The following is a 252,226-nucleotide window of genomic DNA, read 5'->3' on the forward strand; positions in this document are numbered from 1 at the left end:
TAGAACCCAGCTGGGACTTGCCAGCTCTAGAGCCTGCTGATCAGTACTGGTCAAGGTCAAGTGGAACATTCAGAGTAGGCCAGGGTTGCCAAGGCCAGGGCTGCTGCCGCGGCAAGCTAAGGGAACTTTCTCATGTAGTTGTTCCAGAAAGCAGGCTAAAGAGTCATTAACATAGCTGAACTGGAGTGAAGGGAGGGCCAGGGGACCCTAGGAGCCAGGACAGGAGGAAACACAGCAAGAACTGAAAAGAAGAACAGATTGTAAGAAGGGAACACAGAAAGTGCTTGGTAGTCCTGGGCAGCTCAGAGAACCGACAAGGCTTAGTTTTGAAGCTGTGGAGAGGCAGGTGGGGGAAAGAGGAGCCAGTCATCACCTTCCCCCAAACCTAGCTGAAAGGACTCAAAATCGGGGTGATAACTGAGGTCCCTGGAAGTGGCACTAACCCAGGCGGAGACAGAGTGATGCACGATTGCATGGTTACCACCACTGTTCGGATGTAACTGAAGCGGTGACGTGGCTTTCCTATGTGGCTCATAGGCTCAACTTTATTTCTTTAAACCATCTATATCCGCTGTTCCTTTCTGTTACTTAAACAGACGTAAAGTAAATCGTACATTTTGACAGGCTTGGGTGGAGTTTGGCAGTGAGGAGGCTTGGTGGAAATAGAAGAAATTTCCCCAAATGCTTGAAGAAGCCTTCCTTCCTTTGGGGTGACCTTGGGAATACCCTCTTAGTAAGTGCGCTGTAGACTCAGTAACACCCACAGGAAGTCTCAGGTGTGGCCCAGAAGGAAGAAAAGCAAGATAGAGGAAACGCAAAACAGAAAACAAAAGGAAGAGAGAAAAACAAAAACAAAATGGAAGCAGAGCTGATGGAGTGGAAGAGCGAGCTGGCCCGTGAGGGCGGCCGTAGGTTGCCCAGCTGTGGGAAATTGCCCTGAGGGGCGCTGCCCTGCCCACCTGGGCCTGTAGTTGATTTCCACCTCCCCCCGCTCCCCGCCCCGAACTGGCTCCCTCTCCTGCGCATGCTCTGTCCGCTAACAGCCAGCAGTGAGGAAAAATGTGGCTAAGCAGAAGACGGAGGCCAACATTCAGAGAAGAAACCCTGAAAGGGGCCAGTTTGCTCCTTTATGGCTGATTCTGTGGCTGCTGCTGCTGCTCCTCGGGCCGGCAGCCCCCCTCGCTCTCGCCCCACCTCGCAGTCCTTGGCTTCAAGCCCCAAACTTGGGATTCTCCCTAAGAGCAGTACAAAGTCCAGGAGGCAGCCTGCACTCCTAGCGAGAAGCGGCCCAGTGCGCCCAGGTGCGGCCAGGTAAGGCTCAGGCGCGGGCTGCTCGGACGGGTGGAGCCAGCCTCCCCTCTGTTGTCCCTTGGTGGGCGAGTGTGTCTATTCCAAACTGAGACTGAGAAGTGGGAGCTTTGAGTGTCTTCAGGAGGTCAACTTCTAGCTGCGGAGCCCAAGGGGGTTACTTGTTCCTTCCTGAGTGGCAGCTTTCCCCCTCCCTCTCTTGTGTCTCTGCCCTCCCTCAGTTCCATCCCTCCCTGGCCCTTCACCTTCACCTCCCCCTGCTTCCCGCTTCCAGGTGGGAGGTGCGAGCAGGTTCTGCTCCCAATGGGGTTGCTGGGGCTCCGAGACGCCCAATGAGCTGCGCCGCTACCATGGTAACAGCTCCGCTCGGTTCCCAGGCTGCAGCCTCCCGGTCTCTTAAAGGCGCTCTTCCCTCTTTCTGCCTGCATTTCCCTCTCTTCCGGCTCCCCACCTCTTACCTCTCTGGAGTTGGAGCCCTCTTGGTAGTTGGCACCCCCACATCCTCCACCCCTTTCTCCTGTGCTGACTTTCAGCTTTGGCTTCCCTTCCTCCCTCTCCTGTACTGGTTTTTATCTCCACTGTTTACCGTTCCCCATCCCTTACAGAGCCCTTTCCCCTCCCTTTCTCTGCCTTTTTCCTTTTGGAATTACTTTCCTCAGCTACCTCCCTAGCCTTGGGTAGCATGTGACAGCAGGAGTGCCTGGCCACTGGGGAATTAGGAAGAGCTCCTAGAAATAAGTAAATTTAGGACACACTTCATTGACATACTAAATAGAGCACATGTGACAGACTTGGTCCTTTCTGATGAGTAAGGTGGGTAGTGTTCCAGATGAGAAGTGGTTGGGGGAACTTCACGGTTGACTGCAGTTTGGGTCAGCATGGTTTGGTTCTCAGCTTTGCCGATTCAGAAACCTGATCTTTTTGGTTCATTGGGATCAAGCATGCATTGCAAAGTAGAGTCACACAATTACATTCATAAGAGAATAAGAACAAAACCAAAGTACCAATGTATTCGTCACTAAGACAACAACCTTTTGCGTCAGAGACAGGATAGATGCTCGCCAATCCTGTTTCTTCTTCCTGGGTATGTAAGGAGACGAGATTACCCAGCCTCACTTGCTCTTAGGTGGAAGCATGTGATAGAGCTTCCAGTGCTGGAAGTCAAGGACTCTGCCTTGGAGGAGACACACTATGGAAGGATCTGGGATCCTGAGTCACCACCTGAAAGAGTAACACCAGGATAGATGCTTGACTCACACAGGACTGTGATGTGGGCAGGAAATGAACTTTCCATGTGTTCAGACACCGAGCTTTAGAGATTATTTACTTTGTAAGGTAGCATCAGTATATCTTTCTTGGTGAAAAACAACTTGTTCCCGCTATTGCAAATACTCCCTTCCTCCTACCAGGGCACATGAGGAACCTTGTCCTCATAAGCTTGCGTGGTGATCTTTTGGAGCAAAGTCTTCAGAGACAGTTTATTTAGATCTGCGTTGCAACTTAAGATTTTCTGCCTTTGCTTAGGAGGTGCTGGAAAGGAATTGATGGAGATAAGGTGGGGGAGGCATGAAAAAGGTCATTCTCCAAGCATAGGACACTTCCGTATCACCTGTTCATCTTTTGATTTGGGTGTAGGGAGGGAAGTAGCATGAGAACCAAAAAGACATTGAAGCCACTCGGAAGTGTGGGGTGAGGATGGAAGTGCTTAGATGTAAAGCCATCCTGCAGGGTCCTGCCAAGGCAGAGAAGACTGTGGGCTGGCCAGGAGGGAACTGGCCAGGACTGTGGATCAGGTAGGCAAGATTTAGGTTCCTAGTGTACATACCCTGCTGCCTAATCCGCATCTCCACTTGGATGTCTTCCCCTGGAGGTCTTCCAAATAGAGCAGGTCCCAAACTGCTCCTCCCTAACCCACCCTATCTCGGGGAAATGTCTCTTCTAGTCTCCCATTTTCTCAGGCCAGAGACCACAGAGTTAGTCTTAACTCCTCTCTTGCCCACCTCCTGTCCATTGGCCAATGCTGTACGCTCTTCCTTCAGGACAGATCAAGAAATCAGCTACCTCTTACCATGCGGCTGCTGCCACCCTGGGCCAAGCTGCCATCATCTCTTGCCCACATTATTGCAAAGGCTTCCTAACCGATCTCCCTGCTTCCATCCTTGCTCCCGTGCTATCCCTTCTCCCCACAGCAGTCCTAATATTTTTATTTAAAAGTGGAGATCAGATCATGTTGTTTAAACTCTCCAAATGCTCGCCATCATGCTGAAAATAAAACTGCTTGGGGCCCCACCTCCTCTCTCATTTCATCCCCTCTCCTTCCCTACTCTTGGTCAGTGCCCTGCCCACACCCCCTGGCTTGCCCCGGAGGTCACCTACAGACAATGCCCTCTGCTCCAAAGGCCTTTTTGCATATGCCTGGAGGAGAATATGGCCTCAGGGGCAGCTTTCAGAGCCACCTTCAGCAATGAGGCAGGATTTGGAGAAATACCCAGCTTCCTGACGGGTCCGTGGGCAGCTCTGAGGCATGTTCCAAATATTCTTTCAGACATCACCAGCAGGATCAAGCCTCCATTGCCCACAGTGGCCGCCCGCTCGTTAACGTCCCAATTGTTAGTTTTCCTTCCTTCCCGCTGTCTCTTCCCTGTTCTCTCTTGGTGCTTCCTAAGATCACCTCCAGAAGAAACCACTTGCACCCAAACCCTTGTCTCAGGGGGTATGCAGACTAAGATACCTCTCACTCCATCCCAACCACACTGGCTTCCTGTTTCTAGAACATTTCAGACACCCCACTACCTCAGAGCCTTTGCATCTTCTGTTCCTTCTGCCTAGAATACGCTTTCCCTTGCGTCCTTCAGGTCTCTGCTCAAATATTGTTTTCTCTGACTTATGTACAAAAGTTGGCATCCTGACCCCCGTGAATCCTCTATCCCTTTTCTCTGCTGCTTTTTTTTTTTATTATTATATCAATGGCTAACAGATTCATTGCATGTTAACTTGTTTATTTATTGACCATCTACCCCCAGCGAAAGATAAGCTTCTTGAGAAGAGGGACTTAGTCTGTTCTGGTCTGTCATGGCTGTATCCCCAGCTGGTGTCAACAGTGGTGCCTGGCAAACGGGAGGTGTTTAGGAAATGTTTGCCTAATAAGTAGATACAGAGATAAATTACAGGGAGAAAGGAAAGGAAAGGATATTTTTAACCGTAGTCCCGACATACGACTTGGCTTTAATGCTCTTTATTGGCAATTGCTCAGAGTCACCCAGATGGGACTGTTGTCATCGTATAAGACAGATCTTGGGGCATATTCAGTTTCCAATTTTCTGTGAAAGAATTTGAGGCTTTCCCCAAACCAAATGAAGAGAGTTAATTTCACATGTATCGCTGCTCCCTGACTTTTGTTATCTGAAGTATTTCAGATCCTAATTACAGCCATCGTTCACAAATTCTTTTAATTTAGAAAATCCACCCCCCCACCCCCCCACCCCCCGAAAACAGCAGACTTGTACTGCTGTGCAGCTTAACATGCCTCTGTCAGGGGCAGGAAACATTCAGACTCTGCATTTCCTTGGATAGGTGCGACCCTACCGGCTGGTGCTCGCAAATAGGTGTAAGAAAAAAACATGGAATGTAGTTCCCAAATTTGTCCTCTCCAGGTTTGAGGGGTCAGCCAGAACTCACTTCCTCATCATCTCTTGGTTTTCCTGGGACACCATCCTCATGGTGTGATCTGGGTTTCACCTCCCTTTTATGTCATCCTTCTGGTCCCCACTTAAATGTCACCTCTCAGAGGAAACTTCCCTGACCACCATCTAACGTAGGAAGCTCTGAGTGGAGATTCTCTTCCATAGTTTGCTGTTCTTTGCCTTGGTGCCTAATATCATTACCCACAGACACAGATTTATTTCTTGCCATCTCCTTAATGTTATCTCCCTTCCTAGAGTGTAAGCTCCCTGAGGGCAGGACCATGTCTGTTTTGTCATGACTGCATGCACAGTACATGACGCACAACACGCACTCCATTAATACCTGAAGGATGTGGGAATGGAAGAGCCCGTGCAGGAAGGGAGACGGGACCAGGGAGCCGGGTGGCCATGAGCTCAAGGTCGGCTCATCGGCCAAGCTCAGGACCCAGGCTTCCTGTCTCCTGCTTGAAGCCGTTATCACCTCGCTGACAGGCAGGGTCATCCCAGAAAGCAGAAAGGGGAAAATAAAAATGAGGCACAGGAGGGTAGAACAGAGAATCTAGGCTCTTTTAGCCGCTGCTATCCCTTATTTCTTGCTGGAGTATTGGCACCTTTAAAAGCCTTGACTGTCCTCCCCAACCTCCCCACTCAATCACAAACCATAGTGCCTAGAAAAAAAGGGGCTGGAAATCAATGTGCTAAATCTTTCCCCGGCTCAGGAGCAACTCCTGCAGCTTCCCTGACTGGTCACAGAATGAAGCTCTCCAGGCCTCCAAGCTTGACTCCAGGGCCTGGAATATACCCACCTTCCCCGTGCCCAAACCCTCCCCAGCCTGGAGAAGATGAAGGAGGAAGGCCCAGGACTGCCCAGCCTTCCCAGCTCCGATTCTCCATCTGCTGCCTCTCATCTCTCACCCCATCAACTCTCTTCCCTCTCAGCCCTCACTGTCTCTGTCCCACTCACCTCGCCCGTGACCCATAAAGTTTTCCGTTCACAATTCATCTCTTGAGCCTCCTCATTTTTAGATGTGTAGGGAGGGAAAGGGGAAGGGAGAGCTATTATCTGCATGTAGATGATTGGGTTGAGAACAGAATCCTGTTTTGAAAATATTAAAGATGACTTGTTTTCATTTCTCCTTTAAAATCATATTAATTTCAACAATCCCCCTCCAAGTCTGAGGCACAGAGTTTACAGAGGGAGGGAGAACGTGAGTAGAGCTAAGAGGTGACTGATTACCTTTGGGTATCAAATCTCACTACCTTGACCTCTTGGTCATGAGCTTGGCCTTGAAAGCCAGGCTTTATGGAAAGAGAAGAGGGATTTCTAAATTTGCAACACTAGTAAGTATTTTTAAAAACAGTAGTCAAAAAAACCAACGGACTTTTAGGATATTATTTATAGATTAATAATCTCTGTGTGGGGCTATTTCATTCAGAGGCTCCGTGATGAGTGTATTAAGACATGCCTGGGTATTGAATGTTAAGATATGATTTTCTTCAGCTGATATAACTTCCCCACTAAATCACTCATCCAGTCGGTGACTCATACAATCCATTCCAGCATGCTCTGCTACTTGTTAGGAGATTTTTATTTAATTTAAGCATTTTCATTATTGCAGATTTGTATTGTGCGTGGTTCAGTTCTGAGTCTTGGGCAATTGTTCTAATAAGGTTGCTAGTCAGAGGCTGCAGATAAAGAACAGCGATTCAGTAATTAAAAGGCAACCAAGAGTGCAATCTGTGGAATAGCAAAAAAATCAGATCTGAAACTGCAGGAAGATGGGCTAAAAGCCAAAACTATTAATGCCCAATATGATCATTTCTGGTGATGAACTGATAGGAGTTGGGGTCCCAGTGTTACAAAGGGATTTGCAAGATAATGAGACCCACAGTGCTAGACAGGACGATCCTGATTTTCTGCATCTTATGCTGTCTCCTCTCAGAATTCCCTTTTTAATACTTTCAGGTTTCATTAGACCAGGTTCTAGTTCTTCCTCTTCCGATTTATTCCTTCACCTTCCTTCAGCTACTATCATTCCTACTTTCTGCATGGCTTTCCATCCTCAGAAAAAGTCAGAGTTTTGAGATCAAGGACCTGGTCTTTTTCTTTTTTGCACATCTTTTAAATATCTTTTAGAATTGCCTGCTCATCGTGGCTTCCATCACCCTAGTTCAAGGTACAGTTTCCTGCTTTGCCTCCTGTGGGCTCCTGGTCTCCCTGCATCTACCCTCACCCCACCTGACCCCCACCCCATCTTACAAAGTCTCTACAGAGCAGCCAGACTAATCTTGTTGTTACACAAATCTGATCCCATCATCCCTGCCCTTAAAATCGATTGCCCTTACTCCAGACTCCTCGACCAACGTGTCCTGAAAGGCCCTGCCTGCTTTGACTCTGGCCTGCCCCACCAGGCTCTTGCAGAACCTCTCTCCTTGTTCTCTGAGCTCCACCTTTCAGATCCTAAAGCCCATCATGCTCCTGTCAACCTCCGGGCCTTTGCACACACTATTTGCTTCTGCCTGGGGAATGGCCACCAGTCAGTCCCTCAGGTTCCCACCTCAGCACCACTTCCTCAGACCAGCCCTCCAGAAAATCCCAGCCTAGGTGAGGGATGTTCCTGTTTGTTCCTAGTGACCTTTATTTGTCCTTCCTTGTACTTAACACAATTGTGAAATTTGAGTCACGTAATTCATTTATCCCTTCAACTTTACTGAGTGCCTAGTGTGTATCTATATTCGTTTGCTAGGGCTGTCATAAACAAAGTTCCACAGACTGGGTGGCTTAAATCACAGACACCCACCTTCTCACAGTTCTGAAGGCTGGAAATCAGAAATTAAGATGCTGGCTGGTTTGGTTTCTCCTAAGTCCTTGCTTCTTGGCTTGCAGATGGTCACCTTCTTGCTATGTCCTCACAAGGCCTTTCCTCTGGGTGCAGATGTGTCTCTGTGATGATCTCTTCTTCTGATAAGGACACCAGTCATATTGGATTAGAGGCCTATCCTTATGGCCTCATTTAGCCTTAATTACCTCTTTAAAGACCTGTTATGGGCTGAATGTGTGTGTTCCCCCAAGATTTGTGTGTTGAAATCTAATTCCCACTGTGATGGTGTTTGGAGGTGGGGCCTTTGTGAGGCCATTAGGTCATAACAATAGAGCTTTCATGATGGTATTAATACCCTCGTAAGAAGAGAAGGGAGAGCTGGCAAGTTCTCTTTTTGCCATGTGAAGATACAAGGAGAGGTCATCAGTATGCAACTCAGAAGAGGGCGCTCGCCAGAACGCAACCACAGTGGCACCCTGATCTCAGACTCCCAGCCTCCAGAACTGCGAGAAATGAATTTCTGATGATATATAAACCACGCAGTCTATGGCATTTTCCTACAGCAGCCTGAGCCCCAACAAGACCCCGTCTCCAAATTCAGTCACTTTAGGGGTTAGGGTTTCAACATCAGGCCCATCAGGCCCATTGGAACCTGCAGGGCACAACCCTTCTCTGCCTCTTCCAGCTTCTGGTTTGCCAGCCATCCTTGGCATTCCTTGGCTTGTGGATGCATCCGTCCGATGTCTGCCTCTGTCGTCACAAGGCATCCTCCGCTCGTGTGACTGTATCTTCCTGGGGGCGCTCCATTTCCTGTGCATCTTCCTTTGCTCTTCCTAGGACACTGGTCATATTAGCTGTTCCACAACCTTGTGGTGGAAAAATGGTCACCTCTCTCTTGTTCTTCTAATTAACTGCTCGTGGGTCTAAATGACTACTTATCTGGGCCATTCCTATTCCAGTATGACCTTATCTTAACCAGTTAGATCTACAAAACCCCTGTTTCCAAACAAGCTTTCATTCTGAGATTCTGGGGGTTAGGACAACACATCTTTTAGAGGACACAACTCAGCCCATAGCAAGGGTCCTGGGACAAATCTGAGGAACAGCAACGTCAGCGGTCAGGAGGGCTGGACGCATGTGAAGACATTAACCTCACGGTGCCTGTCTTTTCCACTGCGTCTGTGCTCCCGTTAACATGCCTGCCTTTCCCTTCGGAAGGTGAGACCCATAAAGACAAGGGCTGCCCCTCTCTTGTTCACCACTGGCCCCCCACCACCATCAGTGGGTAACAAATGTGGAACTAAGTTACTTTCACTGTAAGTTGCTAAACCACAGTTTTCACTTCTTAAAGGGAAAATTCAAATTTCCAGAGAACTTTCACCAAAGATCTGTTAACTTTCCAGGTTGGCTTTCCCCTTTCTGGCCACACCAACATTTATTCAGGTTTCACTCACATTCCTGAGGCTGCATAGCACTTAGTGCAATAGAGACGGCCGCCCCGCGAGAGTCACAAACACCATGCTTCTATCTTACCCTCTTTGCCCTGGTCATTTTAAGGACATCCCCAGTCTACCTGAGTCTTTTTGCAAAGGCATCTTTCCAGATTACACCCAATAGTGCAATTGTTGTGAGCTGTTTCACAACCTCGGGGGGTGAAAATGGTCACCTCTCTCTTGTTCTTCTAATTAACTGCTTGTCGGTCTAAATGACTACTTATCTGAAAGCAGGTGACTCTCTTGGGAACTTTCACTCCCCTCCCCCTACCACGTCCAGGGATACGGGAGGTTTATACAGTCTGAAGAGGATCCAGTAGGTCTCAGTACCCAAGAGGAGAGACAAGTTCTCCCCTGACTTCTTCTGCGGTTGACTCTCATTACCACAAGGGGTCGCTGTTGAAGACGTGCTCTGAGCCGTCTGACAGCTGATGCTGATTTGCTCAGAACCATACCTCTTAGAAGGCTCAGCCCCCATCACAAGCCGCTGCGGGTGCTTACGGAGAACAGTCCGGCATCCTCAAGTTTTTTATTTTATAGAAATGTCCCCAGCCTCTTCCAGCTGGTCTCTACTCTCATTCTTGCTCTAATGATTTATCCTAGAAGTGGAGAGGAAGCAAAGATTCCAAGACTCCGGAGGAAAGAATTGGTGGTAGAGTTGAGAGAAGAAGGTGCATTTAAGATGCTCGTTTATGCGTGAAATCTGTGTATGAAATCATGTCTAACAGCCATAGAGTGAAGTCTTGTGTTATAATTTGTGGTGTATATCTCTACCAAATTGGGCTCACTCAGAACCTTGGGAGGAAAAAGAATAATCACCAGAGAATGTGGAGGGCTTGTTACCAACTTCCCTGTTTGCAAGTGTCTGAAATAGAGAAAAGAGCTCTGGGTCTGGAATAAGATTTGGCTTCCCGTCCTTTTTCTGCACTGTATTAGCTACATGAACTTGAGAAGTTGCTTGATTTCTTTGACTTCAATGCCCAAATCTGTCAGCTCAGGACGATACCACTCTTTTTCATCTTATGGTGCTCTTATGAGAATCAAATGGGTTGATTTGGAAACTGTAAAGCACTGTATAAATATGAGGTATTTCCCAACAGATTTTTTAAAAACATTAATAGATTTTATTTTCCGAGCAGTTTTAGGCTTACAGAGATTGAGCATTAAGTACGGAGTTCCCATATACCCCCTCTCCCTCCTCTGCAGTTTCCTCTATTATTAAATTCTTGCATCATTTGTTACAATTGATGAGGCAATATTGGAACATTATTATGAACTGATGTCCATAGTTTATAAAAGGATTCATTTCTTGTGTTGCACATTCTATGGGCTTTGACAAATGTTTAATGACATATATCCACTGCTACAGCATCAAATGGTTTCACTGCCTTACAAATCCCCTGTGCTCCACCTGTTCCTCCCCTGTCTCCCCACAACTCCGGCAACCGCTGATCTTTTCACTGTCTCCATAGCTGTGCCTTTCCAGATATCATAGAGTTGTACTCATACAGTGTGTGGCTTCCAAATTGGCTTCTTTCACTTAGTAATATGTATTTAAAGTGGCTCCATGTCTTTACCTTCCTTGAAAGCTCTTTTTTAGTGTTGAGTAATATTCCAGTATAAATGTATTCACAGCAGACATTTTATTTAAAATGAAAGACTGAAGACTGCATTGTGTTAAGAGTTAATTACATATCCAGAGCTCCATTAAAGAGGAAAAAAAAAAAAAGACACAAAGGGCAGCTCAATATGGGCATGCAGTGGGCAGAGAACATGCATTTCCTGTCTTGTTGCCTTGGTGCAGATGGTGTGTGTAGGAGGAGGGAGGCATTATGGGATGGTTGTAAATATAAGGACCACAATGTTTCCCTTCTCCTTCCTGGAAACACAGCTCAGCTGCCAGCAACTTGGTCCCCTAAGTACAGGGCCTTATGCACAGTACCTGGACTTGGTGCTGACGGCAGACTAAGAAAAAAACGCTAATGACTTACATCTCAAACCACATTACTCCTCGCTGTAGGCAGGACACATAAGAGCATGCAATAAATGTTCGAATGAATGGCTGAGGAAACAGGCTAGGCCCCAGATTTGGGGACTAAGGGAAGGTCCAGGAAGGAGGCAGAAAGATCCAGTCATTCGTGATCTGGTGGTAAGACCCTGGAGATACTACTGCCAAGCCCACGATCCCCTTTGCAAACTGCTGAGCACTGCAGAGGGAATGTTTGCATCAGATTCGAGCCAAGACATCCCGGAGGTCTCTGACAGTGAAGGAAGTAGCAGCCTGGTGCCAGCAATAGACCCAATGGGAAATAGTAGCTTGTGTGCCCCGTTAGCCCAGGTCTCCTTCTACAGCCGGATCTTCAGCGCCACCTAGTGGTGAACTCTTCAGGCTGGTTGCGCTACCAAAGCAACCGCTCAAGGGGGTCCTCATGCCCTGGTTTAAAGCTGGAAGGATTAGAGCCTTCCTCCCAAGGTTCAAGATAAGAGACTAGGTGAAAATAATGAATAAATTGAGAGCTTTAGAATTAACGTCAGAGAATTTTTAAGTCACAGATCTTAATCTCAGCAATTACATACACAATTAGTAGCGGGATTTTGTATTTGCACTTACCGCTCTGTGGCTTGGGATAGTGAGCAATTTTGGACGATGAGGCCAAGATGAAAAGTTAAACTGTGCAAAGAAATGCAGAACTGAGAAGTGGAAAAGAGAATCTGATCCAGCCCCTACCTCCAGACAGAGGAAGGGTCATTTCCAGTTCACAATTAAAGCAAGCAGGGCCCCATTAAAAGCCCAATGTCAAATGCCTGGTAAAGGAAGCGAGGGCCCTGATTGGGTAGCGTGTTCCTTTCCTTTTGCTGTGCTGCGTCACCTTTTCTTCGACATTTGCCACGTTTTGCTACAGTTGCATTGTATTCTCCTACCATTGGGCCAGTCTGCTTTATTCTTTTCTGTTCTCACAAACTGTTCTCTTAAAGGCTTAGTCACTCTGTAACTCAAGCAGGAACTGGAATTGATGAGAATTTTAGTAATGCAGATGGCAGTTTATCACATTTGTTACATACATTAAATATCTTAATGTAATGTCAGCTCTTATCTCCTTTGTCTGTTACAAAATTTTAAGTCCGTCTCTATATGTAATACTTTTAATCTAATTAATGCAGTTCACAAGGGATTTTTAAAATCTGCGTTTTCCTTCTGTCATTCATCGATTTAAAATAACCACCTGCAATGACACAACTAAACAGAAGAGCTGGGTTTCCCGTCTCAAAGTCTAGAAGTATAGCTGCCATGAGACTTGACTCCACCAAACTCGAGGTTGAGAAGTCTGTTTTATTCACAACTTAACATAAAACACTGTATACAATGCCATCTATTTGAAAATTTGTATGCTCAATTGTATTTCAAAGGTTCTACTGAATTTAATATAAATACACATGTTTAGCTTAGTGATCCCCAGGCTCATGGAATTACTGTTTTGTTGTTGTCATTGCTTGGTGGTATATGTGTATAACTATGAACTTTCTGCTGACACAGTGCTCTATAAAACACACCATGAGAAAGGCTAGTCTGGAAGATAATGTGCTGGAGAGTCTTACTGAAGAGACCTGGGCTTGAGAGAGAGTTTTGAACTGAATGAGGTTTCAGTCTTTCAAAATAGTCCTTGGGCACAAAACAAAAATGGAAAAAACTTCTAAAAGGAAACATAGGAGAAAATCTTAATGATCTTGAGTTAAACCAAAACTTAACAAAACAAATGGTCTTAAGCAGGACACATAGATGTGAATTATAAAAGAAAAAAAATTAACAAATTGTACTTCACCAGAATCTGAAGCTTTTGCTTTTCAAAAGACACAGTTATGAAAAGGACTGGGAGAAATATTTGCAAAGCATACTTGAAAAAAATTTTTATATCTAAACTATGTAAAGAACTCCTAAAATTCAATAAGAAGACAAATCACCCAATATTTTAAAATAAGCAAAGCATTGGAACAGGTGCTTCACCAAAGAAGATATACTATAGACAAGAAGGTCTATCAGGGTGTCGACAACTTAAAAACTGACATACCAAGTGTTGGTGAGGATGTGCAGCCACTGGGGCGCTCATCCACTGCTCGTGGAAGTGTGAAATGGTACAAGCACTTTGGAAGATAGTTTGGTAGTTTCTGAAAAAGTTAAACAGACACTTACCATACAATCCAGCCATTATGTTTCTAGGTATTTACCCCAAAGAAATAAAAACATAAACATATGTCCACCCAAAGACTTGTACACAAATGTTGAATGCAACTTTATTCATAATAGCCAACAATTTGAAACAACCTAAATGTCCGTCAGCAGGTGAATGGATGAGTTAAGTGCAGTAAATCCAGACAGTGGGCTGCTACTCACCATAAGGGGAACAAACTACTGATAGACCCAGCAACATAGATGAACCTTAAAGACACTGTATTGAGAGAAGGAAGCCAGAGACTGAGGCTTACCAACTGTATGATTTCATTTATATGGAACTCTCAGAGACAAATACGATTTACAATGGCAGAAAGCAAAGCAGTGGTTGCCTGGGGCTGGGGTGGATTCAGGGGGCATGTGAAAATTGACTGAGAAGGGCAAGAAAACACTTTGGTTGTGATGGAAATACTGTATATTTTCATTGTGGCCATTACATGAATGTATCTATTTATCAAAATTCACAAATCTGTACTCTTGAAATGGGTGCATCTCATTATAAGTGAATTGTATGTCAAAATTGACTTAAAAATTATGGTGGGGAATGCAAGATCAGAAAGGGGTTGGTTTTGGTTTATTTCCATGTTCATGTGGATAAATTTCGAGTAGATTTATATGCTAAGAGGGGAAGACAGTGGAGATGGAGAGAGAAAATACTGGAGGAGGAGGGTTGACTGGTGAGGCAGTTTTCTCAAAGAGAGGAAGAAGGGGGCGCCACACAAGGGCTTTGAGTGGGAGGAGGAACACTGCTCCCCACGGCCTGCAGTGGAGGAAGGCGGTGTGTGGTGTTACGTTTGAGCCAATAGGTGTGTAATTTTGTACATGGAAGGGCAGAAAGTTGAGGAGGTTCATGGTTCCTGCAACCCTAAAATAGTATTTATTTTGTGCCAGGCACTATATGTATGGGTATTCTGTAGGAAAAAGAATAACATTGTCACCGCCCTCATAGAATTTAGAACATCATGGTAGGGGCGGGGTCAGGCATTAATGCAATGACAAAATGGTATTTGTATTACAGATGCAACTGTGAAATATACAATTACAGATTATTATGAATTCCATGAAGGCAAGGGAGCTATGGGAGAGTGTAACGGGAGGAACCTAAATTAGGTGAATGAGTCCAGGAAGGTCTCTGGGCTGAAGGGACCATTCAGCTGAGAGGAGGAAGGTGATTGGAAGTGAGTTAGGTGATGAGTGAATGGACCAGCCTCATTGAAGACCTTGAAGTTGAAAAGATTTTGGTACATTTTGATACAGAAAAATAATTAAAGGGAAATTTGAAGAGACTAATATACAAATGAAACCACAAAAAGCTCCTAGAAAATAAATACAGAGGAACTTCTGATCATTTGACAGATGGTTCTCCAGGAGGATGAGTAAGATTCAACTACAGACCATTCAAGAAGGTTCTTTTTGTTCGTTTTTCAAATGTCAAACATATCATAAACCAAGTACAAAGGCAAAGAAACCATGAAAATATTTGCAATGAATAAAGGATTAACATTCTTACTCTATAAAGAATGTGTAACAAATCAATGAGAAAAAATTAAAATATCAATAGAATCTGGTTACTCTAATATCATCCTTCTAAGATGATTTGATACTTTCATCATTTAGATAAGGTTATAGAATTTTAAAAGCAAAAATAAACATAGAAAGCAAGTTGCGAAGATATAAAAATCAAGTAAAAGACAAGCAAATATTTTATGGAAGAGAAACTTTAAAAGGCTAAATAGATGAAAAGGCATTGTTTTACTCTTAATCAAACATAAGTTAAAAACAGGTAAAATACTATCTGCCCAGCAGTTAAATAAGTTGAAATTGAGTGAAAAAAATTACTTACTGCTGCTTAGAGTATACAGATAGTGAGAATATAAATTGGTTATAAGCTTTTAATAAAACAGTTTGGGATGCAACAATGAATATAAGTATGTTCATGTATAACTGAAAAATTGTGTTTTACACTGGAAATTGACACATTGTAAACTGACTATAACTCAATAAAATAAAATTAAAAAAAACAGTTTGGGAATATGTATCTGAAACCTCAAAGATATTTTCCTTGATTCCAGTGTTTAAAATTAACCCTAAGGATATAGATCATAAATGACTTCAAAGATCGTCATTTTTTTGTTGTTAAAATCTTAAAGCCCAATCTTTCAACAATGAAGGGATAAACAGTGATGTATCTAAATATTGTACATTAATTAAAAATAATTTTTCAAAAAATATGATCTGTAGACCACCTGGAACCATGTGACCATAATTATAGTGAACAGATCTTTGACAAAAGAGCAAAGGCAATACAGTGGAGCAAAGACAGTCTCTTCAACAAATAGTACTGGAAAAACTGGAAATCCACTTAAAAAGTGAATTTAGACACAGACCTTACATTTGTCACGTAAGTTAACTCAGTGGATCAGAGAACTAAATGTAAAATACAAAACTATAAAACTTCTGGAAGATAGTCTGGGTGACCTGGGGTATGGTGATACTTTTTTAGATGCAACACCAGACACGACCCATGAAAGAAAAAAAAATGATAAAATGGCCTTCATTAAAATAAAAAAAACTGCTTTGCAAAAGACAACATCAAGAGAATTAGAAGACAAGCCACAAACTGGGAGAAACGCAAAAGACACATCTGGAAAGGGACTGCTATCCAAATATAAAAGAACTCTTAAAACTCAACAATAAGGAAACAAATAACCTGGTTTTTAAATGGGCCAAAACCCTTCACAGACAACATCACCAAAAATGATTCGCAGTTGGCAAATAAGCCTATGAAAATCTACCCCACATCACATTATCAGAGAAATGCAAATAACACTGAGATACCACGACACGCCTATTAGAATGGCCAAAATCTGGAACACTGACAACACGAAATGCTGGCAAGGATATGGAATAGCAGGAATGCATCATTCCTGCTGGTGGAAATGCAAAATGGTACATCCATTTTGGAAGGCAGTTTGGTGGTTTTTAACAACACCAAACATACACTTAACCATGTGACCCAGCAATCACGCTTCTTGGTATTTACCCAAAGGAGCTGAAAATTTATGTCCACACAAAAACCTACACATGGGTGTGTGTAGCAGCTTTATTCATAATTGCTACAGCTTGGAAGCAACCAAATGACCTCTAGTGGGTGAGTGGATAAATAAACGGTAGTACATCCAGACAATGGAATATTATTCAGCGCTAAAAGGAAACGAACTGTCAAGCCATGAAAAGACATGGACGAAACATAAGTGCATATTACAAAGGGAAAGAAGCTGATCTGAAAAGGCTACATATTGTATAACTCCAATTATGTGACACTCTGGAAAAGGCAAAACTATGGAGACAGTAAAAAGACCAGTGGTTTCTGGGGTGGGGTGGGAGAGAGATGAGGAGGCAGAGCACAGAGGATTTTTAGGGCATTGAAATTACTCAGAATTATATTTTAATAATGGATATACATCCTTCTACTTTTGTCTAAGCCCATAGAGTGTATAAAACCAAGAGTAAAACCTAAGATAACTATGGACTTTGGGTGATGGTGATGTGTTCATATAGGCTCATATTTGGTTTAAAAAAAAAAAAAGCACCATTCTGGTGAGTGATACTGATGATGGGGGAGGTTATGCAAGTACAGGGGCAGGAGGACATACGGGAAATCCCTGTACCTTCCTCTCAATATTGTTATAAACCTAAAACTGCTCTAAAAAAATCTTTAAAAGAAAACCTACTTAAAAGTCATTAAAGATAGAATTCCCCACTTCTTGTTCCAGAATACTTGGAAATTGGGTTACTATGAGAGACAGGGTTTTGCAAAACAATAGTGGAGCTCTCGCTTGATGCACTCAACATGAACCTCATCTTTGTCCCTTTTCACTCCTATAGGAAACAGGCAACTGGAAAGTGCCAGCCAGGGCCCAGATGTCATCAGGAGAGGAGGCAGCAAAGGATGAGAAGGAGACGCATTATCAAAAGAGGTCACATTCAGGCAAAGGCAGGGCCCATAGAGATCATGGGTAAGAACAGGCATTGCAGAGGGTTCTTATAAAATCCCATGATAAAACATGGAAGAAACCTGCTGGTTTCCTGAAAGGCCTCATTTACATGTTTCCAATCTGTTCATCGTAGAGGTGGTGGATATTAAAGGTCACAACAAGAAAGATTTTAAGCATAAATACCACAAGGACTCCACTTCATACTTTTCTTAGAGGAAACAAAGTAGCCTCTAGAAGGATCTGTGTGCATAAAATACATAAGCAAATGAAAATAGGTGTTAAAAGTGTCTGCACATAATTTTCTATGATAGAAGTTTTGCTGGAGGAGCATCTATTCCCGCAGGCAGATTTCATCTGAGATGCTTCGTATAAGGCTATTCATGGTAATTTGAGTGTTATATCATTTTTTCTGAAGATTTGACTCTATGTTATTGTTAATTATCTATAGCAAATGAGCATGCCCAGTCCAGGGTCCACAGGAATGGTTGGAGAATGATTTTAGGAACAGTAAAAAGTTGCACATACTATTGAAGCCAGCTAGTTCCTTTCTGCTGTCTATTTCCATCTGTTTTCCCCTTAAAATTTCGACATCCTCTTTTTTAAAACATTGTCCTCACTGTGTCTCCTACCCATTAGGAGTATGTGGCTTGCAGTTTATCAAGTCAGTGCTCTTGTCTTCAAGGACCAGAAAACCCTGACTCTAACTGGCTTAGATGATAATGGAATTTATTTAACATTATAGGATGTTTGAGTTTGAGCAAACTCTGGGCACCGTACAGCTGTTCGCCTTGATGACGTGATCAAGGACCCGGGTTCTTTTCATCTCTTCCCTCTCATCCTCTGTGGGTTGACTTTGCCTGGGGGCTGGTTCCCTCCATGGTTGATCAACAGTTGTAACGGTTTCAGGTATATTATCTACACATGTGATCCTATCTACGGGAAAAAGTGGGACCATCTCCTTCCTTTTTTAAAAAACAGCGTTATTAAGATACAACTCACAAACCATATAATTCTTTCATTTAAAGCTTATAATCTGGTGGGTTTTAGTATATTCACAGAATTGTGTGACCATCACCACAAACAATTTTTAGAAAATATCTTCCTCCAAAAGAAACCTCATACCCATCAGCAGTCATTTCCTATTTCTCCCCAACCATCCCCAACCCCCGCCTAAGGCAACCTCTAATCCACTTTCTATTTCTTTGCCATCTGGATGTTTCATATAAATGGAATCATACAATGTGTGCTCTTTCGCAGACTGGCTCATTTCACCTAGCATAGTATTTTTACGGTCCATCACCATAGCTTTCTTGAATGCCCCCTCTTAAGGGAGAACGAAAACTTTCCTGAGGTCTCTCAGCAGGCTCCCCACTAAGACTCTTTGGTCTAAATTGAGTTACATGAGCAATTCCTAATCTAAGCCCTAGCAATGGAAGAGGAATTGGTACGAGTACCGTAAGCTGCTATTAACCACCTCTCAGCAACAGGAATGGGGTTATCCAGTCACCTGCAAAGTTGTCACAGGCAGGCAGGGACTGTGAAAGTGAGGGGTGGATACCTGAACAAAATTTGGTTCCTTTTAGGAAAGAATGGGGATAATGGGTGATGGATCAAGAAAGAAAGTGGAAAGTTTACACCACCCATAGTACAATGTAATAATTACACGTGGAGCCAAGAATCAATGATGAAAGAGGCTATACTTACCTTGGGTTTATTTACTCTCTTGTTTTTTCCTTCCTGGCTTTTTGTTCTGCATCTGTAAGTTTCAGACTCTAGGACACCACGGAGGTTCTATTACTGTAGGTTCCCCACTGCCCCTGTCTCAGGCTGCTCCATATACCATCCCTGCAATGGATTTTACCACCAGGCTTAGCTAAGCTGACCGAGTGGCAAAGGCAGGGGGAAGTAACTGAGCGGTGAGAGCCACACGGCACCGTCTGTCCAGGTAATCATCAGACAGAATTTAGCATGCCACCTTTGCTGTTCTAGCTTTCTGTGGTTGATGTATGTAACTGGGAAGGAGTTTGCAAGTATGAGAATACTATACATATGCATGAATATCTGTATATGTTTATGTTGTCAGTGAATAAAAAATTAAAAGGTGGGGCCCCCTTAAACCTTGGTTCTCTCTGCCTTGGTTCAGTCTTACATTCTCTCTCACTCTTCCACAGCTGGGAGGGGTCTGACTGGGGGCCGAAGTACTCCTTTTTGAGCCATCATGGCACTTGTCTTCTGGTTTCCTTGTACCCTGCTTCTAGACAGAGATCATTTCCCTTCAACACTCTTAAAGACTGATTTTGAGCCAAGAGAAAGTCCCTTTGGGATTGGTTCTGGACCAATGGGAAGTTACTGGGTTTTAGGACAATCTGTCATATTGGGAAAACCCTACAGATATGGAGAAGTAAGTAAGACTCTCTCAGTATAAGGGGCTGTTAGATATTAGTCAGCACTTTCCTTCCATGCCCTTGGGGGAACATGATTTCATTTTATAGGTAACTGAGTTCAGATTTCCAGTGTAGCATATTTCTTTCTTTTTTTTTAAATTGAAGTATAATTGATTTACAACGTGTTAGTTTCTGGTGTACAGCATAGTGATTCAGTTATACACGTCTATGTTCTTTTTCATATTCTTTTTCATTATAGGTTGTTACAAGATATTGAATGTAGTTCCCTGTGCTCTACAGTAGGACCTTGTTGTTTATCTATTTTATATGTAGTAATTTGTATCTGTTAATCCCAAACTCCTAATTCATCCTTCTCCCCACTTCCCCTTTAGTAAACATAAGTTTGTTTTCTATGTCTGTGAGTCTATTTCTGTTTTGTAAATAAGTTTATTTGTATTATTTTTTTAGGTTCCACATATAAGTGATATCATATGATATTTGTCTTTCTCTAACTTACTTCATGTTGTATGATAATCTCTAGGTCCATCCATATTGCTGCAAATAACATTATTTCATTCTTTTTTATGGCTGAGTAATGTTCCATTGTATTTAATACCACATCTTCTTTATCCAGTCATCTGTCAATGGACATTTAGGTTGCTTCCATGTTTTGGCTATTGTAAATAGTGCTGCTATGAACATTGGGGTGTATGTATCTTTTCAAATTAGAGTTTCTCTGGATATATGCTCAGGAGTGGGATTAATGGATCATACAGTAACTCTATTTTTAGTTTTTTAAGGAATCCCCATACTGTTTTCCCAATGTGTAGCATATTTCAGTATGTAGCAAGCACCATGTGTGGCAGTGTGTTAAGTGTGAAAGAGACACAGATCCCTGTCCTTGACAGGGCAGAATGTCCTTCTTCAAAGATCCCAGGCAAGAGTTGGAGAGCAAGGAGAATTCCACGTGGCTGCTAGGAATTAATTTCCTGCTCGTTGGGAGCCTCACTCATTTGTTAGCAATACTGAACAAAGAACATGGGAAAGGGAGAGCATAAGCCATGCCCTTGTCTCCGGCTGTGCACATCAGGGTATCTCTTTGACCATGTGTAATCTCAGTGTGCCACTGAGCCTCAGGACTGTGCCCAAGGGGCTGCTCCAGGCTGGAGTCACCTTCTCTGGAATTAGAGATGCTCATCATGGACCAACAGAGGAAGCTTTCCAAGACTCTCCTGGATTAGGAGAGGACCAGGCTCCAGTCCTGGGCTAGCAGAAGGGATTGCAACTGCTTAAGCCACAGGGTCAGATCTCTGCGGGGCTGCAGGAAACCATGCAAGACTGGCTAGAAGTTGAGCCTGATTGTTTTGGGATCTGTGTACACCCTAGTAAAATAGAGTTTGGAAGACAGTAGAGTCAGTGTAGGTCTCCCAAAACCCCAACCTGTCAGCTACCTACAGGGGTGCATACAGAGGTTCTGCCATTACCTCTGATATTCCTATTTGACCTATAAAAATACATGATTAATGGCTGAAGTGAGTGGTGCAGACTGAAAACATGTTGTTGGGGGGAGGGTATAGCTCAGTGGTAGATTGCATGCTTAGCATGCACGAGGTCCTGGGTTCAATCCCCAGTGCCTCCATTAAAAATAAATAAATAAGTAAACCTAACCACCCCCCCCACCAGGAAAAAAACAACAACAAAAAGGTAGAAGGAAAACATCATGTTGTTCAAGAAAGGAGTAGATCAACAAGGGTGTAGTTATCAGGAAGGCTTCAGAAAGGATGCGATTTGGACAGGCAGAGAGAAGGAATAGGGCCACTGCAGGTTTGCACTGGGGATGAGTGAGGGATTACACAGATGGCCCTATGCAAACAAAATGGCAGACAGAAAAATAATTTAGTTTTCATATTGATTCACTGAAAGTATTGAAATATCAACATGTCCCAGGCTGGATTTTCCAGGAGGCATATTCTAAGACAGGGTGTATTCATTTCCTATTGTTGCTGTAACAAATCACCACAAACTTAGTTAGTACCTTAAAGCAACACACACTTATTATCTTACAGTTCTGAAGGCTGGAAGCCTAGAATAGGTCTGTAGGGTTGTGTGCTTTCTGGCTCTAGAGGAGAATTTATCTTCTTACTTTTTCCAGATTCTGGAGATTGCCTACATTCCTTGGCTTGTGTTCCCTTCCATCTTCACAGTAGAGCAGCATCTCTCTCTGATCTCCAGGCTCCTTCTTAGAAGAACCCTTGTGATTACATTGGGTCCACCTGGATAATCCAGGCTACTCTTCCTATCTCAAGATCCTTAACTTAAACACATCTGCCAAGTATTCGTAGGTTCTGGGGGTGTACATGGACATCTTTGGGTGGGTAGTCATTATTTTGTCTAGCACACAGTGTTTCATGTTCAGAATCAACATCTGCAAAAAAGGAGAGGAGAAAGCAGGATCCAGCAGAGGGGGAAGCTGAGCTGTGATGCAACCTGACAGCCTCAGCTGATTCTGGGGGGACCTCTGGGGCTAGAATAACTGGTCAGAGGTGTCTTATTTTGGAAGTAAGTGACAAAGCTTTTGTATTTCCCCTAGATCAGTCATTGGATGTGGGCCACCTCCAGAAGGGTGTGACACTGGTCAAGATGGCTCACTGCATGGAGGCTGTCTGCTCATAGAGATCCCAGCAGCTAGGACCACAGGTCTTTCCTTGAAGGTGGGTGCAGGTGGCACATCTGCATGTCCACCACTCAGTCCTGGTCATGATGCCTGCAAAGAGCCTTTGAGAAATTTCCACGCTTTAATGTCATTTGTGACCTTACCAGTGACATGTTTAAGATGTGACTTCCACTCTCTTCCCCCACAGGGTAGGGGTGGGGTGGGTGGGGCTTAACTTCTGTAAAACATTGATAGTCTTTAACTGATTGATTTATAACTGTCCCTCTAGAAAGCATAGAAAGGGGCGATCATTGTCTTAACCAAAGTGGCCCAGTTTCCAGCCCAGAAATATTAATGGTATGAATTATATAACTTTAAAAATAAATGAGATGTTTTAATAAAGCTTTAAAATGTCAGTAAATACATGTGTCATGTAATGGATAGTTAATTCCTCAGAGATGAGTGTACAACTCACTCCTCTTTTGATGTAGATCTTTTCCCATTTGCAGGTGACCTATCTGAGCCTTGTAACCTGTTGCTTCTGTTTATACAAACATGCAATATAAGGAGGGAACAAAAAAGTTCTCTTTCAGAGACATATCATGCCCCCACCATTGCTACACTCCCCTCTTTGGCAAATGTCATCCTGAGGCTTTATTTTTGGGAGATGTCTTATTTTCTCTAGTCTGATAATCCAGATAGAAACCTGGGAGATGTTTCCAGATTTCTCTGCTGGGAACACAACAGGCTGACACCAGCGTCTCCATTCACTGCCACCCTGGCCACAATGAATTAAAGCCTTCATATTAAAGAAATAAAGTAAAGAAACTAACAAACATTCCCAGATGGCCCCGTGAACGCTCCTCAGTTAGTCCTGAGTGAGGCCGGCTGTGAGTCGCATGACCCTCCGCGTGCCCTTGCTCCCCCTCCCTGGAGGGGCTGCCTCCCCCCCTAGGCTGCTTTTTCTCCCTGGTGGTAGAGGCCTCCCACCCTTCTTCACAGGCGCTCTGGGCATCTGCCTTGTGATGCCTGATCTTTTCAACGGTGCACGGCTCCAACTCAAATAAAACCAGAGGTTTCCCTTTTCCCATTGCTCAGCTCCATCCCGATGCTACCCTCCGGTGAGACTCACTCACACCCTCGGCCCAGAGCTTTGGGAAAGTCATTCGCTGTGAGTTTTAAACAGAGTAACTAACACCTCCTCCCAGCCCTGGTTCTCCTTCTCGCCTTCAGGTTCCAGATTAACTGCCCCTCACTCAGAGAGGCCTAATGAGACTGCCTAATTAAAACAGTTCTCCCCCACTCCACTCCGGTTTTATCACCTGTTCCGTTTTCTTCGAGGTACTTAGCACTATCTAAAACTGCCCTTTTCATTTAGTTATTTCCCGATGTAGTGCCAGCGCCTAAAACAGCGTTTGCCTGGTAGGCTTTCGGTAAAATATTGTTGAGCGGCAGAGGGATGGAGGATAAGGATGAGCGGAGGAATAATGAAAGCTCAAAAAAGGAAGGCACGCCCCCGCGGCGGCCCCTGCAGACCGCACCCTCCTTGCGCGCCAGGAACCCGCGGCGGAACCCGAGAGCGGCGGCAGCGGTTTCCCTTCAACGGACCCGGGACTCTTAAGAGAGCACACAGGAAAGGCCGGGCTGCGAGCGGGACCTGCCGTGGTGAGTGCGGCGGGGTCGGAATGGGGCCCGGGGCGCCGGGTGCGGGCCCGGCCGGGAGTGGAGGGCCTCGGGGCGGGGGGCGCAGCCGGGGGAACCAGGTCTTGGGGGCCGCCGTCGGGACCCGGGTGCCAGCGGAGGGTGGGAGCAGGGCGTGGGAGCAGGGCCCGGCGGAGCGGCGCGGGGAGGACTCCGTGCGGATGGCGGGGTGCCTGTCGTCACTGCGGGAGCCAGCTGTCCTGGTTCTGGTTCTGGTTCCAGAGCTGTCACTAACTTGTGTGACCCTTACTCTTCTTTTGTGGTGGTGGTGGGAAATTCAGCTTACTCATTTGCAAAATAGGGCGAATGGTTTCTGATCGATTGATGGGTTGGTCCATTCATTCCAGGTGCTTTCCTGGTATCCGTTTGCTAGGGATGCATGAACAGAACCAAAGCCTAGTGAGAAAATCCCCACCTTACGGTGAAGAGGGTCGAATAAAATCAGAATTTGGGAGTTCTTGGGGGGAAACACATGCATTTCAGATGAGAAATGTTTATTTGAACATATAAAATTTAATTTCTTACTGAGGCTGGGGAATAAGAATTCTGTTGGGTACTTAGAAGGCATATACGTAGGTAGCTAATATATTGCATATTGTGTTGACGACTTAAATACAGAAAAATTTACAAAGTGCATTAACACGCCTTAGCTGTGAACTTAACAGCCAAATAAGTTAATCAGAGCAGGTGGCGCACCTTCATTTTGCTAATGAGGAAAGTGCATTCACAACACTATCAGATGTGAGCTTTACAGCCAAATGAGTTAGTCAGAACAGGTGTATCCTCTAATGGGAAAAGAGAGACAGGTTAAATGACTTAACCTCACTCACTGCCAGTAAGCGACAAAACTGGGACTAGAATCTAGGCCTCAAGACCCTTGGCCCAGTGCTGTTTCCATTACACTAGGTTGTGTGTGCGTTTCCATGTTAGTTTTATAATACACGAACCCATTCATTTGTGACGAAAGGAATTCCAATCGATCGTGGATGACCTTAAAACAGACTGTGATTGACTCTTACATTGTTCTCTAACTTCTTTCCTTGCCTTGGGTGTTTTATCTGCACTCCAAGTTGACCTCCTTCACACTAATGAGTCTCAAATCTACATCTTCTATCAAGACAATTTTCCCTGGCTTCAGACTGCTAAGTCCAGACATCCACTGGTCGTTTCCACTTGGATGCCCCACAAGGTGTCTCAGACTTCATATCTCCTACACCACACACAACACCTTTCTTCACAAACCTACACTCCAAATCTAATGATTGAGATCATTATTCAGTAAGTTGCCCAAGTCCAAACCTGGCTTGGTTCCTCTTCTCTCACCTTCTACAATCAAGTTGCTGCCAAATTCTATTTTCTAACGATCTCCCAAATCCATCCTCTATCTGTGTTGCTCCTTCCTTCATTTATGTGCCTAGAGATTATGGTAGTAACTTCCTACTGGCTCTCTATAGCTTAAGCACAGCCTCTTCCAACCCATTTTCCATTCTGCTACAAAGTAATCTTTTCTACAGTTCAGATGTGATCCTATCACTCACTTGCTTAAATCCGTTCAAGGGTTTTCATCATATTCAACGTAACATCCAAAGTCTTTAGCGTGGATTCAAGGTCCTTCCTGATCTTTCCCGGACCTCCCCCACCATCTCCTCCCTTTTAACCACTGTTTGTCCAAGTGTGGTGCTGACCTCCACTGGAAGCATGAGAGTACTCGTTAAAGATGAAAATGACAACCCAATTAGAACAACTCAGAATCTCAGGCGTAATGCCCAAGAATCTGCATTGCAAACAAGTTCTCTGCATTTTAACCAGTTTTACACTAGAGTTTGAGAGGCCTTGTTCTGGATACTCTTCCATATTTACTTGACTCTTTGTACCTGACTACCCACCTGTGTTTCCCTGAACATAGCTTGCTATCTCTTAGGCCTTTATGCCCTTCAGTCTCTTCAGCTTTTCATTGGGAAACTCCTCCTCTTTTAAGACCCAGTATAAATGTCATGCCTTCTGGGACAACTTCCCCCACCATGGACCACCGTGTCATCTCCAGTCTACATTAGGTCATTCTTGTGGCTTCTCACAGAGCCATGACTTACCCCTCAACAATCTTCCCACTGTATTGCAATCGTAAATTGTGTCATTGTATTGTAACTGTGGGTTTAACTGTTGTGAGCACTTGAGAATAGAGACTTGTGCTTCTCTGCCTAGCACCTAGCTCAGAGCCTAGCATGTAGGTGTTTATTAAAGAACTGTTGAATGAACAAGTGCTTTAGTGCCAGATGGAGAGGCGTCTGATTATCACATGTGCCTTTGGGTTCCTCTGTGTGCCATCCTGGACTGTGACCCTGATTCACAAGAAGGTAGGCTCCCTGGCACTGGCTTCATTGTTGCTGGTGATAAGGATGTTTCTCGCCCTTAGAGGAATTTTAACCAATGATGATTTTAAAGAAAAAATTATGTAGCGACACTTGTTAAAGAATGCTAAGGCCGACTGTATTCATGGGTGGGGAGAGGCATCTGGGTGGACATAGTGACCACTATAGGTGGTCTTAAAGTCGGGGAAGGCAATTGGAACTCTGATTCCAACGGAGGACAAGAGGGGTTTTGTAGTCAAGGAGCAGGGTGGGCGTCAGGGGATGGAAAATTTCGGAGAGGAAATATCAGGGGTGAGGGGGATTCTTGTTAGGCTAACTCAGAATTCTTGCTGAAGACAGACCAGAGTGATAAGATACCCAGGGTGGTCAGATACCAAGGGCGGGGGATTTTCACCAAACTAACCTAGCAGGATTCTTGCTCAGACTGGATTCTACAAGGACCGAGGGGGAAGCCCAAGGTTGGGCCTAGTCCAGCAGAGCCCAGAGGAGCCTGATGAAACTTAGGTCAGGAAGACAGTCTTTGTGGTTAAAGGGAGTAATAAAAGAACGAGAATCTTCAGTGAGAGCAACTTCTTTGTTTTTCTTGGTCTGTTTACTTCATATATACATAGTTATAAAAATTTTCTGTTGTATGTATCTGTGTAGAAAATACATTTATTTTGAAAATGTAGAAAAATACATTGCAAATCATAAATGTCACCCATTATCCATAATCAGGAGGGAACTACTTAAAATTTTTTGTTATTTCTGTTGGTTTTTTTTTTTTTTTTGATTTATATTCTTGGCTTTTTAAACCTTGCTCATTTTGCTTAACAGTATATTTTTAGTTTTCCCACATCAGCAAAAATTCTTAGTGAAAAAAAAATTTAATGTACGGAATGGGGTAAGTTTTCTTTGACCCTCTTAAGGTCTCTAGCTGGGTCTGGAAATTAAACGCACAAAGACCAATGAGCAGGAGGAAAGCATACAAGTTTATTTAATATAAGTTTTTCGTGACACGGGAAACTTCATAAAACAAGGAAGCTCCAAGGAAACAGACCTGAGTATTTTATGCTGGGTTTGATGAAGAGTGGATGGTGGTGCAGGAGTGTGTTAGAGTAAAGAATGGGAGGTAATTGTAGGAAACGAGGAATTTAGTGAGGCCTGTGTATTACGATTTTTCCCTTTGTCTTTGGAGATGGGTTGATCTTTCCCTCTGCGTATAGGGCAGGCCCCTCTCACAAGAGGCTTTTGATGTGTTTCAGGGAAGAAGGGCGAGGTGGGGAGGTGGACAGAGTGACCTTCCTGCGTCTGCTGTTTTCCCAAACTCCTTCAGCTTAAAATAGTCACTATGCTGAGGTGCTGTGTTTTGGGGTAGCATGTCCTGAACTGCATTACAGTCAACAGTCACTTATTGAATGGCTATTATGTGCCAGATCTTATTTTAGACACAGGGATACACCAATGACCAGAACAAAGTCCTTTTCCTCATGGAATTTACATTCCAGTGGGATAAGTTAATAAACAAATTAGCACCTAAGGATCATCAAATGGTAAAATAAATTCTATGAAGAAAAAAAAAAACAGTATCAGTATATATGGTCACTTTTGTTTTTGAGTAAAGTTATGCTTACTTACCTTCCTTATAGGAGTGTGTGAATGTCCATCTCATTTTATTTGGTCATCTGTGAATGTGATCATTAAAAAGTTTTGTTGATTTTATAGGTGAAGGGTGATAGTTCTTTGTAATTTGCATGTCTTTGGTTACTCAGGAAGTTGAACATTTTTACAGAGCTACGTGCATCTCCTCTATTTACATTGAAGTATAGTTGACTCACCATGTTGTGCTAGTTTCTGGTGTTCAGCATAGTGATTCAGTTATGCATATATATATATACTTTTCCATATTCTTTTCCATTATAAGTTATTACAAAAAATTGAATGTAGTTCCTGTGCGATACCGTAGGACCTTGTTGTTTATTTTATGTATAGTAGTTTGTATCTACTAAGGCATTCCCTCTTCGTTGAGTTTTCTGTGAATATTCTCTTCTATTGAGGGCCTCATGTTTTCTTCTGTTTTGAATAATCCCTTTATATTACTAATTGGATTACTGATTTGATGATATATATTTTATGTATAACGGATAAGCAGATGCTCAGACAGTGGTATTGTGACTGTAAGGAGAAAGGAAAGATAGGTAGTTTAGAATTCCCTTTCTCTTTTCCTCCTCGTCCCCCTTCCTTCTAATACGATGAAGATAAATGATGAGAGAAGAGAAAGTGTAGTTTAGGTGGAAAGAAGTGAAGAAAAAAAAGGTCGGTGGGCAAGTGGGAAGATGAAGATGATGTAACCGGAGGGAGAGGTGGGGAGAGGCCGGAGAAGTGGTAATAAAGAAAAGGAGTGAGGAAGAAAAACATGGAGAGGAGGAAAGACGATAAGACAGAGTCATAGGGACTCTCTCCACGATTCCCTTGAATAATTATATTTTTCTTTGCTTTTTCTGCCTCTGCTAGCCTAGCAAATCCCTAAGAGAAGATGACTGTGTTCTTTAAAACACTTCGAAATCACTGGAAGAAAACTACAGCTGGGCTCTGCCTGCTGACCTGGGGAGGCCACTGGCTCTATGGAAAACACTGGTAAATACCTGACAGCCCCCACCGCACCCCGCCGTCCCTTCCACAACGAAGCAGTCCAGAGGGGCCTAGGGTTAAAATCTTATTGAGCTGTGCTTGTGTCTGTAGAACATTGTGGTGTACTAGGAAAGTAAACGTTGAAACCTCAAAGACAAAGGCTTCCTCTTGTAACCAGTTCGGGACGACTGGAATTGTACAGAGCTATTAACACTCACAGTGGACACAGATTCCAGCAGTGAGATCAGAACAGGAAGAAACTGAGATCCGCCTAGAAAGAGACAAGTGACCCCCCAAGTTAATAGTAGAGGGGTGGGAATTCCCATGTCTCCAGGGGATTTTAGTGCTTCCATTTCTCACTATAGTCTCCTGGCCTCTAACAGTGCCCATTGCTGGACACTGAGTCTGCTGCCTGCGGCCCCTGTGGCTGTCCTCACTCACTAGCCTCGGTTCATTTAAATGAGACACAGGCTTTCAGACCTTTTGTTTGGATAAGGAATTCCAGGGTGTTGTGGGTTTTATTAGCTTTCAGGTCTAGGGGGAGAAGAAAGTGCCCGAGCTCCTCTTCTGGTTTAACGTGGTAATAAGATTTAAATAAACAGTTTTTGTATAAAAATTAAATGAATTATTAAGAGAGCCGATCAAATTGCAGTCTTCTGGGGATTCAGGGCTGCATCTTAAATATATAGTAACATTCTCTGAAATCCAGGTGTCTTCAGTGACTGCTTTGTTAAACAGAAAATAGAACAGGCTGTATAATGGAAGTCTCCCCGTTGGGAAGGAGATTCTCACGGGTACTTCTGTGAAACGCTCTCCGTTCACCACCGTCAGAGATGATGGATGGTGAGCAAGGGGTCTAGCTTATGCTGCTGAGAGGAAGATGGAACAGTCCCCTCTTTTCTGAGTATTGTCAAGACTAAGCACTTGAATTCCGTTAGCTAGCATATAAAGAATAGATCTAAGAATCTTAAAATTTTAATACATAAAAAAGAGAAGGGCAGAGGAAATGTTTTAACAAATTGTGTGTGGAGCATATAAGGTTTGTCTCTTCTTCCCCTTTCTAACTCCACTTGAGCCCTCAAGGCTCCTTATACTTCCTGCCAAGGTGGGAACTAAGATTTCCTTTGCAGGAGCACACGGTCCAGGCCACAGCTAGCTCAGTGTGGGAGAACCTCCCACCCACTGAGGATTATTGCTCTTGCTACTGCTAGGTAAAGATTTGAGGAAATAACTGAGTCCCCTGTTCAGGATATCTTTAAGGTACCATAATAATTTCTTGCCAGTATAGTCTTGAGACTTTAAAAAAGGCCCATTCAGTCTCCAGCATCTTGGAGGCCTCATTCTCAGTTGGATCTGAAACAGGTTGAAGGAGAAGTGCAGTAGGAGCCTGGAGGCATCATTTGGGTGTGTCTCTGCCCTTGACATTCAAGGTTACTGCTCAGAATGCAGCCCGCATTGTCCTGCCTGGCTTTCTTTTCTCAAACTTCTCTCCTGCATGCTCTAGTGCTATTTAGCCTCTCCCCTCTCCTTTTCTTAAAATTATGGTCAAAAACACTAACAGAAAATTTACCGCCTTAACCATTTTTAAGCGTAGTGTTACGTGCATTTATATCGTTGCGCAGCAGAGCTCTAGAACTTTTGATCTTGCAAAACTGAAACTCTGTACCCTATGAACACAACTCCTGGTTTCCTCCTCCTTCCAGCCCCTGGCAACCACCATTCGACTTTCGGTTTCTCTAAGTTTGACTACTTTAGCTACTTCATTTGAGTGGACTCATGCAGGTTTTGTCTTTTGTGATTGGCTTAGCATGGTGCCTTTAAGGTTCATTGATGTTGTAGCAAATGTCAGAATTTCCTTCTTTATTATGGCTAAATCATATTCCATTGTATGTATATATCAAATTTTCCTTATCCATTTATCTGTTGGTGGATATTTGTGTTGTGTTGACAAAAATTCAATTAACTATCAAGTTAAGAAAAAAGGGAATTTTATTCGAACCAAATCGAGGATTATAATCCAGGAAGCAGATTCTCAGAAAGCTCTAAAGCTCTTAGAACTGTTCCGCCTGTATGTGTATATAGTCATACACATTTTGAGACAAAGGATCGTGTATCAAAATGACATACTGACATTTTACATAAAGTTCGCCAAGGGTACGTAGTCCAGGTGAGCACGTACAAAGTGAGCAGCAAGTCACCGTGACCCCCTACAGAGCTGGGGAAAAACACGATGCTTTTAAGAACTTACATTGCTAGCATCAGAAGAAAGACAAAAAACGATCTTTCTGGTTGAGCAGGCATCTGTCCTCCGGTTAATATGTAATGTGGATGCACATTAGGGAAGGAGGCTCATGCAAACGCAGAGAACTTTTTGTTTAATTTGTTTAATTGTGCTGCCTGTACAATGCAGTCGGCCGGCAGAATGTTCTTTCTAAAAGAGAACTCTGATGATGTCACTCTCCTACTGACAACCTGTAAATGCCTCTCAGTGCCTAGAGGAAGAAGACCCGATCCTTAGCCTGGTTTAAGAGTCCCTTCGTGATCCTGTCCTGTCTTCCTCTCCAGCCTGCTTCTGATTCCTTTTCACCTTCCCTCCATAAGCCCTGAATTCTACCCTTATGTTCCAGAAGTATCTAGAAAAAGACCTGTTGCCTGTTGTCCCTCTGTCTCCCTTTGCTTGTGTTCTTCCCTCCCTCGGAACCCTTCTGCTCTTCTTCACCTGGGCAGCAGCTCAAAAAATGTGTCACAAAGCAATAGTAAGCAATCGTGGCATTTTTAGAGTAAGAGGAAAGAAAAACAACATGTATTTAATAATTACTCCATACCTAGTGCTAGGCTAGTCATTTCCCTGTACATATATGGTCTCATTTAATCCTCAAAATAGACCTGTGAGAGAGGTAATGTGATTTCCATACATAGGTAAGGAAATTGAGGCTCAGAGAAATAGTAACTTATCTATGGTCATATGGCTGCTTATTGGTGAAACTGGGATTTGGACCCAGGTTAATGATCCTCTAAATCCCATGTGCTTTCTTTGCTGCCGACGACTTTGAAGAGCAATGCTCACTTCAGTATATAAGTTCTGTTGCATTTATTAAATGACACTACCCTTTAAATGCCTTTCATAAGGCTTTATTAGAGTGGTCCTGTTATGTTCCCATTTCATTTTTAACTGCTCAGATGGAATAAAGCTCTTTTATTAAATAGGCAGAACACATTTATTAGCATTTAGTAGAAACTAGTGGTGAAAAACTGAACACACGGCCCAGGGACAAAGGCCCTTATTTCGGAACCTCCTGGGGGCTCTTGGTCATTCCTTCGTGTTCTCAGTGCTTCTCGTGGGCCTTTGCTCACATTCTCGTCTGACTCCCCTCCTCCCGTTCTCTCTTCTGCTCTCCTTTCCCTTTCACTTGGCCTTTCACTTTTCCTCCTTTTTTTTTTTTTTAGCTTCCTTACCTGTTTGCCATATATAAATGAGTACGTTTATTTTTCCTGCATTCTATGAAAATTTTCAAACATACAGCAAACTTGAAAGAATTTTACAGCAAACACCTTCCTACCTACTACTTGGATTCTAGGTTTTACTCTGTTGCTTCATCATGTATCTATCTACCTGTCCATCCTTCTGTCAGTCTTCCTTTTTGATGCATTTCAAAGTAATTTGTCGCTATCAGTATACTGCCACCTAAATACCTGAACATGCATATCAGTAATTAGAGTTCAAGATTTGTTTATAGTGTTTTTTCCTTTACTGTGAAATTTACATACTACAAAATATACAAATCTTAAGTGTATGTTCTCCGAGTCTTGTCAGATGCAGGCACCTGTGTAACCCAGACTCCTAGCAAGACAGAGCACGCTGCCATCCCTCATGTTTCCCTCATGTCCCTTCACTGTCAATCCCTGTCCCCTACACCTTGTGGCAACCATTGTTCTGATTTTTTTCCCCACTGTAGATTCATTTTTTTCACTTCTAAAATTTATATGAATGGAATCATATAGTATAAACTGTATTCTTTTTTGTAAGGCTCCTTTCTCTTAGCATAATGGCTTTGGGATTTGTCCACATTGTTGTATTTATCTGTAGTCCATTTCTTTTTATTGCTAAATAGTATTCTAGAAGATACCCATACAATAATTATTATTATTTTATACTTACAGAATTTTGGATTCCTTGTTCTTGATTTCCAAGACCAGTGAACATAATATTTTACATTTCTCATTTTAAAAAGCAAGGAAATTGTTGTATTACATGTATTTGACTTTTTCTTTCCTTTGAAAGGAAAATAGTGTCTCTTGGTATAGCATTCACATGCCAGTAATAGTAATTGGCTGTATTTCGGTGTTGATTTTAAGATTTTAATAACTACTATGGTTTAGTAGAGTAAATTATAGTTTACTTTTAAGGGAAAAGGTGGATTTTTTTGGCATCAGATTTGGAAAAAATGCATATGTTAATTTATTCTATCTGCCCCATTTTTTGTTGTGGCCTTTAATTTGTCTTTTGACACAGATATTATTTATTTGCAGGCATTATTCCATTGTTACGGTGTTTATAAGTTTTCTTCTCCATTGGGAATTCCTCTCCTGTTTTCCTCTCCCTACCCCTCAGTTTCAAGGAAAAGAACTTGTGATGTCTTTCTTTGCATAATTTCCCCCACAGCAGGTTTCAGTAGTTGACAGGAGCAGCAGGGACTGCTCTCAGGACTCGGGAAGAGCAACTGAAGAGAAGGAAATGACCCTCTACTGAAAGTAAAGAGAATTTAAGTATTGCTCATTCCTCTTCAACTGCTCTTCCCAAGCTTTCTGGGTTCCCTGGGGGAGATCGTGTTCCACGTTGTTCAGTCCATCATGACAGCAGTTACCTGCCATGGTCCCTCTCTCATTCCGAGCCCTTTCAGTAGCAAAGGGCCTGCTAACAGAAAGTACCATAAGAAAGGAGGCAGACAGAACTACCACTTCTAACGGTGTGACCTTGGGCTCTCAAAGCCTTAGGTTCATCTGTAAAGTGGGGATAATAACAGTACCTTGTTAGATCAATGAGGGATCAAGTTCAAGGCTATAAAGCTCTCAGCATAGTGCCTGGCTGATAGCAGGGTTCAATACGTGCTAGTAATTGAATAAATTTGGTGTGATACATACTTAGTACTTCAGGAGCTAAAACGAATTACTGCTGGTAACTGGGCAATGAGTGGTTGGAGAGAGACAGCCAGTGGGGAAGGAAGACAAGGACCTGCCAGATGGTGTGTTGAGATCTCAGCCTTTTATTTATTTCACCTTCCACGTGGAACAGGACAGCTTGGAAAAGTGTAGTTTTAAGAGTGACAGAACATAACCATCAAAGAGGCAGGGTATGAGTTGTTAAAAGCCGCAAGCCATGCCTGAACCTTTGCCCATCTAATTGGAGCTCAGATTGTTCCTTTCATCTTTGGGGACCTGTCCTTTCTTGTCCTGACCCTGGTCCCTCTCCCTGGGATTTGGGCTGGTGAGTCCTGCCACAGTTTCTCAGCGCACCCTCATGGTCCAGCGGTTATCAGTGGCTTAGTGCTGGCCCCTGGTTCTCAGCTTAGGCCTTGGGCTCTGTGCTTTGGGCACCAATTCTCCTGCCCGCCTTGGCCTGTGACCCAGGTCTCCCTTCTGTTTATTTCGTAGAGCTTCTAGCCTCTCAGCCATAACCTGGTACTTTCGTGGAGGTTTTTATCCCACAAACACTATGCACCCCTCAACATGAAACTTGCAAAGCAAAAGTGACACTATAGCAGTGGTCCTGGGCCATGTGTCCCTAGGTTTTTATTAATACTAGAGTTTTTTCCCTTTGAGCATAGGAACATTTCATCTTGATACTATATATTCGTTTTGATTACTATACTCTAAGCATTGGTGGGAGCCCAGCTTTCAAGTTCTGTGGTCAAAACAATTGCTTAGAAGTAAAAATGAATGGTTATGAGTTGGCCCGAGGGCTGTGTTCAGTGTTATGCAGTTTTATTGAGAACTTAGTAGGAATAATGTTGGTCATCAGACACTTAATCAGTGCTTGCCAGGTGTCAGACACAGTTCTAAGCACTTTACAGTTATTTTATTTTCCTAACAACTGTTATGAGATGGTTATGCCTCTCATAATAGTGTGAGGTTAATAGCCGAATATAAAAGAAACTGAGGAACAGAAAGATTAAGTGATTTGCGCAAGGTCACACAGTAAGTGTCAGAGCCACAATTCAAAACCAGGTCTTCCTCTCAACCTCTAAGAATGGCTCCCGTGTCTTAGGTAGCACGAGAGAGAGAGGACGAACTACAAACTGAGCTTGTCTTACGCCTTAAGCCCCACGTGGCAAGATGGGTGTTAGAATGTTGTGTTTCACATCTGGGCTTCCTTCCGAGTCCTTTGGGTCTGGGTTTGAGCCTTGCCTTTGTCCTTGCCGATGTGACTTTGGGCGAGTTCTTCAGGTGTGCTCAACTTGACTTTTCTTCCTGCTCACAATATCTCACTTAAATGAGAAGATCACAGTTCTGGCACGTTAAAAAGAGCAGCTGCTTTTATATGGATGAATAAGGTACTCCGAGCTCTGTCCTGTCTGAGTGGTACAAAGTAAATGTTAGGCGTGCCTGAGGGAAGAAAGGATTACTTAAAATTTTTTTGTTATGGAAATTTTAAATATATAAAATTCGGATAGTATAATGAATCCCTATGTATCGTCTCTCAGCTTCAACAAATACCAGCATTTGACTGATCACATTTCATCTCTCCTCTGCTTTTTTTTTCACCTGGAATATTTTAAAGCAAATCCCAGGTATATCTCATGTCGTTTTACTTGTAAATACTTTAGTACCTTATGTCTAATAATTAAAGAATTTAAAAAAATCATAATGCCTTTAACTTGAACCTTACAAAACTAAAAATCTTTTGTGTCGTCTAATATTCAGTCTGTGTTTACATTTTGCCTATTGACCCCAAATTCTGTTTTATGGTTTTGCTTAAGTCAATATCGAAATGAGTTTCACACGTTGCATTTGATGTTTATCTCTTAAACCTCATAAATTCTAGTCCCCTCTTCCTTTTATAGTATTTGTTTTAGAAACCAGGCACATCTACATTTGCCCTGTAGAATTTTTCATACTCTAGATTTGGTGGTTCAGTGCTGTGCAGAGCCCTCTCGGAGCCTGAGGCAAAAATAAAAATCAGTAATACTGATTCAGTCTTTAAAACTCTGATATTGTGTTCATCATGGATCTTTTGCATTCATTTTGATTTTTTAAACATATTGTCTTAAAATATTTATCTCCAGCCCTGTGTTTTTTGGCACTCCCTTAAGTTTTGCACCGAGGCCAGTGGGGCCTGACTCCGGTCATTCTCGTCCCGGCCACGTGTTGTTTAACTTGGTCCTCTGTCTCACCTGTGTCCTGTAAACTGGTGACTAGGTCTGGCTTCTAGAGCTTTGTGAGTCAAAGTGTGAGCTGTGCTCCCGCAGCACAGATCACTCCTGGGAGCTTACCACAAATGCAGAATCCTAGGCCCCAACCTAGATGCACTGAGTCCGAATCTGCATTTTACCCAGATCTCCAGGGGATGTGTGTACATTAACCTTTGAGGAGCACTGCTCTGAGGGACATCATTTGAATCACATTTTTTTTTTTACTGTGGATTTCTTACTGTATCACATTGGGAAGTATGTGGTGTCTGTCCTGTTTGGGGGGATGTTAAGATTGATCAGTGGGTTCAGATGTGGTGAGCCTGATCCATGCATTAGAAAATGGAGAATGATTGCTTCTGAGAGTTCACTAGAGCAGCGCGGCTAAAAGGAGGGTGACTAGATGGATTTGAATGTCAACTTACACTCATCAGCTCTGTGACCCTGGATAAGATCTCTGTCTATAAACGGGATCGTGGTGTACCCATCTCTTTGGGTTGTCGTGCAGATTTTTAGGGCCTGGCACAAAGAAAGCTCTCCATCAGAGACAGTGCTGCCCTTGCTCCTTTCCTTCCCCATTGGAGAAAGCATCAGAACAAAGATGTCTTTTGAGTTGGGCCTGCGGAGTGAGTGGGACGGTGTTCTAGGGGATATTAGTGACTTGAGCAGAAAATGGACGTGCACAGTGTATTTTTGGTGAGTGGCAAAGAATGTGACTTCACTGTAGAGTTGCATTTTTTCAGTAGAATGGGGGGAAGCCAGAGTATGGAAGGCTTTGACTTAAGCAGTTGGTAGTATATGGTGAGCAGTGAGGTCTCGGTGAAGCTGTTCAAGGAGAGGAGGATGTCGTGAATGTGGTGGCATTTAGGAAGTTTAGTCCGGCTCCCTGTGTAAGAGGCGTCGGATGAAGAAAAACGTGGAGGTTGGGAGGGTGCTTCGGTAGTTTACATAGAAGGTAGGAAAGGCTGGGATCTGAGTGGGGGTATGAGGGGTGGAAACACAAATGGGTGGGTATGAAGCTGTGGGAGTGAGTCATGCCTGAGCACGGCCGCTCTGGCAGGCAGACCTCTGTTTGGTTTGGGCTTTGCTGCTCACTGGCCGTGTCAAGTTACTTAATTGACTTAACCTCTGAACCTCAGTTTCCTAATTGTTGTAATGGTGACAGTGAAATCGGTTGAGCAGGATAGTTGTAAGGATTAAATGAGATGGTGCATGTCAGGGGCCTGGTACTGTGTCCAGTACCTGCTAGCTGTAATTATAACTAGATGACTGGGTGTTTGGTTGAAGGAGAGGAAGGTAGGAGAAATCATTTTCAGCTTCAAGTCTAGGATAACTGGTGATGCAGAAAGAGGAAAGTGGCCAGGGAGAATTGGTTTAAGGAGGACATATTATATTCCCTTTTAGATGTGTTGAAGCAGTTTGAGACCCTGACAGCACGTCCAGGGGGAAATGTGTTAGATATCAGGAGTAAATTATGCAGGAGCCACACTTGACCAGACCTGTGCTATTTCTTTTGGTAGAGCTTATGGCTCCCCAGTAATGTGTTCAGCTTTATTTCTCAGTGTCTCTGGGGTTTCTGACGAAGCAGATGTTTTACTTGGATATCCGTTCACATTAGCGTCTGGCTTTGCAGTCAGTGGTCCAGGGCCCGACTGGTTCAGCAGTGGCAGAACCCTTCCCCCTCATGGCCTTTCCTCATTCCAGATTTTGTTGCAATTTGAAGCAAGCAGTTTGTTTTGCTTTTTAGCCATTTCAAGGTTCCTTTCTCTCTCTCTCTGAGCACAAGCTGATGCTGAAGTTTGGGGTATTAATAGCTGCTATTTAAAGAAGCTCATTTATGGGCAATTAAGTAACATGCCTGTCTCCCCAGCTTTGAGAGGGAATAGGAGAACCTTTTTTTTTTTTTTAAGCACAATGAAGTTTAATTATTTTGCCTTTTCATTTAATTCTTTGTCATATTATTTAGGAAGTAGATTTTTTTCTTTTAAAACATCTATATTATTTATTTTGCTTCCTTTCTGTATGTTTATTGGTGGGAGGTGGGGCAGGGAAGGACTGAGATTTGAGGGCAGAAGCACGTTTAAGTTATATTTTGTTTTGTTGACTTTACATAATTTTTAGGGATATTTATAGCGGTGGTTTTAGTTGCTCCAAGCACTGCAGAGAATGATCATAGCTGATCCTCAAACTAACCCCTCTCTAGGGAGTGACTGACATCTCAGGTATTTCATGTCCTGGAACAGCACAAGTACTGACAATAGTAGCTGCTAATTTATGTGTTTATAAGTCAGAAGTTATCCTGGAGCCCAAAGTAAATAACCACTTTATGCATGCGATTTGTACAGAACACATTGTTAGGCGGGAGGAAGATAGGAAAGGACTCTCTCTTCCTGTGCTTTCTTCTTGAATACCTGTCATAATTTCTGTGTGATCTCTTTTCTGTCTTTTCTTTTGCTACGGGAATAGGTGTGAGGAGCTTGTATATAACTGACATTCAATATGTGTATATATGCCCGTACCTAGTGGTTGGTAGAGCAGAAAGAACTAGTATTTTGGTTGCCTAATGAAGTTAATGTTTTACTGTGTATAAGGAAAAGTATGTGGCTTAGAATGTATAGAATGTTGAAATTGGCATGTTGGGTGAAAATGAATGGGTGGAAAAAAGAGAAGAAAGTGGAAGAAGTAAAAGAACCATAGGAGAATGTCAGAATGCTGAGGAGAATTAGGTCGGGGTAGACATAGTTGCAAGAGTGGCTGGTGGTAGCAGCTCAAAGAACGATGCCTTTCAGTAGCAGCCGAAGTCTGCACTTGAGCCTGACCTAGCAGCCCGCCCGCCCGCAGAACTCAGCTCCTGTGAGTATTAGGACGGCAGTGTAGGAAATCGGTATTTTACGGAAAGCCGAGGCTAGAGTAAGAGGGTGAAAATAGAATCATTTCATGTTCTAAGAGGAGGAAGAGAGAAGATTCAGCCTTCTGCCACCTCTATTTCTCTCGGTCAACAGAAGCGGGGGATACACTGCAGAACCCATTTCCATCTCTCTGGGTGATGAAAAGTTCTACAGAGCAGACCAGAATGGTCAGTTTATTATGTGAGAGGAGCCCTCAGGGGATGCCGTTTTCATTAAGTACTTTTCTGTCCTCAATTGGAGAAGGAACAAGTTGTGTGGAGAAAATCCAAGGAATTAGAAGGAGCTTGAAATACTTACAAGTAGTGGCTTGTTCCATGTAAGTACATGTAAATATAGACAGAATGGCTGGGAACAGATAAGAGCAGAAGAAGGTGTGTTTGGATTTCTGTATTCAGAGAGTGAGAAGGAAAGAAGAAACACTCAGCTGGGGCTCTGTGCAGCTGCTGGCTGTTCTTACAGATGGGGCCTTCCTGATGAGGGCAGAGATCAGGTCTTTGACTGGCTATTAAGTGTGAATTAATGAATAAAGAAAGAGTGGGGTTATATGTAGCTGGACTTTTTCCTAAGCCTGCTGGCAGATAATAGTCACTACAGCGATAAATCGTGACTCAAGGTGACCATAGTGGAGGCATATGCCTGCGTTTGTGATGAAACAGTGGACAGAGCTTTCTTGCCTGCTTTTCGTGTCATTTGGGAATGTCCTTAGAGAACAGAGTAGAAGCAGAGTATTAAGAGAAAAAATGCTGTGTTGAGAATGAGAAGGCTTAAGTTCTAGTGCTCAGTCTTTGCGTCTCTTCTCTCTTAATGGTAGGCAGATCCCCAGGCTGGAATTTCTCATACTAGATCAGTTGGTAATTTTTTAGGAGCTCAAGGGAGATGGCGCTGTTGAAGGATTCCCTGTGTAAGTGAACATACCAGGATTGTGTTTAGGGGTTTAGAGATACGGGATTAGAACTGCATGTGCTCCTTGGGGAGGGGTGTGTATCTCACTGCCAAAATGGGAAATCACTGCTGCAGTGAACTTTGCTACTCACCAGACATTGTAATGTTGTTGGATTGACGGGGATCTGGCTGTGTTGGGGGAAGTCAAAAAAGCACTGGGCTAGTTAATTTCTAAGGCGTTGCCCAACCTTAAAAATGTAAATTGCAGGGAATGGAACTTGGGTTTGGGCGCCTTACGAAAGGCATTTTACTTACCAGGTTTCTGTAGGGCTTTAACACTTTGGCAAAGAAATAAAGATAGTAAAAACGGGGATTGTAGATTTGGAAGTTGGTGTAAGTATTCAGGAAGCCATGGTTAAATAGGGGGCATACTTATTTATATCTCTGGGGTAAATCACACATCTTATGTACTAGATGGGGTAAGTCGTATTTTGGCAGAGGCCCCCTAGGAGGACTGACTTTTCTGAAGACAAGATACTGCAGTCCCTTTTGCATGAGCTTGTCCCTCAGAAAAGATGTTTTCTCTGGATTTTTCATTTCAGTGCTGACTTACTCATTCTTGTGAACTATGGGCTTGACCAGCTCCCTCCCTTCCTCCTTCCCTTCTTTTCTGTTTTCACAAATACAGTCTTGGGAAAATGTTCTTGGCTTGCTTTATATTATTATTAAAAATGTTGACTGTTGCATTGTTAAATACACCACCAAGTAAAGAAATCTACCCAGAAGGTACCATTTGACCTCAACATTCCTGAATGCACGTTTGGTCTACTTTTACTAGTCCAGAAGGAAGCCATACACTTGTCCTTTACGTTTGCTAATGGGCTTTGTTAACTTTTTTTTTTTTTAATTTAATTTTTTTTCTCTTAACAGAGGCACTGGATATTGAATCCATAACCTTATGCATGGCCAAGCACGCACTCTACCACTGAGCTATAACCCTCACCCTCAACTTTTTTTGTTATTTTTGCTAAACTTCCCACCATCAGCAACAGAGGTGATGGAGTTTATGCCTGTGTTGGATGGAACAGGCATTAATGGAATTGATTGCCTTTGTGACCCTCATTTTCTCTCCTCTCTGTTTGCTCTAAGGGGCACTGAAATGAAGACTGTCACCACTTAATACATGGTTATCAACAGGATTTCTTCCTGACCCTTTTATTCTTTCATGATGTTCTTTATCTCATTGTGCTGGAGAGAGATAAGAAGATATAAATTTCCTAAGTGGCAGGTGGCACATCATGGGAGACCTGGAGAGCAGGAAGAGATACCGTGCTTGGTTACATGGAAAGAACAGACCAGAAGGCCCCAAAATCCTTTTAAAAATCGTTACTGTTTTCATTGTTCTCTAGGGGTTTCTAACCAACACACTACCCGTTCTCTTCTATCCAAATGAACATTCTTCAGGCCCCAAAGATCAAGCATTGTTCTTTAGGGGCTGCATTGCTTCCTTCTAGGTCATGTGCCTTTCTCTAGGGCAGGGACAGTCAGCACTGTCCCATGTGTGGCAGAAGCTCTCCTGGGCAGAGACAGTCAGCACTGTCCCGCGTGTGGCAGGGGCTCACTGCAGCAGCCGGTACCTGCATCGGTGGGCTGTGTAGTTTGAAGAAGCTCTCCCTCCCCTCCTGCACACCAGTCACTTCTCTCAGGTTCATTTTCATCTTTGCTTCCATTTTCACTCCATCCCTGCTGGCAGCCAGGGGGTACCAGCACTGCAATATAATCATTCATTATTCTAGGAAGCTTAGGTAAGTTGAAGTCGTTGGTAGAAACATCCAAACTTGAAATCTGTTTTGTGTAAAGCAAAAAACTCCGTTTGTATGCACCAAGGGAAAAGCTGGTGGTAGAAATTGCTGTACAATTTGCCTCTAGACTATAGTGGGAATATCTTTTTTTGGGAAATAGGATGGATCAATGTGATTTTTCTCTCCATGTAGAGTTGTTATTGAAATAACAACTTATCTTATTTTGCAGTCCTAAAGTAATAAATAAAACATTTATGGCCCAGAATAAATTGAGAGCATCCCATTTCCTGAGGTAGCAGGCATGTTCTTATTCTTGTAAAGCCTCAGGCAGAGTGATATCAGCAAATTTTTTTCATTTTCTAATCCAGAAGCTTCTAAATTCTTTCTGTCAGAGAACCCACATTTTTACATTCAGTACTTCAGGGACCCTTTTGGATATGACTGCATTTTGTAGCACCTCTTTTAAATTGTGCTGAACTTGAGTTCTCTCAGGAGACAGCATGAGGCAGTGGAAAGAGCATGGGCTTGGCATGTATATATGGTACCTATTTTTCTTTTTTTTTTTCTGGCAACAGGGTCTTTGGTTCACATTCTGATTCTTGACCCATTAGCAATCTGAAATTTCTTTGACACCAAATTCAGCCACTGGGACAGTTACTGCTGGTGCTTCCTGGTGTACCAAAAGTTGCTCCTCACTTAGCCTTTTTAGAAGGTACTAGTTCGATTACCCTCTCCCCCAAATATATGCACGCGCACACACATTCTTGGTGTCTTCTTGATCCAGTTAAGTTCCCACGGCGCTGTTGGGAGTTCTCCCTCCTCACCTGTGTTGAGCCGCAGTGGGTCCTCCTGTTGCCCTCGGTGGGAATGACACTGAAGCAGCATCCCAGGTGATCTCTTGGTTCGAGAATGCCAGGTACCCCTACAAAGAGTAACCTTCAGTATAACCTCCAGGACAAAGTCTGCTTGTCTGAGCACAGTGAGTCAGTCTCTCCTGTTCAAACATTTGCCACTTACTTATTAAACGGTTATTTATTGAGTATCTTTTATCTGTAAGAGCCTGTGCTGTGCTCTGTGGAAGAGAAGATGGTGAATTATCCATGACTCCAAGACGCTTAGAAAGATAGGACAAGCAGTGTTGTGTGTGGTGGGGTAAGGGCGTGTGTGGTATTGCTAGGCCTTCTATTTTTTTTTTTATTAAGGGTGAGAAGATAAAATGATCAAGTCCTCAGAGGCAAAAAGTAAAGTTCATGGTGTTTTTTAGGAGCAGCAAAACACGCAGCTTGCCTAGAGCAGAGGCAGCATCAAGGGCGTGATGGGAGACAGGGAAAAGGGTGCTTTACTTTTCCTCACTAATCCACCGCATTTCTCTCTGGCTTTCAAATGAGGCGCAGTCTCAGTTTCTTGAGATTCACTTGGTGTTCTCTGTCAAGCGCCCCAGAGCGCCGGGTCTCGTCCTGCTGCTGCTGCTTTCACAGCGAATCTTATCCCCCCTGGTCACTCTCATTGCCTTGCGTGTCTTTAGTCGAGATGACTGCTATTCCAGATGTGTATTTCCAGCTGTCCCCTGGCTGCTTCCGCCTGGACTCTCCACCACCATCTCAGATCGGCTGATCTAAGACAATTCAGCCTCCTCTCTCCTCAGCCTGTGTCCCTGACTGCAGTCCATCCCTGTGAACGGTACCACCTCCCACTCCTTACCACCAGAAGGCTCAGGCAGAAATGCCAGCACCATCTGTGAGCCGTCCCTTCCCTTAAATTCCCACAAGCTGGGCCTAACACTTACCTCCTAAATATCTGCTGAATCTGCCTTTTCTCCATCCTCACTTGCCACCATCCTGGTTCTAGTCCTCATCACCGCTGACCTTCATTCCTGAAGAACCCTCTCTGGTCTCCCTGGATTTAGTCTTACCTTTGACTTTTGCCTTCTTGAAACTGCAACCAGAAGGGCCCTTCTACCCTGTTAAGTCCAGCCCATTTTAAAACTCATTGATGGCTCCTTGTGTCCCTCATGATAAAATCCAAATTCCTTAAATAGGTGAAAAGGCTCTTGGTGGCCTGGCCGGTACCCTGCCCCGCCCCGCAGGCTGCTGCAGCTGTCCTGACTGCTTTCCTTTCCTGCCTTGGTTGTCACCTCTCTCTTGCAAGCTCTTCACCTGCTCTTACCTCGGCTTACATTCTCCTCCTGATTTTTGCCTAGCTACCTTCATTTCTCCCCTAGGTCTCAAATTCGGCATCACTTCCCGTAAGAAGTCTTCTCTAATTCCTTCTAGACTAACTTGAATACCCCTCTTCTGTGTCCCTTTTGTGGAGCTTGTAAAAGTCAAACCACCTTGAGGTTGCCTGTCAAATTGTCTTTCTTCCTTTCTAAACTGTAAACTTCATGAGGACAGGGGGTGTTGGGCTATTTACCAGTATATCATAGACACCGAGCACAGTGCCTGGCATATTATTTATCAGGAAACGCGTCTTTTACAATGTCACTGATATTTACCAAGAGCCGTTCTTTGTCACTAGATCCCAAACTTCTTTAGGTCAGGATCTAATCTTGTTCATGGTCCTGTACTCGGTATTTTGTGTTCAACAGATTTGTTCCACCAATTACTTTTGGGAGCTTTATTGCACCTGAACTTACGCAAAACATTATGTGAATGTCAATTTTCAAAATTATAATACATGAGTCTAGGAAGAAATTTGATAGATGTAATAAATGTGCTATAAAGTATACATCCAAAGGAGTGTTGCCCATTCAGTATTGTCTGAAGTTAGGAAGAAAAAGCATTTACCGTAGGGTTAGGTTGGTATGAGTTTGAAAGCCAGCTCTAGCACTTAATAACACAGTAATCTTGGGCAAGTCAGTTTCTTTCTCTGAGCCTCAACTTCCTCATCTGTAAAATGAGAGTATAAAGCCTGCCTTGCAAGGTTGTTACAAAGATGAAAGGTTTGTGAAAACAACTGCAGAGTATCTGGCATGCGGTAGTTGCTCTGTGAATTTTAAGTTATTTTCTTTTTTATTCCAGCAATGCTGACATGACAGAAAACATTTTTGGAATTTCTTTTTTGAAATAGTTTTCAGAGCTTGCTGTAGACCATCAGAATATGTCAGTGGCAGAAGTTTTTTCTTCTTTGAGGATATCTTTGATTTTTAGAAACGGTTTGGTTCAGAGAGCATGATCCAGTTGGTTGATACCATTTTTGATATTTAAAAAAATGCGGTGTGATTATAATGAGGATTTCTTTTGTCGTTTCTAAATCGGTACTCTCTTGGCTTTCTCACAGGTGGCTGTGACAGCATACGTATTCCATTTGGCACATTAAAATCCAGGGAATTTACTATCAGAAAAAACTTCTGATTTTGAATAGCATGCTGATAAATCAAGCAGTATTAGTGGGCTCAAGAGAGCTGAGATCTTTAAGGATAGACTTAATCACACGTTAACCATCAAAATTTTACCTCTAGCGAAAAAGAATTTAGGAAAAAGTGATCCAAGGTGCTACCCATATGCTTGTATGTTTAGGGCTATTCTCTTTTCTGTTTTCTTTGGGTCCACAGGCATCAGTGTGACGCAAGCGCAGTAAGGAAGGTGGTGTTTCCTAATGACCCAGAAGAGCCTGGCACCTTCAGAGGCCTGTCGGTAGTGGAAGGAGGAGCTGGCTGGGGGAAATGGGCACGGATGTAGAGACAGGCACTCAGCTTTTATGGAAGCATATATTTGTGCAGGATAACCCGCATTGTGGCTTTGTAAGACAAGAGATTGGAGACACAGGTCATTCTGTCCATGGGAAAAACAAGTGGTTGGAGGAAGGCAGTCATGTGAGGCTGGAAGTAGTAACCTCAGGGCAGTCTGGGAGTTAGACTGAGGACTAGCCCAGTCCAGGGGAACCCAGTGACAATGCTCGGTGACTCCAAGGAACTGAGTTTTATTTTATGCTCTAGTGGTTACTGAGGCCTCTGTAATTTACCTCATCACTGGATAGAAGGTCCTGAGTGTGAGGCATCTGGTCAGCTCTAAAGGGTCATTGACATGTTAATTATTTAAAAATATTTTACTAGTTTGTACCCTGAATTTACCTTATCTTGTTGTGTGTGTGTGTGTGTGTGTGTATCTTGTTGATGTTGGAATAATTGTCAGAGAGCAGTTGGTGGAGAGGCGTGGGAAGAGATGAGCAAACATGATTCTTTGTGACTCTCGGGTGGAGGAGAGGCAAGGAGCTTGTAGGACTCCCTTTGGCCACACGGTAGGAGTGGGGCCGTGTCATTCAAGCAAGGGGACTGAGCCTGACAGTAAAGGCGCCTTGTGGGCTAGACGTCTCAGGGGTGAGGGTGCCCCTGCAGCCTTCCTTATAGAACAGCACGTGCTTTCGCAGTACTGGTGTCGTTATAATTTTAATGGGACATTGTCATTGCTCTTCAGGTGGGCCGCACAGATACTTCTCCTTAGATAGTGCTTTTATTGAAGGTGACAGCTCTGTGAAATCTAGGGGTCCGTCCTCCAGCCTGGCTGTGGAAGGAAAATCTCTAGTCTTGGACTGCAACTTTGGCAAAAAAGCAAAACGTTGTTTAATTTTTTAGTCCAAACTTCAATATCAAAATTAGATTTGAATTAGTGGAAAAATGCAAAATTCAAAGTCTTTGATGTTATGAAAAGGGTCTAGACACAAAATTTAAGTGAAATAACCCTTTTCTCCTTTTAATTCTTTTCTATAAATTGTTTATGGGTCATGTTTTCTGGGTACTTGTTTTCTTAACTGTTGCTAACCAGCTTGAAGTTTTGATCTTAGCAGCGCCAGCAGCATGCTTTAAAACAGCCTCACAAGGAGAAGGTTCTGGAACCTGTAGGCAGTCAGCCATTTCAAGTGCTCTTAAGGAGTGAGTGGCACAAACACATTTTAGAAAGCTTTATGCCAAATAGACGAACATATCCTGATAGAACATTTTCACTTTTGCATCCAAAATTTTGCCTCATGCCCAGACTTTCCATTTATGATATAACCGAGCATCTGACTATGATATTAAAGAAAATGAGAGCTTTAGATAAGGCACTAGCAGGAGCGACTACACATCACATTTATTTCTGGCAAATGACCTGAGTAATTTCTCTTGGATAAGAAAAATGCAGGGTATGTGCATTAGTTCTCTATTGCTGCCCTGACAAATTGCCACTGACACAGTGGTTTAACACAACACAAATTTATTATCTTACAGTTCTGTGGGTTAGTGGGACAACACAGGTCTCACTGGGCTAAAATCAAGATGTCAGCAAGGACAGGATTCCTTCTGGAGGCCCTGGGGAGAACCCACTTGCTTGCTTTAACAGTTAGTAGAGGGTACCAACATTCCTTGACTTATGGCCTCCTTCCATCCTCAGAGCCAGCAAGGTTGAATCTTTCTGACCGTCCTTGCATGGGTCATATTTGCTACTGAAGTTTCTCTGCTGTTAAGGACCCCTGTGATTCATTTGGTCCACCTACATAATCCAGGGCTGTCTCTCCGTCTCCAGACTTAATCACATCTGTAGAATCCCTTCTGCCGCCGCGAGGTAACATTCTCAGGTTCTGGAGATTAGGATGTGGACGTCTCAGAGGGAGGGGGGTTATTTTGCCTCCCATCGTATGGAAACAGTTAACCCAGGATTTCATTCGGGGACATTATTTTTCCAGTGTGCCCATGATTTGTGACAGATCTTTAGGAAACTTTCACTGGAGTATTTTATAGGGCAGTGTTATACATATTTTTAAAAATGACGATTATTTGTTTGGCTCTTAACCTACTTATTAAAGCTAATGTTCATTCTCTTTTGTTTACTTTGCTAGTGATAACCTCCTAAGGAGAGCAGCCTGTCAAGAAGCTCAGGTAATGCCGTTTAATGTGAAACAATGAAAACCCGCCTTATCTCCACTGTGCAGAGACTCAGGCTGTTCCAGGGGTCTCGCACAGCACCCTGCATCAGTGCAGTTTGGCTGTTTTTTCCCCCACTATCAGGGGATGAATCAGGCGGAGAGTCAACTTTGAATAGAAGTTGAGGAGGTTAGCCATCTGGTGAAGAGCAGTTCTAACGCCCACCCCTTTCGACTTGTTTGCTTTTGGATTAATCCTAAGAACACATGGCTGGACTGATGGGAGCTCTGGGAGCTCTGGTGGTTGTCCTTGAAGATATGGCTAAACCCCAAATCACCCCTAATCTGGACAACCCCCAAGGATATCAGTTCAGAGCAGGTGTTACCTCTCAAAGTCAAATCTTCCTAAAACTGTTGATTCGTGTTTTTAAAGCCTGTCTCTTCAGTGCAGCCGATTCATACCCTGTGCGTTATCTCAGTCCCACGATACTGCACTTAAATATTCATACATCTAGTCATATTAGTTACAGTAGAATCGTAAGTCCTTTCAAGTTCAAAGCCACATTTTTGTTCTTCCCTCCCCTCCAAATGTGTACATGGTAACTTGCAGATGAATTGACATGACTGAGTTGCCTTATTGTTATATGTCCATTTAAGCTTATGTCAGAAATACCAGAGAAGAAACATGGAATGAAAAATGACCAAGGCATGATGAATTAGTAAGAGAGATGGGTGGCAGACCTCACGTTTGTTTCTGAGATGTTTTCCTGGATGACAATGACAATAGTTACTATTAACGAATTCCTCTCTTCGGTGATCCTCTAACTGTTCTAAATCTGTGTTTTAAGAACTTGATTACTTTTTTGATTTGTTTTAATCCCATGTGGCTCTAAGATGTTCTGGAAATCAACTCAAATAAATGTTAATGTTAAATTTGAGGTGATCTTTACCCCAAGCTAATTTGCCATGAACAACTGGAGAATCCTCTGGAGAGGGGATTGAAGGAAAAGTGGTCAGTGTTACTCCCTTTCTTGTGCACCTGTTCTGAATTCCATCTCCTCTTACTTTTTCAGGGACTCTGTTCCTTGAGTTATTTCCTTTCTTGCATTCATTTACCTCTTCCCGCACTTCTCATTCTCCACTTCCCAGTGCGCACTTAGCTCCTTCCATCTGGAGAAAGGGAGTGACTTCATCCTTATAGCCTCCTGCCTCTAGTCACTTTTCCTGTCTGTGTCCTTCCCTTTTCAGTCTAAATTCTTGAAAGAATATGATTTTTTTTTTAAATCTCACATAAACTCACCTCATTGTAATCTCATAAAAACTCCTTAATCGACTGTCAACCCGAGACCTGAGTTGCAGGTGGGAGGGAATTCTGGAGGCTAAGCACCCAGGACCAGGAGGAATAAGCTGGAGCTGGAGGTCTGGAATCTGGCAAGTTAATGAAATCATTTCTGGCCGAATTCCAGGAATAGCATGGCTAGGAAAAGAACAGATTACAATATATAGAGATTTGGGAGCAAAATGTTAAGGTCTAACTCAGTAAGAGTGAAAGCAGAGTAGAAGCGCTAATGTACCAGAAACTTTTTACAAAGAAATGGTACGTCCTTCTGGAGTCTTCAGAAATAGAAGTGTTTTTAAAGCAAGAAATAGTGGTGAGAAAGGGATCCCAGTGGACTGTCGGGAGAGGGTAGAGTTGGATTCACTTAAGAAAAATCTTGGTATAACTTTCATTCTTCTCCTCTCTTTGCTCTGTGCTTCTGTACTTGAGTGCTGCCTTCTTGGCCCAGACCTGCTCCTCATCACCAGAGTTGAAATTTTGCTTTCTTCGGTGTTTTCCTATTCTCATTCTTTTTGTTGACCATCTTCTTCAATCCAGATGGAACAGCAGTAGCTCCCATTATTCCTCCCGACACCTAGTCCTCTGTGCATCTTCACTCTGCCTCATCCTTTATCTGGTCTTTAGAGCTGATGGAGTCGAAGTTTGGGTTCTGGAGTTAGAGAGAGAGAAATTCTAGGCTTGTAATTTATTAATACTTTGACTTTGAATGACTTCATCTTTCTGAATCTTGGCTTTCTCAGCGATCAAAATGGGACTGTTGAATATCTCCTTGATTTCTGTGAACCAAGAATAATATGTGTGGAAGCGGTAAATACTAGGTGCTTAGTAAATATTAATTACACTTCTTTTCCTGTACCATTTGATGCTGTTATACAAGATTGCGAAGAAGAGGCAAATAGAATATTAGATTGATTTTTCACATGTATAAAAATCTGAATATTAATTCGTAACACAAAGATCCTTCATGAATAAGCTTTAGTGATAAGTTGAAGGAAAAAAGATTATATTCTGCAAACTAAAGACAAATTAAACTTCCCTTGTGACAGAATATGGCCTTACTGGTTATAATAAACCTAGCCATGGGGTTGGGGGGTATAGCTCCACGATAGAGCACCTGCTTGGCATGCATGAGGTCCAGGGTTCAATCCCCAGTGCTTCTGTTAATGGGGGAAAAAAAGAAAACAACAACCTGGCCAGATCTTAGGAGAAATGAAAAGTTACTTACCTTTAGTATATGAATGAAGCAGGCTTTCTACAATACAGAATTCAGCTTATTTTCATTAAATAATGGAGCATTTTATTGTAGTTGTTTATGGTGGTGGTGCCAATATGAAATCATGAAAGAACATTGTTTCCCCAGAGGTAGACACTATATGTGCTGGAAGTAAATTCTTTTGGAATGAGAGAATATACGTGATCACTAACTCAATAAAAGGACATTCACTTAAAACTTGTCTGTTTTCTGTTTCAGGTGTTTGGAAATCAACTTATTCCACCCAATGCACAAGTGAAGAAAGCAACCGTCTTTCTCAATCCTGCCGCTTGCAAAGGGTAGTTCAGTTTGTGATTTGTTATATATTCAGCTTTTCTAAGGGGAAAAGAGTCACAGAGTATCAGGCAGCTGGTTGGATTGTTTAAAATTGGCAGAACTAGGTTCAGTCCTCTTGTAGCAATAAGATTCAATTACAGTATAGAAATAACGGTTAATGGGCTAAAACTGTAAAGCTAACTGGTGCTTAGCCGACTTGTCTAATTGAAGTTTAATAATTATTCCAGAATTAACACTCTCAACTCAGTCTTATCTGCTTGGTGGTAGCCCCCTTGGGAACAGCTTCTGCTGCTTTGATGTAAGTTATGAGGTCATCTCTGTGACAGGGTGGCGGAGAGCACTGTGGCCTTGTGAAGTCGGAAACATTCCTTCCCAAAGGAGTGAACATTGAGCTCGGTCTTGGAGGCCAGTCGAGGGAGAATACTGAGTCTTCCCGACTGAGGAAATGGCCCGTGGGGCTGGGGCCTGGAGACAGGAGCCCCTCCTAGGTCCCTCCTGTGTCCCAGGACAGAATGTGAACTGGTCTGGCCGGCCTGGAGGGTCAGTGAGGGAATCGTGAGACTCGAGATGTGAAGAAGGGTTGGGACCTTGGTTGATAGTCACATGTCCATGTTCAGGCATTGTAACAAATGTACTACGCTGGGGCAGGAGGGGAGGGGGTGTGTGTGTGTGTGTGTGTGTGTGTGTGTGTGTGTGTCTAGGGGGGAAGGGTGTATGTGAGAACTCTGTTTTCCACTCATTTTTACTGTAAGCCTAAGAATTGCTCTAAAAAATAAAGTCTTAATTTTTAAAAAGTGCTATAAGCAAAAAAATTTTTTTTTACATTGTTAGGAAAGGGAAATAAAAAGACTCTGATGGTTTTAAGAACTCATTTAAAATTTAAGCTTATTTTTTAAAAATAGTAAGAGTGAAAGGATGGAGGGGGAGAAAAAAGTGATACCTTTTATTCTACCTAATGATCAGGATGATTCTTTTTGTCTTTTCTGAGGATCAGAAAATTAATAAATTTGTATTAGATTGGATTCTATAAGCTCTAAGTAAAATGATGTTAAGAAAATAAGAGCAATGGAGTAGTTGGGACCAGCTTCTAAGTGATAAGGTTAATATTGTCTGGAGAGAAACACAGGGGCTCTGAAATAAGTTCCTCTAGTCATTTCTAGGGAGGTAGTGAGTGTGGTTTCACAGATAAGAGGACTAGTCACACCTTATTTCTTTTTAATTCAGCAGTTTAAAATATTTTCCTACTAATTGTCTAAATTGGCTCCATCACTCTACCTAATTGAATTGTATTTGCCCACCATTGTTGGAGCCACTTCCTTCTCCCATAAACATACCAGTCATCTGCCTATTGATCATTCTTGTTTAAAGCCAACACTGGAGGGGAGGGAAGTACCTCAGTGGTAGAGTGCATGCTTAGCATGTATTAGGTCCTGGGTTCAAAGCCTGTACCTCTATTGAAAAAAAAAAAGTTAAAAAAAAATAAAACCAACACTGAACAATACCAACAACCAAACAGGCTCTAATACAACACAATCCAAATACCCAAGACAACCAAACAGTCCCTGGTGGCCTGTGGCAGAAGCTAGCAGAGAACTGGGTTTAGGTCTCAGTTTGAAGCACCTGGTCTGTGCCCTCTTTTCTGCTCTGTGATACTGTGGGAGTTGCTTAACTTCTTAAATCCTCAATTTACTCATCTGTAAAATGGGAAAAGAAATAGCACATACCTTATAAAAATTACCATTTAGTCCTTGAGGATTAAATGAGATAATGCCCATAAAGTGTTGAGCATTCTTTCCATTTCATCGTCAGCACTCGATCAAGGAAGTGTAAGCTGCCGTTGCTGTCACCGCTGACCTGTGGGCTAGGTTCACAGCTTGCTTTCCTGGCTCCCCACCCTGGCCCCTCCTCCTCCCTACTTTATGCAGCTGTTCTAGGTCCTGTTCCTTTAGAGACCTAGTAAGTTAGTAACTGGCTAATTCTGATGAACTATACGGCAGTTTGTTTACGCTATAATCGGTCATTTTGAGTTCCTACTTCTAGGAGATATTTTAGATTCTGTTTACACTTTTACATCTAAGTATATTTGCATTTTTAAAGGTAGGTTCTTGTTTAAAAGTATAATACTTGTGTCTACAAGCAGAAGGCAAGTCTTTCTTTCTAAAGTCATCGTCCCCTTTAACAAGGTGAATCCCTGCCTGCTTCTGGGAAGCAGCCACTCTGAAACTCTACAGCATCTTTTTAAAAAGCTTTCACTGTTTGTACTGTTTTTGTCATCTTGGCTCTGTTCTGGCACATAATTTATAATTTATCATGTAGCTATTTCATTATGTAGTACTGGTTTAAAACTACATAAGAGCTTAAGGAAATAAGATAACTGTATTTAGCGTTAATAAATAATACATTAAGGAGTAATTCTTTTTTCAGTGTGCGTGAACCTGGAAATTGCTGTAAGTATAGAAAGTTTTTATTTAACTCTGGTGCTATCTCACCCTTAATTATATAATAAATAATATATTTCTTACTGGTAACACTTGTTTTTCAATATTTTATATGGAACATTAGAAGGAAAAAATGTCTTCACTTCCCTTTTAGAGATTTTTGTACCCATGGCATCACATAAAGATGTGAATAAACCTCAAGTATTCAGATTTTTTTTTTAATTGAAGTATAGTTGATTTACAATATTGTGTTAGTTTCAGGTGTACAGCAAAGTGATTCAGTTATACAAATATATATATTTTTAGATCTTTTTCCATGTTAGGTTATTACAAGATATTGAATATAGTTTCTTGTACTATACAGTAAATCCTTATTTTAAAAATCTGTTTTGTGTGTATTAGTGTATATCTGTTAATCCCATACTCCTAATTTGTCCCTTCCTCCTTTGGTAACCATAAGTTTGTTTTTATGTCTGTGAGTCAGCTTCTGTTTTGCAAATAAATTCATTTGTATTTTTTAGATTCCACATGTAGGTGATATATAATATTTTACTTTCTCTAACTTACTTCACTTAGTATGATCATTTCTAGGTCCTGTCCATTTTGTTGCAAATGGCATTGTTTTCTTTTTTATGGCTGAGTAATAGTCCATTGTGTGTGTGTGTGTGTGTGTGTGTGTGTGTGTACACATAAGTACCACATCTTCTTTATCCATTCATCTGTTGGTGGACATTTAGTTTTGCTTCCATGTCTTGGCTATTGTAAATAGTGCTGTTATGAAAATTGGGGTGCATGTATCTTTTCAAATTAGAGTTTTCTCTGGGTATATGCCCAGGAATGGGACTTGCTGGATCATTTGGTAAGTCTATTTTTAGTTGTTTAAGGAATCTCCATACTGTTCTCCATAGTGGCTGCACCAATTTACATTCCCACCACCTTTTTCTCCACACCTTCTCCAGCACTTATTATTTGTAGACTTTGATGATGGCTGTTCTGACCAGTTTGAGGTGATGCCTCGTAGTTTTGTAAACCTTATTTCTTAAACTAACTCAGAGGAGCTTACAGACTTGTAAGTGATTAATATAGCCGATTGAGACTTCTCCAGAGTTTTGCTTCTCAGAAATACATCTGTTCCACTTCCAGCTGATCCTTCCTTATCAACCTAGTAATGAAAGCAACCCTGCAAGGAGAAATGTTTTTACAGTGTCACTAGCTCAGCCTTTTATTGTTGGGTTAAGCCCCAGAAATGGTGAGCTGGAAAAAAAAGAAATTTCCATTTATTCTTTCACATCTATTCTAAGAAGCATTCAAAGCAGTAGAAGAGGGAAAGGGTATTTGTTTAATTTGCTTATTATATGCTTACATAGGCCCTTGGCTCCAAGTATTCTTTGGGTTTTTGTGAAAATTTGCTCAAGCTTCTCAATTGCTGTTTTAATTCATAATAAGAAATGTTTTGTGTGCCATTTGGTAGTTATTTCTTTTTAAAGTGTTGAACTTGGTCTATGAATATATATGTTCCTCATTTGCTACTTTTTAATCTCTTTTTAGGATAAACTATTCTTAAGAAAGTCAAAGCATGCATCACTGATTAAAAAATAATCTTTCTGAAAGAGGACTGGGTCAATGTGGATGTAAAAGTTTGATTGTTTTGAAAGTACTAGTTTTTGTTCATTTTTTTCTGATGTGATAGTTGAAAATATTTGGGTGAAAGACAAGTCAGCTGATTGGTACATTGAACATTTATTCAACTTTGAGACCACGCCATTGGGGACTTTTTGAGACTTCTGCATCCCATGATTCTCTGGCTGTGTTTTTGAATCTTGTCTGAACTGGACCAGGGTCACTACCAGAATGATGTATGATACTTCTAAAACACACAAACTCTTCTAAGAGCAGTTCAGCTATTTCTGCTATTATAAGATATCACAATTGTCTCATTTCCTTTTCCTCAGAATATACATGTGTACATTTGGGGTAGGTTTATTCATTCATTCATGTGTGCGTTAATTCATCAGGTACTTACTAAGTCCCTTCTGAGTATGCCAGTCTGACTCCTAGAGGCTGGGGACTCAAGGATTAATAAGGTTTGGTGTGTCTTTTTGAAATGATTCCAGTCTAGTCCTGAAGCCTGCCTTGGAAATCACTAATCATCAAAGAATGTGGAAGTCCCTAAGGGAGGTGTGTACAAAGCACTGGGGCTACCCGCAGAAGGGCATGGCTGGGAGTTTCGGACAAGGTGCTGATTATCTTATAGATAGATTAGGTAATTTCGAACTTTTTCCTTTCTCAGCAGAAATTCTGCCCTATTGAAAAAGAATTTTGCTCTTTCTCTAGGGATTTCAATACAGGTTTGAAACTCGAGAAATGGAGATACCCCTAGTACTTGAAATTGTTAAAAATGACATATCTCTCCTCCAAAGCTTGTGTCCATTGAGTTAGAATGAAGCAATATTCTGTGTGGTTCAGTCTGTTCTTTTGGATCATATGAAAAATGTTAGACTAAATACACTCTCAGTCCACCACTGGAGTATAAATACGTTCCAAGAGAACTATGTTGCACTTGAGTTACAAGTGTTTTCGTCTGCCTTGTCATGTTGCCCCAGCTCCTATGCTTGTCCAGCACACAGTAGCAGTTCAATAAATGCTTGTTGAATGAATCAGACATTGTTGCCTGAGTGAAGCCATATGTGGTGTACGCTCTTCCTCTAGAGGAACTAGATTGTGAACTGTAAGCATCCCAAATGGATCAAGGTATTGTGTTAGCTGAGGGGTAAACTCCTGAAGGCCCCAGAGTGACAGAGTCCACGTTCCTATCCTTAGAAACGCATTACTCATTGTTAGACTTCCTGTACTTGAACAAATACAGGGAACCGAGTCCTTTAGGCTGTTTCTCGTTCTATTCTAGAGAAGCTGGTTGGGCTTTTTATTTTTCCTCTTGAGAACTCATGTTAAAATATTTGTACTTTTTCCTTTGTCTACAGCAAAGCCAGGACTCTATTTGAAAAAAATGCTGCCCCGATTTTACACTTATCTGGCATGGATGTGACTGTCGTTAAGGTGAGAACTGCTCTAGAGTGTTGGTTTTATCCAAGCTTCCACTCCTTATGACATAGCCTTTTCTCTTGACTTCTTAGCAAAAGTCACTTATCACTTAAGAAAACAAGAAGAGAGAAATCCTTGTTCTGATAATTAGTCAAATAATTTTGTTTTTTTCCAAGCATTGTCAGCTTTTCATTGCTAGAATAGGATCAGATGGAGGCATGAACTTGGTTCCTTTCATCTGAAAGGATTGTGGAAATGTCGTCTCTCGGAAGATGAAAGTTGTCACAGCTGTAAGAATTCTTTTGCTGAATATAAAAAAAACCTTCAAGTTTGAATAATTTGATTTCTTGGTAGTTCCACAGACAGGTGAACATTTTCTCTCTGGTGGGGAATTATCTCTGGTGAGGACTTTTAAGTGGTAAGGCTTTAGAGTTTTCGAGATTTTGGTAAGAAGAAAAGGGGACAAAAATAAGTGAGAGAGGTTGTGAGAAGATGCCTCAAGATTGCACTTTGTTGACTTTTAAGTGCTGTGTATGTGGTGTGTGTATAGCTGTGCATATTTGGTGAAAACCACTCTGTTAACGTGCTTGTAAGTCTGTGGTTTACCTGTTTTTAACGTTACACACTTAAATCACAGAGGTTGAAGAGTTATTTAGTCCGATTTACTATGTCCTGTTGAACTCTTTTCTACAACTTGTCTGAGATGCGATCTTCCAGTTGTCTGCCTCCTGGGGAGGGAGAAAGGGGAAGAAAACTAACGTTTATTTCAGGTCCTGTAGTGCGTGTTGCAGACTCTATATATGAGAGATCTTAGAATGGATGTTTAAGACTGACATTATTTATTCCTGCAAAGTCCAAACCATCTGGGCCTGGAACTATCTTTGAAGGGATTTTTTTTTTTTTGTATATTAAATTTCTTTAATGGCTATAGAGGTATTCAAGTTCTATTTCTTCTTTAATTAATTTTCTTAAGGCAAATTTTTTAAAGGAATTTGTTCATTTCATCTAAAGTTTTCAAGTTAACTGGCATCGAGTTTTTCATAATGTCCTCTTTTTTACTTTTAAGTTTCTGTAACATCTGTAATATCTCATTTTCATGCTTGGTATTGTTTATTGCTTATATGTGCTGTCTTTTGTTTTTTCCTCCCAGCATATATGAGAGGTGCATCAATTTGATTACTCCTTGCCAAGAACCATTTTTTGTCTTGTGGATCCTTTTATTTATGTTTATTTCATTAATTTTTTTGTCTGTCTGTCTTGTTTCTTTCATTCTACTTTCTTTGGATGTTTTTCTGCTGTTCTTTTCTGACGTTTTATCTTGGATGTTTATTTCATCAATTTTCACTCTGCTGCTTCAGCTGCATCCTAGAAGTTTTGATATACAATGTTTTCATTATCATTCATTTCTAAGTATTTTCTAATTTTTATCATGATTTTTGTTTAACCAATGAGTTATTTAGGCATCTTCAAAATGTCCAGATCTGAAGTTTTCCCACATCTTTTTGTTAATGATTTCTGATTTAATTGTATTATGATCAAAGAATGTAGTCTATATAATTCCAGTATTTTAAAGTTTATTGAGACTTGTTTTATGGCCTAGTGTGTGGTTTGTTTTCATAAATGTTTTCTGTATGCCTAAAAAGAATATGTATCAATTATTGGGTACCATGTTTTGTACATGTCCATGAAGTCAAATATGTTAATTGAGTGGCTCAAATCATATGTCCTCGCTGATTTTTTTTCTTCTTTTTAGACTATAGATTGTCCAGGAAGAAGTGTTAAAAATATCCCACTATAATTTTGGACTTGTCTGTTTCTCTCTAATTTTATCCACTTTTTAAAAATATTTTGAGACTATATCAGTAGATTCATTCAAATTTCAGCTCATTTCATTTTTCTCACATTTTGACCCTATTGGATTGTTACATCTAGAGTTACTTCTGTACTCGTTATCTCTCGCTCCATAATAAACTGCCTTGACAACCGTTTTAATGTTTAGGATTCTGTTGGTCAGCAGTCTGTGTTCAGAGCCATTCCTGTGCTGGTCTCACCTGAGGTCCTCAGTGGCATGTCTTTTCATGGCTTGATAGCTCATTTATTTCCTTTTATCACTGAATAATATTCCATTGTGTAGATGGACAACAGTTTATTTATCCATTTACTTATTGAAGGACATCTTGGTTGCTTCCAATTTTGTAATTATGAATAAAGCTTCTTCTGCAGACATTCACATGTAGGGTTTTGTGTGGAAGAACTTCTTCAGCTCATTTGGGTGAACACCTAGGAGTGTGGCTGCTGTATTGTATGGTAAGGGTATGCTTAGCTTTGTAAGAAACTGCCAGACTGCTCTCCAAAAGTGGCCGTACCATTTTGCATTCCCACCAGCAATGAGGGAGATTTTCTGTTGTTCCACATCCTCATCAGCATTTGGCATTCTCAGTGTTTTGAGTTTTTAGCCATTCTAGTAGGTAAATAGTGTTTCTCATTGTCTTAAGTTGCAGTTCCCTAATAACATATAATACTGAGCATTTTTTCTTCTGCTTATTTTCCACCCGTACATTTTCTATGGTGAGGTGTCTGTTCAGATCTTCGCTGTTTTAATTGGGTGTTTCTTGTATGTCCTCTTATTGTTGAGTCTAGAGTTTTTTAAATACGAGTTCTTTATCAGTTATGTATTTTGCAAATATTTTCTCTTATATTCTCTTTTGAAGCAGTCTTTTAATTTTCTTAACAGTATTTTGAAAGAGAAGAAATTTTTAATTTTAAGGAAGTCCAACTTACTAATTTTTTCTGTTGTGAATCTTGCTTTGGTGATTTGTCTAAAAACTCATTACCAAACCCAGAATCACCTAGAGCCTCTCCTGTGTTATTTTCTTGAAGTTTTATAGGTTTTTACTTGACATTTAGGTCTCTGATCCATTTTGAGGTAATTTTTGTGAAAGGTATAAGGTTAGATTTTCTGCATCATTAGGCCATGCTTTTTTTATCCCTCCTCTTCGGTGCATTTGGAATTTTCCTCTTAAGATCAGCGCCTCGAATGTGTCACCTCTGTTAACATAATCTTTTAAATTACTATCTGTTAAATCTGTCAGTGTCTTTTTGAATTTTGGTTCTTTCATTCATGTACTTATATTTATTAGTTTTTCTTGCAAGTATTTATTGAGTGCCTACTACAAGGTAAGCTCTGTTCTAGGTATTGGAGACACAGTCTGAACAAAAATTTTCCCTGTCTGTTCTCAGAGCTTCCATTTCAATCGTGAAAGGAAGAGATGAAGATAAGAAACATTTGCAAATAAACGTACAATTTGTCAGATGGTGATTAGTGCCAAGAAGAAAAATCAGTCAGGCTAAGGAGAACAAGAGTCATGGGGATGTTAGTTTAGTTCAGAAGGCGAGGAAGTCCGGGTTGATAAGATGACCTTTGAGCAGAGACCTGGGGGAAATGAGCGAGTCATGCAGGTGGGCGAAGGGGAGAATCCAGGCCGAGCACACTGCCTGTTTGGAGGCTCTGCAGAGGTGTGTACTTGGGTTTTGAGGAGGAGTAAGGAGGCCAGTGTGGCTGGAGTAGAATGAGCAAGGGGAGACTGGGAGAGGATGAGGTTGGAGAAGTCACAGGGGCAAGATTGTCAGGTTTGTATCATTTACATATTCAGTAAATCACCTTTCCTCTCCATTGTTGATAAAGTGTTGTGTGGGAAAAGGCTGAATGGAAAGCCCTAAAGAAACGTCGTCAGGAAGCTACCTACAATTTGATGTCACTCCACTGAGCATCTTACTTTGAGCATAAACATTCAATTGGTAGTCAGTTCACCCAATTATATTCTAGTGTATTGTTTCCACATATCTCCACCTTGTCCCCAAGGATATATTGAAATAGCTTGCCAAGTGCCTTGCTGAAGACCTGATAGAATGTCTGTTTGGATTCCCAGATCTTCTGATCTACTAATTTGTCAAAGATGAGGATAGTCTGAAATACCTCCTTCTTAGCGAACGCTTCCTGATTACTTATCTTCTTAGCGAACTCAATGATCACCTATTTCAGGCTGTTCACAAACCATCCTTTTAACCAGGATTGACATAGGTTCTTTTTTTTTTCCAATGGAGTATTTGGATCGATTGAGCTCAATCACCAGGGGCCTATGATTTAATCAGCCGTGTGTGTACAATGAAACTAACATAAAACCCCAGAAAGACAGGTTTTGCAGATCTTCCAGGTTTGGGAACACAGGAAGATTTGGGAAGAGGTGATGTGCCCAGTGAGGGCATGGAAACCCCTGCCCCTTCTTCCCACATACCTTGCCCCATGTACTTCTTCAACTGGCTCTTCATCTGAATCCTTTCTAATAAACTGATAAATGTATATCAGAAAGTATAGTTGTAAAGCCAGTCATTTCATTGTTTAGAATAAAAGTTGAACCACTCATCAGAAGATTAAGTGGTATGAGTCTAGGGGCTTAGTTTTTCCTCTGTGTTAACGGTGGCTGAATAGCTCAGGTGCTTTAGCCCGTCTGAATTCCATCTTTACCTTTTGCCTGTTAGTGTGTCTAGTATAGTGTCAGCTGGAGAGAGTGTGTCCTTACTTTAGTTTAAGTTACATGTGTTAAAATTCAATGCTTGGGTTTAGAGGTAGTGGCTTAGATGGTTCATTTAAGTCCACATGTGTATCTGAGATGAAGTATTTGCAGTAAAGATAGTGAGGCTTAGGTACTGTCTTGTGACTGCCTTGAGTCATGCCTATATTTATGTACAATCATAGAAAAACCGTAATCACCTTTTATTTAGTACAGTGCCAGTTAAGAACAGGTGCCTGGCTAGTTGCTTTTCATACTGCTTTATAACAGTATTATGAGGAAGCTCTTATGTGCTCCCCGCAGTACATGTAATTTCACTGATAAGGAAATTAAGATCCTGAGCGTTTAAGGCCACTCAGCTAAAAAGTAGCAGAGTTGGGATTTAATCTGGGTCTCTTGGGTTCCCAAATCTGTGCTCTTTTCACTACATCTGCTTCTCCTTATTTGCATATACACTTGACTTCCTGCTTTCAGATGGAAGTCACTGGGTAAATGATGTAATTGAATCTGCACTGGACCTGAAATGAGTCCTCTGACTAGCTAACTGTGTAACTGAGACAAATTACTAGGTAAGTTTTATTTTTAAAGTAAGGGGCTGACTACATGGTTTCTGAGGTCCCTTCCAGCTCTACAAATATAAATCTGTAAAAATGATACATAGTTTCTTTGATAACTATTTAGTTTTTCATGTATATGAATTATGTAGAATTTAAGGAAAGATTCAATGTAAAACTTTAAGGAGAATATCCCATATTTTTAGACCTTTGACCTTGTGGCCCTGGGATGATAAATTTACCAAAGGCTCCTTTTGTATTGCAGACAGATTATGAGGGCCAAGCCAAGAAACTCCTGGAGCTGATGGAGAACACAGATGTGATCATTGTTGCTGGAGGAGATGGGACATTGCAAGAGGTAATGGCCGCTTTTCTGTTTGAAACCATTTTGAAGGTGAGGAGAGCAGAAATTAGATCTTTGAGCAGTGGCAGAAAGGGGTTATAATTTAAGGAAATTATTTCTTTGTAATCCGTTCTTTTAGGATTGTTTCTGAAACAAGTATAGCACTACATTTTTTTCACTCACTTTTATTTCACTGCTTTGTATAAATTCTTTACCCAGCACTTAGAAGGGTTTTCATTTATCAAATTTAAGTTTGATAAAACTGAAAAAAGCAAGATACAGAAGGGTGCTGGGAGTGATACGCTTTTTATATTTTGAGGACTCTTAGGAAGTAGCCCACTTTGTTTTGGAATCATAGTTTCAATCATGGGAAGGTTTCTTATAAAATAAACTTAAAGATTCCCTTTAAAAAAAAATGCATCTCTTCATCCTCACATCATTTCCATCCCCTGCAATGTTATCTCCTAAATGTGCATTTAGAGGCAGAGGTCTACGTGTTCAGATACAGCATCTGCCTTTGCTCTACTATTCCATTCCCTTAATGCTTACTTTGGTCCAATAAGGACAGTAAGTATGTTGCCCTGGAAATGCTCTGCTTTTCCAGGACAATAGACTAGAACCTTTATTATTTATTGGGAACCCCTAGAGCCCAGTGCAAGTGCCTCTCCTACTCAGTCCCTCCATCCCTTGTACCATAATTCACATCCGTGCCTCGTTTCTGGTTGCCTTCTGCCTCTCTTTGGTGGTTTCATCAGGGATCAGACAGCAGACAGGGTACTGTTCTGTGTTTGACTTAGCAACTACGTGAGCCTTAGAAAGCTGCTCCTTTTTCTAAAAAAAAAACACTTTATTTATTTATTTATTTAATTTTAATAGAGGTACTGGGGATTGAACCCAGGACCCGGTCCATGTGAATCATGTGCCCTGCCACTGAGCTGTGCCTACCCCCCTTAGTAAGCTTCTTTTAAAAAGACTGTGCTGATGATCCTGTAGTTGCTTTTATGACTTTGAAGTGTGAAGCATACGGATAGCATGCCAACAAAGAGCGAAGTGGACCTCATACAACCCCATTTAATCCTGACATTCAGAGAGACAGGAGGTGAAGGGAAAAGGCTGGCGTCAGCCTTGACTTTACAAAAATTTTAAGAAAGATACCAAATTGTGTATCTGGTATAATCTGGTCATAAAAATATGCCCTGATTAATTGGAGGGAAATATACCAAAATATAAACAACTGCTTAGTGATGGTTATCTTGGGTGGTGGGGTTATGAGAAAGTATTTTTTCTTCAGGTATTTTTCACAGTTTTTACAAGACATATGTATTATAGTTTAAAACTAAAAAATAAATTATGTAAAAATTCAAATTAAAAATGTATTTTTATAGGGGGAATACAATCTCCTTTGTCTTTATGTTCTTCAAAAAGGAACACTTACTGAGAGCTGACTTCTCTCCGAGTGCATTTTACCTCTGTGTGTGCTTCACAGTGGCACGCTGGGGCCTTTTGTATAATTGATGCGTGCATCACATTTATACCCATCTTATAGACCTTAAAACATAATTTTACTAATATAATGTGGAGGTTTTATAATTATTTTATCTTAGTCTTGATAGCACTATTGATCCTAGGTCAAATACAAAATCTAATTTAGCTCTGATCTTATTGAATACTATGTGTTTTAAGAGCCAATCCATTCTTTGACATAGTTTCTAGGAAGAAAACAGGAACAAGTTTGTGGTCCATGAAAATTGAATCCAATTCTTTTATGATAAAGGAAATACAAGTTTCTTTTTTTTTTTTTTTTAACATTTATAGGTTATTACTGGAGTTCTTCGAAGAGCAGATGAGGTGAGCTTTAAAATAAGAGTAATTGCACTTTGGTTTTTACCTTTGTATTCTTTTTAATCTCTCTTCACTTCTTTCTTTTCCCCTTTCTCACCATTGTAAGGTGGGCACAAGTTGTGCTGCCTCAGGATTTTAGAAGATAAAATACTTCTGCCTCTGTCATGTGACACTTTCATTAACCCATGGTGGACTTTGGGAATCCAGAGTATCCAATGGCTTTTACCAAGAGTTGTTTAAAATATAAAATCACCTGTAGAATCTTTTCTTCAAAAGATTCCTTCATGAAAAAATTCTGGGATATTCATGTATTGGAAACCATACAACAGTTAAAATGAGTGAACTAAGTTTACAAATACCTACATTGTTAAATCTGAACAAATATTCTATTAAAACAAGCAGGTCGCCAAAGTATGTTACGCATTTCTACAAAGTTTTAAAGTTCAGAAAACGAAGATACTGTTAGTGGATGCCTAAACTATGTAGTGCAGGAGTAACAGTGGGCATGGAAAGGAGACCCGCCTACCTCGGGGTGATGCTCTGCGCTGGGAAAGGGGTCAGGAGACTCAGGATGAGACGGGACTTCCATTGTATTGCATCATTTATTTCTTCAAACATCTGAAGCAAATTGAATCTGGGTCTTGGGTACATTGTTATTTGTGAGATTATTCTGTCTACTTTTCTACAATGATTTAAAGTATTTTATAAATAACAACAAGAAAGAACCTTCCCAGTCCCTTTGGAATAGTAGATTGAGCTCAAAATAATCTTTAGGGACCTTAGAGTATCTATTGATTTGTGGCATGTAATTAAATTATCTGCTATGCCGTTCTTCTGCTCCTTGAACTTGCTTATTCGCTTAGCCTTGATTGTACTTGAGATAGTTTATAAAGCACTTTCGCCCAGTCATCAGACACTGCACAAATGCTAGACATTTTTAGTTGAATTTTATCTGCAACTTTTCCAGGCAGTGTGACAGCACAATACAGCTTTTGTAACAATCATGCAAATGCATCTAATATCTAAGACCCTCACTTTCTTTACCAAATTTCTTTCAACCAGTTGCTGTTAATTAATACTGAAATATTTTTTCCAAAATTTGAAGTTATGTTGTTTTCATGAACTGCCTTGTTCTAGAAATGACTTACTTAGTGTTACCTGATTGCTGGTCTAGGGGTGTGGGGAGGAAAACAGGGGAGCAGGCCTGGGGTCAGTTGCTTTGTCCCAGTGCACGCACCTGTGCCTCTCTGTTCAGCCTCGTTTTCTGACCTAATAATAAAACTTCCCTCTGTTTCTCCCCCAGGCTACCTTCAGTAAGATTCCCATTGGATTTATCCCACTGGGCCAGACCAGTAGTTTGAGTCATACACTCTTTGCCGAAAGTGGAAACAAAGTCCAGTAGGTTGTCAATGTGGGATGGTCACATTTGTGGGTGGGTAAGCCTGGGAATGGAAAATTCACGTGTGTGATATAATTTTTTTTTGAGTTTTGATAACCTGAGACTTCAGATCGTTAAGAGAAGATCAGAGTTCAAGCTTACGGTTGATGGGGCAGTTTCCCTGTGGGTTGTGGGATCCGGTGCTCTAATGTTAACCCCCCGGGTCAGGTATGGAGATGAACGCCGATGTCCTTTTGTCACTTAAGAAGATAGCATCGCTGATCCAAACTTTTTGTACACTTCTATGCTGTGAGATCCTCTGGTGAGGACAGATTTGCAGTGATCATTTGTTTGCTTTAAGTCTGCATGACGACAAATAGCAAGTCCCCTGTGAAGACTGAGCCAGCAACCTTGGCTTCATTACCTTGATAACATAAGTAGCTAAAACAAGCAAATATAGTTACATCCTTTAGGGAGTGCCTAAAGTGGAATGCAGTATGGATAAAGCAGACAGAGAAAGTAGTGTAGCCCTGACATCTAAGTTAAGTCGCTGTGAGTCCAACAGTGTCCTCTGGAGTCAGGCAGATTGTTATTACTGTTCTTTTCTCTCTAAAGCATTATGTAAACAAAGATCTAGTCTTCCAAGAAGATGGGAATCTTGAATTTGAGTCCTGGCTTCGACCGTGACTAAGAGTATAATCTTATATAATGTTGGGCAAAAATTTTCAGGCTCTCATTGTCAGTTGCCTGATCTTTAACATAAGCTTTGTGACACATTGTGGGAGGTCAGTAAGTAATATTTGTTGAATGAATTAATTGAACTCTTCTCAAGATATTTCAGGTTACAACCTTGTAAAATCAGTAACAATAATAATACTCAGGTGATTCTCTGTTTTAGATTTTTTTTCCTGCTTTCGGATTTTTATTTTAAATTGGCATATAATTGATCATACAACATTGTATTAGTTTCAGCTGTACAACACAATGAGTCGATATTTGTATCCCACCACAATACATACAATTAACATCTATCACTATACATAGTTACAGAATTTTCTTCCCTTGTGATGAGAACTTTTAATACATACTCCCTTAAAAACTTTCAAACATGCAATACAGTATGATTAAGTTTAGTCGCCATGCTATACATTCCATCTTCATGACTTATTTTATGACTTTTGACTTCCTTTACCCTTTTTACCTACCTCCCACACCCCACCTCAGACAACCACCTATCTGTTCTCTATCATCTATGAACTTGATTTTTTTTTTTAAGATTCCACATATAGGTGAGATCATATGGTATTTGTCTTTCTCTGTCTGACTTATTTCACTTAGCATAATGCCCTCAAGGTCCATCTATGTGGTCACAAATGGCAAGATTCATTCTTTTTTATTGCTGAATAATATTCCTGTGTGTGTATGTATATGTGTGTGTGTGTGTGTGTGTATGTGTACCACAATTTCTTTATCTGTTCATCTGTTGATGGACACTTAGATTATTTCCGTATCTTGGCTATTGCAAATAATGCTGCAATGAACATGCATATATATTTCAAGTAAGTGTTTTTGTTTTCTTTGCATAAATACCCAGAAGTGGAATTGCTGGATCATATATATGGTGGTTCTATTTTCAGTTCTTTAAAGAATCTCCATACTGTTTTCCATAGTGACTGCACCAATTTACATTCCCACCAACAGTATATGAGGGTTCCCTTTTCTCTACATCTTCACCAATACTTGTTATTTCTTATCTTTTGGATAATAGCCATTCTAAGAGGTGTGAGGTGATACTGTGGTTTTGATTTGCATTTCCCTGCTGGTTAGTGATACTGGGCATCTTTTCATGCACCTGTTGGGTATCTGTATGTCTTCTTCGGAAAAATATCTATTCAGATCATCTGCCCCTTGATTGTTACTGTTTTTATTGAGTTGTATGTGTTCATTATATATTTTGGGTATTAACCACTTACCAGATACATGATTTGCAAATATTTTCTCCCATTCAGTAGGTTGCCTTTTCATTTAACTGATGGTTTCCTTTGCTGTACAGAAGCTTTTTTGTATAATTTAACCCAGCTTATTTATTTTTACTTCTGGTGTCAGATTCAGAAAACATTGCCAAGACATGTCAAGATGCTTACCTTCTGTGTTTTCTTTTAGGAATTTTATGGTTTCAGATCTTATTACATTCATGTCTTTAATCCATTTTGAGTTAACCTTTGTGTATGGTGTAAGATAGGGATCTGGCGTCATTCTTTGGCATGTGACTGTTCAGTTCTGCTTTGGGATTTTGAATAGGCTGGTTTTGTGGATGTGTTTTTGCTCTTGTAATATTAGGAGTCATCTTGTATCTTTTAACAATTCAGGTAAAAAAAAATAAAAGCCTTGATCTATATATCAAACACTAGGCATAAATGTAGACATATATTAGGCCTTTACTAAAACATCGCCCATGTGTCAGGCCTTAATCTAAAGGGGAACATTCAGCTCTTTACCAATCATCCTAAAGCCCAAGGTGGCATTTCAGTTTATTGAATTTTTTCCCGTTTAGAATTTCTGAGGGGCAATAGACACGACAAACAATGAATTACTCAAACATTTTTGCTTCTCTGAGACACAACCTATCTGGCTTGGGTCTTGATTACTTTAGATAGCTAGTCTTTCCCTCATGTCAGTATCGCTTATTTAAACTGCTTGCCAGCATGACCAGATAGGTCGCTGGTGCAGAGGTAGGCCATGTCCCTTGGAGCACCCCTCACCTTTCCAAAAGCCAGGGTATGTGCACATGGCCACCCTCAGGGTCTCTGATAGCCTTCAGTTTTTTAGGGAGCTGATTCTCCCTGTAGTTCAGCTAATTTTGTTGCTACTTCTCATTTATAGTTTAAAGATTTATGAAACTTAATTTATAAGCATGCCCCAGGGCTCTTAGGTAATTAAGTAAGTCTGCCCTGGGTTTAGAATTTTGTAGACCTCTTAACATGGCAGATGCCTGACGCTATTTAAAAGAACAAGGCTTTGCTTTTTGCATTGCTGTCAAATTTTGTTGTACCATAATTACTACAGAAGGAAAAAGAATTTTGAATTTGGAATGTTGCAGATAAATAATCCTAAAAAATAGCTGTTCCATGCTGCAGTGCTGTTTTATTTAGAACTTTCAATTATTGCTCGAAAATGATAAATTTAAGATTGCATTTTAACTGTCTTGTGCCAAGCAATTTTGAAAAAGAATTAATATAAAAAGACATTTTCAATTGGAACTTTTTTTTTTTTTTTAAGGACAGTTTCTCAAAAGCACCTTCTTAAACCTCTTAATGTGCTGGATGCTACTCAAAGCAAGTACAGTGCTTTAGATTCTTTCTAATAGCTTCCTTCAAAATTAATATATTCATATCAAATTAATCTAAGCTGGTGATCATGCTTCTTGCTTTCTCTTAAATTGAGTCTCATTTTTTAAACCGCTGCCTACTTCCCAGATAGCATCTGTATTGAAGGGAAAAATGGGATTAAAAAAATGTTGATAGAGAAATATGAGAAAGTAAAATAGGCTGTTTCTTAAGTTTCAGCTTGCTTACTAGGGAACCCAGCGTGTAATCCGAACATTTGACTTAATGTATATATTTTCGGGATTTATTATATTTTGCTAAGACAACTCCAGCAAGTCCTGTCGTTTACTTAGCCTTTAGGTTATTAGAGTGAAAAGGAATAATGGTTTTTGGAGTGCTGGACTCTCTTACAGTGAATGGAAGATGTTATATTATTATTTATTTAAGTATTGTATTTTCCAGTGATAAGAGTCAGGCACAGTGTAGAGACTCAGTCAATGTGAAGTAAATAAATGACTGGTGCCTTGTATAAACTCCTCTTTGCCAAAGCCTTCTCTTTGAATCCGCATCAGAGCCTTCCGCTGTATTTGTAGCAGTCATTCTTTATACTCTCTCATTCTGCTTTCTTGGAATATTTTGAAGGAATATGTCTTTTTCCTGAGCAAGCCATTAGTACTCTGGGCAGGAATGTGGTTGTGTATGTGTGTGTGTTTCTATGTTAGGGGAGGGGCTGCTTAATTTTCACAATGTGACCATTTCCTTCTTGTTATCTTCTAGGCGTATTACAGATGCTACACTTGCTGTTGTGAAAGGAGAGACCATTCCACTCGATGTCTTGCAGATCAAGGTAAGGCTGTTTCTTGAGTTCAAAAAAATTAGCAAAGTAAGACACACGTATTAAAGAAGAATAAAATGTAATAGTTCAAATAGTTCAAATGTTGAAAACAACAGTCTCTTTTCTTATCCTTTCCTATACAAAGTATAAGTCCCCAGAGAAAATAATTTTACCTGTTTATTCTAGTTGGTATCTAATCAGTATGCTTATGAGACTACTTTTTAAAATTGTGATTTAAAAAACCCCACAAAACATAAAATTTACCATCGTAACTATTTTTAGCTGTGTAATTCAGTAGTGTTAAGTGTATGATACTACTTTTTGATTAGTCAGTTATAGACCTTATCCCTTTGTTATGCGTAAGGAGTGCTTTATATCACTTCTCAACATAATTGTATCACAATTTTTAGTTCCTCTGTTGATTACCTTTGGACCACAAGTGATTTCTCTCCTATGGTTGTTCTGAGTAGTGAAAGAGCTCATACGTATAAAACCCTTAGGACAGTGCCTGATTTCTTCTTCCCTGTTTATATGGTGGTCACCTCTTTATGCCATGCTCTGCCAAAGTCAGAGTCGAAACCTTTCTCATGTCCCATCTGTCCTTTGGCAGGCCTTGTCTTTGGAATTCAGGTTACTTAGTTGTCTTGCAATCTCAGCTCTCTGATGGGCTTAAGACGAATTATGATTTTATAGATTATCTGGCTTTTTCTCATTTTTAGCATGGGAATAATGTTCTTTGTTGCTTCCTACATCCTAGAGAGGAGCAGACTACCCATTTTTCTATTGTGTTGTCTAACATTTTCTTATTGATTTGCAGGTGAACTCATGAATTATTTTAGAAATATGTTTGTTGGCTATGCCCACTGAAGGGGATTAGAAGTAATGACACCCAAGAGCAGAGAGCATACCTGACCCAGATTTTGGTCTCTAAATACCATCCCCTAAAGGATTCTGGGGAGAGATTACTTTCAGAGGCAGGGCAAGGATGAGGCAAAGAACTACTTAAAAACTGATGGAGACAACACAAAAAGACGTAGGAGCCAGCCTGATGGTATCCTACCGGCCAATTCTGGGACAGTTTGAATATCAAAAAGAATAATGCTAATAGATTATAATACATTAAATAAAAATGATGAATCTATTAATCTACAGTTATATTACAGAAGAATTGTCAGCTTGTAAATGTATAAGATATGACAGAATTAGACAATTACCATTTTGTAATCACTAGTGAAATAATTCAGGCAGGGATCATCAATGGATGCTAAACCCACTGAATAAAAGGTTGTTGAGAAACAAATATCCACACAGCCTCAAATTATCATAGGTTACTAATTACAAAGGGAAAAAATATACCTTTCTAGTAGAGAAATCTAGCATACACCACCTTAATCAAGTGATTAGATGGACATTATCTGCCTCCTAATGTTATATGTTGAGACGGATGCAGCATCATCTATGTGGTTTTCTGCCCAAAACGTTAATCTTAACTGAATCTAGGAATGAGAAAACAAATCCAAATTGTAGGACTTTCTAAAAGCAACCACTGATTTGGCTTCTTCAAAAATGTCAATGTCATGAAATCTAAAAGAAGATAGTCTGTTCAAGATTAAGGGAAACTAAAGAAATACTGTAATTAAATCCAATATGAGATACTGAATTGGAAAAATGAAAAATAGGGACAACCATAAAAGATACCAGAGATACTTTAATATGGATGATATATTATATATTATATGCCAATGTTAGATTTCTTGAGAGTGATGATGGTGTTATGGTTATGTTTGTGTATGTCCTTGTTCTTAGGAGATACGATACTGAAATATTAAGAGTGAAAGTTCATGAAGTCTGCAGTTTATTTGCAGATGATTTAACAATACTAGAAACATATACACACACAGATAAAACTCATGTGAAGAAATGTTGGCATGGTGAATCTGGGTGAGAGGTATGAATGGTGTTCATTGTGCATATAAAAAGGTGTTTGGTTTGACATCTTAACCAAAATTAAAATTTTGGAAGGAAGAAGACCCAATAGCCATTCCTGATTCTTGGCCAGAATCTTCTCTCAAAAAGAGTTTAATTCCTAGGGAAAAGATAGTCTCACTTAAATAGCTATTCCTTCTTCATCTAAATTCTGTCGTTCCCCCACCTGCCACCCCAGGAAAGGCAGATTTCTAAGAAGGCTGAGCCATAAAGCCAGATAATCCTATAAACAGTGGATCCCTGTTTATAGGGATTGTAAAGTATGGATCCCATACTTTACTCAGATTTGGCCTTAAAATGTACCAGCTACATTCAGGTTGTCCTCCAATGGCTATGCACATTTTGTGTTTATGCAAGTTTCCTAACACCTGTGAAAGAAGGGTCCACACTGTGTCGTGATTCCAAACTTCAGTCCTAAAATGTTGCTCTTAGTTGTACAGCATTTGCTACCTGCGTGCTGATGATTGGTGAGCCATGAGCGTGCAGCCCATTTCCCTTTGCTCTTTATGCAGTGGTACCTGGACTCGACTGTGAGTGGCCTCGTTGGTCAGGATAAGAGTGATTTAAGTTGCAGTTGATTCTTTAGCATATAATAAAGCTAAATCGTTCTCACAAAATGTGCTTTCAAGAAATGTCAGCGTAGGAAAGATAGTACAGATGAGCATCCGTGAAGATGTTATTTTTAAAAATTGTTACCAGAGGAGTGAATCAGGGTATCTCTTAATAACAATGATTTACTGCTTCTTATTTATGTGTGAGAAGTAATACGTTCCAGAGTAATTAAGTTTTAACTGGAAATTCTTTGATTGAGCTTGTATTTAAATGTCTCTTATCTCCTTTATCTTTTTCTTTCTGATTTTATGAGTTGATGAAACCAGTATCAAAGGTACCAGAGGCTCTGTAAATTGATAACATATCTGAGGAAGCAGAAAACTTTAAAAATCAATTCCTGGAAAACATAGTACAATAGCGTCTGTGTAGTTTCTCAGGCACCCAGCTAGGCTGAATTTGTCTTCTCTTTTTTCCTTATTTCTGGAAATTGCTTTCAGAATATGATGAAAAGCGTTACAGATGAAGTCCGATACCAGATTCCTCTTCTTTTAAAAAACAAACTAAAACACAATTGAACATGTAACTGAAGAGTCTCCAAAGATTAAAGAAATAGCCCTTGGAAGCTATAATAGTGCTTTATATCTGCATTTTCCGCTGGAAGTTCCCATCTCCTTAGGACCTCTGACTCAGTGAGGAAGGCAAGATGTGTATTAGTATCTTCATTTGACAGATTTTTAAAAAGAGTTATCTGGTCATATAGCTAGTTGTGCTGGAGGCAGAAGTAGAATCTAAATTTTCCATCTCAAGGTCCATTGCTTTTTCCTTCACTTTTCCAGGTGGGATCACTCTTGGCTTAGCCCATGATCTTTAAGGCGTATTCTTCCCATGAGACATCTACAATGCCTAGAACTTGATTTTAAAGTAACTATGGTAAAGATGTATGGAATTCTTTCTAGTTCTTTCTTTTTGGTCTTTCTGTTGGACTGAGACCCTGCCAACCCAGAACTACATGAGGCTAGGGGAGGTGGTGAGAAGTGAGAATCTGTCTTTTTCTCCTGTCTGTCATTCCTGGCTAATGACACGGCTTCTTCTGTTAAAGCCCCGACTCGGATCCTTCTCTTACAAGGAGGCTTAGATCTGCTGTAGAGCTCCTTCTGCCTTGTGTCTCTCTCCATCTAGAATCCCTCAGAACTCCTGGATTAGGCAGCTGTCTAGTTGATAGGAATTGGTTTCTTTTCACCTTTCCTTAATTTTTTGGGGTTTTTTTTAAATTGAAGTACAGTCAGTTACAATGCGTCAATTTCTGGTGTACAGCACAATGTCCCAGTCATGCATATACATACATATGTTTCTTTTCATATTCTTTTTTTTAAAGTACTTTTTAAAAAACATTTTTTATTGATTTATAATCATTTTACAATGTTGTGTCAAATTCCTGTGTAGAGCACAATTTTTCAGTTATACATGAACATATATATATTCATTGTCACATTTTTTTTTCTCTGTGAGCTACCATAAGATCTTGTATATATTTCCCTGTGCTATACAGTACAATGTTGTTTATCTGTTCTACAATTTTGAAATCCCGTCTATCCCTTCCCCCCTTCCGCCCCCTTGGCAACCACCAGGTTTGTATTCTATGTCTATGAGTCTGTTTCTGTTTTGTATTTATGCTTTGTTTGTTTGTTTTTGATTTTTTTTTTTTTTAGATTCCACATATGAGCGATCTCATGTGGTATTTTTCTTTCTGTTTCTGGCTTACTTCACTTAGAATGACATTCTCTAGGAGCATCCATGTTGCTGCAAATGGCGTTGTCAGTTTTTATGGCTGAGTAGTATTCCATTATATAAATACACCACATCTTCTTTATCCAATCATCCATTGATGGACATAGATGCAGAAAAAGCATTTGATAAAATTCAACACCCATTTATGATAAAAGCTCTCACCAAAGTGGGTATAGAGGGAACATATCTCAACATAATAAAAGCTATATATGACAAACCTACAGCCAGCATAGTACTCAACGGTGAAAAACTCAAAAGCTTCCCACTAAAATCTGGGACAAGACAAAGGTGCCCACTATCACCACTCCTATTCAACATAGTCTTGGAAGCCCTAGTCGTATTCTTTTTCATTAAAGGTTATTACAAGATATTGAACATAGTTCCCTGTGCTATACAGCTGAAACTTTTAAAATCTATTTTTATATATAGTGGCTAACATTTGTAAATCTCGAACTCCCAGATTTATCCCTTCCCATCCCCTTTCCCCAGTAACCATAAGATTGTTTACTATGTTTGCAAGTCTGTTTCTGTTATGTAGATGAGTTCATAGTGTCCCTTTTTTTTTTTTTAGATTCCACATATGTGAGATATATGGTATTTTTCTTTCTCTTTCTGGCTTACTTCACTCAGAATCACAATCTCCAGGTCCATTCATGTTGCTGCAAATGGCATTATTTTATTCTTTGTTATGGCAGAGTAGTATTCCATTGTATAAATATACTACAACTTCTTTATCCAGTCATCTGTCGGTGGACATTCAGGTTGCTTCCATGTCTTGACTATTGTATATAGTGCTGCTAGGAACATTGGGGTGCATGTATCTTGTTCCTTAAGTTTTGTTCCAATCAGCTCTTTCTGTTATTTTCCTCTGCAAACCATGAGGCCACTTACCCACAGGGATTTGCTCTTTCCAGGGGTAACTCTGACTTAGGGCAAACTCATCACCTTTGCAGTTAAGAGCTGTCTGTGTGCCTGTTTCTGTATCTGTTTGTGTGTTCTGACCTCTCCGTCTCATAATCTGACGTGTGCCCAGACCTTCATTGGGCTAAGATGTAGTGGTGCTTTATCCGTTGCCTTATACGCTTTCCATCCGACCTTGCTTACTTCCCTGTGCTTGTGACCAGTCTCTCCGCTACTGACCCTCAGGCCTATTCTCAATCCCAAGGGCTCTGTGCCCACCTGCTTCTTTGAAACTTCCCACTCTTCTCTTCACACTCATTTCCAGTTGTCGAGAGCCATTCCTGTCCCTTTGCTAGGATGTAGCGCCCCAATTCAGTGGGACCTTAAGGTTACGAGACTTCTTAGTTCTAAAGTTCTTCCCCCAACACGAAGAAAGAGAAAACAGTCCTAGAACACCAGTCAGGAAATCTTGAGTACTTATCCCAGCACTCTTTGCCTACACTACATGCTTTAGAACAGCCTTTCCCCAAGGAGTATTGCTTAGGCAAGATGTCTTCCCAGAGAAGGGTTGCACAGTTAACAACTCAGGAAACCTGCATATTGTATTTCTCCTTTTGGAAATTTACAATGTTTACTGACATATTAAAGACTCCAAGAAGAACCGCAGTAAACATAACTTGTTTCATACCAAATAAGTTTGGTATTTCCCACCTTATTTCAACACGGAATCTTCTAGCATTATCATCATCATTATCATTATTAGATATAATGCTTATTAACGTCTTAAGAAACATTTGGGAAATGTTCCTGTAGATACAGCAAACCAGTCACATAGTGTTGTTTCTCTCCTTTAGGCTAGAACACTCTTTCTTCACTTGTTTCTTTTCTTTCTCTCTACTTCTCTCACCAGCCTCCCAAACCTAGGTACTTTATTTTTTCTTCTTTCATTTTTAGGGAGGACTGGGGAAATCACTATGGTATATACTTACTATTATAATACAGTGTCTTTCCTCCATGGACCTGGTCTCTCTCTCTCTCTCTTTTTAATTAGCATGCATCTTCCCTAGCCCAATGCTGTACGATTCAGCCTTGTTCACTCTTCAGTACTATATAGTGCTTAGCTCACTGTTGGGAACCTCCTAGGTAGATCTTCAAAAATTATAATGAATAAATAAAAGAATGAATCCAGGATTTATATAGCTATCAATGTAGATATAGACATACACACACATATATGCATATATATGTATATGCTGGATAAAAAAATATAGTTAAATTACATTGAAAATTCCTTCTACCCCCCCTACCCACTCCCTCTGTCAACCACCAGTCTGTTCTCTGTATTATCTGTGAGCTTGTGGGGGTTTTGTTTGTTTGTTTGTTTGTTTTTTGGTAAATTTGTTGTTCTTTTTAGATTCCATGTATTAGGGAAATGTCTTTGTCTTTCTCTGACTTACTGTCTTTCTCTGACTTATTTCATTTAGCACAATGCCCTCAAGGTCCATCTATGTTGTCACAAATGGCAAGATTTTGTTCTTTTTTATGGCTGAATAATATTCCTTGTGTGTGTGTGTTCATGTGTGTGTGTGTGTAGCACAATTTCTTTATCCTTTCATCTATTGACGGACTCTTAGGTTGTTTCCATATCTTTGCAGTTGTTAATAATGCTACAATGAATATGGGGGTGCATATATCTTTTGAGTTAGTGTTTTTGTTTTCTTTGGGTAAATACCTAGAAATGGAATTTTAAGTTTTTGAGGAAGCGCCATACTGTTTTCCATAATGGCTGCAGCAATATACATTCCCACCAACAGTACATGAGGGTTCTTTTCTCCATGTCCTTGCCAGCACTTGTTATTTCTAGTCCTTTTGATAATAGCCTTTCTAACAGGTGTGACGTTTTATCCCATTGTGGTTTTGTTTGCCTTTCTCTGATGATTGATGATGCTGTGCATCTTTTCATGTTGCTGTTGGCCATCAGTATGTCTTCTTTGGAAAAATGTCTATTCCTATCCTCTGCCTATTTTACAAGTGGATTTTTTTTTCTATTGAGTTGTATATGTCCTTTATATATATGTTGGATATTAATCCCTTATCAGATACATGATTTACAAATATTTTCTCCGATTTATTGGGTTGCCTTTTCATTTTGTTGATGGTTTCCTTCCTTTACTGTACAGAAACTTTTAGTATGATGTAGCCCCATTTATTTATTTTTGCTTTTGTTGTTTTGCTTTTGGTGTCAGATCGAAAAATGATGGCCAAGATTTAAGTTAGGAAGCTCACCCCCTATGTCTTCTTCTAGGAGTTTTGTTTCAGGCATTACATTCAAGTCTTTCATGCATTTTGAGTTAATCTTTGTATGATGTAAAATAATGGTCCAGTTTCATTCTCTTGCATGTTTTCCTAGCACCATTTATTGGAGAGACACCTTTCTCCATTGTGTATTCTTGCTCCTCTGTCATAAATTAATTGACCATACATGTATGAATTTATTTCTGTAATCTGTTCTGTTCCATAGATTTACGTGTCTATTTTTATGCTGATACCATCTAGTTTTAATTAATATAGCTTTGCAATATATTTGAAATCAGGGAGTGTGACACCTCCGGCTTTGTTCCTCTTTCTCAGGTTGCTTTGGCTATTTGGATTTTTTTTGTGGTTCCATACAAATTTTAGCATTATTTGTTCTAGTTCTTTGAAAAATGCCATTGAAATTTTGAATGCATTGAATCTGTAATGAGTAATAAGGACATTTGAACATCATTAATTCTTCCAATCCAGGAGTATAGACTATCTTCCCATTTATCTGTGTCATTTTCAATTTCTTTTATTAATGTCCTATAGTTTTCAATATACAGGATCCTCCATGTCCTTCATTAAATTTACTCCTAGATATTTTATTCCTTTTGATGCAATTTTAAATGGGATTGTTTTCTTCCTCTTTCTGATGCTTTGTTATTAGAGTAGAGAAATGCCACAGATTTTTGTGGGTTGATTTTGTATCTTGCAACTTTATTGAATTTATTGGTTCTATCATGTCATCTGTAAATAGTTTTACTTCTTCCTTCCCACTTTGGATGCCTTTTATTTCTTTTTCTTGCCTAATTGCTCTGGCTAAGACTTCCAATACTATGTTGAATAAAAATGGTGAGAGCGGGCATTCTTGTCTTTCTTGCTCATGATCTTAGAGGAAAGTCTTTCAGCTTTTACCATTGAGTATGATGTTAGCTGTGATCTTGTCATATATGGCCTTTATTATGTTGAGGTATGTTCTACCTATACGCATTTTGCTGAGAATTTTTATCATAAATCAGTGTTGAATTTTGTCACAGTACTTTTTCTGCATCTAGTAAGATGATCATATGATTTTTCCTGTATTTTGTTAATGTGGCATTCGCATTGACTAATTTGAGGATGTTGACCCATCCCTGCGTCCCTGGAATAAGTCCTAGATGATTTATGGTGTATTATCCTTTAAATGTATGGTTAAATTTGGTTTGCTTATATTTCATTGAGAATTTTTTCATCTATTTTCATCAAGAATGTTGGCCTTTAATTTTCTTTTCTTGCATTATCCTTGTATGGTTTTGATATCAGAGTAATGCTGGCCTCATAAAATCAATTGGAAAGAATTCCCTCCTCTTTTTGAGGGGCGGGGGTAGAATCTGAGAAGGATTTGTATTAATTCTCCTCTGAATATTTGATAAAATTCACCAGTGAAACTGTCTGGCCCTGGACTTTTGTTTGTTGAGAGGTTTTTATTACTGATTCAGTATCTTTGCTAGTAATCAGTCTGTTCAGATTTTACCTTATTCTTTAAAGTTGATAGGTTTGACTTAAAACTTCTGTTGTGTGTTCCCTGACCCTCCATCTCCTTCGCTCCCTCACTCATTATACAGTTGCACTTGCTCTGTAGTTTCATGATACTTGATACATAGCTCTGTTCTGTGAACCTACTGCATTGTGTTGTCATTGTCTGTGCCTGTGTACCCCCATATACCTTGAGCTCTTTGAGGGCAGGCATTTTTTATCGCTATTTCCTCATATGCAATATATATCCGTTAATGATGGTTCATGAAAAACATGAGTGAATGAGTGGGTGGACGATCAGCTTCGTATAGTTGGGGTGGCTCGAGCCCCGCCGTCCTTCACAGTATCCACTCGGCACCCAGGAGACTAACACGTCATTGCTGTGGCTGCCAGTCGTGAGTTGCCTCACCGTCCCCTCTCTGCGCTACCATTTCTCCCTTGTTCCCATTTCCCTTGCTTAAGCAGGTCCAGAGAGCAGAAAAGCAACTCTGCTTCAACAGATACACAAGCAAGGAATGAGCGGCCAGGGACCTTTACTTGCAGGCTGGCCCTCAGCTGGAAAACCCTCACTGTTTCAGCGTGGTGGGAACGGGAGTGAAAGCGGGATTGGAGGAGGACTGAGAGGGGATCGCTACCTCTCTTAAGACTTAAACAATTTCTCTAGGCCAGCAACTTACAGTGCAAAGGATTCTCCTCCAGTTCCTAATCTTCTGCTTAGACTGGCTGTGATGGTGGCATGGCAGAAACTGAACTGGCTGTGTGCCTGTGTAGCGATTGCTGTGGGGTTGTGTCTAGCATTTGGCAGCTCTCTTTAGAATGCACAGGTACCCTTTCAGAATCCTGGTGTGTACATTTTCATGTAGGAAAGTCTGTCATGGAGGATAAACTCTTAGCGGCAGTGGCTCTATTCTGTGTTTTCTATATATTGCTAAACTCACTGATTTATTAGAATCTCACTGATTATAATATGCAGTATTTGGCCATAAAGCATTGGACTAAATCCACATCCCTTTTTATTCCGACTTGTTATGACAAATATCTGGCTGTATTTTCATGATATTCAGGTGAAACATTCTGGAGTACATACCAAGATTCCTGTCTTCCTTGACAGCTCTTGGCCCTCCGAAGAGAATGCAGGCTTAAATTATCTTTGTCTTGGACAAACGTAAGAGAGAGAAGAAATTCCAGCTGACCCAACTAATTGGTCCAAGAATCAGCATAATGATTACAGTCTGATGTTAGATAATATGTTTTCATGTCAACAGATTCATGAGGCCTAATACATAAAAATTTGTTTCATTTTACAGTACAGTTAATTCAAGTACTTTCACTCAGCACTCACAGAGTTAATTAAACTTTGAATCTCCCTTTTAGAATTTGGGTTCGATGAAATGAAAAGTAGGCCATGAACATCTGCTGGTTACTTATCAGCAGAGAGTTCCAAGTGAATTGTCATTATTAATTTAACTAAATGTATTTAACTTCCAGGGTGAAAAGGAACAGCCTGTGTTTGCCCTGACTGGCCTTCGATGGGGATCCTTCCGAGACGCCGGCGTCACAGTCAGCAAGTAAAGGGTCACTCTCGTAATGTGTTAGTCTGCCCCTGCCTTTGACATTTTAGTATGTAGTGATCTGGGAATAAATGTGGTGGACCTGGAGGGGGAGTTATGTATGAATAATAGAGGTAGAGGTTTAAATCTTATGTGCAGAAAGGTTGGGGAAAGTTCCAGTTTCCTCCACACTAGCTTGGTGGTAGCTAAAGTGGAGCAGAGTGCGCCCCTCTTTCTGACATATCTGAGCGTGGGTTAGGCCAAGCTGGACCCAAGGGCGTCTGGGAGGCCTCTCCACCTGCAGCCTGCTTAGCTGGGTACCAGGTGAAGGGTGCCGCTGGGCCACAGCCTCGTGGAGCTTTTACATCCCTGGTTGGAAGACTCCCCCTGAGAGGTGTTCTTTCTGAAGGCCCAGCAGATCCACAGACCCCGGGCTGCCTCTTTCAGAGGAGGAAGAAAGGCAGATGCCTGGCTCTGGTGTCTGATGGAAGAAACAGGCCTGTGGAGGAGGTAATTAGAGGGCCACTGCTGGCTTTTTGTGGGAATGGGCTTAGTTTTGGAGAATTCATTGTGTAAAATAAAACTTCTGGCTTGGAAAGAGGGTGTGTCCTGTTCCCTGTGATGCAGAGAGATTGTGCAGGCAGAGGTTTCCTGAGGCAGGACTGAAGGAGACACGGCATGAGGTTTGCTTCCTCTCTGGTGGGCATTATTTTTTTCTGCACCTTTTCTTGAAAACGGGCTTGCAATTTGAGTATAGTTTAAATAAATTGTGGTTGATTGCACACACAGCTTTTATCAAGAAACCCCTCTTTGACTTTGTAGGCATTCCTGCCACACTTTCTTTACAGAAATTTTCTTTCACTGGTGTCACTCTGTTCTTCCTGCTAATCAAGTCCCTGACAGTAGGGCTGTCCAAAGAGAGAGATTTCTGTGTTATGGCTCACACTGCATTCTTTACTATGTCACAGCTTTTCTTTGCAAGTGTGCCACAATTATCTTGATTGCACAAGTCATCTTGCATCTGCTGTGTAATCTCAAGCAGCAGCACTTTGCCAAGAGGGATTACTTAGTTTCCCCTGATAGTCTGGCGAGAGCAGATTGCTCTCCAAACGTGTTAAGCACCTGTTAGGAATGGGTCAGTCCCTTTAGAAATATGATAACACGTGCCCGTATTTCGACTGATTTCTAAACAGTGGATTTTAACGTTCTGGTGCTGGTTACCTAATAGCTGGATGCGGACCATCCGCTGAGTCACTCCATGTGTTATGGAAGGAACAGTCTGGATGTGGGAAACCACTTCCTGGCTGGCCTTAGGAAGGCTGCGAGCCACGGTATCAGAATTTGCTGTGGACAGAGGTGAAGGGAGCTGCAGGCAGTTTAGAAATGAAACTGCCTTGGCTGGGGTGTTTTTCTGACTGGCTGTTTGGGGAAAGAAGTCAGTCATTAAGTAACCTGTCAAATAAAACACAAAAAGAAAAACATCAGATGATCTAGGCCTCATTAACAGCATCACGGTACTTCCCTGAATTGTACAGTGGTTCTGCACTGCTCACTGCAGACCCACTCTCCTTGTTCTGGCTCCTTAACCCGCCATCCGCCCCCCCCCACCCCCCGATTACATAGTCGTGTGTCTTTAAAGCTTCTGCTCTGGCTCTTATGCTCAGTGTTTCCCAGACTTTGGCTGTTCCTCCTGCCTGTAGTGACTCCCTCCCCTCTTCCGTGTATGTAAGTCCAACGCTTGTTTCTGGGTTTCAGACCCTCACTCTGTCCTTGTGTCATTCATTACACCAGCGTGGCTGCTCCACTGAATTTAGGCCCTTAATGATTTCTTGTCCCTTCTTGCCTCCCCTTACCAATAAATAGTGATCAGTTTATACCATGTCATGTGAACATATAGTCGTTTGTTGTTTTCTATTACTTTTTTGGGTCTTATTTCCTCACATTAGAAGCCCTCAAAGGCAAGAATTTTATACTCTTTGTATTTATTGCTTCTGTTTCCTCCATTTACACAGTAGGTGCTAAATAAATGCATATTGCTCCGAATCAAATAGAAGGCAGATAAGATGGGCTAGTAGGTGACAGAGACACGTCTTAAGAGAGAAATCTTCTTTATGCCACTTTTCTAATTCCACCGAGGCATCGTTTTCTCTCGGTAGCTTTATGTGTTGAGCCACATGAAGCAGACCCTCTGTGTTTCCAGATTTAACATTTGCCATTTTCAAGCTGTGTAACACGAGTAATGTGAAATTATGCTGATTTACAGATTTTAATTGTCTGTCTGTGTGTGAGAGAGAACGTGGTGCACAGGATCCGGCCATTTAGCTCCTGAGTCAGAGCACCCGGCATCTGTGCTATTGCAGCTTTATCATTCTCCACTCATTCGGAATGTGTACTCAGCTGTATTCCATGGTGGAAAGTACATATCACAGGGATACCTGTGGATTCAGAGTGCGTCAGGGAACCTCGGATTATATATCCCTTGTAAATTGCAAGGCTCTATCTGCTGTATAACTAATTCCGTACTGCTTGCCATGGCATTCAAATGCAGATTAAAAACTTACTCTATTACTTTTTTATGCTGACCCAGTCTCCAAGCCTCCAGAGCCGACACTCAGTAGTGGTGTAACTCCAATGTATTATCTGAATGGTGTCTAGTACATTGATCATTCTTTTAATATTCTAATTCGATTTTTATCTTGATCTTTCTCAGGTACTGGTATCTGGGGCCTCTAAAAACCAAAGCAGCCCACTTTTTCAGCACTCTTAAGGTAAATGCAGTTTACAATGTAGAAATTTGCCTTCTGTTATTTTGTTGTTATTCTGTGATATACGTATTTGGAAGTTTTAAAAATTGCTTGCTACAGATGTATATGGCATGCTCCAGTACTAAAATGAGGCATAGTTCCTTAACTTATAAATGCAGAAAGCATTCCTATTCTGATACCTCTCATCTGCCAACTTATGCTCTGCATTACCAAGCCCATATGTGATTTCATTTTAATATTTCACTCCCCTTTGCCTTTTCAATGACTCACTCTTACCAGACAAACCTTGAACACAATGACCAATATCTCATTAATTATTTGCAAGTGTGTCTATATTAGTATCTGAAAATGAATTGAAGATTTGTATCTCGATATATCTAATCATACAGGCTTGTATATAATATAGTGGGTTTCAAGCTGTGCTTTGTGCTCCAAACTGTGTTTTTGGTGTTTTTTTGTTTTCAAACAAGCCAAATATGGGTAGTGGTTACTGTACGGGACAACCCAGATACAGAACAGTCCCATCATCAGAGAAAGTTCTCTCCGGCAATGCTGCTGGACTTTACAATGAAGAGTATTGGCAGAGGGAAAAGCGCAACCATGTATGTTAATGCGAATGCTAACAGAAAAGTCATACGTACCTGTGTACTAGATACTGTGTTCAACTTTTATGCAAATCAAGCTAATATATTTACAGTTTGGCTGGCCAATCTGAAAACTGACAGGTAAAGTTTGAATGTAGTGGAAAGTTAGGTTCTAATATTAATATTCAGAGTATCAAGTGTTTTTCTAATTATAAAAGTAATAGATGTCCATCGCAAAACATTTGGAAAACAGCTCCCTTTACCTTCTAAATAAATTCCACTTGGATGAAAGAAATGTTAAAAAAAAAAAAAAAAAGGACCATTAAAGTGCTAGGGGTAACCAATCTACATGATTATTAAAATGAACCTGGAATGGGGAACAAGGACTTCCTACACCTCAGGCTAATTGTGTTAGTAAAATGCATTATTGCTGTGGCTTGAAGGAATAATTTCATTGTTGGAGTACTGAGTGCATTTAAGAAGAAACAGAGTAACTGTGTATTTAAGTTGTAGAACCTGGGAGAATATAAACAATTACTGCATATCTATTGTGTGACAAACCCCGCTATATATTTGGAATACAAAATCAAATAAGACAGCTTTCCTGCCCTCAAGAGGTATTCATGTGTTGGGGAGTGAGGTCCAAGTAAATCAGCAGTTCGGCAGGTGCATTGAGAGAAACACGGAATCAGATGGGAGCAGAGGGGAGAGGCATTAACTCTGACTGAAGGTCAGTAATGTTGGCCAGGGAGGGTGACTTTTGCTAAATTTTGAAATTACATACAGGACTAGATAAAGGTCGTTCCGTGCAGAGAGGCCAGGGTGTGTGAAGTCAACAGTGGCGTGACATGGTCTTTAATCATGGCCCGCGCAGCAGAATGGCAGGAAGGAGGGTTTGAGGTCAGGGCCGCTTATGTCAGGTTTTGATGTGGGATCTGACTTTTCTCATTAAAGTGCTGGGGAGCTTTTGAGTCTGAAGCAGGGGAATGACACGAGCAGATCTGCATTTTAGAAAAATTGTTTGGTACCAGGGTGTACAAGAGAATGGCCGTGGGTAATTAAAGGCAACAGCGTCTGCTAGCGGATTGTTTAAGTCATCCAGGTGAGAAGCAATGAGGTACAGACCAGGGGGTCACGGTGAATATTGACAACAGAGGATGGATAAAGAGGTGGAATCCTTAAAAGTTGGAAGGAGAGCATAGGATTCCCAGATTTCTCATTTGAGGGCCTGGAGTTTGGGAACTAGAGTTTTTCATTAATACTGGTAATATTAGAGTATGATCAAGTTTGTGAAGAAAGGTAAAATTTTCAGCTTGGCATGTATGAAGGTGAACCTACTGGTGGTACAGACAAGTGGAGGTAAAGTTGTGACTTAGGTCTGGAGTCCAGCAGAGAGATCTAGGCTAAAGAAGTAGACTTAAATGTCCTAAGTGTATGAGTTGTATTGAGCTATGGGTTTGATGAAGTTACTATTGAGAAAAGATGGCCAGAAATAATAATCATTTAAAGAGCGAGAAGTGATGACTAGGACCTGCTAAGAGAGAAACGAGGAGAAAGTGCTGACATAGAAGCCAACGGGAAAGAGAATTTCAAGAAGAAAGTGAGATTTCACGAAGCAACAGCAAAGAGTGTAAATAAAGACAGGAAAGTAAGTATCCATTGAACTTGGCAACCTCTGAAGATTTGGTAACCTCCTAAGAGGAGGGGCTGGTGCCTTATTGAAGAGAGTTCAGGAGTAAGTGGGAGATAAAGAAGTGGAGGCAGCAGAGCCAGTCCTTCAAGAAGCTTGACTTTGAAGGGAAGGCAATAAAAGGCAAAAGCTAGTGAGAAATATGGGGTCAGCAGAGTGGGTTTTTTTTTTTTTTCCCCAATTGTTGAGATATCCATGTCTTTATCCCCTCAAACAAAAGTAAAAAAGGGAGGAGGTGAGACAAAAGACACAAAGAGCATGACTGAATTAGCCAATGCCATGAGTGACTGGAAGGGTCCTCGATCCAAAGTCCTGGCTTAGCCTTGGACAGGGGAAGGGCCACCTTCTTCCTTGAGACAGGAGAGAAATAAAGGAGAGGTCCAGATGGAAACAGATTTACGAAGAGCTGAGGCAGTTCTCACTGACGTCCTGATAGTCTCGCTGAAGTGTAGCAGGCACGGTGGTCTTTTGAAAACAAGGTGGACGGCGGTGCCAGTGGTGATGGTGTAGGGGATTTTGAAGGAAGATGAAAATAGGGAGGTTTAGAAGGATTATCAAGGGGCATCGAAGACCTTAGACCAAGAATTTGTTGTGACCTGGATATGCTCGGCTGGGTGATTGCTTTTCCCCGTATCAGTATTCAGCAGGAGTATTTTATTTTCCCTCTAGTAATATTGAGCCATGATATAGAAGTACAGACAGGATTGATCCAGAATTGGAGCCTTTCAGTGCACGTATTATGGAAGACTGAAAACACAAGATGGCCAAGAGCAATGAAAAAGAGTGAAGTAGAGTAACCCACTGTTCATTTGGTTGGCACTGAGGACTGGAGTGGTCAGGGACTCGAGTTCTCAATGTGTGTGGTTAGGATCTTCCAAGGCCCCCAAATCACACCCCTCTCGTCCTCCTCTGAGATGGAACCAAGTTATGAAAAGAAATGCAGGAGCAAGACAGATGGAAATCAACATACCAGCTTTATAAAAGCCAGCAGCGAAGGACACAGCTTGATACATGGTCACAATCCAATTTCCTAGTACTCCAGATTGAATCCATCCAGCTTCACTGCGTGAAGAAGCAGTGGATGTGTGAGTCTGCAGGACGACCACTTTCAGAGAGAAGACAAGGAGTTGGGTCTTTCTGGGCTTGGGGAGGAGTAACCGATGGAGTGAGAGAAGTCAGAATTGTTCCTCTTTTTAATTCACCACATGGAAACTTGAGAACAGGGGAGTAGTTCACCTTAAGAGCCACTGGGCACAAAAGAATCAACCAGAAGAATATGGGAAGTGATAGATGGTAGGACATCAGGGCTTACGATTTCTAAGATGGAGTAGTTCCAGGTAGCAGTAAGGACCAGGATGCAGCCATGGGCATGGGTGGCTGTGGTAGGTTGGAGGTGATGTCAAGGGCTGAGAGGCTAGGGTGTTACTTTAGTTATCCCTGTGGACACTGATGGGCCCCAGGGTGGCACTGGACCTGAGGTGCCAGGAAGCAGAAGGCAAATCTAGTGTGTGAGAATGATGATCTTTGAAGCAGGAATGAGATGCCTTGGGCTGGATTTTGACACTGGACTAAACCCACCTGGCCTGAGTGGAATATGATTCCAGAAGTGAAGAAGGTACTTGATGCAACTGGATTTCATCAATTTCATGTTTGTGTCACCATCTCTGACCAGAGATAAACGTATCATGGGGTGACTCTGTGCTCATTCGTAGGGAGATTTTCCTGGACAAGCAGAAGCAGTGGTTGATTGTTGGCCTGTTTTAATCTCTTCTGCTTTACGTCACTTGGCTCATGGTTTCAAGATAGGCCTTTAACAGGAAAAGAAAGTTGGAGGTGTGCACACTCCAAATTAGACATGATTTCATCCAGTGAGAGGAGATTACTGGTTAGTTTTCTAGCAGGTGTGGGTGGAATATGGTCCTCCATAGAGGGCACTCTAGGAGTTTGCATGGTAAAAGTTTTTGTCTCCTCACATTGAAAGGAGTGGCCTCAGACTCATCAAGCCTCGATCTCATACACGGGACCTACAGAGAGACCCCCCAGTGGAGCAGAAGAGACCCCTCCACGGCCCTCCCTGTACCGGAGAATATTACGAAGGCTCGCGTCATACTGGGCACAACCGCAGGACGGTGAGTGGCGGGGGGATGAAGGCGGGAAAGCCCTGGGCAATTCAGGCTCTCCTAGAGCAGGGGAGGCCCTTCGAGGGTCACTGAATTCAGCCTTCCGTGCACCACGGCGCAGGGCCCAAACCAGCACAGTGTCCCATGAATGGGAACAGCCTGCGTCATTTGTAACAGTGTTCCTCTTTCTGTCACTGACCTTTATACTGTTGTGGCTGCTTTTGGAGGGATGTCTGAGGCTTAGAGGTTCTGTTTTGTGCCTGGCTCTTTATCCCATGTATGAGAATATGAAAGAAACCTTAGGCGGGGAGTCAGCAGAAGGGCTAGGGAGACCATCTGAGCAGCTGGCCATTGGTGGTTGTGCTGAAATGTTAATGGAAGAAGCTGGTCTGTATCGAATGTGTTCACACAGCCGTTTCCCGAGAGGGGAGCCCAGAGGTCTGGAAGGAAGTGCAGCTGTCCACCCTTGAACTGTCCATCACGACCCGGAACAGTCAGCTTGACCTGACAGTAAGTGGGCTTTTTTTCTTTTATTAGAAAAGCATTTGACTGGAAAGAGTGACAAAGGCTACAGACTCTTCTACTAACTTGGCATTTTTATTTTCACCCTGTGGGGATAGAGGGGAAAGGATCAGGAACAGGAGGACATGGTGCCTTTGACACATAACAGCAGTGAGAAGAAACAGCCTAGTGAAGTGGCCTAAAAACTGAAGGGGCTCTGATCCAGTATTCTGGGACAGTAGTTAGTAACGGTCACCACGCTTTCTGCCTTCAGAGAACTGAGGACAAAAGGCCTTTAGAAATGGGGTTAACCTACTCACTCCCACTTGTCACAAGAATAAAAAACTGTGGGACTTTTACTTGAGTTAAATATCCATTACTTTTTTGTTTATATTAAATATGTAGATTTAGGTCTCTGGGAGAAAAAACTGTATCTATATACATCTATATTTATGCAGATGTATATGTGTATACAAACATTTATATCTCTATTTACATATATATTGAGTCCAGTCTGTTGACATGCACGGTCCAATATGGTAGCCCCTAGCCACATATGCCTATTTAAATTAATTAGAAATAAAATTTAAAACTCATTTCTTCTGCCGTATTTCAAGTGCTCAGTCGCCATACGTGGCTGGTAGCCACCATACTGGAAAGCACAAATATGAAACATTTCCATTAGTGCAGACAGTTCTACTGGATGGTGCTGCTATAGACAATATGCTAAAAAATTTCTGAAATACAGCTGAGGTTGGCAAACTCGTCTGCCACCTGTTTCAGTATAGCCTGCAAGCTAAGAATTGATTTTACATTTTTAAATGGTTGGAAGAAAGTCAAAAGAAGAATTCTATTTTGTGATGTGTGAAAAGTATATGAAATTCAAGTTTCAGTATCCATAAGTAAGGTCTTATTGGAACAGAGCTATATTCACTCACATACATATCGTCTGTGGCCACTTTTGTGCCGCAGTGGCAGAGCTGAGTCGTGACAGACACTGAATGGCCCCAAAGCTAAAACATTTACTCTCTGGCCATTCACAGCAAAGGTTTACTGACCCCTGGTCTAGAGAAAACCTTAGTAGTTTATATTGAGAATGCCGATGGAGAAGTTGTCCTTAACCGTGAGCTAATTACTGTGTTCAGCGTTTATGCAAATCAAAGTAGTATGTTCACAGTTGACCTAGTCAGTCTGAAAACTGGCACATGGAATTGAAGGTAGCGACAGAGGCATGAATGTGGGAGACAGATGCCGTGAGAAATCTGATTCCACCTTTATTATGGGATGGTTCCTGTGCAGTAAACTATATGTATTTTGGCTATGCAATTTGATAAATTTTGATAGATGTATATACCAGTGAAACCACCACCACAATCAAGATAGCTAACACTTCCATCACTCCCCAAGAGGTGCACATTTCAAATTCTCCATTTATCCCTTCCAATCCGCTTTACCCTCTGGTAACCATAAGTTTATTCTCTATGTCTGTGAGTCCGTTTCTGGTTTGTAGATAAGTTCATTTGTGTCCTTTTTTTAGATATCACATATAAGCGATATCATATGGTATTTTTCTTTCTGACTTAGTTTACTTTGAATGACAATCTTCAGGTCCATCCATGTTGCTGCAAATGGTATTATTTTATTCTTTTTTTGGCTGAGTAGTATTCCATTGTATGTATATACCACATCTTTATCCAGTCATCTGTCGATGGACATTTGGGTTGTTTCCATGTCTTGGCTGTTGTAAATAGTGCTGCTATGAACATTGGGGCGCATGTGTCTTTTCGAATTATATTTTCCTCCGGATATATGCCCAGGAGTGGGATTGTTGGATCATATGGTAAGTCTGTTTTTAGTGTTTTGAGGAACCTCCATACTGTCCTCCATGGTGGCTACACCAATTTACATTCCCACCAACAGTGTAGGAAGGTTCCTTTTTCTCTACACCCTCTCCAGCATTTATCGTTTGTGGATGTTTTAATGGTGGCCATTCTGACTGGTGTAAGGTTATATCTCATTGTAGTTTTGATTTGCATTTCTCTAACAATTAGTAATGTTGAGCATCTTTTCATGTGCTTGTTGGCCATCTGGATGTCTTTGGAGAGATGTCTATTTAGGTCTTCTGCCCATTTTTTGATTGGGTTGCTTTTTTTTTTTTTTAATATATTAAGCTGTATTAGCTGTTCGTATATTTTGGAAATTAGTCCCTTGTTGGTAGCATCATTTGCAAATATTGTCTCCCATTCTGTAGGTTGTCTTTTCATCTTGTTGATGGTATCCTTAGCTGTGCAAAAGCTTTTGTTTAATTGGATCCCATTGTTTATTTTTGCTTTTATTTCCATTACTCTAGGAGCTGATTCAAAAAAATATTGCTGTGATATATGTAAAAGAGTGTTCTGTGTCTGTTTTCCTCTAGGAGTTTTATAGTATCTGGTCTTACATTTAGGTCTTCAATCCATTTAGAGTTTGTTTTTGTGTATAATGTTAGAGAACGTTCTAATTTCAGTCTTTTACGGGTAGCTACAGTAAACTTGTAGGATAATCAGTAAAAAATGGGCAAAGGGCAAATATAGAAATTCATAGTCACATAATTAGTGAAGTATATTCATTAATAGAAACATCAGGCAAAGAACAAAAATAGAAATTCACAAAAGAAAGAAACATGAAAAAAATTCGCTTGTACTTACTACAAGCTAGGCACAGTCCTAAAAATTTTAGTGTCAGCTCATGCAGTTCCCCATAACTAATCAGGTAGATACAACTTTTATCTGAATTTCATAGGTAAGGAAACAGAAAAGTGCTCAATATCAAAGGAACACAAATGAAAACAGTAAATACTGAACTGTCGTAGATGAAAAGCATGCTAGTGTTTAGTGTTGGTGTGGATGGGACAATGGGCAGTCAGGTGTTTCTGACAGGAAGGGAGATGAGAACGCCCTTTCTCCATGGCATTTCGGCAGACTATGTGAAGCATCTGAAGTGTAAGTATACCCTTGGCCCTATTAAGCATATTTCTAGAAATTTATCCTACAGAAATAATCAAATGATACAAAATGTAGACAATCCCTTATTTCTTACATAATGGAATTCTGCAAATGTTGGTGAAAGTGCATGTATTAAGGTTAAAAAAATAATTGTTAAAAAGAGGAATTTAAAAAAGATAAGATGTCTAATTATACAGTTCCTTTATACCCAGTCTCTGATGGTAGGTATTTCCAGTGTTTTTGTTCATGTTCTTTAACCTTGTTCTTTGCTCCGATGATTGAATACCAGTGAATGGATGGAGTTCAGTGAGTGTGTGATTATAGCTGAAGATTAGCCACATTCAGACGCCGAGGGCTTTTTATCTTTGTGCCAATTATAAAAGTATATGATACTGCGCTTCTTATCACTGGGAGCAGCACATTCATTTTCTCTTTTTCCAAACCTCTTTGTAAAAATAAAAGCAAATGTAATAAAATATTCAAAGATAATGAAGCTGCCATGTAAAAGCTCAAGATGTTCATTTATCATTTTTTAAAAAGTCCATTCACAGTCTGAAAGAGGCTTGAGGGATGTGGAATGTGTGGAAATTAGGGTCTCTTGTAGAGCTGTGTTGTTTTTATAATAGCAAAATATGCAAAAAAATAATCAGGTGACTGATTAAATGCATCTTGATACATGTATTTAAAATGTTCTCTCTATATTTATTGACATGAAAAGATGTTCATCATATATTGTTAAATGAAAAACCAGGTTGAAATGATTTGCATCAGTGATTCCATATTTATTTAAAAAAAGAAATACCCCCACCTATAACTGAGTTTTGTGAATGGTGGAGCTGCGGCTCCAATTTTATATTCTTTCCATATAGAAAGCCAGGAGTCCAAGCACCATTTATTGACGTGTCCACACCCCACCCCACCGCCCCCTCCCCCACTGATCTGCAGGGAACGTCTGAAACGTCCAGTATCTGAATGCATGGAGATGTTTGTTTCTGGTCTCTATTCCATTGCTCTGTTTTTCTATACTTGTACTGTGCTTCTCTTAATATGGTTTTATGATAAGTCCCTCTGTGTTTTTCTTCTTAAAGAGTCTCTTGGCTGTTCTTGGCTCTCTGATTTCTATAAATCTTTGAGAATGTTATTAAGTTCCACATAAAAATCTGTTATAATATTGATCAGGATTACACTGAACAGTAGATCAATTTGAGGAAAAATGACATTTCTACAATACTGACTCATCATGAACATGGCATGTGTCTTCATTTATTTAGGTTTTTAATGTCTTTCAATGAAGTTTTACAGTTTATCTGTAACATTTTGTCTTTTGCTGGGTAGGTTCCTGGTTATCTTAATTTTTGATACTATTGTAAATAAGTAGATCTTAAAATGTCATTTTTTAAACTATCTGATTTAGTAGATGGACAGGTAAGTGGTTTTTTATATTGATGCTGCATCAGCCATCTAACTAAATTCTAAGTTTATGGGTTTCTTTGGATTTTCTATAGATTCAATCAAATCAACTGCAAACAGTACAGTTGATTTTTTTTCCTTTCAAATACTAATCTTATCTTCTAATCTTTTAACTTATCTTACCACTTTGGCTGGGACCTCAGGACAGTGTTGGAAGGAAGTAGTGATGGCAAGTGTCCTTGTTTTATTCCTGATTTAGAAAAGCTTCACTGCTTCTTTCTTGAGTTTGATGGGGTCTTTTTTTTAGATACCCTTTATCAGGAGGACTGAAAATATTCAGGATTAGGTCACTGAAAGTCAAGTCCCCTCTATAATACACACCCCAGCCACAAACCTCCAGGGCAGAAGGATGACAACAGGCTGCATCAGGCAAAATTCATAGCATTAACTTTAGTCTTCCTAACCTTTCTAGAGCAAAGAAGACTTCATGAACATCTGCATGGAGCCCAACACCGTCAGCAAAGGAGACTTCATCACTGTAGGGTGAGTGGGCTGGGGTGTGTAGTAAAGCACTGAGGCTTTAAGCAGTCTGTACTCTGGTCAGACCTGACCAATCAGAGTGCCCATGAAGTCCAAGACAGATCCAGCCAGGGGCCTGTCTGGTTTGGGAACCACAGCATTCTTTCATTTGGGTTGACATGTGTGGTGCACCTCTCCTACCTTGGCTTTTCCTGTTCAATTTGGGGAGATCAGAGTGTGGGAGCAATCTTTGTCTTTTGACTAAAATGACAGAATTCAGTGTAGCATAATATTGTGTCCAGAATTTTGGCTTCAGGGTTAGAACCGCTGGGTACAAATCTTGATTCTGCCACTTACTGGCCTCATGACTTTGACGATTTCTCGACCTTCTCTGAATCCTTTCCCCTGTATACAGTATGGAATAATACTGTCACCTCTATCTCAGGATTGGTTTTGAGTCTTGAGTGAGGGACTGCGTAGGAAGTCTTTCTCATTGTGAAGCACTTCACAGCATCAGTTACGATTCACGTCAGTCCACCTTGCCCTCTTCCCAGGGCATTAATGAAAAACCTGAAAAGGAATTAAGTACCTTGGACACTTTCCAGGCATTTTCTCCCTTTTCCACTACAAAATACCTTGCCAAGTCCTGATTTGTTAAGCTCTACCTCTGCCAGCGTTTTATTGGTTAAGAATGCTCTCAGCATTCCACCAGTCTCTAGAGCATCTGAGGAGGCTGCGTGTTACCATGCCAACTGGGGACCTGCGCAGCCATCTTTCTGAGCTTTGTCTCAGAGCTCCCTCTTGTGCCCAGCTGGGGATTAGCCATCTCTGCTGCGGAGGCCAGGTCTCCGTGGCTACTCCACTCTGCACCCGCACCCACAGCACAAGGTCTCTCACCAGCTTGTGTCGTTCTTGCCTTTGGTACGGCCTTCAGATGCTGCCTAGCTGGTTCTGCAGCCCTCGTTTTACTTGCTGTGTCTGTAATAGGAGGGAAAAAGCCTTTCTTCTCCTAGAAAGCGCCCAGAAGCCACACTCTGTCTTGAGAGTCTGGCCAATGGGACCAGCTATGTTTGAATCTCCTTCAGAATACCGACATCCAAAAATAAGAAGAAAAACCGATTCCACTGCTTAAATTAGATGAAGTCATTCTGTTCCGCATGGTTGCTGTCATCATCTTTCAGCAGCAGCAATAACAGGGTTTCCTTTGGTCTCCACGGGAAGTGAAATCAAGTAATGTCTGTTTCTGATTTGAACGCTATCAGGTTGCTTTAGAAAACTGATGATGCTTCAGATGCTAAAGAGTTACTATTGTTAATGATAAAGACTGGACGAATTTACCTGGATTAGCTTTCGTCCCTTTCCCACTGACCATGACTAGCTCGGAAGGGCACGTGTACATGAGGTTGTATGTGTGTGTGTCTGTGTGTCTTACTCCCAAGCCGTCTAGTCAGGGTAAAGGTGGAGCAGGGCTAAGCAGACTGTTTACATCAATCTAGAGAATCATCAGGAAACTGCTAAGATTAGTTGTTCATATAAACATCTAGTTTAAATTAGAATAAAATTTTTCTCCCAGCCAAAGATTCACAAGAAGTACCAAATAGCAAAAGTTTAGTACTTTTTTCTAAAGAATTTCATTTCATTCCAGTTTTTTAATTTGGGTTTCTTAAATAGCCCAGGAATTAGGTACACATGGAACTGTTTAAAAATACAGAACAATTAAGAGAAAATCAGTCTTAACTTTATGCACAGTTCTCTACAATAAATCAATCTCAGTCTAGAACGTGTCCCAAGGCTAAGCAAGAATGACTGTGGGAAAAGTTACTCACAGACACCCTGGTTCAACAGGTCGTGAGTCCATCTGTTTAATCTCATCAAAAGACAGAACTTGCTACATTCTCGCAGTAGAATCTAGGTGCCAGCACGGGTTTCCCAGCTTTGTTTTTCCTGTCCCAACAGAAGTAAGAAGGTGAGAGACCCCAGGCTGCAGTGCTGACGGCACCGAGTGTCTCCGGGCCAGCCGCTGCACGCTGCTGCTTCCTGAGGTAAGCGGGGCTTAGCTGTCCCACAGCTCTGAGTCCCTTCCTGGTCTGTCTGCCTTTTCCCTCCTTCCTTCCTATTAACAGAACCCCTTTTAGGTACCTTGTACGTGCCGAGCGCTGTGCCAGGCTCTGGGTTAGATTAAGGGAGGCCTGGAAAGGTGACAGAAGCCCCTCTGAGTCACGGATTTAGGGCTGGGCTCCTAGACTTCTGGTGTTGTCAAGCCAAGCTTCTGTCAAGTGATCTAGGTCTCCTGAGCTTTTGTTTTTCTGAATGTAAATTAATGCAGATGGTTACTATAACAACGCATGGTGTTAACAGTGGATTCCAGTTTCACGTTTTTTAAAAAGCATCTGGAAGCAGTTTTCAGGATGGCACTAAATTTTTCTGTACTGTGAAATGCCACGCTTAGTAGAATAACCTATGTGGAAAAAAAGTTACTACAAATTGCCTCTGGAGGTTCGTGGCTATTTTACTATGGTATTCAAAAAGGACTGCAGGGAAAACAGAAGGTGTCTCCACGGTGGGTGGCCCATAGTTTCAATATAGCAAATGTTGAATTAAATGCATGAGCTACGGAAGGGTTTTGCAGAATGTGTAATATTAGTGTATACATAATATGATACCTTAGGTATAAAGCTAGGCAAGTCCTAAAGCGCCACCATAAAAATAATGAGTGGCCTCCCGAAGAGAACTGGCTGTCTTTCTCGCTTTCCATTTGAGAAAGGTTAGGGCTGAGGACATACGCGTGTTATATGAATTCCTGAAAGATGTGATAGGACCCTGTCTTTCAATAAGCATTTGAAAATTATAACCTTGTTTCATAAATCTCAAAATAAATCTCCAAAGGAGAGGGGGCCCCCTTGAAAGAAGCCTTTTTGATGGATAGTAGACTTGGACTGTTTCCATCAGCACCACGCCCGACCTAGGCCCTGAAAAGTCCTCCGAGGGGAGGAGGTTTTCCAGAACGACCGGCCCTGGGGCTGCGGTGCCGGCGGATCCCAGCGGCCGTGGGTGGGCTGTTCTGAAGAGTCTCCTCCCCACAGGGAACGGGGGGCTCCTTTAGCATCGACAGCGAGGAGTACGAGGCGATGCCGGTGGAGGTGAAGCTGCTCCCCAGGAAACTGCAGTTCTTCTGTGACCCGCGCAAGAGAGAAGAGATGCTCCAGGGCGCAGCCCAGTGAGCGGGCGGGAGATGGGCGCCCGACACCGCACTCCAGGCCCCCCGGGACCAAAAGGGACCAGAGAGCCCCGTCCCCGCCGTGTGGTCAGGGGCCCTGCTGGCGTTTTCATAGCAAGTACCCCTCTGCCCTTCTCACCGAGCTTCCCAGCAGCGCACGATTTGACTCTGGTGCGACGTCAGGGCCCTCCTAGATGTGCTGGTTCCAGCGAGCTCCCCCACGCACCGGACAGAAAAGGGCTAGACCTCGTGGTCTCCCACGGCGGAAGGCGCGCCCCCCGCTCCGGGCTCTGCGGCCGTTCTCGCCGACCCGGGACGGGCCGCTGCCCGCCGCCTCGTCCTGTTTCTGGGCTTCTCCATGGTGCTGCTGCTTTGTGGGCGCCGAGTCACATGCGGCGTGTTTCAGTTCTCTCCTTCACCAAAAAACGTATGTGAGGTGTTTCACTCTTCAGCCATGGCTGAAATACTGTCAAATACTAGTGCTCCCCCCCTCCATTGAATTGTTGGTTTGCATGAGAACCACCTGGGACGACTGACTTGGGGCCCAACCCAAATCCAGTAACTCAGTCGGGGCCGAGGAATCTGCATTTTAAAAGGCAGCCACTCCTCCTGGGTGCTGCTTCCACTAGAGCCCCCAAACCTACCTGGACACACAGCCGTGTAACGCAGCGGCCCACACGCTCTCCTGCTCGTGTGCTTCACATCCCGTGCCCCCACGCTCGTAAGCTGACAGCTAACATTTTTCATGGGAAGTTAGAGTTGCCAAAGTATATACTTTCTGGTGTCATGTAAATATTGATATTTTAAAATAAAACTGTTACATCACTCTTTTAAACATATTCAGCGTAACTGAAATACACAGCAGTCTGACACTCATCATCCATTTACAAAAATAAATGAGTAAGTTGTTTAGTAGTTGAAAATGTCTATTTTCCTCCTATGTATATTTCCATACCATTTTCAGCAAAGAATGCTATCATCTGTTTTTCTGCTTGAAAGTTTTTTTGTCATTCAGCCTATCTTCTTGCCAACAAAAATACAACTTTTTTAGTTCTTCAATTGTTAACTCAGTATGGAATAAATATTATCAGCAATCAAAAGACAACTGATGAATATTACAAATTTTTGATAATTAAAAGTTAACATTTTATTAGAATGCTCTTTATCCTAATGAGTTCATTTATCCAAAAACACATGTTATTTATAGCTAACAAAAGACAACATTACAGATGTAAACACAGAAATAAGCAGATGGGCTAGAAAAAATTCTGCTGTAACAATGTCACGCAGTTCTCTGAATTCCTTCCAAACTGCAAATTCAGTGATTGTTTAGCTTAACTGTTGAGTAGATCCTCCTTCCGTTTGTTGAAAGCAGAGAACTAGGAACTACCTGCCTTGCTAAGGATGTGTTAATGTAATCATTTATGGCTGGTGCCCTGAGGCAGATCAGTTTTAGGACAGAGCATATACCCACACCGACGAACCGTCCAGGGAGTGAAGACCAATGCTTGAAGGATTATAAATGTAGCAGCTATGAAAAGACTGTGACTGCAATACTGGTACAATAACGCTTACCTGTTTACCTCTGTGTTCTTCAGAGCGGCAGTTAAAAGCTATGCTTTTGCTAACAAAACAAACCCAAAACCAAACACAGGTGGGTCCAAACATGCAAGGAGCACCCACTCCATTCTGCCCTTGGAGGGGAGAGGGGATGCTGTGGGGTAAGAAAACACAGCTTCTATGTGAGCCAAGGGTCTCTGGCTTATCTGGTTCTATAACAGAGTATAAAGGACCAGCACAGAATCTTGGCTATCAGCATACGTTTATCGAGTGATTCTAATCTTTCCATAGAAATGATGGCACATACGATTGGGGAAGGGTATTGAATTCAGATTAATATTTCTATTCATTTTTAAATATAAATATGTCCAAGTTCAAATTGTTTTTTTGATTCAGACTATTTCCTGACAACACGGTTGCCTTACCATCTGTCACCTTGTTCTTTCCATTGTCCTCCATGTAAGTCCACGTAAAGGATGTTTAACGCAGCTGTGAGACCCTCGTCGGCCAGACCTGGAATGTAGAGTGAGTCCCCCACTGCTGTTTAGTACAAATCTTTAATCAGACTAATTCTGCTTAAAACCCCAGAGCATCTCTATCAAAAACAGAGCAGATGTTTTACATTAAATTCAGTTTCGTTGAAAGCCTTTTGCTTAACCCCACACCGATCCGTACGCACGGTTATTACTGTGTGCGGTGCTTTACACGTGCAGCTCTGTTCTCAGTCCTAGGAGGTAGGTAATACGTGACACGTAACTTTGAAGGTAGGAACCTGGCTTGGAACAGAGCTAACAATGTTAGGGATTGACTCTATGCTGCCTTTAAGTAACTCCCCAGAAGGTTCAAAATAAAACCTGAGTGTGTCTCAGTAGATAATGCAAACTTCAATAGGAGGATGTGAAACTAAAAGGCTTTGGTCTCTGGGGGGGTTCCTCCTCCAGAAGTTGTCTGATGTGAATGAGGGCTAACGGTCCTGGCTTTCCTGGATGGCAGGGTTATGCCCAGCCTGGGTTTCCATTACCTGGAGGAAGGGCTGGATAAACAGGGCCACCAGGAGCGCAGGCCCCGGCTCTGCGGCGTCCTCCATCGTCACTGTGAGTGACGTAGGCGTTCAGGGCTGTGGGTTCCGCCCTGCCCTGGGCTGTCGCTCCTTCCTACCACAGACCACATTTCTTGGACAAGGTGAAGGACGGGAGCACACGTGTTCATTTTAAAATGTGAATTTTAATTGTAAAAACTGTTTTCTGTAAATATAGTTATATCAGCCTCTCTGCAGACAACTTGGTTCAGATATATACAGATATGATATACACAGACGCTGTTTGTACCACAGAACAAGGTCAGGTCAAGACACATTTACTCTCCAGGATGAACCCCCAGCTTTCTTCAGGCCTTTAAGTGATCGGCATTGAAGAGAGAAAAAAACATATGGAGCTGCTGTATATTTAGGGTGAAATTTATCACCTGCCTTCCTAACTTCATACTATGAGGTAAAGACTTAAACCAAAAACAGATTCCGTTTCTCTTATTGCTGTAACTCTGAACACTGGGGCATCAATCAAAATAGGGGTTTGACATTGAAGGCGACAGGGAGGCTCTATGCTGATCCTAGCTGGAAGACAGAGCAAAACTGTTTCCAAGGCTTACGATTGCTTTTTCACCCAAGGTTTATTTCTCAGACCAACAGGCTCGGGGGAAATAAAGGAGGTTAGTTTTGTGCCCCTCTGCTCTGCGCCCCACCCTCCTGCCCAGGCTGCTCAAAGCACAGGGCTCTCTCCTTCCCTCCCTGGACTTCCAGCTACACCGAGACTCGTTTCCTCAAGCCGCCGCCAGGATTTTTTTAGACTTTTAGTTTTGCTTGGTTTGGCCAAAGGAAGGAGTTTTCACTCCCATGTCAACGATGTATGTTAATAACCAGCTAATTCAGTGGACTGTGTGGGGATTTTTCACTTTGTGGGGCATCTCTGGCTGGTTCAGAGCACCACACCCCACCTCCGCACCCCCAAGCTGTCCTCAGAAAGCAAAGTCAGTGGACCAGTAGACTCAACAGGCATTCTACAGCAAACAGAGGTCACTCATACCTCTCCTCCTAGGTAATAAAATACACTTTCTGAATTTACATGCCATTCTCTCTAAAAGCCCATACTGAGCCGAGCTTCTAGAAGAAACGCTCAAGAGATGAAAGCAGGGCCTTACCTCTCCATCGCCATTTCTCTGCACAGCCCTAGAAAATTCTTAGTTCCTTTCTGAATGTGCAGTTTCATCCAGCTGCCCCTGTATTCTAGCTCCAGAGTGAGTTAAAGTGCAAGTTACAAAGCTACCTCTGACCTCCCCCCACTCCAGTGAAGAGGCCTAATGATCAACACGGTCACATTTGCCTCCTTTTGTATGAGAGTCTTCCCTAAGCTCGGTGACCGGCTGTGTGTCATCCTCCCTGGGACTGTCCGTTTTGTCCCCTAAGGAGTGCTGTTTGATTTCACAGGACAGTCCTTATTCAACTCTTCAAAACATTTAAATCATAAAACTTTCATGAGGTCTCGGTTGCTTCCAAATTACAATACTTCCCATTTATTCTAGGATGATAGTTTTGAAATCTCCTTCCATTTCAACATCTGCATACTCAATTCATCATATAGTAATATCGATATAAAAATAAAACTTCCATTTCTTATAAGAAAAACATTGACTTAATTCACAGTTAGCCTTTTCCCACAACACTCAGCCCTCCAGTAGCTCCTGGGAACAGAGGTATATTAGTAATACAAATGGAATATTACAAATCCGTGACCTGGGAGTAAAAGGAGCTCTTAACTCCTTCTCTTCCCCTACCTGAATCAGAAAAGGGTTTTCCTGAAATGAGAGGGGACGGACTGGCTGCTGGGGTAAAACCGCCCCCCGGGTCTGCAGGATCCTCACCGCAGGGCCCAAGTATAACAGCCAAGGAAAGACCCGAGGACCAGCCTTCTCAGATTCTGAGCCCCGCAGCGAGGACCCTAACAGGGAGATGAAAGCCTGTGCGGGACACCTTGGTCCCTGTATTAACTTTCTTGCCTGTTAAAGAACTGTCATCACACGAAGGCAAGTTCACTATCCAGCTGAACATTGTCTAATTGTCTTCAGCAGTGCCCTCCCCCTCCTTTACCTCTGCAAGTGCGATCTGTTGGGACTGGAGAAAGCACCTCAATCCGTTCCCTGGCCTCTGCAGTTTCATTTAAAAAAAGAAAGGAAAAAAGAAACCCAGTCCCTGAGGTCCCTGCCTCCTCCTGGAGGGTGGCTGTATTACCATTAAAAGGTTAATCCATCACTGCCCTTCACAAAAGGTTCCCTAAAGGCCTCAGTTTAAAGTTGAATAATCTCATCTTTTTATTGTGTTTGAAGGGCTTCCAGTGTATTAAGACAAATAGCAAGTCCATCCTCATAAGCACCAGAATCAAAAACAGGGATTCACCTATAATTTCATGTCGCTTTACCTTCTAGCTAAAATACCACACAGAAGAATACTCACACGTGGTACTTAGAGCTACTCTGCACCCTGTGCTGCACCTGCATTTCCCATCTTGATTTTCACCAGGGACAAAAGCAAGGTCAGTTATAGATGCAGATCCCTATGCTAAACTATTTCTAGCAGTCTGTCAATGAATTCAGCTTCCCTTCCCCAGCCAAATGTTAGAAGAGATGCCATAATGGACGACGGATCTGGGAGGCACTGGCCTCATTCACAGCAAGCACAGGGCCCCAGGTGGGACAGTGACGTCGGAAAGGATCTACACCAGCCTGAGTGCTTCATGCTTAACAAAAGCCAAAGCTAACTCTAAACAACTAATTGGCCCATACTTCTTGGTCTGGTAAAAGATAAGTCCTACTATTTCTGACTCCTGAAGCATCTTAATCCAGAGGCCAACTAGACCTTGCCCTCAAGGCTGAATATCACCATCGACCAAGACTGCAAACTTGAGAAACCCATTTTACCAGACATCAGTAAACCCCAAGCCTGGATTCGAGGCCCCACAAGGACTCTTGCCACCTAGAATTTCTTCTAACTTGATTCAAGGTTGAGCCAGCAGCCCCCGTGTCTCAGGTCAGCAATGTGTCCAGGTTAGTACGTGGCTCACGGCATGGTGTTAGATCAGGCTTCAAGGTCCCAGAAGCCAGCTGGGGCAGGGGAGGGTGGAGGTCTAAGAGTCGAGAGGGGCAGAAGACCACCCTCAGTCAATGCACCACACCTGAGGTCCCCAACCCTGCTCCAGAAGGCCAATGGTGGTAGTCCCTGCCCCTACAGAGAACAGGGAAGGCCGTTCACCACCGTCTCCCACACAAAAGCAGATGGTTTCTCAGAAAATATCTCAACAGTGACAGAAAATCAAGCCTCTGTGGCTTCAAGCTTCTGCTGTCAACGTGCAGGGACTCCTGCCTGGCACGTCACTAACGAATTGCCCTTTCAGAGACCTGGCAGTGAGTGATGCTGGGCTGTGCTGCTTACCCAAGAGATGAGGGAGAACGCAGCAGGGTGGGAGCCTTCAGAAGGTGATCTCGGAAGTAAGAGGCCCCGAGCTCCATCCCAGGCAAGAACCCCTCGGGGGGTGACAGGGATGCAGGTAACTACGGGCATGTCAATCAGCCAGGCAGAGGCAGCGCGGTACCAGCCTGCTGGCCCCACGAGGAAGCTGGCAAGGTCCTCTTAAAGCACTCCTGGGAGTGAGGGGGGGAGTTCTGATCTCGGGCCAGCTGAGCTCAGGCTGCGTATGACCTCAGACATGGCACTGCCCCAGGGGCAAGCCCTCTCAGGGGCACCCCACCCCAGCCCTCTGCACGAGCATCGCAGGGCTGGGAGAGATGCACGGAGACACCAGACGGACGGCTGCCTAGAACATCGTGGAGTTGAAAGGAGCCCAGAACCCCGGGTCCACCATCCAAAGGGAAATACAGGAACCTCATTTTCATCCCATTACCTTTGCACCAGCACTTCTGAGCTTGGAGCTACAGCACCATAGAACAGACATGTTTGCGTGCAGAACGCCCCTGGAGCAGAAGTGCTTAAAAGAGTATTCCGCCAACAAATTCCCCAACTCCACAGAATGTGTCTGCCTGTGTCCTCCAAGAGAATCTGACCTCTCCTCTCACCCCCACCCCTGCTCCTGGCTCCTGACACACCCCCCTTAGAAAACCTTGAACCTTTGGGTACCACTAAAAGTAACCTTTACTTGACCCAAGTTAGAAAGGACGCTCCTTTTCCAGGGGCAAGAGGAGACGGCCGCTCTTCGAGGAAAAAGGCAGTGAAGCTTCAGCTTCTAAACATAGACTTTTTTTTTCTTTTGTAAACATATATATTACTGAAATGATGGCTAAACCCACAGAGGAGAAAAATGTACTGTACAGTTTACATTTCAGTGCCCAAACTTATTTATATATTTACATAAAAGATGCTACCTTGATTAATCAATGTCTGTTTGCATTTCCACATGTGAATTTCTCTAGTCTTGAACTTCCTATAAGGAGCTGCAGTGAAAATATTTTGGAATCAAGCAATAAGCCCTATAAAGCTGTTTTTGAGATAAGAATTATGATGCATCCATTTGAGGGTTATTTCTCTCTGCTGTGTACATCAGCTTGGCTGGAACTTGGTCCCAGACACAAATCCACTGATGGCTATTCCAATAACAGAGCCAGGCAGGAAGGGTGGAGGGGAAGAAATTATTTGTCACCAACAGCCCGGTATCCCAAGTCAAAAATCCTAAACTGGTCCAAAAAACTAAACTCTTGCTCAGAGGAGGCAGCTTCTCTGGCTAACAAACCATCACTGCCTCCCCTAAGCTGGCATCCACTGAACGCCCCAAAGAGAATAGGCAGGGGCTGACAGGAGCTGTCCCAGGTCAGAACATTCCAGAGGAAAGCAGGTAAACCCATCACCCACACTCGGGGTTCCTGGCCACTTTCCTGGCTGAAGGCACTGTCTCATTTGCTCTCTAACAAACCTGTTACGTCTCTGGTCCCAATTACTGAGCTCAAGGAATGTCATCTCTGCTAAAGACAAGTGTGTCTGTGAGGGCTCAAAATTGTACACAGTCTGGCTGACACTGCCCCACAGGACCCTGCCAGCCCATCCCGAGAGGAGGGGAATCAGAGAAAGAGGACTAGTACATGAATGGCCACCATGAACTTACTCTGAGAAAGGTTTCAAGGCTGCATTTTACAATTTTAGTTTTCAGCTGACTGAAGCAACCTCTCTCCCTGTCATCTGTCCTGAGAGAAGCTCATACTTGGTGTCAGAAATATCCTTTGTCCCACTTTGAAATCTACTCACGTGAACAGAGAAAACAGAGATTTCCCTAAGAAACAGGAAAAGGGATTCAATACCAAGACTAGACTCCCAGCACTGATAAAAACCTTCAAAGGCCATCTGGTGTAGCTGCTGCTTCGGGCAGACTGACATCCAAGGCCACGCTGGACAGACAGTTGTCTCATTCTCGAATTCATCCAGGGACAAAGACCACAGAGACTTTCTGAACAGTCCCTCCTAGCTGTTTCCAGAGCTCAGCCCGCTCCTGGTGACACTCGGCCTTTGCCACGTCTCCTCAAGTCACTCAACAAAAAGATGAGAGAATCTACCTTGAGAATGCCTAAGATCAAACCAGGCGGCAGCTCTGAAAGTGGCAGCTCCCAACGACCTGCCAAAGCAGGACACAAAGCCAAGGCGCGCTCATCTTACCTCTAGGGAGGAAGAGAAGAGAGGAGATGCAAAGATGACATTTGTTGGAAGTATAAACAATATTCCTTTGTGTCAACTTAATAAAAAAAATCAGGCCATCGGGAGCCTGGGTACACTTCCCAAGTGACAGTGGCTCACAGTCCGGCTCACGCCTCCTACGGGCAGCAAGGGTTGTCAATGACCAACATGACATCAATGCCGTATGCCTCCAGCAGGTCCATAAGAAAGCTCCGATCTCCCTGAGGGTCCAGACCCATGCCCCGGGCGTGCTCGGCTGTCAGCGTTTTGTCTTGACTGGCGGACACCTCCAACAGAGTCTGAAATATCCGGTTGTTCTGCTCGAGGAAAAACCTGCATTTGCAAGACAAGACATGGGGAAGGGAGAGCAGAAGAGACAAAAAAGCTCACCCAGTAACCCGCATGTGGGGACCCAAACTACACTCTTTTGTTTGATATGCCTTTAAATGGTTTCCAAAGTCTTGACACATCTTTTAGAAGAAGAAAACAGGAAGTTAAGGAGTTATTAAAGTGCTACTGAGGTCAGCAAAGAACTGGCATTAGCCATGGTGTGATTAACAAAATCTCCGAGTAAGGGATGGCCTGACTGCCAAAAACATACTTTCCTCGTAAGAGGGAGGTTACCAGGGGTTTAAGCACAGCTTTAGGGAGAGGGCCCACATATTGTGTTCCTCTCTTTCTGCTCCATCAGAAAGGGAAGAGAAAGAATAAAAAAAACAAAACCAAAAAAACTGACCATGCAGTTCAGAGGTCAAGATCTAATGTGAGAAGCTGAAATCCACCTTCGAAGCCCTGGACGGGCAATCAGAGCCAGAGGCAGGCTCTGAAATGGCTCTCCAGCCCCTGAGCCTTCCACACAGAAGAGCTGGAGCTCACAGAGCTGGGGCAAGCAGGGGGTGGGCTGAAGCCAGCCACGCCTGAGCGGGGAGTAAAGAAGGGCGAGTCAGGCTGGAGGTAACCCCTAGTGCCACAGCTCACCGTTATCCGTGGGTATCTGCGTTTCTTTGATTGCTTTTTTTGTTTTGAGTTATGCACAGAACATGCTTTGAACGTCAGTGACCCACAGTACTGTATGAATGTATGAACCGTGTTCAGAAGAGGCATTAACTGCCTAGACTTTTCAGCTGTGTTGCACAGAGCACAGGGCCCAGGGCCCCAGGGCCCCAGGCCGCTCTGAGCGCTCAGGAGTAGCAGGCGCAATGCAATGTGTCAAAGCTCGATCAGACTGCTGGCTCTGTGCTCGGTTCCCAGACATTTTTACATCTAAACAGCATGAATGTGTAACAAAGTACACTCTTTTAGAATCAAAGTCCTGTCTCTTTGTGGAACTGTCCACATTAAGTTTTCAATCTCAAAGCGAGAAACAGTGCTAACTACAAGCGCTATTTCCCTGCCCCCACCCTAGCACATGGGGTAGGCAGGCCAGACAGACAGCGGGGAGGAGTGCTTCTAGTCCAATTACAGTTCTGTTCTCATCACTGAGCACTATTTCACACAGCGGCTTATGAATGGAATCAGTGTTGGAGGGTATTAAGACCATGGCTCCTGCCCCGACCACCCACATTTTGGGGGAGAGGAATTTTATTAGATTCAAGAGTTAAATTTTCTGATGAGCCCGCCATACTCAGCACAAGGAACCGCACTATTCAAAGGAAGCAATGGGTGAGGAGTCCCTGAATCCCCAGCGACAGACAGAGCTCCTGGGAGGTGGTCATGTGGCTGGAAATGTCCAAAGGAAGACAAATGTCAGGACTCCCATTTTCTCTTAATGATCCTCCCCTGATGTTTAACTCTCCTGGGTCCCCCCTAATGATATTTCAGGGCTCAGGTGGGCTGTGTGTGGAGCCCAGCTCTAAGGGCCCTTGGCAGCAATAAAGGACATCCTTGGACTGCAGCCGGGAACAGGGGAGGGATCCAGGCCTGGGATGCGAAGGGGTCCTCAGGGAGGCCCACGACCGCCGCCGGGATGACTTACAGCACAAAGAGGTCCTCTTCACAAGGGTTATAATCTCCTTCTACTTCCTGGGAATACAGCAGCATCTGCCTGTGGGGAGGAGGTCACCGTCAGAGTCTGATGGGGCTACAGTGACCCCAGCCAGAGGCTAGGTCACCGGCCAGGCAGCTGCACGGGCCACCACCTCCCCAGAAGGAGGCTGACCCAAAGCTACACCCCCCAACCCCCACCCTCTGCTCCCTGCCCTGTCCAGAGGCAGGGATAGAAGGGGCCAGAGAGGAAGAAGCCAGGCTTGGAGTCAGGGGCGGATTCCACCCCTGTGTGATCCCAGGCAGGTGACCACCTTTCCTAATTGTCCATAATATCGGGATGAAGTGATGATGCCACTGATGTTACTGCTGATACCAACATGCTTCCTCGGGCTTCACAGATTCGAGAGGCTGCCAGAAAGAGGTCGCCCCATGCAGCCGGCTGCCCTCCCGTCAGGGCAGTGTGCGCTGGGAGCCCGGCTGCGCTTCGCCCCTCCAGCTGCCAGCAGACGGGCAGAAATGCTCCGACAGGGAAGGGGTGGAGGGCGGGCTTGAGAGGTACCCCCCCCCCCCCCGCGCTCGGGGCGCGCCGCCCAGGCCCCGGGGCTCTACCTCTGCTCGTTGAGCCGCCGGAACTTCTCCCTGTCCGCGCTGTTGATCTTCAGCAGCGGCTGCAGGTGGTCGTGGTGCGTCCGCACGTTCTGGTTGTCCACGTAGACGTCGTACAGCTCCCGCTTCTCCTCGAAGATCTTCTCCGTGGTGCCTGCGGGCCCTGGGGATCAGGAGGCGGGACCGCGAAGGGCGGCCCCGGGGGGAACCACCCCGACCTGGCCGGGGAACCCGGGGACCGGGGGTCCGGGGAGGGGGGCCCCGGGCGGAGCTGGCCCTGGCAGGCGCTCGGGGCAGACATGCGCGCGCAGGATGGGGAGGGCCCCGTACTCACAGGCCACATAGGACAGCTCTACCTCCAGGCTCTCGATGTCGGCCACGTTCACGTAGAAGAAAGGCTTGGACTCGGGAACGGTGCCCCCGATACCGGGCAGAGAGACGTTGGCCAGGCAGCAGCAGCAGTACACTGCGGGCACAGGGGAGGTGAGGGGGGCCTGGGCCCCTGCAGCCGCCTCCCCCGAGCCTGCTGGCCACGTCCCTGGGCGCTCGGCCTCGCCGATACTGCTGGGGGCGGGGCTTCGTGCTGACCTGGCACCCTGAGGAGAGCGGGGGTGGAGGAGCAAGCCTTTCAGGCCCCGCAGCAGAAACCGGATCTCCTCAAGGCCACGCCACCAAGGTCATATCCAACGGGGACACGTTTTAGCCTTCGTCCCACGAGGTCTTGCTTAGGATTTAGCTACCTGTGACCTTACTGCCTGCCACCCTTGCATCTTCTGACCGTGTCCCTCAGCCTCCTCTGCCCTCCTCCTTTATCGGTTCACCTCCTGGGCCTGCATCTTCAACGCTGGCACGTCCCTCCCCACTCACTCTCCCCAGGTGATGCCACCCACCCCACGGCTAGCCGCGCGGTTTCTGTGCCACCCTCAGCTCTGTATCTCCGGCCTGGCTTGTCCCCCAAGGTCCTGACCCAACTACACCAGTGCCTAGTGTCCCTCTCGAGAAGGCCTTACAGCAGCACACACCTGTCATGTCAAAAGTTAAGTGTCATAACCCCCCTGCCACCTGCTCCTCCTCAGTGCCCCACCTGGTGGCCCCACCATCCTTGTCATGTCATCTTAGACTCTTTCTCCGTTACCTCGCACACATCCGAACCTTACAACCCAATCAGACACCAAAGTTTGTCAGGTTTCACTCTCAAATATCACTTGAATCCATCTTCTCTACCTTAATCCAGACCCTTATCTCTCACCAGACTACTGATTCGTCACCCAATACATCTTATGTATTACCAGAGTCCACATTTAAAAATACAAATCCAACCATGTCACTCCTGGGCTTAAAACCTGTGCACTTCCGCTCCCCTCACCCCCTAGACCCCAAACGGCTCAATCTCTTCTGACCTCCGTCAACCATGCAAAGACTCGGGCAGTTTCTGTTGCAGAGAACCTGGGAAGAGCCCCTGACTTTGGCTTCTAGTTACCTCTATAGCATACGACGCCCACAGGAGGGGGAGAAAATATCAAAATGCGCTTTCGAAGTAAGGCAAATTTCCAAAGGATGAGGATCTGCTCTCCAAAGAACTTAATAAACTGAGACATGCAGCCAGCTGGGTGTGTGATCTGAGAAAACGAAAAGGGGGTGGGGGGCAGGGAGGGAGGAAGAGCTTATTAGAAATATTGCAAAAAATATTCAGTACAGGTATGTGCTAACCCCCCCCCCAAAAAAAACCCCTAAGATATATAACCAGATAGATACAATAAGGGACGGTTACTTCTACATAAAATGGTATTTTTCACTTAGAAAGTCTTATGTTGAACTAGAATGCTATGGTTCAACAGCTCCCCCGATACTCTGACATTTGAGTGTAGGGATAATGAACTACCTTCCCTGGGGAAGGGGTGCAGAGGCAGCAGAGCTGGACGTAACCTGTGAAGACCTCTCAGGTGACGGGCACCCCAGTGAGAAGTCCCGCTCCAAACATGACTGATCACCGGAAGGAAGAAAGGGTGAGCCAACAGTCCCAGGTGAGATCCCAGAAGTCCTGGGACCCCACTCCTGTCTGCACAGGTCACACAGGCAGGAAGACCCCCAGGCCACTGGCACAACTGCACTGAACTCCACCCGCACCTCCTCTTAGGGCGGGACGCGAGGCGCCCCCAACCTCTGGGGGCCGCCTCCCCAGAGCCCGGAGCCAAGGTGGATCCTGGGGGTTAGAGCACAGCTCGGAGCCAGGGAGGGCCAGAGCCAGCCCCGCTCTGCCAGTCACTAACAGGGAGGCCTGGGGAAAGTCAACCAGAGTTTCTGGTTCACTTTCCTTATCTGTAAAATGGGGAGACCCCCACATCCCTCAGATGGCTGGAAGGACCATTTGTGAAAATCGTATGGAGCACGTAGCACGTGGGAAGAGCCCACGTGCAGCGGCCATGACTGTCGCTGACAGGACGCAAGGCTTCAAGCCAGGCGCTTGGTGAGCGCTGGGGAAGGTGACCTCCATGATCAGGCGTCAGAAGTCCTAGGGCTCTTCACCCTCCCAGATGCAGGAGAGAGCACCAAGGCCGCCTGCTGGGCGTGACACCTGGCAGCGCTCCAGGGTACCCGCCACCCATGCCCTCTGGACCCCTGGGGGGGCTTCCCTTCCCGGGCACCAGCACCATCCCTTCGCCCCAGGCCTGCAGGAGGGCTGCCCTAGTAGAAAGCCCTGTCTGCCCTCTGCCTACTTCCTCTGCCACCATGTCCCACGTCTCCAGGAGGAGAGGCAGCGAGCCATCTGGTCACTGACTCTAATCACACCTCTCCCGAAATCCTCGCCTCCCCTGGTTCCCTCCCTTCTTCTGCCTGTTCCACCTCAGCCTCTGGCTTCTACCCGCCAACCAGACAGAATGGAGCCAAAGCTTCTTCCTCTCAGCACACCCTCTGCTTCTCCTCGCGCCTGAAACGTGTGCTTCTACTGCATGAAGGCCTTTCAGGGTTTTGTCCAAATGCATCCTGGGCCCTAGCATCCTAGAATAAATCACCAATCCTTCTTCTGATCTTACTTACTTATTCCTTTGTTCACAGAAGTAGGTGTGCATCCTTGCAAGAACTATTCCTCACGAGCTCACTCTGCGCCAAGCCCTGTGCTAAGCAGTCTTGTTCCAACAGTGAACCAAAGGCCAGGCGCTGCCCTCGTAGAGTTTACAGGCCAGTGGGAGAGGCCAGTGGGAGATGCAGGGATGCAGGCACTCAAGCCCCAGCCTGGTGAGAGCCGTGATGGGAGGAGGGCAGGGGGTGCAGGATCATGTGCAAAGGCCCGGAGACAGGAGAACACAAGTCGCTTCTTGGGAACTGCCAGTGGCCAGGGAGCTAGACAGGGGCCTGGGCTGCAAAGAGAGCAGCCCCACGAGGGCAAAAACTTCCTCTGTCCAAGTGCATGGCATTCCTCCTGCTTTCACTTCAATCCATTTCCCTTTTCTCAGCCTTGTTCTGCTGCAGCTTTTACAGACAACTTTCTTTTCTTGACCTGCACAGTTCCTACCTTTATGTTTTCCCTCCGACCTTTCATGTCAGGTCCTCTCTCCTCTTCTTACTCCCTGACTACTACTGTTGGCAGGCCCCTGGGGTTCTCACTTCCTCCCTCACCTTTCACCCATATCACCCTGGGAGTCCATCCACTCCTGGGGCTCAGCCCCTCATCTCTGTCTCTCTCCCACTCTCCCTCTTCCCTAGGGGAGCATCTACCAGCCGTGGCTGGGCCTCTCAGAGAGGCCGCCTCCTGCCCTCCTCCCACTGCCTGGGTTTTATTTATTTTTCCCTCTGCAATAGTCTTAGGTCTGACCTCTACTTAATAAGCTTTTAAAAAAAATTTCTTTATACGTGTTCACTATGTAAAAAATTCATTAAACAGTATACATATAATTTTTCAACCGGTTGATACAAATGTTTTATCTCAATAGGAAGGTTACATAAAAATTTCTTTGTATCTACATGTACGTGATAGTCCACGAATGACCAGTGGGATCCTGTCACACATACCGCATTTTCAGCACTGCATTTTCCCCCAGCCCCTTCCTTTCTTACACATCTAAGCACTGTCCCTCCAGACCTACCTCAGCCCCAGGTGATAACATATGTACTGATAGCCTCGATCACCCCCATCCACGTTCTTCCGTGTTCATGCGTATGTGCGGATGTATCTGCATCCATGTGTAGAGCTCTACCCAAGGCAGTGATTATTTCACAGAAGTGTGATCGCAGCGTACATAGTTTTCTGCACTTTGCTTTTCTCACACAAAAATACTTCCTGGTAGAGCTTTCATGTCAACTGCTTATGCTCTAATTTGCTATTCATCATCCCTGGATAATATATGGGGCAGTCTGATTTTCCACCACTCTGAATAACGTTGAATTAAACATGCTTATACAGACGTCATGACACTCTGGTAGTTTACAGATACAGGACAGATCCTAAGGAGTGAGACGGCTGGATCAAAGGGTACATGTCTTTTTCATTTTAGTAAACACTAACAAATTGTTTATTTTTTAAAGACCATTCATATTTCTATCTGTAAATCTACTAAGGTATCCTTTCCCCTGCGTCTCCTAGGGTTTCACATGTCTGTTAATGAGCTGCCCTCCCTAAGGCAAAAAACAGAAGTCAGTTTTACTTTTTCTACTTTGGTCCTCCGTCCTGGCCTCTTGGGGAGAGGGATCTAGGGACACCCAAGTCAAATGCTGGTCACCTTCCTGTGGGTTTGGAGGTACCAGCAGCAATTTGACTCAGAAGGAAAAAAGGGAATAGAGGAGTGAAGAGAAAGAAAAGAAGTTTTGATCCATTCAGGCCCAGAATTGTCCTAAGGACCCTTTGATAGTTTCTTAATTACTGCCTCTCAGCTCATGCAGTGGAGATCTTAAGACTACATTTCCCAGACTCCTATGCCAGTGGGCCACCTGCTAGGTTCTTCCAATGGGAGGTGATGACTGGAGATTAGAAGGCAGGAAGAAGCTTCTAGCTTTGGTTTCTAGCTCCTGCTGGGATTTCTCCAGCAGCAGAGGACACCTCAGATTCCAGCCCCCAGCTTTTCCTGGCAGCCCCGGCTCTGGCTGAGCCCCACCCCCACAGTAGGTCGGGCATCTCCAGGTGCATAGCCCCTCCCTAAGCGGTCTGAGCACCAGCTGGTCAGGGCCCCTCCTCCAAGCTCCTGTAGTTTTGATTATGTCACTTTTCCCTCTTTGTTACTCCAGCCCCAGGAGCCCATGGCAGGCAGCATCTAAGCCCACAGTGAACCCCACCTATTGGTATTTACGGCCTTCTGCAATCCCCTCTTCTTCTTGAGTAACTTGCTTTTAGCCACCAGACTGTGGCAACGTTGCACGGCTGCCACTTCCAGTTAGGTACAAAGGATTATGACTTCCATCTTACCCACAGCCTTTTCAACTTACTGGCTTTGATGAAGCAAGCCACCATGTTGGAGAGGCCCACTGAGGGCAAGAGACAGAAGCAAGGTGCTCAGTCCAACAGCCCTCCAGGAACTCTACCTTCCCGACAACTACATGAGCTCAGAAGTGGACACTTCCCCAGTCAAACCTTCAGATAAGACCTCAACCCTGGCTGACACCTTGACTGCAGTCTTGTGAGAGACCATGAAGCAGAGGACCCAGCTGAGCCATGCTTGGATCCCTGACTCACAGGAACTCTGAGATAACAAATATGTACTGTTTTCAACCATTAATTCGGGGGTGATGTGTGATCAGCAACTAATATAGGGTAGTAGCCACTGTTGTAATTATTAGTGTTCAGGTTATCCTGTTACCTTCCTGTGCCCTCAGTTTTCTGATTCCTGTATTACCAATTCCCTGTATTGAATTAGTCTGAGATCTCAGAGTTAGTTTGTGTTTTCCTAACAAGACCCTACCTGGGACTTATTCAGGTTCAAATGCCAGTCTAGTATTTAAGATTTTCTGCAACCTATTTTTCCACTCTTTTCTCTTCTGGCCAGCTGACATCAAGTTCAATCCCAGTCAAACTAGTCTGCTCACCTCCCTTTCTCACACCCACACCCCCAGAAGGGCAATGGGTGGGGTCAGGAGGGAGCACTGGCCTTGGCACCAGGCCTGTGTTCACATCCTGGCTCTATCTCCTATGAGCGGTAAGGCCTTAAGTAAGTTACTGAACCTTTGTAAACCTCAACTAGTTTATCTGTCAAAAAGGAATTTAAAAAAAAAAATCTACTTTAAAGAGAGCTGCAACAGGTGTTGATAAACAGCTGGCGGAAGGCTCAGCTCACAGCCCGACTGCCGCGCACACCTTCCCTCAGTCTAGGGTGAGCATCCTTCACTTCTCCCCTCGCCAAATACTTCGGGGACCAACTCCTGTTTGAAGATGCCTTCCCAGAGTTCTCTCTTAAACTCATGACATAATTTCTCTACCAGGGAGCCCCAGGTTTCTACTGAAGTATCTTGTGACCCCCTACGGGGGAGGCGAGGGGAGGAGGAGGGGAGGAAGGAGCAGCTTCACACTCACTGCCACCTTCGTCCCCTCCTGACACCTAACCCTCGGCCGGGTGTTCTGTTAATGGTAAACAAACATATTCTAATACAAAGGACTTCAGATGAAATATACAATGTAGCAATACCAAAATATCATAACTAAGAAATGTCATAACTGCTCAGATGTCTGACTTCCAACTTTGTGAAGCGATCACTAGAGCCAAATCCACCTCGCTCCCCCTTAGGCGTCCGCCACGGCTGGCCTATCAGCACGGCTGTGCACCATGATTACAGGAGTGTCTTTCTAGAAGGCATATTGTTCAAGACAACTTGCCTTATGTTTTAAAAGAGCCCAAGTGCTCACATGACAATCCTGTTCTCTCAAAAGCAGAGTCTAGGCATGAGCGCAAGACATAATTTCCTCATTTGTTAAAATAATAACAACTACTGTCCCAGACCCGAGTCCGGCTGACCCACCTTCATCTCAGGGTACATGTAGCGGTGGATGGAAGGCAGCCAGCAGACAGGGGGCAGGCTGCCGCCTCTCCCGGGGCCAGCGTGCAGCACCCCCTTCTTGTCCTCGTAGAAGGCGGCCAGGTGCGAGTAATGTCCCGGCGTCTCCAGCTGGTGCCTGCGCAACACGCACGACACACACGCACAGTGAGGATGGCTCTGCCACTCCCCCCGGCCCCAAGGGCAGTGACACGGATGGGCGAAGGCCTGATAAACTAAAAGACCCCTTTTCAGGTTGCCTAGCACGCCTCCGTCCGTGCTACACAAGCTCCTTAGGAAAAGCTCAAACGCGGAGTCTGACACTCCCCGATGGCGCCATGGACACACTCCCCTTCTCACGGGAAACAGGAGGAGTTAACAGACTATAACTAATGCCCATTGTTTCTGAGCGAAGAGTGCCAACGATTGTGTGCTGCTTCCCAAAGAAAGGCTGTTGGCTGTGAGAGAGACGGGGTAACTTGGAAGGCCACACATTCCCTGCTTAATGCTGCTCTTTGTTTAGAAAGCGTGCCTGCCTTCCTGCTTTGCTGTTATAAACAGGGAAGAAGAACCATACCCCTTAATGTCTCAAATAATGGAGAACAACCGTTACTGGGTATCACTAAGGACTCATCATTTCTGCATCAAGTAATAAAGTCATTAAAAAGCTCAGTCTTTTTCTCCCACCCCGACCCCGCTCGGGTGACAGAGACTTGTCTGTGGGTCATCCTGTCAACTGACTCCCAAACCAAGAAAGCAATACTGAGACCCTGGACCATTTGGACAAAGGAGCATCCTGACTTCAAGTCAAGCACGGGAGGCCTGTGGGTACCGTTTGACATAATATTTAATAGGAATGTAACAGATTGAATTTAAAATCAGGTCATTAGGGTGAGCCGGAGTCCAGTATGACTGCGGTCCTTACAAAAAGGGGGAATTTGGACACCCAGACACACACACGAGAGCACCACATGAAGAAGAAGGCAGCAATCAGAGTGCTGCACCTACAAGCCGAGGAACCCCAAAGACGGACAGGAGCTAGGAGAGAGGCAAGAAGAGAGCCTCATCTAAGAGCCCTCGGAAGAAACCAACCACGCTGACCCCTTGATTTTAGACTTCCAGCCTCCAGGACTGTGCGACAATACATCTCTGTTGTTCTCAGTCCCCCAGTTTTTGGTACTTCGGCACAGCAGCCCTAGGAAACTAATACAGAGAGAAATAAAAGGCCCTGGAATGATTTTAATTTTCTTAGAATCCTAAAGAAATCCTTAGAAAGTAAAGCCGAAAAAGGGCCTCTCACTCTCTGTGACACATTTCAGACCCTCTCCAAACACGAGGTTCCTTCCTTTCTAGTGTATTGTGCAGTCTGGCCAGGCGTACAGTGGGGGCTCGGAAACAGTGAGCAAAGGGGAGGAGAAGAGAGCTTTGGGCAAATTTACACTTTAAAAAGGAAAAACAACAATATCAAGTACACTCCAAAAAATGATTACTAAAGTAAACTTCTCTCTGAGCCACAGCTCTCTAATTTGGGGCTCCTATACCTTCTGTTTTAAGCTTTGCCCAAAGAGGCAGTCGTGTGATGCAATAATAAATGACTCGGGGGGTGTGCTCTCATAATCATTTCTTTCACTCTAACAAACGGTCACATGTGCGATGGAAAGTCCACGGGGCAAAGCCGTGTTTGATTACTCTGAGAAGATGGCAGGCTTCAGCTGTCCTTCAGGGCTGGGTGCTAAGGTGATGGAAGTCTGACTACTAGAAAGTAACACAAAGACAATTAAGTTCCAAGGTGTTTTCATGACGACCTAATTTCCTTACAAAGAACAGTGGGAGTCATTTTATTATATTTTTAATACTGTATTTTCTGCGTTAAAGTGGGCTGTATTTTCCAGGCTCATTGTTTGTTGACTTGCTGTTCAATTGACTATCTTACCTGTTTGACTACATTAAACTCTGTACTTGAGCCAAGATTCTAAAGAAGAGGTCACTATGAAGTTACAGTCTCTCACACAAAAAGCTAGTGTCAGGATCCTGTCCTCTGCCAGCCCGAGGTACTAGTGACTGATGGAACAGAACAAGGCGATAACAGGGAATACAGAACAAGAACACAGAGATAAATATAAACTGGCAGTTTCTGGATAAATGTTAGACAACCATTGTATGGAAACCTCAAAATTTAAACACACTATAGATTTTGCAATAAACAAGACTGATGATCAAACTGTAACACCAAGATAAACCAAAAGGTACTGAAACAGGGCTGAGAGTGCTGGAAGATAAGCTGGACTTCAAAGACGATGCAGAAGGACCTTCCTGGTGATCTTATCTACGCGGATGCACAGACGAAGGAACGCAGGTCCAGTGGCTATGGCAACAGCTCAAGAGATATGCCACTGTGAAAACAGAGTAACCTGCACAGTATGTGCTACTGATCGGAAGCCGCCGGCTTTGGGCCAGATCAGGGATTCCCTGAAGGACCAGACACCAGGGTGCCCCTTAAGCCCACAGCCCCTTCACGGATACAACATAAGCTATGTGACCATGTGGATGCCCACTACACCTAATCCTGCCTTCCCCTGCCACACCGGGCACTGATGCACCCAGTGTGAGCATCAGAGACACCTCTGCACGGCAACTACACTTCATGACCCTCATGTACTCACTACTGGTCTGAACCAGTCTGTCTGCTGGCCGTGCAAGTACAGAAAAACAAGTATTTCCGTTTACAGCTGGTGCGGGTACAACATGGTACCACCTTTCTGAAGAGTCACTTGCAATTTGTATCAAACTGTCCACTGTATGTCCTCCAACCCAATGATTCCATTTCTAGGACCAAGGCCTACAGATCTGTATATGGATATGATCATTCACCCATAAGGACACTCATGTTAACAGCAGTGAAAAGAAACAACCTAAATGTTCATAGCAGCACTATTTACAATAGCCAAGACATGGAAACAGCCTAAATGTCCATCAACAGATGACTGGATAAAGAAGATGTGGTATATTTATACAACGGAATACTATTCAGCCATAAAAATGACAACATAACACCATCTGCAGCAACATGGATGTCCCTGGAGAATGTCATTCTAAGTGAAGAAAGCCAGAAAGAGAAAGAAAAATACCATATGGGATCACTCATATGTGGAATCTTAAAAAACAAACAAACAAACAAACAAAAAACCACATAAATACAAAACAGAAACAGACTCATAGACATAGAACACAAACTTGTGGTTGCCAAGGGGGAGGTGGCTGTGGGTGGGAAGGGATAGACAGGGAGTTCAAAGTTTGTAGATACTGACAGGCATATGCAGAATAGATAAACAAGATTATACTGTGTAGCACAGGGAAATATATACAAGATCTTGTGGTAGCTCACAGCGAAGAAAAATGTGACAATGAATATATGTATGTTCATGTATAACTGAACAATTGTGCTCTACACTGGAATTTGACACAACTCAATAAAAAAAAAAGTTAAAAAAAAAAAGAAGCAACCTAAAAGCCCCGTGACAGTGGAGCAGTTAAATAAACTGAGACACATCTATATATTGAAGTGCTGTGAAACCACCAAAATGGTGCCGATGACTATTATGCATGATGTATTCAAAGCTCTACTGAATGACCTCAAAATTTTTTTTTTTTTAAATAAATGTGCATGTGCATATTTATACATGGGGAAAAAACCAGAAGGATATAAATGTTAACAGCAGATATGTCTGGCTCATGGGATCATGTTCTTTTTTTTTTTCCCTTTGAGCTTTTGCCTGTTTTTCAGTTTTCTCCAATAAGTTTGTGTTCATTTTATATTTAGTTTTTTTAAACTTTTCAATATGGAAAATTTCAAACATACACAAAAAGCAGGAAGAAGAGAACAGTAGACCCCATGATCCATCATTTGTTTCAACAAGGATCAATATTTTACCAAAGTGGTTACCTCTGTACTCTATTCCCTGCCCCATACCCCTCCACTCTTTTTCCTGAAATATTTTAAAGCAAATCCCTTATAACATTTTACCTGTAAGTACTTCAGTATGCATTTCTAACTAATAAAGTCTATTTAAAAAATAACGTAACCACATACCAGTATCTCACCTAACAAAACTAGTAATGATGCCTTAATACAAATGTATACCCAGTCCACACTCAGATGATACCAGCTGTTCCCCAAAATGTTATTTTACATTTGGTTGTTTGCATCATGCTCTAAGCAAGGTCAAAACTGTGACTGTGTGTTGTAAAATCCCTTTTGTTCTCTAACATTCCCTCTTCCTGTCTCTCATTAATTTTTTTAAAAATATAAAGTAGTTCTCTAGTATCTTCTGATTAATAAGAAACAGTCATAGAAAAGATTCTCTAACTGGAGAGATACTGAAGCCAAAAGCTGTGGATGAAATACTAAGAAATAAATTTAGGATATTGTAAGTGAGGGTAAATAGAAAACACATATTCAGTGTTTTCAAAAAATCAAGTCTAGTTAATTTATACAAACGTCATTGCTGCAGTCAAGTAGTAATTAATTAACCCAGCCTCGACCTGGGCTGACGTCACTGGCCTCCTCCTCTCCCTCACGCTCTCTCGTGCAAGTCCTTCTCTCACGTTACCCCGAGCTCTCTTTCATCACCAAGCTGGAAAACCTTTCGAGCTGTGACTCAAAATCTAGAAGCCATAAAAAATCACTGAATTCAACAAAGAAGGACATCTGCAGACAAAAAGTAACGTTAAAAGACAAACGACAAAGTGGAAAAATATCTTCCATTTCTATCACAAAGAGCCATTCTCCCTAATATACAAAGAACTCCTAGAAATCAGTAGGAAAAGGCCAACAATCAAAAAGCAATGTAGTCAAGGCCAGAAACAGTTTACAGAAGAGGAAACATAAATGACTCAACATATACAAAGGAGCTCAACGCTCACTCCTAAGGAAAATGCAAATTAAAATGATGCTCCTGCACTGTGTTTTCCTCATTAGGACACCCAAAATCCCATTTTTATTTTTGCGTTGGCAGTGCTGTGAGGAAACCGCACGCTCCTCGTTATTGCTGGGCCTACGAAATGGTAAGACCTGTCTGTAAAGCAATTTGACAGTCTCTATTAAAGTTACACCAATTCTTTTTTGAACCGCCAATTTCATTTCTAGAAATTCAATGCACACATATACTACTCATGTGTGACGTGATGCTCGCTCACACATACTATTCAGCGCAGCACTGCAACAGCACAAGACCGGAAACAACCAAATGTCTAGGAGACGTGTGATAAACCAAGCCGTCACCTTTCATACAGAGCATGTAATACAACGGAAGGAAACAGTGAAGAAGCTCTCCACGTACTGATATGAGACCTCGCAGATATACTGTCGAATGAAAAAAGCAAGGTGCAAAGCAACACATGTAACATGCTACTTTTTGTATGAAAAGGGGGAAAGTAAGAACATACACCTGTATCCGCATATACACATACACAAACTTCGGAAAGGTACACGGGAAATTTACAGTGATTGCCAGGATTATTGGATGGATGTGGGAACCGGGTGAAGACTTTCCGTCTGATGCCAGTGGTTGAGACTGCCACTCCCCTCTTCCCTTAGTAACAGAACCTTCCAAATTTTAGCTGGTCACATGGCCACCCAGTTAAAAGACCACAGTTCCCAGACTTTCTTGCTGCTAGGTGTGGCTGGTAACTAAGAATTGGCCAATGAAATGTGGGCAGAAGCGATGTGTTCCATTTCTGGGATTTATGTGTTTTTCCCCTCCCTGCAGGCTAGAACATGACCTGGTAATGGTGAATCAGCCTTTACCACATGAGTGAGTACAATACTCTAAAGAGAGGACAGCACACAAAACTGGAAAACCTGGGCTCCAGAATGACCCACTGGAACAAAGCCATCTACCACACAGGATGGCTTCTCTCCCTCTGGGACTGCCATGCTAGAAAACCTACACTTCTATCTCGTTTGCGTCACTGTACTTTGGGTCTCTCTCTCTCTCTTTTTTTTTTTTTTTTTACAGCAACTTAGCCTGGACTCGCACTAAAGCAGAAAATGATACCCAGGGATGAGTTACCAATGTATCAAAAACCACACTGTACCATTGGCTTGGAACTGGTAAGAGAAGATGGTAAGAAAAATAGATGCTGCAGACAAGCAGGCTGGAAACCTTTGTTATAACTGTAGCCAAAATTCTGATAGATCTTCAATGACTTGGAAGAAAAGCCCTGTGTCACCTGGACTTGTAACTTTAGGTAAAACAGTAAGAAACAGTATCGACAGTTTCTTGATGTTTTGAATGAGCTACTATAAGATAAGAAAGAATTGGCTAGTTCGCAAGCAGAAATGGAAGGAAACACTGCATAAGAGTATGTGTTCTGAGTTCCACAATATAAAAATTGAGTCTCCAAACATTTTGGACCCCATAGGATGGGAAAAGCCAGTTTCTCTGTACCCAAAGAGCGGGAGAGAAGAATTTCTCTCAAAGCCTTTGTGAAAGTCTCCATTTAAATATTCTTGGCCAGACATGGGAGTCAGCCCATTTAAAAAGATTGGACTTAGGGCTCCGCCTTAAGGTAGGTGTTGCCATTAAAATGAGGGAAAGAGAGAAACGAGACCAGAGACCAGTAACTAGTCTACCATCTATTGATTTAAAAAATAAGATCCAGGAGAGATTTTTGGCAGTGGATATTCTTACCTGATACTGATTGGAAATAAACAGATGAAAAGCCTAGTTAGTTTTTGAGGACTCTGTATTTGTCATAAGCTTGGCCTAAAACAGCCTGTGACTTCTCTGTGACCCTTAAAGTCACTAGACCCCCAAACCTACACCAGCAGGAAACAACACGTTCTAAAGCTAGGCATCTTTCTCCAATGCCCACTTCGCAAGTGGTTGTGGCAGGAAATGGTTAAAGAACCCCCAGGACGGCAAAGCCAGGAGCCACGGAGGAAAACGGACAAGGGGATTCCAGCGAGCAGAACCAAGGGGTGGCCAAGAGCGCACTGCCCTGTGAGGACAAGCCGGCTCTGCCATCCCTGCTCGGCGGAATTTCACTACTGTTATGGACTAATGGCTGCTTGTGTTTCTCATTCTTCTTTTTCAAATAGACGTTTGTATTATGCCTTCTATGTAGCATTTGGGAGGTGGGGAGTGGAGGACTTGACTGTTCTTTCATAGCTTTTCAGGATGAGAAGAACCATGTCCTGACTGCCTCGTATCACGCAGAAACCCTGGGTTTTAGACCAGCAGCACTGATGAGATGAGACTCTGTCGTCTCTCTAGGGGTGGGAGGACTGTCCTCTGTGTGTGGGAAGGGTACACTCAGATACCCAGTCACCAGGGGGGCAAAGGGAAGCAGAGGCTGCTCATTTTTTCCCATAATCATTCTTCTCTTCTTCCTGTTTGTAACAAGAGCCCCCAGATTTTAACTGGTCACCAGGTGGCCCAACTAGAGACTAACTTTCCCAGTGTCCTTTGCTGTTAGGTGTGTCTTTGTTATTGAGAACTTGACAATGGAATGTGCGATGTGATGTAGGCAACTTCCAGGTCTTTCCCTCCTCCCTGTGGGCTGGAATGCAGATGCAGTAGCAGCCAGCAGCTTTGAACAGGTGAGAACACAAACATCTCTCTTAGGATATGGTAGATTACGAAGAGAGAAGCGTGGGCCCTGAATGATTGTAGGAACAGCAGGCTACCCACTCTGGCCATCTGCCTACTTCTAGACCACTACATGGGAAAGAATCTTCTGTCTTATTTGAGCCGTTGTATTTGGGGTGTCTGTTATCATACATTTAGCCAGGACTCTATACCTGGCTAAATATAACACCTCCTTATAATTTTTGGCTTTTGAACCATGAGAATGTATTGCCTACTTGGGAAATTAATTTTTCAAAAGGAGTAATAATTTTCTCAAAGTGTCAAGATCCCAATAAGAATGTTTTTTTTTTTAAACTCAATATTACTTCTGAGACACAAAACTAAGGAAATATTTCAAATACAGAAAAATATATATATCACAGCTCCAAAATGCAGAGAAGCAGTTGAAAAAAATCAGAAAGATGCTTTATGCTCAACCATAGGGAATAATCAAGTAATCTTATGCGACAGCTCTAGTATTATAGAGCTATTAACATAATCATCAAAATGAAAAATATGGAAGGCAGTGGAGAGAAAATATATGCATAACTGGTGTCCCTGAAGAAGGAAATATGCAGAAAGAAAGGTTCCTGAAATTAAAAATAAGTCATATCTATAGATCAAAAGGGACAAACCATCCCAGAAAAAAACAGTTCAGAAACATCACTGATAAAGAATCTATAGGGATCTGAACAGAAGAGACTTCTCTGAAATAAGCAGTATCAGAAGACAGCAGAGCAGTGGCATCCTGGGAGGAGGAAAGATTCAAGAACCTTCTATATCCTATACTTTTAAAAAGTACACATATCTGAGCACCAGAAAGGCAAATGTGCTAATATTTTACAGGGATCAGGGATAGATTTCTCTCTTAAAATCTGAAATAAAGTTAGATTACTCATATGATGAAAAAATAATTAATAATGGTTTTGCTGCTTCTGTTAAAAATTCCCTTCCTATTTTCCCAATAATAAAAATCCTATACTTTTTAAAGTATAGGATAAAAATTGCCCAAAATAACAAATGACTGGGCTTTAAAAAGCTGAGAAGGCAAGGAGGGCATTATTGTGGCTTAAAATAAGCAAAGACCACCTACATGGCAACAAATTAATTACACAAAATGGATGACAATGTTAATATAAACTGAAAGCAAAATCTACCCCAGCTTCTACTCCAGTATGAAGAATCATTATTGCAGGATGCTGGCTGAGACATGAAAACCACAACCTGAGGTGTGAAAATGGCCTTGGATGTTCTTGGAGAGGCGTCTGTGGTTTGGGCACAAAACCTCTACCCGCGAGGGCTCACCACATCCACACCAGCTGGCAGACCCCGGCTCCCCACCCAGGTATGTACGCCACGTACCGAACTTGGTTCTCCAGGAAGTGCATGTACCGGTAAAGCAAGGTGTAGGAGGGCGAGAGGATGCCCACGGACTTCATCCGCGCACCACGCTCCAGCTCGCTTTCCACAGGCATGTTGGCGAAGCAGGCCAGGCCGAAGAAGGGCCCCTTCCGGAAATAGCTGAAATAGACCAAATACGGATTGTGGTTGAGAATCAGAGAGAGAGGAGGGTTTGTTTTATTTTGTTTTCTTGAGATGGAGTCCCAAACAAAAGACACAACTGTGTCCAGGGCTCTACCTGAGAAAGCTCAGCCTGAAAGAAACCTTTTTTAGAATCTTAGGGGACCAGTTAACTGAAGCCACTCATCCGTCCAGATGAGACAACCAAGGCGAAAAGAAATTGAGGACCTCGCCAAGGTCATCCTGCTGGAGCCAGGACTTCACCTCTGCCACGCCTGCTGCTTGATTGCTGGAGACCATGGATCCAGCCCTTCTCTCCTGCACAACTGACAACTGGGAGGGGGAGGGTCTTCTGTTTTATTAGCATAAACCGTGTTGATTCTTTCTTCACTTCCTGAGTCTCTGACGTATTTAAAAGAGCATTTGACCAGAGCTGTCACTTCATTTCCTTCCCTTTTCTCACACTTGTGTCTCACTGTCTCAGCCCAGTGAGAAGATTAAAGCTACTCCAAGACCCTTATGTTCTTTCTGTTTGCTCCTCACAAGACTCTGACTTACACAGGACTAGAAACTGGCCTTACTTAAGGCTGTCATAGTTTTAGCACATAAATGTCTTAAGTTAGCCCAAATGGAACCAAAACTCTATTCTTTCATTACAGCTAAACCTCAAACAAGGTCCAATCATCTCTTAGAAAAGGAGAGAACTTCTGTGGCAAGAATTCTTAACATTTTCAGGTCATGAAACCCGTTGAGAACCTAGCAAAAGCTTGGGACCTTGCCTAAAAACTGATATAAAATTATACAGAAACCTGTATATACATTTTCAGGACATTTACACCACCTCCTGAAGATGCCCTGATCAGGGCCCGTGTGCTCGGAGGAAAGCATGGCGGGGTGGGGTGGGGCAGGGGGAGGAAATAGTACAGAGAAGACGTGCATTCAGAAGTACTTACATGAAATCAGACTGAATTTTGTGGGACCCACTGGCCATAGATTTGAACTCAACGCCTTCAAGGTCAATATCTTGAGGTAAGCACCATTCTACCATGTTTCCTGTGGGGAGAGAGGATACACACTGAACGAAACAGAATCATTCAAAGAAAAGGGCTTAGTGCAGGGCTGAGTACAGTGGCTTCCAGGAAATGTACTGATGACCTCCAGGACTGCACAGGCAGCTCGCCCAGTCCATCACCCACATGCCAGCAGAGTTCCCGAGTCATCCCAAGGGCCAGGAGATGGGCACTGAAGGTACCTCCAATCTCTGTTTTCAGGTGAACACTGACCTTGGGTCTGCCACTCCGCTTGGCCACCTCCAAATCTCTTCCTTTCAGAGCCTCACTTGTAAGTGAATGTTTTTACCCTCTACCCCCCATTTCCTCTCACAGTCTCTCCTTAATCTGGTGAGAACTTGCTTCCATCTTGCCTCTCTTCGGCCACTAATGATTCTGACAAACCCCAAACTATTTATTTTAATTCGCATTTTCATTGATCTCTTTGCAGCATTTGATAATTCCTCAAAAACTTCTCCTCTTTTCCCTTGATTCCCATGTTAGAAGACAATTTGGGTTGTTTCCCTTCTGTGATCAGTGCAGCTCTGCTTCCTTTCTTAACTCTTTCCTCTCTCTCCTCAAATCAGGCCCTTCTCCAAGGTCCAGACACCAGTTCTTTGCTTCTAGAATTCCCTTACCTCAAACAGATTAGAGTCCAGGGACCAATAAAGAGCTCAACAAGGAGTCTAGTGATCACAGTTCTGGGCAGTAAATTCTATGATAGACAGTAACATTGGATTTTAGAAATTTTGGAATGTAGCAATGACAGGCATCCATCAGACTGAGGGAATCAGAGAACTTCATAATAGCAGTGTTTCCCAGAGGCTTGAGACAACACTATAGAATATGCTTTATTGTTTTCTTGCATGTTCAAAAATTTTCCAAATAAAAATACTAACTTACTTGTGAGATTTCGCTTTAGAATGAATTTCTCATCAACACCTAAAACCCTAATTTCCTGGGCATCAGAAACACCATCAATAATCCCAGACAACAATGCTTTCAGGTGATTGTTTGGGGCAGAGAGGTACTGCATATCCAGTCTACAGGTACGCGGTCCAGTCTCCCTACAGAGCAGACATCAGAGGGGATCACCCTACCCTGTATCCAGAAGCCTAAGGCACTTTCAAGTAGTTTATTTTCAAGAGAAGACTCATGAATCCAAACAACTAATCAATGAGCTAAAACAAAAAGCATGAAGAAAGGAATGAAGATTTTGCTAAAACAGAAAAATTAAACCAATGTTGCCTTTGTCAGAGTTAAAGACAGGAAAAAGCCTGCTGCACTCTGAATGACAGGTGGACCTGGGGATAAAGGTCTTAGCTTTCCGCCTGTGTTGTGCATCAGGACACCCAGGAAACTTAAAAAGGTGCTGCGACCCACCCCAAACCTACAAGGTCATGATCCGTGCCACGTGCGTGCTTCTGCCAATGAGCCTGCTGTGTACGTGGTCCTCACCCTTCATGATGGCAACAGATGGTGACTTAGGAAAGGGACAGCTTGGGATGGAGCTGCAATGGCCCTTAGGTAGATGCTGTCCTCCTCTCACTCACTTAACCTGCTTATTCCAGGATCTGCTGCCTTGTTCCTTCCCATGCAGTGGGAACCCACCTGAGGTTCAAAAGCTCTCACTCAGTTCCTTTCCTCCAAGCCAACCTGTCCAAAACTACTCAATGACTTGTTAAAACTTTAATTTACCTAAACTTTGTGCTGAAGGATAAGTTCGGAAAGCAGCACGAGTCATAACTAATAGTGCACAATGAGTTTTCCCAGCGTGAACATACCTGTGTAAGCAGAACCCACATCAAGAAACAGAACACCGTCAGCATAACAGAAGCCTCTCGAGTCCAGTCCGAGTTGTCAACCCTCTCTCAAGGTAACTATTATCCGGACTTCTAACACCATAAATTAGCTCTGCTGTTTTTGAAATTTCTATAAATGCAAACATAATTTATATTCTTTTGTGTCCATTGTTTTAATTTTTTTTTTAAATGGAGATACTGGGGATTGAACCCAGGACCTCATGCATATTAAGCATGCGCACTCGCCTTGAGCTATATGCACCCCCCACCACGTGTTTGTCTTCTTCGATATTTTTTGCAAGATTCATCAATGCTGGTGCACGTAGCAACCACCTGTTCATTTACTATCTCCATCCTATGCATGAAACGCAGCATACTTATCTACTTAACTGCTGATGCGCATTTAGCTTACTTCCTGTTTGACACTATTACAAACAGCACTGCTGGAAACAATCTGGGACTTGTCATCTGGTGAATGCACGTGTGGTGGCTTCCTAACATGTGACCTGGCTCGGCTGAACCACATTTCTCAGAATTCCCTTTCTTGCACGTTTTCAGTTGAGACGAGAGAGAAGTGAAGCAGAAGCCATGCTGTGTTTATGTCGGAAGGTCAGTGCAGGGGCATCGGGGAGCTTGCGGCCATAGCTGCTTATCTGCAGGCTTGTCACACTTGGGGGACGGCAGCCAGCTCTGCTGATGCCGGATCCTTCCCCTGGATCTTCTTTCAGCCTCCCTGACCCGCACTGCAGGTGTGTGCTTAGTTCCATAACGAAGGTCATCAGCTGCATCAGGTCAGGACACCCCATTGTGAGAAGTGGAGGCAGTGGCAGACTGACCTGGGTTCCCTTCCACCCTCGAGTTCCAGCTTGATCTCCTTTTTTCCAGCTGCACTCTATTCTTCATAACCACCTGCTCAAGAGACTTCAAGCTCCACCATCAGTCACAAAGACAACAGCCTTTCAGAGACTGTCCAACCAGCTCCCAGAGTTGCACAAGATCCAATCCCTGCAATAAGTCCCTTTATTTCTCCCCCAGTGGTTCTGCTTCCCTGATTAAACTTTGACGTTGACTGACGCCATATGCACACACTTCTGCTGACTCCATCCGTAGGAGTGGAACTGCTGTAAAAACCTTTGCATCCCTGCAAATTAAAGAAACTTCAATAATTCCCAAAGCAGGGTTTGCCAAAGCTGAGACGACTAGGGCTTCTGCAAAACCCCAAAATTTTTCAGAACGGATTTTGGCCAAACAATCTTTGTTTAGGTTCAACAAAGACAGCCACGTTCCTTTACTGCAGACCTTCTCAGAGCCTTTCATGTTACTCTGCATTATGTATCTCTATGAGATCGATACCATGCTTGATGTTTCCAAAAGTATTTGGCCAATAAACCTACTTTTAAGGAGCATCTTAAAGGCCTAATTTTATAGAAGGTTTTTTTTTTTTTTTTTTTTTTTTTTTTAAGAAATGCTAGTATATCAGGGGCTGCATGTTGACCCTGAGTGCCACTCTTCCTTTCTTATAGAAATAGAACCTCCTATTCTTAGCTTGGCACCTGACCTTCCAAATGATGACTATGTTTCTCCGTACCTTCCTGCATACAGGTAAGGATACCTGAGTAAGTTCTGGTCAGTGGGATGTGGACAGAGTGACATGTGTAGTTTCCAAATTGTGTCTTAAAGGGAAGGAATATGCTGCCCCTTCTTCCATCCTGCTGCCTGGCATGGGGATGTGGTGGCAAGTCATCCTGAATCATCCAGGTGGGGGCATCAGCCTAGGTATCATGGAAGGGATGATAGAGTGATGGCCAACATGAGTCTAGGGCCCTTGAGGACCCCGTGGATCTGAGCCAGCATTCCAGCCCTAGGCCAGCTAGCTCCTGACTGTTACATGAAAAAGAAATACACACCTATCTTGATCAAACCACTGTTAATTTGGGTCTCTGACAGTCACAGCCACACATATGTCTTATTAAATATGGCTGACCTGCAGAATCAAGTCCCCAATTCCTCAGCCTGATTCTCAAAGCTTCTTTCTTATTCCTCTGTGCCTGGCCAGTCCTCATGGCATAGAAGCTGAGAGTCGGGTGCAGTGAAGGCCATCCTGAGTCACATTCTTCACTTTTAGATGGATGCAAGCCCCCTGCGGTTGGGAAGAAAAGTCCATCAGGGTCAGGCTGGCGAATCATAGAATGGACCGCGGGCTCTGGAACACCACTCTGGGAACAGTTCTTTATCCCACAGGAAGAACGTTTCTGCTGACACACTCCTTGAACGAAAGGAAGGGAGATAAAGCTGCTGTGGCCGTCATCCCAGCCTAATATAAGCATCATCTTGGATGTCTGTCTCCCCAGGAGACTGAGCTTCTTAAAGGCAGGAACTTCACTTGTTTATCTTCACATCCCAACATAGCCCAGTGCTCAGCACGGGACAGGATGGACAGTAAAAACAAAACAAAAACCCCACTTTATTGAGGACGGGCATGTTTTTTAAAAGCCATGATATTGTGATTATGTAGAAAAATGTCCTTTTTCATAGGAGGTTTACACTTAAGTACTTAAGAGTGAAGTCATATCAACATTTACTCTCAAATGGCTGAGGAAAAAAGGTTATACCTGTATATAGTGAGTTCTGATGCAATGCCTGCTGAATTTGTGTCACAACAATTGATATGTTAAGAACAACGTGAGCATAGGGAATCTGACTTCAGCTTATGCTATAGATTCAATGCAACAAAATCCCAACAAGCTATTTGTGGATACTGACAAGTTAATTCTAAACTTTATGTGGAAAGGCAAAAAAGCCAAAATTAGCCAACACAATACCAAAGAGAACAGATACCACCTGATTCTAAGGCTCACTACAGAGCTATAGTAAGCAAGACAGTGTGGTGCTGGAAAAGGTTAGACAAATAGATCAATGGAACAGAATAGAGAGCCCAGAAATAGACCCACATAGATACAGTCAACTGATCTTTGCCAAAGGAGCTAAGGTAATAAATACAATGCGGGAAAAGATAGTCTTTTCAACAAGTGTTAAAACAACTGGACATCCACATGCAAAAAAAAAAAGAAAAAATCAATCTAGATGCAGACCTTATACTTTCCACAAAAATTAACTCTGTATGAACAGTATACCTAAATGTAAAATACAGAATCATAAAACTTCTAGAAGATAACACAGGAGAAAAAGCGAGGTGACCGTGGATCTAGCAGTGAGTTTTGAGATACAACACCAAAAGCATGATCCATGAAGGAAAAACTGTAAAGCTGTACTTCATTAAAATTAAAACCTTCTGATCTGTGAAAGACAGTTAAGAGAATAAGAAGACAAGCCACAGACTGGGCCCCAAAGTTTGCAAAAACATATCTGATAAAGGCTTATATCCAAAATACACAAAGAACTCTTAAAACTCAACATTAAGAAATCAAACAACCCAATTTTTAAAATGGACAAAAGATCTAAACAGACATCTCACCAAAGAAGACATACAGATGGCAAATGTGCATGCTCCATATCCACGCCATCAAGGAAATGAAAATCAAGATGGCGAGATACCACTAGCACATCTATCAGAATGATCAAAATCCAAAACACCGAAAACACCAAATGCTGACGAGGATGCGGAGCAACAGGAAACCTCGGCCACTGCTGGTGGGAGTGCAAAATGGTACGGTCGCTTTACATTCTTACCATACGATCCGGCAGTCATGCTCCTGCGTATTCATCCAATGAGTTGAAAACTCGGGTCCATGCAAAAGCCTACATACACATGAATGTTCACAGCAGCTTTATTTCTCATTGCCCAAAGCTGGAAGCAACCAAGATGTCCCTCAAAAGGTGAACGGATTTAAAAAACCTGGGATATCTGTATAGTGAAACACTGTTAGGCAATAAAAAGAAATGAGCTGCCAAGCCACGAGAAGACATGGAGGAAACTTTAATGCACATCGCTAAGTGAAAGAAACCAGTCTGAAAAGGCGATATTCTGTGTAACTCCAACCCTGTGACATTCTGGAAAAGGAATAACTATAGATAATAAAAAAAACATCAGGGGTAAGGATGGATGAACAGGTGGAGCACAGAGGATTTTTAGGATAATAAAACTATTCTGAATGATATTGTTATGGTAGACATACAACATTGTGTGTTTTTAAACCTGTAGAATATACAACACAAAGAGTGAACTCTAATGTAAACCATAAACTTTGGTTAATAATAATGTATAAATATTGGTTTATCAGTTGTAAGAAATATACCACACTAATGCAAGATGTTTATAAGAGAAGTACCTGGGGAAGAGGGGTATATAGGAACTCTGTATTTTGTGCTCAGTTTTTCTGTAAACTTGAAATTGCTTTAAAAAAACAAACAAACCCCAAAACCAAAAAACCACAACACCAATTTATTAATTGAAGAAAAAAGCTAACAGATGAATTAATTTTCCTAGGGGTAATAATGATATTATGGTTATGTTGGAAAATGGCCTTATTTTTATTTCGATCTCAAGATTCACAATGGGATGGAGCGTCCCTACACACCAGCATCTGCCTGTTACCTCGGTTCCCCCTGTGTGTTACAAGCCATACTTGTCTCCTCCAGTGTTTGCACTTTCCATCCAATGTCACAAAGCCCTCTTCTACTGCTTCACAGTAACTCACAGGCTCCAACACCCACCTCCATAGGCAAGCCTCGGGTCTTTTTTAAGGTAGAGTGCCGTATTTTGAGTATTGATGTATTTCTTAACTATTAACTTGTGTACAACTGTCCTCCCATTTTTATTCTGTTCCTGTCTTTTTTAAATGTGTCACTGACAAAGGTTTTGAGTGTTGTGCCCCTCACCCCATTTTCCCCATAAGCCCTGTGATTTTTACTGCATGATTTGCACGACACAGTGGTTTTTAGGAATGCATATTTCACATTAGAATGGAACTGACTTTAATGAGGATAAAGCAAATAGGGCAACATGTCAACAAATGGGGAGTGAAGGATACAATGATTTTCACTGTATTATTCTTTCAACTTTTCTGAGGTTTAAAAAAGTGTCAACCTACAAATTGAGGAACATAATTGAAATAAAAGAGATGTGAAAAAACATATGCTAAGCATCAAGGACTTTGCAAAAGCAAAAAAAATAGCTGAGTCAGAGTGTTAAATTGGGGGATGAAGAAGCTTGAGGGCCAAAGGTCATTCTTTAACAGAAACACCCACTATTCTCAAAAACTGGAAACCAGTTTATATATGAAACTCGTAGAGTTTATGGGAAAATGATTTTGCAAAAAGAGTCATCTTTGCGGTGAGCCATTTAGTGCTCGAAACACCTCACGCAGAATGAGCTTGTCCCAGGCTCAGGCTTTCCACTTAGAGCTATTCGGTTTTCCAAATATCCTCACCGCACTTGAGGAACCGGGCCAGGGAGTGGGGGCCTGGAAGGATGGAACAGAAGGGCTCATCCCAGGCAGGCAGTCAAAGACAGGAGTCAACACTGACAAGCGCCTGACTTCCTGACCTGCTCTCCTTCCACCTCCCCGCTCACCCCGGGCAGATCGCAGGTACCTACAGGCCTTGCGAGCCTCCAGCTGTCAAGACAACTTATGAGGAGGGATGGACATGACCACACGAGGAACAAATGCGGCAATGTGCTTGGTATACATTCAGCCAGTCACTCGGTAAATACTGGTGGCCTGTGACTTGGCAGCACAGTGCCAGATGCGGGGCTGGTGCAAAGAACTTGGACTAACGGCTTGTTGGGTTGGCGGCTCAGTCACCCAGGGAAGCCGAGGCCATGCTGAGCCTGGCCGTGGATGCAAAGACCCTCTGAGCCTGCGGCCCTGTGTGGAGGGGCTCCCAGAGCCACTGTTTTATAAGCTCCTCCATCGGGCGAGATGTGCTCTGTCCTGTCTGCATCTGGGGCTGCCTCTGTCCTCTACTTCTGTTGAAATGTGAAATGACCGTATTTGGGTTTCATCAACCACCACATCTCTCGGGAGAACAGACATTAGCTACTACCGCTGCTGCCTGTTAGAAAGCTCATCTTAGAATATTTGAAGCAGAGAAAGCAACGATCTTGAACCAAAACAGTTTCTTTCTAATGGGAAATACGTGACTTTCCTTCCTCTTTTTCTCCCTCCTTGTTGGGCGGTTCCCAATCAAGAATTTCCTCCTGAAGTCCTGATTTCATAAGCAGTGGCTGTCTCAGCTCAAGGTCCTGTCACAGCTCCTCTGACCTCAAGAGTGGAGCTCTGTACTCGTTCCTCCCTCTCCCAACACGTGCCTTGATTTTGTACCCTTTCCATCAGCTTCTGCCCATCAGCATACACACATGCCCTAATTTCAGGCGGGAAGTAAAAAGGAATCCTGACTCAGGAATAAAGGCAAAAATCCAGGAGTATCCATGGTCCCCACTTCTGTATGGAGCCACCAAATCCCAGAGATGGAAGAAACCTCAAAAGCTTACATGGTTCAGACTCTAATGCCAGACAAGTCAACAGCCCATATTACTTGACTCTGAGTCTTAAATAGTTTTAAAGAGTGTTAACACCACCTAGAATGAGAGCATATCCAAAGCAAAGGAAGGAAGAGTCAGTACAAAGAAACCTGAGGCAGGAAGAAATTAATCCTGGTGATTTCAAGGCAGCCATATGCCCATCATGGCTGAACTCCAATGCATTAATTTTGCATGGAAAAAACTTTCCATTTCACAGGCCCCGTATCATTTTACACCAGGCAGTGTAGAAGGCAGTCCAGGCTTGCCTCTGAGCAATACCTCTCTCTGCTCTGTGCCCCTGTTTTCCTCATCATTACAGCAAAGACCTTTGAAAGGATCAGACAGTTCCTGGTCCACCGTGGGCACCCAGGAAGTGGTGGGTGTTACCGATTCACAGGTCCTACCTGTCTCTCCATAGACTTTCAAGAGAAAAAACAGAATTCACAACAGATGGCCACAAACTGACTTCTCCCTGGAAACCGCAAGCAGGTGAATCACTAACAGCTTGGGAAAGACTTTGCCAATGTGAGAATTAGTGACATTAACCACAAGTGTATTCCATTGACATCTGATAGAAACTACAGAGAAAGGACGTGGCAGCGTTAATCGTCCTAAGAGACGGTCTGGTCTCGGCCATCAGAACTGGCCTTCTCTTTGCCTCCTTGAGCTGGCCATTCCTAGGACTGCTCTTTGCATCTCAAAATTATGTTCCAAATTTTCCATTCTCATTCTACTTTGTCACTTTCCTACCGGTAGCTAAAGCCATTTATTATTTGCACGAGTCAGATGACCCGGGCAGCGCTCCAAGTATGCCTCAGACGCCACACCTAGCTTGATCTCACTGAGCCTCCACGTCTCCATTGTTTAAAAGAAAATGCTTGTATTCTGTTGACTATACCGAGAATATATGGGGGTTAAAATTAGTGTATGTGAGTGATTTTAAATACTACACTTATTTGATACAGACACAGAAGCATTCAGATGCACTACATTACATAGGAGTTTAGATGTAATTTAGCCACTGGCTTGAGGTTAAGGGAGGAACAGGTAATTCATCCCCAATCAGGAATAACAAAGGAAAAAGGGACATCTTATAAACTTCAGCCGGTTTTCCTCCGCTCAGCCATCCCCTCTCCCCTACTAAGCCATCCCAACACAAACACAAACACACAAAGCACAGCAATTTCCCCTGCACACCCAGAAAATAAGTCTGCAGAAAACACGGCTGTTGAAAGTGAATCTCCCATAAAGAGTGCGGTGAGGCAGTCACAGGTGTCACACGGCGAAGGTCCAAAGCTCTCTCTGCCTCAGGCCCACACCCCAGTCATCAGTCCCATGGTGGGACGGCTACGTTACCTTCACAGAGTGGGGTGGGGGCGAGGGCTGATTTCCAAGTGTGACAATACCTTTCCCCTAATTAGGCAAAGAAAAGGAAGAAAATTTGACTAGGAACCCAAAGAATGGAATCAAAATTAAAACCCAAAGCTCTACATAACGGGCTGAACACAATGAAAAAGCAATATTCTGGCTGCCAACCTCTCCCACCCGGCTTGCAAAGTGGGCATCTGGGCCTGGTTTCAATAGCAGCTTTGTAGCCCAGATGGCCAGCACCACCATCCCAGGGACTCCCTGCTCCGCAGTGTCAGTGAGTGAGTGAAAGGGAGAGGAGGGAGTGTTTGTGCGTGCGTGCGTGCGTGCGTGCGTGTGTGTGTGTGTGTGTGAGAGAGAGAGAGAGATAGAAAGCCTCTACCTCGCTTGAACTTGAAGCCCCTAGTCCTCACATCAACTGTAGAAGCAACAACCATGATTTTCAAACCACGAGTCCAATGAAAATAATATTCTTTATTGCACTCACCCCCTTCTCTGATTCTTCCTGCAGATGCTCAACCCAAAACTTGTGTCCTGGAGTACAGAAGAATTACTCCTGTATTCCCATACTCCAGTCTGAGAATCACGAATCACTGAGCACATTCCTGCCTGCGTGTGTGCGCACGCGCGTGTAACAAGGACCCGCTCCCCCCTCACATCCCCTCTCAGCACACAGACCACTCACACCTGACAGAGGAACGGCAGCTGCGGGTTCTCGCCTCCCCCGACCCCCTCTCTTGACCTCTCGCAGGCACCGATTTGGGAACATGCCAACACTTACCTACACCATGTGGGAAGATGAGTGAAATACCCAGGGCCTGGGCAGGAAGGGGCTGGGGAGGTGTGGGGAGAAGGGGGGAGGTCCTAGGGATGGACACTGAGGACGAAGCGGGGAGAGTCACGGGCACAGACAGCAGCAGTAGAAACCCTAGACAACTCCTCCCACAGGAGAACTTCTGAGACAGGTTCTGATTTTGGTAAAGCAGCCAGTATTCACTTTACTACTTTGGGGGTCATAGGCTAAGGAAGGGCAAAAGCCCTGGGGGACCCAGATTACACAGTAACCCACAGCACACCTGCCTCAGTGGCAGAGTGAGGAAGACACTGGACTAAAACCGAGAGACATGAGTCTGGCCCCAGTGATGTCTCCCACTCACTGGGCATCCGAGGGCCACATCACACCTCTCCAGACCATGACTTCCTCACCCCTCACACACAGGACACACCATGAGCTCTCTGAGGCCCTCGTCCTAGTGTCGACCTCTGAGGCCCAGGGGACGCCAGTAGCATGCGTGCATGCATTCATTCATTCATTCCCTCCTCTACTTTTGGGAGATACACCATCTAATTTTTACTTGATATAGGTACTATCAGGCTATTTTTATAGGAAGCAAAGTGCCATTTTAAACTGGGAGGATGACAAAAGAGATAAACAAGTTACAGGCAGGAAACAACAGCTTTTCCAAAAACAAAACCATCAACCTAAGTTAAAAACACACACATTCTCTCTCCCCCTAACCCCAAACCCCCACTTCCCAACCTCCCCACTCCGTGCACATAGCAAGGATGAAAAGTTAGGGGGCAGAGGTTCAGGTGGTGTAGTAAACTAAAAAGTCAACCAGACTGAGTCAAGTATTTATTGACTAGTTAGTATTTCCAAATTTCTTAATCATCCTTGGCCTGTTTGCTCAGGTATAAAGTGGGCATAAATGATCATCAAATTACAGCGCGCTGATGAGAGTTAAATGAAATCCCATTATAATAAAATGCCTGCACAAAGCAAGTGTTCAAGTGTCAGTTACATCCCTTCCTTCCACACTAACATTCATCAGAAAACCACAATAAACACACCCTTGTGTGCATGCATCACACATACACACAAATACTCTATACCTACATACCCACAAAATCATGCCCACCAGCTGTGACTGACGAGGCGGGGGAGCGTCCCAGCTCTGCGGTGCTTTTCAGTTTTATCAACACCATCTGTGGTTAGTGTAGAATTTACTTTCCTTCTTTCCCTCTCCAGTCCCTACCACAGGAAGGACCACTGCTAAATCAGACCCCGCTAGTGCTCCCTCTGCATTTCTTCTAGTTACTCTGAAACACTTCCCCAAAGGAATCTCATGCTCACATCTCCTCACCTGTAGGTGATGGAGGAGGGCATAAAGAATATTATTAGTTACAAAGTAGTATCTGTTTTTGTCCAGTAACAAAGGTTACTTTGGTTAAAAAAGAACAGTAGTTTTTCAAACTAGTGGTATCTGAGAGTCCCAATCCTATGTGAGTCAACCAGTGTATGTGATTCCATTAAAAAAAAAAAAAGAAAAGGGACTAGAATGCCAGTATGCACTTCACATAGAAGGGACAAGTACCATTTCATGAAACTTTTGTTTCAGTTACATATGTATGCATGTGAGTGAACTGACAGTGGTGTAAAATTAATTTCATATGGTGGATCACAGTCAAAAAACTTTGAAAGCCATTGGGATGGGACCAAGGGACAGACAGGAGTCAGAAAGGCCTAGTCTCCCCACAGCTGTCACTACTTCTTCCTGGGTCTTGCTGGTTTCATAACCCTGCCTGGAAAGCTATCTCCTGCCATCCCAAGATCCCCACTCCCCATTCCATCACACCCTGCCAAGTTCCTCAGGACTTCTCCAGTGCATCCTCGGAGGACCAGGAAGATAAAGAAGCTGGTGGTTCCCCCCCCAATGGAAACTTCACCTTTCAGCAACTCCAGTGGAGTTAGGACAGAAAGATGCAACTCGGTTTTCTTAACTCCTATAACCATGACTACAGCTCTCCTCCCTCCAATCCTGAGAGCAGAGCCCTTCCACGACCACCTGCCGCTTTCTGAGGGCGGTGTTTACTCATTCACTTTTGAACCCCCATTAAGTCTCTCACCACTAAAACGCACACTCCCTTACTCCGTGGTTAGGGCTAAAGACTGTGTGGGATAACCTTTTAATGCTCCACACATACCAGAAAGAGCCTACCTGAGGCCTTCTCCTTTAATCGGTCTCCAGCTTAATCCCCCAGTGTCATCCCTTAACGCTCCAGGCATTAATTCCTCAAAATAATGCTGTCAGAGAAAGTGAACTTGGCCCTGCTCATAAAGTTACCCGGCAGGGAGGGGTGGAGAGCGAGGGTGGGAAGCAGAGAACCTGGGACGCTTAGGACGATCCGTTTCAGAAGGAATTCACCTGGGAGGCGTTCCTCCCCAGAAAACGGAAAAGCTTTTAACCCAGCAAGAAAAGAAAACAAAAGCCACCGTGCCTGTGGTCACCAACAGATCCTCTACCACGAGAGAAGTGGAGACGCGACTGTGGGGACTGGGGCGCGGACTGGGTATCTGCTGAGAAGCAGCCGCACTGGAAAGGAGAGGGGGTCAGGGGGCGCAGGGAACAAAGCCCCTCGCCCCGCGCGCGGACCTCGCCGAGGCATCCTGCTCGTACGACGGGGAGCCCCGCAGGCGGGGAGGGGGCGCAGGTGTGCGGGTGCGCGCGCAGCGAGCCCCTCCCCCGCCGCCCCCAAAGTCGAGTCGGGGGCGACCCTCTCCCGCCCCCGGGCCCCGAGCGGCTCTCACCCGAGCGGGGATCGAAAGTGACCACGAACACGGCCACCACCTGGTCCTCCTCCACGTCGCCCAGCTCCAGGCGCCCGGGCTGCAGCAGCACCTCGGGCTCCCGCCTCCTCGGCGGCTCCGCGGCCGCCCGGCCGCCCCCGCCGCCGCCCCAGCCCCGGCCTCCGGCCTGCGGGTCCGGGGCCCGCGGTGGGGAGACGGCGGGGCCCTCAGCCCAGCGCAGCAGCGGCGCCGCGTCTCCCCGCTCCACCATGGCGAGCCGAGGCGAGGAGGAGCCGCGGGCGGCGAGGGGCGGGCGCAGGGGCGGGCTGCGGGAACTCCCCTCGCCGGGCGGGCGGGCGGGCGAGCGGCCAGGCCTCCGCGCTCACGCCGCGCCGGGCCCGCACCTGCCCCGGGCCGCCTCGCCCCGCCCCGTGCCGGCCGCCCTCCCCCCGCGAGGCTTTCGGATCCCGCCGGAGACGGCGTCTTCCCTCCCGGCTTCGCTGGACTGCGTGCCTGGTTTGCGATGGCACTGCTGCGCCGATGTGCTCGGGTGACACGGACGCGCAGCCCCTTGGAGCTGTCTACCTGTGCCTTCTCACCTAGGATTCCGTGCGATGTAGCACCCTGAACTGTTATACGCCACCATTATTTTGAAAGTCCCTGGTCATTTGGACCGTGACAGATACGTGTTACGTAACCCTGGATGTGTGGCCAGAGCTACCACTGCGCTAGGAGCGAGGCAGAAGAGGGGAACCCCGGCCGCCGGGGTTGTTTGCTCTTGGGATGGGTGGCCTGATCGCCTGAGGCTGTGCGCTTTGGTGTGAGGCCAGGATTAGTTGTGCGTGTATCACCCAGTCGGGGTGCCCTTGAATGAGCTGGATAGTGCCTGGCCCTGGCCTTCCTGGACCCTGCCTGGGACTCCCCATCCATGACAGTGACTAAGTCTTTACAGAGAGTGGTGGACGGTCACTTACTTGCCCTTGGGGGATGGGGGGAAGGTTGAACTAAATATAGACATGATGAAAGCATCCCTTTTCTTTAGGGTAAAATGCTGCATAGATTATTGTTGTATCATAGATTTTTGTCTGGAAGCAGCAGCCTTGGTCAATCTTTGATGATCTCCTTGGGAAAAGGGTTAAGTCATATTGTCATCGCCTGTCTGGCACACAGATACGACCCTTCATCAACACCCCCCGGCTCACACCCAGCACATAAATCCACTGGGTCCTTCTGAGGGCAGGCAAACCCCCGGCCTTCCTGAACCTTGGAGGAACTGGTTGTCTGAACAAGTCTCTCTCCTCACCTGGATCTCATTTTAATGGTTATTCCTATTTCTTTTTCCCACCTCTTCTGATGACTTAACCACCAGATTTACCCCCAAGGGGTGAGGCATTCAAAATGTTATTTCTAAATATAAAATGGGAGTTTACAGAAAACCCTTAATCTATTTTCAAAGCCATCAGATTTAAGTCTGACTTTCCTTTCTCTTCTGGGACTTCCTTTTTCTTATCTTTTGTGTGAATCCCCCACCCCCACCTAGTTTAATACCCTCAAGCTCTATACATACCAGGCAATAAACTCATAATCTCCATCCCAATTTTCTATATAAACAGAAGAACAAAATGTCCAAACTAAACCTAGTGCCTTTTCCAATCTTCATTTATGCATGTGTTCTAGGTCACCAACCATCCATCTTCAGACCCTAGTGCCTTGCATAATGGGTGCTCAACAAGTATTTGTCAACTAAGCGTATGAATAAAAGTGGATGCTTGTGCCTCTATACAACTGGCCCCTCCTGTCAGGCTTAGCCTAGTATCTTGCGCAGAGTGGGGACTCAGAAACTGTCAGTGATGGTGATGACACCCCGCTTAGCACTGCATTCAGTCTGAAAGAGGCTCTGTACCTGACCATCAAGTTTATCTTCTCTGGGTCTACTGAATTTCACAAGATCATAGGAAGGGAACAAACTGAACTAAGCTGTTAGAATAGAACTGGTGGAAAACGAGTGCGAACGGCAAGACAGAACGAAGGCCAGTCACGTTCAGAGACCCTAGGATAATGTTCCATTTTTAAATGAGTTTCCTTAGAATCCCATATGTCTAAATTTTAAATAAATTTATTTTATTTTTCCAAATACTGACTATATCTACATTATGTAAAATGTTATATAAAATAGGTCTACATTATATAAATATCTTGGCAATATATAAAATACAATGTACATAAAATACATTATATAAAAGCCTTTTTGATCTATCATCTCACCACTGAGCTGGCCGCTGTTACAATTTTGCTTAGCTAATTTCCTCAATTCTAGGATGCAAAATTTCTCACTTGTTAGCATAGCTATGGCTACTCATACCTGCTGCCGGCCACCCAGAGGTCCAGGTATCACAGGGGAGATTTGTGTCTGCTTTTGTCGGCCATCTGGAGGCACCACCAATCCGAGACCACTCAGTCAAATTCCCTGCTGGAGGTTCTCTGGACCACGCTGGTACTGTGAATTCAAAATGCAGACTAGGGCGAGCCCTGCCTTACAGGTCAAATTCTTAGGCAAGATTTTTTTCTTCTCTCCACCCAATGACACAATTGAGACAAGCAAGCTTCCTTGCCTGGCGCTCTCTGTGTGGGAGGTTTACTTCATGCAGTTGTGTAGGGGTATCGTGTTCAACTCCCTGTCATGGGCATTTTTTTATTCTTAGTGGCATGTAAAAATAACGGTATATCTTAAAATAAATGATAGATTTAGATGTTTTTCTTTTCAATGTTTACATGGTGAAATCATTCTGTATATCATTTTTTTTTACTGAAGTACAATTACAATGTGTCAATCTCTTGTGTACAGCACAACGTCCCAGTCATGCATATACATACATATATTCGTTTGCATATTTTTTTCCATTAAAGGTTATCACAGATATTGAACATAGTTCCCTGTGCTATACAAAAGAAACTTTTTTTAAAAATCAATTTTTACATATAGTGGCTAACATTTGTAAATCTCAAACCCCCAGATGTATCCCCTCCCATCCCCTTCTCTCGGTAACCGTAAGATTGTTTACTAAGTCTGCGAGTCTGTTTGTTTTGTAGATGAGTTCAGAGTGTCCTTTTTTTTTTTTTTAGATTCCACATAATGTCTGTATATCAATTTTGTATTCTTTTTTTCCCCTTAGTATCAGACCATGAGCATTCTGCCGTTCTATTAGAAGCTTTTTATATGCATCATTTTAATGGTTTCCCTCGTATGTGTGTTTGAATATTTACTTGACCATTCTCACTGCTGGACAATCAAACCCCTCCCTTTTTTTGCTATACCTAAATTTCACTCTGAACTAACGCTGGGTACCTATTCTATGCCAAGTCCTGCTGTGAAGAAGACAGACATCCCTTTGCATCAGGCCTACAGCCTAGCAGGGATGGCAGCTTATCAGGCAAGAAATGAAATCTAGGATGAGGGGTGACAGGCAGGACAGATACCATCAGACAAGTACCATGGTAACTTACGACAGACTGTGGGAGGTGACAATACTGGGTTAAGGGGTATTCATGTCTCGATTGTGCTGCCAAATTGTTGAGTCACAAGTGTACAAAGGCATCGATTTCATTTCCCTCTTGTCCCAGTAAGGCAGTGCCATTTAAGATCTTTTTTTGCCAATTTGTCAGATGAGCATGGCATTTTGTTTTAAGTTAGTGTTTGGTGACTGAATCTTAATCATGGTTTCAAAATATACGTTGTGATTTGTGGTTCCTCTTCAGAGCCCTGTCTGTTCATGATCCCATCCTCTGGGCTCTTCATGCTCTTGCTGCCAATTTGCATGAGTCCTCTATGCAGTAAGAATATTAATCTTTTGTCTGGCATCATTTGTGTTAATATTATTTCCAATCTACTGCAGCATTTCAAAGCTGCCTAAGTGCTTTATGAAATATAGAAGTTCTAAATTTTATGTAGTCAAACTTACCAATTCCTTTTGTGATTTCTTACATTGCCTTGACATTTAGAAAATTGGTCCCCACCCAGAAATTTGATCAATAATCACTTTTATTTTCTTCTAGTTATTAATAGATTGATTTTCCACATTTGATCTCTTAATCTATTCAATGTTTGTATTGATATGTGATATGAGGTAAGACTAAAATTTTTATTTTATAGTTAACCAATAATTACTAGACCACTTATTGAATAGTTCTTTCACTTCCTCTGATTTATAATTTCCCTTTAAAGTATAATTTTAAATTACTGATATTTACTAATCTATGCATTCTTCACCACTGACCTCCCTATTCTTATACTGGTACCACATTAATTATATACACATTTAAATATATAATATATATACACACATATATGCACATAAATACAACTTAAAGTTTTATTTTTAGGAGAGGTAGTCTTCTGTCTTTACTCTTTTTTTAATCTTCAGCTATTTCTTTGACAATTACTTTTCCATATGAAATTTAAAATCATTTTATCCAGTTTCAAAAATGTATGGGATTTTTTTTTTTTTCATTTCAAACTGCATGAGAATTACAGTTGACCCCTAAACAACACAGGTTGGACCTGCATAAGTCCACTTATACATGGATTTTTTTCAGTAGTGACTACTATGGTACTTTACCATCAGCGATTGATTGAAAGCACAGATGTGAAACCATGGATACAGAGGAAGCCCAGATACAGAGGGCAGGCTCTAAGCTACATGTGGATTTTCCACTGCACAGAGGGATTGTTCAAGGGTCATCTGTGCATATTTACTGGAGAAGAATCAACATCTTTACATAACTAAGCCATGTGTTCTCTCCGTCAGGAACAGTTTTCCATCCATGTAAGGAATAGGTTACCCTACCTCCATGATCAGTCTGCATAATTAGTTGACCAGGGCAGATACTAGTGGTCCAGACAGGAGTCCAGATTGTGGGACTAGCTGAGGTGTAACAGAGTGAAATTTAGAATGTGAATCAAGGAGATGAAGGAAATAATCTTCCTAGTGGTCTAAGGAATAGCTACACCCTTTTCTGTCCCATGAACTTAAGTCCCACACTCTGATACTGAGGACCCAGGGCAACCAGAGACATCCTGCAGTATCAGATCTCTTCCAGACTCTGGGTTCTGTAACATTCATTTTCTACATTAGACCACACACTATGATGTCAACCCTGTCTGCACTGATATTTCCCTTCACTCCCAAACCGTTCTGTGCTGCAGGCACTTGTTGGCGTGATCCAAGCTGAAAGCACGGTAAGGCACAGACCACAGAGGCTGAGCTCAAGTCAAACCAGAAATGGTGGAGGGATACACAAAATGGAATATATATTCAAAATTACTAAGTTACCTAAAGTCAACACATCCCTCCCTTTTAGGCCTCTGAAATTTGCAACAGAGTTGAAAATGAAGCATTTCAAACCTCGTAAAAGATACTCACTCTGCAGTAGTGTCCATCACGAGGATACACAGGATGCAGAGCGTGCGTCTTGATTCACGGCACCGATTGCTGGCCAAGCCCTATTTCAGGTAATGGAAATAGAGCATGAAGCAAGTCCCTGTCCTTATGGAATTTAGATTCTGTTGGGGGTGGTGTAGGGGAGACAATTTTAAAAACAAGCCATTAAATATATAATATACAATGTAGTAGTAAGTGCTGTGAAGAAACACGGCACGGGACCAGAGAACGGGGGATGGGGTGTCAGGGAAAACCTCTGTAAATGACCTTTGAGCAGACATCTGGAGGAAACGATGGGGTGAGTGAGACACGTAGGGACAGATTTTGTCATCTGGAGGAACAGTGAGGAGACTTGAGCAGAATGTGTGTGGTGGGATGGGGGGGTCAGGGCAGGGGGAGACAGCAGGAGTCAGACAGGTTGTGGGGTGGATCCTGTGGCCCTGTGAGCCTCGGTACAGGGGCTGGCTCCGTATTCTGAGTGAAATGGGAGGCCCAGGGGAATCTGAGTGCAGGATTCCTTTAAGAGGATCCCCTTCGCTGCTGAGTGGAGAACGGACGGCAACTGAAGCCGAGGGGAAAGCAGGGGATGCCAGTAGGAGGAGGCTGATAGAATTAAAAGAACTTCTCCTAGATTGGATGCATAGTTGCAGAGAAAGACAGTAGTCGATGATTACTCACAGATTTTTTTTGGCATGTTCCCATTTACAGAGAAACGAAAAAATTATGTGAGGAGTAAGTTTGGTAGGAAAGACCAGGCGTTTGGTTTCGGATGTGTTAAGATTGAGGTGCCTACTAGGCAACCAGAGGGAGATTTGATTGGGCAGCTGCAAATGTGAAGCTCAAGAGAGAGATCTGTGTTGTAGATAGAAATTCGAAGGTCGCAGCTTACAGATAGGGTTTAAAGCTACGGGCTGGATGCTATTCCAAGGTAGTGAGTGTACACAGAGAAAAGTTTGGGGGACAGAGCTCAGGGACCTGCAGAGTTCAGGGGTCAGGAGATGAAGATGAGTGAGCAAAGTGGTTCATGCACTTTCTAGACAGGTTTTTAAACTATATATACAAATAGATATATATATTATGTAAACAAATATTAACATATTCAATATACATATTGAATAAATATGTATTCATTTACTTGATAACATTTTAGGCATTATTTGGAATATTTTAATAAGTAGGTATCTGTGGCAAAGATTAAATAATCAAACTGCATGTAGGATGTATACTGAGCCTCAATTCCCTTCCCCTCCAAACCCCCGTCCCCACTCTCTCCTGAGAGACAACCATTTTGACAGTTTCTGTCTCTCATTTCTGTGGAAGAGCTTTAGTACCTAATGACACTTCAAAAAATCATTACACATTTGCTTGGCTTAGATTTCTGAAGGTAAAACTGCAGTGTGGAGATCCTGTAATTGGATCAGAAGTGTAAAGAGATGACTGAGAAGGTCTGACCAAGTTCCTAGGGACTTCCTGGGCCCCTACCTTACAGCAGAGAGAGGTAGTGAGCCAAGGTTGAGACACGACAGAGCCAGCTCTTAGAATGAGTCTTTTCCGTCCCTATAATTTCTGTCCATTAAAGCGGTGTGTGTGTGTGTGTGTGTGTGTGTGTGTGAGAGAGAGAGAGAGAGAGAGAGAGAGACAGACAGAGGCAGAGATCTCATCTCTGTGGCTGCAGGGCTGGCCTTGGATGAGCTCATGTAGGTGATCATCACCTGCTCTAATTTTAGAGAATCTTGGAATGGGCAAATGCCACATATATTCTCCCAGCTGTGGCTAATACAGAATAGATCAGACTAATGAATCTGTATCATTTTAAAATATCTGCTCCTTAGAGTATGGGCAGTACATCAGCCATCTCTAAATTACTAGGATGTCAGGTTAGAACTCTGTTCCTGTTCTAAGAAGAATACTGTCTTACGAGTGGACAAGTAGTATATTTCTATTATAACAGCTACTTTGAATATCCTCGAGTTCTAGCATATGGGAAACTTTGGCAAGTGAAGCAATTCATTAGAATCTGATTTATTCATTACATAGTTTCATAGTAGATTTCGAGTTAATAAACTACTGTAAGGATTTCTAGTAATGGCACCAAAGTATCGATGGGTGAAAGGGCATGTTATCAGTGATCTGCTTTAAAATTCTCCAGCACCCACCACCTTCGAGAAAGTTGCAGATAGAAGTGAAACAAGGTTGTAAAACTGCCCCACATTTTTGAGGCTTGGTTATTCGTACATCAGGACTCATTACACTCTTTTCTCTACTTTTGGTGTGTTTGAACATTTCCACAAGAAAAAGCAAAACAAGAAGAAGAAAACTATTAATGCTAGACTCATAGACTTTAAAATGACCTCTAGGCTTTAACTTACCTGGACCACAATCTTTCCTTGGAATTCTGCTGGCAACACTACGTGTTACATATAGAATTGTTAGTAATTACTGTTAATGATTGACATAGTTATCACTAGATTCACTGGGACTGACAGGTGCTGCTTCTGTGTACTCTCTAGGCGGGGAAAGGAGATAAAGAGAAGGTCTCCTTCACGGCTCCTGGCTTTGCTGACCATCCTTGTCACGGGAAGAGAGCTGCTGGGAGTCAGGAGCACGTGAGACCACTGCTGGGATGGGTGGACGCCCAGGGCAGCTGCACCAATCCTCAGTCTGTCACGGCTGCTGGCGGATCTGTCCAGGGAGCTGGATAATACACGTTGATGATGAACGTGTTCTGCTTTTCTCTAAGTTATTGCAAACTTCCCCCTGTGGGGTTGAAAAACACATCCGGTGTGATGAGACTGAGCAAGATAAGGACCAGGAAGGAAGACAGTGGGGCTGAGGTAGGCAGGGACCTTAGAGGTATCCCTGCTGAGTCCTCTCGTTCCTTCAGGGACCCTGAGAACCCCGACTGCTGTGTTGCAGCCTCTACAGGGCCCATTCCTGTGAAAAAGGCCAACTTGTCTTCTTCATCACCCTGGAGCTCCCTCAAGTTTGTCCCTGGTCTTCAGAGTCCAGGCCCAACAGGCTGAGGCCCAGAGAGGTGCTTTCAGCCTAAGCCCACTTTAAGTCTTCACCTCCTGTCCTGGAATCTGCCAGCTTCCCAGAAAGCCTCACAGTGAAAATGTCCACTTCTTGGGGAACAGATAGCTCACGTGGTAGAGTGCATGCTTCCCACGCACGAGGTCCTGGGTTCAATCCCCAGCACCTCCTCTAAAAATAAAATAAAATAAATAAAACTAATTACCTCCCTCCCCCCAAAAAACACCCCCCAAAAAATTTTAAATGTCCATTTCTTACTTGGGAAACCAGACCTCCCAATGGTTCCAAATGGGGCAGTCCCATCAAATATACCATCATTCAACATCAGTTTTCTTACTGTCTGGAATGACTCAGTCTTAATTCGGTCTTCAATAAATAATGTGGTCGAGCTTCACTTTGGCTTGTTCAAGTATTTTTTAATATGTCTCCCTCCTGACCAAGGGGACAATCAGGCTAGCATGTGCCTCCCTGGAGCGACAGACTCCCAAACAAATATCTCATGTTCCATGCCCTTGGCCTTACTTTTTCAGAGGAACAGTGTACCTCAAGGTAAATCCAAGCTTCTACCTCTTGCAAATCCGATTTGAATTAGATTTTCCTGCTTCTGTTCTTCCCATCAGTGTTTCGAAGGCCTCAGAACTGAGGTTTGGTCAGAGTGGAACTCGGAGTCTGGGAGCTTTCTCATCACTCAGCTATGTCTGCAGGAGGAGAGCTTCCCCCAGGCACACAGTTTGGGGAACTCAGCCCTGAGATGCAAAGCTGGCTTCCTCTCTGCACATCTTACTTCTGAGAACGTGACTTACCCATTGTGCACAAATCCCTGTCACAATAAGAAAAAGATTCAAACCTTAAAACAAGTCAAATACTGAATATTTTAAACAAAGTGGAGATATATTAATTTTATTTTCCCAAGTCCATTTAAAAACAATTTATGGAACCAAAATGTGCTCTGCATTAAAGGGAAAATCCGTCCCCTTTTCTTCTTACTGCTATAGATTACTTGAGTTCCCCTTTGACATCTCATCTCAACTATGACAGAAGCTTTCTGCCTGGGATGGACGCCCGTGGTGTTAACTAACACACACTGAAGCAAAGATGAAATCTTTTATATTTCTGTGCACCTCCAGGGATCCCCCTGGGCCATTAGAATCAGCAACTGTTCAATTCTCAGTATTTTATTTTCCATATCGGGAGTATTCTTTTTGTACTTGTTACTATGCCTTTCTTGTTCTGAAATCTTAGCCACAATCGTCCACAGAGACAATACATGGAAGGTGAGCAGTGCAAGTTTCTGACAGAATTACTGCTGACAGCGTGAGATCTAAGCCATCACGATGGCATAGCTGCTGCCCAGGCAAACAGCACAGTCAGAAATAAAGGTAACTGAGAATCCCAGCAAGGCAGAGAGGAGAGGCAGGGCTCGATGGTAAAAACCAGCCTACTCTACCTGGGCAGCAGCCAATAGCCCTGTGCCCTGCCTGCAGCAGGCCCTGGATACATTCAGTGTTTCGGGTTAGTTCCACCCTGCTTGAGGGCAGAGCCGGCCTCCAGCTGGCCTGGAGAGGCGGGAATGACTTGCCACGGCCTGAGAGGGAAAAAACTGATCAACACCAAGGCTGTAGTGAAGGGATTCTATCACACAGCCTGCTGATTTGTAAATAAGAGACTCACTCCAGAATCTCAGTTAACAGGAATTCCTTTACTGGCCTCCTTTCCCTGTTGATAACTGTTTCCCTTGGCCCCCGTGGGATGCGGAACCTCAGAGAGGTGAGCGGTGAGCTACTGCGTGCCAGGAGCAGTGCTTCACTGTTGAGTGATTTGGAAAGTCTGCGTGGAGAGAGGGAATGGGGAAGGCCAAAGGAAGGACTGGGCGGTGTACGTGCCTACAAAAAGCTGGAGCGCGAGGAGGTGTTTCGCTGCAAACATACGTTCACATCCCCCCAGTTAGTTTGTGCTTGGATTAACCTCATGAGTTCAGGTTGGAAATGGGAAAGGAGTGACAGAGGAGGAAGGAGCTGAAGGATGGGTGAGGAGAGAGAAAATGGAAGACAGGGGACAGGCAATGGACAACCAGACTAGCAAGAGAGGGAAACTCAGTTCGCTTGTCAGGAGCAAACTCACCCTCAGTGCCTCTCTGGCTTTAGGGCCACGTTTGTTCTGTAAATAGTTCGTCACATCCGGTGCCTCCAGAGTCGCCCCTGAGGGCACGAGGGGCTTGGGTACATCATTTTCCTTTTCCATGGATCGCCTCTCATGTGGTTTCTCCTACAAAGTGGTATTGATGGCTTTTTTTTTTTTTTAGAGTAGTTTTTAAAACTTCCCACAGGGAACTGAGAAACTGGAAAATGTATGTGAAATAGATCTAAACAGTAAGAGAAACGTATTTTACAAAATAAGGCATTTGGGGCCAAAGTAATTGCCATTTTCAAGTGATACATATCACTTCTGTGTGTTGCTGATCTTTCTACCTTTCTTCTTTTCAGAGTAAAACTGTATCCCATTCCCGAAAAGCTTTAACTGCTAATACCTGGGGGTGGGCGGAGGGTGCCTGAAATTAGGAAAAGTGTGCCTGGCGAAGGTCTCAGGTGTGTCTCATTAGGGCGATGCACTCCAGCCGAGACGTGTCCGGTGCTCTTGAAGGATCATTACGATATCGCAGGTGATGCTGAATTCCAAAGACTGCTGCTAGCCACTGGCTGGGGGGGTGGGAAGTGGAGGCGAGGAGAGGGAGAGGTTTCTGAGTGGTAGGTGTAAAAGGGTGAAAAAAATTTCTCTCCAATAATGAGCCTGTTCCCAGCGTGGCTAATGTGTATTTTTAAAGCCACACTAAATTAACGAATCCAGCTGTCTCACTAGTAGTTTGTAGCACGTGGGTTCAGGGAGACTGCGGGACATCCAGAAGAGTTCTATACATAAATTGGATTTAATGGCCCAAGAGTTACTGGAGCTTTCTTTAATCGGAATGGAAATAAGGGAAAGCTGGGATCTTCCGGATATGCGCTACTTAAGTGAGAAAACCAGGGTGTGTCTCCACCTAGCTGCTAGCTGGCAGGAGAAAAGCCAGGCTGACGTTGCCTGCTTACCTGCTCTTCTCCTCCTGACGTCGGCTGCTCTCTCCTGTTCCCTTCCGACAGGCCTTCTTGCCTATGTTGTAAAACTCTCTGGCTGAGATGGGGGATAACGGTGATAACCAAGAACCAAAGCAGAAATTAAACTTTTCCTGTTGTGAAGAAGAGCAAGAGAACCAAGGGCAGAAGGAAGCACAGGAGAGCGAGGGGGCCCAGAGCCAAACCCCAGAGAGGCCTCAAGTTCAGGATTCAGACGCAAAGGTGACACCTCCCCGGACCCCCAGTAGTCACGTATGTGACCTCAACACACCTCGGGAAAAACACGAGAGTCCAGATCAGGGGTTGAGGACTCCGGTGTCACACTCCCGCACACGTCCTGAGACACCAGCACCGCCAGACAAGAGCAAGCCGCCACCCTGCGAGAGTCCCTTCACTCCCAAAGTAAGTACCTTGTCGGGGAGGAGGGAGCAGGTCTCAGAGGCCTGTGTTCCTCCAGTTCAGTGACGGAGAACGAGGACGCAGGCCTTTTGTGTGGAGGAGAGATTTGTTTCATGGGCTGAACATAGCTTCAATGATCTGCTTATTGGTGAAAATGAAGATGAGTTTAAGGTTACTAGAAATCAGAATTAAAGGTCTTGCCAACTGTCTCCTCAAAACCATTGGTGTGGGCCCCAGATACATTTTGGGTGGGGTAAAATCTCCCAGTTAAAGAATACTTGTACTGCAAGAAATAGTGAGACCTACAGCCCAACCTGTGTACTCTACCTAGGAGAAAACCAAGGTCTTGGGAGAGAAACTGGCATGTCCCTCGGCCAATGGCGGAGAAAGGACTAGAAACATGATCTTTTAGGCTTAGTTTCTTGTTCTTTCCATTATGCCAACTGGCTCTATTTTTATGTTATTATTTACTAGTATTTCCGAATATAAGACTGTTCACATTTCACTGTTTGAACATATTTCTATCTCTTTGCTGCTGCTCTTTCCAGGAGGAAGTCCTCTCCTGTCCCTGGTCTAGTGAGGCACAATCTCTTTCCTTACATGTGAGCGAAGAGGTAACTTGTTGACTCTACTGTATAAGCCAAGGATGGCCAACAGGCAAAGGGCCCAAGTAAGCATATTCCTGTGGTCTTGCTGTGATTGGTTTCCTACTATGTCATTCATGCTATGGAAGTCAAGGGTTGGGGCAGGGTTACCTCTGGTAGACCAGTGCCGTGATGTGTGAATCTCAGGACTGGAATCAGCTCTGCTTTCTGCTGGCTCAGCTTGAGGTACTTCAGATCATCACAGTAACATCTGTGCTTCTAACTGCAGCCCAGGCGCTGCCAGCAGGTCTCTTTTGGACCTGCTGAGTATGGGCACCACATCTACAGGAAACACTAAGCTTCTTGTCTGAATTACAGACAAACTACTTTTTAATATGTTCATGTGGCCATCTGTGTGTTCTTCAATGGTCCTAGTAAGCAATCAATGATTCATTTATTTTTTGAGAGCACAAAGCAGTCTCTGGGAGAGGAGATGTGCCTATGGACACTATGTGATAGGTGCTTCAAGATGGCCAGAGTTCTCAGGGTGGACTGCTTCTCAGTGGGGTGATCAGGAAAGAAATGATGGTGAAGGAAGCATCTGAAGGGCAATGAAAGTTGGTATAGTTTTAATATATGGAAATAAGGGGGCACATGGGCTCAGAGAATGTGGTTCTGAGCAAGAGTACATAGGCAAGAAAACATGGCGTGGCATGTATATTTCATCCACCCATTTCAAACCTGACAGCTTGATATGCTAGCAGAAGTTCTGCTGACAAATCATTCTACTCCCGCAGAGAGCACCTACAAAATGAATAAAGATAAACAACAATAAAGTTCCGATCAGCTATGCTAGAGGAGTGGTAGAGCATGATGAGAAATAATTGGGAAATGAGTCTTAAGATATCTGAGAAAACTTTCTAAAGAAAGTAATGTTTGAGAGTCAGTCTTATAGGATGAGTTGGAGTTTGCCAGGCAAAGAAGAAAGGAATGAGAACTCAAGGTCAAGGGAAAAGCACCTACCAAGTTATGGAGGGGAAGGATCATGCCACACTTGGAAAACTGCATGTTATTCGGAGTGGCGGGCGTCTGTCTGTAAGAGAGTGCAGGTAGTGAGGCCAAAGTAGGGAGGCAAGAGCTCGATTGAGCTTTTGTCCTGAAAGTGGGGACAGAATCATTAAATCATTTTGATCAGAGTCATTTTTGAAAAATCACGACCTTCATGTGAAGGATGGAATGGAGTGGGAGAGACCATGGAGGCAGGGCAGTAGTCCTCACAGATCTGCTGAGAAGAGAGAAGGGCCTAAACGAATGGTGGACAGTGACAAGGTGAGAGATGTTTAGGAGTTGGTAACTAACTTGATGGACGGGTTCAGGGAAGAGGCGGGATCTAGCATGCTATGAGGCTTCTTGCTTGTCTGAGTAGATGGTACCTTGAGTCAAGGTAGGTGACATTAGAGGTGGTACAGGTTTGGAGAAAGAGATGTGGTGTAGATCATTGGAGAAATGGTCCTTCAGTGAGGAAAACAACCAAAGTTGGAGATCTGTATTTGGATACAACCAGCATTTACGAAGTTGTTGAAGTACATGTATAAGCTCCTGTAGCCTGAGTGCCAGAGTGAGAAGAGAAGTGGTCCAAGGTAGGAATCCTGGAAATGCCAAGATTTGAGGGAGAGAAAGAGAATAGAAGCTTGGGAGAGTAACTGGAAATAAAACTGGGAAGGTACACACTTTATGAATAATGTAGTTTGGATCAGGGTCAGAGGAGAGAGACCAGGGCCATGATAATTGATGATGATATGCTAGAGACAAGCATGCAGAGGAAAGGAGGACTAGCTTAGCTCAGCCTCACCTAAAGGATAGGACCAGAAATGATGTGAAATGGCTCTAAGTCATCATAGGGATCTCCCAGCAGGATTATCTAGAGATAGAAGAGCTTCCTTAGAGGGCAGTAAGGCACCCATGGCTAAGTCACTTGAAAGCTAGTTGCTGACCACTTGGTAGGAATGTTGTAGCAGGGGATTCAAGCATCAGGGGACTAATTGTACCAACTGGGCCAGTCTTTCCCAGTCCCTATGATGTTGTAAGAGGTTGCCACCTTCTCCTCTCATCATCTTCGGAAGTCAAGGAGCTATTCCCCAAATTTTGTATCTTTCTGTTAATCATCTATGATAGAGCAGTGACTTAGAGAATTAGCCACCCTCTCTGGAACACGTTTATATTCTCAATCTGGTCATCTTTCCAGCAACTGTCAATCTGCTTTACTTCCAGGTAGAACTTTCTTTCATAAATCTTGTTGCAAACTATGTTCTTATAGATTTCAAAAGGATTGCTTATAATTCTATCATTCTGGCAATAAAATCCGTATCAATATAATATCTGTCGTTATATTGTAAGTGGAGCTCACAAAATCGATCAGTCTTCTCATTTATAGACTGGTAATTCTGATATTGTTTGTCCTGATAGGAATACTTTTCCTTCCTCTTACCTGAAAATTTACTAGGCCGTCTTTGTTGTCCTTGAACTATGGCAGTTGGAACCAGGTGGGGCTGCCCCACTGTTTCATATGTGACAGATGCATTTCACTTTCCATATGATAATCAGCATCACAAAAAAATGCTTCAGAAAATACTTTACTATAATTCTAAATTCATTTCCTGAATCACATTGACAACTGAGAAATATTATGCAGTATAGTTTTACTTCTTTTGAGTTCAACCCTTAATGATATACTTACATTGAGTTTAAGGTACTCAACCCTTATAATAAGCTTATGGGAAAATTGTGTGTCACGGATGATTTTGTCCGATGACGGCCCCAGGGTCATTTACCCTTTGAACTCTGAGACATATGTAAAACCCTTGTCAAAATTCTCGACTGTGTCAGTGACATATTTTTCTTCACTTAAGAAAATGTTAAGGTTACTATGTGTACTGTATAGCTTCATTTCTCTTTCTATCATTTAGTGAGTATAGTAAGTTCTTTGTAGCTTCACATTCTTTAATTACATTTTTATGTAGTGAATCATGTTGTAATCGAGCTTCTGCACTCAAACATCATGGGCAGAGATGATCAAAACAGCAGAATTCTTTTAGAAAGAGCCTCACAGGACAATGACTATACAATGAGGTTACATCACGGCTTCTGTGTCTATGACTTTTGAAAATCTATAACACAGCTGTTCCTCTGGCCTCCGACACTTAGGTCATAATAGCATTCTGCTGTCTCATCGGAATTCTTTGTCTTTGATTTCTCCCCTCTGTCATTTGATTTAGTTCTGGTTAGGTTTCAGGCCTATGTTCTCTTACTGTACCCCATGCTGGAGTGGTAAGTCCTGCACATTTTCCTATGTATTGGTATGTAAGTTTCAGCTACTGCAAAGCTTTGCATCTTAAGGGCTTAGAGTACTACTTTTAAGTCTCTTTACCCCACTTCGTGGAGCTCTTCCCAGCTGGTGCTACATTTTGAGTGGAATCGGAAACTTCCTCCATGTTTAGATAGTCTATGAAATCTTTCCCTTACAAAGTGTTTATTTCTGAAACGTCAATGAACTGCTAACTAATGGACTGTGTATTCCTTAAGAGCTGAATTCACTTCTGCCATCTTCAGCATCTAGCCCAGCACCTGCCACTTAGTAGGCACCAAGCAAATACTTGGGTAAATAACTGAGGGAGAAATTAAAGTAGACATTCTGAAAACAAAAGGACCAGATCTTTTTCATTTTTCTAAGCTTAAATGTTGTCTTTAAGAAGTTTAGAGGTAGGACTAGAATTGGTGGTTTCATAGCTGGCTAGGTACTAGAATTGACCAGGGGAAGGAGGTGGAGCTTAACAAAAGTACAGATTCCTGAATCAGCTTGATCCCAGAATTAAAATATCTAGAGGTAGACTAAAAATCTGTATTTTTCCTAGGAGGACCACTTACGACGCAACTAGTTTGCACTGAACCTGATAACCTCTAAGGGCCCTTTCAGCAATAGCATTCTTTGGCTCAAATATTAACTAGCTAACTAATACAGAACCTTTTTTTTTTTTTAAAGCTAACTCCATCCTGATTTGCCTTTTGTCATCCTCATTCAGGGCCAGGTGAGCCAGCCGGTGATTTCTTCAACAGGGAAGCTCCCCTCCCGAAGCTCTAAGCATTTGAGGCTCACACCTGGTCCCTTCACTGATGAGATGACCTCACTGGCTCTGGTCAACATTAATCCCTTCACCCCGGAGTCCTATAGAAAACAATTCCTTAAATCCAATGGCAAGAGGAAAGCCCGAGGCGATGTGTAAGTGTACTGTGGCTATGGTTTTTGAGAACTGGTCTTACAATGGTCAAGTGGAAGGGAGAGAGTTGATCAGGAACAAGAACTCTCTTTGAAGGAAACTGACATCATGTTTATATATTCTCTCCTTCCTGAACGGGCAGTGTTGACTTTAACCTGCTCTGTCACAGAGATCCCAACATCTTTTCACTTTGAAGTATATGTGAAATGCCTTCTCTGTGAAAGAACAGGGCAGAGTAAGCAGCAGATCTGACTTTAATTAGAAAGTTGAACGGGCTATGGAATTGCATTCAAGGGGGCCCCTCTGGTTAATACAAGGCTAGCAATTGGGGAAGGTGTAGTTCACACTTCAGAGAGTATATTGCTTTTTTGGGGGGGGGGGCATATATTGTTATTTTGAGTCTAGTTGTATGACTGGTGATGAGCACAACAGAGTAAGGATTTGAACTTCTCTGCAGGTGATGGAAGGTTGGCTGAAGAGAAAAAGAGTATTGCTTTCGGAGGTGCTAAAAAATGTACAACCAACCGCACTCGTCCACAGAGGCCACTAAATGGTGGAAATTGCCTAAATAAGGGGTGTGCCGATTACTCAGACATTTCTGTACTGTATCTTCAATACGGCTTTTTTTTTTTTTAATAGAAGTGCCTCTAAAATGGGCCAGTCATTTATGCTCATATGCATTTAGTAAATACATGCTCAGCTAACAATCTAAATGCCTGTGGAACACTTAAATGTGGTTAAGTTGTTTCTTTTGGAATCAATGACTATGTATTGATCAGCCTTGTGGCTAGAGTGGGTTTTCTCAATATTATTTCCTGGATCTTATGTAAACAGGACTTCAGCACAAGGACACTGGTCTACTTTTGTTACTGAGTATTCCATTGGTTTTAGCTTTTTAGGACTCTTTGAATACCATCAGAATTAATGGCTTCACTTCTCACTGAAGCTAGCAGGGAAAGACTGCTGATACAAATTCCTGGCCATGAAAGCGATGACACTTTTGTAAAACCACTTACTGATTCTGAGAGGGTATTTTTCCCTTCTTATTTACTATGTTTTTGTTTTATAAAGTATTTATAAAGTATTAGAATATAGTATTAAATTTAAGCCACAAGTATCTTGCATCAATTTATTTGCATGAGTGTAGCAGCCTCCATTTGCCATTTCTTTCTCCAGAAGAAAAGTCTGGCTGGCTGATCTAGAAACTGAAATCTTCCCTTAAAGATCCAGAATGCAACCTCTCATGCCAAAGAGGATGCCTGTCAGAGACTTCAGCTTGTTGAGATGTAATTAAAAACACCTTCCTCCAGGATTAGAGCACACTCTGCTGTACATACAGTCTGCCTGTAAACCTAAGCCGGGCCAGGCTCTGGGGGACACGGGTTTCAGGGTGGCGGTGAGAGCCCTGATGTTTTCACATATGTTCTGTGTGCTCTCTTGCCTCCATGTTTCAGCATATGTTGTTCTATTTGCCTGAAACCTGTTCTTTTCCCTTAGCTGGTTCCTACCCATTCTTGGAATCTTGGCTTACATATACTCTCTTTTGGGAAAGGCTTTTTTACTCTTGAAATAATTAATTGGATGCTGGCTATGGTATCCCTTGGACCTTGTTTTTATTCTGTCCTGAGTTCTTATATTGAACATTTCTGCTGATCCCTGTCCCCAAATATAAATTGAAGAGGGGAAGGAATTATTTACTTGTACAGCCCCCAAACCTGGCTAGTTCAGGCTCGATAAGTGCTAATCATACATTGATATCACTTTTCTTTTTTCAAGTGAGGAAGCTGGTCCAGAAGAAGGCAAGGTAGAACAAGGGCTGCCTGCCAAGGTGAGCACAGTTCTTTGGCCCAGTTGTCATTACATAGTCATTTCATCCTGGTCCCTCCCTCCCTCCCTTCTCCCTCCCATTCCCTCCCCCACAACCTCCTGCACGCTTGTAGTAAACATGCTTGCAGATGAATTCACCTGGACTCTCATCAGGGTCTACATTCTTAGATAGTTGGTACTTTACAGACAGTGTCTAATATGTGTATTGCTGAATCATCTCCTTGGAGTATTCTTAAATTAAAAGCTACTGCTTCTAGTCTTTGATCTGGGGGAAAATTCTGTACTCCTGGGGAACTTCTCAGTGAAGGGAAAATCAAGATATTTAAGGTCCAAAAATTAAAAAAAAAAAAAACCCGAAGTGAGAAATCTGGCATAAAGCCAGTGGTTAATATGTAAAATTTTAGCTCTTAAATGTGCCAGTGTCTATTGATTTTTATAATGGTCACAATCTTTGACCTAGGATCCCTCATTTGATCATCTGAACTAAGAAAATAAAGCTGTAAACAGTACCACCAGAGATGTGTGTTGCAGTCTTAACTGTACTAGTAAAAAAAAAGGGGGGTGGGTGGGGAGTAGTCAATATCCAATAATAGAAGAACAGCCAAGTAAACTATAAAGTCAGTGGGATATTAAGTTGCCATAAAGATGTTTGGACATAGGCATGTTTTCATGACATTACAGTGCTCGGTGCACACCGGGGAGGGGTGGGGGGGGAGGGGGAGCGATGTGGATGGTGAGCTGGCTCACGTGGTGTCTGAGACGAGGATGCCCCACCCGAAACTTCAGGCCTCTGATCAGAAGTGTGGATTCCTCATGGGAAATAATTAGGTTTGTCTGATCCTACAGCATTATTTTTTCAAAAATAATCTCACTGTTAGAGGAGATGGAGACAGGGCTATTAGCTGTAGCAAATCCAGATGTGAAAGAAACAGAGCTTGAGACTGGAGAAGAGCAAGGAAAATTACAGATCTTGTTGATGAAGACTGATTGGAATTGGCTGTTGAAAATGAAGAGCTAGCAAGAGTCAAGACTTTTTAAACCCTTAGATGAAAAAAATTCTTGCTAATGGGGATATTAGGAACAGAAGATTTCAGAGACAAATCAGGTTGGCTTGAGATTCATATAAATCTACGGTGATTTTTGTTATTACAGCTACCATTTACTGATAATGTATGTATTTGTAATATATATAATTCTCATGTAATATTTGAAAGGACCCTGAGGCATAGTTGCTATGATCCTCATCTTACAAATGAAAAAACTGATAAAGGAGGTCAGTGATTTGCTGGAGTTATTTACTAGCAGAGCAACGACTGATGTTGCTAGTCGGCCAGTAGGGGGAGTGGGAGCATACATTCTGATATAAGAATTTGACAGTTTTGCTCTCCTGGACTAGCTTCTGGGGGAAGCAAGCTGAACATAGTATGTTTATTCAACTTGATACAAAAACAGTAGCAGCCAGACTGTGAGACAAGTAGATGAGAGTCAAAGCGAGATGTTCTTCTTTTTTTAAACATCCGCCACCAGGAGCTCACCCACCACTTTAGCAGAGGACAGTAGTGCTGGCTGTGAATAGATATGTTGTTTCTAGGAACACATAGGAAAGAAGAGTACAGATTTGTATGGAAGGTTATAGAAAGCACAGAAAAGGTAGTCAGAAACTCGGGGTGGGGGGGGGTCTTGCTACCATGAATATTGAGACAGACAGAATCCAGTGGATTTGCCTCAAAAGTCTTTTTGAAAACTTAGAGAAATTTAGGAATATAATATGCCTTAATTTTATTGCTCAACATATGTTAGGAAGAATTTGTTTAACTTTTCATTTAAATATTTCAGAGATGTGTTCTTCGAGAAACCAACATGGCTTCCCGCTATGAAAAAGAATTCTTGGAGGTAGAAAAAATTGGGGTTGGGGAATTTGGCACAGTCTACAAGTGCATAAAGAGGCTGGATGGATGTGTTTATGCAATAAAACGCTCCACAAAACCTTTTGCAGGACTATCAGATGAGTGAGTATCTTTGAAATGTATTAGAAGTACAACTCGGGTCTGTCAAAATATTTTGAAAAATAGCACTGATGCCACTAAAAACACACCGCTTGCTACTTTTTATAAAATCACCTCCCCCAGTGTATGTTGGCTCACACTCATAACCTTTCTGAATTGTCCAAATCAGAGATAAGCTATTTCCTGAAGTATACCATGAGCATTTGGAATCATGTTGTGGGTTTGTTTGTTTGCAGTTCTTGTGGCTTTAACTATTGGTCTTACTGCTTTTTTAAATGAATAGATTTATGGGATGATCTTCTGGTGCCTGTTTAGTTCATCAGAAATATTGCCAAGTAGGAAGTTAACTCATTGGTAATCTCTACTTTGTATTAACAGTGAATTCAATTGCCAAGTTTCAAAGAATACAAGCAAGGAAAAATGAACAAATTTAAATTTCATTCCTAGAACTAATTGTTCAAAAGTTCTTCCTTTTCACAAGGAAAACAAATATTTTCAGATTTGGCCAATGCTTTTTATGAATTCTGGGGATGTAACACTACAATGCTGAATCTGAAATTCGGCTTCGGAATGCTTCATTTTTACACTGAAATTGATCAAGTACTATATTTTGCCTTTTTGGTGTTGGGTTTCCTGTTCTATAATGACTGTCTCTTCCCAAGACCGTTCCTGTGAGTACATCCTATTGACCAAGTTTAGTACTGGCTAACGACTGTGTAGCCTTCACAGGGAAGGTAGGGGGCCCATCAGGATATACACAATCGAGTCTACGGTAGTTCTTTTGTCAAGCCCACCAAGATTTTTTAGATCATAATCAGTGAAAATAAGAACCAAAGCTGCTGAGGTAGTTTTCACACACTCCTCTTTCCATATGCCATGTTCAATCCAAAAACCATGGACTGTGGTCCACGATGACCAAGGTTCTGGTCTTAGGTCTACTATCACCAGCTTGACTTTGGGCCAGTCACTGAACTTTCTAAACCCTTCATCCTTGCCACCTCATCATACTGAGGACTTACAAAGTTAAATGAGAGAAGATAGTAAGCAAGCGATGAGCACGCAATAAACGTTCTGCTATTGTTATTAATGCCTCACATCTTGTCTCTGAGAAAGCACTTGCATGTATGTTACCCTGCCTCATCTTCCTCAATGCTTTCCTGTCTCTTAGGAATTTGGCTTTGCACGAAGTGTATGCGCACGCGGTGCTTGGGCATCACCCCCACGTGGTACGTTACTACTCTGCGTGGGCAGAAGATGACCACATGATCATTCAGAATGAATACTGCAATGGTAAGTGTGTGGGCTAATATCTACAGAGAGGGAGATGAACTTTTTAAGTCTTCAGGAAAAAAAAAAATCTTTGCCTCTGTCTTGTAGTTTATGCCAGGTGTAGCAGAGTCATACCTAAAAGTCTGTACTCTTTGTTTTGCTTGGAAGCAGAGAGACAGAGAAAGTGAACTGAGTTGAAAAGGAATTTTAGGTTTATAGTATTACATATTTTCTTCAAAGGTCATGTGTAGCTGATACAGAGAAGCTCTCATTTCCTTCACACTTTGATTAATACTTAGATAACTTTTCCCCTAGTGGTTTGAATGGTAAAGATCCTTTTACCATTGACCAGGTATTCTAAAAGATGTAAGCCATAGTCCCTACCATTTTGGGGGAGGTGGTGATAAACTTATATAGCCAACTTTTGATTAATTTCAAGTGGATTCTTGCATTTGAGGATTGTTCATGCTTCTTGCTGCTTCTTACCTTTGAGTTTTGACTGTTCTCACCAGAGTAAGGGCATGAGGTGTGGTGCCGAGACTGAAACTTAGTGACCTCAGATATATTCTCCTAGGTTCTTCACAACTGTACATAACTAGCAAAACCTTTTTCTGGGCTACTTGAATCATAAAGAGTGTTCCTTTGGATTAACATATTTCTAATACATGATTAATGTTTCTAATCTATGATTAAGTGGTGACATAACAATCGTTATATATTGTTTTCTTAGAAATATTTTTCATCAAAATGTTCAGTGGTAAAGTAGAAAAGTGCTACCTAATTGAATAGAGACTTACCATCATTTTAGGATGCTTCCATATTTGTCCATGATGATATTGGATAATGGCATTCCCTTTGCCCCGCACCCCCAACAAAGACGCCCATCCTGAGTTTCTGCAATAGTACAGCCAGTCTTTGGGTCCATTTAGTAGCCACCAGAGAGCCTTGAGTATGTACGTCTAGTCTGGCTTTGAGAACAGCGATCAGTGATAAAGCTTTCTCATTGTATGTATTATTAATTTTACGAGTAGGTAAGGTAGTAACATTATGAAATGCTAGAAACACAGAAAACATAGAAACACATCCTACAAAGTAACGATGTGGCATCTCCCTTATTGTTTCCTTGTAGGCTGATTTTCTGATAGCCTTACCTGTGAACCTTGTGAGTTTTTTTCTTTAATAAGCTTACCCCAAAACCTTTTTCCTAATAGTTTCTTTGGGATAAAAAAATGGACCCTTTCCTTCTACTTGGTGACTGAGATGTTGAGACTTTATCTTCTCTTCTTAATTTCCTTTTATCATAATCTGAGACTCCCTTTTCTTTTTTTTTCCTTCCCTCTCTCTATAAAGAAGATTGGTTTTATTTCCATGACATTCAGCTACTAACAAGGATTATATCAAATTAAAAAATTAATAAAGCAAAACATTAATTTTTACCTGTGGGCTATGTAAATTTTAATTGGGGCAATGTAAAAGTTTCAAATTTTCATAAGGAATGAGACAAAGTGATCTATTACAAATCATCTAATTCTTTCGAACATTTGAATACCTTCTATAGGCTCGACACTGTATTAAGCTCTAGGGTGAGAATACTGCAGAGTGGGCTTTATTCCATTGGCTCTGTTACAATGAACACACAAGGGACAATCTGATGCAAAGCCAGATGATCCAACTACGGATTAAAAAGCATTCAGAGAGGATGCATGTGCGCAAGAGGCAGCACAGTGGTGGGAAGGGCCTGCACTTCAAAGTCAGGCACCTGGGTTCCAGCCCAGCTCTGTCACATACTGGTTGTAGGATCACTGGGATGTCACCTAATCTCACTGAGTAAAGAGACAGTAATATTTACTTAAGGGAGTGGTTGGAGAATTAGGAACAATCTGTGCCAAATGCTAGCACAGTGTCAATTCTCATTACATAGTAAGAACTCGGCACTACTTGTTACTAGCGCAGCCCAGGGAAATCTCATAAAGCAGGTAAGACTTGAATGAGAACTTACGGAAGAATTACTAGAGTTTAGGGAAGAAGAGGGGGCACTCTAGTTGTTTTGTCTAGGTGGGGGGACAGCATGCAGGGTAAAAGCATGGTATTGGGGATGGGTCTGGCCTAGCAGGTGGTAAGCAGACTAACAGAACTGAGATGATTCAGAGGAAATAGGGTCAGCGAGGTAAAGTGTGGGAAGACGAGAGTGGGCCTTGAAAGCCAGGCAGAGGATTCTGGACTAGATGTGATAGATGATGGGGAATCATTGTCTGTTCATCACGGTGGTCCACTAATTTCACTTGATATTTTGCCAATTAAAATGTAAGTGATTTATCAAAATGTAATTCACGTACATTCAACCTTTCAAATGTGAACTGATCACGGAAAATAAAGCACGCCCTCATACTTTGTAGTTACGGATAATCCACGTTGAGACTTTGCCTGGTGGCTCTAAGAATAATAAGCCCGATGTATCTGGAAGATAACAGAGCAGCCAGTGCCTCATTCCTTCTACTCCCTGCCCCCTGCGTCCCCTCCCTCCGCTCTTTCTCACCTCTTCATCCTTATGCCCTGTTTCTCCACACCTACCCTTACCCCTCAGCCCCCAGCCTCTCACAGCAGTCAGGCTGGAACATGTACAGTTATAGTTTTAACTCTGACTGTAAGTCAGATGACTTAGGTAACTTAGATGATAACTCTTAGAGACTGGCAGTCATCTGATTTCCCTTCCTGTCCCTCCTGAGCCCTCAGCCCATCAAGAGTTCCCTCCTCCTCCTACCACCCTAGCCAAGGTTCCCCACAAGTCACCTCTGGGTCGGACTCAGAAATCTGAAGGTTTTCCAGTAGTAGGTTGAGTCTGCCACAACTGGGATTCTAACTGATTCAGGATTGGGTGATTAATTTTTCCCTAAAGGCAGGATTTCCTTGTGACATCTTTGTCACTGAGGTTTTATGGAGCAGATTCCCCTAGAATGTGGTTCTCACATTTGTTTAAATGATGGGACATCCAGAAGCTGGTATCCTCTGGAACACCATGATGCTGGTTATATTTTTCTACAAAATAAGTGCAACTTCACTAGCAGAAAAATAGGCTTCCGTTGTTGGTAGCAACATAAAATCAAGATTGTGAGAAGACAAATACATGAACAAAAGATCCTGTTGAATTGTTGGTGTTGTTTTTGTATTTTATTGTCAGAAGACCTCTACTATTTATTTGTTCTAGTATCTGTCAGTCCTCATGAGGAGACAGGAAAACATAGATATATTTTTCTTAAGTTTTTTTTCCTCCTGCTAAGTGGGGTAAGTATCTTTTCTTTTATCTAAAGGAAGGAATCCAGCAGTGTATCTCACCAAGATGGTCTGAGGAGAGCTGCCCAGGAGCAGGCTTTCCTCCTAAAGCACCATGCTGGCAATGACAGGAGCCGTCTGCAGGTGGTACCCTGGGTGATGGAAACCCAGGACTCTATAGTTTGACAGAATAGGCTGCTAGTAAATGCTAATTAATGAAATAACAGGTTCAAAAGCATTCCAATACCTTAGGATAGGGGCATCTAAGATCAGGCAGTCAGATGAGCCCAGGCCTTATCTTTTTATTGATAATAATGAGAAGTATTTGTTGTATAAACACTGTGGCTCAAATAGGGTTTAGGTACATACTGAGGTTTTTCATATTTTCCTTGGGTCAGCAATCATTATGTGTTGTTATTTCATGATATATATTTTAATGGATTGAACTTGGAATCAATTACATTAAAATTACTAATGGCCTATAATTACTAGCTTGACACTGACACAGAATTGTTCATCAACACCATAGTAGCTATATGACTAGGCCTGACTGGCCTTCTGGTTGATAACTAGGTAGAACTTGAAAAATGTTAGTTGGGGCACACTCAAGGTGATAGGACCACATATAGACCTAGGAAATGATGTTTTCTCTTCCTCCTTAAAGGCCCTGTAATTCTGCTTTCCAACATGTCTCTGGTATAGACGGGGCAGATGTTATGATCTGCACTGACACTGAAGTGGCCTTGTTGGACTGAGGTCATTCATGAGGAATTCACTGTATATTTACTATGCTTTCATCTACAAGATTCATAGCTCTTCTCTCATTCTAGGGGGCTACTCCCTGTTGTTGTTTCCCAGGTGGGAGCTTACAGGCTGCGATATCTGAGAACGCAAAGTCTGGTAATCATTTTCAAGAGCCAAAACTCAAGGACATCCTTCTGCAGATCTCCCTTGGGCTTAAGTACATCCACAGCTCCGGCATGGTGCACCTGGACATCAAACCAAGTCAGTACAGCTCTCCTCTGCTCCTCTGGCCGTATTTAGTTCTTCCCCCACCATTGTCAGAATCTGTGCCTGTGTATCTGTCAACTGTCAAAGATGCTGTTTGCTGGTAGAATCCCTTTCATCAATTCCTCTCTGCATCAATTTCAAACAGCTTTAACCATTCCCCCTCCCTGAGCCTAGGGGACAGAGAGAGAAAAAACTTCCAGATGGTGAAGCCAAAGTATGAAAACAAGTACTTAATTTACTGCAGAGACAACGTGACAGCATACTGGCTACATCCTGACTGTTTACAACTAGTGCTGTATTCTTTGTAACTCAGCACTGATCGAAGTGAACAGAAATGAATGGTTTTGGCACTCATTAATGTCAAGTACAAGGAAATGTTGTTACTATTTTGTTTTGGCTTATTTTTTGTTTGGGGTATGTTTGAGGGTTAAGTTTGACTTAAATATATATTATCAATCACTGAGCTGTTGAGAAGTGTGAGAGAGTTCATGGGAGAAAAGAAACGTTGGTAGTCTTGTTACAATGCACACAGGAAAGGAGGGTGGCTGAAATAATAATTTACAGAAAAGAGTCTCTGGGGTGAAAAAGCTTAGGAATCATTACTTAGGACAATTCTGTATTTTTTTTTTCCAGGTAACATCTTCATTTGTCACAAGATGCAAAGCGACTCTCCTGTAGTCCCAGAAGAGATTGAAAATGAAGCTGACTGGTTTCTCTCTGCCAATGTGATGTATAAAATTGGTGAGTCTGTCCTGTAACCTGACTGATATACTACTGTGCTCTAAAATTTATGCTGATAACCCCACTCCATGTATTCCAGTTTAAGAAAGACATGCTTTTAAAGACCTCTATTTCTTTTCTTTTTTCAGGTGACTTGGGGCATGTGACATCAATAAGCACACCCAAGGTGGAGGAGGGAGACAGTCGCTTCCTGGCTAATGAGATTTTGCAGGAGGTACAAATTAGGGAAACAGAGAGTATTTTATAATCCATTAAACACCTTTGACTCTGAAATGAAAGTTGACAGTGCAGCAAATTAGATGTATATATTTATAATTTAAATTTATACTATCCCTTTTCCTATTCAGAATGGAAATCAAAGATAGGAGAGAAATTTATCCAAAAAAGCATGAGAAAAGCTGGCTTAATCAATATTTGTATTGTTTTTTGTAAAGGTCCTTTACTGTTTCCAGTATTTCTTGGAATTCCTAAATTTATGGATTTCCTAGTCAGAAGGAAGCCTTTGTTGGTCCAACCCATCTTTATCATACTACTATCCTTTTGACAGAACCACCAGCTCTGGTCACTGAAATGACCTTTAGTTATCACTCACCTTCTAAGATGGTGAAGTCTGGCCAAGGAAGGATGTAACTTTCTATAGGGTGATAGTCAGGGAAAAAAGAAGCCTTTCCTTTGTGTGATCAGCCAATCTATGCATCAGGCCTCTTTAAGCCTGACAGAGCAGAATGGTGCTAAGATTCTGCCTCAGGTATCTTAGGGCACAGCAGCGCGAATCGGGTGGGTTTATGCTCTGACCCCCATCTTCTCTAGAAATAGACCCCTCACCACAGCAGACAGGACTGTGCTCATTGTGTCTGTTTAAACTCATACGCATTCAAACGAACCTCTCTTACCAGTTGTATTTTAGTCTAGCCTCACTTCATTTGGCCAACTAACTGGCCTTCCTGTCTTCTGTTTTGAAGAATTATCAGCACCTTCCCAAAGCAGACATATTTGCCCTGGGACTGACCATTGCAGTGGCTGCGGGAGCAGAGTCGTTACCCACCAATGGCGCCGAGTGGCATCACATCCGTGAGGGTAATCTTCCCGACATGCCTCAGGAGCTCTCCGAAGAATTTCACAATCTACTCAAGGTGGTATCTCTTATGAGATGAAGAGAAGATGGAAATAATTATTTCTTTAAATGTAATGGCAAGAGGTGGAGAAAAGGAAATGGGGAGATTGGTAGTGCCACTGACAGAAGGGAAAAAGACTCATAAGCAGGGAGCCCAGAAAAACAGGACAGATTAAAGCTTCTCTAGGAAACTTGAGGATATCATGAAATCCTGTTGGTAGAGTTTAAAAATCCTGTTACTTTAATTTTTTCCTTTATCCTTTCTAACAACCCTGTGAAGAAACCAAGACTCAGAGCAGTTCCTTGACTTGTATTTCACTTTCGATAACTGATTAACTCCAAAATTAAACCCGTTCTTTATGTCCTATTTCAGGGTTTTAACTCTTATCAATGGTAATGGTGGTAATATTCAAAAAATTGAATTTTGAGTATTATAGGGGAAATATAAGCTACTCTATGGATGGAGAACTGACAATACCATCAGTCATTTGCAGCTACTGGAAGAAAGGCATAATGTTACTTTAGGAATCCCTGTGTTACTTGTACTTTATAACCTAAGATGCGTAGGGACAAGGAAATGAAGGTATTATATTGAAACAAAGAGAGGTACAAAAATACCTACACTATTGAGAAGCCTAGAACTATACTAGAGAAACAAAATGTATATGCAAGACTTACTTCATGGCTTAAGGAACAGGACTGGTTAGAATCCCTAAAACAGCCTTAGAAATATCTCCTCTCTTGGAGATTAAACTTGAGTTTCACTGCTTACCTGAAAACTTCAAACTTAGTTCCACACTTGTACTTCTTCCTTACTTCTGCTTTCCTGAAGGAAGGCAGACCCTTCGTCACAGTGGTCCTTTGTTCACAGTCTAATCACCTATTTCTGTGTGTAAACTGCTCTTAGATTTAGTTGATATTTACAGACTACCTCAGTGCTGGCCCTGTGCTAGGTAATATGTATATGTTAATTCATTTAATTCTCCCCACAGTCCAGGAGGTAGATGTTGCTATCCTAAATATCAGGAAACTTGAGTTTCAGCAAGCAAGTTAAGTGACTTGGTCAAGGCTACATAGTAAGTAGAGAGGCTGGCTCTGAACATTGGTCCCCAAATGGAAGGGTCAGTGTCTTCGTCATTATTTGATACTGCTAATTGCTGTACATAATTAGGTATTTGTTAAAAACTGCATTCCCGTCATTTTAGGTTGCAGATATCCTCTACCAGAAGATAGATGCTGTAGGAATACTGTCTTGGTGGGATATCCTTAAGTAAAGTGAAAAATGAGGAAGTTATGGTGGAAAGTGAGCTGAACTAGGAGCTGGGTACCTGGGGTGTTGGTTTGGATCCTGTCAATAACTTGGACAAGCCACTTTTTATCTTAGGGTGTCAGTTTCTTCCTGTTTAAAATTAAGGCATTAGACTAGTTAATCATTCAACTAGCTCTAAAATATGATACTGAAAGACAGGTCAAAGGTATGGATGACTGATGCTACCAGACAGGGGTTATATTCCCATCCCAGGTGGAGCTAAGTTTTCATTTATTTCTTCCCTTTGCACAAAGGAGAAGCAGAGTTTCACAAAATCCACCAGCAGAAGTGGGGTTGGAGTTGGCTTGGGTGGGGAGATTTTTCCCAATAGTGAAGCTTCTCTTTTCTCCCTTTTGGGCTTACCTCAACAGAACATGATCCACCCCGATCCGGAGGAGAGACCTTCTGCAGCGGCTCTGGCCAAAAGTCGAGTTCTCTGTCCCTCCCTGGGGAAAACGGAAGAGCTTCAGCAGCAGCTGAACTTGGAAAAGTTCAAGACAGCCTCCCTGGAAAGGTAGATGTTGGGTGTTGGAAATGAGGAAGAATCTATCTGTGTACTGCTCATAGTGAGTGACATGCCTGGTCTGGTGTGTCTTCTCTACGGATTCAAGCGGAATCCAACATTATAACACATACACCCCTGCCCACAAAGAGCTAGCAGCATTGGGCCCTTTGTAACCAGGGGCTGGAGGCTTTATGACTAGACTGCTTGAGAGAGAAAATTCCAGTTAATGCAAGTGCATTCAAGGAAATAAAACTAGTTAAGAAAACTTAGCAGGATTCTGAGTGACAACAGGTATGTAAGTAACTGGTAGATGATCACCCAATATAAGATAACCATGGTTAAGGGGGGAAGAGACCTCTTAGAAATCCATTAAACATTGGGGGCAGGCAGAGTTTGTCTTGCACAGGTTTAGAGAAAAAGGTCTTTTTCCAAGCCAAAGGAAACAGTCCTATTACTTACTCAAGTAAGCTTGTATTTATGTGTGCATTTATTTACTAATGGATTCCTTCATTTAACGAATGGAAATTAATTAATTAGACAGGGTGGATTTGGTATAAAGGTCAGGCAGTGATGTTTGAGCAGGGTTCTGAAGGCATATTAAAGTAATTATTACTTACACTGTGCACTTTTGAAAATACAAAAGGAGATGAAAAAATAGCCGTTGCCTAAAATAAGCTTAGAAGTCCAGCTTCTTCTTGGATGCACATCCAGCTTAGGGTGATAAGCCTGAAAGGTCCCTCAAGTGATTTCTTGGCAATGAGTTGTGGAGACTTTATGCATTTAGTCAGGTAATTTTGCCTAACAAGAAACTTAATATTTCTTGGCTCTAGTTTTGCTAATAAATAAAATACAAATACTTATATATGTTGAGACAGGAATATAAGTATTCCTTATGGTGTGGTGTGGGCATTCTGTGAATGTCACCAGCCATCACCAGCAGTAAGCACACATTATAGAGACGGGGGAGACACCTCGAAACTGTCTGGACCAGGGGTTGGCAAACTTTTCTATGAAGACCCAGATAGTAAATATTTTACCCTTCATGGATCATATGATCTTTGCTGCAATTACCTAACTCTGCTGCAGTGATGGGAAAGCAGCCATAAACAATATATAAATGACTGGGAATGGCTGAGTTCCAGTAAGACCATATTTACAGAAACAGGTGGCAGGTCAGATCTGATCCATGGGCTTTGCTTTGTGGACCCTGGTAGCTTTCACATAGAGCCTGCTGAGTTGTTCATTTATCATTTTTTTTTTTTTAAATTTTAAAGACAATCAGTAGGGTTCAGGAAACTGAACCTGCCCTGTGCTGTGGCACCTGTGTGCCAGCCATTTTTTAAGATAATCAGAGGAGCTAAGATTCTATTCTGTGTATAGATCAGGCTTGTTTCTATAAATAACTGAAAAAGAGAAAAATCTATGTTAGTTTGGATCATAAATACCACCTCTAATCTAGGCCAAGTAACCTATGTTTTCTCTCTCTTGCTGCCAGGGAACTGAAGGAAGCCCAGCAGGCCCAGTCCCCCAAGGAAGGCCACAGTGTCCCTGGGTCCTCTGCGACCCCCACAGTATCGAGAAGCAGCAAGCGCCTGGTGGGAGGAAGGAGCGCCAAGTCTTCAAGCTTCACCTGGGGGCAGTCTTCCCCATAAGAACTCCTTTCACAGCAACTCACCTTTTACCTTACAGTTTCCAGAATTCCAGAAGTACATACTGACCCTGTCAATCTTCCCCTTATAAATGGAGAGACTAACCAACGGGAGTGCCCCAAAATCTCAAAAGCCACTCCTAATTTAGCATTTACAGCCAAGATCCTGCAGCTGTTAAGGCTTCCTAGCGGCAGTGGTCCCAGGTATAATAATTGGCAGCCATTTCTCTTCTCTCTCGTTATACTGCTCACACCACCTGTCAACAGTTGGTTCACTTCTCACATCCGTTGATGCACAATGGGAAAGCACGGGCCTCTGGACTGAAGGGAGACAAGGAAGCAGCCCCCGGAGCGGGCTGTGGACTAAGAGGATGCCTGCCTACCCACCAAGGATCCCAGGGACCCTCCCTGCGAATAGAAAGGAGTTTGATTTTGCTTTGAGTTGAGGTAACAGCTAATAAGAAATGGGCCTGGATTTCAAGAGTGCATCCCAGGTAATACGATTTTATTTCCTCAAAGAATTCTCAGCCACTTTGAGCAAGTAGTTTTCCTACTGTATTCCCTGAGTGGAGACAAACCCTTTCTCTGACATTGTATTTATTAAGTAAATGACTTCAGCATTATGTGGGGTGGGTAGAAATAAGACTCTAAAAAACTTGAGACTTCTGAGCTGCCTATTAACTTTTGGAACAAGAACCCTGGGTAGAGAGTTTGAGGGAAATCTGATGCGGTTTGTTCTCCCTCAGTCTATTTGCCTTGATCCTCTTGTAACTGTTAATTACTGTTTTTTACTTTCCAGGGGTCACCAATTTCTCCTCGATTTTTATCAGAAGTTGGCTTTGCTTCCTGTGACTTTTTAAAAATCATGTTTTATCTAAATCATTTTCTCTGCACATATTTTTTAAAGGATTAGAATGTTTGTAAATAAAGGTTTTTATCTTGTCCAAAGCCAAATATGAGTGGCACTCTTCTTTGTAAATATGTAACTAACAATGAATGAGAAATTTATGTTGGAAACCATTTCATGAGCACAGAGGAGAGGGAATTTTCAGGCTAATAGGTCTTGGCTTTAAGGCCCATCTACACGGCTATGATATAAAATAACACTGGTCACAAAAGCTTTTGAGAACTTCTAGTTGTGTCATATTCATAACGTTAGCCTCTTAATGGCTGGTAGGCTTTTTTGCTCCCTTATTTTCTTCTTTTCCCTTAATTTTTAAAAGAAAATTAAAAGTTAAAAAAATTGAATAAACCATCATATCATTCTTCTGTTTTGGAGCAGCCATTTCTTCCATGCAATTAAGTGGTGTGTAGTGCTCTGTATTGCCTATTGGCATTTAAAAAAACTTGTCTTCATTCAGGTTTCTCTCTCTCCCCTCCAATCACCAGCCATGTGCCTTGCAATACAGAGTAGGGTCAAGCACACTTTGTGATTGATTGATTGATTTTTGCAGGGGCTAATTAGGTATATATTTATATGGAGGTACTGGGGATTGAACCCAGGACCTTGTGCATGCTACATACGCACTCTATCATTGAGATACACCCTCCCCTCTTGTGATTTATAAACAGGTGTATCATTAAGAGTATGCAATGCATAGACCAGAATTCGATGGTTATACTTGTCTTCTCAGGCATTGACACCTATTAGGGTCTATGACCCTTTTTCTACCATGTTCCTTGAAGCCTACACTGGCACCTGAATGGACCTGGTGCCAGACTATTGGTTTCTCTCCATTTCTCTCTGCTGGGCTCCATGGTAGCAGGAAGCCACCAAAAGTGCAGGTAGCTGCATAGACGCTAAGTGTGAGAGGGGCTGAGTCTTCACTGGGCTCGGGATTTAACCCATTCCATTTCAGTTGCAAGTTTATCCCCTTGCCTCGGTAAGAAGCTCCATCCTCCATCATGAAGTTCTGTTTCTGAGCTGAGATCACAAGATAACCAAGGATCTAACTATTAAATATCAAACTATGGAATATGAACATCATTGAGCTGATAACCTTAAGGATGTTAAATTTACATACTTTAGGAAATAAATACGTTGCGTTTTTATAGATGTACCTTAAACATGATCACTGACATTAAGCTGCCAATAGATAATTGTGAGTTAAAGAAGTCATAAAGAAATACTACTGTGCTTTACTAAGCTCTAACATATCTACCAATTTATGGAAGCTATTTACCTAAAGCTGTAGAAAGATGAACGTTGAAAGATAAATGTCAACATTTCAGCCTGAACAATTAGGCTTTTTAAAAAATATATGAACCATAATGTCAATCCTGAATTGCATAAAAATTGTCAGGTTGATTTTTTTTTTAAATTTAACAGAAAATGGAGAGTAACTATGGAGAAACTACAGTAACTATGGAGTATTGCTAATGCTGCTTTTCAATCAATGTAAAATAGATGCTAGTAATCAGTTCAGGTAACAAGTACCGTAATTTTCCAACAGTTATTATCAGGCTTGAGGAAAAACTGATTTAAAAGCAAAGCGAGAACTTGATTGAAATATCTAAAAAATGTCAAAATTGTCCATTTCTTATCTGCATAAAAGCACTGCCAAACCTGTCTCTACCACTTGATGCCTATAACTGAGACTTTTTTAATTTAGAGGGGAAAAAAGGCAAGGACAAAGATAACTTTGTGGCCATGTCTCTTTCTCAGAGAGCTTTGCAAAGGACGAAAGCCCTGAATTATTTCACTATTGCCAAAGGCTATGCTTGCTGATTAAAGCCACGATGCTTTCACCACTTCTCAGCATTGAAAAGGCCCTTTCTGGGTCCATGGATGAACTACAGAAAGTTTATGATAATGTTAAAGTGTGTGTGCAGGTATATATCCACAATGGAGAGGTTTCAGAATTTCTTAATCAAAATGCAAACTGTAGATTCTTGAAAGGGGTATGTTTAATACAAAAATACATTTCAGCTACTCTTCCAGGTCCTTGATTCTTTTTTTTTTTTTTTTTAATTCCCCAATTCAGGCCTATTTGAGTATCTTTCTGGGTTCTATTTCTTTGTCCTGGCCCGTGGCCTGGGCCCTTCAAAGGCCTGTTCTTGTTTTAAAGCTTATTGCTAATTGGATATTCACGGCAAGGTCCCTGTTCTCTAAGAGCTGACAATCAATGGGGAGAGGGAGGCACCTTCATAGACATTTAAAGAAAGTGAAATGTGAGAACAAGGAAGGACGACTTGAATACAGAAATTTGTTAAGTATGGGGAGAGGACAGTGAGAGCAGAGCAACCCTGAAGTGTCTGTCCATGTTGGGAAGGAGGATCTATTTGATAGCAGAAGAAAATGCTTTAACTCTGTTCTTCCATGACATTGTATATTTTAAAATTTTATACATTTTATAATTATTTTTTATTTTTATTTTTTGGGTGGGCGGGTAATTTGGTTTGTTTATTTATTTATTTATTTAATGGAGGCACTGGGGATTGAACCCAGGATACCTTGTGCATGTTAAGCACATGCTCTACCACCGAGCCATACCCTTCCCTCTAAAATTTTATATGTTTTAATATGCTTTTGTCAAAGAAAACTGCACTTGCTATGTTCTACAGACAACAGTCTAAGGAGAATGTGTATTGGTAATTCCTGTCTGAGAGAGAATTCAGATTATCCCAGATTTTCCATCAAGATGTTATTTATAAAGTTATAAGAGTTTGTCCAACGTGTGTCTATATTCAATTTGCATGGTGTTTTCTGCTTTTTTTCTGACAATCTCTCCCACAATCTTTACCCCAAAGTATTTGTGGATGGAAAGAAAGAGGGACAGATCTGTGACATAATGAAAAAAGAACTTTTTAGGACCAAGTGACTGGATGTGGATGAATGGATGTAGGTGACCAGGGATAAGTTTCAAAGATGATTCCAAAGGTCAGATCTGGGAGAACCTTGGTACCACTAAAATAAACAAGGAGCTTAGAAGGGGGACACCTGGCTTTGAAGGAAAGGATGAATTTGGTTTTTCACTTTACTCAACAGCTCAAATGGAAGTAGGATTTTTAAATGGGAAATCATCAGAGGAAATCATGACATAGAAACATGGTGGAGTGTGGGATGATTAATACTTGCACAAAGCCTGAAGGCAGTATAACATGGTATGTTTCCAGGACTGAATACCTTGATGGTGGAAGTAAAATGGACGTAAGTGTCTAGAAATATACCAACCAGAAAGTCATACTTTAAAGAGTGGGTTAAGGTGTGTGTTGGAAACCACATTAAGTAGTTTGTATTTTTTCCTTTTAGGGTAAGAATACGGCATTGAAAGGCTTTAAGTAGGTTCTGGATGAGGAGATTCGCTTGTTAGCATGATTTGGAGGGTACCTTCCTTTTCCAGAAGCTGGACAGTGCCAGGGCCAGGTGATGGGGAAACCCAGGGAGGCACCTTCTGGCCTGTATTCTGCAATCTGTGGGGCTCCATTCCCCTCCTCCAACCAGGGTCAGGATTAGGGTGAATGAGGCAAAATTTAAGAGATGCCAAGAAACCCAGCAATCAAGATTAATGATATGTTTGTTAATACAATATTTTTAAAATATTGAAATTAATTTAAAAAAATCCCCAATGAACAAATTATCAGATTCTAAATAAAGACGAGATCAGTAAGCTGAAGTTAATAAAAATTATTTAAGATTGCCACTTCCTCAGGAAATATTTGGAATATTTAAAAATCTCATCAATCAGTTTACTTCCATTAAAGCCAGAAAGGTAAAATTATAATCCTGTTTTTGGAATAAATAAGAAATTTAAACTTAAAACAATGTGAGTTTTAATACACATAATTTTCAAATATTCAATATTTCTTCTAGTACTTTAATGTTCTGGGAAAATTCTTTTTAAATATATAAAAACATGTATATAGTGGCGCACGTTTTTCCTGGTGCCTCACGATCCAATCTGGCTTAGATACTGTATTTAATAAAAATTTTCATGTTTTATTCACTGTTTTTTTTTTTTTGCCTTAACACTTACTTTTTTAAATACTGCATTAAAATATTTAATTTCCAATTTTTTGATTACTCTTAAATTCTGCGCTTTCAGCTCTTTCCCTACCCCTTTTTCTATGTATTTGTTTTGTTTTTTAATTTGTGCTTTTGGAGACCTGAACCTTTCTGTTTTTTCCCAGAGGCAGAGCTATCCCGTGTTTCGCCTACCTCGTCGCGTCCAGGGCCGGGCTGGGAACCTCTTCAAAAAGTAACTTCATTTCATAAGAAACTTAAATCAGATCCATTCACCACTTGGCGGCGTCGACCCACTCGCTCCCTCCGGAAGGAAGCTCCCGGAACTACCGCGTTAAGGGGATATGTTTCCCGCGGTGCCGGCCGGCGCGTTTCTACGACGCACGCCGCGGACTTTCCGTTGCCTCCTTCCTCTCGCGAGCCTTGAGTCCCGGTTGCTCCCGGAAGTGATTCCTACCTGGAGGCTGTCCGGGCCCGAGCGTCAGGTCCGGGAGGGAGGGCGCGCGGAAGGCGCTAGTGTTGTGTTCGGTGTGCGTACGGCCCTGCGTGGGTCGGGAGGTGGTACTGTGTCGTGTCTGGCTTTTTTCTTCTTACTCGCGCTGAGGACTCCGCGATTCCACCCCACCTTCCAGGCGCTTTCCGTTGTTGGTCGTGAGCGTCACCTTTGAGAAAGGGCGCCCGCACCTCTCGGCGGTGAGGTGGAGAAGCCCAGGGATCTTCTAGGTCCTTGCTAACGGGGATGGAAGGCAGTAATTTTTGCAACAGCACGTTTCAGATACAAGTCCTTGATAACATTCTAATATTTACTGAGCCGTTACTATGTCTTAGGAACTGTTTTAAGAGTATTGGATGTAACAGTGAATAAATTAGGCAAAAATTTTCGCTCAAGGGGGATTTGCATTTTAATGAAATTTGAAAAGACAATGGAGTGGAAATTGGAATAGAATCAGAATGGGTTGGAGGAAGAGGAAGTTAAGGGGAATAAAAAGACAGGTGCGAGGACTTTTTTGGGAAGGGGAGGAAATCTTCATTAAATGTGTAGGGATGTTGATACGGTCGCAAGGTGCATTGCATAGACGTCATGAGTGCAGTTAAGAATTTATGATTTAGTGAATTTGTGCTCTTGCTACAGGATTTAATTTATCTCTTTTTTTTTCAGGGAAAGACCAAAGATTAGATTGTAAGAAAAGAATATAGAAGCCATGTTTCGAAGACCTGTATTACAGGTAATCATTTTTCCATGTTAGTTTTGCGGTGTATTATTACTAGCCATAGTGATCAAATTTCTTTAGGCTTTTGCTTGCTGAGGCAAAGAACGTTTGAGCCCACCCGTGTTATTTGATATGGAGGATTGGAAACAGATTTTGCTTGTATACATAATGTTAACTAAAACAAAACGAAACTTTTATAGTTTGTTAATGAATATGGTGGGAGTCATTACTTTTTATTCTTTAAGTTTTTAAACTTTTTAATTGAAGTATAGTCAGTTACAGTGTGTCAGTGGTCTGGTGTACAGCACAGGGAGTCATTCCGTTCTCTAACATGTGTCACTTGGATTTATATCAGCAAGAAAGCATTTGAAGTCTTTATTAATCTAAAGACTATGAGAGTCACTGTTCCAGCATTTTAAAAATAAGGCATGTGGTTCCTTTTCTGACCACCTACTTCCTAGGTTTGTCAACCTACCTCCCCCACCCTCCACCGTTTCCCAAATCTGAGGAGAGCAGGTGAAGTCTCAACATCACCACAAATTTACTATGTCCCAAATTCCTTCTCATTTCACCCAGTTTGACTCCTTACTTAATCTCTTCAGTCACTCCAGCCAGCCTTGAGTTGGCCTAGACCCCTTTTTCCTCACCACACTTGGGCACCAAGTTCTGTAGAGTCTCCTTTATAATACCTCTCTTACTCCTTATCCTGTTAAGAATAAAGAAGAATCAATTCTTCTGTGAAAGCTGTTCTCATCTCCACCACTCTGCTGTAGAATTTAGCCTGTATTCTTTGATCCCTACTTTAACCTATGTGTACTTTAAAATATATATACATATATATTTTTAACATGTTGAAATGTAAAACATGGTAAAGTTACTTCTGTATTAATACACAATACTACAGTGTTAAGTTATCTTTAAAACCAGATATAAAAGTTAAAACTTTAATTTAAAAAATAATCTCAGTTTCATAATTCTTTCCTTATTTCTCCTCCATGAGGTCTTGATTTTGTGTGCCTGCGATGAGACAAATTATTCTGTGAAACTTACGAGCTCTGGCTCATCTGAGCACTCAGATCAATACATTTCTAGAATCATGACACAAGTAGTAATTAGCAGTTTTGATTCTTTAACATATTGTAACTCACATTTTTATTTTCTTACACACCCTCTGCCCCGAAACATGATAGGATTCCATAGCCAAAAGTACTCCTAGAATGGGTATTCTTTTAATTGGTAGATGCCTACTTTATATTAACAGTGCTACCTCTTGACACATACTTCTCTGATGTAATGGTTAGTTCTCTGAGCTCTGAGCCTCGTGATGTTCCCAGTGATGTGTGCTCACGTCTTGGTGGTAGCAGTATGTCTTTAAGGGGCAGCAGAGGGAAGTGGGAGAGGCAGCCACTTTGGTGTTAGATGGTCCTGGGTTCTAGGCATACTTGCCATTTATTTCCTGTGCCATTTTGAGGAAGTTACTTTATCTCTCTGAACTTTATTTTTCCCATGTATGAAGTGGGGATAATTTTACATAGTTTATAGATTTATTCTGAGGATTAATTAATAAGAAGTAAAGCACTTAGCTGGCATTCAGTAATATCTGTTATTACTGTCTAGTGACTACCTTTCTCTGACAAGCTGATTTGGACAGTCATATCTTTGTACTTTATCAAAGAACCATATTTATTTAGCATAGACTTTTTTCTTTGGTGTATGGAAAGCATGAATATTTTTCCAGCATGTATTTGATGTTACCTTTTGGCTGCGGACACGGAAGCACCATAGTCAGGAGGACTGCCATGAAAGAAACTGGAGAGGACTGTAAACTAACTCTCTTGGGAATACTCTCTAGTCCTTCCTTTGGACCTGTGGGCTTCTGCAGGAGGCTGCCCTTAAGGGTTGGCGGGGTCCTTCGGGCATTGTGATGGGCCAGGTTCTCATCTTCTGTAGATGTATGCTATAGGAGCTGCTGACCGGATGGTGACAAGATGTGAATGGACCTTCTGTTTGCATTTGCCTTTCTCCCAAAATTAAAGCCATTTTACTCATTTGTTCCACTTCAGGTACTTCATCAATGCATAAGACACGAGTCTGAAACAGCTAGCAGTTTGATTCTTGAAAGATGTAAGTAGTAGCTGATTTCCAAGTTTAAAGCGTATTATTTATAGCAATGTGCTAATGTTCTGCAATGTGCTGCAGAAGGGGTACACTGTCAATCATCGTGCTTTGGGCTCATATTTGCCTCTCTGATCTTGGTCTTGCCCTGTTAGGCTGCAGGAGCCTTATATGAATCAGGCCCTTCTTCCCTCATCAGTCAGTTGTCTGTTTCCTGCCAAAGAATTTCCTTGAGTTCTGTTTGGTTATCTAGGTCTTCCAAGGTTATGTGCTATTTGGCTAAAGTAGTGAATGTTTGTGAAAGCTGCTGTTTCAGAAAAATACTTGTATTTATAAAGATTTTCAGATCTCAGATTTGTTCTTTTAACCATACAGTCAGCTAAAAATTTTTTAAGGTATTTTAAAGAAGAATTTATGATAAAAGAGCTTAATATTTATTTTGTGGAGCTACTTCCTCTATGAATTTCTTCTCCTTTCTTGCCAGCCCTCTTTCCTCCCTCCCAGCCACCCTTTATTCACCCTTTCAACTTATTTCCTGACCTTCTAGAACTTGGGTTTTGCTTCATGCTGAGATCGAAGTTGGAATAGCGTTTGTAGCTGTTCCTCTCCCGGATGTTTCTCTCTCTCTGACTTTATCCACACATTGCGTTTCAGCTCTGAATCGTGTGCAGTTACTTGGTCGAGTAGGTCAGGACCCAGTCATGAGACAGGTGGAAGGAAAAAACCCAGTCACGATATTTTCTCTAGCAACGAATGAGATGTGGCGGTCAGGGGAAAATGAAACATACCAAGTGGGTGAGTATAAAAGACTGGAGTTTTAATTTCATCCACAATAAATAAGTATTATTTATTATCAATTATGTAATTAGAGATAAGCTGCTTTTAGAAAGGCTCTTCTCTAATTCTGTTTTGTTCTCTTGGAAATTGTGGCACTGGTTTTACTGGACATGTCGTTTGCATTTGTCTTTTGCCTTTGTAACCATGTTTCCTGTTCTTTGAGATTTAGGTGATGTCAGTCAGAAGACAACATGGCACAGAATTTCAGTATTCCGACCAGGCCTCAGAGATGTGGCTTATCAGTATGTGAAAAAGGGGTAAGTTGAGAAAGGAAGGATCTTACAGATTGGTTTAAAAAACTGGTGACAGGTGTTTTCATGGAATGTGTAACTCCTTTACATCGTACCACTAATTACTCCCTATTAACTCAAGAGGTATTTATTCAGTACCTAATACTACATGTGTAGCTCATTGCCGTATGTGACTGATTTAAAGGTTTTAACATGGTTTAGCCTTTTAAGAACTTACAATTTAGGGCAAATAAGATACGTACTTAAGTAGAAGCCGATGAGATAAGAGTGTACTAAGTGCCATGTGAGCAGGTACAGCAGCGCTTTTAGGAGTTCCCACCCTGGCCAGGGCAGGGGTCCCGATGGCAGGCGTCTTCCCTCCTGGCACCCACATGGTGTCCTCACAGAGGATCTGGAATGTCTGCAGCCTGACACGGTGAGGCATTATGATAGTATTCACAGCAGTTATTTTATATTTCATAATTTTGTATAGGCTTAGTAGGTCCCTTTTGGAGTGCTTGGATTGATCGTGTAAAAAGTGTCTATCCCAGACCCACAGAACAAGAGGGTGTATTTAACAGCAGTTATACTTACAGTTAGTATATTTAGAAATGCATTTGTTTTATAGAAATAAAACATTTTATAAAAAATAATTCAGCACTAACTAAAATTTCTGTTTTTTTCAATAACTGCATTCTTTTTCTTCATGTGTACCTGCACTGGGGTTTATATATGTGTGTATAATATGGGCATATTATGGATGTATGAACACATAGAGGAAATCTCAAGAACACTGTCTATATACAATTGCACCTACTGATTGTTGAATTTGTATATGTGTTCCCTTTGGCACCCATTTTACCAGTTTTCTGTACTTTCTATATTGTACATTTTTAGTGGTGTTAGACTCTGAAAATTGATACTACTGTCATTTTCTACCCTTTAAAATCAGAGTTATGGCTGTCTTCTAGTTCAGCCTTCTAGACAGTGCAGAAGGAGTCTTAGTAATTAACTCTGAGTGAAATAATAAGCTGAAAACTTGTGTTTTGAATTTTAATAATCTAAGTCCTTTGCGAGTAAGTTAATGAACTTCACTGTGGAAAAGAATTGAAAAATAAGTGAAAATCAACAAATCAGAGAATCCAAAATCACAGGTGAAGGAAAATGACACGTTGGAAATCAGTCATGGAGACTTAAAGGATGCCACCGGTTTGCTCTTCATTTTCATGGTGTTAAGGTTGCCTTTTTTTTCTTCTTCTTCCTTAAGATTTTGAAAAATTTCTTTTTTTTTTTTAAACTTCCATAAGCTCAAGGATGAAAACATTGTCCCTTTTTCCTAAATATGCCAAGTCTGTGTACATTCTATTTCAGTGCTCTTAATTCTGAACTTTGAGAAGTGGTAGAAAAAATGAGGTTATGTATGATTATCTATTTCATCCTTAGTGTATACTCATTACCCTCTCTGACTGAACTCTCTCCTGTAAAGCATATTAGAATCTCAGACTAAAACCTGTAAATTTTCTTTATTTCAGGTCTCGAATTTATGTGGAAGGGAAGGTAGACTATGGTGAATATACGGATAAAAATAACGTGAGGCGACAAGCAACAACAATTATAGCCGGTGAGACTTGTGATAGTAGCTATTGTTTTTTTCTTTCCTCCTTTCCTTCTTTAAAAGCTTGGCTGTGTTATAAGTAACTTCACCTGAGGCTGTGAGTACTGATGCTAGTGAGATTGTAAGGCCGCTCACCAGGAGAATTCTGAGTGTGGTTTGTGGGCTCGTGACAAGTTTCTACATTTACCTCTTCCTTTAGAAAATTATCTCTGGGCTCACGGTTTTAGTTCTCAAGTAACTTTATTTAGAGTTATAAATTGAACTGTTTATGCCAGTATTTCTTATTGGAGTTAGAAGACCTTTACTCTCGTGCCTTTGAAGGGCATCGTCTAAACAGGGAGAAGCATGTGCCAGGCAGAGCCACGCTAACGTGAGGGCATGAGACATTTGTGCAGGTGTATTCACAGCCTGTTTGGTACTTAACGTGATGAGAACAAATTCCTATTCTCATGAAACAAAATATGAAACAACATAGGAAAGATGGACACACAAAGCTTAAAGGAGGTTAAGAAGATGTCCTCTAAAGCAGCTTTCAAACTTTTCTGAAAGTTCTATAAGAATTTTGAAAACAGTATACCCCTTTGGACTTGTTTGAGTTGACATTAAAAATTATTTTCAATATAAAATTGTTACTCTTAAATATATTAATGGATCTAAATACTGTGGTATTTGATATCCATTATCATTAAAAAAAAATACCTGAACAAACTCTTCAACATTTGGAAATTTACGTTATTCCCTTTATGCTGCGCTTGTTTTTCAATTCCATTTTTTCCTCAGAAGTTTATTTAATATAATATACTGTGTAGTGAAGACTCTTTTGTTATTAATTCTATTATAGGTAACAAAAATAGATGTATAGACATTTTAAAGTATTTTTTAAAACTTTGTGACAGTAAGGCTGTAAATGGTGTTTCTTCTTGATTGAGTTACTATTACCCTATTACCCAGTTGTTTTTAGACATAATTGACCAAAACAACTTTAATGTATAGATATACAAACTAAAATTTTATTGAAAATGCATCTTTTAATTAGATGGATGATGCATTTTTTACCTTTTGGGTAAATTGCTAAAGTAAGACAGTTTGTAAGCATTCATTCTGTTTTCTTGTTTTTTTATGGATGTAAACACTGAGAAACCTTGTTTTGATAAATAAGTCGATGGGAATGAAAGATTTTATTATAGTAATGTCTCAATATTTATGAACTTCTGAGATATACCAACATTAGATATCAATTAAAAATTAATTTTTTTATTATGGAAAGTGTCAGCTTACTGATAAATTGTAATTTGTTATAAATAATAATTATTTTTTATGCTTTCTTTGATGAAAGTGTATTAATTTTGAAAATCAACATAGGTGTCTTCTACCCTCAGTATTAGACCTTAGGTGAGGTTCCTTCTGACCAATTTGCTTTCAGAAGTCATGAGTTTCTTGACTGTAAGTCACTGCTTGCCTGCTCTGTTCTTCCTTGGGACATGTCTGCAGAGGTGTCTACCTGTTTAGAAATGTTTTTCCAGACCTATAAATGGTATAGAACTACACCAGTGATTTCAGCAGTAGAAGACCAAGCTTTCAAATAAAATAATTGACATTTTAAAATCTCTATTGATCATGTTTTAATGAAGCATTTAACACATTCATATTCCAGTCTAAATCTAATAGGTGGGCAGACTTTGGATTGTGCAAATTGTTATAAACCAAGCCAAATAGAAACATTTCAAATTATCTGTCTTTTTTTTTCCTTGTCACCAGTATTCATGAGCATGGATGATTAAACAATTAACATAGGTTTATGGCTATTAGTAAAATCGAATGGGTCTTTAGTGACATTGGAATTGAAAGCAGTAGAGTTTAATTTGGCTGATCTGTTTTATAGGCCACATTTTGTCTCCTAGGGATAATGTCTGTAACTTAAAAATAACCACCAGTGGATGGCACTCTTGCCTTTTTACAGTGTTGTTAATACTGATAGTATCTCCTGAAATAACCATTCTGTACCAAAATATTCTAGTTTTAGAGGACTATAGTCATGAATAAATATTCCATCATTGTATAATAACCACTTTTTGAATAATACTGAAGTGACATGAAACTAGATCTTTCAGTGTTACGTGGGAGGTGCCATTTCTTTGCCTTTGCTTGTCCGAGACTAACTCTTTCTGGACAACATTTTAAGAGCATTGCCTGATGTTCTTGGATAAAAATGTTTTCTCTGTAATACTGATTAGTAAAAATTTTCCTAAGGAAGAATATATAAAACTCATTCTATTTTGAAATTTAAAAATAAAATGTGTTCTATATGGGGGGAAGGTATAGCTCAAGCAGTAGAGTGTGTGCTTAGCATGCACTGAGGTCCTGGGTTCAATCCCCAGTGCCTCTTCTAAAAAAATAAATAAACAAACAAACAAACAAACAAACAAACCTAATTACCTCCCCCCACCAAAATACTAAATAAAAATAAACAAAACAAAAAAAATCTTTTAGTTAAAAAAAAATGTGTTCTATATGAGTGTTTAGACTTAAAAACATAAGTAAATCTATCTTTGCCAACAGGGCCGTGTGGTGAGCCCTGCCCTGCCCTTCTTCCATCCTCCGTGTGGAATGCGATGCCTTGATCCTCTTCTGTGTGAGGATGTGCTCCCTGGTTTAGTGGCATCTGAGCATTGCAGGCCTCACAATTTGTGACTAGCTCTTTTGTAAGAAGTTATTGCTGAGAAGACTTTAACTGTTTTGGGGGAAAGATACGAAATATCCCATCTCTTCTCCCCAAGGTCTGAGTTGTTGATAAACAGTCGAAGCTCAACTTGGAGCTTGGTTATGCCTACTGTACATAACCTCTCAAGAGTAGCAAGCAACACGGCAAGAAAGTGATACTTTGAGAATTTGTCTAAAATCGTTTCAGTGAATAGCACTAAAATGTGTCTGTGGTAGAAGGGAGTGATGACGTGAGATGGAGGAAGAGTTCTGAAAATAACATTTATACTTTGGCTTCTTTACAGATAACATTATATTTCTGAGTGACCAGACAAAAGAGAAGGAGTAGAACGGACGATTCTTCTTTGGCCATTGTTTGGTACAGTCTCATTTCCAAATCATGATAGTCTTTATACTTTCTAAGGACACAAATTAAAGTATTCTTTCTATAAAAAGAGTGATAATATCTTGCCTGTCGCTCCTCCTCCCCTTTTAGTGTCATAAACCTGGTAGCGCCTGTGTGTGATGGTGTTCAGTAGTTGTTTATTCTTCAAGGGATGGTTTCTGTGTACAGGTGTGCAAACTAGTGAACCTTCAGGTTCATCCATGTTGTGGCAAAGGGATGAATGTCCTTTGGGAAGACCCGTTGTTTTTGTGCACACTTCTATTGTAGTATTGACCCAGCCACTCGGTATTTATTGAGCATCATTATATGTCAGACGTTTAGGCCACGGTCATAAATACTGATTTCCTTATCTTGCCTTAGACTCTTAGACTGTGAGACAAGGATTGCATCTTCTTTGTATACCTGCGTCTTAACCAGTGCTTGGCACAGAATAGGCAATAAATGTCGACACACGAATGATCCTAGTGGGATATTAAGCTTTAGCCCAAATTAAAGGGCATTGCTGAACAGTGGTTAGTATCTAACCTAGATAGCTTCAGGACTATTTTTGGACAATTTCACTAGCATCGTATATGAACTAGAGTTCTCTAGCAGTACAGACTTACAGGGTAACTAGGGATGAAATAGCTCATCTCAGGGGCTGACTCAGGGCTCTGGCTTCACTGTTTTCTGTCTTTCTAAACCCCCATTCTCTCTACCTGTTTAGTCTCACCCAGAACTCAGGGGGTCCCCTGAATAACCTCTGACTCTTGTTTCCCTAGAACCTCGGGTGTGAAACTTTCTTTTTATTTTTCTACATGGTCTCTCTTTGTTTTTTTTAATTGAAGTATAGTCAGTTTACGATATTGTGTCAATTTCTGGCATATAGCACAATACTTCAGTCATATAGGAACATACATATATTTGTTTTCAAATTCTTTTTCACCATAAATTACTACTAGATACTGAATATAGTTCCCTGTGCTATACAGTATAAACTTGTTGTTTATCTATTTTATGTACATTAGTCAGTATCTGTAAATCTAGAACTCCCAATCTATCCCTTCCCACCCCCTTCTCCCCCAAGTAACCGTAAGTTTGCTATGTCTGTGAGTCTGTTTCTGTTTTGTAAATAACTTCGTTTTTTTGTTGTTGTTTTTTAGATTCCACATATAAGTGATATCATATGGTATTTTTCTTTCTTTTTCTGGCTTACTTCACTTAAAATGACATTCTCCAAGTCCATCCATGTTGCTGCAAATGGCATTATTTTATTCTTTTTTATGGCTGAGTAGTATTCCATTGTATAAATATGCCACAGCTTCTTTATCCAGTCATCTGTCGATGGACATTTAGGTGGTTTCTGTTTTTCTACATGGTCTCTTGATGTATATATTGTGTACACACAGTTATCTTTATTTTAAGATTCTGGACATTACGGAGAACTAGTAATTTACTAATAAAAATTACGTAAAGTAACTCAGTTTGAAGTTTGCATCAGCCCCTCACAGATCTGCGTGCTAGTTTGCTGCAGCTTTTCAGCGGCTGGCTGCTGCCGGGCTGGTTGTCCAGTTCAGGTTGTATTGGTTGCTGTTCTGTCTGGGCCACTCGAGCTTCAGCTTTGCCTCTGGTCCAGCCTGGTTGCACCCTGGGCTTCATGTCCTCTCCCCTCTGCCTGAGACTGGTGCTAACTGCAGCTTAGATCGAGCTGGACTCGAACAGGTTCAGAATTCACATGCTATGTTGTGGACCCCTGACTTCGCCCAGGAACAGTAGAAATTTAATTGCCATTTTCTCGTATCAGCCATCTTCATTTATTTATTTTTAAATTTCAATTTTAGTTAATTTTTACAGCCATCTTTTTTTTACCCTGAAGCTGGGATCATTAATTAGCATATTAACTCTGCTTTCTGAGTTCACACATTAAAACTGTCTGGTAATATAATCCTTACTCATTTATGCTACATTCCTAAAGCAAAATTGTAGAGTAGATAAAATTTATCTTTTGGGCAGTTTTTAATTTATTTCCTCAACAAAGCTACCTTTATACTCCTTGAAAGTTTTATGCTTTGGGAACGTGATATGATGAACAAAAAAATAGCTTACTGACAAACCCAAAGTGATTCTGAGCCCTGGCCTCAGGGGCAGAAAAGTGTGTCCTGTAACATCCCTGTCAGCTGGAGAAGGCTTGGAATGTCCTGAGGCTGAGACAGCAGAGTGTTTGGAGTCAGGCGTTCAGTGCTGAGGCTTCAGCATCGTGTGACAGTGCAGACCCCAGGTCCACCACCAGGCAGGCCGTGGGAGCGGAAGCTCTGCCCTGCCCACCTAGGCAGCCCCGTCTGCTGAGAGTTTCTCCTGTTCCCAGGCTGGTCTCAGAGTAGACGTGTGGGATCTGACAGCAGTAACAGACCGAGGGGTCTTCTAGTCCAAGTTTTGTGTCCTGCATTTCCTTCTTCATGTTGTTACTTATCAGGGAATGTACCTGCAGAAAACTGCTCTGTGGCTTTGGTTTTGGGATGCTGTGTTAAATAGAAAGATAAGTAGGATACAGCAAAATGTGGGAGAAGAAGTATCAAACAGCATGTGTGGTGTCACCCCATTTTTGAAAAAGAAGTATTGACATAAGTATATTCTTAGAAAAGTCTGGAGGGAGAAAAGTCAAAATGTTGTGATGCTCTCTGAATGGGGGAGATTATGTGTGATTTTCTTTATTTCTTTACACTTTTGTATATATATATTTTTAAAGCATTGAGCATGTGTTTTATAATAAGAAAAAGTAAATAAAGCTGTTTACATTTTGGGGGAAAAAACTTTCCATTATTTCCAAGCAAGGCTTGTTCTGTTCATTCACCTTCAGCTAGCACTGCTTCACGTACTAGAGGTGAGCAAGACCTTTCGTGTGTTTTCCCCGTCACCTGTGTCTTCATCTCATGCTTAGATGCTTCACTGATCTCCTTTTTCTCTGGTACACACCCAGAGCAGTTGAGTTTAAAGACCAACCCACTTGTGAAATCCACTGTTTACTGCGAGTATAGCGCTCAAAGAGTCATCCATTTCTTAAAAATCACGTAACTGATTAATCCAGAGACGTCCCAAAACACCAAAGACCTGTTTCTGTGACTGTTTTGGGGACTACTTGCCATTGCCAACTGAGTTACAGCCTAACCTTTGCAGCTCATTTAGGGGGAATTAATGGTAGTTTCTCTTTGTTCCCAGAAGATACCACGCAGCTCTTGAAGGCAGGGTTGTCCTTTTCCAGCTCAGCCTAGCACAGTGACATTTTAGGGTTTCATAAATGCTTGTTGTTCAGTTGGATCCCACTGAAACATTGACATGAGATCAAGGGCAGGACCACTTATTTTGCTGTCAGGGATTGCATTATACGCCCTGAGATTGGTGGGAGTAACAGCAAGCAAATCACTGTAGAAAATGAGGGGGTAATCCCAAGGTTAGTGAGTTATGGGGAAATACCTTACAAGGTAACAGTCATTCTGTTAGTGGGTGACATTGTGTGCTTACTGCCTGCCAGGCCCTGAGCTAAGGGCTTTTTATCATTGTCTCATTTAACTGTTACCCTAAAAAGAAGGTAGCAGTGTCTCCACTTTACAGGTGAGGAAACCTAAAACTGAGAGTTTAAGAAACATGTCAGAGTCACACAGCCTTTCAGAGGCACACCTGGGTTTGAGCTTGGGTGTGTGAAGTGTGCATTTTGCTTCCTGCTCGCTGCCTGCTTCCCGCTGCCCCATTGGCTGTACATAACCAGGACCCCCAGTGCTGACTTCTGACCAGGGCCCCAGGCAAGGTGCACCTGAATCACACCAGGAGTTTAATACATAATAGGTTTTGGTTGGGGGTAGAATTGTGAGTGAGCCAGAAATACCTCTATCTCTTTATTCTTTCTGATTCTCAGTCTCATGATCCCATAGGAAAATAAGTCACAGTTAATTTCTCTACCAGGTTATCTTTACATATTTCTCTTCCTTTTTATCAAGCAGTGTCTCTTTACTGGTTAAAATAAGTTCAGAGTGTCTGCTCCTTTCATTGTTTCCTACTACAGTGTTTTGCTTTCTACTGAGATTGATATTGAAATGGATTATTCAAGAATTTGTCAGGCTCAGTTTTTAGAGAGAAAGGCTTTTGACAGGTGTCAACAGCATTGAAGCCCCATCTCAAAATGACTATACTCTGCCCCTGTGCTAGTCCCATAGTCTGATAGGATGGTGTGTAGCTCACTTTTTCGGCTGTCAGAATCATGCATCTACAATTTTGAAATTTTTCTTTTTGTCTCTTTGCTCTTCATTAGCTCTCTGCCACGCATTGGACCCCAGGGTCCTGTTTGTCTATATAGATTTATATCTTGACCTTTTTTTAGTTTTTCTGCTACACCTGTCATTTGAAATCAAAGGTGGTCTATCATAATAGTTCCATTAAGGCTGTGCAGTTAGAAAGCCTGCGTTTGAACCTCTGCTTCACTCACCAGCTGGGTGAACCCTGGTAAGTTTCTTAACTTTTCCTGCCTTGGATTTTTGTTGTTTTGTTTTCCTGTGACTAAAACAAGGATGATAATAGTCCTGCTGTTATAGGCCTGCTGTGGGGAACACAATAAATAACACGTGTAACTACTTGGCATACAGTAACTGAACCGAGCGTCAGGACATACTGGCTGCTGGTAACTGGTTTTGCAGTTATTTTGAGCAAGGTGCATCAGGCTTTCAGTCATCACAGGGTACTTAGGAGGACACACTAATTTTAGTTAATTGTACTTCACCTTTTTGCTGTTGTTTTATAAATCTCTGTGGATTGCTGAGCACCTATTTCACTTTGGGTGTGTCTTTTTGGTTTGTTGTTAATCTTCTGTGGCTGTTTATAATTAACCGGGGCATCTTTTTAAACTCAGAAGTCACTTGAGCACCTGTTGTATGCCATGCACCCGCACAGCCTGGCTAGAGGGGTGAATATAGCAGGACTCCTGCACTGAAGGAACTCGAAATGTAGGGTCGCGGTTGGGCGGGGAAGATATAATCAGGAGCCTGTGTAGTCAAGCATGATGTGGTGTGAGGAACACTGGTGATGGTAGAAACGAAGTCCTGTGGGGCACAGAAGGGGATAGTAAGGTTAGCAGAGGAAACAGGTGAACAAAGGTCCAGAAACTTAAAAGTATATGAAGCAATCAGAGATAAGATGTGAAAAGTGGTTTGAGACTAGAGCAGAAAGGGCATTGAAGGCTTGCAGAGGACTTGGGCAGTGGGGAGCTATGGAAGGTTTTAAACAGGGACATCTCATCAGAATTGTGCTTTAGAAAGATCAGTGAGGACAGGTGGTTAGAAGGGGGAGAGCCCAGAGTTAGTTAAGAAGCTACTGAGTAAGCCTAGAAAGGTTGGTGATGTGGGGGTGGGAGGTGACATGAGGGGTGTTTAGGGTTCACATTGGTTCATTCGTTGTGTACCAGTTACGTGCTGGAGCTTGTGCTGGGCTCTGGGCGGGAGAGGCTGAGAACACATGGCTCCTGTCCAGGGTCTGGTGGTGGCAGAACGGGGGTTGGTAAGAGGAGAGGCAGTGAGAAGCTGATTTCGAAGCCCCTGCTGGCAGCTGCGCAGGTGGTGCTACCTTATTTCTGAAGCCCATCAACATGGCTGTGGCAGCAGATGTGAGAAGAGGGAAGATAATGAGTTTAGTTTTGAAAATAGTTGAATTGTAGACTTTCTAGCTTCTGTTTGGGAGGGTGGAGGTTAATGAGTCTGGAGCTCAGAAGAGAAGTTGAGGCAAGAGTGACTTCTTTTTCTTCTGCCAAACACATTGTAAGCAGATTTTTGTGAGATAACTTCCCGGTGTTGCCAGGATTCCAGCTTCCTGTTGTGGAATACCTTACTGTGGGAAACATGTCCAGTTGCCTACCTGTTTCACGATGTCCCTGGGATTTGTTTTAATCAGATGCGGTATGATGACTGCCTCTGAAAGAAGAGTTTATCACTTACAGTTCTTTACACGGGCAGGCACCAGGGTGGGTCAGGAGGAATGAGAGAAAAGTGGGTCAGAGCTTTTGTTGTTTTTGTGGGGAAAGAACAGATAAGACAGGACAGGAAAGCTGAACAAATATAGGATTAAACAGTCTGAATACTTTTCAGCAGCAGTGGGTAGTAGGGGTGGTTCTGAGTTGTCAGGTGCTCTGGTGCTGGGGTGATTTCAGGCAGAGGACTAGTATCCTGCAGGAGCCTGATGAAAGGAGGCTAATGAGGGGTGTGAACTCAGGATTGCTTGGTTTGCATATCAGAGGCATGCTCTTGGGCAAGTCCTTTACTGTTTCTAGGAATTAGCTAATATTTGGGGGGATGGGTGGGGGCAGTCCTTCCCAGGGTCTGCCAGGCCCCAAGATGTCGGAGCATCGTAAAACATGGTTAATAGACCACCCGCTAGCCATTATCCCTTCTACATTTACAGAACCCATGTTTTTGTGAAGGTGACAGTGTGCACAGCTAAAATACTGCATTCCTATTCTCCTTTGCAGTTAAGAGTTGCTAGGGGAGTATAGCAGAATTCATTTGGTGGTGTTCCCAGGAAAGTTTCTTAAATGAGCTAACTCTGTTGGGAGACTCGTCTTGTGTTCATCTCCAGACCCTCATCTGGCTTTTTCTTGTCTGAAATGTGGACATTATGGCTGAATCTCCAGTAGCCATCTTGGACCATGAGACGATCTTCAGGGTGGAGGACGGAAGAAGCTGGAATCTGTGATGACCATGGAACCGGATACCAGTCCTGGATAGTCTACCTCCGGACCTCTTTTGGAGACACAAATAAACCTCTGCCTGGTTTAAGCCACCTACTTGTGCTTTGCAGTTAAACCTAATCCTTAACTCATTCATTCATTCTTACCTTTAACTCCACGTACATGATCAACTCATCACTCTTCCTTTTCTCTTGCATGACCTTCCACTGCAAAGAGAAGTGCAGTCTCACCTCTGCCCCCACAGTCCTTCAGGCTTTTAACTTAATATCTCATTCTAAATTTGGGGAGGGGATTGGACCATGACATACACAAAACCATAGCAACTGACCTTAAAAAGAGTGAATATAAGCATGCTTTCTTATCAAATATATATTGTTTAATTTTGTTTGAAGTCTCTGTCGAGGACCTTCGTTAACAGCCTCCTGTAAAATAAAGGAGCATTTAAGTTCAGAACAGAAGTACTGCCCTTAGGCTTCCCTTGGCAGGATGGCAGACTAGATAATCTGGAGTGAGGGGATTCCCTGCAGGAAAATAACTGGATCCTAAGTATAACATAGTTTTTATTGCATTTTTGGATGTCTTAATTGGAGTTGCTATAACAAAATACTGTTAGGTAATACTAGGTAACTGAAATATTTTCTCACCATTCTGGAGGCTGAAAGTGTGAAGATCAGGGTACCAGCATGGTTTCTTGTGAGGCCTGTGTCCCTGGCTTGTAAGTGGCCACCGTGTCACTGAACTCACATGATTTCTTATTTGTGAGTGCTGGCAGAGGGTGAGCTTCCTGGTGTTCCTTATGAGGAACTAATTCTGTTGTTTCAGCACATTTAGGGAGGGAAAGAAAAACTATTAAAATTGGAAAGGAAGAAAGTTACAAATGCTGTGATCACATAGACGATACAAAATCTATGGATGAATAATTAAGAATGTACAAAAGTCAACTGCAAACAACAGCAAAGAAAATATTTTCAAAAGATGCCATGTACAAGAGCATCAGAAGTTGAAAGGTGTCTCCAGATGTGTGGTCCCAATGGAGGACATCATAAAACTTACTGAAATACATTAAAAGAAGACTTAAATACTTTTGTACACCATGTTTATTTATTGAAAGCTTCAAAGTGTAAAGATGTCAACCCTCTCCAAGTTGCTGTTACAGATCAAAACAAAAGTTCCCAGAAGTGTTTTAGGGCAACTGAACAAATTGATCATAAAAATGTATTGTTGAGCAAAGGTCCAAGAACAGGCAACATGCTCCTGAAGACTTGCTCTGCCAGTTGGCAAGACAGTTTTGTTTTTGGTTTTTGGTTTTGGTTTTTTGTAAAGTAAAGCTATAGTGATAAATGAAGCGTACTGTGGATGCAGGAATAAACAGGGAACGGTGGTATAGAATGGAGAACCCAGAGATGATACATGATGAAAGTGGCATGATGTAGATCACTGGGTAAAGTATAGATTATTCAATAAATGATGCTATGAAAATGTCATCCATATAGAAAAAAATGAAATTGGATCTCTACCTCATACCTTATGCAGAAGTCAATTCCTGGTTACTTAAAGAGTGAAAGGCAAAACTTTAAAAAAAATCGGGAGAAAATACAGGACAATTGGTTTATAATTTGAGGGGCATGGAAGTTTCTTTTTTTTTTTAAAGAACACAGAAAAGAGTGATAAATATAACTCTTAAAAATAACCTTTTTTTAAACCAAGGTTACCATAAAGGAAGCAAAATGAAAAGTCACAAACTGGGAGAGAAGATACTTGAAATACAGTCTACAATATGTAAAGGCCTACAAAGCAAGAAGAATAAGACCTAGAATATATGCAAACCCACAAGGTAATAAAAAATGACAGCTTAGTAGAGAAGTGGTCAAAGACAAGCATTTCACAGAGAAGGAAATATAAATAACCCATTACTATGCGAAAAAGTTGTCAACCTCAATAATCAAGGAAATGCAAATCAGAAACTATAGTGAACTTTCATTTGAAGACCTCCATGCTAGCAAATTTCAACCTATTTGATAGATCAGAGTGTGAAGGGGGATGTTGTAGACCAATGGAAACTTACTAGTGGGGGAGTGTAAATTGGCACCCCGTTTTGAGAAAGCATGACATGAACTTGAAATGTTGAAATTTCACCTAGTTATTCTACCTTTAAGGTACACTCTAAGGAACTCCATGTGGCCCAAGAAATATCTGAAACTGTAGCAACAGTATACCTAATAGTACAAAAACAACCCCAAGGTTCACCCACAGAGAATGGATAAATAAATGCTCACACAGTGGATTATTACACAGCTGGATAAATGAATTGTAGTTATCCTGTAACAGGAGTAACTTACAAACATGTTGTATCCATATCAGACTGCAGTTTGTATACCATGTTATTTTTATAAAGGTTAAAGTCAAAAAAATATACAGTATTTTTATGGATAGACACCTATGTGATAAAACTATTCAGAAAAGGAAGGAATGATAAATACAGAATTCAAGATGAGTTTACTGTAGAAAGCTGGGGGAAGGCACAAGGGATAGGGCAGAGAAGCAGCATACAGGTGCCATGGTACTGATGGTGATGTTCCGCTTCTCAAGTTGGGTAGTGGAATTATGGCTGCTTATTTTGTTTCCTTTATAATTTACATATATGTTGCATGTATTTTTATATGTATTAAATATTACATTAAATAAATTGAAGTTTCCATAAAAAATATCCTAAGTATGGGTAAAGTATACAGTAATGTATACTTATATAAATATAGGGCAGTGACCTTATTGATGTCAATGACAGTAATAGCTAACATTTAAAAAACACTCCTGCATTTTACATTTTTATAGGCATTGTCTTATTTGATAACTATAACAACTCTGAAATAGGTACTATTATTGTGCCTGTTTTACAGATGCACAAACTGAGGTTTAGGGAGATTAACTTGCCTAAGGTCACATAACTAATGAACAGTGGCATTCAGATTGGAATCCAGGCCTGATTCCAGAACCCAGGTCCTTAAAGCATTGATTAACACTGACTCTCTGGGACCTTTTCATTGTATTTATTTCCAACCTGAGAGTCAGAAAGATCAAGAAATTTGCCTAATGTCACATAATTAGCTTAAAACATTGCTAGGACAAAGATGCAAGTATCCTAGGTTACTTGTCTTCTAGGGTTGTTTCAATTTACCATAGTGTCACATCACTACTTGATAAAATGTGTTACACAGATAAATAAGAAGTAATGTCAAAGGCAGAGAATGGGACCCAGAGGGTGCTCAGTAAAACACCTGTTGGTTTGAGGTGCATCATGTGATTTGAGAGTTTTATAGGGATCATCAGGAGCCAGAGACCATGAAGCAGTGTGATACAAGAAGACAGGGATCTGAGATCTTGTCCCTGACCTACTAGTACTGCTCAAAAAACAAGCAACTCTACAATGAAGACATAAAAGTGGCCAATAAGCACATGAAAAAATGCTCAATATTGCTAATTATCAGAGAAATGCAAATCAAAACTACAATGAGGTCATTACCTCACACCAATCAGAATGGACATCATTCAAAAGTCCACAAACAATAAATGCTGGAGAGGGTGTGGAGAGAAGGGAACCCTCCTACACTGTTGGTGGGAATGTCCTTTGGTGCACCCATTATGGAAAACAGTATGGAGATTCCTCAAAAGACTAAAAATAGATTTACTGTATGACCCAGTAGTCCCACTCCTGGCCATATATCCAGAGAGAACTTTAATTCAGAAAGATAGATGCACCTCAGTGTTCAAAGCAGCACTATTTGTAATAGCCAAGACGTGGAAACAATCTAAATGTCCATCAACAGATGACTGGATAAAGAACCTGTGGTATATTTATACAATGGAATACTACTCAGCCATAAAAAAGAATAAAATAATGCCATTTGCAGCAACATGGATGGACTTGGAGAATGTCATTCTAAGTGAAGTAAGCCAGAAAGAGAAAGCAAAATAAAATAATATCACTTATATGTGGAATCTTAAAAAAAAAAAAAAGACAAATGAAGTTATTTACAAAACAGAAATGGACTCACAGACATAGAAAACAAACTTATGGTTACCAGGGGGAGAAGGGGGTGGGAAGGGATAAATTGGGAGTTCAAGGTTTGCAGATACTAATGTACATAAAATAGATAAACAAGTTTATACTGTATAGCACAGGGAACTATATTCAATTTCTTATAGTAATTTGTGAAAAAGAATATGAAAATGAATATATGTATGTTCCTGTATGACTGAAGCCTTGTGCTGTACACCAGAAATTGACACAACATTGTAAACTGACTATTTGTCAATAAAAATATATTTTTTAAAAAAGTGTCTCAAATAGTATCTCCTCTTTCAGTTCTGTGACTCTTGTAGGCAAAATTTGGCTCCTTCTCTGTGCAAACACATTTATTTTGTCTCTGTTAGCATTGATCACATCATTATGTAATTTGCTTGTAGATATGTCTCTCTTGCTTACTAGTCCATGATTTTCTGCACCTAATACAGTGCCTGTCACATAGTAGATGCTCAAGAAATGTCATTGAATAAATGGCAGTACAGAAATAAGATTTAACTTCTAATTCATTTATTTTCCATTATTTTCCCTAAAATCCAACAATATTAAAAATGAATCCAAAACTTGAGCTAAAAACAGAAATCAAACTTCTAGCAAATTTATTTATTCAATATCTGTGTATTAAGGTTCTACTATATTCCAGGACTGAGCTTAGGGCTGGAATATTCAGTGAGTAAAACACCGAAAGGAGGCATTATTAATAATTACTTGGAGTGGCAGGCACATAACCGTCCGTGATTGTCCTGAACAAACTGGGAAATGTGAGCACTCTCCTAGGAAATGTATTCTGCAAAGAGGAGAGTTGTCTGAAAATAACCCTAGGAGTTCAATCTAGGTTGCCTGGACAACACGTTATCTGGGAAAAGAGGGTTCCTTTCACTTACGTGAAGCACTCAGGTGTTCCACATAAGCTCAGTTCCCACAGAATTGGTAGCCTTCTTCTAACACCAGGGACTAGAACATCTGAGGTCCCCAGGTGTTGGTCAGCTGGCCTTCCCAGTCAATTCCTATAATATAGCTAGCTTCCCAAATCCAGACTTTCTGGCATTAAGCAGACTATTTATTTTCCTACTGACAAAGTTGCTTTCACACTTTTATTACGAAAAGTGAGACCAATAGAGGAGTTGTCTCCGTTGACATGTAGATGTACACTGCTAACCTGACAGTGCCCAGGTCCCTCTGTGTAATCACAGGAGGATGAGGAGGAGCCCTGCTTTTGTTTCTGTTGTTGGTAAAAGTTTTCTCTTACTCCGTAAAGCCTGTTTCTTTACTCAGACCGCATGATACTGTAAAATTTATCTTAAATCCTGGTGCATGCAGGAGGATCTGCAGAAGAGATTCTCAGTGATAGAATGTAAGGAGTTTGTATTTTGTTGTAGTTGCACTGGGAAGCCACTTGAAAAATTTTAAGTAGTGGAGTGAAATGACCTAATTTACCTTTTAAGAAGATCATTCTTGTGTCTGTATGGAGGGTGTATTATGGGGGAAAAGATTAGAAGTGGAGAAATGAGTCAGGAGGCTATTGAGCAGTTCAGGTGAGAGATCATGGTAGCTTAGACCAGGTTGGAGGCAGTGAAAATGGAAAATCATCCATGTTAGCCACATTCAGAACGTATTTATGCATATATGGTATGAAGGTGGGCCTTCAGGATTCTGAGGAGATGCTCACTTAGAATTACTGCTTGCCATTGTGCATTCTCCAGGTGAGAACTGTACAGGAACCTAGAAGGCTACACTCCACTTCTCATTTTATATATATATTGCTGATCTCTCTTGTATACACCTGACTGTGCTGACTTCCTTCTGTGTTCTTCAGATCAGTGAACTTGATTGGTATAATGGACATTATCTATGATTTGTCTTGACGTCAGGTGAGTCTGAGTGTACTGCTGACGTTCATCAACACAGTTGTCATGCAGAGTAGTATCAGAAGCAGGAATGATGCAAAGACCTGGACCATGATGTCTAAATCCCTGGGGAGAAAGTGCCAGAATAAGGAAGGGGAGGGAGATGATATTAGAACGCCTTGCTGGTCTGCTGACATGTGTTTTGAAGTTTATTCTCTCAGCTCACTCTCTTCAGAGTCTCCCAACTGAAAAATCTCAGCTGCTGTCAGCAGATCCCCTCCACATAGGGCTCACTCTCTCTGAGTGGTGCCCCACCGTTCCTAGTCTTTGGGTACTGAACTATCTATTTATGGTTTCCCTATGCTCTGTCCATCATTTTGTAAATAATCCCTTTTTAAAACTCTTCTAGAATTACCCAGTTTATGCCAGTTGTTTCCTGCCAAAGCCCTGACTGATATACTTACTTTGATCTTTTACTCAAAAGGATGGTTAAGAGCAAGTGCATGTTCTCTAAGCAGGCTTCCCGGATGTCTGCAGCCTGGGATGCTGCAATACCGCAGCTCTAGTACTGATCTGCCAACAAATCATGTTTAAAGCTGCAGGCTTTATAGAACTGGACTTGGAGTATATGTGGTTATTTGATGGACCATGGCCAACATGCATTTTGGGAGCAGCCATTAATGGTGTGTTATAGTATTAGTTATAGTATGATAGCTTTAGTATTTATGTTAAGGAACGGGGGTGATTATAACTACGGGCTCATGATTCTTACCACTGGCACCTGATGGAATAATAGCAATGACAATGATGATATCCAACAAATTCTTTGGGAAATTGAACACTGGTCATTGGCTAAAGTAGTGTATGTGGAAACACACTGTCCTGGGAAAGCATCAACACATGAAAAAAAAAAATTCAGTTAACTCTAAATTGTTCAATTACAACTTAATGAAAGGTACAGATTCTATTTTTGGAAGGGGTAAAAATAATAGGGCTAGTAAAAAAGTATGATCAAACATGAAATGGTATGTGAAATGCATTCTGATATGTTGTGTATCTAAACTTTTTTTTTTTGTTACTGATGACTGATACATGGGTAGAGGAATCTTACTATTGTATTTCTTCCTATGACGGGATGTAAAGGTGTGATAACCACAAAAAGCTGAATGTGTAGAACTGAGGCCATGAGGAAAAGACTGAACAGGCATGGTGGTAGGTTGCAGGATCGGCCCTACCACTGGTGTAAAGTCCTGTTACGGGACTTACAGAGATAGCTGGGAACTGGCCGCCTTCTAATTCTGAAGCACAGAGTTAAGGAAGCATTTGGGCCAGCTTGTTAAGTTAGCCTGAACAAGCCGAGAGTGGTTAAGGAGGACTGTGTTTATGTTAGCGTTTACTCTGCAGTGCTCTGCTACATACATACGAGACTGATGAGGTTCACCTGGCCCAGGTGACTGGCTCCTTGGCGTGTAACCCTCAGTCTGTTATTGGATAATGTTGAACTCTCTGCTTTGATTCTTGATGAAATAGATTTTTTTCCTCCATCCTTCAGATCAGTGTTTTCAAACAGTGTTTTTAACAACTCATTAGCAGGTTGTGAATCAAGTTTGTGATATGTAAGCAGCAATGAAAAAAAAAAAAGAATAGGATAGAAAATCAGAGTGCCATACGTGTAGAAAGGGGAAACGTGGTTTTGTGAAACCTTGGCTTTCCCAATATAGTATGTATAAGTGATATACATATAATTAGCCTGTGACATATATATATACACATACATATGTTTTATGTATGTGTATATACATAAAATATATGTATAAAATATTACTGTCGGTTGTGGTCGAAATTTGTAAAGCACTATTTTAGATTTTAAAAACCTTTGGTTGATAGATGGTGTCTGTGTGTGATTTCTGCCAGCCTGATCTTTCATTGATTGACATATCAATACAGTGGTCATGCCCTCTGAAAAAGTCATGCTTTGAATAGCTTATATGCTATAGTTCAATATTGTTATCATGTAAATATTCAGGTAGTTAAGAATTTCCGATGCTGTGGCTCACTAGGAAAGAACTTGTAGCCCCTCATGTAAGGCATTCTCTAAGAGGCACACCTTTTAACTCTAATCCGAGACCATTGGTACTGAACTTTTCCTGTTTTATGAACTTAAACCTCCTCCTAGGATGACTTTGGTAGTGCCTTAACGGTGGAATTCTGGTATTTCCCCCTTTTCTGTATGTGTCCCTGAGGCCTCCTTCCTGAGGAATAACACTTCTCACTCTTCTGAGTGATTCTCTGTGACCCTTTGGTGACACACCTTTTGTTCTGAGTGGCTCAAAATCCAACTTACTGCCTTTGAAACTGTGTCCAAATCCTCCATCTTCTTGGTGACTCAGATCTCTTCCTTCTCTGTGTGACACTGGACGCTGCTCTATTTGCATTTTCGCAAAGAGCGTCTGAGTTTAGCTCATAGATGAATGTGACAGTCCACGTGATTTCTGAAGAGGACAGATTAGCCTGAAATAGCCAGGGAGTGTTCACTAAACCCAGGGACGGTTCACTAAACTTTGCTCTATGATAGACTAAATTGGGCTGAGGCAAGAGACAGGTACAGAGAAGCAGCAGGTAGCAGTGATTCACAGAGAGAAGTTTCACATCAGCAAGAGATTGTTCATCAACAGGAGCGAAGATCAGGTCCTCCTACTTGCTGACATGCTGGGATGCACCGAGTGGGGCTTTCTGGTTCTGACTGCCAGTGAGTTCGTCCTGGGAGTGCTGGGCAATGGCTTCATAGGGCTAGTCAATGGCAGCAGCTGGTTCAAGAGCAAGAGAATCTCTTTGTCTGACTTCATCATCACTAACCTGGCTCTCTCTAGGACTGTTCTGCTGGGGACTCTCTTGGTTGATGGTGTTTTAATGGTGTTCTCGTCCAAACTACATGATGAAGGGATAGTAATGCAGATGATTGATATTTTCTGGACGTTTACAAACCATCTGAGCATATGGCTTTCCACGTGTCTCAGTGTCTTCTACTGCCTGAAAGTCGCCAGTTTCTCCCACCCTGCATTCCTCTGGCTCAAGTGGAGAGTTTCCAGAGTGGTCGTGTGGATGCTGATGAGTACCCTGCTCCTAGCATGTGGCAGCACCGTGTCTCTGGTCCATGAATTTAAGATCTATTCTGTTCTCAGTGGAATTGATGGAACAGGAAATATGACTGAGCAGGTTTTAAAGAAGAGAAACGAATACAAACTGATCCATGTTTTGGGGACTCTGTGGAACCTCCTTCCCCTAACTGTGTCTCTAGCCTCCTACTTTCTGCTCATCTGCTCCCTGGGAAGGCATACGCGGCAGATGCAGCGGAACTGTACCGGCTCCAGGGATCCAAGTACCGAGGCCCACTATAGGGCCATCAAAGTCATCCTCTCCTTCCTCTTTCTCTTCCTACTTTACTTTCTTTCCTTTTTAATTTTATCATCTAGTTATTTCCTACCAGCAACTAAAATGATTAAGATGATTGGAGAAGTGATTACAATGTTATATCCTGCTGGCCACTCATATATTCTCATTCTGGGAAACAGCAAGCTGAAGCAGACGTTTATGGAGATGCTCTGGTGTGGGCATGGTGATCTGAAGCCTGGATCCAAGGGCCCTTTTTCTCCATAGCGTGGCAGAGGGCACAGGAGGGAGCCCAGGGGTCCTTCGACCTGGTTCAAGATTACAGGGCTCTTCCTGAACCCCCGGGGCACCTGTTGTGTAACATAAATAGGAGAGACACTACTGTGTCACCCTGTCCCATCTGGGGCCGCTTCTCGTAGCCTCTCTTTGTATGGTCATTTTGAAGAAGGTGAAATAGTCTTTGGAAAATGTCAGTATGGTAAAACCCTCCCTATGTAGACATGGAGTTGTATTTTAATAGCTATCAGCTCAACCTAATGAGCCGAGGACTAGCTTTAACTTGAAGTTTATACTGACAGCGATCAGGTGATGTAAATAAAACAGTGTGGCGAACATGAGGGAAAGAGCAAAAGCGTTGCAGTCCCACAGACTTGGGTTTGAATTCTGATTGTGTCCATTTTCTAGACTTTTTGGCCTTAGGTGAGTTCCTTTAATTACCCATTTGATCCTCTCTTCCCCCATTTTAAGATGCAGACTGTGATACTGACCTCACAGGGTCTGAGAGATTCATGAGACGATGGATGTCAACATTTCGGGACAGTGTAAGTGCTCAGTGGGTAAAGCTGTTACTGTAACTGACAGTGGATTTTGCAGCAACAGCAACCCCCACAAGACACAAGTTTCCACCAACCCGTTGTGTCATGACAAAAGCAGTGGAGTGAAAATCAAGGCCCTTGGATACTAGGCTCCAGTCCAGTCTGGTGGTGAAGTTATTTTGCTTTAATTTCAGGCAGTAATCCTTTGCATTCCTTTATTATTTTGCTAAGGTAAATCTTCAAGTAATTTTTTATTTTTTAGATTGGACAAAAGTCTAAGAAGTTTTTTAGATTAACCAAGATACATATCTGTAAAATTTCATAGTTTTATTAAAAAATAAGCAGTTTTTATAAGTGTAACCACTTTTATTTTAATAAAATTGTGTGGACTTTGATTTCGCTCCTGTCACTGAACAGTGCTGACAAGTTAGGATATTATGGCTTGAGACCTCAAACTTGTAAACATATTTAGGGCACATGACAGTTCTGAATCTGGACTTCTGTCGCTAATGGGCTCTCAGGTATAAAGTTTTGTGGCTATGAATGTGTCCTGGGTTCACATCCTGACCCTGAACTGGGTGACCTTGGGGAACTTTCTTAACGTCTATTTCACTTTCCTCATTTATAAAATGGGACTAGTAATAGTATTTTTGGGATAGAGTGGTTGGAAGGAATGAGTGAGTTAACACATGAAAAATGCTTTGAGTCCCCCATGGAGTAAATAATAAATACCGCTATTATTATTGTTGTTGTTATTGTTTTGTGAAAGGGGATACATGTTGACGTAGCATGAAGGATCACCACATTACTTGGCATTTGGTCATATGTAACCAGAAATTAATTTTTGGATTGTTCTGAGATTTATATATTCATTTCCAAAATTATAGGAATAAAATGTCTTTTGGTCTGCATTGTTTGCTTTCAAATTGGAGCCTCTTGGAGCTGCTATGAAAATTCCTAATTCTGGGATAACTTAAAACTCCCTTTCAAAAAGGTATCTGTTGAAACATAAAAGAATGATTAATAGTCATTCATAGTTCACTAAAATAGAAGGATTCTGAAATGAGTGCTTCTGTGATTAATAAAAATCTGTGCTTCTTTCCAGCACAGAGAAGTCTACGTATGGAAATGCCTGCTCTCTCAATTGGCATCTGCTGTTTACCCCGAACCCTGCTCTTGAATTCACCCTCACCTACTCTTGAACACTTGTTCCTACTTTCTGTCACTTTGGAAACTTCTCTGCCTAGCTCTGACCTTCTGGTTCTTCAGCCCTTACCTGAATTCCTGATTCTGCCTTCTGCCTTAGGTGTGGGGATTTTCCTCTCTTTTAATTGAACATGACACTTTATACTAGAGATTTTGGCTCGACTGATGTTTGTTTCTTGGTGCCTTTGGCTAACTTCTGAAGGATTCCTCCCTTCCATTTCTGCCATGGCTCCATCAGCTCCTACCCTGACCTAGCAGATTCAGATGTGATGCTGCGAACTTGCTGAAGTTACCACTACTGTTCATTCCACCGGAGCCTGGAGTGTGGGTGGAAATGCAGGATTCCCTGAGTGAGAGTCTGTAGTGGCAGTCCAGGTGGTTGAGTGCGAAGTTTCCTTCCCAGAGAGTAAATGAAATCAAATTCATGGGCGTGGCATCCCCAGCCCCTCCCCTGTTTTCTCTTTCCTCTTACAGAGAAATTTAGAGGTGACTCCTGAAAAATCTCCAACTTTGTTACATGACTTCAGCAATATGTGGAGTGCCCTTAGCCAGAGTTTAGGGTAGGAGTAAGGATGTGGGTTGAGTAGTGGGTGAGGTGCTGAGGAAAGGAGTCTTACTTTTTGCTAGAGACACACTGAAGGGAACTTTGGCTGTTTGGGAGAGACTATGGTCTTCTGAATCCACCAAGGAAAATACTTAATCTGCCAGCTCCTCCCTGAGTTCTAGGCCATGGGGAAGAATTACTTAATGCCTCACCCCCATTTTTGAGAAATCCTGGAAGGGGTCTTTTTTTTTTTTTTTTTTTTTTTTTTTTTTGCTTTCAGTTAATTAACTGTGGTTGCTAAATACCATGAGACTTTTTAATCTAGTTGTTTCAGGCACAGAGGAGCAGAGCATAGTTTTCCTCCACTATGACCAGGTTCCTTTGGGTCAAAGTATGGGGACGAGAATTATTCCTACATTTGGAGTCCAGTTATATGCTAGATCTTGTTCCTGTGGCCACGTGTCTCCTCCAAGCACATCAGTCCTTTGGTGTGTTGCTGGGGGCTTTAACGCAAGTCAACGCATGAGTCAACATACTGTCCACTTACGACAGTAGCTCATGAAACCTTCCACGTTTCCATCAAGGGCCCCTATGTTCTGTGTCTCATGGTACTACTTCTCATTTTTGGTACTCTGGCCTCTTGGGCTGAGTTCATAGATCCTGACACTTAATGAGATTGAACTGTAGTTTGGGTCCAGGAAGATTATAAGTGAAACAAATAAATAAACAAACAACAACCCTCCCCACCAAAAAAAAAAAAAAAAAACCCACAAAAATTACATTCCAACATTTCTCAGTTTCAGTGCTTACCATTGCTCATTATTTTGTACAGTATTTCTGCCATTTTCTAGCTGTTGATGGACAGGGCTATCTAGAGGATCTTTAAGTTGGGTTTGTGATTCTCTTGATTTGGGATAAGCGGAAAGGAAAGTCAGTGTTACTTGTTCATGTTCTGCAGGAGGTTCTGCTTTAAGAAAGCAAAAGTGACCTTATAAACAGCAACTGCTGCTGCTGCTTGTACGTTACTTTCTGGTATTTCTACATTTTGCTGGACTAGAAAAATGTACAATGTAGGGGCTAAGAATGTTAGTTCTGGAATTACACATTTGGGTTCAAATCCTGACAACCGCCCCCCTCCCAGGCCCTTATTAGATGCATGATCTTTGGCAAGTTACCAAACCTCCTTGGACTTCAGTTTCCGACACTATAATATAGGCATACTTGACAGGATCGGTGTGAGGACCACATATGTGCAAGGTGTTTTAGCAACTACAGCATAGTCAATGCACAGCAAATTTAGCTGCTGATACTCTAACCTGTCAAGGGTTGAGCCTGCAGTGGGTGCCTCTTGGAGTCCTACTCTGATAACACGAAGCCCATGAAGCTTGTGTTGCTTGTGGTAATAAGAGGACATGATATAAGGGGAAGTCTACTCTCCCCAGCCCCCAGGGGGTGGTGGGGAGGAGAAGGGGAGAAAGGAAAGGGACTGCAAGCAGGGAAGGCGAGAGTCCTGGTCTTCCTCCTCTCTGAGGACTGGTTGAAAGCTCCCTGTTTGAGGTCCATGGGAACAAAGCATAGGCAGGCAGGGCGGGCAGCAACCAAGGGACAAGGACCTCTTCCTGGAAGCCCAGGGAGACAAGGACACTGAGGGAGAGGACGTGACACTTCTCTGCCGTCGTGGGGTACAGTTCATCTCAGCCCTTCCCAGTGCCCACCTGGACCCTAATTAAAAGGGAGAAGCATGGCTCACGGGAGGTGTCTCAGACGTTTTTATTTTTCCATCTGCAGAAACTGAACATTTTTCTGAAGATATCCTTTGCATTATCCCATTGGATTAAACTCTTCCCCCGACCACAGGCAGAGGCTCAGGAGAAAATCTGTCTTACTTGTAGATAAAATTAAGAACATAATTTTTTTTCTCCACACATCTGAGTTTGCAGAGTGAGTAAATTTTGTTGACCACACTACAATTAAATTGTCACTGTAACTTGGTGGAGCTGCCAGATGACCAGAACACTTCCAGGTTAACCCTGGAAAATATATTTTCAGAAGTTCGTGAGTGGAGTTTCTTGAAGTATTCTGTCTAGGCTGGGTGTCTGCCTGTTGCCAAATAACGTCCTCACAGCCCCAGAGAGGGATGATTTCTGAAGTTTTCTTGGTTGCTCAGGTTTGTACCGTTGCTGCCCAGCTGGCAGATCTCTTTGAGGAAGGGGTGGGTTTTGGATAGTTGCCAGATGCTCCTGTAATGTTTCAGGAGTAAATACATTTCTTACTCCATTTTGATTCTGGCTTATCTTGATTCCAGTTCGTTCATGCACACCACAGACATTTCTTTAACACTCATTCTGCACAAAATACTGTGGTAGATCAGTTCTTATTCTCTAAAACATCCCATCTAATGGACAATAAAGACACAGAAATGAGTATTTATTTCATCTCTACATCATTGAAACAGATGCTTCAGGTATGATGAAGGAATCACCTCATCACCAGAGGGTTCTGGCACAGTTGATCTTTGTCTCTGGCTCCCTTTTGCGGCGGCCATGAAAATGCACTGCTCACTTTTCCTGCTGTGGGGAGCGAAACTTACTGAGGGTTCCTCACCTCCTGCAGGCTGCTGTCAGCCAGTGCTGGAGCACTGGGGAGTATTAAGGTACGCCTCTTCTGCTGGGACATGGTACTCTTCCAATAGGCAATTTTGGCCCAAGAACTCTCCATCAGCTTTTTTGGAACTGTGCTGTACTCTAGGACTCTTCCTACCCAATTCTTTTTCTTTCTCCCTCCCTTTTTATAGATATCAGACCTACAGTGCTGTCTGAATACTCTATTCACCTTCTCTTGCTCCCTGCCACCTAAAATTTCTTGCATATCTAATTCCATTTCAGACTATGCTTCTTGTCTCACTAAAAGACATGTGTTTGTTTTTTTTCTCACTTGCACTAGAATTTTGGAGATCATCCCAGATTCTTCCTTCTCCTTTAGTTTCAATATTCATTGGGTCACTAGATCCCTTTGGTTGTACTCAAATATTTTCTCTCAAATGTCCCCCAGTCTCTATTTCTACTTTTTTCAACCCACCAGGGTGACTGTAACAGAATCCTAACCAGTTTCCTGTTTCCAGTTTCATCCCCTTCCCGCAGAGCATTTCCATGTTACTTGCATCGTGTTCTTCATGCAGTGAAAATACAATCACGGCGCTCCTCTCTTAAAGTCCTGCAGTGACTCTCGATTGCTCTACATGAAGTTCAGATGCCGTAGCTTGCAGCACGAAGCCATTCGTTATTTGGCCCCCTATTTTCCTGTCTGGTTTCATCTTCCTACTCCTTACTTTTTCCAAAGAACCTTGAACTACTTTGGTTCCCAAATATGCCAAACTCTTCCAGCTGCTACACTTTTGTGTAAGCTGCTTTCTTTGCCTAGAATTCCCTTTCTTACTCGTCAGCTTTGTTACCTCCTCATAGCCTTCAAGACCTGAGTCCTCCAGGAAACTTTCTCTGACTCTCTCAGATAAAGTTAAGGACTTACTCTGTGTGTTTTCCTAAAGTGTTAGATCAAATTACTGTAATGGTTATTTATGTCCAAAATCTGTACCTATTCTGGCATAGATACTTCATGATCTGTCTCTTATTTCTTTCCAGTTTTCTCACCACTTCTCCTTGCATCGCTCCATTCTTCTGTTTCCTGAACCTACCACACTTTTTGTCACCTCTGAGTCTTCACATAGAGTTCTCCCCGCTGTTTCCAATATCCTTCTCCCTCCCACCCTAGACCTTTTTCTTGGACAACGCCTTTGCATCCTCAGAAGTTAATTTATATGTCTCCTTGACAAAGCCTTTCCTGAAGCCCCAAGGCTGGGTTAAATGCCCCTCCTGAACACTCCTACTGTACCCTTTGCTTTTCCTTATTATAGTACCCAATACACTGATCTAATTGTCTGTCTCTCCCACTATTCTGTATGCTCTTTGAAGGCAGAGTGTGCTGTGGGTGATTCTTCTTTGTTTCCCCAGCTCCTAACATATATGTGACTGGCTGATAACAATTATAGAATAAATGAACTGATGAGGGGCGCCTAGGTTACTGGAAAGACTCAGTCTCAGAAAGACCTCCCAACTTAGCCACCGATTTTCTGTGATACCTGGCAGTCCCATACTTCTTTTCGTCTTCATTTTCCTCATTTGTAAGGAGGAATAACCAGATCTCTCTCCGAGAACTATTTTAAAGACTAACTGAGATTTATGATGCCCAGTGCACTGCTGGGGACATAATACGTGCTCAGAAAAGCTGAAGAAATCCAAATTTCCTTCTTTCTTCCTCCTAGACAACATTGGTACTTTTTAAAAAACAATTCAAAGTTTGTAATTCCCATTTATTCATGACTGATTTTATCCTTCAGAGCCTTCATCAGATAAAGTAAGTCATTCTTTTGCTTTGACTGTTTGCCCTAAAACTTGCCCTACAGATCTATCTGCCAGGCAGCAGAGTTTGGACTCATGGCTGCAGTGCATCCACCAGTGGGTCTTCTTGGGCTCCAATAAATAGTCAGACTTACAAGACTATCTCAGGCCACTCTGTGTACTCAGATGGATATAGTTAAGGATCCAGTTCACCAGCAGAGAAGTGTCAGGCCTTCTTTTGCAGAGTCCTTGCTGCCAGTTATAACAGTTCAGGTGCAAGGAGAGGAGATCCACATTTGGGTAAGGATGGAGCTGCCCTAAAATAAAAGCTTCATGTCCCAAAAGAGCCAATTTCTCTTGTAATAATTTCAGAAAGACACCTTCCAGGATTAAACCAAGGGATACACACGTAAGAGTTATCTGCCACATTCGAGGGAGCAGGAGGTCTCCATAAGATATGCTTAGCTGAAGGCGAAATTCTTATGCAGAGGGAGAAAGGATTTTGTTGACACTTTTCCCATAATGACCCTTTCAGAAATAACTTCAGACAGAACTAATCATGCTTGCCAACATGATCACATCTGAATTATAGTACCTCCTGCTACCAAGAACCCAACAATCTTGTATATCACACTCTGAGTGGGATCTGTTACTGTCCAATACTGGCTTTTCCCCTCTTTGGGGGAACATTTAATTCTTATATCTTACTCCATATTGCTTATTCTATATAACTGTGGTATTTATAATGTTTCAAGTTAATTACTCTAATTCAGTAATCTATTTTATAGATAGTTAAGTGGAAATAATATGCTACGATATAATCTTTCTTTTAATCGTTGCCTTGCTTGTTCACTCCGTGTTGCCTGTTTGATCTGGCCATGCCTCTGTCGATGCCCATTAGTTTTGTACAGAAAACTAGGCTCTGGATCAGGGAATTCCTCCAGGTTGTCTTCCTATCATCTATCTTAACGAGCCTCATGAATTTACTTTCCTCTTCTGGCCCTGGTCATCTTCCTGTCTTACCCCCTTCTTTTTATCTGTTCCTGTTTGGATTTGGTAGTAGGACTTTGTGTGGGTCACCTGGATGCCGTTTTGTAGCCTGTATGTGGTTGCATCCAGGCCTGCACCTTGGCTTCACTCAACTGTTAGAGGAGTTACGAGGTACCACACTCTTGCACTCACTCACGGTCTTTGAAAATGTAACTTACCAGGTGTACTGTGCCTTTTACCATCTAAGAAACTACAGAGAAATCAGGCAATGATATGCCTGTCTATTTGGCACACAAAACTATAACTAAAGCATTACTGTGTATCTAGTACCAGAGTATTTTGATTGCCAGTTAACTGCCTGAGAGAAAATAGCCAAGTGTGATCTAAGCATAAACTCAGATCTAAAAAGAAAAAATGTGGAAGAGCTGACATTTCTTTTCCAAGCAGAAGCAGATCACAGCAAATAACTATGGCACAAATCTATGTAAATGGTTGAGGAGAGAATGCAAAGTAGAGGAGTCATCGTGAAAGGACGGCATTAGTTGAAAAAGCCTTTCTCCAGGAGTTCTTGAACTTGGTCTATTAGGTAACTGTAAATCACAGGAGATGCTAAGGGATGAAAGAGTAACATTGGCATGGCCAGCATGACAGATGGAGGAAATGGTTGCAACATCAACAGATTAGAGGGGAGAGAGAAGCTGGATCTGGGTGATCCATGGGTGTGTGGATGGGGTGGGTAGGAGTGAGGCATGGGAATTCCCACCATATACTTAGGTATGAAGAAAAGCTGCATTCATGGTGAAACAGTGAAGGAAAAAATGCTGGACTGGAACTCTTATCATTGGACTTGAAGTTCTTGGAGCATGCCGTAATTCCTCCTTCTAGCTCTCCTTCTCTTGGAGAAGTAGACTCCCAGGTTCACCTCGGCTGTTTTAATTTGGCATTTCTAAGGAAAACAGGATATGAGTGAAGAAATAGTAATGCAATCCTTGGAAGATTTGCATCTCAGTAAAAGCAGCTGGATCTTAAGCCACTAATGGCTCATTTGCCACACTGGGGAAAATTAAAAAAGGAAATGTCCTTCCTGGCTTGCTACTGGTGCCTACTTAGACATTTAGTATTCCTCTTCAGTGTGTAAAGATGCGTCAGGCATTCTTTTTTTCTTCTCTTATTATCTCAGCAATTGTGACTTCTGTTGGAGTCATTGCAAATCTGTTCATTGCAGTGATCAATTACAAGAATTGGGTCAAAAGCCACAAGATCTCCTCTTCTGATAGAATCCTGTTCAGCTTGGGCATCACCCGAGTTCTCATCCTGGGACTGAGTACTATTTTCTCCATCTCTTCAAGTATTCGAAGGTCAGTCTCCATATCCACTTATTTTCTGTCGTGTTGGTTGTTTTTGGACTCTAATAGTCTTTGGTTTGTAACCTTGCTCAACGCCTTGTACTGTGTGAAGATTACTAACTACCAACACCCAGTTTTTCTCCTGCTGAAACGAAATCTCTCCCCCAAAATGCCCAGGCTGCTGCTGGCCTGTGTGCTGATTTCTGCCTTTACCACTCTCCTGCATGTTGTGCTCCGAGAAGCATCACGCTCTCTGGAATTGGTGACCGGGAGAAATGGCACCGTCTGTGACGTCAATGAGGAAATCTTCCTTTTGGTGAGCCCTTGGCTCTTGAGCTCATGTCTACAGTTCTCCCTTAATGTGACTTCTGCTTCCTTGTTAATAAATTCCTTGAGGAGACACATCCAGAAGATGCAGAGAAGTGCCACTGCTCTTTGGACTCCCCAGACCGAGGCTCATGTGGGTGCTATGAAGCTGATGATCTGTTTCCTCATACTCTACGTTCCGTATTCAGTTGCTTCCCTGCTCCATTATCTCCCTTCTGTAGCGAGTGATTTGAGACTCAAGTCCATTTATATTATTATTTCCACCTTTTACCCTCCAGCACATTCTGTTCTCATTATTCTCACACATCCTAAACTGAAAACAAAAGCAAAGAAGATTCTTCACTTCAATAAATAGAGGAGTTTCAATAACAGATGGTGGCTGGAGTCACCTCATCCAGAGCAGGATTTTCTTCGTTAGCAGCTTTCCCAGTGGTCTGAGGAATTCATTTTTTGTAATTGCTAATCTGATTTCCTAGGCCTTCAAGTACCTGTATTTCAGTGTAGTCATATATATATATAGCTAATATTTTTAAATTAGGCACTTTCTCTGAGGAACTTGTTTAGGGTCATTGCTTATCATGTATTTTGCATGGGTGTTGCATTCCTGGATAACGGAAATCACCATGTTGTTCTACTGGCTTCTGAAGTATAATGAGAAGTTCTCCCAGTTAGGCAGTGCATTAAGGTTCATGTCTTTAGTTAAATTGTTGAGGTTTAGCTGAGGAACCCTGGAAAAGGGCTCAGCAATAGATAAATGGTCGTTGGGAACCGCTACACTGGCTTAAAGCATAGCAAGAGGTGCAAAGAACAAAGGAGAAAAGGAAAGTGTCAGAGAAGAGAGGAAAGAGAAACATCAAAAGAACTAGGTGTACATTGTGGCAGGTGTACAGAAAAAGGGTCCTCAGCTTTCTGAGTGACAGTAACTGACCTATTACTACCGGGAAACTCTAGGGCTGAATTTTGGGATTTGTACTGGAAAGAATGGAAGGGCCAGAGTTGATGGGTGGAGGGAAGTGACTAGTATTAAAGAAGCCCAGTCCAGGATGGTTTCAAGGATCTTAAAATCCAGGGAGCTAGTCTAAGGTCAAAAGCAAGTGCCAAATAGTGAAATTAGCACAATCTGAATGCGACTTTACCCAAGTGTGTGCCTTATCATATCATACGGAATTCAGTGGAAAGTCAAGAGGAGTCATTGGACTGGTGGTGGGGACATCTGACTTTTGGTGAATTTATGTCATCTCTGCATGAATTTATGCACTGAATTTTATGAGCACTGCATCATTCTCCAGGAGATTGCTGGCTTGTTTGTTTGTTTAATTGGAACAGCAGGACTGTGGCTACAAAGGAACAGAAATCTGAAGGCAGAATATTGATGTTCTGAAATGAAAATTGGGGAATGATAATTTATGTAGTTTTTGGTACTTATAGGGCATGTAATATTTACACATATCAAAATAAATAATCTTATTAAAATAACATTCTCTTTATTAAAAAAGAAAAAACCCTGAGAAATCTCCCGATTTTATAAATTACTTGATTTTCCCCATTTCAGCCGTCAGAATCTTGACTACAATATTCAGTAAACATTACCCAAACCAATATTTTGTGCTACAAAACCTGGAGGTATTCCTCATGTCAGAATCTGAAGATTAGGAGAGTGATTAAATGTACACCGTGACGTAAGAACTCTGAATGAATAGCAGAAACCCTCATGGGTCCCCAATGTATGTTCCCTTGCCCCTCTCTTACATAGTTATAGAATTTTTAGCCACCCAGAATTTTGGCAGCTTATTACATTTTACAGCTTTCTCATAAATAGGTGTTACCAAGTGATCAATTTCTGCGAATATAGTATGAGCAGAAGTCATGTGTATAATTTCTAGGTGGCACGTATAGAACAGGTATATGCCTTCCATTCCTTTCTCCTTTTCCTCTTCCTGTGGGCTGGAATGTCAATGTAATGATTGACCATCTTGGACCATGCAGATGAGGTGACAGTTACTCATCCTAGAGTTGGCTGTTGAGTTTCTGCTGCACCAACTCTGAACTGCTTACACCTTCACCCCAGGACTTCATGAAAAATTAACATCTCTATTCTTTCAGACACTGGTTTTGTGTTTCTATTGCCTTCCTCAAATAACTTATGCTATACCATAAAGATGTGCAATATTGTATATATGTATGATGAAGTAGTATGTAGTTATTTACCATCGTCTAGTCAAAGAACATTTTATATAACCTGAGAAAATATACTTATAATATACTACTAAGTGAAATAAAAATAAAAACATGTGTATGCAGTATGATGCAATTTTTTTGTAAAAAAATATATGCAAACAAAATTAAAAATGGCAATTATTTTTGGGTGGAAGGTTTTCTTCACATCGCCTAAATTTTACTTAAACAAATGTGACTTCGGGTTTCCCTGATCATTGTTACCAGCTTTCTGTTGATGAGCCATTTTCAGTTGTTTCAGCTGTTAAAAAAGAAAAAGAAAAAAAAAAAAAAAAAACGCTGACAAAAGAAAGAAGGGATTAAGAGGAAGAAGACAGTAGTCTTTTAAAGCATGTATCGAATGTAACTTTTAAGATAGCCTCAGATGCCAGGGTCTTCTGGTAAAATTGAAGCTTACTGAAGGTGTTTAAATTTCCTGATAATGTTCTTTTTTTATTTTATTTTTTAATTTTTTTTAAATTTTATTTTCTTGAGAGAATTTTTTTATTGATTTATAATCATTTTACAATGTTGTGTCAAATTCCAGCGTAGAGCACAATTTTTCAGTTATACATGAACATACATACATTCATTGTCACATTTTTTTCTCTGTGAGCTACCATAAAATCTTGTGTATATTTCCCTGTGCTTTACAGTATAATCTTGTTCATCTATTCTACAATTTTGAAATCCCATCTGTCCCTTCCCACCCTCCACCCCCTTGGCAACCACAAGTTTGTATTCTATGTCTATGAGTCTATTTCTGGTTTGTATTTATGCTTTGTTTGTTTGTTTGTTTGGTTAGATTCCACATATGAGCGATTTCATATGGTATTTTTCTTTCTCTTTCTGGCTTACTTCACTCAGAATGATAATGTTCTTTTTTTATAAGTTGAAGCTGGGATGGACCCTCTAGCCTAGCCCACTGCTTCTCAGGGAGGGCTGGAGAGGTTGGGACTTTCTTTCAAATTTTGTATGCCCTGCCTCCCGTTCTTCCTGGGGGTGGGAGTAGAAGAGGAGAGTGGTGGTTTGACAGATCTCTAAGGACTTGGATAACTGGCCCATGGCCAGTTTTATTCCTTGAGGGAGAAAAAGGTGAAAAGAAGCTAAATGAATGTATGAGAATTTGCCTGGCATGGAAATTAACAACAAGTAAGGGATAGGAGTTAAAGGATGTCAGGGAGAGGCTGGAGGGTAAGGACAACAGCGGGAGGAGGGGCACAGACTGCAGGCCATCCTCCCCACGCGGGTGAGGTGGGTGTCAGGTCAGTCTGCTAGGGGAGCTCCAGTGGTAACTTCGTGTCAGAACAGCTAGATTGTTCCCCAGATTATGGCTGTGGGGTGAGTGTATAGGTCTGGGAAAAGGTATGACTATAACTCTGCGTAAGTAGAAGGAGCGTGAGGCCCTGGGTGATGGCTCGATATGTGTGCAGCTTGCTTGCAAATGAGGTGCCTAAACACAGGTACACACTTGATTTGTTTGATGATTTTTCTTACCTATTTTAAATACAGGAAAATTATTTGTCTCAATTTTGCTGCTTTCATAGTTGGGAGAATGACTGTATAATGATCAGAATTCAGGTATCTCAAGAGAAGAAATAATTAAATACATTGATATTACTCAGAAAATCTCTCTAACGCCTACCTGTCCCTCTGTATCTTTGACTTGTCTGTGTTTTTAATGGCCTGTGGTAATCAGTCTCCTATCTTTACTCGTGCTTTCCTTTAGAAATTCTGGAATTTTACAGAGCTGATCGATCACCTTCCTTTAGAAGCAGCAGCGCAGTTCGTGTATTTCTAGACTGCGGATGACAGCAGACCTCACATGCTCCCCTACTTTATTGACAGGAGTGATTATGGAGAGAAATCCCCAAGGAAGGAAAGAACACTAACATTAATTTCTAGGCATCAGGCTGGGTAATTTCATACGCCCTTTTATCCTCACAGTAGCCCAGTGAGGTAAACAGTATTACTGTAATTTTTATAAAGAGGAACCAGGAGCTCTGAGAGGGTAATCGACTTGTCTAAGGACACAGCTACTAACTGGCTGAGTTGGGAAGCAAACCCAAATCTGTCTTTGAAGCGCATTACCTTTCTATGACTGGCCACAAATTCCCCTATTTAAATTCCCCTTATAAGGAGCTAGTCATGAGCTTTGTGTCCCATTGAGAGCTGGAACCAGCATGAACCTGCGGGCACTTTGCTTTGGATGAGCAGATATTCAGAAAGCCCTGTCTGCCCACTCTGTTGCTTGGCTCTTTTCCTAGCATGATCTTTCAGTGTTGGGGGAAAACCTCAGTCTCCTAAGTCTCGTCTGGAAAAGCACAATTCTCAAACTGCTAAAAGTGTAATTTTCATGCAAACAGCTTTATTCAACTGAGTTTTATATAACTTTTCAAAAATAAAGTTTTAATTTTTTGTCTTATTTTGTTTTATAGAAAAGTTGCAAACAGAGTACAGAGTTCCCATAATCCCCTCTCTCAGCTTTCCTGATGTTAATGCCTCACATAACCTGGTATATTTGCTACAACTAAGAAACTAGCATTTATGCATTAACTAGTAACAAAACTACAGACTGTATTCAAATTTAACCAGTTTCCCCACACATACTCTTCTTCTATTCCTGGATCGAATCCAGGATATCACATTGCATTTAGTTGTCAGGTAGTTTTCAGTCTCCTCTGGTTTGTGATGTTTCTCCATCCCTCTTTGTTTTCCATGACCTTGACAGCTTGGATGATGACTGTCCAGGCATTAATCTAGCTTTGTCTGTTTTTCCCACAGGCAGGCTGGGGTTGTGGGCCCTTGGGGAAGAGTGCAAGAGATGTGAAGTACCTTTCTCACACCACGTCACGTCGGGGTGCGTGATGTCATCATGACCTGCCTTTGGTCATGCTAACCTGTTTTGCTCTGTTAAGGTGGTTACCTGCCAGGTTTCTCCACTCACTGGTTACTCCGGTTCCCTTTCCAGACATTCTTGGTTAGAATAAGTCTCTAAGTCCAGCTCCCTCTCAAGGAACGGGGAATTAAGCCTTGCTTCCCAGAGGGTCTCCCAAATCTTGTCTGCTGTCCTTACTTCTCTTCCCATATTTTCATACTTATGGAAGCAGCGGAACACAGCTCCTGCTCTGTCAGTCCCTACGTCCCCTCACTGCCATTCACTTCCCCACCCAAGCGGTGCTGCTGGTACTTACGCTCTTCCTCAGAGACTGTGATCTTGCTGCATGCAGGCCGTGGAGGGTGTAGTTTGGCACCTCCCTCCAGATACCTGAATTTTGGTGCCCAAGAGAAGGTACTGACCCAGTGAGCAAGAGCTCCACCCCATCATGAGGTGGTGGGAAAAGAAGCTGGGAAGACGATGAATATATGTGTACTGATAATTTTTGTTCCAGTTACACATGCTTATTAACAATGTGCTTAATTTGCTCAGTTTCTGAATTTCTCAACTCATACAGTGCATTAAGAGAAGAATTAGTTTGCTCAGGTTAACAGCTGCTACAGAAGAGTTTCCTCCCTCAGTGCCTTCCAGTGGCAATGTAGGCACAGTTCTGGGAAGCACTGAAAAAGGCTGTGTGCAGGAAAACAAAATGTTTGCGTCCCTGAGATGTGTCCGCTGTAGACTAGGAGTTGGAGCTGTACTTAGTCTTGCAACTTGGAGGGGGAGGGCATTTTTTGGGGAAAATGTCAGACCTGAGTCTTTGAAACCAGAGTCCCTTAGCTGCTGCTTCCTCGTTCACATGGCTTTTATGCCCTGGCTGGTCTGTCTGCCATCACGTCCAACTCTTCCCCTTTCTGAGCCCACCACGATCTCGTCTCTGAGACGCTCACAGCTGCCTACAGTTCTCTCTTCTCTCATCATGGTCCTGAGGAATCAGACTTGCTGGAGAATTCTGTGGAAGGTGGCCTGTGCTTGGAGGTCCTAGAGGCCGTGACATGGGAGAAAGATCTAGTCATCCTTACTCTAGATAACTGCCAACAGTGAAATTAGTTTACTGTAAAATTAAGTAAAGTTAATTAAATTTTTGTTCTCAATTCTTCTCCTCATTTCTTCCTTGATTTTGAAATAAAATGAGACGGTAACAGGACAAACAGAATAGAAACCTGAGCTGTTCCTCTCTAAGCAATGCAAAGTGCATTATTTTAATAAACTCCAGAATTCAAAACTGAGTTTTCATGTTTTGCATGGAAAGTATCACATTTTTCTAAATGACTGCAGATAATCCAGTTTTCTTTGCCAGTACCCTATGTCTCCCTGATAAAATGAAGTAGAAAATAACTATAATTTTGAAATAAAGTGTGTTTAAACAAAAAAGGTGGATTTATGCATTAATTGCTATGTAATTTTTAGGGAATTTTTCTTATTAGAATTAATTAATTATCTCAATTCTTTATGTGGTTTAGCTTTCTTAACACCACTCATAAAGTGATCTGTCAGGAGACCATCCTATTTTTCTGGTGGGTTTTTTTTCCTTTGAGGTTAAACTAGGGATCCTGGACACACATCAGTTGGCCACTGTTCTTTGCACGAAGTCCCACTGCCCAGGACCTCGAGTGCTGCAAGGTGGGAGAGAAGGGCAGTTGTGTCTGCTACCAGACAGTCACCATGGAAACCGGAAACCTTGCTCTTAGAGAGGTTCATGCCTCGTCCAAGCTTTCTGGCCTGTGGCAGCTGTGGCCTTCCCCTCTGCCTCTCCACAGCGGCAGCCAGAGCTCCCAGGCACCAGGTCTCACAGCTGGGTGAGGATGACGCACAGTGTGAGCCCCTGGAAGCAGGACGTGGACAGTGCTCGCTGCCTGGCACACGATGAGCGCTCTGTAAGTCGTATCTAAATGAGTAGACGTCTAGTCCTGCAATCCATACATTATTAGTAGGGTGACTGGGGCCCCGGGATGTTGGCCTCCCTGTAGCTTCATGGAGGGCCCGAGGCAGCGCCGCGCCCAGACTCTGGGACTTCTGACCTCTGATACAGCTCTCTTTCCACTGCACCCACGCTGCCTTCCTGAGAAGCTCACTGGCCTTTTTCTTTTCTATTTCAATTCTTCTTCCTCCTCGTTTCCTCATAGTTGTTTCTAGCCTGGCTTGAACACTGTACTGGTTTTCTATTTTATGTGTAGCAAGATAAATTTAGCAGCTTAAAACCACATTTATCTATTATGTCACAGTTTCTGTGGGTCAAGCCTTCCGGCACAGCCTAGGTGGGCCCTCTGTGCAGGGTCTCACCAGTTGCAATTAAGATGTTGGCTGGGCTGCGTTCCTGCTGGAACTCAAGGTGCTCTTCCAAGATCACTGGTTGTTGGCAGGATTCAGTTCCTTGCAGTTGTAGGACCGAGGTCCCATTTTCTTGCTGGCTGTCAGCTGGAGGGGCAATCTCAGCATTCAGAGGCCTCCCACAGTTTTTCACCACGTGACTCACAACACAGCAGCTGGATTCTTCAAGGCCAGCAGGAGGGCCAAGTCCCTCTTCCAAGACATTAACTGATTAAGTTAGGCCAACAGAGGATAATCTCCCATTTGATGAACTGAGACTCAACTGATTTGGGACCTTAATCACATCTGCAAAAATGCTTTATCTTTGCCATATAACATAACCTAATCACAAGAGTAACATCCCCTGTTATTCACAGTCCCACCCTGCTCCAGGATTATTCAGGGTGTATACACCAAGGGGTGGGAATCTTGGGGGCCGTCTTAGAAATTCAGCCTCCCACAAATGCATGTGCCTTGGGCTGGTCCCAAGGAAGCTGGAATCTGGACAATAAATGAAGCACTTTCCCTATATTTCTTCATAACTGAGCTAGTCTTTTTCACTTCTTTGAGCTCATCTCCTTCCTGTAAGACCTTGATGTGAGATAGATGCTAAGTCACGAGCATGTGGGCAATTGGTCATGAAGGACAGATGACATCAAAAGTCCTGATTAACAGTAATAGCTCCTCTATCTGACCTCTTGTATTTTTTACAATTTGGCACTTAAATATAATATGTTTTGGTTTCCTGATTGTTATCTTTCCCCAAACTTCCCCCACTTCTGTCTTTAATAATGAAGTATATTTTAAATTTCTGATTTATTCAGCTTTCAAGTGTATATGTTCAAAGTTTTTTTTTTTATGAAGATAAAGTTTCTTTTTTATTCATATGAGCTCACATCTGGCACTGTATAGAAGCTGAGAATGTTTTGATCTGGTCTTTCTCATGAAGAGATCTTATTATATTATGTGTTGGTATCTAGATGTTAGCCCATGACCCTTGAGAGGGAGAGTTTGTACCTGTGGTACTGTTTCAGATCTCTGAGTCTAGGATCAGGGTTCATTCAGAGTCCATGCATGTGGATGCAATTACAGAAGGGTTCTAACTTCTCTCTGTTCCTGGTCACAGCCGTTCAGTCTCTGCTTGAGGACAGGTTACAGAAGGGCAAGACCAAAGGCAAATTTTGTGATGTGAAAGTTTGTCATGAGTGAGTGTGGTATCACCTTCAGGGGATCTGAAACTTAGCCACTATACCCATTTACTGGCACTGAAGCAGTGAGAGACCCCCCCCCCAGGATGCTGCCCGCTGTCCTAGGACTGCTGGTGCTGGTGGCAGTGGCTGAATCTCTCACTGGCCTGGTTGGAAATGGAGTCCTTGTGGTCTGGCATTTTGGGGAATGGGTCAGAAAACTAGAGGGGTCCTCATATAACCCCATTGTCCTGGGCCCGGCTGTCTGCTGATTTCTCCTGCAGTGCTTGATTGTGGTGGACTTAAGTCTGTTTCCGCTTTTGCAGGGCAGCCGTTGGCTTCACTGTCTCAGTGTCTTCTGGGTCCTGATAAGCCAGGCCAGCCTGTGGTTTGCCACTTTCCTCAGTATCTTCTACTGTAGGAAGATCACAACCTTTGAACACCCTGTCTACTTGTGGCTGAAGCAGAGGGCCTGTTGCCTGAGTCGCCGGTGCCTTCTGGTGTACTGCACAGTTTGTTACTTACATTTCACGGTGGCTTAGAGCTCTGCCATTCTTCCAAAGGAAACAGCATTTTATTCCCCCTTTCAGACTGGCACCATGTGTGTACATTACAGTTCAGTGCAGGAAGTGTGTTGCCTTTCATGATGTTTCTTATTTCCTCTGGGATGCCGATGGCCTCTTTGTGTAGACACCACAGGAAGATGAAGGTCCACACAGCCAGCAGGAGAGATCTTCAGGCCACGGCTCACATCACTGTGCTGAAGTCCTTGGGCTGTTTCCTCATACTTTACATAGTTTACTTTGTGGCCATCCCCTTCTCCATCACCTCCAAGTCTTTTCCTGCTAATTTCGCCACTCTGTTCATCTCTGAGACACTCGTGGCTGCCTACACTTCTCTCCACTCTGTCATCTGGATCATGGGGAATCCCAGGTTGAAGCAGACTTGCCAGAGAATCCTGTGGAAGACAGTGTATGCTAGGAGATCCTGGGGCCTGTGATCTGGAAAGAAAGGAGTGGTCAGGAGACTCTTTTGAGATGCTCTTTTGATAGCTCTCCATAAGGGAGCTGATTTGTGTATCTTTAAAATTTTTCCTTCTTTGACACCAAATCAACAGATGGGCAATAGGAAATACAGAATAAAGATCAGTACTGCTTCTCTCTTGGTAATGTAAAGTACATTATTTTAATGTATTGTAGAAATCCAGGCTGGGGCTTTATGTTTGGTAAAAGAGGTGTTATGTTCTGTTTACATACAGCAAATAATTCATTTCTTTCAAAATTGCATATATAAGTTGGGTTTTTCCTATTGCACTGAAACAGAGATTAAGAACAATTAATATAATGATTATTAATTTTTATGAAATTTGACCTATCCATTAATATTAGTCATTTTAGATAAACTTACAGAAAGTATCAAATAATTTTCTTACTTTTCTTCTGTAGTAGGTCTAGTTATCTAATTGAAAAACAAAACAAAACAAAACATCCTTTTATTTCTGGAAGTTTCTTTGAGCCCTAGACTTGCCTTTTAGGATAAAAGTTAGTTGGCTGCCGTGATGGGTATTCAGCTCCAATGCCCAGGACCTAGGGTGGGGCAAGATGGGAGTGAGGGGCACTTGCTTCGGCTACCCTAAAGAACACTTTTCCCTGAAGAGGCCAAGCCTCGTTTTCTTAGGTCATTCAGCCATCCCATGTCTCTCCACAGCCTCAAGTCAGCGTTTGGGCATGTTGGGTCTTTGAGTTGCAGGGAGATCACATAGAATGTCAGATCCATGGCAGCAGGAAATGTGTCTGGTTTTATTTTTTCCTAGGTTCCTGCTGCCTAGAATCTTACATAGCCCACAACAAACACTTAATAAATATTTTCTAAATGATTGATTAGCTGTGTTAACCAGTCACATTATTCCTTTGCTATCTTTTAAAGAAATTGAAGCCCTCCCAGGGTTTCACAGGGAGCCTGTGGCAGTGCTGGGACCAGGACTGAGTTTCCCGACTCCTGGTTCAGGGCTGTTTCCTTTAAGTCACACTGCTTTCCTAAAGAGCTGGCTTTGCCTTTCCTGCCTCTGAATCTCACCCCTCTTTCTACATACTTTCTTCGCCTTCTTTTTAGGCTTGCTTGAACACATTTCCTTTGGTTCCGTTCTAAAGGGTCTGTAATCCAAAGGACAATACTTGATATACTTAAAGTGTTTTTTCATTTCTTACTAATCATGCTAACCTACTTTCATTAACATGTTCTCCCTAACACATGTCTTTTCCTTACGCAAAGCTGTGAACTGAGGTACATGCCAGGCACGTGTGGATGGTAGGCATCGTTCAAGGGAGAGCTAGCTCTGCTGATGTCACTGAGTTGTGTGAGGTCAAGCACCATCTTTGTCTTCTGGAAATGACGATATTCATCCTTTTCACGTAGACAGATGCTTCTCTTTGGTTACATTTTTTAGCAGTAGAATGAATTTTCTGTTGCACCATGTCAATTTTTATACAGATGTCTGTTGTGACCAATTGTTATAATGATGTTAATAACCTAACATTTGTATTGGGCTTTACATTTTATCAGGTATTCTTATATATGGTCCATTATCTCATTTGATGTTTAATAGCAACTCTGTGAAGTTAGTAATTCTATCTCCATTTTATAGATGGCAAAACAAATGCTGGAGTGATGATTTTCTCAAGATTATAAACTAGTAAACAATGCAGATGAAACAGTCCCGAATTTTTGGACACCAAGTATTGTGCTTTTTCCAGTAAACCTTAAGTTCTTCTTATTCATACTTCTAAGACTTCATGCTGGGATTAGCCTGTGAAATGCTCAAGTTTATGAATATTTTTAAATAGGTGAAATGAGCAACTAATCTTAAGTTTGTTATTGGTAGGATGCCTGGGAGCCAAGATCCAAAATCATGCCTGGATGAAGTTTCTATGATTTGCTTTTCTTAGGGACGAAACACTTGCATTTCCCCCATCACCTTTTGAGACTGAATTTCCTTCCTTTTCTGTATGTGATTTAGCTCATGATGGATATGAGGCTACTTTGTGTTTTAGCCAAGAAAACAAATCTGGAGGCAAATATGTGCTCTTGAATTGAATTGTGTAATTAAATCTTTTATAGTTTGCATTTTCAGAGCTGCAGCTGGATCCATGCTTATGTGCGTTAAGTGTGTGTGTGTATTTGTGTGTGTATGTGTGTGTGTAGGTAGGTAGCCTTCCTTTCTTTTATGGGGTATGATCTGTGATGGTCCAGCCTAGAGGCGGACTAAAAAAGATTTACACAGAACAGAAAGGTAGAAAATGAACAGCAGCATTTTCCCATTCCACTCCCCATTAGTAGTCCCACTGTCCAGATGTAGTCACGTTTTACTGTTTGTCTTAGTTCTTCTGGTGGTTACTTTCACAGCTCTAAATAATAAGATTTTGCCTCTCTCACTTGGTTTATCAACTTTGAACTGTAACTTCTGAATCCCATTCATCAAAGTTTGGGGAATCTCACTTAACCCCAAATCCATTCCCCTCTCCTAAATTTGGTTAATTTTTATTTACTTGTCATTCTTCTGCTCATTAATTTTATAACTTTAAGTAATACTTTTCTTTTTTTGAAGGGGAGAGATAATTAGGTATTGATTGATTGAGTGAGTGAGTGAGTGAGTGGAGGTGCTGGAGATTGAACCCAGAACCTTGGGCTTGCTAAGAATGTGCTCTACCACTAGGCTGTACCCTTCCCCCCAGCCCCATAATATGTTTTTAACTTTACTTTTTTGAACCATAACTTATGACAGTATCAAGAATCTGAATTATGTAGAAGGAAGAAATTAAGGCCTCAACTATCCTGTACTTTTTCCATATCCCAACTCAGGTATCCAACTCCATATGACTTAAGGAGAAAATAATTTTACTGGAAGGAAATTGGCTGGCTCACAGAATCAATGGAGACTGATCAATACTACAGAAATCTGGAAAGTTAACATCAGAATGAGAACCAAGAGGGTTTAAACAACTGAGAACACAACCAAGTCAACCACTCACATTTCAACTGTCAGCACTGTGTCCTTGACATTACCACTACCTCTATGAATGTGTCCCTTTGAGTCATAGTGCCAAGGTCCAAAATCCTGGCAAAGAGCCTTTGGGTGGCTGATTCTAGGTCACACACCTGCCCTAGTCGACAGGTCCTGTGGCGAGGAAAAGTCTGATTCCCTTTAGGCTTCTGAAATACGTATTTTTAAATTAGACGGAAGAAAGTACTCAACAATGAGATTAACCAGCAGAATGAATACAGCTAATGGTGAGTTAATGAACTGGAAGGGCAGCTCAAAGAACTCTCTCAGGAGGTATCAGGAAGCAATAAAAGGATGGAAAATGTAAAAAAAAAAAAAAGAAAAAGAAATGGTATATGGCACATAGAAAAACAGGGTAATTATGTAACTGGAGTCCCAGAAGGAGATGGAAAAATGAACAAGAAGAATAAAATGTTTGAAAAATTAACAACCAAAAATTGCACTAGATTAAAGAAAGGTAAAAAACTAGATTGAAAACTCTCAAAGGGGACCAACAAGATAGATAAGGTCGGGGGAATCCTTCAAACTTAAGCACATTACAGAGGAATTTAAGAATATCAAAGACAAAAGGAAGTTTACAAAACTTTAAAAGAGAAAGAGCAGATCAATAATCAGAGTGGCACTTCTCGGCAGAATGCAGAATAACAAATTTTGTGTTACATTTTATTCTAGTAAATATTTTCTTATTTTCAAATAGTACCGAGAAGAAAAATTTCAAAATATTTTTCTGGCTAGCAACATATTTCATATTGATTATATACAGGGAGTTGGTTATAAAGATAGAGGCTTTGTGGGTTAATGAGCATTGTTAGCAAATTCTGAAATGTTTTATCAAAGACAGTCTTGAAACTCTAAAGGATTTTGAAGGAATATGATATCATAATCACAGTTAAGGGGAGTCAGCATTGCATATAGTTAGAGCTGATTCTAAGTGGGAAAAAGTATCTAGCAAAAATAATTGTCAGTGCTACAAACTTTGATAGACTAAAGTAAAAGAAATATGAGAAATAGATTTAAAAAATTAAGCATACAGATTGAAGACAAAAAAAAAAAAAAAACCTATCGGGCAACTTACTCTCAATTGAAGAGGAAACCTTAGCAATATGTGAGCATTTTAAAGAACGAAGCTGAAAACTTTGCTGAGGTGCTTTCCTTTAGTGGGAACTAGTGGAATGGCTTCAAGAACTTCTGCATTCTACATTAAATACACAGTCACATATGAGCCAGCAATTCCTCTCATAGGTACATAGCCAAGAGAAATGAAAATATGTGTCCATATTAAAAGTTGCCAGTGAATGTTCATGGCAACATTGTTCACAGCAGTCAAGAAGTGGAAACAACCCAGATGTCCATCATCTGATGAACAGATACACAAAATATGGTGTGTGTGTGTGTGTATTCACACATACATATGCATACAATGGAATAGTATTCAGCCATAAAAAGGAAAGAAGCCCTGGCAAAAGCTACAATATAGATGGACTTCAGAACATTACGTTAACTGAAAGCCTGTCACAAAGACGACATGTTATATGATTCCCTTTATGTGAAAGGCCCAGCGTAGGCAGATCTGTAGAACCAGAGAGTAGATTGGTAGTTTCCAGGTGCTAAAGGATAGAAGTATTGGGTAGTGACTGCTTATGGGTATAGGGTTTGTCTCAGGGTCATGAAAATGTTCTAAAATTAGATAGTGGTGATAATTGCTTATGTTTGTGACTATATGAAAAACCACTGAATTATACACTTATAAAGACATAGTAAATAAATTAAAGATGTAACTATTGGAAAAGAAGAAATAAAACTGTCATTATTTTAAGAGGATATGGTTGTCCTACATAGAAAATCCCAATAATCTAAAAAACTTTAGGAAATAAGTTAATTTAGAAAGATAGCTATATGAGGTCAATACCCCCAAATTAATGTGTTTCTATGTAGTAGTATGAAACAATTAGTAAACATGGGTTTTTAGAAGACCATTTTTCACAGCCTCTGGTATTCTGTAAAATTCTGGGGACGCTTTAAATAGTACAAGCTTCTGGGTGAAAATTAGTTTCAGATTCAGATAGAGATATCTTGGCTTCATATGAGAATCACTTTGGCAGGTTACATAGTGTCCTAAATGCCCAGGTCATGCCCAAGAGCAATTACATCAGAATCTCTGAGATAGGACCAAGGCATTACGTCTTTTAAAGCTTCCCAGATGATTCAGAAGTGCAAAGAAGGTTAAAAGGAGCAGAGTATTAATCTCATTGAAGTTTTCCGGATCTGAAATCAATTTAGTTAAGCATAGTATCATGTTGAGATGAACTTATCTTGAACATAAGGTAAAAGATTACTTGAAACAATAGATATCAACAATTTAGGCTTGCTTTCTTTCGATAAGGTTTTGTAATTCACCACTGGGTATTTCTGAGGAACTACTGAAAGAACTGGAGGAACATCTGATGACGGCAGCCATCACTCCAAGACTCCTAGCTTTGTAACTTGGCTTTGGGTTTTCCCAGTATCCCCACAGGAGCAGAGCCAATCCAAATCCTTACTCCTGAGATTCACGTCCTAGATGTCCCTGGACGGATCCCTTATTCTCTTCCCTCCTTTTGCCCATTTGTCAGCATCACATTCTGGGTACTTGCAGACTCAGGAACCACATTTGGGCACACTTTATTATTATCACCTGCATAAACACATTCTGCACCCTCACTTTCTCCCCTCTAATAGTAGCTTTTCCACTATTCTCTGTTAATCATGTTGTCTCTTGGAGCACAGACACCACCTCCCAGCCACCTTTCAACTCCATTTTCTGCATTCCAGAGGAGAATTCTTAGAACCTGCTCAAGTTTGGGGGATCCTTGTCAAATGAATCTCAATATGTATGCTCTTTAAAATGTTATTACCCCCGTACTCCCAATTCTACATTAGTTTTTTTTATATATATATAGCACTTATTTGACATAATACATTTTTAAACTTAACTACTTGTATCCCTCACCTAGAATGTGCACCCCATGAGGACAGGAATCTTTCTGCTTGTTTGTTTTCTTCCTTTATCTTCAGTGTTTAGGATAGCAGATATTGTTGAATGATTAGTTATGGGCACAAAAATGAAACTATAACATACATACTATTTTATAAATGAAATTTTATACTTACAATTTTCATGTCATTGCATATTCTTTTACTGAACCATTTTAAATGATCACACATATTATTGTGTATGATTTTACTGCATTTAAAAAAAATAAGCAAGACTCTATAACCCCCCCACCCCACCAGTTTTTTGCTGTCTACTCTGCTACAACCAACATCCTTGTAAAACTTTGAAAGTAGAAGTCAGAGAATATGCATAATCGTAAGGTTTATCATAGACATTGCCAAATTTTCATAGCAAATGAATAGGCACTTCCACCAGAGGTGGGGGTCCTCATTTTAAATAGGATAGTCAGATGAGACTCACTGAGAAAATATTTAAACAAAGATTTTAGGAAGTGAGGGGAGCAGCATTCAGGATTCTGGGGAAAGTGCAAAAGTTTTGAGGTAAGAAAGTGTCTAATGTGTTCAAGGAAGAGCAAGGAGGCCAGTGTGGCTGGAGTAGAGGGTACAGTCGGAGATGAGGTCAAAGGGGCAAAGGGGTCTGTGGTTTTTAGAGGCCTTATAGATGAAGGCTTATGTGCAAATGTTATCTTTTATTTTGAGTGAGATGGGGAGCCATTGGAGGGTTTTTAGCAGAGGCAAGTGACAAAACTTGACTTACATTTCCATAGATCGCTTTGGTAGTGTTGAATTTAATAAGGCAAAGTAGAAGCCTCAGAAGAGTTGGGGGGTGCTACAGTACTCCAGGTTTACCCGGAGGTAGCAGTGGAGACAGGAGGAAGTGGTAAGTTGTCGAAGTGTTTTGAAGGTTGAAACTAGCAGAATTTACTTATAGATTGATGTAAGAGAAGAGAGGAATCAAAAATGATTTCAAAATTTTTGGCCTGGTAGATTGCAGGGTCATCAGCTTATGTGGGCAAGACTGTGGGTGAAGCAGGTTGACCTGGGGGCTAAGACTTGGAGTTCTATTTTGGATGTGTTAAGTTTGAGATAAGATACCAAAGTAGACTGTAAGAGTACTATATATGAGACTGGACGTCAAGGGAAAGTCCAAACTAGAGATAAACATTTGGGAATTGTTTGATTGTATATGGTATTTAAAATCATAAGACTGGTATAGATCACTCAGGAAATTGATATATATGGATAAAAGAAGGCCAAGACTAAAACTTGGGAAACTCTATGTTAAGAGGTTAGAGAGATGCGGTGGAATCAATAAAGGAGACTCGAAAAGAAGTAGCCAATGAGATAGATGGAAAAAAAGGTCATCATGTCCCAGAGGCCAAGTAAGGAAAATGTTTCCAGGAAGAGGGAATGACGCGCTTTTTCAGTTGGTGCTGATATGGTCGGGTAAAGTGAGAGCTGGACTTGATGTTTGGATGTAGAAATATACGAGTCATGGGTGACTTTAGAAAGAGTAGTTTTAGAGGGAACACTTTGCAAAAGCCAGATGTGAGTTGGATCAAGAGACTGGGATGGAGAGGAATTGGAGAAAGTGAAAATAGACAACTTTTTCAAGGAGTTTTGCTGTAAACTGTAGGAGAGAAATAGTAGCAATGGGCAGGGGACATGAAATCTAAATTTTTTCAAGTGGGATATATAACAATATGGTTTTATGTTGATGAGAATGGTGAGGGGGATGTGCAGAGAGAGACTGAGACAGAGAAACAGAGAACAGAAGAGAAATGATACTGGGGTGATTTTCTTGAACAGAAGAGAAGGGATGGTAACTAGTGAGTAAGTGGCTTTATATGTGAGCTATTAGAACCCGCACGAAAGATCAGGAAAGCCTAGGTCAAAAACAAAGTCCTTTATTAATAATTTTCCAGCAAGGGAAAACCATTAAGAACAGAACATCAGTGATCTCACAGAAGGGAAGTTACAAAAGATTTTTTAAGGGTTAGCTCTTAGGATTATAAATCGGGTGATCTTTTCTGGGTAAGCTTTTGAAAATGGGCATGGAATAGGGATTGGTCACTTTTAATTGGGAGCATAGAGTGGGAGTGGAGGAAATGGAACGGTTGCTCAGGGGGTAGTAAGTTTCAGTTACACTAGATGGAAAAGTTCTAGAGATCTGCTGTATGACAGAGTACCTGTAGTTAACAATATGATATTGTACACTTTAAAATTATTGAGAGGGTAAATCTCATATTAACTGTTCTGTCACAAAAGAAAAAAACAAAAACTAAAGGCCACAGGGCAACTTGGAGTGGTGTCAGGATGTCTCTGTTACCTTGACTGTGGTGATGATATCACATACAATTGCACATGTACAATCTCATCAAGTTGTACACGTTCAATATGTGTAGTTATTTCTATATTAATTTGTTATGGACTGAGTGTCTAAAGCCTATGCGCTTTCCTCTTTTCCCTATAATAACTTACTGTTATGGAACAGAGATAATGGAACTGTTTCATTTATTTATTTTTTATTGAATTGATCCTAACCCTTTTAGAGACACACCAAGAAGACTTTGCCTTTCAATTCAAGCATATCTCTTTCCTTTTTGTTAGTTACAAAATAAATTCTTAATGGCAAGTGAGTTTTATGACTAGTGCTTTGTGGTTACAAGGTAAACACCACTGAGTTTTTTTGTCTCCAGTTTCTTTTAATAGCATTGATGCTATAATATTATCTGATAGTCTTGCTATTCCTTCCTATTCTGGTGCTGCATAATTACCTGAAAACTTAGTGACTTAAAACAGTAATTTAGTATTGTCTCTCATGTGTATGTGGGTTAACTAGGCAGAACTGTATGGTGTTTGCTCAGAGCCTCTCTGGCAAATGCAGTCAGACGTTGACTCCCCGGGGCTGGGTGGCTGACCCGCCCGCTGGCCAGTGACACTGCCTATTGGCTGCATCAGTGGAGCGCCTACAATGAGTTCCTCATGAGGCTTGGGTTTCTCCGAGTGTGTTAACAGGTTCTAAGAGTAAGCATCCTCAAAGTGCAAAAAGCAAAGCTTTCTGGTGGGGGGTGGGAAGTTTCAAGGAGATTTGGATGCTATTCTATTAAGTTTAGAATTTATTCTCAGGGCAATTGGGAACCATTGGGGGTTTTTACATCCCATTTTGAAAAGCAGTTCTTTTAGGGGATGTGGATTTAAAAGTTGTATTAGTTCTCTGCGGCTGCTGTAACAAATTACCGCAAACATCTTAAATCAAAACGAATTTATTATCTTACAGTGATATAGATCAGGAGCTCGACAGATTTCACTGGGTTAAAATCAAGGTGTCATCCATATTGCATTCATTTTTGGGGAGAATCTATTTCCTTGCTCATTTTGGTTGTTGGTAGAATTCAGCTCCTTGAGATTGTAGGACTAACGTCCCCATTTCCTTGCTTGTTGGTGGCTGAGGGGATCGTTTCCAGGTTCTACAGACTGCTCATATTCCTTGCCTTGTAGCTCTTTTTTTCCCATCTTCAAAACCTGCAGTGGGGGCGAAGTTTCTCTCTCATGCTTTGAATCTCTGCTGCCTCTTCTAGTGTCACATCTCTCTGGACAAATATTCTGCCTTCCTCTTCTGAGGGCCCATGTGATTATCTGGGTCCCACCCAGATAATATGGGAAAATTTCAAGGTCCATTAACATAATCACATCTGCAAAGCTGCATTTTCCATGTAAAGTCACATGTTCATGGGTTCTGAAGATTAAGGTGTGGACATTTTGAGGGGAGCATTATTCTGCCTAACACAGACACCATTAAAGTATAGATTGTATTTTAAACCTTGGGAATAGAAAGTATTGCCCAAGAATAGTGTGTGATTGTTTCCTGAATGTTCATCTGCTGGGAGATTACTTTACCCTTCCTTGTTCTATATGACACTGTCTCTTGGGAATCCTGAATTCTTCCAAATCTGGGACATCTGGAGAGGTGTTTTACCAAGTTCTCCACCAGAGGACTGGTACCTGCTTTCTTGACCTTGGTAATCCCATAGTCTGTGGCTAAACCAGTTTCTGCCCTTCCTTCACCTCCTCTCAGCCATCTCTACCTCTTAAGCTCTGCTGCTGCCCTGGTACTGGACTCTCCTTGGATCTAGGTGACTTCTTCACCTTGCTCTGGAGCTACCAGGGCCTCCTTTTGGACTTGATTTGTGGTGATTGTCACTGAAGTTTCTTTTTCACTCACACCTATCCACTAGCTCCCTCCCTGCAGCATGCTGCAATCAGAGTAGCACTGAGGTGAAGCATGACCATTCTGAGGAGAGTTTATTTCAGCACCCAAGATCTTAGCCACAACTAAGCATTTCAAGCCCTTTGAATGATAAGAGAGGTAGCAGGAAAATAGAAGCCAACATCTACTTTGAAGCTATGGGCTCACCTGTAGTTTTGAGGCTAAGAGCATGGGACTGAGAATCTGACATTTTGGGGTTGCATTCCAGGCTCTATCTACCAGCTATAGATAAGTAACCTCTTTTAGTTTCAGTTTTCTCATTTGTAAACTGGGAATAAAAGATAACCTCAAAGGCTTGTTAGGAGCATTAAGTGAGATAACGGATGTAACCCACTACCATGTAGGAAGCACCATTTCCTGTTTCGTTCTTGGTTCTTCAGATCATTTTGGGATATGGGTACAGATACAAACAAGACATAGGATACGTGTGTGATACGTCCAGATGTTTGTATTTGGACATTTTATTTTGGATTTGGGGGAAGTTGTGGTTTGTATCACCAATGGCAGAGCCAGGGGGATGCAGAGGGAACAGCATGGTCTCATTTGTCTTTAGCGATTTTCTCAATCCAGGGTATATACTTGTGAATGTCAGTGTAGATGCCCACATCTCCTCCCATGAAGTGTCCGACCTCGATCCCCTGGAGCTTGTCTTTGCAGATGACTGTAGCAACGGCCACCTCCTACCAGGGATTGTGCAGAGAGAGACAGACAGAGACAGACACAGACACAGAGACAGCTATGGTCAGATTTGCTCCTTACAGGAGCCCTGTAGTCAACTGGGATGAGCCCTGTCTGGAGGTAACATGCTCCTTGTTATGAGAACACTGAATTGGGATGCAGGAAGCTTGAGTCATTTATCTAGCTTTGCTGTCACTAGCCTTCTGTGACCTTGAGAAGGTCAGAGAAAACCCTTTCTAGAACTCAAGTGTAAAATGAGTAAAAAACTCCATTTATTTGAATTGGTGAAGGCAGTTTCAATGTATGAAAAGTCTGAATTTTTTTTTTAAGCAATACCCATTTTCACTGACAGCCATGTGTATAGGAACCAGGTGTTACTAACGACGGTACTGCCTGATGCCTGTTAACCAACACAGACGTCTGTAAGGAGAGCCCTTTGCTGGAGCCTTATCAAACCTCCAAGAATGATGAAGATGAGGCCTTTCTATTTTTTTAAATATCATGATTAAATAGCTAACTAGACATATATGAGTAAGTGAAGGCTGAATATAGAGAAAAGATTACCCCAAAAAGTCGATTGAGCACTTTCACAAATTTAACACATAAGGAGTTCCTGTGGCTTCTGCCCTGTTCCACTTCCTGGCATTCTGCATCAGACATCACGGGGGCCTCCAGGTTCTGCCTTAAATCAGGGTGTCTGCCTGAGAGAAGACAGGGATAAAAGACCTTCTGTTCACAATTGTTATTTGGCCCTCCAGTCACCACCCTCTATTTCGACTGGTGTTCTTTTTGTGTGTGTGTGTCAAGAAAACAGTGAGAAAAAGGGAAGAAATGAGCTCGTGCATGGTTATGAGTTAATCCTGAGAATCTTGAAATAGGCTTTATGTCTCTTTAAAAAGTAGGGTTTCAGTTTTACTCTGCGTCCTATCTTGGAGAAATTAGAGGTGACCTAACTCAAATTCAGGTGTCCTCTATGTGTGCAATGAGCCCGTATGGGAGGGAGGAGCACAGCCTCTTTAATGTGAATTGTGCTCTGACAATCAGGAACGCTGTGGCCTCTGTGCAGAGGCTGCCAAAAGCCCTGAAGAGGCAGTGGGGCATTAGATACTCTGGGAAAGGAGCAGCTTTGGACTTCTGGGAGGGTCTCTTTTTGCCCCAGACCACTCATGTAATATCTCCCTTTGGTCTCCACCCATTCTCCTCCCTTCTCAGCTGTACAAACATGGGTGCTCCTCTCCAGGGATAACTGATGACCCCGAACTCCTGTGGGAGGTGCACTCACCAATGTTGTCTTGGCTCCAGTCCAAACCTGAAATCAGACAGACGGTGCCTGGCTTGACGGCCTTTGTGGCGAGGGGAAGGAGCTGGACTTTGTGGTTGAGGTTGGCGGGCTTAGCCAGCTTAATGAGCATGAGGTCATCCTGGGGGGAACTATGACTATAGTTCCAGTAGCGGATAATCTGGATCGGGTTCAGTATCTGCTCTGTCCCATCTCTGACTCTGGTCCTGAAATTTCCTAGCATCACTTTCAGATTTCTGCAGGGGTAAGGGGTTGGAAGAGATATCGTTGTCATCAAAGCTGATACTGAATGTTGCGGTGTGCCAGGTACGGTGCCAGGTGCTTCATCTGGATTTGGGATTACCTCATTTACCACTCACAGCAAATCTCTGAGCTGGATTCTATTTTGAATCCCCATTTTACAGATGAAGTAATGGAGGCACATAAGGGTATTCACCCACGGTCACACAGTTAAGTGGTGGAGCCTTTAACCACTATGTGTTCATCTAATGTCTGTAATGTAGTGGAGAGGTGAAGTATGCAAGTCATAGAAATACTATTTTCCCTCCTCCCTAGCTCTAGCCTGTCCAGCTGGGCATTTCCATTCTGGTGGGGGTAAGAGAATGAGATGACTCAAGTGTTGGCTATCTCCTGCTGGCATCATCAGAGCTACTGACAACTCTATTTCATCCTGCTGTGTACTTCGGAAGGTGATATATGTGAATTAAATCAATGGGCTTTCTTGTCCTCTGGTGTCTAAGTGGGTTTTGGCCAATAAGAAGCAAGAGAAAGTATTTGGAGGGAGAAGAGTGAGGCTGCAGTATTTATCCTCCCATCTTCCTTCCTGCAGGGTTGCCGCAGATTGCCTGCTGGCTGTTTCTTGATTAAAGGTTACAGCTCCTATCAGACAGTCTCTCCACGCAGAGCTTTCTCTCCCCTGGCCCCTCACCTGCTCTTTATTTCCCCTTCCCACCTTGTAATCATTCTCTCCCCCTGTCCCTTTACTTCTAGGGGTAGTAACTGCACCTTTCTAATACTAAACCTGGGGGGACTGAACTGTTCTTTGTGTTTTCCCTGTAACTAGACCATACCTTTGTTGTAAGTTCTTTTTATAAATTCTCAATCCAATCGAATTTGAATTTACCATCAGTTACCTGCTGGTCCTTAACTGACAAAACACATTCACATGGCCAGTAAAAAACTTGAAAAACCTATGGGAGACTGAGGAGGCATAATATGTAGAGCAGGGCTCCTCGGCAGTGGCACTATTGATGTTTTGGGCTGGATAATTCTCTGTTGTCGGGGGCTGTCCTGTGCATTGTAGGAAATTCAGCTGCATCCTTGCACTCACCTCTATTGGCTAGGTAGATGCCATTAGCGCAGCCCTCCCCTCACCCCTCCCTCCAGTGTGACAACCAAAAATATCCTCAGACTTTGCCAGATGTACCCTGGAGGGAAAATTGCTTCTGTCTGAGAGCCACGAATGCAGAATGAGTAGTAGCTGTTTTAGTGGGTGAAGGTGCCCAACACTCACGGTAAGTAGCAGTGAGCAGGGGCCAGCACCCAGCTGCTTTTGATGAGGACACCCACACAGGGGTTGAAGTGGGACTTGAGGTATACCAAATAGGGAGCATGGTCTTCTTTCTGCGCGGATGAGTGAGCGGTCAAAAATGTCCCTGAGAAAATAATGTACATAAGATGTTCTTAGAACAAATAAGACAGTCAACAACTTCCTAGCTGAAAAGAAATATGCACGATTTTAAAGACGTAATCAGCTGGCCAGGAAATGTGAAGATGTTTGACATTTTTTTCTAATAAGCATGTAAATCAAAGTGACATACCATTTTAGCATGATTTATAATAAATATCGAAACTATGAATGTCCAATACGATAATGTTGGACATTGAAATGAAAAAGCACATGAATAAATGGAACATCATATATATTAAAATTGTATTTATAAAGAATATTAAACAGCAAAGGAAATATTGGTAACCTTTCTTTAAGTTAAAAAATAATAAAAATGTACATTTAATCCCATAATCTGATTGTCTAAAAAAACAAGTAAATAAACAAAAATAAACCATTAAAAATAAGTATATGAAACGTGGGAGTAAGTTAGGGAATAAATTCAAACAAAGCATTGGCATGTGTTGACTGGGAGGTGAGATTATGAATGATGTTTATTTTTTCTACTTTAGTATTTCCAAATCTTCTAGTATGAACATGTGGTGCTTTTATAAATGAATTATCAAAAAGAAAAAAAAATTAGCGAAGAAAGGAGAGGAAGGCTGATTCTAGTCTCCGAAATATTGTTCTTGTCTCAGCTGCCCTTGGTTCTTATGCTAGTCCTCCCAAGCCTAGGCCTGGACCTCTGTGTGGTCACACAATTAGAAACCACAAAGGGAAAAAGGTGGTGTATTAATAAGAAGAGATGTTGAGTGCTTGTTCTAAGTGCTTTACATGGATTTATTCAGTCTTCACAACGACTCTATAATGTAGATAGAAATATGCCCACTTTGACTGTAGAAACTGAAGCACAGGTTGATTAGTCAACTTGTCCAAGCTCACAAGGCTAATTTGTGATGCAACCTAGGCAGTCAGGGAGTGGTGGGAAAGGCCTCACCGGCAAATTCTGCCATCAGAAGAACTTCGTGGCAGTCAGGGAGTGCAGGAGGAAGGGCCCTTGCATTTGATCTTTTGTTCCCACCTTCTCCACTCCCTGCCTTTTGAGTCTCTAAGCTTTTGAAAAAGGGGGGAGATCAGAGGTCATCTGTCCTTGTGACTACACTGAGACTTACCCACTGTGTGATGGGCCCACATTTTGGAATAACCAGGGTGGAACACTCACTGTTGAGCTTTCTCCAAGGCAGGTGTACACCATAACCTACCCCTTAGTTTAGCACAGGGGGCTCAGCCTGTCTTGAGAGCGTTTGACTGGGGTCTGAGCAGGGAGACCCTTGTTCTGCTCATTCTGCAGTTTTTCTTGCCTTTTTGCACCTTCCGCACATCCTGCATCTACCTTACTCCATCCTACATTAACCTGTGCCTTATAGAACAGAGCAGAAGGTCATGGATACATACCAGCAAGGATACTCAAACAGAAGATAAATTTCATAGCAGTCCAGATCTTTCCCTGTGAGGTGTGGAACGTCACAAGAGCATGGACCTCTCAGCTCAGTCTCCTCGGGAACACCTGGTAGAATCATGGATGTGGTTGGGGACAGGGCACGTGGTGAGGTTGGAAAGCAGCTCTGGGCAAAAACAGGGAGGAAGAAGAGGGCTCCCTACAGACAGACGGAGGCCCTACTGCTTCAGAGAAGGTGGAGAGGGGGGAACTGTGCCTCTATTGGGGTCTCTCAGGGAAGGACAAAGAAGCCTAGTTCCTAGACTTCTGGATTCAGGTCCCTCTATTTGCTGTCCCTAGAAGTCCATCTGCCTAAAAGTAGTTCAACTGCCTGTAGGAAAGGGAGCTCTAGGCTCAAGACTTATCTCCCCATGGAGCTTCTGAGGCCAGGGCTGTGGAGGACAGGATTCCCCACCTTAGTTCAGGAAGGCAGTGTCCCTGGGTTTGCTCTGAACCCCTCGATGGTTACTTATACTTCCCATGAGCCCCTCCCATCTTTATTACACTGGCTTCATCTTTCCCTGTGATCACTATTTCATCACTCAGCCATCATCACCAGCTTGGTCTGGTTGTTGTGATCAGCAGCTTTGAGCTAAGAAAATGTGAAAATAAAAAGCATTCATAGAGCTAGTTTTGACAGATGGGGAGTACTTTATATTCTAGATTACATTCGATCTAAGATCTACTGAATGATTGGTGACGATTTAGAAGGCAGGACCTCTAAATGCTATTTACCTCATGAAAAGATTTCTTACCTAATCATAGACTGCCACTGTCATTGGATAATTGGGAGCACACTCTAACAAGAAAAAGAGCAGTGACTGCTAATAGCTCACATTCATTGAGCACTTACTGAATCCCAGGCACTGAGCTAATTCTTTACAGGCATTGTTGGTGGAGATTTTATATCAGGTTGATCTGAGATGTAAAAGTAAACACTGTGTAATTCCAACCATTCAAAATTTCTTAAACCTATAATCTCATTCCAGTGTCACAACCACCCTGGATAGAGGAGACAGGGCTGGGGCTGGTATCATCCCCCGCCCCCTACCCCGATCTATGGGTGACAGAACTGAAACAAAGAATTTAAATGATTTTCTCAAAATCGCACGTGACTGGAAAGACTCGAAGTCGAATCTATGTATGACTGGATGCCCACAACTTTCAACCACATCCTCCAGACTTCAGCTAAGTAACCAGCACCCGTGGATCTTGGAAAGCTTTACAGTCCCTCACACAAATTCCCTGAAATGTAGAATGAAAACTTAACTTGGCACATACTTTCCTGAACCTCACAACAAACACAGGGGTACGTTGGAAGTTGGGCTGGTTTATGAAATACACTCGAGGTTTGAAGACAAGATGGAGTTGTGGAAGGTTTTCTGTCGTGGGACTGGGCTTAGTTAAAGCAGGTAAAACTTTGAGAAAGAGATATGCTTTACTTTCAGGTTGTTTTTCCTAGATCTTTTGGAAAGATTCTGAGCCAGGAAGGGAGTTTGAGGCTGGTTTTGGAGTACGAGGACTAAGAACAGAAAAGCAGATTTTCTGGAGGAGTTGGCGCTGGGAACCACTACCTGTTGATGCGTTTCAAACTGGTGTCTCTAGCCCAGAGCTTTGGTCCCACATATACAACTGCCTCCTGTAAACCACTGTTTGCATCTTTTTTCTGCTCCTGAAATTTAACAAGTCAAAATTAAACTCCTCATTCTTCCAGCCTTTCAAATTCATTCTTCTGCCTGTTTTCCTTACTTTAGGAGAAAACTCTATCTTCCACTTGTTTAATATTTCTGTTTTTGCAACCACACAACCCCAAAGTCCATTCTACTTCCTGAAATTTCTTAAATTCATCCGTATCTTTCCATTCTCGCTGCTGTCACCCTAATCCAAGTCATCATCTTGTCTCGCTTGAACTAATGCATGTGCCTTTCTACTGTTGCTCAGCTTGACATTCTTCTACTCAGATTTTTTTTTCTAAAATGTAGATGAGGTCATATTTGTCTCCTTCTGAAAACTCAGAGAAAGGGGACAGCAAGTGATCGAGAGCACCCTGTCCAAGAGCGCAGTGTAGTAAGGACAGGTTTAGAGATCTGACAGGAGCCACTGGTACTGGTGCTGGTGGGAACTTTTTATTCAAATGGTGTCTGTGGTTGGAAGATGTGATCTGAACAAGTGAAGCAGTACTGAGGAGGGGTTGGCTGAGAGCAACATGCATGAAGGAGAGGGGAGTCAGTGTCACAAAGAGGGTGGAGACGTAGCTATGCTTCACCAGCGTAATCCAGGTAGGAGAGGGGTCAGTGGGACATTTAGAGGGAGGGGTGCTGCTCACAAATCCCAGGGAAGGAACTGGTGAAAAGAACCGAGAGGCTGGGGAAAGAACGTGGGATGAACTTTAACTCCACAGAAGGTTCCCATGGCTCCTACTTCCCTAGATAAGGTGGATAAAGCCCAGATCCGTGAAACTCATCTTCCCGTGGAGCAGGTATCAGACTGAGATGATTTCTGTGCCTATTGACAGAGAGTGCGCGGGTGTAACTGATAAATCCTTCTTCATACTAAAGATCAAGACTGGAAGGAGAAACCTCTAAATGACAGGCTTTTGTAGGATTCGTAAACCTAGTTCTCTCCCCTGCACTTTCTCCTGCTGTTCAGAATCCCCAAGCAGGACATAAGTTCTAGCCCTGCTTTGTGCTTAATTTCCACTACAGCCTTATCCTCAAGGCAAGATTCAGGCATCAGCATGAAGTGTATGCTGTTAGCCTTGCTGATGATTACTGGTGAGTGACTACAGGTGTTTCTGTCATGTTTGATTAGGGCTCTACTAGGGGGTGAGGCTGTGGAGCTATGTGGGAGAGGGAGAGCCGGTGGATCTGGAACATGAAACTTTGGGAAATAGGTAACATACCAGTCATTTTCTGCACAGCCTCACTCGTTTGTAGAACCTAACTAAAACTTAGGATGGACTTAAAAACTCCTCTGAATGTCATGTAAAGTTCTTGGGTTGAAATGTGGAGGCATGCCAGTGGAAGGATGGAGACAGGAGCCTGGAAGGAGGCATAGGAAATACAAAAGACATAAAAAGCAGAACCAGTGGGTATCCTGTTGTAAGGTTCAAAAGGAAAAGGTAGATTATTCTTTTGGGGCTTTAAAAGCATGATGTATAATACTAGTCACCATCACTGCCACCACCACCGTGAAAGCATATACTTACGTGGTATTTACATAATGTACGCTGCTCTGTTTCCTACATATTAAGTCATTTAACTCTTATAACAACTTTGTGAGATGAGTGTTATTATTGTTATCATTTTATTGGTGAGGAAACTGAGGTACAGAATAATTAAGTCGTTTTCCCATGATGAAATTAGTGTGGCTCTGTAATTAGGCAATTACAGTATGCTCTCTTTATTAATGGTGATGTGGCCTGGAACAACTTCCTGAAATCTCTAAAATTCATCCATATCTTTCCATTCTTGCTGCTGTCACCCTAATCCAAGTCATACTCTTGTCTTGCTTGAACTAATGCCTTTGTGCTTTTCTACTGTTGCTCAACTTGACATTCTTCTACTCAGATTTTTTTTTCTAAAATATAGCATCTCTGAATCTCAGTTTCCTTATGTGCAACATGAAAAACATAACTTCTAAGTTTTAAGACATAATTTCTAAGTTTTAAGAACATGTGAAACATCCTAAACCTGTGTTAGAGTGAGTGAAGTTAACCAAGTGAAGTGAGGTGGATTGTTTCAGACAGAGGACCGAGCAAGTGTGAAGGCTGTGGGGTGTGACATACTCAACTAAAAGGCCACCTGTGGGACTGGAGTGCAGAGGAAGGGAGTGGATTGAGTCATTTGATTTTAGAAATGATCCCGGTCTGGGTGAGGGTCAGTGTTTATTCTCTCTCTGGACACTGGTTACACAATCCCAGCAGGAGGGGAGTGCTGACTCAAAATGCCTCATTGTGAATAGGTAGGGTGAGGTTAACTTCCCTCCTCAACCACGCTGACATCTTTTGGGTGAAGATGAAGCTCTGTCACATGCCACTTACTGTCACCAAATAGGGGCCGAAGCTCAGCTCCCTCTGGCCCCTGCTCACACCAAAGGGGTGAAGGGAATTGAAGATTTGCATAAACTAGCACATTTCCATATTGAAGGTTTGGGATTGAAACTCAGCTCCCCACTGGGCTCTGCTTTACCAAGAGATGGAAGAAGCAGTGTGCTGACCAGCTCTGCCTTACACAGCCTTGCTCAGTCTCGTTGCTGTCAGATGGTGGTGAAGGCTCAGCACCCTGCTGGGTCCTCGGGACGCAGGGCAGGGCGTGGTGGAGGGAGGGGAGCAGAGGCCTGTTAGTCCAGCCTCGCACCGCCCCCTTTGCCCTCCTTGCCACTGGGTGAGGCTCAGCTTTCCCCTGTGCCCTACGCACACCACCCTGGTTGGGGATTTGGAGTATTGCCTGCTTCCACTGAGACTGGGGATGGAAGATTATCTCCCTGCTCAGCTCTGGTGAAGCCATGGTGGGTGGGCATTTTTCCACTTTTATTAGTGTGGGTATTGTCCAAAAGATTTCCTTTCTGTTAGACCACCCTTTCCCCTTTCCTTTAGCTAAGGGGAGGAGGGTTTTGCTTGGAGGTTTTGTTTGTTTGTTTACTTTTGGCCTTTGTCTGTTGGTGGTTCTGGGTTGCAGGCTGCTCCTGTGTCCTGTCCTGGATCTATGGAGACATAACAAGTAAATGCAGGGTTATTGCTGCCATGTTTTTCCTAAAGTCCCCAGGTTTCTCACAGTCCACTGTCTTCTTTTCAATGTTCAGAGTCTGTTTGTTCTGCTTGTTGTGCAAGGGTTTTTTAGTTGTAAAAGAGAGGAGCTGGGAGGAATGGGGTACTCCATCTTGGATCAACTGGGAGTTGAGCTCTAATGTTTTGAGGGGTAGAAGATGAGAGACCAGTAAAGTAAAAACAATGTGATTTTACACAAGTCAGGGGAATCTATTTCTAAGGGGAGGGAGTAGTTATGTGTTCTGTGTCTGTGAGAAATTAAGATATATCGAAAGAAAGAAAGAGAGAGAGAAAGAAAGAGAGAGAGAAAGAAAGAGAGAGAGAAAGAAAGAGAGAGAAAGAAAGAAAGAAAGAAAGAAAGAAAGAAAGAAAGAAAGAAAGAAAGAAAGAAAGAAAGAAAGAAAGAAAGAAAATTAAAGCTGCAGACACAGTGAAGACAGATAGTTGCTTTAGTATGGAGTTAAGATTTGCCCAGTTGAAGTATTACTCAAGGACGTTAGCACAAGGGAGTTCCAAAGAGTAATAAAAGCATAGTTCAAATGATGAATAAAGGAATCTAACTTGGGTAGAGAGGGCAGTAGAAACTTCTAGACAGGGTCTGCCTGGAAATGGAGGGGAAAAAAAGAGTCAATATATAAGTTTCTAATGAGCTGTTAGAATCAGTGACTTTGTAAAGCTCTGTTCTAAGTCACAGTACTTTTGGTCCCAGGGCATCAGGGCTTTGGTGGGAAGAAACCTGGACACATGTAGAGTAAATGACCAATATTTAGCTGAGGGGCTCATCCAGGTCCATAACTCAGTCGTAAGTAGGACAGGACCTGTTCTTCAGCTTTCCTTGGAAGTCCCAGTGACTTGCAGGGACTCTGGGTATCTTGCTGCTAGAGATAAGTTGGAGCTAGTGGTAGTGCAGGCTTAAAAGCTAACAAGAGATGGTCTGGAATCAGGGATGCACTGTGGGAGTTAAATAGACTTAGACTTATATCTGTTAATCCCAAGCTCCTAATTTATCCCTCCCTACCCGTTCCCCTCCTGGTAACCACAGTTTGTTTTCTATGTCCATGAGTCTGTTTCTGGTTTGTAAATAAAATTTGTGTCTTTTTATTTTTTAAGATTCCACATATAAGTGACTTCATATGATATTTGTCTTTCTCTGTATAACTTCATTTAACATGATAATCTCTAGATCCATGCATGTTGCTGCTAATGGCTTTATTTCATTCTTTTTATATAATTATCCTCCTATAAAAGAACCAAATGTGTGTGTGTAGCTGTATATGTTTTATGCTTTGTTCTGTTTTTTGTTGTTGTTGAAGTATTGTTGATTTACAATATTATATTAGTTTCTGGTGTGCAATGGGGTGATTCAGTTTTTTATATATATATACACATACACACACACACATATATATACATTTTCTTTTTCATGTTCTTTTCCATTGTGATTTATCGCAGGATGTTGACTATGGTTCCAACCTGTGCTATACAGTGGGACCTTGTCATTTATCTATTTTCTATATAGTAGTTTGTAGCTGTATACGTTTTAAAGAGACATACTGTATCCAAATATAGAAGGTAGACACTGAGATTTTGTGCCACCAATATGTATTTTGCCTATATATTTTCTAAGTAGCATGAATTTAAAGATTAAAAGTCTACTTTACATAATAAAGAAAAAAAGACTTAGATTTATGTACTGGAAGACCTTAGAGTAAGAAGGAATGGCATTACCCTTGCCAGTGGTTCTCAACATTTTTGAGCATCAGAACCCCTTTTAGTCTTGAAATATTTTGAATCTTTTTATGATAATTGTTATTAAAAACTTATATAATAACAAAAAGCTGAATTAACTATACATGGTAAAGCAATTTGTCCTATTATCAAAACAATGTTTAACTGGATTTCCTGACCACTCTACTTGGGAAATAGATCTCACATCCATCTTAACTACTGCCACGTTAGCACAAGCCACGTCACTTCTGGCTACGTCTGCTTTAATAAGCCTGTTTCCACTCATGTCTAATCAGAAGCAAGTGATGTTTAAAAAATAGAATTGGATCATATCACTCCCATACATCAAATTCTTCAAAATATTTCTATTACATTTACATAAAATACAAATTCCTGACTGTGGCTTTGAAGCCCTGACTGATGATTCCTGCCTCCTCTCCAGGCTTATCCTAGGCCAATGTTTTCCTTGCTCTCTATGCTTCACTCTCACTGGCTCTTTTCAGATTCCTGAGCACTCCTAGTTCTTTCCCGTTTTTGAGCCTTTGCACATGCAGTTCCTCTCCTGGAAAACTCTTTCCCTAACCTTATGGCTGTTTTTCCTCATCTTTCATGTCTCATATTATCTGTTCCTTTCCCAGCAAGTACTTCTTTGCCAACCAGACTAAATTAGATCCTTCATTTACTGCCATTATTTATTCTTTCTTGTAGAACACTGTTACTGTCTCATCACAATTTGTAACTATTCACTGATGTGCATGTTTATTTGCTTATTGTCTACCTCTCTCATTTAATGAAGACAACATCTGCTTTTGCTTGGATACCTCTTTATATTTAACATCCAGTGTATTGCTTGGTACATATAAATATTCAGTAAAGTAAAAAAAAATAAATGCATACATATATAGATTTGGAAAAAAGTACACACATATGTGTACATATGTTAACTTTCAGTCTTCTGATGATGCTTGCTTCACATATGGATCCATAAAACTGTTGCATTAATTTCAGAAACTTCCAGTGGACCCCTGCACACAAAGTGAGCTCTACCCTAATCTCTCATTAATTCATTTGTGTAGTACATATGTACTGAGATCCTACTATGTGCTAGGCATTGTGTTCAGTGCTGGGGATATTTTATAAATCATTGTTCCTTCACTATTTAATGTGTAGATGAAAAACCCATAGACCCAGAAACATAAATTGACGTAGCAAGAGAAGCCCAAACTGGAACATAGATTTTAAAAATTGATAGGTTCTTATTTTTCTGCCTCCTTTCCTAAATTGGAGAAAGCAGGATGTGATCTAATTTATTGAACCCACTAACAAAATGCCACCAAGAACACACCAGTAATTTTTTCTTTTACTGAGGTTTATTTTGCTTTATGCAGCAGGGAGAACACATTTCAGAGAACCTCAGAAGTGCCCCAGCAAGGGGGAGCTGGAAGGAGTGTCTTATGGGGTTTGAACTTGCGCTGGATAATTCTGAAGATGAAGTTAGATATGTAGGGTCAGTTCAGAATTAGATGCAGTCAAGAAGAAGGAGCAATTTGGTAACTGGGTACCTCAAAAGTTTTTTTTAGGAGGTAGCAGGATAAATTAGGGCTAGAGCTGTCACTGGTAAAGAAACAGCAATAATAAAAAGAAGGGCGGTATCAGTCACTATCTGATGTTAGTTATTTGGGGGGGGGTCACAGAGAGGGTTTGTTTGTCTTTTTCTGAGCATTATTTTGCACTTTCTTAACATAAAAATAAAAATGTTCTTGAAACTGCATTAGCAAGAAATAACATTTATTGAATACACATTATATGCCAAACATTGTTCCAAGCTATTTACATATATTAACACATTTAATCTTCACAATAACCTTAGGAGAGAAGTTCATTTATGATCTCAGTGTACAAATAAGAAAGTGAAAAAAGATACAGAGGTTTACATAATTTGTTCAAGTTCATACTAGTAGTGAGGATAGAGCTAGAATTTGAATCCAGGTCCCTATTTCCAGAGAATAAGTACTGTACTATATTTAAATGCCCATTGATACAAAGTATCTCCCCCTATATTTTCATGCCAGAATTAAAGTGTTAATTCTAAATTTATTTAATTGTCATGGTGACTGGTCTCACAGCAAGCCTGCAGTCCAGTAGTAGGAAAAGGTTGCTGTAGAAAAGACTGTATTGCTGTGACTATGGATAGAACCAAGAAGCCTTAAGAATTTGGGAGATTGGAAATGAGCTAAGCCATTCTGAAAAGCTACAGACAGGGTGAGGGGAAGCAGGGAGGTCCTGTTGAGGAGAAGTACATACACAGGATTTGGAATCAAACTGAAGTCGGAATCCTTGAACCAAGCATCATTCACTAGTTGTATGGCTTTAACTAAGTTTCTTAATGTTAAGTTCCTACTCTGTAAAATAATATAAAATTTATCCACCGACTTTTTTTTTCCTGTGAAAACTTTAAAGTTTTCTAAAGTACCTATAGTGCTTAGTACAGTGTTTGTACTGTATGGAACTCTGCTACCACAGGGCAGGCTAAGTGATTAATGTGGTAAATACTTGTATTATCTGACACTAGTGTCTTGAAATCTCTGTAACCACCCCAGGTTCCCTTTACTCAGCGGGATTGTATCCCTTGAGTCTCCTCTCTCTGTGTTCCAGGTGTTATTTCATTTGTTAGTGAAGATACCAAAGGCTTAAGTAGTCTTTTCTACTTATTATACTTGAAATCCAGTAACCAGTCTTGTATGGGGACTCTGATTGCTCCTAAGTGGATGATAACAGCGGCACACCTGCTTCTTACCATAAGTGATGGGGAGCAATCTGCTCTGTTAAGGCTTCAACGCTGGGACTCAACACTTCTCATGGAAATTGTGAAAAACCCATGCTGATCAGGAAATCCTAAGAATTTGATGGTGAAGGGGAGCTCAGCTACCTGGATAAAACTTAACTACATAGCCTTATGTTTAACATGTTCAGAAAGGAAAAAGTAATATGGTATAATATATCTCACATACATAATAAAAATAAACCTGCAAATTGCTCTTGATGTTTTTAAGATTCATCTGAACTTTTGGATTCATCCAAACTTTTATTTTTCATTGCTATATAATATTTCAACATGAATATCACACAATTTGGTTCATTCTTTCCTTGACAGATATTTCAGTTATTTCTAGTTTTCTACTGTTTTGAACAGTTACTTTAAACATACTTGTACCATGCACCTTAAAAATATATATCTGTGTAGCAGTTATTCACGGTAGTCTAATAAAGTATCATCCCAGTAGGGAACCTTGAACAGTTTAGATCCTCCCATGTTGTATTCTGAAATAACCACTCTGTATTTCATTTATTTTCTTTTGTTTGGTGATCTCTGAGGCAGGATTCAGAGTTTAGCAATGCAACATAAAAGAGTAGCAAAAGTATTGAAGTGTGGGTGGAAAACTTGTTAAAAATCTGAGAGTTTGAAGTTTAAGCTAAAAGACATTTGAATTTGGAATTGACTGGGAGGCCAAAGATTTAAAGAAGCGGAAGATTCTCTCAAGATATGAGGAGTAAGTTGTGTTTTGCTTGTGTATTTTGTGTGCATGATGGAGATTTGTAAATGACGTTGAACTCTGGGTGAATTCTCAACTCCGACAATCATTGTCAACAGAAAATCAAGCTGAAAATATTTATGTTTTAAATCTTAAATTATAAGCCTTGTTAAATCTTTCTAACAACTAGTTTTAATGTTCATGGGTACATTGTATGTAAGTTACTTTTTACAGTATATATGAAAAGATTCATGCTAAGTACAAATTATAGATTGGAGATCAGTTTGGGGAATAGGTTTTTGTGGATTTGTTGATACTTTAAAAGAAAAAGATTTGATTTCTGGGGAATTGGGACCAATTTTCTTATCTAGATTTTAAGACTAGAATGCCCAAAGCAAAAGTATGAAGGAAATTACAACCCTTTTTTAAAGTGATCTGTGAAAACATTGTTACTGGAAATTGAATAGACTTGAGTCCTTGATTCTGGAAAATAAGGATTTGATTGTCAGGCCTATATTAGGTTCTGAACCTTAATGCCATATATTTGTACTTATAAAAATTTTTTTCAATGAAAACTACGTCAGTAATATGATCTTCTGGTCTAGTTGGGAGTTGATTTGAAAAATGTGATATTTGCATGGGACTGTTTGAATCTTTGTTTTTTCAGTTTCCCCTCCTGGATAGGATTGAAGCTAGAATTTTCCCTTTTGATAAAGGAATAAAAAGTAAACATGTTATTTGTAAATTAATGATTAGTGCTAGAGAGAAAGTTGAAATACTTAGAATACATTATAAGCCTAATCCTAGGTAGCCGTATAAAAATATTGATTTTAACTGTCTTCTAAACCTGTATTCACATTGGTTTTTGAAGATATTTTAAGTTATACTTTCCCTCTTTTCAGGGCTGCTTCTATGGGACTGCTTTTTTTTTTTTTTTTGTAAATTGAGGTGTAATTCACAAAGGGCTGCATTTTTTGTTAAGGTTTTTTACAACTATGGTTCATGTTTTACTCTAGTCTTCCAAGAAGGGCCATTTTACTTTTTAGAGTCACTTCTAAAGTCATGTGGTATTTAACTTTGGGGACTATTTTGCATATGAATGCTAATTCAGATTTAAGCTTAAGTCATCACTTATCACTCCATGAATGTTGATAATGGAAGTAGTACCTTTCCTGTAGTTTCAGTTCTTGACTGAAAAGCTGGGGAAAGGAACTTCATTTTCTTTTTTTGCGTATATCAGGAAAACAGCTATTGTGTGGTTACCTTGTTGACCTCAGCAGATGAACTGGACTGATAGTGTTAATTCAGATTTAAGAAATTATCTGAATCTTGGTTTATGTAGATTTGTGATCTACATGCAATATTAACTAGATCAGATAGATTTTACATTTTCATATATGTACATAGGCTCTTCCCACTCCTCAACATCCATTAGTTTATGGAACTTGTAAGCTGGCATCGAAACGTTGTAATGTTTTGTTGTACCAGTTTTATAAGCTTTTACAGTGCAATACATGTTATGTTTCAGAGACAAACCAAAGGTTAATTTCTCAAGGTTCTTAATGTTTGCTTTAGCAGCATTTAATGGAAGATCTTTTATATACATTTGTAATAGATGAAAAATAAACCAGATCGCAAATCATTTTTTTTTTTTAATTTTAAAGCAAACCATGTACCAAGTTTTTGGTCCAAATTGTGTAGGATAAGTTAAATTTAAATTGCATTCTATTAACCAGTATGAGTGTATTAGAAGTATAGTTACGTTGAAATAAAGTTTTAAAAAGCAAAAAAAAAAAAAAAGATATATATATATATGTCTGTGATACATATTTTGTACATATATGTGTTGGTATATGCACATATTGGTTTATATCTCTAAGTATACTTCTTGGTATATAACTAGAGTATATAATTAGGAGCAGAATCGCTGGGTCATAGCATAGAGCATGCAAATATTCACTTTCACATACCCTCCAGCAGTTTACGAGTCCTTCCAACATTGGATATTATCAAACTTCTTAATTTTTTTGCTGATTAAGTGTCAAATATCTTATTATGGTCTGAATTTTATTACCTTTACTAGTAGTGATGATTAGTATCTCCCCCCTTCCCCACCATCCTCCTCCTCTTCCTCCTTCTGACAATAATGTTTCTTTGGGAAAATATTCTTTTATGTCTTTTGAACATTTTGTGTATTAAATTTTTAAAATACTGCTTTGTAGGACTTCTATAAAGGCTCTAGATATTACTCATTTGCTAGTTACATATGTTGAAAATATCTTCTTCCATTCTGTGGTTTGATCTTCTCTTTATGGTGAATTTTGATGAATAAGAGCTCTTAACTTCAATATAATTTAATTAAAACTTGAGTTATCAGTCTTTATCTGTGATTACTGAGCATTGTGCCTAGTTGAAAATATCTTTTATGACCTCAAGATCAGAGAGATATTCCTTTACACTTACTTCTACAGATTTTAAAGCTTTGATTTTCATATTTAAATTTTACATAATTTGGATTATAATTTTTGTGAATGATGTGAAGTAGGGATCCAATTTCATTTTTTTTTAACATTTTTTAAGCTAAAAATCCAAATATCGTTTGTCAGTGGTCCCCTTTTTCCCCAGTGATTTACAGTGCCTACTCTGTCACTTGTCAAAGTTCCATCTGTACATGGGTCTGTTTCTGGGCTGTTGCTGCTGTTCAGTTGGTTTATTTATTATAGACCACAATGCCTTAATTATTATGACTTTATCATAATTTGTGATTTCTGATATGGTAGCCCAGCCATCTTATTCTTCATCAGGAATGCTTAGGAATTCTCTTACATAAATTTTAAAATTAGCTTGTCAATTTCTATGAAAACCTCTGTTGGGATTATTTGGAGTTGTTTTGACTTTTTGTATCAGTTTATATGATTTGGAATTGCTTTGACTTTTTATATATTGATATTTTTCTGATATTGATTGTTCCTAGCCATGGATCTGAGATAGCTCTCTATTTATTTATGTTTATCCCTTTGATGCATTTCAAGAGTGTTGTATTATCTGCATACATTTCTCACACATATCTTATTAAATTTATTCTTAAAGTGCTTTATATTTTTCTATCATATTTTAATTGAAGTACTTGCATACAATTATATTTTCTGTTTATTAGTGATGATGGAAATGCAATTAATATTCAGAAATCGAAGGGAGCACGTGTTTGGTGTAGAGGACCAAACAGACCAAGATGATCCAATGAGAAAAACTGCAACAGTCAGTAAAGACAACTTGGCCAAAGACAAGTCATCTCCACCTGGAGGCCCAGCAAAATCCTTTGTTCCAAGCAGATGAAATTAAGTATGGTAGTTCTCAGGAACACACAAAAAACAAGACTAAGGAAAGTCCTTATAATCTTTTGTAAAAGTGACCCAAAGCAAAGTTTGTCTGAAGGATGCTGCTCTGATGAGCTCTTCTGAACTTGTCAGTCCCTGGGGTTGGCTCAAGAATGCACTTACCGGGCCTATTCCTTTTCTAGTCCTTTAGACTTTATCTTATAAACTCCAAACAAACTGACAAGAACAGATGGAGAGACAGATGGTACTGCTGTCAGGAGGCAAAATAAACTTAGCATTTGGGAGTGCACCAGCAAAATTTATGCTCAGTACCAATTTGTACTTATTTCACTATTGTGGTTGGGGAGATCCCTGAGAGGGAGACTCAGGGGCCTCAGAGGAGTGTTCTTTCTGAATATAGGGTCTTGAGCCATGCTAGTGAGTGGATCTCAGTAGAACATCCAGGATTTTTGACTACTGTTCTCCTAAAGGACCCTCAGAAAACCCTGTTAATCCAGCAAAGTTTTGATTGAGATGAGTAGAGCATAGTGTATTTGGATCCTCCCTAGCTTTAAAATATTTCCACTCTATAAAATGTTATTTATTTCATTTGTACAATCTATTTCCTGTCTCCCCCACAACTCCCAAAAGAGCCTCCCTAACAGAACCTACTACTTTCAGAGAAGCTGTGACTATCTACTCACACGCTTCTTTCAGTTATTTCTAGATCTTGAATTGGAGCTTCTCCCTGGAAATATGCTAAGATTGGAGACCAAGCTATTGCATTGTTTAACTCCTGGAGACACCATTCACATTATAGTCTATGTGAATGGAAACCCATTGAATTGTATAGTGGACAACCTACATGACCACATGTGGTGGGTATGCATAAAGGATCAAATGGACAGAGATGAGAGGAGAAGGTTTAACGGGTCACTATGGAAGGAAACACATGTGTGTGTGTGTGTGTGTGTGTGTGTGTGTGTGTGATTAGCCTTGTGATGTGTGATAGTATCAATCTTTTTTTTTCTCCTTCATTTTCCAGAGATCTCCAGGTCATCTTAAATGGTGGTAACCAGAGTTTTCAAGACTTTACTGGGGAGATTCTGCCGTATGAAAAGATCATTGTTCACCCAAACTTCACTGTTACTTCTCCTAAAAATGATCTTATGCTGATCAAGTTGTCTGTTCCTCTTCACCTTCTTTTCCATCAGCATTTTCAGTTGCCTACTGTCAAGACAGAGAATGTTAGAAATTGCCTGGTTTACACCTGCTTAGAGAATGAAGGATCTTTTGGTGAGTGACTGTCAAAAAGAAGAGTTAGCTGCCTCCTTAGGTATATTCACATCTTCAGGATCTCTGAGGAACTAGGGAAAGGAATTGGAATTTATTTCTAAGCACATGTGTAAAGCTAGAAAGAGAGCAACAAATTCGGAGCTTCAGAGTGCTTTGGGAATCAAATCTTAAATCAAAGTGTTACATATATCTATCACATGGGCACACAGTGCAGAAATCTGGGATTCAGGGACTTATGTTTGAGTTTTGGTTCTGCCATTTATTCTAGGGTTATTGACAAATTCTTTAACTTCTTTGAATCTTAATTTGCAAATTGATGAAAATTATATTTTTCCTTTATCTACCTATCACCTTACAGCGATATGGTTATCAATTACGGTGATATGGTTATCAATTACAGCACGATGATAACAGCTACCATTTGTTGAGCACTAGTTATGTCCCAGGCACTTAGCATCCTATATAGGTCATTCAGTTGTCATCATACATCAAGTAGATAAGTTTTCTTAGGATTAATTATTTTTTAAAAATTTATTTTATTATTTTTTCATGGGGGGAGGTAATTAGGTTTATTTATTTAGTTAGTTTTAGAGGAGGTACTGGGGATTGAAACCAGGACCTTGTGTATGCTAAGCATGTGCTCTACCACTTGAGCTATACTCTCCCGTCTAAGTTTTCTTAGGATTTATCTTATAAATGGGGAAACCAAGACTCAGGGAGATTAACTAATTGTCCAAGGTCACAAACTTGATGATGGCAGAGCTTGGATTCAGATCTTGTTTGATGTGTGGAGTGTCTTGGTTGGTACCACTCTGTGATGCTGATCATCTTTCAAAGATGATAAGTGAGCAGGAGGATATGTTTAATCCATGGTATATTCCATCAGTTCTTCCTCTGAAGCCCATTTTAACTGAAAAGAGGCCGTGAAGGAGAGAAAGGCAAGATGCCTTATGAAAATGCAAATTGGAATGAAAGTCTCCTTTCTTTCTCATACTTAGGAAATTCAAGAAGTAACCTGTATAATTTTCAGAAAAATTATTGGGTGAAAAAAATTACTGGGTGAAAAGTTTCTTTAAGACATGTTCTGTATAGGAAGCATAGCACAAATCTGAGATAAATGCCAAGTAAACTTCTTATCTCATTTGCCTATAAGCTCAAACCCTCTTTGCCTTTGTGTCTCCATTACCTCTCATCCTTCATTGAGGGTCTATATTTTGCAGTCAGGCTATAAGCACAGAGAGCTGAAGAAAGATGACTCTGTCTCATCCACCCTGTTAGAGATGAGAGAAACAGATTTTTTAGATTTTTATATCTTCCAGCTACTGTTCTGAAATTTCTGTCTAGGGATGATTGGGAGGTAGGGGTAGTCAGTGCAGTGCAAGAAGCTTTCACACTATTATATCTGGGGCCCTTTTGCAGGTCAAATATACTAGCGTTCATTTTTGTTCAAGTGTTAAGGAATTCCCAGGTGGGAGGGAAGTTCTGATCCCTCTGCTCTGTCTGGCAGGCGGTCACAGCTGCACCACTCGTATGTGGCAGCGAATTACATGGAGTTATGTCTGGGCAACCGGATGTGTTCTGAGAGATCGTGTTGTTGTCTTCACTGACATCCACAGCTACATGCCATGGATCAAGAACATTATTTCTATAAAATAAGCTGATAGAGAACTCCACTGACACCCTTACATCCCAGCTGATCCATGGCAACCACACTGAGTATTTCAGTCTCAGTTTTTCCTGGGATTTAGGCTTGATTGGAGTTTCGAAAGAGATCATTAATGACTCCTGGGTGTTGGCTATCCTCTCGTTTCTCTAACTGCTTCTTTGCTTATCCCCAGCTCATGAGTAAGTGTTTATAACAATGAAAACATGAATGCTGGTCTTAAGAAGTAGAGTTCACCCAGGAAGCTTTTTGGATTCTACCAGCTCAGACACTTCTGTTAAAATACTCACTGTTTTATCCTGAGAACACAGAAAACAAGTAGAAATGATGGGCAGTAACTATCAGGAGTCTATTTGGGCAATAGGTGCAACCACATAACTGAGCAGTAACTGGCTGAAATGATTTAGCAATTCTTCTAATGACCAAGTGTCTCCTGGGTGAATGAGTGTGTGTGTGTGTGTGTGTGTGTGTGTGTGTGTGTGTGTGTGTATCTATGGGGGTTGTGGTTAATGTTTCCATTGGCTACTTAAAAGATCTATAGAATTCAAATTTTGCTTAGGTTGTCTGAGGCCACCAAAAGGTCAGTATAATTTTTGGATTAAGGATTTCTGTATTTTGAGGTACAGCTGTAATGCATATTACAGATATTGAAGATTTCATGAATGGTAGGGTGGGTTTTTTCCAATACACTTTCCTTCCAGTTTACTGATTTTTTATTTGCTTAAAATCACACATACTTTCTTAAAGGGGGACAAAGTGATAGAGTTCATGAGGATTTTGCTTGGGAGTGTTCATCCATGACCCTGAATGTACCTTCTAGGCCATGCAGGGATTCATGGGCACACACTTCCATCCAAAAGCACACCCAAAAGACACTTGTTTGTCATTCCAAAAATGTGTTCTCCACATACGAAGGTTCATTAATCCATGATAGATTAAACTGATTTTGAACCAAAACCTGTTAATTTTCATATAGAATATTGAGCATTCAAGAAATTTCAGAGTATCTGAAATGTAAAATGCAATTTTGTTTTGTCCAGTGCTGTGAAGTACTGGAATTCATTTGTTCAAACTGCTATACAATTGATATAAACCACTGACTTTCACAAAGCTTCACAAAATCAAAACCATCCTTCCTTTTGAGACTGTTATGGGGATCAGATATAATGTGATGAATGCTCAATGTGCTTAGGAGGGGTTCAAGAATTGGCCACAATTAATAATTTTAACAGTTTCCACGTGTTTCACCCTTTTGTTGACTTAATTCCTACTCCGAGTTGTTGGAGATACTCTCCATCCTTACACCATATTCCAGATGGTGTATTGTCCTGAGCAAATAGCAGCCTGAACTTTTCATTGGCAATATCTTCCCAACAACCTACCCATACTTCTGTCCTCACTTTTCCGGTCACACACACCTGACTGCCTTCCTCCGTCTGCGGTTGTTCTAGATTGAATCAGGCGCTTTAATTCTAAGCCTTCTGATTGATTGGGTCACCAATTCTTCAACTACTGGGCATTTTTACTTCTTCATATCATCTGGATTTGAGTTTTCCTGGTATGAATTCCCTTCTGTCCATCTCATCTCACTCCCTGCTATAAAAAGGAAAGGATAAATCATCCCCTCATTTATCTAATTATCCATCTATCTATCTACCTATCTAAACTATGATTGGACTGTTAATGACTCTACTAATTTTTGGAGAATGTCAATATCTTTCTAACTATCCTGTCAATTTCTCCTAAACTCAAATCCTGTAGATAATTGACTCCAAAGCCTTTTCTTTTCTATCCCACATTTTAACTTGGTTTACCAGTAACTTCACGAAGCCTGTGCTCTGTCTTCTCTCACAATCACATCCACCTCCCTCTACCTGACATACCCATCAATCACTGTTGCATTCCCTTTCTGGTTCCTTTTTCTCATAAGCATGGGTTGGGGCTGATACTCCATGCCTATCTCTTTAGCTTAAGTCCATTGCATTGAAACGGATCTCTGGTACAAAACAACAAATTGCAGTATGGTAAGTGGAGAACACAACACACAATGGGAACATGAAGGCTTGCCCTGTTTGGTCAGGTGGACGGTTCCCCTCTGCACTCTGGTTCCCATCTTGTCTCCAACCTATCTGATTCAATCATATGTGACCTTCAGTTCAGGAGAGAGATCATTTTTTAGGGGGGTCTGTAGCTTTATTTATAGATTACTTCAATGATCCTTTCTAAACTCGAATGTAAATGTTATATATTTGGCTTCTATTTACCCCTAATTTATTCTATTTTATTTATTCATCTCAGACCTATTCCAGCTTCCTGGAGAGTTCAAAAATCTGATTGTGGGTCTTCATTTCTGATGGTTCCCTCGGTAAACTACTCTAATCTCATCGTGTTTATCGCCACATAGTTGCCTACTTTTACATACTTCTAACATCACATCTTTTCTTCCCCAGTTCACCTCCTTCTTTGGAAATATGTAGGGGATAGATATACAGTAGACTGTGGTTTGATTCTTAGCCTAGAATTGACAAACTGTGAATTTAGAAAATCATTGGGCTTTGGTTTTTAGATTCATTTTATATACAAAACAAGAGTTAAACTTGATGCCCTCACTAGTGGACACTGTGATTGCCTCCCCAGCATCCATTCTACCTCTCCTCTGTTATGTTACAG

General features: G+C 41.9%; 8 protein-coding genes, 1 long non-coding RNA gene and 1 pseudogene across 16 annotated transcripts; 7 read left to right on the forward strand and 3 right to left on the reverse strand.

Moving 5' to 3' along the window:
• The first annotated feature begins 1,037 nt into the window (after positions 1–1,037).
• AGK (acylglycerol kinase) lies at positions 1,038–96,517 on the forward strand. Its single transcript, XM_014559861.2, is given in 19 exon segments — positions 1,038–1,311; positions 22,507–22,627; positions 23,996–24,234; positions 29,133–29,255; positions 48,063–48,102; positions 50,897–50,976; positions 56,394–56,469; positions 61,845–61,937; positions 63,738–63,770; positions 65,068–65,162; positions 69,246–69,315; positions 79,831–79,910; positions 82,603–82,660; positions 86,913–87,060; positions 87,464–87,561; positions 92,419–92,489; positions 94,422–94,452; positions 94,454–94,507; positions 95,549–96,517. Coding segments are annotated over 16 exon segments (1,266 nt in total). The 5' UTR covers positions 1,038–1,311; positions 22,507–22,627; positions 23,996–24,234; positions 29,133–29,154; the 3' UTR covers positions 95,687–96,517.
• On the reverse strand, positions 94,182–137,236 carry DENND11 (DENN domain containing 11). Its single transcript, XM_032483513.1, has 9 exons — positions 136,960–137,236; positions 123,621–123,720; positions 122,509–122,667; positions 113,501–113,654; positions 108,039–108,177; positions 106,893–107,024; positions 106,562–106,712; positions 105,942–106,010; positions 94,182–104,299 (listed from the first exon to the last, which is right to left on the reverse strand). Exons 1-9 carry the CDS (start codon positions 137,207–137,209, stop codon positions 104,104–104,106), a joined length of 1,350 nt encoding a protein of 449 aa, XP_032339404.1. The 5' UTR covers positions 137,210–137,236; the 3' UTR covers positions 94,182–104,103.
• Positions 137,237–148,506: 11,270 nt separating this feature from the next.
• On the forward strand, positions 148,507–169,416 carry WEE2 (WEE2 oocyte meiosis inhibiting kinase). Its single transcript, XM_006185358.3, has 11 exons — positions 148,507–148,918; positions 153,579–153,775; positions 155,550–155,601; positions 157,437–157,609; positions 158,775–158,896; positions 163,004–163,150; positions 163,790–163,897; positions 164,026–164,111; positions 164,860–165,030; positions 166,692–166,834; positions 168,321–169,416. The coding sequence occupies exons 1-11, from the start codon at positions 148,580–148,582 to the stop codon at positions 168,475–168,477; spliced, it is 1,695 nt and encodes a 564-aa protein (XP_006185420.2). The 5' UTR covers positions 148,507–148,579; the 3' UTR covers positions 168,478–169,416.
• Positions 148,912–173,799, reverse strand: LOC116664828. Its single transcript, XR_004321310.1, has 5 exons — positions 173,632–173,799; positions 166,684–166,826; positions 150,523–150,592; positions 149,671–150,303; positions 148,912–149,053 (listed from the first exon to the last, which is right to left on the reverse strand). It is a non-coding gene; the product is annotated as an uncharacterized LOC116664828 (long non-coding RNA).
• A 67-nt stretch (positions 173,800–173,866) lies between these two features.
• SSBP1 (single stranded DNA binding protein 1) lies at positions 173,867–189,349 on the forward strand. Of its 8 annotated transcripts, none has more exons than XM_032483520.1 (8): positions 173,928–174,129; positions 174,596–174,662; positions 176,711–176,771; positions 177,417–177,557; positions 177,763–177,856; positions 179,362–179,450; positions 182,450–182,523; positions 189,035–189,349. In XM_032483520.1, exons 2-7 carry the CDS (start codon positions 174,639–174,641, stop codon positions 182,491–182,493), a joined length of 453 nt encoding a protein of 150 aa, XP_032339411.1. In that variant the 5' UTR covers positions 173,928–174,129; positions 174,596–174,638; the 3' UTR covers positions 182,494–182,523; positions 189,035–189,349. The 8 variants fall into 8 exon arrangements, with proteins under 8 accessions (XP_032339414.1, XP_006185421.1, XP_032339411.1 ...); XM_014559884.2 differs by having other exon boundaries at positions 189,197–189,349; XM_032483523.1 differs by lacking the exons at positions 173,928–174,129; positions 189,035–189,349 and adding an exon at positions 173,867–173,921 and having other exon boundaries at positions 182,450–182,601.
• A 7,869-nt stretch (positions 189,350–197,218) lies between these two features.
• Positions 197,219–200,267, forward strand: TAS2R3 (taste 2 receptor member 3). The gene has a single exon (XM_032483517.1). It carries the CDS (start codon positions 197,888–197,890, stop codon positions 198,836–198,838), a length of 951 nt encoding a protein of 316 aa, XP_032339408.1. The 5' UTR covers positions 197,219–197,887; the 3' UTR covers positions 198,839–200,267.
• Positions 200,268–207,566: 7,299 nt separating this feature from the next.
• TAS2R4 (taste 2 receptor member 4) lies at positions 207,567–210,890 on the forward strand. The gene has a single exon (XM_032483519.1). The coding sequence runs from the start codon at positions 207,661–207,663 to the stop codon at positions 208,546–208,548; it is 888 nt and encodes a 295-aa protein (XP_032339410.1). The 5' UTR covers positions 207,567–207,660; the 3' UTR covers positions 208,549–210,890.
• Positions 210,891–216,666: 5,776 nt separating this feature from the next.
• Positions 216,667–217,903, forward strand: TAS2R5 (taste 2 receptor member 5). Its single transcript, XM_014559840.2, is given in 2 exon segments — positions 216,667–217,349; positions 217,352–217,903. Coding segments are annotated over 2 exon segments (891 nt in total). The 5' UTR covers positions 216,667–216,949; the 3' UTR covers positions 217,843–217,903.
• Positions 217,904–228,648: 10,745 nt separating this feature from the next.
• On the reverse strand, positions 228,649–232,947 carry PRSS37 (serine protease 37). Its single transcript, XM_032484367.1, has 5 exons — positions 232,926–232,947; positions 231,658–231,799; positions 230,127–230,380; positions 229,409–229,545; positions 228,649–228,846 (listed from the first exon to the last, which is right to left on the reverse strand). The coding sequence occupies exons 1-5, from the start codon at positions 232,945–232,947 to the stop codon at positions 228,706–228,708; spliced, it is 696 nt and encodes a 231-aa protein (XP_032340258.1). The 3' UTR covers positions 228,649–228,705.
• Positions 232,948–235,457: 2,510 nt separating this feature from the next.
• Positions 235,458–249,676, forward strand: LOC102513833 (annotated as a pseudogene).
• Positions 249,677–252,226: the final 2,550 nt, after the last annotated feature.

This window comes from Camelus ferus, chromosome 7 (assembly GCF_009834535.1).
Source record: "Camelus ferus isolate YT-003-E chromosome 7, BCGSAC_Cfer_1.0, whole genome shotgun sequence".
Lineage (NCBI taxonomy): Eukaryota > Metazoa > Chordata > Mammalia > Artiodactyla > Camelidae > Camelus > Camelus ferus.

Bases quoted from the DNA above. Each gene is read 5' to 3' on its own strand.
- PRSS37 (XM_032484367.1), bottom strand. From the start codon at position 232,947: ATGTGGGCCCATCACACAGTGG. The intron at 230,381-231,657 runs GTGAGTGTTGGG...TTACCCCTGCAG, and splicing joins CCTGCTCACTGCTACTTACC to AAATCTGAAAGTGATGCTAG. The intron at 228,847-229,408 runs GTAATCTTTTCT...AATCCCTGGTAG, and splicing joins TGCTCAATCGACTTTTTGGG to GAGGTGGCCGTTGCTACAGT.
- SSBP1 (XM_032483523.1), top strand. From the start codon at position 174,639: ATGTTTCGAAGACCTGTATTACAG. The intron at 174,663-176,710 runs GTAATCATTTTT...GTTCCACTTCAG, and splicing joins TTCGAAGACCTGTATTACAG to GTACTTCATCAATGCATAAG. The intron at 179,451-182,449 runs GTGAGACTTGTG...GCTTCTTTACAG, and splicing joins AGCAACAACAATTATAGCCG to ATAACATTATATTTCTGAGT.
- TAS2R4 (XM_032483519.1), top strand. From the start codon at position 207,661: ATGCGTCAGGCATTCTTTTTTTCTTCTCTTATTATCTCAGCAATTGTG.
- TAS2R3 (XM_032483517.1), top strand. From the start codon at position 197,888: ATGCTGGGATGCACCGAGTGGGGCTTTCTGGTTCTGACTGCCAGTGAG.
- DENND11 (XM_032483513.1), bottom strand. From the start codon at position 137,209: ATGGTGGAGCGGGGAGACGCGGCGCCGCTGCTGCGCTGGGCTGAGGGC. The intron at 113,655-122,508 runs GTACGTGGCGTA...CGTGTTGCGCAG, and splicing joins TTCCTGGAGAACCAAGTTCG to GCACCAGCTGGAGACGCCGG. The intron at 106,011-106,561 runs GTAGAGCCCCGG...TCCTCCCCACAG, and splicing joins CGGCGGCTCAACGAGCAGAG to GCAGATGCTGCTGTATTCCC.
- WEE2 (XM_006185358.3), top strand. From the start codon at position 148,580: ATGGGGGATAACGGTGATAACCAAGAACCAAAGCAGAAATTAAACTTT. The intron at 157,610-158,774 runs GTGAGTATCTTT...CCTGTCTCTTAG, and splicing joins TTTGCAGGACTATCAGATGA to GAATTTGGCTTTGCACGAAG. The intron at 166,835-168,320 runs GTAGATGTTGGG...TCTTGCTGCCAG, and splicing joins AAGACAGCCTCCCTGGAAAG to GGAACTGAAGGAAGCCCAGC.